Below are 255,799 nucleotides of genomic sequence, written 5' to 3'. Positions count from 1 at the left end.
CTGTCACATTTTCCCCTACAGTTTAATTAATGGCTAACTCCTCCACCCCAAATTATGCATTTATTTATCAAGTCATTTGACATAATCTTTTAGAAACCACACAACAAATACCCTAGAGAAAAATCCTTTTCAGCTTTAGCTAAAGCCAGCAGCCTGGTTTAGGTCCTGGGGCAGATGGAATCCCCTTGTCAGTTGTCCTCTTGTTTCCTTTAAAATTTCACAGATTTGGCCCAATTCTTAGCAAGAGATATTATTAACAACATCAATATTAGCAAGGGAAAGACTTTGTTGTCTTAGATGCTCTGAAGAGTTAGAAAAGGCTAACCACCTTTTGGGTGACGTATAGGGCTCTCTACCCAACCATGATTTTCACCCCTGCTTTCTTGGGGGAGAGAGAAGTCTGGTGGGCCCAGCTCCCAAGGCTGGTACCGAAATGGAGCTGGACGTCAGGGGAGAAATGTTGGAGGAAGGGGCCCAAGGGGGAGAAAGGAGAACAGGAATCTAGCGAGGCAAATCTGTGTCAACAGCATCTAGGAGGGAAAAGTAAACAGCCGCGAACCGTACAGACTGCCTCTCTAGATGTGGCCACTTGTGAAGAGGTGACGCAGGGCTCAAGGGGGCAGGGCTTTGCACACATACAATCCGAACTTTCAAGGGCTTGAAAATCCTCAGACACTGGCACTGCCAGAAGGCTTTCTAAGAAGCGGCATAGAATCCACGTTGGCCGGATCCCTGAGCCCACTTGAATGGGCTCCGCTCCTCTCAGCTCAGGAAAGCTAGTGCTCCACACCCTGGCTCGGCCCGAGGAGACCCTGTCCCCGTGTGCTCTGAAAATCATGTGTCACAGCCGCATCATACCTTCAACACACGCTCCTACACACAACCCCAGGTCTCCCCCAGGCACCCCTTGGGGACACCCTTACCTCCTCTGGGTCCCCTCCACCCCTTTGCTCTCCACCACAGCACTTTTAAACTGCTTTGGGGCCCAACCTCTTGAGTCAGGAGCTCTTGACCTTTTCATTACCAGCTGAGCTTTTCATTACTAATTTTCACAGACACTAAGTTTGTTTTAAAAAAAAATTGTCTAACAAACCAACCATATCTATTGCATAATAATCCTTGTCCCCATGACAACCAATCCTGCCATACTGAGTTGATCTAACATCAGTCAAAAGCAAAGACTCTTCTCATGGTAAATGTATAATTTCCATTAGACTTCTTTAAATATTGGAAATAGCTTATGCTTTTCTCCCCAGTTGGTGTCTGGGGACCCCAGGTTGGGAACTTCTTGAGAGCTAACCTTGAGTGGGTGCCAAACAAGCCTCCCTAGTTCTCCCTTTTCACAGATGGGCAAACTGAGGCTGTTAGTTTTAAGGTGAATTGGCGTAATCAAACTGACAAAGAATCAGAGTACAAACTGAGATTTTTTAAAGTCTCCCCTCTTTGGTCTCTAACTCCTAGCACTAGGCTTTCTGAAAAAAATAAAATAGAGCTGGGAGGGGCTGCCCCTTGCCCCGAGGGAGCTTTTTCTTACTTGCGGTGTGGACCTTTCTGTGGGATCTTGGAATTTTCTGTACAGCTGCTGCCTGCTCCTCCCCCTCGGGCAGAGAGGCCTTGCCAAGCTTGGCAAGAAGAAACCTGAGAGGTTATCTGGTCAGGTTGTCCCAAGTAGGTGTCCCAGGATGTTGACTGCTATTTTGAGGGAAACGACTTCTGTGGTCAATTATTCTGAGAAAGGCAGGGTTAAACAAAGGTAAACCAGTTTAGTTTTGTTTTGTTTTCACTACAGGACTTCCTTGACCCTTTGAAATGCCTTTGGGCCTAATGACCTGCCAGGAGAATGAGATAGCATATAGCATCACCCAAATTTTTGGGACCTGAATTCTCTTTTTCATAGGAGATCTATTAATACCTCATGGAACCCTGGGGTTCTGGGGAACATTTGTTTGGGACCTGTGAGTTCAGTCCACCATTTCCAGATGAAGAAACTGAACTCCATGGAGTGACCAGGCCAGCACCGATTCCAGGTTGCTAGAGTCCAATCCTGGACTTTTCAAACTTGGGTCTTTCCCTCCATACCTCACCCACCATGTACCTTAATTTAGACAGACACGGAGGGAATTCTGCTCAGAGAGGATCCTTCTGAGGTTCATGTGTGTCCTCAGCAAAACCTCCCAGGCTGGTGGGCGCAGGAGGGTCCTGGAAAGGGCTTCCCTCTGCAGGCACCAGACAAGCCTAGGTCTAAGGCACCCATCCGCAGTGGAGTGGGCCCTGCAGACTGGCCTCCTCTGGTGGTGCCCCTGCAAGCCCGCATCTCGTGGCCTCGGCCAGAGAGACCTGGGCCAGTGACTCCCAGGCGTCCCCGGGGAAGGTGTCTCCAGGAGGAAGAAAGGACCCGCTGCTCTCCAGGGCTGGAGGAGTGGCACCCGCAGCCAGGAGCGAGGGCTTGGCAGGGCTCCAGCCTAACTTGCCCGTGTGCCTGAGGCAGTGTTCTAGGGGCTGCCGGCAGCGAGAGAAACAGGCACGGGCCCCCTTCGAGAGCAGCCTCAGGCCCTCACTCCAGAGACCGGATGCCAAAAAGAACAATGAAGAGCTGGGCTTTCCTGGGCGATGGTGCTCTGCAGCTAAGATGTGAGGTCCTTCCCCTCTGCCCAAAGCAGCTTCTGAGATTCTGGGGAGACCTCTCCCGCCCAGCACTGAGCCACTCTGCTTGGCCAGGTTAGACCTCCGTTGGCAAAGCCACGTCTTCCTCCGTCCCTGCCCGCCCCTCAGAGTGTGGGAGGGGCATGGTGAGGAGCTGTCCTCATGCCTTAGATGACCACCCCCAACTCAAGCCTTGTTTCCCTTCGCGCATGGGGGATGGGGCTCCGATTCGAGAGGGACGCATTCTTGGGGGGGGGGCGCCCGAGAACAGCAGTCTGGTGGGGCCATGTGTGGGACTCTCCCTGACAGGCAGACACAGCCTGGTGTGTGGTTTCCAAGCCTGGAGAGGGGCTGGGGACAGGGTCGCTCACCAGCCTTGTTAACTATGGGCAAATTCTTAGGCTTCCTTGAGTCTTGGCATCTTCCTCTGTATAATCTGACCTGGGATGGTTGTTGGGGGGGATTGACCCGCTACACAGTGCTGTTCCAGTGCCCTCGCTGGCATCCGCCTTCCACAAGGGGAAGACGGTGTGTAACTCACACCTCTGTGGACATGGGAGGGGCGATGTGGGGAGCGGTGCCCACAATCCAGGACCCCAGCACATCAGCCCTGAGTGAAAACCTCCTTAGAGAGTCTCTTCGACAAGTACATGCATTTCCACCATCCTCAATACCCTCGTCTCGTTCCCAGACCCGAGCTTGACCCTCTACCAAATTAGTCCCCAGACAACCTGTGAGGTCTTGGGACCACCACTTACCAGCTGGGGAAACTTGGGCAACGTAGTTAGTCTCTTTGAGCCTCGGTGTACTCATCTATAAAATGGGGATGATAATATCAATTCCTAGGGCTGCCTTGTGAATTAGACTAAGTGACAAATGCAAAATGGGCTGATTGCTAAGCTCAGGCCTTAACCTCTGCTTAGAGCTTAAGGACTCACAGACGTGACAAAGAAATGAACCCACCGAAAAGGCGCTCCAGTGAGTGGTGCTGGGACACAGGGAAGGGGTATTTTCTCTGGCTGGGGGTTGATCATGAGGGCACTCCCGGTGGAGAAGGAGGGACCCTCCGGGTGGGGAGTACACAGACGTGTTTACGGAACGTGAACTCCAGGGTGCTGTGAACGGAGTGCGGGGTGTGTACAGGAATTGGGAGGATATGAGACGAAGTTGGAGAAGGCGGGTTGAGGAGTTTCAGTACCGTGAGCCACTTGGGGACCACATTTCACCGGTCACGAGGACGATGTGCACAAGGTTTGAGAAAGATCACCAGGTGGCTGTAGGGAGAGACAGGACTGGAGCAGGGAGGCCAGGCTGGAGGTGGGTTCGGTTCTGTGATGGAGAGGCTGGTGCTCCAGACTGGGATAGAGGCTGGGGAGACAGGACAGGAGATGCCTCCAAGAGCAGGGAAAGGGGCAGCATTGTTGTCTTGGAAGGCGAGGGAGAGAAAATTTCTCAAGGTGCTGGCTTGGGTGATTGGTGATGCCATTCTCTGGGAGAAGATTTGGAGAAGGGGAAGATGATCCGTTCGGATCCTACCATGTCAAGTGTCAAGTGTCTGAACAGGACGGGGTGCCCGCCCCCCAGTTATGGAGCACATCGTAGGAACTTGGTAAATACCTGTTGGGGACCAGCATGGAGGAGCTTAGCAGACAGGGCACCTATGAGGGTGTAGAGTGGGCGTCTTCAGCTTGCAGGGGTGGACAGCTTGGATGTCTTGGATTTAGATGACGTCCCTCTGGAAGCCCACACAATGTAGGAGTGGGGGGAAGAGCTCTACCACGGGCAGGAAGAAGAGTCGAGCAGGAGCAATTAGAAATGAGTGAGGATAACCAGGAAAGAGAGAGGTCATGGAAGCTGAAGGAAGAGACAGATCCAAAAGGGGCAGAGTCGCAAACAGTGTCCTAAATCCTGCAGCCCTGGGCCCTGGCACCTGGGGGCAGGGCACAACCACTACGCAGGTGCAAAGACTATTGCTATTTTTATATAAAAAGAAGACTCATTCAGAGCTAGAATGAGCAACGTTGCTTCCTTTTAACATTTTTAATTAATAAACCTCCACAGAATTAACATAGTTTTTAACCACATGGCTGCACGTGCAAGTTGTCTGAGACTTCCTGGAGGTTCAGGAACTCAGTAGAGGAAAGTGGTTAGTGCGTGGTCTTTGGAGGCAGACTGTGGTCCTCCACTCACTCACTTTGGGTCTGAATCCTGACTGCCACCTACTGTCGCGCAGGTTACTTGACCATTCTACACCTCATTTCTTCACCTAGAAATATGAGTTCTTACTGATGAGCATTGATGAGAAGATTCTATAAAAGGACACGTATGACGCACTTAGCATAGTCTTTGCATATTGGCAATCAAGAAATGTTAGCTATGGGGTGCCTGGGTGGCTAAGTCGGTTAAGGGTCTGCCTTTGGCTCAGGTCATGATTCGGGTACTGGGATTGAGTCCTGCGTCAGTCAGTTTCCCTGCTCAGTGGGGAGCCTGCTTCTCCGTCTCTCTCTGCCCCTTTCTTCCCACCTCCCCACTTGTGCTCTGTGCTCTCCTCTCTCTCAAAATAAAGTCTTTAGAAAGAAAGAGAGAGAGAGAGAGAAAGAGAGAGAGAAAGAAAGAAAGAAAGAAAGACAGACAGACACGTTAGCTACAGCAATAATATAATACTAATTATTGTTAATCCAGTCAACAAATATTTATTGAGTACCTACTATGTGCTAGGCAATATTCCAGGGCAGGGTAGGGCTGTCCAGTAGAAACACAATGCAAGCCATAAACACAAGCCCTGTATGTAATTTCAAATTACATATAATAGCCATACTCTAAAAATGCATCAATTACATATAAGTATTTACATATAGTATTAGATATAATATACTTTATTTAACCTAATACATCCAAAATATTATCATTTCAACATGTAATCTATATGAAAAATTATTAGTGAGATTTTTACATTCTTTTTTGTGTGACCACTTTGAAACCCACTGCGGCCGCCATATTGCACAGTGTTCTCTAGAGGCTGGAGATACAATGATAAGTAGGGACAGAGTCTGCCCTCACAAAGACTTACGTGTTTGAAGGAGAGATGGACAATAAGAAAGAAAGGGAGTTATCGAATAAAATAATTATTGACTATACTATCTAACTTCTACCCCACCTAGGAATAGGGTCTGACCCGGAGGGTGAGGTATATTTCACTGACTGCTTATCTCTGTTCCACTCCAGAGTACTGTTCACCCAGTTCTAGCTCCCTGATGCCCAGGGGACTTTAATCCTGTTCCCTGCAAGGGACAAGATCAGGGAGGATGCTTACTGAGCTGGTAAACTTAAAACAACCGTAAGCAAAAATAAAAATAACCGTATTATTGGTGTGGATTTCGTTAAACGAGATCCATTTCGAAGAGCCACTTCCTTTATTTGAGGGCTTCAGAAGGAAGACGGTGCTAAGTTGTCCTCTAAAATTAAATGGCAGAGAGAATATTGATACTCTTAGAAAGAAAAGTTATTTCTCTAAGTTCTTTTTATGATTTGTTATAATGACTTCTGCTTATGAAAATGGAACATTGTAAAAAGCCTGAAAATATCAAAAAGTACTAAGAAAAAATCTACCCAGACCTCAAATGCAGAGATGAATATTTTGATGTGTTTTCTGTCTTGTTTTATGCACAGATATGTATATAAATGTAGCTGTTTACCGATTTCTCGTGCACATTTATATGCTTAAAATCAAACCATAAGTCCTGTTCCTCTTCTGCTTTTCTGCCTAACACTTGCGTGAGCACGTTCTTATTTCACATTTCAGAACAGAGTGTGCTTCGAAGGGCTACGTAACGCCCCACCTTACAGAGATATCATAACTTCCATTCTAGGTGGACGTGGGTTATTCCAATATTTTGCTACTATAAATAATGCTGAATGAACTTCCTTTTACTCAAACCTTTGTTCTCATTTTTTATTTCCGTAGCATGGACCTTAAGAAAGGCATTGCTTTGTCCAGAGTTATAGCATACTTCAGATTTCTGTTTCACCACGATGAATTAATTGCCTTAAAAAATGCTACATGTCCCATAAGCGATGTGAGGAGAAAGCTCCTCTAACCGTACCCTCCCGATGTCTGCTATTACACTGAAACACTTTTTGCTGTTTTAAAGGGCTTAAAGGGTTTTAAGCGGTAACTTTATAATTATTTTCGTTTTCATTTCTGTTTTCTAATGATTTTGAACATACCATTTTATGGTTATTAGCTGTCTGTACTTCCTCTTTTACTGCAAACTATTTCTGTGCTGTGCTCGTGTTTCCTGTGTTCTTTGATGTACTGGCATCACATTGTGACTTAAATCCGTACGTGTCTAATGACTAACAATTTTGAGCACCTATTCATGTGTTTGTCGACCGTTTGGATATCCTTCTTGTGAAACGCCTAGTCACGTCTTTGTCCATTTTTAAACTTAGTTTCTCAAACTGAGGGCCTCAGAGGGGAGGGGGGTGGGGGAATGGGATAGACCGGTGGTGGGTAGTGAGGAGGGCACGTATTGCATGGTGCACTGGGTGTTATACGCAACTAATGAATCATCGAGCCTTACATCGGAAACCGGGGATGTACTGTATGGTGACTAACATAATATATTAAAAAATCATTTAAAAAAAATAATAAACTTAGTTTCTGTCTTTTCTTGATTTTAAGAAGTTCAGGTGTATATTGGCGGTATATAGATATTGCAAACGTCTCCAAGTCTGTGATTTGCCTTTTCACTATCTTAAAAATGTTTTCTGATAAACAAATTCTTAATTCTGATGAAGTCTAATTTATCACTTCTGTCTTTCAAAGTTAGTACTTTTTTTGCTTCTTTAGGAAATATTTTCCTAGCCCAACATCCTAAAGATATTCTCCTGTTTTCTCCTAGAAGTTTGATTGTTTGGCTTTCATATTTTGTTCTATAATCAATCTCACGTTAGTTTTTGTGACTAGTATGAGGTGGGGGTCAAGGAGTCAAGATGTATTTCCTTCCCAATATGGATACACAATTGGCCGAGCACCGATTATAGGAAGATTACCCTCTCTTGCACTGCACTGCAGTGGGGCTTCGGTGGTAAGTGAGGAGACTGTACATGTGTGAATCTGTTTCTGGGCACTCTATTCTCTTCGTCTGTACTTTTAGTAATGCACATTGTCTGAATTAGAGTCCTTTTATTGTAAGTTTTGGTATTTACTAGCATAAGTCCTCCAGCACTTTCTTTTTGAAAATTGTCTTAACTCTTTTATATCCTTTACATGTCCATATAAACTTTAGAATCAGCTTGTCAATTGTTAGCAGAAAGAAAACCTGTTGTGATATAGGTCAGAATGCACTGAATACTGTTATGGGTTGAGCTATGTCCCCCAAAACTCGTATGTTGAAATCCTAACCCTCAATACCTCAGAATTTGACCTTGTTTGGAAATGGGATTGTTGTAGATGTAATTAGTTAAGATGAGGTCATACTAGAGTAGAGTGAACCCCTAATCCAATATGACTGATGTCCTTATAAGAAGAGGGAATTTGGACACAGACACGCACGCAGTGAGAACACCATGTGAGGACTGAAGTTGTATTGGCACAAGCCACCTACCAGAAGCTGGAAGAGAGGCCTGGAGCACACCCTTCCCTAGAGCCTTCAGAAGGAGCGCTGCCCTGCTGAGACCTTGATTTTGGACTTCTGGCCCGCAGAACTTTGTCGTGTAAACCACCAGTTTGTGGTACTTCATTACCACAGCCCTTTCGAAGTAAACAAATACATAGATCAATTCTGGAGGAATTGACATCTTAACGATAGTAAGTTTTTTGATCTATGAACATGGTATATTCCTCCACTTATTCACATGTCTTCAATTTCTCTCAGTAATGTTTTGTAGTTTTCTTTTATATTTTAAAGATTTATTTATTTGTTTGTTTGTTTATTTATTTATTTTAGAGAAGAGAGAGTGTGCGAGCAAGGGGAGGGGCAGAGGGAGAGGGAGACAAGCAGACTCCCCACTGAGCGGGGAGCCTGACGTGGGGCTCGATCTCACGACGCTGAGATCACGAGCTGAGCTGATATCAAGAGTTGGACGCTTAACCAACTGTTTTGTAGTTTTCAGTGCAAAAGTCTTGCTAATGATCCTTGTCAGCTTTCATTCCTAGGCACTTGATGTTTTTTGATGCTTTTATTCATGGCACTTTTTATAAATCTCACTTTGGACTTGTTTGTTGCTAAGTGTATAGAAGTGCAATAGATTTTTATATATTGATTTTGTAGCCAGAAGCCATGCTAAATTTACTTCTTAATTTTAAGGGTTTGTAGTGCCTTTTGAATTTTTCTATAATCATGTAATCAGCAAATAATTTTATTTGTTTCCTTATTTATGCTTTTTTTTTCTTTTTCTAGTTGTATTGCACTAGATAGGGCTTCCCTTACAGCACTGAATAGAAGTGATGCTACTGGATAGCCTTTCCTTGTTCCCAAACTCAGGAAAAGCGTTCCATGTTTCACTACTGAGTATCATATTAGTTATATATATTTATTTTTTGAAAATGCGCTTTATGAGATGAATAAAATGTAGGATCTGTTTTTATATGTGCATAAATATATTATGTATACCATGTATATAAACAATATACATACTATATATTTACTATATTCATTATGTTACATTGCTCTGATTATTTATTTTGGCATAGTTCCTCTCTATTTTAATTATTATAAACTTAAAATACAATTTTGTGCTTTGTAGCATAGCCTCCTTTCCTCCCTTTTTTTTCTTTCCTTTCTTTTATAAAATTTTTTTCTTAAATATTCTTGCCTATATATGGAATCTTGACTGAAATCACATCTAAATCTTTAAAGTCAATGAAAATTTTCATCTTCATAATATACAATAAGTGTTGTGAGCACTAAGTATTTCTCCATTCACCCAGGTCTTCTTTCACATATATAGTAAAGTGGCGTTTTTTTAATATAGTTTCCATATTTTTAGAAATTATGAAATCTATGTACATTATATATACGCTATATTATACGCATTATACACATGATATGCTATGTGCATACATATAATGTGCATTGTAAAGAATAATAAAGTAAACATCCGTATATTTGCACCCAAGTCAATAAAGCATTACCTCTGCCTCTGAACCCCTTCTCCCCAGTTGTCATCTGCCATTCTCTTCCCACACTGCGGAGGCCACTATATAATCATCTGTGTTAGTAATTCTCTTGCTTTCTCTTAGTTTGACCCCATATGCATGGTATGTGTCTCTAGAGAATGTGTTGTTTAGTTTCATCTGTTTCTTTTTTTCTTGCTCTGCTTGCTTGGCAGCTCGTAAGAATCAGCCTCGTTGTTCTGTGTAGTTACCATTTGTTCATTTTCGTTGATCTCTAATGTTCCATTTTACAAATACACCAAAATTATCCCTTCTACTATTGATAAACGTTTGGATTGTTTTTGGTTATTTTGTATTGTGAACAATGTTGCCATTGATTTTCTTGTAAATGTCTTTGGTATAAAGGTTATTTCTAAATGGGTTATTACTTTTCTGGATTATACTCATATATTTCTTCATAGTGTCTCATATGTCTTAAGCAAATGAATAATATATTTCTGAACACTTTACTGTCTTTTCTCAAGATGAAAAACTGTCACAAACATGACTTCAGGTCTCAGTCATGCTCCAGTATTCTTCTCCCTGAATCTGGTTTCATTTTGCAGATGACAAAAGTGCCTCGGCCAAGATGATAGTGATTACTGACAGTCAGGTTAAAGCCAGGTGTCCTCTCCTCACCTCGATGTCGCCACCCACAGAGCAGGCAAGGTAGAATAGGAGGGAGAGTATTACAATATTTTCCTAATCCCAGTCACTTCCCTGTGGTTAGGATTATGAAATGCAAAACTGTGATTTGGACTTGGGCATGGGAACAGATGCCTAGCAGAGTGAGGGCAGATGTGGGCTAAGGGGCCATCAAAGGCGGTGAAGTCCGAGGTCCTTATCTGCAGGGAAGGTCCCCGTCCCATCTCCGGGGACACCATGCCCACCAGCCTGGGGAGGTGGTTCGGGCTAACCCCAGCCAGGGAAGAACCATGCTTCTGTTCTCCTCCGGACTAGGGCAATTCAGGGAGGTGTGGCATAGAAGAGTGTGTGTGTGTGTGTGTGTGTGTGTGTGCGTGTGCGTGTGCGCCTGTGTGCGTGTGCTGGAGTGTGCAGAGACGCATTAACAAGGTGGTGCTTTCTGGCGGTGCCCAGTTGTGTTGCCTGAATGTATGCATTTCTGGGACCCTCTCCCACCCTGTTTGTGCCTCTCTCTCATCTGCTCCTCTCTCCTCCCCCATCCATTTCTTATTCTTTTTTTTTTTTAAGATTTATTTATTTATTTATTTGACAGAGAGAGACAGCCAGCGAGAGAGGGAACACAAGCAGGGGGAGTGGGAGAGGAAGAAGCAGACTCATAGCAGAGGAGCCTGATGTGGGGCTCGATCCCACAACGCGGGGATCATGCCCTGAGCTGAAGGCAGACGCTTAACCGCTGTGCCACCCAGGCGCCCCCCATCCATTTCTTCTGATAGCAAAGTTATCTCTCGATTTCCAGGCTCACTCAGAAGCCTAATGCCCCTACCACTGACTGGGATCAGTGAGCATGTGGGGGAAGAGGGAGGAAGGGCGGGGGCAAGTAGGCCTGGGCATCAGGTGAGAATGAGAGGCAGTTAGGAAGCCTGGGTGCTGGTCCTGGCCCTGCCAGGGACCAACTTCCTCACAGCCCCTGAGGCAGGACTGGCTATGTCGAGTGAATGAACCAAACCCTTCGGAAATGACCTTGATCCTTTCAGCAAGCAGCGGCCCTCTCTTCTCCTGTCAGGCATCCTTACTCGATAGGGATTTTTTCTTTCTTTCTTTTAGCTGCCTGGCGTTTAGTCAATACCTTTTATGTGGCAGGCACGTGGTAGGGGCCAGGGACACAGATTCCGATCAGGAAGTGCTCTGTGACTTGTCAGTGTGATAAATGGTCTGGCAGCAGCGGGCCCGCAGTGCTCTAACCCAGGTTAAGAGGACTGTGGAAGGTACTGGGGAAGACTTCCCTGAGGAGGGGCCATTGGGGTTGTGCAGAAGGTCTAGTTGGAGACAGCCAAATTGGCATGTGTGTGAAGGGAAGCAGGGTGTCTCAGGCTGAAGGAAAGCCTGGGCAAAGGCAAGGAGACAGGAATCAGGAGGCCAGTCAGGGCAGCTGGAAGCAGTTCCGTGTGGTGAGCGTGCAGGGTGGGCTGTCGGGCTGTGAGCCGAAGCTGGAGGCCCACAGGCCTTACGAAGGGGTTTGAGTTTGAACACAGGACATGTGCTTCTCCAGGCTTACTGGGCCTGAAAAGCTCTTGGGAAGCCCATTAGGAGGCCGACTCCCGAGGCTTACTCCAGCCTACAGAGTCAGAATCTCCACGAGCAGACCTTGCAATCAACCTCTCACCAGTGTCCCAGGAGAGTCCACACAGGCCCAGGTCACACCAGCCCGTGGGAAGTGGCAGGAGAGTTCTAAGCAGGGGAGAGGCGGGGGGGGGCTGACAGGTCCCAGTGCTCTCTTGGGCCTCTGCTGGAAAGAGAAGGCAAGGGCCTGAGGGAAGTCCCTGGAGCTGTGACCAGCCTCCCCAAGAGCCGCCGACAGGACCAGTTGCCTCTGTGTGCTCCTCAGACCATGTGCCCCATGTCCAAGATAGGGGTGACCAACTCCCCCCGGCAGTACAGTGGAGGGACGGCAGAGGCGTCCCTCCCGCCCCATTCCCACCCCACCCACCTCTAATGGTGTGACCTTGAAGGACCATCTCTCCCCCACCCCTTCATCCTAAGTGAAACCTGATTTCCACATTCAACATGGCTCCTTGTTCAAAGCTGTGTGTTCAGAGCATGTGGAGCGGAGGCGGGGAGGAGGAGTGAGAGGCCGTGCTTTCATCCAGGCTAAGTGGAGGGAGGCTTCTTGGGATGGGGGGTTTCCCTCGTTGTTCAAATGGAGGAAGAAGGCTATGTGATTGCTACACACGATGTGTTCGTGTTCCTCCTAGATTTCTGTCCAAAACACGGTAACGAAGGATTCTGATACACAGGACATAAGGTACTTCTCCAGTCCAGAAAGGTGCCATGCTCAAGGTAGCCCACCTTCTAGGGTCCCCACTCCACAGGACAGCATCCAATCTCCTCGGCCGGACCCCAGATGCCCTCCAGCAGGCCACGCCACCCCTGCTTTGCAGCTTCAGCCCTGCTCTTGCCTTTTCCAGTGTAACTTTTATACGTAGTAACAGTGGAACCAGGCAGTTTCACACCTGGATGCCTGTGTTTATGCTAATCTCTCTGACAGAAATGGTTCTCCCACCCCTCCCCCTCTGTCCGGCTAACTCCTGCTCTTTGTCCAAGACCCAGCGCTCCGTGGTACCCCTTCCACCCAACATAAACTTCAATCGCACACCTCAGCTGTTCCTGTGAGCAGACCTACACCACCACCCCGTGCTAGCCTGAGGGGGAGCGCTTATACAGAAGGTTTCTGTTTCCCTCCCCTGCCCAACTTGACCAGAAATCCCTCAAGGACAGGGCCTGTGGTATCACATTTTGTCTTTCCCGTGCCTGGTGTGTAGTAGAAACTCAATGGATATTTGCTGAACCAAACAGAATCCAGATGAATGAGAAATGCCTTCTGATGTGTGAATGTTGGGATAATTTAATAGCTTCTGAGAACATGCTTGTTGGTATCTGTAGATGGCTTTTAAAACCTCTGTAGAGATGTGACACCCATCCCCCTATACTGAGTGTAAGGTAACAAATTTAATGAGTAAACTGAAGGTGATTATTTGCATCTCCAAAGGTGGGGGGGCAGGTTTCCTTTAAACATTAAGCTTTTGCTGGAACTTTCAGAAACTTGCCTTACAGATCATTAACTTCTGGGGGTGGGGAACAGGAGCCATGAAGTTACCTCTAAGAGTCTGGGTTCTGAGATGCCTCTGAAAGGAGCAAGCAAGGCAGCTCTTGGAGCCCCACAAGACTGGATTCAGATTCCGACTAGACTAGCCGTGTGGCCTCAGGCAAGTCCCTTAAGCTCTCTGAACCCCGATTTCCTTATCCCTAAAGTGGAGATACACTACACTGACTTGGTGCATTGCCGTAAAGATCTGAAGGATCCTACATGGAGTCTCTTGGCTCGCAGAAGTTCCCCAATAATGGTAAGAGTATTGTTGTTGGGTTTGACAGTGTACATGGGCAAGAGGAAGGAGCCACACCGGGTTTCCAGGACTTGACCTTGGATTGCAGGAATAAGGAAGGCAGAAAGTGTCCAGACCGGAAGGGTCAGACTGCTGCGGCAGCGGCGTTTTGCTCTCACAGCACTTGACCTTGTTTTGGTTTTTTAGACTAACTTTTCATGCGGAACACGCACCTGCAGAGTGCTGGCCACCCCGTGCGTTGTGGTTGAAGTGAGGTCTCGGACTCTAGAAAGCCTACCACTTACTAGCTCTGTGATCTTGGGAAGATCACCTCACTCAGTTTGCTAATCTGTAGAAAGGAGACAGTAAACAGTACTCATCTCTTAGGGTTACCGTATGAGATAAGGAATGTGAAGTGCTTAGCCCAATGCCAGGTGCGCGGTACCTCCAGAAATCTCTGTAAATGGCACATTACTGTACTATGAAGAGATCCGTACTAATAAACGGCAGTAAGTGCCCTGTTGGAGGAACAGCTTGCTCTGGGAATACAGAAGGAGGTAGGGATTCACTTGCAAGAGCACTGACCCCAGACTTTGCAAACCACCCCATGGCAGAGCTGTGGGACCTTGGGCCTGTTCTGTAACATGGAGGGTTTGCCCTAGATAATCTCTCAGGTTCCTCAATTAGCCCAAGGCCAATCTAGCACAGCTTCTCAAACAGCTGCTTTCAGGCCTGGGGGGTTTGTGCCCTGCCCAGATGCCCCCCCCACTACAGGATAAGTCCTCCTCACTCAAGAGCCAGGCCTCCCCTGGGAACCATCCTTCCACTCCACCCCGCCCCCCCCTGCAGGCACTTAGCACATTGTGGGTCCTGTTGCTGTGCTTGTCATGGTGACAGGAGCATGCAAGTACAATTAGGAGAGCAACCCGTACTTGAGCGAGAAGCTTGTCCAGCTGAAGGAACGATGAATGAGCACTTTTCTCTTTGCAGAGATTTCTGGAATCTCCTGGGTCCTAACTCTCTTATTGTTGCCTGTCCTTTGTTGACAAATGTTTGGAAACGGGTGATTCGCTACCTCCCTCTGGGAGGAAAGAGAAAGCTCCGTTGGTTTGGGCCGCAGGCTGCAGGTAAAGGCCTTTGCTGCTACTTCCTCCCAGGTGTGGAAAAAGTGACAAGGTCTCGTCAGGCGTCCCCAGGGCTCTGAGAACCGGTCCCTATTCCAGGGGCTGGCAATGCGGGTACCAGCGCTCCCTTGGGCAGGGCAGGAGGGAACCCGCTTCCACTCCGGGTACCCTCGCGCCTCTGGAAAGCAGCAACGAATGACCTTGACCTCGGAGGCAAGAGCACCTCGGAGCGAGCAGGCCCGAGTTCTCTGGAAAAGTTGTCTAAACAAAGGGCATTCCTTCGCTTCCACCCCGAGAGCCGAGCCTCCTCCCAAGCCCCGGGTGTAGAGTGACACGCATCCCGCCGAGCAGGGGAGGAAAGCGGTGTTTTCCTAGCCTTGGCTCGCGTGGGGCCGGGTCCCGCGCCGCGCGCCCGCAAAAGCCTCGCCCGGCCGGCGCTGGCCGCGCGGCCCCGACTGCGGGCCCCGCGCGAAGGGGTCGGTCCCGCGGCGTCCTCCAAGCGCTCGAGCCCCTCGGTCCCCGCGCCGCGGGCCCGCTCGTGCTCCCTTCCCCGGGACGTGGGAGCCCGCGGCCGCCCAGGCGAGCGGAGGGCGGCGGAGGCCGGGGTGGGGGCACCGTCCCGCTCCTCCAGCCCCTTCCGCTGCCCCGCCTTTCTGCCCTCCGCGCTCCCTCTCTCGGCTCCCGGCCCGGGGCGCGCCAGGCTGGGCCTCTCCCGCGCGGCCAGAGCCGGGGCCGAGCGGCCCATGCCGCTGCCTTCCAGCCCGGGCCGCGCCCGCTGCCCCCGCGGACGCGCAGGCAGGCGGCGGCCCGCACCCCACGGCGCGGCCGGCACGGAGGGCGGACGGCCGGAGGAGGGCCGCGCCGCTCGGCGGGATGGAGGGGGTGCCGGAGACGGCGGCGGCCCGGGCCGCGGCCGGCGGCCCCGAGTGAGTACGCGGGAGCGAGGCGCCGGGGCGGCGGGGGGCCGAGGGGAGCGCAGGGGAGGGGGGGCCGGCCGCGCGCGGCCTCGGAGCGGACAGGGGCGCGGGGAGGCCGCGCTGCGCATCCTTCGCGCTTCAGCCCGAGGGAGTCGGAGCCGACGCCGGGCTCGGCCGGCCGACAGTCGGGCGGCGCCCCGGAAGGCTGCCCGCGCCCCGTGGAGCCCCGTGCAAGGCTCGCGTGCTCGACGGGCTGCGGCCACGGGTGCTGCGGGAACGCGGTTCCAGAGCCTACCCGTCAGAAAGGGCTTTGCGTCTCCCTGGCACTGCCCCGAATCCCCTGCTTTCTGAACTGAACTTTGGAAGAGAGGATTCGGTGGCTGGGCTGCAAAGAGAAAGCTGGTAAATTCTGGATGAACTGGTGGAGGACATGGTCTCGCCGTCCTGAAGATAGTTCTTATACTTCCCAGGCTTAAGGCTGATGTGACATTTGCACTATGTATGTATTTTGCTTTATGAACTATGTACATTCCTGAAACATGTATAAATCAAATTGTAATAAACGACGATGGAGGGACTTGCCATTTCAGGGAATTCTGTGGTGAACTTTAGTCCATGTATGAAGTGAAAAATTAGCTCCTACTTTGTAATTTATGTAAATACGAATTTTTATACATGCAGTTTACTTCAAGTGAGACATATCTAAATGTATGTGTTTAAGGAACTTTTTCTCAGAGAGTGGGGTAAATATTAGTGCACTGAACCACTTGGTGAATAAAATCCCTTGCTCGCTTTCATTCTGTGTGAAGACATTGACATCAACTCTGCCACCGAGGAGCTGTGTAATTCTGGCAAGTCACACAACCTCTCCACACTGGATATTCTCCTCTACAGAATAGGGGGAGTTGGGGGTAAGGGATCACCTGATCACTGAGTGCTTTGAAAGAGCCCAGGCCTTGGAAGGAGATTTGCATTCTAAATCCAACCTCCTTTCAGTACCTGTGTGACCAGATCTCTGTGTGCCTCGGTTTCTCTGTCTGTGAAAATGAGGAAGATAATCCCCTTCTGGCAGAGTGTGTGAGGATCGTTTGAGAGAGTGTGTTTGAAGGCTCTTGCAGGTAGGAGTTGGTGACTGGTCATGGCCACCCTTTGAGCACAGCCCCATGCTACTGTCCTGTGGCTTGTACACAGGGAGGCACCTTCAACCAGAGGGTCAGATCCTGTGTGGTATCTTCCTGAAGTCCTCATCCTCGTTGGCTCCCCTTAAAAAGGAAGGAGCTTGTTAGCTCTTAGCAGATGTTGACACCCTCCACTTAGACTGCCTGTCAACAAAGATGGAGGACTGGGATTGGGAAATCTGGCCCCTGTTGTCACTCTGGTCCACATCCAGCTGTTGTTTGAAGCTTCATTGTGCCCCATCTGTAAAATGGGGATAGAAAAACTAGAACCCTGCTCAGCTTTGGAAGAAAAAACTCAATAATTTATTTGTGCCATCTAGTGATATATATTTTTCAAAGCTCTGTCCCCAGGTTGTTCTCATCTGCACAGGGCTCAATGACAAAACACTTTGAGAACCGAGGAGGTTGTTGGTGCTACTAGCCACACGCTGGGTCTCAGGAGCTCTATCTGTTTTCTCCTCCAGAGGGACCCAAATAAGGAGCAGAACAGCCAGCTCCATGGAGATGACCTCAGCTGTGGAGAGAAGTGGCCCTGAGCCACCACTGGATCATGGACACCTCCCGAGACCCTGGTCCTGCTCTCTGGAAGACAGAACACCCAGCCTGATGGCCCCCCAGCATCTCAGGGCATGGGGGATACAGCTCCAAGGTCCCTCTGTGCTGGAGTCCAAAGTGAGGGCCTTGAAGGAAAAAATGACGGCAGGCAAACAGGGGGTGAGCCCCTGCCTCACTTCTCATGAGCGGCCATCCAAGAAACCCAAATGCAGGAGAGTCAAGATGGGCGGAGCCGGGACTCTGTCGGAGGGGTCTTCCTTGCCAGTTGCTGAGGGGGTCCTCCCTGCTCAGAATCTGACTGATGGGCAGCTGGACAGCGGTATCAACAAGGAGGAACCTGCCCAGAACGGGATTCCCAGACCTCCCAGGCCGCCTTCTCCCAGGCTTGAGTGCCGGAACGGGAGGAGCCCGTGGCCTCCAGCAGCTGTACCGCCTTTGCCTGACAATGAGAGGAGTCTGCTGCCAGGGCCTGGCTCTTTGCAAGAGAGCCCCGTTCACAGAGTCACTCCGAGCCGGCCTGGGGGCCCTGGTCCTTGTAACAAAACTGCCCATATGCGCAACCTGAGGAAAGGAAGGTCATATGCCATTCAGGATGGTCTAGTTACAGGGGGAGACCTGGACAGCTTGTCTCTGACCTGCGAGGAGGACTTTGTTCCTAGGCCAGCCCTGCTAGGGGGCCTCTGGCGAGCTGGAGAGCTGGGGGCTCTGGGCCCTGGGGGCAGTGCCTTATCCCTGTCTGACCGGGTAGAGAGGAACCGCCTTCTGCTGCAGGAGATGCTAAATGTTGGGGGTCAGGGCCCCCCCAAGGTGGGAATCCCAGCCTGGACTCCATGCTGGGACAGAGGTCTACCAGGTAAGGCTCACTCTGTCAGTCTGGGTGGTGGGGGCAAAAGGAGGGAGTCCAGGAGGAGACGAGGGGCAAGAGGGTACCCGTGGAGGGGTGCGGCAGGAAGGGGGGAGAAAAGCACAGCTGCCGGCCCCCTAGTTCCTCAAGATGGCCTGTTAGTCTGGGCTTTGACATAGATTCTTTACCACCTCACAGCTAGCCTGTCTGCTGAAGACCCCCGTGACCCCCCAGACCAATTGGAGGCTATCCTCTTAGCTTGGGGTGGAGGCGACCATGATTTCTTCCCTGTGGCTTAAGGCCTTTTCCGGAGTGGCATTTTACACCTTCCTCCAATGACTTGTCCCCAGCCCCCAGTGGACCTCACTGCCTTCTGGCGGAAACCCCACCCCCAGAGAGGGCAGGGGTTGTGTCAGGTTGCAGCTCTGCTGGGATGTGTGAATGTTCAGGCCTGAGAGAGCCTTCTTCCACGTCCTTCCTCCCACTCCAAAATTCCACTCCTCACCCCACACCTGAGAGGACCCACTCAGTCCCTTCGCCCATGGCAGTGCCCACCAGCTGTCACCATGACAGGCTGTGCCTCCGCTTCTGGGCAGAGACACAGAGTAGGGTTGGGTTTATCTCGGGAGTAAGCCGCTCCTGGAGAAAACTTCCTTCTCCGTGTTCATTGAGTGGCCTCTGAGAGCCCAGTTTCTGGCTCTGCCCTGATCTCTGCTTCTGTTGTGTGTCCTAGAGCGACCAGCAGGGGACGTGGACTGGGACTCAGGCATCTCCCTGCAGGACTCAGACCAGAACAGGTGAGAGTCCAGGGTGCACACATCCTCTCCTGCCCTCCTCACTGGGGTCCCCAGCACCAGAAGAGTGGGAGACCTCGAGAAAGCAAGAGGCAGGCAGACCGCGCCCCCCACCCTGCACCAGCAGACCAGTGGACGGTGGGCCGCTGTGGATCCTCTTATCTGAGACCCCATAGAAGGTGTCAGTCCCACCAGGGCTCATGGGTGCCTGACAACTAGTTGAGCAAAACCACTGGCACAGGACACTGTGCCGAGAGCACTGCCAACGACCTGCACTGCATCCCTGGCTGTCCCTTCCCCGGCCCTGGACTCGGTCTCCTGATCTTCAAGGTGGCCCCAATAGTATATGTCCAGTTCCCTTCACAGGACCGTGTGGGGCTAACAGGAGAGAATTGTTGTGAAAATCCTTAGGGAAAGTCCGCGGATTGCAGAGTTTTTACCCCACGGTTCCTTCCCCACCCAGGGGGTGTGCTGGCTCCTGTAAAGGGGTTCACCTCCTCCGACCTCACCCGTGACATCCCACAGACGTTGCGGCAGCCCCTCCACCAGGGTCTCTGGGCAGCTGGCGTCCCTGGGGTGGTCGGGGCGGTGGGGCCGCTCTCCGGATTAGGTAGTGTCCTGGCAGCATATGCGCTCCGTGGGGCTGAGGGCCACCCCTGGTGCCTGCTCAGAGGTTGGCCTCAGTCTTCAACGAGCTCCTGGCTCCGGGCACACCAGGCTCCATGTCTCCAGCTGTGCAGTGACGTCACTTGGTGAGGGTCTCCTGGTTTCTGTGGAGGACAGAGGTCACCATTGTTGCTTCCTCATTACCGGGCCACTCCCTGCATAAATTCCACTTCAGTTGACCTGCCTTCCAGAAAACGTGGGTGGGACACCCCCCGTCCTGCTTTCACAAATCAAGGGCTGCCCTGATTCAGGCGAGCCAGCTTGTGCTTGGCTACTGGCCTTTGCAGTGGCCTTGGCCAAGGGTCTGGTGGAGAGGGGGCTTTCTGGCTCCTTCGTCCCTCATTATTTATGACTCGGAATCATAGTTGACTCCCCTCTGCGTGGTCCCCATGTAACCTGGCCACGGTATGGAGGAGTGTGACGGCAGAAAGGACTGGTCCTCGGTGACGCGCTGTCCTCCTCTCCGTCCCCTCCTCCTTGCTTGGGGAGCCCATAGAGGAGGCAGCTGGGGCAGACATCCCTTGTGTCCTGTGAGATGGTGCCTCCTCTTCTTGCAGGGGCTCCTGCCCACCACCTCTCCCACCCTTCCCCCCAGGCCTGGAGAGAGGCCCAGACTCGGGACGTTGCCCCATGTTTTGTCCAGAGCTCAGTGTTGACTTGCTTACTGGATAGTAATAAAAATATCCATTTTAGAGGAGGAGAACCTCAACCGTAGTGAAGGAAGGGACATTCCCCTCAAGTCCTGTGAGGAGGTGGCGTTTGTGCAGAAGCCTCAGGATGGGGACTTCTGGACTGTTGTTTAAACTGCCAGGCCACCTGCAGCATATTAGGGTTCAGGTAGGCTGTGTGTGCAGGTCTGGGGTGAGTAGGTGTGCGCATATATGTGTATGTGTGATGGGCGTGTGTGCGTGCGTGTGTGTGTGGAGAAAGAAGTGGTCTTAGTGAGTTTTAAGACTGTGCCCAGCATATATCTGAGCATAGAGCTGGCCTGGGGAAAACTTTGTCCTCTGGAGTGCTCCACTGACCTCCCTTGGCAATCTAGTCAGGCCCCCACTGAATAGAGACCCAGGCCGAAGGGCCAGGGAACGTATCTAGTTCAAGGATGAGAGAAACATCGGCCATGTCTTGAGGCCCCCTTGGCCAGAGCTCCTCATTTGGTTCTCTCAGCTCTGTAATCCCGGAGTGCCAACCGGACCAGCGTCCTGGGGATTTAGTGTCTGTACAGAGGGGCCGAGGGCCCTGGGCAGTGGCGCGTTCTGACACGGTGGCCGTGCGTCTTGGTGGCCGTCCTTCAGCGGGTTAGGACGTGCTCTGGCAGGGAGTCCTCCAATCTCCTCTGAGGGAGTGACGCAGAGAAGGTCCTGCCTCACACTCAGGTCCAGCATCAGTGCCTTTCAGGGTTGCAATCAAATATCCATTTGACCACGGTAATCCAGCGTGCATTTGGTTACAATTGTCTACAATTGTGACTGCTTTGCATCGTGATCAGACAAGAAGCTAATGAAATGATGGTTACTGCAGAGCCCGACACAGTCGTCACTGTGTGACGGGGGGCGCAGGCCAGCCTGTTGGGGGGTCGTCACTGGGAGAGTCAGCCTTGTAGGTAGGACACCCAAGATGCTACAGGAACACCAGAGGTGCCCCGGGACCCCAAATGCTGAGGGCCAAATGCAGAGGAGACCTCCATCCCCTGACCCCAGGGTGGTCCCTGTACTGAGGGGCAAGAGAAGGCGGAGTCCTAGAGAGCTGGAACCGGCCGGCGGGCGGTCCTTCCCTCTGGAAGTCCATGCCAGCCCTTCCCTTGGCCAGCGCCTACTGTGTGCGGGGCCTGTGCAAAGTCTCTGCCCACATTCTCACTTTATCCTAGTAACTGACTGCTGCAGTTGTTCCTGTTTCCCTGACAAAGAGACCCCTCTGGGGGGAGCTTAAGTGACTTCCAGGGTCATACAGCTCCTAAGTGTGGGAACCAGGATTTGCAGGCAGCGGGGCCTGTGCTCTCGCCCTTATGTCGCACTGCCACAGCTGTCCTCTCTGTGCCCCACAGGCCACGCCTCGAGTTAGGGATCTGGGGGTCTTCTGCCTCCCCCAGTGTGGCGAGTTGTTCTCAGGGATGGGCAAAGAAGGGGAGGTGACAGGGTGCACGGCCTAATCTTGTTTCTCTCCCAAGCCACTGTTGAGATGATTTGGGGAGTGGGGTTCTGGTTTGGGGAGAGGACGTGGGAGGTAAGCACTTCAGAGAGGGCAGACGGGCCAGTGCTGTCGGCCACATGTTCACAGGGTGACTGGGATCTGGACCCATCGGAGACAGGAGTGGGGAGGAGAGTGAAGCGGGCTCTGTGCTCAGGGCTGACTCCGCCCTCTTCCATCCTTAGCGGCCCATCCCCACGCCATAAAATGGCCAGGACCAGCTCGGCCTCTTCCCTATCTTGAGGCTCTGAGAGAGCAGATCAGGATTACAGATTTCCTTAGGATCCCGAGTTAACCCGGCTTGCGCAAAACACACGTGAAGCCCGAGGTGCAGCGGCAATCGTCGCAATCCTCACCCCAGGCCCTGCACCGAAAGGGAGTCGTGAGCTGAAAGCACCCCGCGGTGGGCGGCTGCAGGTGCCAGGGCGCCCCCTGGAGGCCGGCTCTGGCTCAAATCAGGACCTTCCGTGTGAGCTCAGTGCTCCAGATCCTCGAGTGTGTCTCCAGAGCTTTAATGATTGCTCTGCTTTGGGGAAAATGCGGAGGAGGGGGTCTCTGGGGTTGAGTTTTATCTGTGCTCAATGATGAAGGAAACTCAGAGGATTCCCTAGGTTGTTGATTCCTCCCCCATCCCTGTGGCAGAATTATGCCCATTTCAGAAGCTGAGGCTCGAGGCTTCCCCATCCCATCCACACTCCTCTTCATGAGAGCGTCCTGTGAGCCGACCACTGTGTGTGATTTCAGAGGGAATTGCCCATTTTTGTGCTCACTGCCATCTTTGCCCGCACCAGCTTTGGCCGTCGAGGTTGTTGCTGGGTCTCCTCCTGGAGGTCCTTGGGGACAAAAACTATGCGGATCTGATCTCCAGGAACCGTGCCTGCCAAGTAGCTGCATGGAACAGGCCCTCGGAAAACGTTTGACAAAGGCACGCCGACGGGAGTGTAGGCGGGCTTGACAGGAGCTGGGTGGATGCAGGACAGGACACCCCCGGTGACCTGCGGGAATGCTTTCGAGAAGGCTGAAGTGGAATGCATGGATCCTACAGGATACAAGATGGGAAGCCTGGCTCCCCATTTATGGAGAGCTTTGGAATTGAGATTGTAAGTAGGGCAATAAGAAGTGGAGAGACGTTCACCATCTTCCTCCTGCGGCACCCACTGCCGTCCATAGTCGGACTACCGTGACTTTTGACAGTGCAGGGCTGTTGCTGTGCCCTGTGGCCTGGCACCCATGCTCCAGAGCTGGTGAGAAGCTTTGGAGATCATTGTGGCTGACTGGTCAGGTTCTGGATCTTCTGAGCCCCTAGGATCAGGGGGTGTGATGAGTCCTGGGGGTGAACGTGGGAGAAGAGGCGCTCTTGCATATCCCCAGGATTCTCTGGGCTGTAGGGGTACCTGAGGACACCCCAAGGTAAGGGAGTAATGAAGGGTGGCAGAGCCCAGCCTATCCTGCATATCCCGCCACCCCCCATCCCGCCACTGACTCAGATATACAGACACAAAGGAAAACTGGAGGAAAGCCCCCTGGCACTCCCAAGCGCACCAAGAGTAAACTTAAAAAGAAAGAGGAAACCACTCACCAGTGTTCCGATACCGTGCTGTGATTATCTAGGGTTCTAAGCCCTGCGTGGGGAAGGGAGGACGCCAACGCTTGAAGCCTTGACACACAGCTTGTGCACCTGGAACCTTCATGCCGCATCATGACCACAGCTCACATACTCGCCACACATGGAAATCCCACGGTGGTCCCAGTCTTTGTGAATGCAGAGGCTGTAGGAAACTAATTTCCCCTAGCCCTCCTTCCTGGCCTCTGGAGTTGAGCCGGCCACTCGCCCTCCTACTTGGGGGTGTCTCGGGCACCTGCCACCGCACACTGAGGCTGGGCAGTGCTGCCCAGAGGGGCTGCCCCCTAGGGAATTTGTTAGCCTTCGAGAAGGTAAGAACAGAGCCAGCCCTTCTACTCTCTCCCAGTAATAAGTTGGCATCCTAAGGAAGCACTGCTTGCCTCCACCCAGATCCTTGTCAAGGTGTTCAATGAGAGGCGAACCCTACAGCCATTCTTAAGGACCCCTGCTCTTCCTTCTCTGCTGAGAAGTATCTTTTATTCTCGGGGCAGTAGCTTCCCTCTGCTACCAGATAGGCTCCTCTGGCTCCCCATTCTACAGACGTTGCCTCTTCTGTGAAACCCTGTCGAGAGCTGTCTAGAGCAAAACCACCGAGCCTTCTCGAGCTTCCGACCAGTTTTCCTTCCAAGCGTACCTTCCCTTGCAGACGACGATGGCAAGGCGATCTCTTTGGCGGGGATTTCAGTTCATGGTTGGGGATCCCATCCTTTGTTCATAACGGGGAGAGTAACCTAAAAAAATAGCACTACTAACAAGAGCAGTAGTAACAGTGAATGCTAACGCTGAATCTTACCCAGTACCTGGCTCTGCGATAAGCTCTTTTAAAAGGAGATTAATCTCACTTACGACTGAGCCCTTAGTTGGCAGATGAGGAAACTGAGGTGTAACCCCAAAGTAACCTGCCGGGGTGACCCGCTTGTAAGGGGCAGCCCAGGATTAGGACCCAGTTAGACCCTGGTTCTACCACCCCAGAACCACACCTGGAACCCACGCTCTGGCTCCAGCTTGTCTGTGTCCTGCAGCCCCGGGGGGGAGGAAGGCTGCAATGTTAATGCCCCCAAGATAGCATCCCACCCTCAGGGCACACACGGTCAGGACTCAGTTTCAGGCCCACCTTTTCTCTTCCCCTCACTCGGGGAAACTGCGCACAGTGTAACAGCAGGAGAGCTCGACCCTTGGTCATCTAGAAGCTTTATGACATACAAAGATGGAACAAATGCTGGGCAAGAAGGTTTATATATGTTCTGTATACGATATATTGCCCTCTACCCACTGCATCCTGGAATCTGGGAAATGTCAGATCTCTTTATATTCCAAATTATTTCCCTAATTCGTGTTCCTAGGATGAAAGGGTGAGACCCAGATCTGTTGGAGCTTATTATTTTAATCCAGGATTATGATGGCTGCAGAAAAAGGCCACTCCAAGACCTCCCTCCTTGGCTAGGAGAGGAGTGGTGGCTGTCCTGACTTGAGTTCTTGACCTGTCTGGCCACAAGGGAAACTGAGGTCAGAGCTAAGCCTGTCTCTCCACCAGGAAACTGGCTTAGAGGGACAGGCCAGATGGGGACACATGCTACCTTTGTCCTTGAAGTCAGCTTGGGACACTGGTAGTTGGAGGAGCAGAGGGAAAGGCCAGAATGCTCCCGGGGTGCTCTGGTTGTCCCCAACAATTAGTTCCTTGTAGGTGTCGCTGCTCCTTGGCGACTAAACATCCATGATGTGACCTCCCCGGGGGAGCATCTCAAAATCCCCCACCCAGCGTGTGGAACTGCAGACTACCTGGCCAAGACCTGGACTCCCAGGGTGGCAGTGTGAGTCTGCGCCCCTATCCAACTCCCCCTGGTTACAGATGGGGACACGAAGGCCCAGGAAGGAGCAGCGCTCCACCATTTTATCCCCGTGCCCTACCCGCTGAGCTAATGAGTCCCAGCCCTGCAGGCTCTCAGGAGAGTAGCACTGCCGTCTGTTCTGAGATGGAATTGCCTCGGCCTAGCCAGGCACTGCCTGCCCCCGCCCTTCCAGGACATTCCCACAAATGTGGGAGCCAAGATGGTGAGGGATAGTCCGTGATGGGAAGGGGTTGGCTCTCGGGCTGTGTGCCCCTGGCAGAGGCCAGGGCCAGGTTAGGCTGGAAAGCCTCGCTTGGATGGAAGAGGCTGAACCCGTCTGCCTGGCGGGGCCGGCACCCCTTGGGGAGACGAGGCACGATGCGGCGATGGTCCCGGGCGCCGGTTAGGCTGGGAGAGGCTCAGCGTCCCCTGGCACTGAAGCCGCTGGCCCCCACCTCCCAGGAGAAAGAGGGCCTTCCCCTCCATAGGGCCGCGCAAGGCCAGGCGTGCCTGCCCCGCTGACCTTGACGCCGACCTTGACTGCCGTCTGTGAAGGCGGCTGCCACTCCCTCCCTGCTCAGCTTGTTACAGCACGGATGCCTTCAGGAACCTCAACAGCCTTACTCTTCTAATCAGTGGAGAAAGCAGCTTTGTCTGCCAGGAACCAAAGCAGGGCAGCTGACGAAAAAAAAAAAAAAAAAAAAAAAAAAACAGAAAAGAATTAACAGCTCCAAGTAGAGGGAGCAGAAAGGAAACAGCAAAGCTGGAAAATGGCTTAAAAGCCTGGGGGCAAGGCTGGTCCTGGCAGCATCTGGCCAGCTGCCTGGGGGCCCTCCTGCCTGCCCACCAGGTCTTGTGACAAATGCCCTCCGACAGCCGGGGAACCACAGCTGTCACCGGAAGGCTCTGAGTGTGCAGGCCAGCAGCCAGGGGCCCGTGGCTGCAGGGGCGTCTCTTGGGCTGGTAACCTCATTATCTCTGCTGTCGGATCAGGAGCCCCAGGGAGCACAGCTGCTCTCAGCAGAGCGTTGGAGGAGCTGCCGGCTTGGGAAGCTGTGCAAAGCGAGGACTCTCCTGCCAAAAGAGGCTTCACAGGGCCACAGGCCTGGAGATTCACTCTCACGTCACTCCAGTAAACCCTCCTGGTTCCAAAACTGTGCCTGGGCCTTGCCAGGGTTCATGTGCACAGATGGTGCCTTTATTCTAGCAGTTTTTTTTTTTTTCCCCTTAGGCCCCAAAACAAGGTTAGGTGCAAAGCATGAACAACAAAGAAAGAAAGACCAAAGCAAGCAAGAAAGGAAAAGAATAGGAAAGAAAAGAGTAAAAAGAAAGAACCACAGGCTGCCCAAGCTTGTCCAAGGAGGTCCCAAGGAGGCCCCAGAGTTATGCCATTTCCCACCCACATCGGTCATCTGTCATCCAGGAAACTGCTTGGTACCTTCCCCCAGCCAGGCCCCTTTTTTGGGTCACCCATGAGATAAGTGAGACAAGGGATTTGGGGGGCTACCGTCTGAGATCTAGGCCTGGCTGAGCCTCTACCTGCCTGGATTCTCTTTTTGTGGACCCTCCCTGGTGAGGACAGCCTGATGTATGTGACAGTGAAGACAGGAGCAGCCGGGGGTGCTGCCGAGGCCACATCAAAGAGCGTGACTCCAGCTGCAAACGTTCTCAGCCTGTGCTGGGATCCAGGGACGGGAGGAAGGAGGACACAGAGGGTGTGGGAAGGAGACCGGAGGCAGTGGGGCTGGTGATCGTCTGCGTTGCTCTCCACTGATGTTCGACCTTGAGCAATGTGCCAAATGTTCCTGTCTGCCCCGGAACACCCTCATCTGTCAAGCGGAGAGCACACCTGCCCTGGGCCAGCCTGGCTGGGCAGAGGGAGCTCGGTGGAGAGAAATGGCTTGTCAGTGGGAGGTTGTGGGTCTGCCCTTATTCTGTACCCTGGCATGGGCTGTATGTCACTGTCTGCTGGACTGCTTTGAAAAGGGGCTGCAGCTCTGGACCGGCCGGGGAGGCCGTACTTCTGGTAGGTGGGGAGAGCTGGTAGAGGACCCTTATTATTATGAAAATCATGCCACCCTGACTTGGTGTGGGTCCAGCCTAATTTTTCTCAGCCCTGAGCCGATGCCTGACGGGTTTGGATGGGGACTGAGGCAAGCAAGCACCAGGATTTATAGAAATGTCATTCCCCCCAAGGAGCAGAATGTGACGGGCTAGGCCTGACTCCTCGCGTCTGTGGTGGGGGCTTGCATGGGTACGTGTGGGTGCAAAGAGAGGCAGAAGGAGAGAGGGAGGTGATGTGTGTAAAGACCATCTGGCTGGGCACAGGCCCAGTCCAACAACGCCAGGCCCTTCCCCCGTCCTCCCGGATAACTCCCGTTGCCTGCCCAGGGAAGGAACAATAGAATAATCTGGAGATTCCCCTGCCCTTCTTAGATCCTCCTGGGATCTCTGCCTCCAGTCCCTGAGCAGATGTCCAAGGTGGGCCAGCTCCCCGGCCATGTCCAGAGACACTCAGGGTCATTGCCCAGACCCCGGGCCCTGGGCCCTGGGCCAGTGCCGTCTGGGTGGGAGCTGGACAAGGAAGGGGCTGCACATGCAGGGCCTTTTCTGGCACAGCCAAGCTCAGTGCTGTTAAAGCCCTTCTAATCCGTGTTATTTTCTTCTAATCCCTCCCCCGCCTGCTCTGGCCCGTGTGCTACCCTGCAGGACCTTTGGTCCCAAGCCGGAGTCTGTGCTGAGCCCCAGGCACGAGGAAGCCAAGCATCTGCTGCAGCGTGCCCGCATGAAGGCCAGAACCCGGCCCCTCCGTGCCAGCCATGAGATCGTGCCTGCCATTGCCCAGGGCAGCCGGTGAGTGGGGCCCCGGCCAGGCTGGCCTAGGAGGGCTGTGGCAGGGAGGAGAGGTGGAATCTAGCCAAAAGGCTGCTGCTCGCGCCTTCCTTGGTCTATGCGTGTGGTTCCCATGTTAGGCATTTGATTTAATTCATTTAGTCCGCCAACACACCTTGACCGAGTGTCGAGTGTCAAACATTGGTCGTCAAGGGTGAATGACACAGAATCCAAGCTCCCTGAGGGGACAGATGTCACGGTCTCCAGGGAGAAGGACGGGCACACATATCAGTACAGTCCTGCGGACCGTGGTGTAGGAGAGGAGAGATGCGTGGAGGGCAGGAAACCCATACCTCCATCTGGGAAGGACAGCAGGGGCTCGAGGGGCTACCAAGTTGGGGTTGACGGACGTGTAGACCCTCACTGGACACATGCCCGAGGCCGGGGTGAGCACCCCAGGGCAGAAACCCTGAGCAGAAACACCATGGTCGCGGTCGTCGGGGAGGGAGAGAGTGGCTCGAAGGCCAGAGAGCTCAGTGGAGGCCCGTCAAGGAGGCCTCCTGGCCACCTGGGCAGTTCGGATGTCTCCAGGAATAGCTAGGAGGCGCGGAAGGGGATCTCAGTAAAACCATTCTGGCCGCAGGGCTATGTTGGATCTGGGGGCCTGGGGCAGTGACAGGGCTGCACTGGGGTCCTGCTGAGCTGTGACAGGGAGGAGGCTGTGGAGACAAGGGTTTGCCAAGAGCCAGAAGCAGGCAGGTTTCCTGAGGCAGCAGAGAAGTTAGCCTGGTTAAGACTCTGGAACCAGACCCCTGGGTCTGAATTCAGGCTCTGCCGCTTACTGGCTATATGCCTTTAGGAAAGCCTCTGTGCCTCAGTTTCGTCATCTGCAAAATGGGACTTGTCATAGTGCCAGTCTCACGGGGTTGTCGTGAGGGTTATATGAAGTCGCACGTGTCAGGTGTGCAGCACTGGGCCCTGTGCGAGTGCTGTCTTAGCAGTAATCGTTTAGGTCACTACATGTGGGAAGTATGAGAATGGGACGCATCCAGGATGGAGCCCAGGGTCTGACTGGTGTTTGAAGGTTTAGAGGCACCTTAGCCAAGGGGTGAAGTCTGGGTGCAGGGTCAGGTTTTGGAGGGGGTGGCCGGTGGAACCAGCCCTGGAAATGCTTAGCAGGCATTCGGACACGGGATGGGTAGAGGAGGAGAGAGGTCAGAAGGGCAGATTTGGGCACCTGCCTGCTTTCACGATGCTAGGGCCATGGGTGGGGGTGAGCCCACTAGACATGAAGAGACGGGCAAAGAACAAGTTCAAGGACATTCAGACCAGCACTTCACCTTGGCGGCCGCTCCTGGGGTGACCTCCCATCCCCGTCATCGCACCATTCCATGCGCTGTGCCCCTCCAGGAACCACTTACACGTGGCGCTCACACGCCAGAGCCGGGGCACCTAGGTGGGCCGGACTCGGAGCTGCCAGGCCGTACCAAATTGGGCTAGCCCCAAACCAGCACATCTGTGCTGTGGACAAAGCCTGTGCTTTGGTCACCATGATGGGTACGCTGGCCGTGCTGGTTTCCATCACCATGTGGTACTAGAGGGAGTGAGGATTCTCAGTGGAACTGGGCCATATGCTCTTTGATGGCGAACGCTGAGCCCGCTCACTGAAGGCCGAGGACTTGAGATGACTCCAGCATGAGCAGAGGGCTGAGGCCTGCCTCTGGGTTCAGTGTCATTGTGACCCCTAGGAGAGGGGCTCGGGAGATCCTAAATCCTGGCAAGCAGTGCCAAAGAGGCCACCCTTTTATTTCTCCACCTGTGCCTTGTCTCCCTCCCCTTGGGGGGCATGAGTTAGGAATGGGCATGGCTTCTTTGAAACATCCGAACTATTCTTCCCTGCGTGTACGTGGCACCCAGAGCCTTAGAGTTTCACGGAGCCCTCCGTTCCACTTCCTAGAGATCCTTAGGCTGGGTTTCGTAGCCACAAAATGGTCAAGAGGATGATTTGCGACACAGAGGTGACTGCGTAAAGGTCCTCTTGGACACCTCCTGTTCCCCCGATGCCACGAGCAGCTCACAACAACCCCAGTCACTAACCTTAAAGTACGTTCCCTTTTGTCAGGCTGTCCCTGGCTGTGGAAATGCCGTAGAATTGCAAGGTGACCCACTTTAACAGCTGCCGTGTCCAGAAAAGAATTACTTCGACTTGGCAGCGCTGGTGACTCCTCAGAGGGTGCAGCTGAAAAATCAACGCCAGATGGCTTGCTGCAGATGCTTCTAAAGGTTACGCTTGTCAGATCACCCTGGAGAGCCGTGCTGAGTTAACACGGAGATGCAGCACGGGCCCCAGGCCTGAGTCAGATGCAGGGGCGCCCCCGCACTGCTGCCCGCCCCCCGCCCTCAGCCCAGGGGCATCCCTCCCTGCGAAGAGCAGCATGGTAGATGGATGGAAGAGTGGGGGCAGGCAGAGCAGTGTCCAGAAGGCCCTCTCTACCCTAGGTCTGGCTGGAGGTGGGGGGGCAGGCCCAAGCAGACAGGCTTTTCCGGGAGGTAAAGAGGTAGCAGTAGCTGTGTTTTCTGGAAGCAAATCAATGTAGAAATCAAGCAGCTCCTGGAAACACAGGCTCTTGCCATTTGGGGGACAGGCACACCGAGATTGGTATTCCTAACACCAGGAGGGCAGAACACGCCAGCAAGATGCAGGGCCCGGGGGGCGGGGTAGGCACCATGAGTGCTCTTGTCCTGAGTCAGGGAGCGGCTGTGTTAAGACCATAGAGCTTGTGTAGGTTGCATTGATCGTGTGGTTAGGACCGCTCTGTTGTAGGAAGTGAGCCTCTAGAAATGGGCCTTCCTATGGAGGCCGTTTACCTCCAGGTGTTGGGCCAGATGGAATCCTCTCCAAGAAGGCTGATGGTACTCTGGCCTTCCCTGCCTTCCTCCATAAAAAAGATTAAAAATTATAGTTTCCTACTATGCCGGCTTAAAGGTATTATATATTAGAATGTTTTCTTAGACTTTAAAGTTTGTTTTCTTCTGACTTGAAAAGAAATGAAAACATTTTCCCGGGTTCCTGGAAGTATCGTGGCCCATAGGCGCTGGGGCTGTTGTGCCTAATGAGTAAATCGGCCCCATGTGAATGTGAGCCCCAGAAAAGAGGACGACTGACAACTCCGCCGTGGTCCTCAAGGCAGCCCTTTTAAGCACAGGCCCCGCTCAGGTCTCACAGCAGCAGATCCACTTGCTTCTCAGTAGTTCTTTAAAAAAGTTCCACCTGGAGCAGTGCTCATTGAGAGAAAGTACTGGAGTCGGGATTAGCAGCAGATGTGCAGGCCCCCATCGCCTATTGCATCCTAGCGCAGGTAAATATTTAGCCAACACCTAGCCTCAGCCTCCAGGGAGGCCTCCAGTGCCTGCCCTGTGGCCCTTTAAGCTGCACGATTTAGGAAGTGCTCCCCCCTCCTATAGTACGGCATGGCAGGACCTTGGCTGGAGCTTTATTCTGCCCGCTCGGCATTAACAGGTGACCAGCAGGCCTGCATGACCAGAGGCCTGGAGTCCAAGGTTTGAGCTTGTAGTCTGTCCGACGTGGCATGGGTGACGAGCGCCTGCAGCTCTCAGCCATAGCTGATTCCCATGGAACTTTGAAGAGAATCGGTCTTGAACAATTTAACTCTGACCTCTCAGACCACCGCCTGGTAGGCTTTCCACCATCATATCCCACACCCTCAGCAATCCAGACCATTCCAATCCATCAGGACTATGAGGCTAGTCAGTGGCTTTGCTGTCAAGGCCCAGAGACAGAGGATGGTTAGGAATGGCCAGTGACGTCTCCAGGGCACAGGTCATGACAGGCAATGCCATTTATTCCTACAGAAAGTACAGCTGGGAAGGACAACCTGCCCAGCCCAGTAAAGGCTATGTCTGTGTAGAGGGCCCTCTCCCCACTGGCTGGCATGCTTTAATAGTAATTGTGAGGCGTGTATGGTTTCTTCCTGCTGTTATCTGAACTCCTTTCCTTTTCATTGTATAACCATCTTTGTCCTGTTGGGCAGCTGTAAAGTTGGTGAAGGAGGAGCTCACGTTAAGGCAGCCTTTTTGAAAGCATTGACAGCCTTCTTCCAGAATCTCTGAAGCATTCATTTAGAAGAAGGGTTAGTAAATCCACTAATCACCAACATACGTTTCATTATAATAAGTTGTTGGAGTGGCCGGGCAGCTTGAGCAAATTGGGCTGTGTACCATATGCTACTGGAGAAGAGTTTGCTTCTCTCCTTGGGGAGATGGGAGGGGTGGGGAAGGGGGAGGTAAGGTTAGGGAAGGCTTCGTAGACGCTTTGAGGATGACAAACAGTAACGTAACACAGGAGAGGTACCAATATAGATAATTGCGTCTATGGTCGCACTTCTGGGCAATGGGAAAGAAGTCGCAGGTCTCCAAAACCCAGGCTCCTGTCTCCAGGTAGGACTGGACCACCAGCATGGTCAGTGTCTACTTCTATTTTTGTGGGTCCGGCTGAGGGAGAAAAAATATCCACAGCCTGCCTTTGCAGCTGCTCAGGTACGGGTCAGCCTGGGAACCAGTCTTCGGTGGCCTCTCCTTTCCAGGAATGAGGAGGGACCACGTGGTCATGGCAGTGCCGTCCCGCACTGACAGCCTGTGGGTCTGTGATGACAAATGAGTGGTACAGGTGTTCAGAGGAGGAGATATTGTCACGGTACATTAGTCAGGTTTCTTCGGAGGAAGAATCAATAGGATGTGTGTGTGTGTGTGTGTGTGTGTGTGTGTGTGTGTAGAGAGAGATTTATTTTAAGGAATTGACTCTTGTGATCATGATAAGTCCAAAATCTTCAGGGTAGGCTGGCAGGCTTCAGACTCAGGAAAGAGTAGCAACTCCAATCGAAAGGCTGTCTCTTGGCAGAATCCCCTCTTGCTCAGGGAAGATCAGTATTTGTGCTGCTAAGGGCTTCAACGGGTTGGCCGAGGTCAGCCACATTGTGGAGGGTAATCGGCTTTATTCAAAGCCCACCCATCTAAATGTTAACTTTCGCCAAAAAATGTCTCCACAAAAACATCCAAGTAGCTGGGCACCGTGGTACCAATCAAACTGATGTGTAAAATTAACCATCACGCATGGGATGTCTGTACAACAGGAAACATTTAATAGATAGGATTCAAATGCAGGCAGGTTAAGAAAAAAGACTCCAGAAAATGGGGCAAGAGGGCTGCATGAGGTAGACGAGGTAGAAAGCCTGGGGGCTCCATAAGTGGGTGGGGGGGGCAGAGCTGGGGAGGAAAACAGTGAGGAAGGTGGAGGGCCTGTGTTTTTACCGTAAAGACTGTGAGCTGGATCCTGTGTCCCCTTGGGGGACGGTGTGGCAAAGCTGTGCTCCAGGAGGACCAGCAGACAGGAGGCAGGGAGGCTGGGTAAGAGGCAGGGGTCCAGTGTGAGTGACAGAGGAGCGATGAATGAGAGAAACGGTGTGAATGCCAAACACTGAGCCGTAGACTGATGGGGACGCCACTGCAGGGAAAAGAAAGGGAACGTACAGTCCTTACTTAGGTAGCCTTTGATAGCAAATGCCTGGAAACTCAAGTTCCTGCCTCCAGGCGGCCCTGGTGTGTGATTTAAGTGGGTGTTTTCTTGAGCTGAGCAGGACTTGACCAGTGTCTCCCAGAGCAAAGGCTGGTGACAGGATGACTCTTCCTAGCACAGTCCTTGACCTCACAGCTTTTCAGAGTTTGTGTGATGGGCTGAGGAGGGCAGGTGCAAAAGGTGGGTTCCGGAATAGACAAGATGCCAGGTCCAAGGAGAAATGGTGGTGGCATTCTATCTAAATTTTGTCTGAGCACGATGATTAGGAACCCTGAGCAGACACTTTTGGGGGCAAGAATGCTTAGAAACCTGACTTCAGATCTCGCACAGTCTCTGTAGAGACTTATAATTCACTCTTCCCATTAAACCTTTATAGCAAATACAGCATTGGGACAATGCATCCCTACCAGATGCCCGTGAATGCCAGGCTCACTTCCTAAGTGTGCGTGCACACACACACATAGACACGCACGCGTGTGCACGCACACACACACACCCCACTATGAGGATTTTGCTCTCATCCTTCTGTACGTTCTCTGTTCAATATAATGTTTCATCCCGAAGCAGGCTGAGCCAGGCCACGGAAGGAAAGCCAAAAGCAAAGAAGCGCCTATTGATTTTTTTAGTGCTGGGTCTCAGGATCAAGATGGGCTTGGAAGCTACTCCGGTGTGCTGCCTGACCCCCCAGGAACCTGATGTGGGGTAACTTTGCAGCTGTAGTTATCATGGAGCTGTACCCCATGGTACCTGCTGTCTGTGACCTGTCTCCCCCTGTGTCCCCATCAGAGACGGCCGGAGAAGCCCCGTCCTGGACTCGAGGATGCCCTTTGCCTGCAGAGACACCCCGCAGAACGGGAACACGAGTGACTCCTCCAGCGGGGAGTCCAGCAGCGGGCAGTGGCCGAAGCGGGGCGCCTCCCCGTCCCGCGTGCGCTTTGAGGACGAGTCTGCCTGCGACGCCGAGTCGCGCTACCTGGAGCGGCTGCAGCAGCGCCAGCGCCAGGCGCGGAGCTGCGCGCTGCGGGCGGCGGCTCAGGGCCCGCTGCGCTCCAAGCCCGACCTGGCCCGCTACATCCACAGGGGCTTCGCGCGCACCGACGCCGGCGAAGGGGCGCCCTACCGGCTGGTGGGCCGGCCGGAGCCGAAGGGCTTCCCGGCGCCGCCGCCCGCGCGGGGCAGCGACAGAAAGTGCCGAGCCTGCGGCGGCTGCATCGACGCGCGCCGCGCCGCTGCGGGGAAGGCGGGCCCGGAGCCCAGGGCCCTCCCGGAGCGCGAAGCTGCCTGTGGGGTGCAGGGGGTGCTGGCGGAGCCCCTTAGCTCTCGGGGCCCGAGCCCCCCCTGCAGGCACGTCCCTGCCGAGCCGGGGTGCCACACGGAATGGATCCGGGAAACGCACATCGGAGACTCCGGGCGCCCCGAGGAGGCGGACTCTGCGCTGGACAGCACGGACACCTCCGACGGCTGCAGGACCGACAGTGAGGAGGCCGCGGCCTCTCAGCCTGGCAGGCCGCGGGGACCGGCCCGAGGCAACAGCCCCCGTCTGCGGGCCTCCAGGCCTCGAGAAGGCCCCAGGTGGTTCTGGAAGGCCGAGTCGGAGCTGCCCGGGAGCCCTCAGGCCCCGCACCACCTACCCGGGGTTGATGCTGTGGAGGGTGCCCCCGAGGTGAAAGAAGGCAGAGGACATGTGCCTGAGGAGACTCTGTTTCCCGGAGAAGATGGTTTTGCTAAGCCTCCTGTCCTGGAATCTAAAAGGGCTTCCCTGGGGTCCCAGTGGCAGCTTGGACCAGGGCTGGGAAATCACTGGGTCCACCAGGTGGATTCCCAGGCTCTGAGCAGGACCGCCTATGCCCTGGCCTCTTCCATGAAGCTGGGGTCCTCTGGGCCAGGCAGACAAGCCCAGGATGCAGAAAGCCATGAGTCTCTGGAGACAGCCTCTGCTCCCCCCCTGCAACAGAGCTCCACAGAGCCCTCTGCCCTGCACCAGGCCCAGCAGCCAACCTCTTTCCTCTGCCATGAAGGCTGGGTGCCAACCCCTCCATCTTCAAGGAAAACCACCTCACCGGGGTCTCACAGGAAGGCAGGCCTGGCTGGACCCCGCAGTCTGGGTGAGCAAGGAGAACCTGTGGACCCCCCTCTGCCTCCTTCAAGAAGTGTAGTTCCCAGGACCTGTGAGCTCTCCCCGGCACAGACCCAGCCCAACGGCCCTCCAGTCAGACACCCCCTGCTGGCCCTGTCCACCAACAACTGCAACAATAGTATGCCTCCGGGGCTGCAGGAGCCCTGCGGAGGGGCCAGCCACCAGGGCAGGGTGCAGGAGGGCCCCCGCAGCCAGGAGCCGCCCCCGGAGAACCACAGTGACAATGGTAAGCAGAGATCCCAGGCCAAGCTCTGAGTCCTTCCTTACCTTTTATCTGAATTGATGACATAGAGCTGTGCCCACTCCCAGCACTTCAGAGCAGCGGCAGGTGTTCCGGAAGCTGTGGCGTCTGGGGGTTGGGTGTAAGACTCATCATCAGCCTGGACACAGATTAGCCAACTCCTGCTGGGGGAGGCAGAAGGCAGGGAGGGGGTGCTGATTGCAGGGGACCCTGAGGTGTGTACAGAAGCACCAAACTCTGTGGCGGCCAGAGGCCCGGACTTGAAGCGAGTTTTACTACCAACAGAGCAGGAATGGTGCAACCCTGCTAGATTTACTATTTGCTTAGAGCAGTCAATGCCTATAATCACATGGTCGAGGCCCTTTCCTTCAACATCTTCATTTCATTCATTCCCTCATTCATTCATTCAATGCTGATTGAGTACCTCTTACATGCCAGGCACCGTACCAGGCACTGTGGGGAATGCATAAGTGAATGAATTCAGCAGGAGTCCTGCCCTGGAGGCCTTCTGTAGCCAGGCAGACATGCTGTCCAGAGGACACAGTGACCAGCGGGCAGAGCCTTCCCAGACCCCCAGCCCTCCGGGCAGGCTCATAGGTTTCAGCAGGAAGGGCTGCAGAAGGGCGTAGGGCATCACCTCTGCCCTTGGAAGAGATCCTTATATTGTGGGCCGATCCTGGGCATCAGTGGTCATAGGCTCTGATCCCTGATGCTGTGATCTCAGGGGAGCAGCTCGGCCATTCACTCTTAGGCAGAGATGTGGGGTCTGCCCCACATACCCTTGCCTTCGTGTGTCCACGACTGTGACAGCGCTGGAGTTGGGGTGGCTTGAGAGGGATGCAGGGCGTGGAAACACAGTGGAGAAGGTCAGAGAGCTGGTAGACCTCGCTGACCTTACTGAAGATGTGGTGGCAAGCACCCTCCCCCTGGTGTGTTGACCACCCCTTCCACTGCACATGGGGGCACAGACATTTTCCCTTTCCCTCCCTTGCTGACGGGAGCCTTGAGAAAGCAGGCACTACCCTGAGCTGTTCTAAGGTGTGGTTTCTTCTGTGGGGTGGGCTCTAGGCCGGCTGCCAGCTGCCCCTAGCCACTTCCCGAGGAGCTTCTATTCCACCAGCCGCGGCCTTTCCGGTAGCCTGGCCCTCACCTCCTCAGATTCCTCCTCTTGTTAGCCAGGAGGTCCTCACCACACCACGTCAGCCCTCTGTGCTGCAGGTCCCTCCTCTGTAACCTGGGGTAATAGGAGAGCCTGTCTCCTAGGAACCCATGACATCATCTCTGTAGAGGGTTTGATTCATTGCCGAGCACCTCATCCATGCTCCGAGAATGGTGCCTGTCGTTGGAGCTGTGAGACATCGCAGCCACCAAGACTGGTTTTCATCCCATGAACACAAAAGTTCCCCTTTCCCAACGATGTCTCTTGATATAGGAGGGACGTGACTTATCACCGGCAGCCCCTTCGTTGTACCGACATTTATTAACCACCGACTGGGTACCAGTTGCTGCACTGGGGCTGATGGGTTCCAGCAGTAAACAAGACCCCTCATTCCCGTCCTGCTGTGTGGGGGTCTCACCACTGCCTCCACTGCTCTCCTGGGCCTCCCGCCTCTTTCCAGCTTCCTCTGGTTCTCCTGCCTCTCTTGTTGGACACATCCCCTCTCCTGACCATGACCTGCGGGGATGGCTCCGTGACACGGGAGGGCTGTGGTTGTTGCAGGAGGAGTCCAGGGCGTTCTCGGCCCAGCAGCTGTTGGCACTGTCAGCCCCATGAGCACCACCCTGTCCCTGGCCTCAGAGGAGCCAGAGTTCAGCCGGGAACCAGAGGAAGGCCTGCAGAGGCCAGAGATGAGTTCTGGAGAGCAGGTGTCATCCCGGTGAGTGACAGGAGCAAGAGCCCTGACTGCAGAGGTGGGGGGGCTGGGGTGCTGGGTGGAGAAAGAGACCCCCTCCCTGGCCTGACTAACTTCACTACTCCCAAATCCTTAGAGGGCTCCTAGACTTATCCCGAGCATGCACCTTAATACTCCTTTCCCAGCCACTTTCAGTCTGATGTATGTGCTGGCTCGTTCCCCAAGCCGCAAGCTCCAGGTACTGTGCTGGGCACAGCTGACTGGACAGTCCCGACCCTCACGGTGCTCCCAGGATGGGGCTGCCTGAGACGGCTCGTTGCTGACTCAGGGCTTGGAAACGAGCCTGGCGTTCATCTTTCCATTCGTTCTGTCCTTCCACGCCGAGGCTCTGAGTCCTCACTCTAAGTCCCCAAAGCCTTGGTGAGCCAGTACTGTGGCCATGACGTTCTTCTCCACACCACACACCATTCCTGGTGACACCGAGAGCCAAATGTCCGTCTCCGGTGCTGCGTGCTCCTCAGAACCCCAGACCCATACACCTGGCTTCCCCTGACTTCTCCACGAGGGTGTCTGAGAGGCCCCTGACGCCACCGCTTCCCCAGGCCCTCGTCCCGGCAAGCACGCCATCCACACGGTGCTGACCCCCGGCATGTCCCCTCCAGCTCTGCACCACTGCCCCCCCCTCCCCTGCCGCCTTTCTCCTGGTCTGAGCTGCATGACCTCTTTCTGACAGCTCCAGCAGCCCCCGCTGCTCTCTGCCCGCACTGTTGCTCCTATACTTGCTTCTCGGCACAGCAGCCAAAGCCACCTTTTCGAAACTGCCATTAAATAATGTCATTTCTCCTGCTGAAAACCCCCAATGGTTTTTTTCTCCCACTTGGAGTAGAGTCCGAGCCCCTTACCTTGGCCTCTGTGCTCCGTGTCATCCAGCCCTCTTGCCTGGCCTCACCCGGTACCTCTGACCCCCTGCTCGCTCCGTCCCCGTGCTCGTGGCCTGGCCCCCTCGTGCTCTGGAAAGCACGGAGCCTCTTCCTGCCCTGGAGCCGTGGCACCACTGCTGCCTCCGCCCGCCCAGGGTGCTCACCTCCGGCCTCGGCAGGACGGCTCCCCCTTACCGAGCAGCTCCCAGCCTAGACGCCGTCTTCTCGGAAAGAGCTGGCCACCCTGTCCCTCTCTGCTTGACACTTCTCAATACTTGCTGTTGGTTCTTCTCCTTCGTTTACTAGTCTGAGAGTAAGGACCTTGTCAGTCTTGTGTACCATGTACCCCTGTCGTTTCTAGAAGTTACAGAAGCTCTGAAGAAATAATAAATGGGACAAGTGGGTGGGTGAGCGCATAGTTGGGTGTGATGTCTGGGGTCTTGACTGAGCTCTCCTCCCTCAAATCTGCCCATGCAGAGCACCCCCCAACCTCCTCTCAGCCTTTCCGTAGCCGGCTCTCACGTCCTCCACAGGGCACGGGTGCTGGCTCTCCTGGGGCCCCCAGGATGCTGAGGAGCCGCCCTCCCTGGCCTCTGCCCCCCAGCCGTGTCCTGCCTGCTTCAAGTCCACCCTTGCATTTCAGAGCACTCCCGGGAGTCAGCGCAGGACCTGGCCCACCCTCCACTGCCCCTTCTGACAGGAGCAAGAAAAGCAGCAGCAGCCTGGCCTCCACCCTGGGGCTGAAAAAGCTCTTCCTGGCCCTGGGCCACAGCACCAGGCCCCAGCTGGGCAAGGCCCGCAGCTACAGTGTGGAGCAGCTGCAGTCCCCCACGCCTGGCCCGGCATCACACACCAGCACCCCCAGAGCGAAGAAAGCCCCATCGTTACAGTCCCTGCATCTGGTGAGTCCGGAAGGGCCCCAGCCAAGGGGTGAGTGGCACCGGTGGTGGCGTAGCTGCCACTGGAATGGCAGGTGAGAGGAGAGAGGTGGGAAGTGCTGAGGATGCCGCCCGAAGAGCCCGGGTGGAGAAAGGGAAGCTACTGCCCACCCCCTGCAGTGCACCCACGAGACCTGGCTCCCCACGGAGGTAGGCAGCACCCCACAGTTCTGTTCTTCCACCCCGCTACCCCAGCATGGGCTCATCCTAAGCTCCCCCTCCTCCCTCTGTCTCTCCCTCAACTCTGCCACCTCTAACAAGTCCTAGAGTCTACTGCCTGATCATTCTGGAACCTTCTCCATGGCCACAGTGACTCTGTTGGTCTAGCACAGATCACTTCATACCCAGACTAACGCTGAACATCACTGTTGGCCCCTTATCACCCACAGGGTAAAATTCAGATCACCTGACACGGCCAAGGGGCTTCTGTGATCTGCCTTCATCTCTCATCACTCTCCTTCTAACACCCTGTCCGTTATCCTTTAACTTGCTGTTCTGACATCAGGCCACACGCTGACTTTGAACCTTCCCCTGAAATGTGTCTTGCACCTTCTCTCTCTGCTAATGTCTGCTCATCCGTCAACACTTCAGGAATTGCCTCCTCCATGAAGCCGCTTTCAATCCTTTCTTGGGCTGAGCTAGGGGGCCTCTGCTCTGTGTTCCCACCCTATCTTGTGCTTCCCTCCTTCAGGGAATTTGCCACATAATATTTTAATGGATTTTTGTCTGTCTCCCCTCACTGGACTGAATTCTTTGGGGGAGCACCCCTTGATTTTTATATTCCCAGTACAGGTTCCCCTGCTGGGCAAAATTAGAGAGTTCCTACGAAAACTTCCTTAAGCCAAACAGCATAAATCGAAGAGGCAGTCACTGTTAATTAATATGGAAAATTTTTTGAACCCTCCCAGACCCCCAAAATATCCTGTCTTAGGCTTTTCCGATACCCCAGGACACCCTTGCTAACAGATGCACACAGAAATCGAGATAGAGCACGGACGCTCCCAGATGTGGTTCAAAGCTGTGGCGGCTTGATGCGAAAATGCCGAGCGTCGTGCTGGGGAAGGAGCTTGGTGGGGCCATGCACACTGCTCGGGTCTGCTGCCCCATGATGGCAAAACAAATGCTGAATGCTAGTTTTGCTTTTCACTTTTTTTCCTTAAAGTGAAAGTCCTCCAAATTTCTTTCCATTCGTGAAAACAGGTACTGATGTAGGTCTTTCATAAAAGCAAACCCCCTACAGGGGATACCTACTGACTACAATGGCTAGTATAGAATACATATTCAAGGCGCAGCGAAGGGACAGGTGCGCGAGGGAGGGAGCAAGGAGTGCAGGGCAGCTATTGGACGTCTCCCGCCCCGCACACCGGCTGATCAACCAACAGCAAACCAGCCAGGGTGCTAACTCTCCACTAGGTTTCTGAAAACCCAGCTCTGTCCCACGTATTTCCAGGGCTCATGTTTGTTCTTCTGTCCCTCGGCAGAACAAAGCAAGTGATTGTGTTTGGGGGCTACGGAGTCATTCAGTGGTCAGGCTGAAGTCGGGAAGAGCAGGTGGGCTGAGTGAAAATGCCATTGGTTGTCCTGTACCAGGAGCAATACCTCGTATGCGGTCGGTGCTCAATACATATTTGCTAGATGAATGAAAGGAAGGCAAGGGAACAGAAGCCAAGGGATGGGGAGAAAAGCCTAGAGTGATGCTGTGCTCCAGAAAGTCACTTCTCCATGAAGTCAGCTTTGGCCCCTGTGTGTCTGAACCGTGGCGTCCGGATTATCACCGTTAGAGCTTTGAGCTCGGTAAACCTCCCGAGGGAAAGGACGACGCCGTTATGGGCACAGAGGTTATCAGCATCGGAAGCCGAGTGGGCACAAATGGAAAGAAAGCTGGCCAACAAAGGAGGGGACCACGTGCAGGAAGGACTGAGCAGCAGAGAGAATGGCTCAAGAACTGACAGAAGAGGGGCCCCTGCGTGGCTTAGTCCTTAAGCATCTGCGTTCGGCTCAGGGCGCGATCCCAGGGTCCTGGAATTGAGCCCCACATCGGGCTCCCTGCTCTGCTGGGAGCCTGCTTCTTTCTCTCCCACTCCCCCTGCTTGTGCTCCCTCTCTCGCTGGCTGTCTCTCTCTCTCTCTGTCAAATAAATAAATAAAATCTTTAAAAAAAAAAAAAAAAAAGAACTGACGAAAGAAGGCACAACGTCACCCAGAACGCGGCACCTCTGATGGGGAGCCCCCTCCTTCAGCCTGTCTCCTCCTGCCTTAGACTCTCTGGCCGCCAAGTGTGGGCAGCTGCCGCCCCGGTTTCACTTTCATTTTGCTCTGCTGCGTGGGCAGTGGCCCTGTTCCCCCACCCAACCACACTGGTGGCTCCTGCATCCCCTGGTGGCTGTGGCTTTTTGACATTTGACCCCGCATCTGGAATGCTCTCCTCTCTCTCTCTCTTCTCCCTGGGGAACACCCCCTGGTCTTTCAGGTCTGAGTGTCTGAGTGAAGCATGACTTCTCCCAGGAAGCCTTCCAGAACTCTGACACAAGGTTAGGGCCCCCTCTAAACCTCTTGATAATGGACCTTTTTCTTTCTTTCTTTCTTTCTTTCTTTCTTTCTTTCTTTCTTTCTTTCTTTCTTTCTTTCTTTTTTTAAGGTTTTATTTATTTATTTGAGAGAGAGAGAGTGTACACAAGCGGAGAGGAGAGGCAGAGGCAGAAGGAGAAGCACGTTCCCCGCTGAGCAGGGAGCCCGATGCGAGACTCAATCCCAGGACCCCAGGATCATGACAGGAGCCGGAGGCAGACGCTTAACCAGCTGAGCCACCCAGGCATCCCTGATTTCTTTCTTTCTTTTCTTTTCTTTTTTTTAAGATGTATTTGTTTATTTTAGACAGAAAGAGAGAGAGTGGGGTGAGGGACAGAGGGAGAGGGAGACTTCTCACTGAGCACAGAGCCCATGTGGGGTTCAATCCCAGGACCCTGAGATCATGACCTGAGCTGAAATCAAGAGTCGGTTGCTTAACTGACTGCGCCGCCCAGGCGCCCCCGACCATTACTTTAAATTCTCCATCAGGCATGTTACTGGCCCCTGTTTCGGTTAGCTCTCTTGCTGTGATTTTGTCCTGTTGTTTCATTTGGGATATAGGTCTCCGTCTCCTCATTTTGTCTAACTCTGTGCATCCGCTTCTATGTGTTAGGAAGGTCAGCTATGTCCTCTGCCGTTGAAAGTAGTGGCCTTATGAACAAGAGGTCCTGGGGTACCCTGCAGTGCAGTGTCCCCTGTCCATCACAACCTGGTGCTTCGGGGGCGTCTCCCATCTGTGTTGCGTGCACCCCACGGTTGTGGCTGCGCTGTGCTTGCCCTTAGTCCAGCTGTCTGCGATGGCTCTCTTTGCCTCTTGTGGGCAGTGTTTGGTCCCTGTGGTGTTAGTGGGCCGCTGTGGGGCTGCTTTAGACTTGCGTTGAGGCAGACCAGGCATTTGCCAGAGCTGCAGTGGTATCGAACTACAGGGCACATTCTCTTTGTTGCCCCCTGAGAAGCTTTGGTTGGTCGGCAGGGCCCGCAGTCACACCAGATGCCTGCCCCCAGCCCACTGCAGGGCCACAGTCTCAGACTGGTGTGTGTGGGTATCTTCCCCTCTCCCCAGGGCAGGAGTCACTGTTGGGGCTGCTTTGCACACTGCCAGACTTGTGCCACCACCTCGAACGGGCTCTGGCCAAGGGCGTATCAGAGGGGGGTCTTGCGCACAAGAGAATGAGGGGGTGCGCTGTGCTGGGAGCAAGTTGGGTGGAGAGTGTTGGTGCTGTGCTGGTTGCCCCAGCTGCCCGTGTGTCTAGGCTGGGGGCAGGGGAGGGAAATAGTGCCTGCCAGCTCCTTTGTTCCTAGAGAAGTCTCCCAAAGATCCCGGCCCTTCCAGCACAGGCTCTGCAATTAGTAAACACATTTCCCTCCCAGGTACCCCTGGTATTTCTCAAACTGCGGCTTCTCTGTGCTGTATCTCAGTGGGACTGTTTGTTGTGCCATCTCTTTCAGGGCAAGGACACAGTCTCCTATCATCTTCCCAGGTCTCCCAGAGCCAAGCTCACTGATTTTCAAAGTTCCAGTGTTAAGCCCCACTGATTTTAAGAACTCCTTAAATTAGGCCTCTCTGGTTTTCAAAGCCAAATGTTATGAGGATTCATCTTCCCCGTCAGGTTCCTCCTGCCTAGTATACCTGGTGTGAGGGTCTGGTCCTCTCCTCTCTCTGCATCCAGTGTCCCCCCCTCCCTCTGATGGTCCTGCAGGTTCGTTTAGCTCCCAAGTGAATCTCCACCCCTCCTACCCTCTTCCATGTGGACTCTTCATTCAGCCGTAGAGGGTCTGTTCTGCCAGCCTTTGGGTTGCTTTATGGGTGATTTACACTGACATGCATGCTATCTAATTGTATCTGGGACGAGGTGAGCTTAGGATTGCTGTACTCAGCCATCTTTCCTGGAAGTCCTCAGATAAAAATTTTTAATGTAAACAATCATAAAAGGGATACTAAAGAATCACAAAGTTTTCATACTGTAACTCTAAAATCGTATTTATTATTCTGCACTTAATTTGCTTTCACTCCTTTCTTAATGAGAAGATTAGATTTTCTTTATCAGGGAAATTATTAGTATTCTAGTTATTCTAGCCAATTATTAGTATTCTAAGTTATTTTAGCCAAAGAAATTGAATCTTCAGATCACATGTATAGGCCCGTCTACTGGAGTAAATTATGGTGATTCCTGATGGGCACTTTGAAGTAGTGACAAAAGCTTGTATCATTACTTTCTTAAAAAGCCCTGAGGATCATGGTTGGGGTCAGGTCTCTGTCGACTGCGGGCCCCATGGCTTTTCTCACCTGCAATATTGGGCCCTTACCACCAGGTGTCACCCTCTCACCAACATCGGAAAGCTGCCTCCTTTCAGAACCTCCATTCTCTGCTGAACGGCAAGGGGGACCGGTCCAGCCTCTATATGGTAGGGGAGCCGGGGGACCACAGTGCAGCTGGCCGGTAAGCGTGGGCAAATGGCATGAGGGGGTCAACTCAGAGCGTGGGCAGTGGAGCTGTAAGCTTAACTCTGCCCTGCCTCAGGTGCCACAGGAGTCTTGGAGCCCACACCTCAGTGCCTTGCTCTGTGCACCTGAGCTCTGAGAAGGTATGGGGTTGGTGAAATGGGTAGGGTTCGAAGATTCGATTCCTCCATCCCTCTGCTGCCTGATGACATCCTAAAATCAGAAGGTTCAGAGAGCTTCCTTAGCCCAGCTGAAGATCTGATTAGAGATCCAGAGACAGGGCCCCCAAAGAGGCACTTGACCTGTGACTCTGCCTAGAGAACTCCCACCCCCTGACGAGACCCTCTAGGCTAGCTGCTCTTACCTGGGGCTCCATGGAGGCACCTCAAGTGGCCTGTTCACTCCTGGAAATTTTATATAACGCTATAGCTTTTGTTAGATTCTCAGAGAGGTCTCTGCACCCACAAAGATTTGAAATTGTGTTTCGGGCGGTGGGGGTAGCAGGGAGCTTCTGGTTCCGCAGCAGGCTTTTCGGAGCCTCGGACAGCTGTGACCACCCTTCGGCCTTGCTCCTGGCATGTTGTTTTCGCTGGCTGAGGCCAGTCAAGAGGCCTCCATCATCTTTAAGGCAGGGAGTGATTGGGCCCCAGTGCCCAGTCCTCTTTGCACACACTCTGTCTCTGGTCCCCTGGCAGACCAGCCAAGGCCTCACCCCGGCGTGCCCTCAGCGTGGAGGACGTGAGCGCCCCCAGCCAGGCACGCGCCGTGGGTCGCGTGGTGGAGGTGTTTCCAGATGGCACAACCCAGCTGCAGCTACAACGCTCCCCGGAAGGCACTTTCGGCTTCTGTGTGGCCTCCGGGAATGGGCGCCGGGACTCAGGTACGCCCCCTCCCCTTTCCTGGGCTCCATATCCCTGGGGCCTTAGCAAACCACTTTTGGCTGGGGTCATTTCCAGTCTGTGGTTGAGACACGAAACTCCAGACTCAGCCTCGTAGCGAAAGGACTAGAATTCTCCCTTTAGGGGCTCTTTGAGAAGAGTCAAGGAGAGATGGCGAGGCTGACTCCACTGTCCCTCTGCTGTCTGCTGACATCCTGAAACCGGAATCCCGAAGGCTGCCTTTTCGCTGGAGCGCCCGAGGGAGATTGTGCTTGCTGGTTCTGCACAAGCCCTTTGATGCGGCTGGGGTGTGTAAGGGCTCCCTCCCTCCATCTCCGAGTGTGTCTGGGCGTGTGCAGTGTGCCTGCCGGCTGTGCGTCCAGGCCCCTCCCGCAGCCTGGCTCCAGAGTGGGACGTTCCCAGGGATCCTGGCCTGGCTGCACTCTGCCGGGGAGGGCTCAGTCCTGGGCTGTGGTCTCCTAGGTCAAAGTCATGTAACCTGGGGGAAAATCTGCCTGCTGCCAGCTTTGCAGACTGCAGCAAGTTCTTACCTCTGTTCCATTGTTCATTGTTTCAACAGGTTTACCATGAGCACCTCCTAGGTATTCTAGATACTGGGTAGACAGCAGGAAATGGAAGGGAAAAGACCCTCTCCTCAGGAGCCCACGTTCCAGGGAGGGAGACAGGCTGTACGTTTTTATTATCCAAATGAGGTGCCCGATAGCAGAGAGTATGAAGACGCAAACCCAAGCAAAGCAGGCTGAGGGCCCGACAGTGCGAGGACGGGAGCGCGGGTGGGGCAGCTTTTCTGAGCAGAGGAGCGAGCAGACACAGGCGTGAGGGAGGAGCCTGCTGGTGTCTGGAGAAGAGCTGTGCAGGCCGCCGGAGGCTGGGAATGAGCTTGGCGGTCGGAGGCCTGCAGGGTTGATCTGCACAGAGCAGCGGCGAGGAGGGAGGGCGAGGTGCATCTCCCCGCCGCGGAGCTGGGGCCGGCAGGGGCTCGGAGCCGGGATGAACTGCTCTGATTTGCCCTTGGAACGGTGTCGCTGCCTGGCTGCCGACCGTGAACAGACGCCAGTGGGTCGAAGGGGGACCAGGGAGACCCACTGTGAAGCTATTTGGGTGGAAAGACTTGGCGGCGGTGGCCCGGGCCGGGAGGCAGTGGGGATGTGAGAAGTGCTTGCAGTCAGCTTGACTTGAAGGCAGTTTGACGCAGTTTGCTGACAGATTTTGTGTGAGCATGAGAGGAAGGGGACGGGTGTCTCCCCACTCTGGAGCTCAGAGGGGTACAGTGTCTGTCCTCACGGGGAGATGGCATTTGTGAACCTATAAGCTAGCGGGCTGTTAGCTACTCCACCTTTTCCTTCAGCTCCCCCTTTCCTCAGGTGAGGGGAGGCAAGCCTCCCCGAGGGGCAGAGAGTTGGGTGACAGGGCACGGTTTGTACTCCAGAGCCTCTGCTGGCTGTGTGACCTGAGCCGGTTACTTACCCTCTCTGAGCCTCAGTTCTCTCACCTGTAAACTGAAGATACTCAAACCTGCCTGTAGAGTTATAAGGAGCGTCCGGTGAGGTACGTGGGAAAGTGCTTGGCACTTTTCTTCCCTTCCCTCTTCACAAAGAGAATTTGTATTTGGGGGGCAGAACTCCGACAGGGACCACCGTGATCTGTAGCAGCCGTCCATGCGAGGTCACGCACAACTGGGCACTGTGCTCGGCCCTGCAGCCGCCCCCAAAGTCCCGCTGGCCGCTTTGCAGGCAGTCCGGAGTTGATGTCTGATGGGCAGGGGTCTCTAATGACCAAGGGCTCCTGGGGCTCTGCCCTCGCCTGCCCTCCAGGGCACCGGGTTGGTACGAGCTCTTCCCTGTCCTGCCCAGGTGGTGCCCTGCTCCTGCTGCTGCTGTTGGCCGTCCGATGTCCCGCAGAGGTACCTGGGCACACGGAACATGACTGGTGCTGGTGCCTCCTGGCCACAGACCTTCCTCCAGCAGCCAGGGGTCCCTTCTGCTGGGCCTCAGGGGGGCCGTGAGCTGGGGCTGGTCTGCATTCCTTGCTGAAACGTCAGGGTGCTGGCGGGAACTTGCTGGCGGTCACATCTGAGGCTCTACGAGCACATGAGCGCGGCAGGCCTCGCCTTCTGCTTCTGAGTACCACGGAGAGATCAGACATGCTTAACGGAGGCCATTTCCAGCAGACAATAAATACCTAACAACAGCAGTCTCCGCCATATTTTTGCCGTGACTTTCCGCTGTGGAGCCTGCCCCGGAGTCCCCCCAGGATGGCTGGCACGACATCGGTGTCCGGTCCAGCTCTGGCTACATGCTTCTGGGGTTTCTCGTGGCTCCCCACATGCATGTCCTGCTTACAGCAGCTGTTTCTGTAGATGCCACCCCTCCCCTCCTCACCTGCCCTCTCTCCATGCCGCCAGCATGCGGTCGGGGCGGGCAAGCGGCGAGAGCACCGGACTGGAGGGGTCGGAGACGGGCCAGGGGCTGGGAGGAAGGCCTCGCGCAGCTGAGACGGCCGGCATACCCCGTCAGGAGGGAGGCAGCCTGGCAGCAAGGGCTCGGCTTGGCCAAGAAGGCCCGGGAGAGAGTTCCATATGTCAGACCCACGAGAGGGATTGTGTCAGGAGGTTGGTTCTGCTAGACTCAGAGCTGGGAGGAGATTTCAGTGCCTTCAAACCCACATTTCAGAGGGTTGCTCTGGAAGGCTTGCGAGAAGCTGGGCTGAACAGAGCTCCTGTGGGGCTGGGGGGAGCAGAGGCAGGACGTCCCACGCTGGTCCAAGTGTGTTGAAGGCCTTCAGGCCTGAGACCGAGATACCAGAGGAGAGGCCCTCTCAGGCCCTTTCTAAGGAAAGGCCTGGGCTGGGGAGCCGTGAGGGCGTTTAAGGTGGTGCTGAGCGGCCCCCCTGCATTCTGCAGGTGTTGCCAGCTGCACACCGTCCTCACCCTGGCCTTGTGCTCTCAGATCACCTGTGTTCGCTCATCGTGGGGGCGGGGTGGCGCCCAGCTTTCCCTGTAAGAGCCTTCACTCTCTTTGCTGAAGGGGAGTCTGGAAGGTTTTCAGAGGAAGTTGAGGTGAGAGGGGTCCCTCCGCAGGACTCGCCTGCACTGTGTGGCCAGGAGCATCCTGGGGAACTCAGGCTAGCCATCCCCAAGGCCCCACAGAGCCTGCTCCACTGATGCGGGTTCCCCAATCAGACCCAGGGAAAGGGAAAGAAGTAGGCTCTGCCCAGGCTCACTCTGCACCTAAGAGACCCAGGGGAGGCCACACTGGCCAGGAAGGGCCTTCTTAGGGGCAGTGTGGGGGACAAAGTGTGTGTGAATAAGGGACAAGTGAGCCACCATGGCTTTAAATAGGGGTGGGATTTTTGTGTTTCCTGGGCTTTTGCCCAGATGCCTCCAAATCCCCGTGAGGAACCACCTCTGAGGAAGATTGAGGCCAGGGCTGGTCCTAATAGTAATATGAAGCAAACCGGGTTTGGATTTGAGCTCAGCCATGTGCATTACTCCAGTGATACCTTCCCACCGCTCCAACTACTTGAAGACAGCAACGGGGTCATATCTGTGAATCCCACCCAGTGGCAGGCATGAAGTAGGGCTTTTTCTTAATTTTTAAACACCAGTTTCCTTCCTATTCTACAATCAAAGCTCATCTCAGAAAAGGATAAGATTACCTCATTCACCCAGGGGTATGCACGAATAAAAACAGCTCGAAGCATTATTTGCTTAAAGCATTCTTTTATTAAAGCATTATTTGTACAGCTTTTTAAAAGAGAGAAATGAAGTGATACCATGAGGACAGGCCACTGTATCTATGTAGAAAGCCAGTTATCGTTGGGAGGTGGAACAATGAGGGTGTGTGTGTGTGTGGGTGGGTGTGGGTGCACATGCATGGAGCAGTGGCCTATATGAATACTTGCTCCCCGACCCCCCCCCGCCCTAAACAGCGTCCACCTGGTCAGCCTCCCACAGAGCTGCAGTCTCTGGATTTCATGTGTTCAATTGTTCTGTTTTCCTTTGCAGGGTTCTACGTGCAGGAGATGGCTGATGCGAGCATGGCCAAGCTGTACTCGGGGCTGCTGGGGGTAGGGGATGAGATCCTCGAGGTGAATGGGGCCAAGGTTGCAGGGCTGGGCTTGGCTCACATTAAGGAGCTCCTGGCCCATGCAGAGAGCTTGTCGGTCCGGGTGCTGAGGCAGAGGCCTGTCCCTCGGTGACCAAGGGCTGCTTTTGCCCTCACTGTCAGAAGCCCTGACCTGCCCCAGGAAGGACGGCTGGAAATGCACTGCACAAAGCTGCTTCGTGGACCAAAACAGATCACGGTGGCATGTAATCCCTTAGGCTGTGGCGGGGCTTCTGGGATTGGCTGTATAGGGTGAGGGCAGGATGGTGTGTTTTGTTTAAGGATGTTAATTTATGCCAAAGTGGGGAAAGAAAACATGGATCTCCTTCCGCGCCGGAAGTGGTGGCAATATCTTTCGGTACATTTGTCGGCAGGAGGAGGAGAGAGATTCTCCACACTCCAGAACCAAAGAAAGTGCTTGGCCATATTGGCCTTGAGCCTGCTTTTAAAGTCTCATGTCTTCCATGTCCCATTCGACACCTTTGCTCTTTTTCTGGAAATGGGCAAAGTGTCCTAGCGTAACAGCCTTACAGCCATTGGCCATATATTCCAAACAAAAAATTGGAACATGTGGTCTGGCGTGAGAACATCTGGGAGATGTTATCTGGTAGCCAGAATATTAAGAATCTCTGGGAAATTTTTGTGATATATAAAGTTGAAGGGGAAAAAAAATGAACCCAAGACCAATGTCAGGGAAGTGCAGCCGTGGCCAGTGGGTCTGGCCCACCCCTCCCCCATTCCCCTGCCCTCTGCCTCTGCCCGGGACGAGGCTGGCGCTGGGGGAAGGGCCTGCCTTCTCCGGTGGAGTATGGGTAGAGCCTGCAGCTGTGCCAGGCTGTCCCCAGCCACCAGCTCTCTGCCCAGACTCCTTGGTGGCACCTGCAGGTGGGTCGGCAGGGAGGGCAATGACAGGGTACAGGCAGGGGGATGGACTGTCCACCCGGGTGCTTCCCAGCTCTAGGCCCAAAGGGTTGGGACTCTCTGGGAGTGGATGGCCATGTGTCAGTCTTAAATTATTAAAAAGCAAAGCTGAAGCTTCTCTCACTCGGAGTCGCTAAATTCTGGGCTGGGTGCTCACTTGACTTTGAATGGCCGAGAGCATGGGCCTGGGATGGGGGAAGAGGGAGGGAGGACACGGGCACAGCAGTGAGCTGTTTTGGGCCTGCCAGAGCGGAAGGCCGGGACAGTCACCTGGGGTTGGGGTGACAGCCAGGGTAGATGCAGAAGCCTCCAGAGACAGCCCTTTGGCTGGGAGAGGAGCCGTGGGCAAGGTGCATTTCTGAACGGAAGACAGAATGGAGCTAGGGGCTTTGGGTAGGTGATCCTGGGGCCGGTCGGGGGGGCATGCAGAGGGCAGCTTGAAGGCTGCTGTAGAACTTGTAAAACACACAGCCTTCACTAAAATGAGTGTCATAGCAGCTTCCAGTGGGCAAGGTCACTGAAAGGCACGTGTGGCCTGAGGGAAAGGTGATGGGGCAGGAGGCAGGCAGTGCTGCAGAGTGTGTAGTGGTGTTCTCCAGTTCCAGGCCTTACCTGCCGGAGCCCGTTGAAACCCCTCTTTACTGCCCCCTGGAGGCGAGGGCGGGACTGGGAGACTGAGCCGCCTGGGGTGGGGAACGTGGGAGGTTTGGGAGGAGCCAGCAGGTGAACAGGGGAGGCAGTGGGAACAAGCGTTTGGGCCTGCAGGGTGTGAAGAGGGTGCTGGGACATCTCAGAGAGCACCCTGGGCCCCCAAAACTTGGGAATGGCCCCATGTCAGAAACTACAGTCGTGGGGAAACAGTGGCAGCTCCTTCTCTGGCCTTGAGGTCATGAAGTTCCCATGTTGGATTAAAGCTTCTGGGGCAAAGGCACCTCTGTTTTCCCTGGATGGTGATCATGGATAATATGCCCTTCCGGCTCCAACTGGAAAGAGAAGAAGGGGGCTTCAGCTGGGACAAGGCCAGGAAAGTTCTCTGAGGAATCCTGAGCATCTGCTTCTATTACCCCCCCCCCCGGGGGGGGAGGCAGGGCCAGGCTCTCCACACATCTCATTTAGTCCTTAAAAAACGGACCTGCCTGGTATTCTGTGTGTCTTATCTTCCTTTACACAGATGGCGATCCTTGACACAATGACAGGGCCCTCAGACCTGGTGTCTCTGACTCAGGGCCCACTCCTGCTGCTGCCCCTCCCACATCCCAGAAAAAGGCTTGACAGAGGGGAGTAGACACTCTGGACTGTGTGGGCAGTAGACCTGCAGTTCTTGAGTAGAGTGGTGCCAGGGTCCCTGACTTGTGTGGGTGGGACACCTGTCCAACCGTCCCCATCTGCTCTGCCCCAGGAACTCCTCGCCAGGTTGGCCCTGTGTCACCCGCACAACCATCAGAATGCTCCTAGTGTATTAACTAGGAGCCAGGCCCAAGACAGGAGCTCGAGGGGATGAGAAGGTCAGGCTCAAGTGGCCACAGTCTAGGGGAGACGCAAACCTTAGGAGGCAGCCTGGCAGGGGCAGCCTGGGGTAGGTCAGCCATCGCGGAGGAGGGAGGCTTACCGACAAGGGGCACCCACGCAGGGTTTGTAACATGAGTAGGAACTTACAGGAAGGATGAGGAAAAGGACAAATAAACAGCCTGTGCGAAGGTGTGGCTTTTTCCGTTTCTAACCTACAGCCCCACGCCCACCCCAGGGCACGCTGTTGGTATTCTGTGCCCGGCATCTCGCCACAGACGGCAGGCGGCCCACGGAGGGACTACACAGAACAGCAAGTGGCAGGACAATATCCTTAGGGTGACAGGTGGGGGTGGGGAGCAGGGTGAGCAGCAGAAGCCGTGGGGCGCGCGCGGGCCTGCGAGGGACGGGCCGTCGTGGGCCGGCCGCGCTGCCACCGTCGCTTCCTCAGGGCGCCTCTTCTCGGGGGCGAGGGGCCGGCGGGAGGCCAGAGCCCATCTCCACGCAGCGCGCGGCCGGCGCCGGGGGACCTGGGAGGGGGGACCGAAGTCGGTCGCGGGCGAGCGACCAGGAGGCGACTGTGCTCGGGCACCCGCCCCGCGCCCTCCCCGCCGGGTTCTCTGCTCAGAGCGCGGGTCGCGGGCAAGTCCCGACCGGCGGCAAGGGGCGGCCCCGCGGGGACCCGCAGTTCGCAGGTGGCGCCCTTCCTGCTCTGTCGCGCGCCTCCCGCCCTCCCGCCGCCGTCGCCGCGCTGTCCTTCCAGGCCTCGGCGGGGGCCGGGGCTGCGGGCGCACTGGTTACAGCCGCAGGATGGCTGCAGCCGGGTTTGCCAGAAGCTCGGGGCGCGTGGAGGGGGGGCGGTTAGACGCCCCCAGCCCCCAACAGACGTAGGACACCTTACTGGCCTCAGGAGGCCGGGAAGAGGCTGCCCCCCCCCCCCGACTTTGCTTTCGAGGGACGCACGGCTGGGAGGGCGGGGGTGGGGGGCGGAAAGCCCGGAGGACTGCATGGTGACCGCGCCTGGCTGGATGCAGCTGGCGGGCGGGATGGGAGGTGACTCAGGACCCAAACGCATGGGGGTGGCACAGGAATGGGGACCCGGTGCGCGCAGTGTCCCGAGTCTCAGACTGGATAGAGAAACCGATTTTTGGAAATCAAGGTTAATTGAAGGGGTGCAGTCGCTGTGCCATCTCCCAGCCTGCTCTGTCTGCTCCTCAAATACTCCAGAGCTCTCCTGGGGACATCAAGGATTCAATTCTGAATCCTTCCAGTAACTCTTCGAGGGAGGGAATACTTACCTCGGGTTACAAACTAGGGGCCAGAGATTCAGGGTAAATTACTTATCTATTCAAGGTCATTTGAATAACTAGCGGAGGCTGGATTTGAACCCAGCCCTCCGCAACTGCCAGCCTTCCCGAGTCCTCCCTCCTGGGACCCTGTGGGGCTCACCTCATCCGGGAAGCCCTCCAGCACCCATCCTGGCCCTCATAGATGGCAGGGTGCAAAGGTGGCCCAGGGCTCCCTGCTGGGCCCACCCTGCCGCTGACCTTCACCAGGGCGGGCTGAGGGATTTGCTTCAGTTTTCCTTCGGGGAACTGGCATTGGTGCTCCCACCTCCCCGCAGGGGGCGGGAGGAAGGAGGGGGGGCAGATCACTTCTCAGAACAGTGTTTCGGAAATGCAGTCGTAACCCACTCGTGGGTCACAAAATCTATTTTGTGAGTTGAGACAAACATTAAAAAAAATGTATCAGTGCTTTGCACAAGGCAAGCGTAGGTTTTGTTTGAGAACCGCCTCTTCCAGGGGAGTGGGGGTGGGGGCGGGGTGTCCTGAGTTGTAATTTAAAGGGTCATTAAGACCCTGCTCCAGAGGGCACAGAAACACGCCTTTGGGGCTAAAGCTGGGGGAGGCTGCCTCTGGCCTCTGCCTCCAATACCCCACACTCCACAGGTGGACCTTTTGGGGTGGCGCCCTGAGTCAGGAGGCTGTGGAAACGTTCCTGGGCTGAGTGTGCCTGGCCCCCGAGGAAAGGGGCATTCTTGATCCTACACCCTTGTTGCTGAGAGGCCCGTGTCCCAGCGGCAGGGTATAATGATGTGACTGGACTTCCTGCTCCTCCAAACAGGCGTGGGTGCAGTGGGATTCCCTGGTGGGTATTTGTCAGCAGGAACTCGGGCCCTTGCTGGAACATCCTTCCCCTCGTCCACCTTGGACTCCCTGGTAACCTTCAGAAATGTCAGAGGTGCGTGTCCTGGGAATCATTCCAGGACACCTGCATGCTGACTTTGGCCCCCTTTCCTTAGCTCCCATATAATCAAGTACAAGTGCTCTTTACTCTGGCTCTTTTCAAATAGAATTTCTTGCTTATCCTCCACCAAACTCACCTGGCAACAACTGGACTTCCCTCGTCCATCTGCTCAACCCATTTCCCACCCCAAATCCCCAGGCTGGTTCTGGAGCTATTCAAAAGGCCCTGCTGTCACCGGATCCCCTTCCTTCCCCCCCCGCCCCGCCCCCCACCCATCCTCTCTGAAGTTTCCCTCCTTCCCATAGAGCCAGAGCACCTGCTTAGAAATGGCAACAGCCCTCCTTGGCAAGAAGCGCTGCCCCGCTTTCTCAGGCTGTGGGCTTGGCCAGGTCGGAGTCCTGGGCCCCGAGGAAGGGGCTGCTGGCATTGGCTCTGAATCTCTGCCCACGGAGCCAGGCTGTAACAGCTGCCCTGCCAGGCCTGGAGGACATCCGGGGCTCTCCTGTGGCTGCCTGGCTGCCCGCTGGGCCTGCCTTTGTCTTGTCCTTCTGCAATCTGGGCTTAGGCCCCAACTCGCAGTGTGGGGCTGTCCTTAGGGGTCTGGCCAGGTGCCAGGTACTGGGGAGAGGCCTGCCCTGCCCTTGGGATGCCTGTGTCCCCAGGGTGGAGACAGCTACAGCTATGAAAAGAGACAAACCAGTGTGCCAAGGGCTACAATGGAAGCCCGAGGCAGGAGGCCCCACTCCACCTGGTGGGCAGAAAGCTTCCCAGAAGAGCCAGCCATGGGCTCACCAGCCTCCATCCAAGCTCTGTGTTAGCTCAGGAGCAAGGGAACGCTGGCAGCCGCGGGCGCTCACGGCGGCGTTCAGACGCCACAGCGTTGCTTCTCACCCTGGGCTCCTCAGCTTGCGTCTCCAGGCTTTTCTGAGTTTATATGATGAGTTTGGCTCACTTACTTTTTGCACATTTTCAGCCAAATAAAAGCTCCAAAACATCTTATCGGCAAGGCTAACCTGCTTGAGGTCCTTGATGAGTAGACTTCTCGAACTCTACAGTGGGCCTCTAGGATTGGAGACGTGGTCAAGTCCAAGGCACCTGGTGTCCAGGTTTCACCTTCGGCACTCCTAGCTCGCGCTTCAACCCACCGCTGACTCGCACTACAGCTCTTCCGGTTCCTTGTCCTCGCCTCGGCTTTGCCGCTCCTCCAGTTGGAAAGACGGCTTCGTGAGATGCTTGCCACCCTTCAAATCTGAATGGTGCCTTTTTTGTCTGAAGGGAGGCTGGCCTCATAAGGGTCCAAACGCATTCTGACTACCACTTCCTCACAGAACCCTGGGGCAAATTCTTAATTGCTCCATGCCTTTTTTCAGGTATAAAGTGGGCCCCGACAGGATTTCCCTCATGGGGTTGTGGGACTTAAATGAAGACAGAAATTTCACTCCTCATCGTGTCCCGGATGCCTTGGTCAAAGACCTGCCAGCCCATCAGATTCTCATCAAGTGTGAGCTAGGAGTCTCAGCTGCTAATTAGATATAAAATTTGAGAAATGTTTTCCTATGAGTTGATGACCCCTTCCCAAAGGCTGGCCAATCTTTTTTTTTTTTTTAAAGATTTTATTTATTTATTTGACAGAGATAGAGACAGCCAGCGAGAGAGGGAACACAAGCAGGGGGAGTGGGAGAGGAAGAAGCAGGCTCCCAGCGGAGGAGCCTGATGTGGGGCTCGATCCCAGAACTCCGGGATCACGCCCTGAGCCGAAGGCAGACGCTTAACCGCTGTGCCACCCAGGCGCCCCCAGGCTGGCCAATCTTAGTGGGAACTTTTGTGAAAGCAGACAGGATGCATCGAATGGTGCGGTGAGGAAAGGGAGTATCATTACAGAGGTCAGAAAGGTTGGATTTGGATTTCTCACATCCAAGCTTCTGGAACACATCACTGGCTGAGAGGTATATTGGTGGGGATGTTTGCGCTCAGGCTCTGCCTGCATTTGCACCAAATGGAGGCGCCCCTGATAATGGAACTATCAGTGTCACCTGGGCAGAAGGTGTTTCTGGGCAAGTGACACCCCAGCGGTGCCAAGGATCACGGTTTGTAGATCAGTTTATGGACTGTGCAACATTGCGGCAGTACGCGCAAGCCTTCCCTTCCTGCGAGTTTCATTTCTGCCTCAGGTCTGCTCTTGTATCGTCAGTGAGTTTTATGTAAGATTTGTAGCCAGTGGGGACCTTTTGAAAGACAGCAAATCGTTCTTTTGCTGCACAGCAGAGCCGCCAGTGGGGTCAAGGTGCTGGCCGGCCCAGAACCCTCAGCCTTGTAGCTGCCTGCCTTTCCCTTGTCCACACCACACAGTCCACGTTTCCTCGGGCTGGGGTGGGGCTGATTTGCTTTTACCAGGGGGCACACAAAACCAGTTCTTCCTCCTAAATCCCTTCCTCCTCAAATATTAACTAGACCTCTCAAAATAAGCCCTCATCCCTCCAGCAAGGCTGGTTATAGGTTGGTTTGCGTTAATCCTCCTCCCTGTTACATTTGGGGAAGTCAAGCTGGGGCCTGACGAAGGACTGATGTCCCAATTTCTGTGCTAGGTACTGGGGGCGTAGTAAGTGGCTCTGCCTCTCATCAGCTGTGTGACCTTCAGAAATTACTTGTGTCCCAGCTTCCTCATCTGCACATCCGAGATAGTATGAGCTGAGGACACTTCACTATTTCATACAGCCGTTTTAACAATCATCAACATTAGCACAGACGAAGTACCTAGAACGGTGCCAGGCACATAGAAGGTGTTCAGTTAATAGGAGTGAGGATGACGACAAATGGAATGATGAAGGTCCGTGTCCTTAAGGAGCTTCTGTAGCCTCGTCACCTTGTCCCACACAGAACTGAAGGCAGGTTCTTTCAACTGCCAACTGGGATGGCCAATATTCTTGCTGGCCATCACTTCGGTGGCGGGGGGGGGGGGCGGAATAAAAGACTCAGGTCTGTTTGTGCTCTTGTTTCTCTGCTCCCCACACACTCCTTGTCCCAACTGAAACTGTGCTGTACATAGTGTGGTTATTTTGGGGTTTAGTAATTCATGTGACTTGCCCAGCCAAAGAAAGCACAATTTATAATTCAGATCTTCCAACTGCCACACACTTTCCCCACCGCAGGCGTACGCACATGTCTGTGTTTATGGGGGGGGGCAGAAGGAGGGCACTGTGTGTAGGGATGAAAGGAAAGAAAAACAAAGACAAAAACAAAACCAACAGAACTTAAAAACAACAACCCAAGACAAAGGTTCATGGTCTCTCCATTTCTCTTTTAATACTGAACAGTATTCTTTGTACAGCTGTAACACGATTTCAAGAGCAGAAGTAAGAAACATTACTGATAGACTTCAGGGTGTAAAAATACCACTTTGAAAGACGGCTAGTTGAGATTTTTCTTACACAAGTATTTTTAAAAAGTTTTCAAGTGTATAGTGTCATCAGTTTGTTTAATGTCAGGATTACACGCAAAGCTGTGGAAGAGGTTTTATTATGCAGGGATGGCTTACTGTAGCCTAAATTCCACGATGCAGTAGCAGTGATTCTGAAACTGGGCGTCAGAACCCCCTTGGAGGGCTTGTGAACTCCCCAGAGTTTGTGACTCAGCAGGGCTGAGGGGGGCCTGAGAACCTGCATTTCCTGCAAACTCGGGGGGTGATGCCGCCCTGGCTAGGCCCACACCACACTTGGAGACCTGGCCTGCAGAAAAAGCAAGAATGCATCTACCTGTGGCGAGAGGCGTAAACTGACACCAGGACCACCGGGTTCCTCTACTGGGGACTGGGGTGCGGGGCGGGGTGGGGGGGGCACCATCTGGAAATCCCCCAGGCATTTGCAATTCTAATTTTTGATCTCACTTCTTTAGTTTGTACCTTCTCCTTATTTAAAAATGAAACACTGTAGGTTGTTTATCCTTCGACGAAAAATACAATGCTTTAGTCCTGCGAGTACGGCCACGTATCACACACTGGATTTTTTTCATTACACTAATTTCTGATTACAAATGAGCCAGTGAAAGCATATTTTTCCACTTATAAAAAACGAATCCACAATCATTTATAGCTTGCTGTCTTTGGCCCCTTCCTGGCTTCCAGGCCACCCTCACCCAGGGCATTCTCCCAGCCTGGGTCAAGCTAGGACGGAGCCACGTCAAGCTTACAAGCAAGTTCCAGTAACTTATTCTAGTGGGGGACACCTGGCTGGCCTCTCCCCGCCCTCCACGGGTAGGACTCGGATGTCTGCCTCTCCCAGGGCGGATTTTACCTACAGGGCTGCAATTCCCACTGAGGAGCAGGGTCTCAGCTAAAACCTACTTTCTGCAGTGCAGAAAGAACGGTGCGCGTGGTCTCAGGCCAGGGCTGACCGAACGCCCGGCTCCTGTGGAGCGCCGGGCTGCCACCAGGGGGTGCACAAAGCCCCAGAGCTTTGCTCAGTGAACAATGAGGCTGGGTGGTCTTAGTTCTAACACCCCCCAGATAATCGAGTGGCTTTTGGGTTCAAGAACTCATAAACTTGAAAAAAAAAAAAAAAAAGGATAAAATACACTTTCTCATAGGTCCATGCCAAGCAGCCAGGCAGGTGACGGGGACAATCACCCTCTCAGCACAGTTCCCGTCTACACAGCCTTGGGGAAGGGCATTTCTGGACAAAGGTCACATGGGAAGGAAAACAGCACCAACACATTAGCTTATGTCCCAGGGAAACCAATTTCTTTCTCTTTCTTCCCCACCTCGCCACACACCTGTATCGGTAGAGACTAGAACAGAATGAAGAACTCCCGCCTTAGGTAGAGGCAGCAAGACGGCCAAGGACCCTCGGGAGCCTTCAGAGCTTCAGTGTCTGTCCAAAAGCAAACAACGCCAAATGGCTGGGGTGGGGGGTGCGCACGGCAGGTCACAGTGACCAGCCTACCTTGTGACGTTGCCAAGGTCACTTGCTGCCGACCGTGCACGCGCTCCCTGGGGCCAAGTCCAGAACGCTGCGCAGCCCATGACCCCCGCGTCTATTGGGGGAGCTGTGCTCGGCTCATCTCTGAAACAAGAGCTGAGTGAACCTCTCTTGGAGGTTCACCGCACTGCTCTTCTAGTCTGTCCCAACGGCTGTTCTACTCAGAACTGTCTTGATTTTCTGGACCCGGCACCCGACGGCAGCTTCGCAGAGAGGAACCACGGTGAGGCCGGTGTCCACGCCTCCGTACAAGGACTGGCGCGGGCCTGGCGAGAGTAAGACCTCGCTTTAAGCGCAAGCATGGCTGTGAAGGCCGGGAGCCGGGCAAGGGCAGCCGGACAGACCAGCCTGGTGACGCAGCTGCCCCCCACTCAGAAGCAGAGGCCCCGGGAGAAGCCCGCTGCTGCGCCCCCGCCGTCTTCCCGCACGGACTCTGGTCGGGGACGGCGCCGCACGTCAGAGGGCCTGGAAGTCTGCGGGCCCCCCGGTTTCACCTCTCTCTGCTCTTGATGGAGTAAGAACATGTTTTTCGAAAACGTTATTCTTAAAAAACCTGGGAGGGAAAGAAATGCCAGCGAGAGGAAGACAAAGAGCGAGGCGGTGTGAGCCGTGCTTTACAACTTCCGCTTCCGGGGCCGGTCCCCTGCGGCTCGGCTTCCAAGTTCACCGCGCAGCTCGAGGTGAAGCCGGCAGTCCAAGCCCAGGGCGCTGAAAAGCAGCTCCTCCGTATAACTCGGTTCCTACATCTTCAAACGCTATGAATTCTCTAGAAAGGTAACAGTCTCACTTTATAGCCGGGGAAATTACCAAAAGAAAGATCTTGGCTCTGCCACCTTCACTTACAGAAGGTAAAACGCTTCACAGAGACAGATTTCTGTTGGAGTTAGACTAGATTTCTCTTCACAGCCCTGCATCTCACGAGGTGAGAAGGAGTGGGAGTTGCCAAGTGGTTGGCTACCAGACCCATCAGTCTGTTTAACTCTGGCTAAAAGCAGAGAATAATGGGCAAGCGACCAAGTTTCTCCCCCTTCGGCTCTGGCGTGAAGATCCTGGTGTAACACCCACGCTGCGACTTCCAATTACCGCGCGCGGCGGGCACCCAGAGCGAGGCGCGCGTGCAGCCCACACAAAGGCAAGATGAGAGATCAGGACTGAAAACTAAAGGTATTTCAGTTTTCCAGCTGGATCCCCACTCTGGCAAACTCTCTCAATGCCTCTCAATGGTTCATTCCCCCAATCTACCCCCAAATCAGCTGATTAGAAAAAGTTCTTCCAATAAGCCGACAAACGTAAGCCGATCTCTCTTCTATCCATCACGTTCTGCCAGTTCCTTAGACATGATAAGCATGTGCCGAGGCGCAGAGGCTGCAGGAACAAGCCCATATGCTACAGGATGTGCCTCTGAGCAGGGCAGAGGGTCACCAGGGTCTACTTCTCTCCCCATTTTATGGGCAGGGGGACCACGGAGGTGCCCCGAAAGCCTGGCAGTGTTAGGATCGCAGATGAGGAAACATTTGTCCTCAAAAATCAACCTACGCCCCTGGCTGGTTCCCTCGGACTGCCCCAGTTTGCCTTCTGAGCGGGCACAAGGGGTCTGACCCAGGATCACGCCCCTGGGCCAGGAGCTCTGCTGGGGGCGGAGCCGGCGCGGACCATTCCAGTAAGAGGCTGCCTGTCAAAAAGCAGTTCCTTCGAGGCGCAGGCGCGGAGACAGTGGCACCCGCGGGGAGAAGGCCGGCACTGCTTGTATACTGAAGTAAACTCCTAAATAATTCCCCAGATTCACCGAGAGTCTGGTCTACAATAGCCACTGTTTAGCAAACACTTGAAATTAAGTGAGGTCATCATGCCGATTCCAAATCTATCCAGACATTAAGTCTCTGGGTCACAACACTTGCCGCCCCCACCCTCCCCACCCCCGACTTCAGGGAAGCATCTTACTCATAAACGACCAGGCCGTTCCGTTCCCAACAAGCCCCACGGACACACACGACAGTTGTGCAGGGCACAGTAAACCTGGGAATAGCAGAATAGCATGGCTTTGAAATGGCATGATCGTATAGGTCAATATAGGTCATTAGGCTGCCGGCTGCCTCTTGTAATGCGGAGTGTGGATTACAGTACTGAGACAAGGTCCCCATTTACTGTGAACAAAGGCCTGTACATTTTAATGCAAATCTAAGGACCATCCCTGTTCTAAGTTTAGAGAAGACTATTTGAATGAATCTCAAAACTTGTGAAACAAATAATCTAGTACCCTACGTCTGAAGCCCTTTGTAGTAATCTTTTTTTGCTAATTTTTTTGCTAGTTTTTTTGCTAATTTGAAAAAAATAACTTATATATCAAATAGAGTTAAGTGTAAACGTGGATGTCAACCACCCTTAGTTTTACAAATCTGCTTTTAGCTTTTGTCAAGAGGCAGATTTCCTTACCTATCATGATCCTAACCATGAGAAAATACCCTTCTTTAAAAAATTGTTACAAATATTTATTAAAAAGTGCAATTCATAAGTCAGCTGGGCGAGTACATCATTGCAAATCACAAAAAAAGGGGGGGGAAAGCCCAAAGCAAGTAAACAACAAAAAACCCCCCAAGAAATAGACGAAACATGAAAAAAAGGAAAAAGAAAAAAGTTTGCTGAGGAATGGGCCCCAACAGATGAGGAAACAGGAAGTCAAAGCTAGAGCTCTATCCAGACGTTGCTGTGCTTTCCGAGTGCAGGAGGCAGTGGGGAGAGCGTGGCCGCTGCCCCGGGCTCCGGGTCAGCTGCCACTTCAACATTGGTGACGGCATCGGGGAGGTTACAAAAATATCCTACAGACGCCAGGACGCTGGAGGCGTTTAAAAAGTAATCGGAAGCTTGAAGTTTAGCATCTCAGCAGTTTCAGCTACTAAAACTCAATTAAAGCATCCGTTCTTTAAATTTGGATTGGCTCAGTTATTTGAATGGGTAATGAAAAACTGAGTTGTCATCTTAGGGGAAAAAAAAAACCCCACCCAAGTGCACCTACCCATTCTTGCCATTACTCACAGGGTAAGAGAAGTCCGGTCCAGAACTAGCCTTTTTGGTCATTACGGTTTCTGAGTGAGCGTGGCTGCATTGCCAATGTACTAAGCACCCCACCCCACCCCCACCCCCCATGCAGAGTCCACAGGGATGACCTAACCAGCCACCTGAATCCAGACCATCCAAGTGGGCGGCTGAGCTGCGCAGCAGCCATACAGGTAAGGGGCGTCCGAAAAATACGAGTTGCACCGGGATAGCCACATGAATTCGGCAAGGCTCTGACCTCCGGCAACCTCACCCACCCTTCCCTCAGCTGTGCAAACCCTGGGTCCTGCTGCCCTCTCCTCCCTTCGGTTCAAGCCACTAGCTGTTGGCACCTCCAAAGCCTAGTGCTTCCCATTATTTTCCATTAGGTATTTCTACCACAGAATAATGAGCCTGGAAAACAATTTTATCCCAGCACTTATCCCTGAAAAATGGATCACTGCGTTTTCTGTCACAAACTGCTCCTGGGCCTTTCGTCCCCATTAGCAACCAGCTCTCGGGGGCCACGGGCCGCTGCTGCAATGGGAAATGAGACCTGCCCGGAGCCCGCACTCCCGACGGCGCTCTCTGGGACGGGACAGCGGCGGCTGTCTGAGCCGGGGGAAGGTCTGGCTGGGGGAAAGAGCTGCCCAAGATGGGTGGAATGACAACAGCAAGCGCTGGTTGAGCTGCAAACTTCTCTGGATTCCTCAGAGGCTGTCCTGGGGGCCTGAGGCCCCGGGGGCGAAGCAGTGGCGAGCCGTCCTCAGAACAGGACAGGTGGCGCCAGGAGCGCACAGTCGTATGCTTCCTCTTCCCAGCGGCCCCGCCAGCGCTGGGTCGGAGCAGCTGTCTCAGTGGTGGGGTCACAAGGAGGGAAGTCAGTGCAGGCTGTGTTTTCCAGAGAGGAGTGTAAGGAGACGGCAACATTGGGGTGCTGCTTCCCGCCTCCCCTGGGGTTCGTGCGCAGGAGCCACGCCGGGCCACCGTCACAGCACTAAGAAGAAGACGAGGACAACCAGCAGGACCACAAAGAGGACGGCTATGGCACACCACTGGCGCCGGTCTGGAAGGCAGGACACAAGGGTTAGCACTCATGACTCCGCGGTCCCCAAGGTACAGTCACGGAGAAGCCCTGAAGCCGAGAGGGGACAGAATGTGCGCATGACTGGCGCACAGAGGCTCCGGAGCTGCCCGGGGGGCCGGGTATCCCGGCCTGCACTGCGTGTGTGGCCACGGCTCCTGAAACGGGCCTCCTGTAAGTACAAGCTTTGCAGCTCAAGCCTTTCATTAAAATCTGTGGCTCTCGGCTTGCTGCTGGTGGGTACCATGTCCCTGGAAAGGTGCTGGTATCGGCGTTCCAGGTCCAAGCCCGCTGGCTTTCATCCCCCACCGAAGTCAGATCATTTCATTCAACAATAATCACGCCCTTTGCTCAGTGAGAGCTATGGGAGGATGGAGAGGGGAAAAAAGCGCCTGCTGGTCACCTCAGGAAACGAAGAGCTGAAAAAGCAAGCTCTGGGGAGCAAGAGCACGATCAGCAGGACCCCACACCCAGTCAGGAAAGAAGAAAGATCACTTCGCCAGGAACTTACACAGCCTACCTGTCAGTGGAAGCGGAATGTCTTCTCTGGACTTTCCGCCCTACCGACACCTGAGGACCAGCACCGGAAGCACAGTGGCCAGAGTCCATCTGAATGGCCGAGAGCTAGGAGGCTCAAGGGGCAGGAGGGCCCACACCAGTCCCAGGGCAGCCCAAGCTGCACCCACAACCCTGACTGCGGGCCCTCACGCTGCACAGGGACTGCCTGGCGGGGCTTTGTGCGAGTGAACACGGAATCCCTCACATGCTCTGGGCCAGGCCGGCCGTGTGGCCCAGGATGCTGCCACTGCCAGGATGCCTCCTTGACTCATGTCGGTGTAGAAAGAACACGCGGTCTTTCCGTAGACGAGTCCTGCGTTTTCCACAAAGGGTCAGACTGATAGAACAGAATTTCACTGGCCTATGAAAATGCAGTTCAACGGCTAGAAATGATCACTCCGTTTAAACAGAGCTATAAAGGTATGCTGATGCATCGAAAGTTTACTGGAAAGCCTGCAGACTGGGGCACCCCGTAGCTATTGAGACTCACATTATAGAAAGGTCTGGATCTAGGTAAACAGACTGCCAAACTTTCTACAAAGCAGTGCTAAGTCCACACACCAAGCACTTAAATTATTTAAATCTTATGGAGAACAAAATCTTAGAACCGGCCAAGAGACTGCCGCCAACGGACAGTAAGCCAAGCAAGTACCTTCTTAGTGGCCGTCACCTTGTTCTACTTCAGTTGTGTCAGAAACTCACTGTGATGAGGGCAAAGACCCCAAGTCTGTCACGTCCTTATCTCAACAGGGACTAGTCCAATGGGCATGGGAGGCCGACTCGGCCTACCCAGATAATATTTTCAATCTGTTTATTGCTTCACTGGCCAGGAAAACATAAGTGTCTAGCATTTTTTCATCTATTTAAAAATGTTTACAATAATTTAAAAAGACATTAAAATGTCAGTATTCTTCCAGGACAAAACAGTCAAGGTAACTGCTCTGTAACCACCCCCCCAGCCTCATACAGATCCCTGCCCCTCCCTCCACCCTGCCATTCTCAAGCCCAGATTCCCAATATTGAACCAGTTTTCCACTTTTTGGCTTTCCATCAGTCACCACCCAATCCCCTCCCACCTCCGATCACTGGCTCTTCCACAACGGCATTAGACAGGGGGTTTCCGTCGAGAAGTTGGTCACACAAGCCAGCACAACCCAGGAACGCCCTTTTAAAGCCATCTTCCTCGGCAGTGCTAAGCTCGAAGCACGAACCAGGTAACCTCTGGGAGCTGCTCCCCAGCTGACTTCTCCCCAGAAGGGTGCGTACTGACCACAAAGGCTCCTGTGCTCTCAAGTGAAAAACCTAACCAGCTCAGCAAGGTCAAGACCTGCCTCAAAAAGTCAGATGGGAACAAAGGGAATTCCAATGGCAGGTTTTTTCCCCCCCTTCCAGTATATTTTTCTTCCCCAGAGAGAAAAGATAAACAACAGAATTTTGGAAAACGAGGGGAAGAAAACCTCCATACCCACTCAGAAGAACACACTTTCCTTGGGTCACTCGAAAAGGCAGGTGTGACATCCTGGCTGCTCTCTTCCGTGGAGCCGCCAGCCACAGGGAGGGGGCAGGCGCCCTCCTCTCCAGAACTGTGCGGTGCGCGCTCAGTGACCTCCTCACCGAACTTCAGTGTGTCTTAATATACTTTAAGAACAGATTAAAAGGTAGTGAACTTGCCCAAAAGTTATGGAGGAGAACAGAGACAAATACAAACTGCCTCGTTGTCAGACTGAAGCCAGCACCATCGTGCGGGAGGCCCTGAGCGAGCTTTCTTTTGAGAGAGAGCAAAGATTAAAATGAAAACCCCAGGCAAGCTGTCCAAACTGAAGGGCCTTTCAGGCTGAATGCTCTGTTTCCTGGCTCTTTTTCTTAGACAAACATAATTGAAGGCCCCACTTTGCTCCCCAAACTTTTCTTTCAGGATAAAGTAGAATAAAGCATAAGTAAGACTCAGTGCTATTTATACACACTGAACGGCTTATCACAATGCAAGTACTTTTCTAAATTATTCATCCCCGGAATGCTGAGAAACAAAGACACAGTGCATCTTTGTTCTTTGCTCTTCCCCAAACAACACTGGGGCTGAAGTAGCTACTTGACTTTGTGACTAATACATACACTAGTGAGAGGCCTGGTGTTTCAGCTGGTTATATAATACTTCATTAATTTTTTTTTTTTTTTAAGTAGAGAGGTGAAGGTGGGAGAGGAGAGACCACAGAGGAATACGGAAGGCGGCTTTGCAAACCTTACTCTGAAGTGTGTGAGAGAAGAACTAAGCTGGTGTCTGCTTCAGGCAATGACTTGCTGGAAGCATAAAGGTATTTGTCCCCGGAGAGAGAGAAGGAAGGAAGTCTGGCTGTGAGCTTCCCTCTGTTTAGGATTGAACAGGTCCTTTGTCCCGTAGGGCCATATTCTGCCTTACTATTTTTTTAAAACACATATTACTAAATACTAATATATGGGAGACACTGTTAGACACTTGTACATTAATTACTATTATTTCATTTAATCTTCACAATGATCTTGAGAGGAAGGCATCAACCTTTTTTTTTTTTTTTAACAGGTAAGAAGCTGAGCCCCAGACAACTGTTCTAGAACTTGACTATGAGTTGAAGTGCTGGAACCCAAATATACATTTGTATTTAAGTTTCAGCTCAAAAGGCTGAACTATTAGATCCCGTAACACAGACCTGATGGGAGGAAACCCAAAGAACGACCTGTGTCAAGAAATAGGGGAGGTTCCAGGGGAAGCTGGGTGCTCTGGTTCAAGAATACCTACATCACCTCAAGGAGCAGCTCAGGTCCTCCCTTCACCAAGTCACCCCCAACAACTAAAGGAAAAAGGAGATACTGGATTTTCTTTGATTTAAAATATATTATTTCTGGGGCGCCTGGGTGGCTCAGTTAGTTAAGCGTCTGCCTTCGGCTCAGGTCATGATCCCAGGGTCCTGGGATCCAGCCCTGCATTGGGTTCCCTGCTCAGCAGGGAGTCTGCTTCTCCCGGTGCCTCTCCCCCCTGCTTGTGCTCTCTCGCTCACTTGCGCTCTCTCTCTCAAATAAATAAATAAAATCTTAAAAATAAAATAAAACACATTATTTCTAATGTACTAGGGGAGGTGGGTTGTTGCAATAAAAAAAAAAAACAGAGTCACTGGAACGTATCTTCCTACACAGTGGCTGATCTGAAACCTGTTACTTCTTCATCCCCATCTTGGTGCAAAGCTTCTGGAGTATTTCACTGCAGATTTCAATGAGAACAATTTAAATTAGATCTGTAAGGCCATCTTATTCTGAAACGGTAGGAGTTTCTCAATAAAAGATAGTCCAGGAGAAACAGTAACTGGCTTCTTAATCACTGTTTTATAATAAGTTCCCTACTTCGGCAAGGAAATAGAAAAACTAAAATTAAATAAGAAAGGATTTTCTAACTGCAAAGAGAGTTGATCCGCCAGGAGAAAAGCCACCCACACCAGCAGCCTTGTGCAGCGTGGGAACACAAAGACCACTTCTCCAGTGCAGGCCACAAGCGGCAGACAGGCCCGTGTTACCAGTCTCCCTTCTCTGACCAGAAAGCAGAACCCAAAATGCGCCACAGGACAGATTGGAAGGCACACACCTATCAGAACCCCGTAGACTGTGTTTCTAGAATTAAGTAGGAATTCTTAAGCTTTAAATACCATACATACCACTGGTCATGTGAGATACTTTTGCAAGTTTCTTCATCACATTGTCCAGCCGAGACTGAGTGCTCTCCAGCTCATGAGAAAAATCATCCAACATACTAGAAAGAGAAGCAGACACAGAAGGGTAGCTGGTCAGCACAAAGTCTTGGCAATGCATTGGCCATGGAATGATAACATGATCTACAGCTCAGTTTTAGCAAACCCAAAACAGGTTACTTTGGGATTCAAGTCCCCAATCTATTATCCAAAATCCTTAGCACAAGATATGTTTTTGATTTCAGAATTTTAGGGAATTTTAAAAAGTACTAGGTTACATGTGCTGTATATTAGTCAACACCCTCAAGCAGGTCTGGGGCAGCGTCATAATCAAACATGGTAATATTTCTGCAGAGAAAACTATGAGGAATTATGGTTGCAGTCAGTTCAGGTCAGGTTTTTTGTAGTAGGAGCTTGCTGAAAACTTTTTTTTTTTAAGATTTTTTAGCGCGGGGCGTCTGGGTGGCTCAGTCATTAAGTGTCTGCCTTCGGTTCAGGGCGTGATCCCGGCGTTCTGGGATCGAGCCCCGCATCAAGCTCCACTGCTGGGAGCCTGCTTCTTCCTCTCCCACTCCCCCCGCCTGTGTTCCCTCTCTCGCAGGCAGTCTCCCTGTCAAATAAGTAAATAAAATCTTTTAAAAAAAATAAATATTAAAGATTTTTTAGCGCTTTCTAGACTTTAGAATCGTATACCAGGCAAGCATGGACCTGACTATATAAGAACACAAGTCAGGGGCAGTGCAGCATACGAGAAGGAAGACAAGTGAAGCCCGACAACCAGGCTCTGCCACTTGCTTACCTTGTGACCTTGACAAAGCACCCCACTTTGGCACTGTGTCCACGTCTGTAAAATGGGGTAGCTCCCCTGCTGGGGTCTTGTGGGCACCAGGTCATAACACAAAGCGCTTTATGGCAATAGGAGTTACACTTTAATCATATAATAATCTCCTTTAATGTGCTCTGTGCTTTGTCATAGAGCTGGGAGGCCCTGGGACTGACACTCCTGACCGTGCACGCTCGTCTATACCCACAGAGAGGTCTGTGTCTGCCTGCTAAGAGAAGCCGCTCTAGGAATCGAATACTATGTGCTGTCCAAGCTGCAGCTGGAAAACACCGAAATACTCTTATTCCAGCGGTGTTCATTTCATAAATGACTCAACATTCCAGACTTTTCAACTTGGGGTTAACATATGATTATCCCGAGTATGGAACCTAACATACCAATTAGTACCAGAGGTCTTATTAAAAAGGCTTTATTACACTGACAGCATCAACGGAAGCTAGAAACGACTGGGCTGGGTCTGTGCCCACACGAGGCACCTGACCGCCTGCAGGACTCGGGGCAACCAACTCCTCATTAAGTCGATTATTCAATAAACTCCATGTTGACAACTAAATAAACAGATCTTTGTCCCATACCTGAAATTTCAAATTAACACATTATTAGCTCATCTAAGATCCTGGTAGCATCTTGGCCTGCAGCTGCAGACCTACCCAGACAGGGCCAAATACTGAAAAACAAGAGGCACCTTTGTATGCTGGGCATGACTTTTCCTACCGAGGACAAAAAGGCCAGTCACCCAACCTCCAGCTCAAGGACACCCACAAAACTAGGTTTCTAGCCCAGCTCTAGCTAACTCGTGCTGTCCAAAAGAAGCAGACTGTGAGTTCGATATGCTATTTAATATTTGCTAGTAGCCACATTTAAAACAAAAAGATGAAATTTTAATAATCTGTTTTATTTGGCCTAATATATCCCAAATATTATCATTCCAACATGTAATTAATATTAAAAAAATCACTCACAGCTACTTTACATTTTTTTTTCATAGGAAGTCTTCAAAATCTGGTGTGCATTTATACTCAGGGCACATCTCTATTCAGACTGACCACATTTTATGTATTCACTGGCCACAGCTGCCAGTGGTCACCAGTGCTGGATAACACAGGTCAAAGTCCAAGACCCAGGTGCTTTCTTTTTAGTTTATTATTTTTACCACAGTGAGACACAGTTTAAAGAGCTAAACAGCGTGTTCAGGCTTTTTATAAAACAAACCACGGCTGTTTCCCGTCCCCTGGGACAATTGCTGCCAACCCCTCCCACTATTCCCTGGGTGCCTTCTCTATGTGTTCAACGAACACGCTCACACCAGAAATCCTGTCCTACTGGCTCTATTCTAAAAAAGCTAGGATTTAGCCCTGCTCCCACCTCCTTCCCCATCTCTGCATCCATCCCACTTCTCTTCCCCCTTCCTTGCAGTTTGATTATGTCGCAACCTGATGAGCGCCCTTCGGGACTCACACTATGGCGAGTGAATGCTCTCCCCCTGCCGGTGGCCCAGGGCGGGAAATGTGCTTGCTCCTTGGCGCCCCCCCCCCCCCCCCAGCTGGTGGAGGATTCAGCTTTCTCCGGTCTGTTGAGCCAGTAACCATTCATTTTCCTACTTTCCAGGACCCAAAATGTTATGGTTACTGCTTCTTATTTCATGTTCTATGTCCCCATAGGTCTTATGCCAGTTTTTAAAAAAGATCCCTCTGCTAGTGCCCTAGTGGGCTCTAAGGAAGAAGCCTAGGGCTCTAGCGAAGGAGCGAGAAAAAGGGTGTGTTCGGTGTGTGCAAGTAGCCATCTGTAACTGAAGGCTTCTCTATCACCTACCAAACCCCAGGGAGTCCAGGCAATTAGTCCTTTTCCATCCGCAAACTGAAATTTTAAGGGAAGAATGCATTTTAGACAGAAATTCAACATGCACGCCTAGATTCCCATTCTTCCAGCTTCCCCCCCGGTCTCCCTGCCTCCAGTCTTGCTCCACTGTTGTTTGTCATCTAAACCACAGCTAGATAGGTCTGCCCCAAAAGTAAACCTGTCCATGGCATTACTCCCAACACAACCTTCATGGTTTCCTATCACCCTCAGAGAGAAAGTCCTAACCCCTTGAAGGGGCTTCAAAGGCCTCCCTGCTCTGTTCTCGGCCTCGCAGTCTTGACTTCTGCAACCCTCCTCTACATACACCAGACCTTTCTGTCCCATGCACTCTCTCACTCTAACTCCTGGTCAACCCTCCCCTCACCGTCACCCCTTCCCCGGGCCACCTTCCACTCATCCTTCAGGTTCCAGTTCCACACATCTTCTCAGGGACCTGGGCTAAGTCAGGTCTGCAGCTTGAGCTGAGTGAGGGCTCTCAAGGACCCACACTCTGCCCCCTTACTTCTCTGCACCTCTTACTGACTTGCACTATTTGTAGAACGCCTGTTCTATGTAGTAACTGGTGAACTCTCTGATGGTAGAGACACAGTCTGTTTTGTTTGCTCCTCTATGGAAACCAGGGACCTCCCAGCAGAACAGATACCGAGTTTGAATTTCTGAAGAATGAATGTATAAGGCTGAACTCAAGACTGAGATAGGAGAGGTTCTGAAATATCCTAGTGGATGGTCTTATTTTTTCAGAAAGAAATTTGTAAAATGAAAGCATTTAAGAATGATACTTTTGGTGTCCGACTTCTGAGCACAAAAGGAGACTGTGCTGAAGGAAAACCAAATAAACCCAGTTATGTTTTCGTTTGCTTTGTTTTTACTTTTTGAGAGGGAAGATTTTTTGTATTAATTGAAGTTAATTTATGAACTTTTTTCCATTATGTTAAAGTTCAAGATGCAGAGCAAGAAGTTCTGTTCGATGGAGCAGAAGAGTCCTGGGATGACAGAGGGAAGTCAGCTCATGTCCTATCCTCTTCGGGACCCAAATCTCCAGGGAGGTTCCACAGCCCTGTCTCACGTGCCCATTCGTCACAACACTCTGAGAATCCGCTCAGAGGAATCTGTATCTGTTTTTGCAGGGTGTGAAAGTAATCATGCTAATAACTTTGCCCAAACCCTGTTGAAAATTTTATCTGCTAAATGTGCTTCTTTAGGGGAGGCTAGTCTGTAAGACAGAATAAAGATGCAGCGATAGAAGTAAAACAGCTTTTGGGTTTACTAGCCATAGAACTGTCAGGCTTTTTAGGGGTCTCGTGAGATGGCTTTGCCCCTCAATTTCACTGCAGCGCGAGGGGCGTGTCAGTACTCACACGGCCTGTTCCTCCAGCTCCCCTCCGATGCGCTGGGACATGTTCTTCAGCACCCCGATGCTGCCAGAGACCAGCTCCAACTGCTCATCCTGCTGTTCCACGATCAACTGGTGCCAGAGAAATGGGAAATAAGCAATTAAAATCCATCTTACCTGGTTCCAAGCCCAGTACTCTAGCAGCTGCTAGCTTCTTTGCCAACTTGGGACAATTCTCATTCAGAAGCAAAGCCCAGAAATCGAAGGACCAGACCATTGCCTCTGAGAACACGCTGCTCAAAAGGCTGGGCTGTCAAGCTACTGATACTTCCTGCTGATCCAACTTGTGAACAGTCAGCAGGCCCGGAAACCACCAAGAGCGATTTTCTCCGATTGGCTCAAGTCCAACAAGGGAACAAGGCAGGGGCAAACGCACCTGTGCAGTGACCACTGAGACACGGGATGTTGGGGAAGAGGAAGCCCACCGCCAGGGTCAAGGTCTCAATCCACAACAGACTGCCTCGGCCTGACTACGAGAGAGGCCAGCAAATCTGTGAATGTGGCAAAACTGCGTATAGAGTCCTTTCCTTCCTCCTCAAGGACAAACTAGAGGAGGCCCCGTGGCAGTAAACTGCCTCAAGGACAACTACTTAGTGATAAATCATTACTTTTAATTGTGGTGTAGCCTTCTCGTTTTTTATTTTAAAAAAAAGTTTACCTGATTAATTGCAATTTAAATGGACAATTGGTTAAACAGACATGCTAATGGAAAAAGAACACACAAACCCTACATGTATAAAACATAATATTTAAGAACCAGTAGTTTCAATGGATAATCCTCAAATCCCCAGATGCATTATTATTAGCTTCCTTTCTAAAATACAGCATGTATCAAATGCCACGATTATAAACATAATCGACCTCACTTTCCTTCTACCCTACAACCTCCACCAAAGTAATCATTTTTACGTATAAGGGAACCAACAATAATTTGCAACAAAAAAACAAGGACTCAGTTTTTCTGAAAGTGCCTTTGTTGAGATGAACAAAAAACTGAGCATACAAGTGGAGGCGGGGGAAGAGGTTGTTGGGGTATTTTTTTGTTTTGTTTTTTTAAAATCAATGGCCTTGTCTGTCCATTTGGATGTCTGGCCTGCTTTTCCTAAGAGAGCTAATCAAGCTTGGTTCTCTTGAAAACGTCGTGCTCTGAAGGAGGTTTTACAAACCCTTCATCTACACAATCGTTGCCCATGTAGACACAGGCGGCCGCAGGCGAGCTCTGGTCCCGCTGGCTGTCACCAGTCACAAAGCCCCATGGCCGGCAGAGGAACGAGGGAAGTGCCCCGCTCCCACCTTGGCCTCTCGGGTACCTGCTGCTGTGCTTGCTGCTCCTCGATGAAATGGGAGTTGGCTAACTGGAGCTCGCGGTCCAGGCGCCCGTACTTGTCTGTCGTTCCCGAGCTCCAGTTCTGGCCGCCACTGTCCCCTAGGAGGGCCTGCAGGAGCGGGGCAGGGGGCAGCCGGGTCAGGGGAAACAAGCTGTTACTTTCTGAACAAACGCTCCACCACAGTGACATAAAGAGTTCACGTATTGCTCACAGTGCATTTTCCACCGGGTCAGCCTTTTGTGCAGTGGTGTAGGTTGGTGCCTGCGTGGCACAATTTCAGGAATGCCAGGAAGGGCACCCGCTGCCTCCAAGCTCTCCCAATGGGGCTCAGAAATGGGCTTTGTCCCATTAAAACACAAATAAAGGTCAACTTTAAATCAACAAACAGCCATCTATACACGGCTTTACAATCTAAAAGCACTTGGTCTCTTCAGGCCAGCTCTCCCCAGCACCCTTGGAAGTTCATCAGAGACCCACAGGTTCTAATCTGATTCCACAGGTCTAGGGTCCTTTTTATTCAAGCATGAGCCAGGAAGGTTTCTGGGTTTCTTCGGAAGGAGGCTGGGAGAGCTCCCTGGAACGACAACAAGCCCAGTCACAGCCCCTCACGTACAGAAGACACCAGAACCACCAATGTGTGTTCAACTGAACCCATGAATCAATCCCAGTACTCTTGGGTTGAACTGAAAGGCTACAGGCTTCCCAAATAGGAACCGGGGGTTGCTTCGGAGGCAGGCATGGTCACAAATGAGCGCTCGACCCTGATAACCCAGGCAAGTGCTGGTCCCGAAGCCAGAACTCTTCCCCAGGGTCAGCTTTCTCAATATGAATTCAAGGAAGTTCGCAGCCAGAACAGGATAAGTCTGGAAAAAGGATAAGTCTCCCTTACATGAAGAGGCCGGCCAGGAATGTGAGAGCTCATTCTCGGTATTGGGCTCTGACCGGGAGCCCCACAAGCTTGTCTAACTAGTTGGTCAAAGTTACCGCTCGCACGAGCCCTGCACAAAGAACCAGATGCTGCTAAGATTCTTTTTCCTTGTGGAGTTGCCAGATCTTCTTACCGGGTACTTCTGATCTCCCTGGAACTGTTAAAAGCCTAACTGGTTACTTGATTTTCTGTCTGAAAAGCCTTTCAACAGCCCCTCAATACGGACGTGGACCTCCTGGCCTGATGTTCAAAGGCGACTTCAGTCAAACGGCAACTCTTCAGGGATGGGGCTCAGGGAAGCTCGGGACGCAGAGCCCAAGCTCAGAGGGAGTCAGGAGAGCTGCCGGCAGCCCAGGGCCTCGGTCCAGCCAAGAAGCTGGATGGGGACTGTCTCTGGCATAAAGCAGACCCAAGGCTTTTGTAGATGGCTCTGCCCAACCTGATCTTAGGGCTGTCAAGTTTAAAAGATCCTGCTCATTCTGAGGCAAAGACTCTAAGAATCTCTACAGAGGACACTGGAGGCCTAGTGACAATTTTTTCAAGGTCAGAAAAAGTCTATATATAGTGCATCATTAGGCTACTGACAGAGAACTGGGGGCTCCACCAGCCTTGTGCACTCCTGGGGTCACAGTAGGGACTATTTTTTCTAGTCTATTCGTGGTCTGCACTTAGGTGGACACACGTCACGCTGTTAAGAGTTGTCTATACTGTGAAGCAGATTAGATGTCATCAGTCTGACTTCCAGGAACGAAGATGGAGAGGGCCCAGAGCGCTAAAGGCCAGCCTGAGCACAGGTGCCAGAGCGGGAGTCCTGGCTGAGCAGGCCGTGGCACAGCACCTGGTCCTGGCATGAAGCCGTGAGGCAGACTCGGCCTGCTCGTGTGTGAGAGAAAACTGGTCCTGCCATTCCCCGAGAATTTGGGACTCTATGACATTTCACTCCACGCCAAAAACAAAATCCCAAGCCACACTTGGAAAGGCAATGTGTAAGAACACATTTTATTCACGGTAGTTCAACTTTCACTATCTAGAGAATAAAACAATTCAAGTTCGGTGTAAATCGCTTCAGGTACCATCCCTCAACTTCTGTAAGCTCCAGTGGAGACAAAAAGGGAACTCTCAAACTGCCAGCCTCGGCCATGTCCTAGCTTCTTTCGAGAGTGAGTGCCAGATGGGCCGGGTTAGCTCCTGGCTTTTCCTCGCTGCACTGTTAAGAGGAAGGGAGGGAGACAGGAAGAAAAACTACAACAGTGACATGAAGAATGAAATGCAGGGAAAAGAAACAGGAAAATTAAGTTAGGTGATATCTGGAGAGCCCCTCCCTTTCTTTGAACTCTAATAATACTATTTTCAAATGTAATGGGTCAACAAACACCTGCAGGTCTAAAGTAAGGATGAACCGATTCCTAGTTAATAATGATGAGCTGTTTCTTAAGAGTCTACTTAGTGGACTCTCAGTAATTTAATGGAGTCTGAATAGAACTGAAGTTAAATCTAAATTTTAGGTGACTGTTGTATATTTTTTAAAAGGATTTTATCAGAGGGGAACTTCTATCCAAACTGTCTAATTTTAAAAAGCCACACTTAAGGGGCACCTGGGTAGCTCAGTCAGTTGAGTGTCTGACTCTTGGTTTTGGCTCAGGTCATGATCTCAGGGTCGTGAGAAGGAGCCCTGCGACCGGCTCCATGCTCAGCAGGGAGTCTGCTTGAGATTCTCTCCCTCTACCCTTCCCCCTACTTGCAAGTGCATGCACGCGCTCTCTCTCTCTCAAATAAATAAATAAATGTTTAAAAAGAAGAAGAAGAAAGATACAGGGCAGCTGCGTGGCTCAGTCGGTTAAGCTGCTGCCTTCGGCTCAGGTCATGATCTCAGGGTCCTGGGATTGAGCCCCGCCATCAGGCTCCCTGCTCAGCAGGCAGCCTGCTTCTCCCTCTGCCCCTCCTCCCTGCTCATGCTCACTCTCTCTCTCTCTCAAATAAATCTTTTTAAAAAATAAAAAATTTTAAAAAAGGTACTTAAATTCAAGGACTGGTCTCTTTTAGCTTTATCTTTGATATGTCATTATCTGTGCTTGGGTTTCTGAAATCAGGTTTCATAATTTACCTGTAATAACTAATAAAAACTGGACTTCATCTCAAAAAAATACTTAAAACAATGAAAGATTTAATTTAACACACATTTAAAGTTCTTCCAACGTCTACATAAAATTTCACTCGTTAGATGTCTATTAAGTTCTATGGGTAATGGAATAGCAGCTAGCGAGTTAAAAACAGCCTATGACAAAATTGCTCCTCACTTTCAAGGAGCTTGGGGTTCAGCAGAGAAAGACAGGAGACAAAGCAATTACGGCACCTCCCAGAGCCCGGCACACGGAATGGGGGCAGCATGTGCAGAGTGAACGGCTGTGTAAGGCCTGCGGGGATAAGCAGAGGGTGCGATGGGGGCCCAGACGAGAGAAGCAGAGGGTGTGAGGGAGGGAGGGACGGGGAGGATGGCACTGGGGCAAGCTGACCAGACTTTCACAACACCTGCCAGCCTCGCTCCAGGCTCAGCACGTACAGGTCTTCTGCGTGAACACACAACACACAGACATCAGCATTTTTTAATTCCAAATATCTAACCACACTATTTATTTTGATTGATACTGTGTGTTCAGCTATTTACTCACCTGTCTGTTTTTTCGCTCAGCTAATGCCTGCACAGATGAAGCTGACATCTGATCCTTCATGTCCTAAACGAGACAAGTAGAAGACCAGAAAACAAACGAAAATAAAATCATGGTTAACATTTTACAGGCTAACAAAATACACATAATTATGGATTTTTTTAAAACGAAAAGACAGCATTCTTTAGCGTCTAAGTCTCAAAAATAAAGGAAATAAAATAGAGAGACTCATATTCCCTTAAAAGAGAGTAACCTGGACACTAAATTCAAACAGGAAGAAAGAGGAAGGGAACTAATGTCCTGGGTACCTACCACAGGCTGCAACACCGTTGTGCACTTACACACTTTATCACTGAATTTTCACAACGACCCTGTGAAGCTGCTGTTATTTCCATTTTACAGGTAAGAAGACTGAGATCTAAAAAGGCTAAGATACTTTCTTAATGTCACACAGTCACTAAACGGCAATCCTGGGGCACAAACACAGAAGTCTGTCAAGAGCTAGCATCTTCAAACACACTACACGTGAAACACCACACACTTTGGGATCAAGTACATTTACCATTAAACATCAGAGAACACTTTCTAGTATTCTTACTTATTTAATTTCTGAGTTGAATTCATGTGTAGTATGGACTCCCCTTCCTTCCTCCCTCCCTCCTTCCCATAATCTCTACACCCAAGGTGGGGCTTGAACTTACAACCTTTAAGACCAAAGGCACATGCTCTACTGACTGAGCCAGCCAGGTGCCCCCAGTATAGACTATTTCTAACACAAGAGTGAATTTCCAGAGCGGTACCAAAAATAATTTTGTATAGAAAGAAAAATGAATGGATCCATTACTTAATCTGAAGTAAAACACTTTATTAAATATAAGCCTTTTCCTTATATTTAACTACAACCCAATATACTTTAAAATGATTTGAACTGAATACACGATTACTGTAATACAAATTTTCTTAAAAAAAATACTTATAATTTTCTGTTGGCAAGTAGGCTACTTTATAGATGCAAATGTTGAGGTATTAGGCTCTTAGAAACTTCTTCCAAGGGGCGCCTGAGTGGCTCAGTCATTAAGCGTCTGCCTTCGGCTCAGGGCGTGATCCTGGAGTTCTGGGATCGAGCCCCACATCAGGCTCTCCCGCTGGGAGCCTGCTTCTTCCTCTCCCCTCTCCCACTTCCCCTGCTTGTGTTCCCTCTCTCACTGGCTGTCTCTCTCTGTTAAATAAATAAATAAAATCTTTAAAAAAAAAAAAAGAAACTTCTTCCAAGACCTATGACAGGTCAATAGCAGACTGGACAGTGCCACAGTTTTTGTAATCCCTACTGTGGTGAATCTGAATAACCACCACCTTGCTTCGACTTTCCAAGCACATCTTTACATTCGGCAAATGCTTGCTGAAGCCTAATTCATGCTCACATAGAGCAGTGAGCAATACAGGCAAGGCCCCTGCCCACGTGGAGCACGTACCATGGTGGAGAAGGGGCACACAGTAATCCCACAGACACGTCAACAGGGTGATGACTGTGCTGGGAAGGAAGGGAATAACCAGGGCTGGAACTGAGTGAGGGATGGACATTAGAAGGATGGGGTAACACTGGAATCGAGATCTGAAGCACAAGATGAGCCAACCACAGAAAGAGCTGAAAGCTGAGGATTCCAGGCAAAGGGAACAGCAAGTACAAAAGCCTGGAGGCGGGAAAAAGCTCAGGGCCTTTAGCTCTGGCAAAGGCAGGCCAGGGAGGCTGAAGGAGCCAAGTACGTGTTCAGGGGCAGGGGAAAGAAGAGAAGGTTGGCCAAACACACAGGGTCTTCAGGCTGCTTTGATTTCGTCCTGAGGCACAGGTTGGCAAACTTTGTTTGATAAGGAGTAGATATTAAGTATTCGGTCCTTGTCATACAGTCTTTGTTGTGTGTGTGTTTTCTAATTATCCTTTAAAGAATGTAAAACTGTTCTTACAGAGACGGCAGGCCCCTGTGCAAAGGCAATGGGAAGGCCTTAAGGTACTTGAAGCAGGGCCATGGAGTATTCTGGTTCCTGTTTTAGAAGCTTACTTTGGTTTTTCTGTAGAAAAAAAATGTTAATCAAGCAGAGCAAAAGTAAAGAGATCCTTTTACAATAACCTTTCCCAAAGTACCCGTGCTGCCCCAGATAAGAAAGGGTGCATGCATGGGGCGCTGGGTGGCTCAGTCGTTAAGCGTCTGCCTTTGGCTCGGGGCGTGATCCCAGGGTTCTGGGATTGAGCCCCACATCGAGCCCCATGCTCTTCTGGGAGCCTGCTTCTTCCTCTCTCACTCCCCCTGCTTGTGTTCCCTCTCTCACTGGCTGTCCCTCTCTCTGTCAAATGAATAAATAAAATCTTTAAAAAAAAAAAAAGAAAAAGAAAGGGCACATCCAGATGGAGCAAGCTCCCTGCTGTTGGGGGCCTTCAACAAGAGGATACGTAAGCCCTTGGAAATGACACTGGGTATGCAGCGCATCTGAGGGGTGCTCCTCTAGGGTCTGACCCAGAAATTCTAGGATTCTCTATTTCATCCATTCACAAACCTCAAAAGACAAAAACTAAAAGCCCACCCATAGAAACTGAGAAAAAAACACTTAGTAAAAGAAAGGATCCACCACAAAAATAAAGATATAGATACTAGCATATTTAAAACAAAGGAAACTCAGTGATATCAGCCATATTTCTTAATTATGTGAGATTTGCTTAACTCAGTCACCTGAGGGGAAGTGCAGGTCCCCTGGGCGCCTGGGTGGCTCAGTTGGTGAGTGTCTGACTCTTGGTTTCTTCTCCGGTCATGATCTCAGGGTCCTGAGATTGGGCCCCAAGGGCTCCATGCTCAGCATGGAGGCCACTTGAGATTCTCTCCTTCCCCCTCCCTCTGCTCCCGCCCCCCACTTGCACCTACACTCTCTCTCAAAATAAATAAATAAAATCTTTTAAAAAAAAGGAAAAAATGCAGGTCCCTGGACCCCACCCAGACCTACTCAGGTACAGCTAACAAGTCCCCGGGTGAGTCTTATGAATACTGAAGTTTGAGCTGCTCTGGTCTAGATTCTAGAAGCCTTAAAGTGAGCCTGTCACCTAATAAATATCTCCTGGACTGCAGGGTCCCAATAATTACCAATTAGAGTTTAAGATGACATTCCGATATTCAATCAAACAAAAATAATAGTACAATCCTATATATATTATTAACTATGCAGAGCAAATATCTGAAATGTTCATTGGTTTGGATAATATATGCTTTAAAAAATGCACTTAATACATTTTATAATAGTCTTTTTTCAAAACAATGAACATTACTTGCATAATGAAAATATCAACACACGTGTATGGAAAAAGTAACTGAAATTCAATTAAACTTTGAACTTCAGCTGTAGAATGCGTTTTTGCTGTTAGAAGTCAGGACAATGGCAGGGAATTAAAGACTGTAAGGGGGCACAAGAAAGCTTCCAGGGGGTGCCGGGAGTGTTCTGGAATGCTTCTGGGTGCTGTTTCCATGGTTGTGATCAGTTTATAAACTCTTCACGCTGTATTTTTGGGATACATGTACTTTTCTCTATTGTTATACTTCAATAAAAATGTAAAAAACAACAAAACACTACTGTTCTGGAACAATGGCTGGAAGGTGAACTGGATCTGAAAAAACTTGACATTTTGTGTCATGAGCTGTGATATTTGTATCAAATATTCACGGCCTTGACCTAGCAATTCCACTACTAGGATTTATTTTAAGAAAACAATATAAAAGGGGTACTTGGCTGGCTCAGTCGGTAGAGCGTGTGACTCTTGATCTCTGGGTTGTGAGTTAGAACCCCATGTTGGGTGTGGAGATTACTTAAAAATAAAATCTTAAAAAAAAAAAGACCACGTAAAATATATAACAATAACAACAACAAAGCAAAGATGTACACTGCAGTGTTATTTATAATATGAAAGAGAAACAGAAATAAGCAGCAGATCCAAACAAGAAATAGTATCTTAGAGTAAACCCAGAATAATGTGTCATTTCCTTTAAGAGCCTATTTCAGGGTCATATAATGGCTAGAGATAATATGTAAAACTGTTAACAGTGATTATTTCTAGGGAGTGGAATTACAGAATGGAGGGGGGGAATTTGCACCCTTCTCATACAGCAAAATTATCTGCATTTTAAAAACAGCAAGTATGGATTACCTTTAATTTTAAGAAGGAAAATAAAAAATGCTTATGACTGCTTAACAGTATGATCACAATGATGTAAGAATACAACTGTCACGCGTTAAGAAAATGACTATGAGATTTGAGCTTAGGCTTCTTTTTCTATTTTTTCCTCTTATTAACATTTTTCTAATTTTCTTTAATGAACATGCATTACTTTCATGAAATACATATTTTAAAAGTTCCAGTTTTTAGGGGCGCCTGGGTGGCACAGCGGTTGAGCGTCTGCCTTCGGCTCAGGGCGTGATCCTGGCGTTATGGGATCGAGCCCCACATCAGGCTCCTTCCTCTGCTATGAGCCTGCTTCTTCCTCTCTCACTCCCCCTGCTTGTGTTCCCTCTCTCGCTGGCTGTCTCTATCTCTGTCAAATAAATAAATAAAATCTTTAAAAAAAAAAAAAGTTCCAGTTTTTAAAGTTTCTGCTTAATAAAATACATGTGTGGGGGGAGGGGCAGTTAGCCCCGCTGGCCATGACTTCTCCAACAGCTATGTGGTGTGCATCCTGTGTGTGGCCATGGCAGCAGGTAAAGCACCAGGCTTTCACTTCCAGGATGGCATTTTTTCTACGGACGTTAAAAGTTGTGAGATACCATGCAACAGATTACCTTCTTATTAGGATTTAGAATTTTAAGCTAAGTTACTAAACAGTTGTAAGCATTCTGTGATAACCTGTCAGGCCAAAAACATAATCAATCATTTTTCTAACACATGAAACTTAGAACCAGCAGTCAAGAAGCCGTACCAATACAATCTGGTTCAGAACTCAAAAGAACAATAAATGTCCTGGTTATTTATGCTCCTGTTCCCATCTCATGGTGTCTTCCAAACTGAAAGAACGGGACACTATATATCCCAGTTCTTCCCACTCAGAGGTCTCACGCCCCAATGTCCTCTGTACGCACACCATACACCTCACCCTTTTTGGTTAACCATGTCTGTCTTGACTTAGAATGAAATGTGAACACTTTTTGGGTTGGGACAAGTTGGGCTTTTTCCCCCACAGGGAAGTATAGTTCTCATTCCTTTGAAAGTTTAAGTTTGAGAATGTCAGCGAGGACCATTTAACTGATAAAGAAAACACAGAACCAAAGAAGCTAATTGACTTGCTGTGATGAACATTTATTAAGGTCACAGATGAGCCTAGAACTCAGGTCTCCGAACAGCTCATTCCTCTGCCACACACTGCAAAAACTTCCACTACGAAACTAAAACGAGGTCACTCCTGGAACATATTTCCATAACAGAAAAATCCCACATGCAAAATTGCTGGTGTGTAGATAACTCCACAAATGTAAAAATGATTACTTCAAAATTATCGAAGGCTATTTACACACATAAAGAATCACCACAGCTCAGGTGCTGTTAACCTACAACTAGCCAACAATAGCTTCCCAAAACGGGGTCATAATTAAAACAGGAATGACTAAAACTACTCAGTTGGATTATACAGTTGAGTATGATTTAGACCTCAACTCTAGAAGGACTGCAACACTATGTGTGAAGTGCGGACTTGATTTAGAATACTTCTTTCAAAGCATGAACTTAAAAAACCTTTTCAGGTATTAGAAAATGAACTTTCGTTTCTACTTCCAATTATATCAACCAACTTAACTTTCAATGTATTTACCTCTGAATTTCAATTTGCAAAATTTACAGGTACTATCTTGCAAAAAGAATAAATACAATGACTGAGTTCAAGAATTTATGCTTCGCCGCCAGGTACCACTTAAATACCCGCCTCTACAGCAGTGTCTTTCAGAAAACCTATTAGAAAAAATAAAAAAGCAAACTGTATCTATAAAATAAATAATTTGGGGACTTACCTTAATGGAATAAGGGGCTTTTTTATCAGAACAGCATTCTGAACTGGCTAGAAAGTAGGAGTGTCTAACACACATGCTCAGTGTATACAGATGGTGTACCTAGGTCCAAAAAGGTTACTGGCCCATCAAAGTATGGGCTTATTTAACAATAATTTATACACACACACACACACACACACACACACACACAGAAAGGCAACAAATGAATAAAAGAAGACTTAAGAATTAAAGTTCAGTGATAACCTACCATTTGAAATAATTTCAAAAGGAAATCACATGACACAAAGTCTTTGGCAAACACATACCAAGGTTCCTGCCTGAGATGACTCCTAAAAAGCCATATGTTAGCGCTGGTCTGATCCCAAGTTTCTTTATTCAAGGAAGCTGCTTTCTAGTACATATGTTAAAGACAGCTGGTTCTCTTACATCTAGTTATGCTAATCAAATGGCTTAGCCATATAGTTTCAAAATACAAACATATCTCAAGGAGACGAGATTTGACTTAAATGATATTTTCTCTCAGTTTTTTTTTTTAACAATAGGTTATTAGCTATATAATTTGAGACTAGAGACTTGTTCACTTGGAGTGGTGTTTTACACTCTGATGGATGCTTGCTCTAGACAGCTCCTGAAAGGCTGTCAAGCACTTGTATATAGAAATGTCAGTAACATGGGTTGCAAAAGTTCCAGAAGCAATTCAGATGGTGGAAGAGGCCGCTATCCAAACTGGGTAAGAGTCACTCTTCACAATGCAAAGTGATTACCAATCAATCAAGAAACCAAATGGTTTCTACAATAGTAATTCTTCCTTTTGTCCAAAAATACAGTATACAGTGAAATAAAGAGGCAAAAAGACAAATGGTTTGGAGAAACGAGAGCAATGGACAAGTAACCTCCCCAAAGCCAGTCATCTACTCTCATTTTTGCTCCAAGAAATAAGCCAGACAATACTAAAAACAAATTTATTTGAATCAGAGAAATTATGAGGGAAACTGGCATACTAAAAAGCAGTTTCAGAGTTGACCCCTTAGTTTATAATTAAGAAAAAGAGTTCTGAGAAGTGTGGCGACTTCTTGCAAAAATACCACAATAAGCTCATATTCCTTACCCTGACAACTTGCCGAGTACTTGTGATGAAGGTTTTTCTTATACTCAATTCAGTCGCATCAAGGTTGAATTTTCTAGGGTTTGCTTCAACTATGCGTGGGTCAAAAAGTCAAGGGAAAGCAATTTCATCATTAAAAACCTAACAAACCACAAAATCTCTCACAGGTAAGCAATAAAATCTGGCTTGATGTTTCTTAAAACACAGTCAACTCGACACACATCACTCTCAAACTTTCTCCTCTCACAGCTGTGAAGATCTCTGTGCCTCTGAGTGGAGAAGACCCACCAGATTAAGAAACACAGCCCCTGCCGACTGGGTTCACTACAAACCCATGGCGGGCTGACCACAGCTGAGCTGGGCTTTTCCAGATGCCTGCCAGCACTCTTATCTACTCTCTTCTGACTCTAGATCGCCTTTCCCATGACGGCTTTGCAAGCCTTTTTCATCTGCTGCTCCAAACCATTCCATTTATGTCAAGAAGCTAACCCTGCTTATTAATCTAGAGGTTGAGGCTTCTTCAGCAAAGCTTCCCCGAATCTCCTCACTCCCAGCCTGGTCCTGCTGCCCCATGTCAGACACTCACATGGCTCTCTGGTCTTTTCTCTTACAGTCTGCAAATATATAGGGTTGTTATTAATGTCTGTTCCCCTGTCCCCTGAGCCCCTCACTATACTCCACCATAAATTCTATGAGGGCTGGTACACTGTTTTGCTTTATCAATCCAATCTCAGTAACTAACAAAATATCCAACACATAGTACACTCAATGATTATTTGCTGAATGAATGATGAATACACAGGCATACCTCATTTTATTGTGCTTTGTTTTACTACACTTAGCAGACATTGTGTGTTTTACAAACTGAAGGCTTCTGGCAACCCTGTGTCGAGCAAGTGTATGGGCGCCATTTTTCCGATAGCATTCACTCACTTCCTGTCTCTGTCACATTTTGGTAATTCTCACAGTATTTCAAGCTTTTTCATTATTATACTTGTTATGGTGATCTGTGATTGTGACTCACTGAAAGCTTAGATGATGACGAGACTTTTTTAGCAATCAAGTATTTTTAAATTAAGGTATATACATTGCTTTTAGACAAAATACTATTGCGCACTTAACAGACTACAGTATGGAGCAGACAACTTTTACATGCACCAGGAAACCCAAAAAATTCACTTGAGTCACTTTACTGAGACCAAGATACTCACCCTACTGTGGTGGCCTGGAAACGAACCCTCAGTATCTCCAAGGTGTGCATGTATCTGTTATTCTGCCCTTTCTCTCACAATTTCTCTGTCTCTCCAGTCTTCTTCTCTTCCCTCCATCTCAACGTATCTCCCTGTACCTGTGCTTTTGATCCCACCCACTCGCACATTTTGTTCCACTAATTTTTATCAATACACTTTTTAAATAATTTAAAATGCACCCAGGGTCACTATGATGAATAGAAATATAAATAGATTATGCCCTCCACTTATTAACTGCCTATGAACCTGAAAAGCTGGTTTCCTAGATTACACTTACAGAGAGAACAAGAGAGAACTGAGAACACACAACTGGCATATCTTCAAAATTTTTGATTAACTGGAATTTTTCCAGCTGAAAAAAGGTCATCATTCTCTGGTTTGTCAGTCAGGTCAGCAGACCTCCCATTGATAGCATGACTTAACAGAACAGACCTGACTTTACTAAATGCAGTTTCATGGTACAAAATACCTCTCTCATGGACACTGGCATTGTAACACCACTTCTTGACCAGGAAAATGACAGTCCACAAAAGGATTTTCTTTTGGTTTCTAATTAACAATGTAGGACACTGGTCTGTATACACCTTTATGGAATAATGACTAACACTCACAGAAGCTCACTGCATGTCAGGCCCCACAGTTACCTGCTCAACTTTCAACAACCCTAAGAGACAGGAACTGTCTGGAAACTGAAGCAGAGAGCAAGGCGCCCAAAGTCACACAATCAGTAACTGATGTAGCCAGGACTTGAACACATGGTCTGCCCCAGGGTCCGAGCTTATAACCACTGCACCACACTGTCTCCATGTTGCTGGATTTATCATGCACCGTAGAAGAAGGTGGCCCCTACACCTTAGCTTACTGGGCAATTATTTCAAGAGTGTCATGGTACAAATAAGAGCAACATCAATCGATTATAAAAGGAAATATCTAATTGATGTACTTGAGACATCTGGATAAAAACGTGTTCACTTTTCTGTTGACCCCAAAGGCAGAGGCATCATAGAAAAGGATATTGATGGTCTCGTCAAGGTCCTCGAGATCCCACTCTATGCTCCGGAGGTTGTTTCTCAGCTCGTTGGTGGTCCAGTCGATTTCTTCCCTTGTTGCTGTGGAGGGGTCCTGGAGGAGCTCTGTCCATCTCTGAAATAATCCCTGGGCAGTGTTGACTGCTTTCTGTACCTCTCTGTAATCAAGGAGAGGGGAAAGGGCTGAAATCACAGACAACATGTTCCATGAACAAGTTAACTACTGCCTGACCTAAGTTAACACTTGTGATCACATACCATCTTCAGCAACTACCATTCCCAAAAGTGTGTTTAGATCTTTATAGAAGGCTCTTCGTGAACAAATACCAAAGTTCAAACCTTTAAAATAACACTATTATGTTCTCAGCTGATCTTGGAATAAAATAGTCAGTACTTAAATGCTATATCAGGTTTACTGAGGACAAAATTTAATGTTTCTCTGAACAGCCTATACTTAAAAGTCATATAAGAAGCAATCCTACAAATCAACTAAAGTGCCACTAACATTCACACATGCTGCCATTTGGTGTGACAGTAATTTATATTCACATGAACAAGTCCTAACACAGCTTTCCTTTTCTTTGGGGGGGGGGGGGTGAGGGGTAGTGAGGGTAAAAAGGGCTGAGGAAGGGTTACTCATGCAGTTAGTCTTTCAGAAGGGAAGGATTTTAATCTGACTTTAAAAAATTTTTTAAATTCTAGTATAGTTAACAGCCAGTGTTAGGTGAGTTTCAGGTGTACAATACAGTGATTCAACAATTTCATACATTACTCAGTGCTCATCATGATAAGTGTGCTCTTAATTCCCTTTACCTACTTCCCCCATCCCTCCCACCCCCCTTCCCTCTGGTAACCATCAGTTTGTTCTCTTATAATTAAGAGTCTGTTTCTTGGTTTGTCTTTTTTTTTTCCTTAACTTTGCTCATTTGTTTTGTTTCTTAAATTCCATATATGAGCGAAATCATATGATATTTGTCTTTCTCTGACTGACTTGTTTCATTTAGCAGAATGAAACACTAAATTCTACACCTGAAACTAGTATTACATTGTATGTTAACTAACTGAAAATTAAATTAAAACTTGGAAAATAAATAAATAAATAAATAAAAGAAATATAAATATAAATAAATAAAATAAAAATAAATAGAAGTGATACACATTAAAAAAAAAAAAAAAGACCAACCACTTTTGAGGTAGCATTCTATACTGCTGTAGTGAGAATGACACTATAACTTTTCAGAAATGCAAATTTCCGACACAGAAGAGAAAAACAAAAAAAGAACTTGGCCTCCTAACAATGGGCCGATAGCCACAATTTAAATGTTATAATTGACTATTACTGCATATAAAAACCAAAAAAGAATCATTTTATAATTATTTGGTCTCTTGTATGCAAAAATTATAATCTTCATGCACCGAAAGGAAGAGATCTGTTTTGATCCTTCAATGATTTCTTAACTAGTTCTTCTGGGTGTTCACTCAGGATGTTTGCTGCCTACAGCTTTAAGACAGAAACTGCGTATGCGTCCTATTCCCTCTGACAGTTTAAGTACCAGAAGATAAAGCACTAATAAAATGAAGAAAAGTGCCTTACAATAATATTTCAGTTTGAGAATACTCATTAGACCATTAAAATGGAGAATACAGCTATGGGGTCAGGCTGAACACATCACTGAGCTATACGGCCAACAGTGACATCACCCCAGGTCTGTTCAACACCCAGCTGACGGGTTAGCAGAGTCCTCTCATTGTTCCTTCCACATCAGCCTTATACTTTCAGTGCTAGTGAGAAACTCTTAACATAAAAAGGGGAGAGACTAAGTACGTGTTTTTACTTTCTCGTAAGGTTTCTGGCTGATTTGGTAGAGAAAGAGGTACACATCTTCCCATAATACCAGGTACTTGGTTTATTTCTAAGTGTTGAACATCAATTATGAGAATAGAAGACAGAGTTAAAGAGGTATCTATAATATCTCATTTTAAAGAATATAAAAATTAACAATTCTGTCAAGTACATATATAAATTCCTTTTTGAGAACTAGAAGCCTTAAACCGAAGAAAGCCTCAGGCCAGGGCATACCACATTCTCCACCCCCAGAACACAACCATATGCTCAAATTAAACTCTCTTTTTTTTTTTAAAGATTTTATTTATTTATTCGACAGAGATAGAGAAAGCCAGCAAGAGAGGGAACACAAACAGGGGGAGTGAGAGAGGAAGAAGCAGGCTCATAGCGGAGGAGCCTGATGTGGGGCTCGGTTCCATAACGCCGGGATCACGCCCTGAGCCAAAGGCAGACGCTTAACCGCTGTGCCACCCAGGCGCCCCTCAAATTAAACTCTCTTAAGTAGCAATCCCTACACTCTTTTGGTCTCAGGGCTCCTCTGCGCTCTTCAGAATTACTGAAGACCCCAAAGAAGCTAGACTGATGTGTGCTCTTTATCTATTGCCATTTACCATATTAGAAATTCAAACAGATGTTTACAAAGTATTTATCAAGTAATCAAACATAATGAACTACCTACATGTTAATATAATGTTTTTGCAAAAAAATTTTCAAAACAAAAAAAATTACACTGTTTTATATGTTTGCAGATCTCTTTAGTATCTGGTTTAACAGAAGACAGCTGGATTCTCATATCTCCTTCTACATTCAGTCTCTTGACATGTTTTATTCAAGTATATGAGGAAAATCCAGCCTCATACAGATAGACAGATGGAAAAGGGAGGAATATTTTAATAGACTGTTTAGATAATTGTACATATTCTTTTTTGACCCTAAACCAAAACTCAATAAAGTGGCAGTTTCTTAAAGGTTAGTTGCAATGTGGAACCTGAAACTGTATCAAAGACATTTTGAACTCTTCATATATTACAATCCATTGCCCTACCTTGTATTTTGAATGGATCTTTTACCTACCCATGTTTGATTTTATCACATATACTGGTCATCTGGAAAGTATCAGTTTACTGAGGACCAGAAGTCTTGCAAATGCTGACTCTTTTCATTACACAATATCCCAAATCATATAATATCACCACCAATCTCATCAGAAAAACTTAACTATCAGGAACCTATAAGATGATAGGAGTTGACGCAAGCTTTCCAAAATTTTATTTTTAAAAAAAGGCTCTACTTTTATCATCAGCAAAAAACCTGTCAATTGTTTTCTATTAAGTGACAAGTTCACTTTCTTCATTTTTGGGAAAATATCTCAAGTACTTTTTAGATAATTGTGAAATCTGAGAACATGTGCAATAGCGAGTTTGCCAGGCATTCTTTCAAGTAAAAATGAGAGTCTGTGGAGGGAAAAAAAGGAGCTATTTCAGCTAGCAACTCAATCACAAATTGCTTTTCCCAGAGACAGCCATCTTATTTCACAATACAGCAAAAGTGCTTCGGCATACTCTCAGTTTGTCACGCAGATCAGCAAAATGTGTACTAAGGCTGGGAGAAAACGTTTATGAATTAAAAAACTGATCAATGTCTTTTATCTAGAATATAATTTTTTTAAAACTCTCAAAATTTAACAAAACTAAAACAAACCCAATTAAGAAATGGGGTGGGGGGTAAGGGAAATGGGCAAAAGATGTGAATAGTCACTTTACCAAAGATGACATACAGATGACAGCTCAGCATACAAGATGTCCACTACCATTAGTTATTAGAAAAATGCAAATTAAATCCACAATGAGATACCACGACAAATGACTGAATGCCAAAGTGCTGACCAGGTGGTGGAGTAACTGAACTCTCATGCATTTCTAGTGGGAATGCAAACTGATACAACCACTTTGGAAAATAATGTGGCTCTTTTGTAAACATGTTTACCATATGACCAAACAACCTCGCTTGTAGGTGACATGAAAACTTACATTCACACAACCATCTGCAAATTCTTATAGTAGCTTTAGTCATAATTGCCACAAATTGAAAACCACCAGCCCTCAAGCGATAGCGACTAACCTAACAAGACCTCCAGTCAGCCGAGACCACCCAGACCAGTTTGAGCGTAACCCCCAACTCAACCCTGCGTAGATGGACCATGGAGTCACCTCTAGAATGACCAACAACTACCTTTGCTTCATTATAATATTAAAATCTTCAGCCAAGGAGGAGCACAAGCCTCATTTACATAACATACAATGTACACATAGGCATGTTTTCTGAAGGCACATGTGCAACCCTCTACCCACCTCTACATATGACAAGGCTCCCCTTTTAAAATATTCATCCTAACCCTAAATAAAAGGAACCCATCCAACACTTGCTCAGGGAGTCACAACTTTGGAAGTTATTCCCTGTGATCTCCTTATTTGCTGCAAATAGAGTTTCCTTTGTGCCAACAACTTACTTGATGTAGTATGTTTTTTTATTTGACTTTATTTAAATTCAATTAATTAACATATAGCGTATTATTAGTTTCAGAGGTAGAGTTCAGTGATTCATCAGTTAAATATAACACCCAGTGCTCATTATATCACCTGCTGTAGTTTTTATCTGTGACTCACCAAGGAGCAAACTCACATTAGTTCGGTTACAAAGGGACACAGAGAAACCTTTAGGGGGATGGATCTGTCTTATATCTTATTTGTGGAGGTGGTGGTTACACACAACTGTATCCATTTGCTAAATTCTGAAGAACTGTACACTAAAAATTAGGATCAATTTTACCGAAGGTAAATTATAACTTTAAAAAAATGAACATGTCTTTGAGGATCAAGATTTGATACAATTAATAATTTTTACTGTTTCAATGAAGAACACTTTCAAGGGAATATGACTTTTTTTTCTTTTTCACTGCGAGGGAGGAACACAATGACGACTAGTCAGTTTGGTACCACTGCCCTGACCTAGGCAGTTCTACCTGCCACCGCTTTTTCAATCATTGGTGTAAATGTCAGCACAATGGTAAAAGCAAACCACATCTGAGTTATTACGAAAAGCGTTTTAAGCTCAGGGACTCTTCTGTGAAAGGGGTGAGAATCCCTTGAGATCCAAGCACCACACTTTCATAACCACACCTCCTAAGACATTGATAGTCAGACTTGAGGGGAGGAGGGGAACATGGATGGATTCAATTCTAGCAGCACAGAGTGAAATCAAGGAGCCCTCAAGCATGTTCTGAAAAAGACATCAAAGAAATGGCAGGAATCAGAAAAATGCCACAAAGCAATCCCAGGATAACATTCAACACCCCACAGGCCCGGGCCAGTGACCTGGCTTATTCCACTCTTGAGCTCTTATTTTTTAAGAGGTTTCATCTTTAGTTTTCAGTTAGTGGCACATACATAAGAAAGGCAAAGTAGTCATTACTTTGCAGTTCTAAGACAAACATTTCAAGGAATTACAAAGGTGGGAACTATCAGCAATGGTTCACATCTCAAAGCCAGAACCTACAGTGTCTCAAGGAACCCTATTTTAATAGCAGCATGTGGGGTCCCTCAAAGTTTAAAACATCCCCCGACTTCATTTCAGCTTAGTGCTAGCCTGCAAAAGAAGGCATGAAAGGAGAGTAGAAAACATCACGTGTCACAAACTAGCCAAATATTAATGGTAACCAGAATTTTCAAGAGAACTTGGGATTCCTGATCAGTTTCAAGAGCCACGAGACACAGCTAATGATGTGTGAGACTCTAGTGAGACAACTTCTTCAATTAGGAACCATTTGTAAATATCTGGAACTAAATATTTAAAATCACTAGGCATTCCAAGTAAATCAATTAACAGGACAGAGAACAACAAAAAGACGGAGGACCATATAACAGTGTCATCTGTTTGAGATTTGTGAGGGTTTTAACAAGAGAAGGAGAAGAACCCACTCACTGAATTTTCTTCACACTACTTTCTCAGGAAGGGCAAGGGAGCTGTTTCTGTGAGAAGCGGCTAGTTAGGCACTTCCCCCCCCGCCCCACATGCCCGGCACTGCCAGCTCTGCACAGCCCATGTGAGCACAGCGCCCTGTGAGGAGCGCAGCACCCTGACCAGAAAGCAGCAGCTGCTGACTCCTTAGGTGACAGAGAGCCACTTTTGTGTATAGTTTCCAGAAAGGTCAAAATCACAAAACACTGCTTTCCTTTTCCTGTGAAGTCTGGTTTACTTGTTTGAGGTTTTTCTTTCAACTATGTGAAGGGAATGACTGAAATCTGATGCCCAGAACTTTCCATGAGGGGCCAGGTATACCTTGAATTTTTGGAGCTCTTCAGCTTAACAAACTTCTTGGTTAACCATCTGCTCACCAACAGCTCTGGGAATCCTGTCTGGCACCATTTCACCAAAAACTTGCTGTTTACTCTCCTAGGTAGTACAGGTTTAGCTGCTGACCCTGAGAAGTGCCCACAAAAGTCAAACAGATTTTCTGCTGCCACATCTGTTACAGATGTTTCCAAAGTCAGTTCTGTCTGACACAGTCTGTGGCAACAAGAGTCACAGTGTTGGAAAATCCTAAGGGTGAAGATCTTCCACCTTGCTGTCTACCAAATGGTCTATCAAAATCAAGGGACCTGTCATATCCTCATGGATTAAACTCCATGAACACCAGAATGAAGGTCCTTCACTGCAGTCCGCCTCAAAGCCCAGGGAACTACTGGTAAGCAACTGCCAAGAGTGAAAACACAGTCTACATCTTTGAAGAATATATCTTTTCGGCAAAAATGAAGTCATCAAAGCTTTCAAAACCAGGTTCTTCCATTCATTATAAATAAAAAGTTGACACTGTCAGAACTAACCTAGCTTGTTTCCAAAGCCAGTCAAACACTAACCCTCTGTCATTGCTAGCTGAGCCTCTCCCGTACAACATTCTAGTCTGTTCCACCATGCGTAAGGGCCCACCATCCCAACCAACCTCTAGGGCTAAAGGCAATACATCCAGATGTCCATAAAAATCACCAAGTTTTCTTATCTAGATCTTGCCAAGTTTCTCAGTAAAGTTTGAGGAAGGAGTATCTCAACCATGAAGAAGCTTTGGTTTTGCAGAATCTGTCATTCAGCTATGCCAACAAGTTGCACAATAATTGTAGCTGAAACCTCCATCAGCCTACTGATTTCTCCTTTCTTCTTTGATCATGCTGATAGACTCCGAACTGGCATCTGTTCCAGTCACTGTGTCTGTATAACCACCCCCCCAAAACGTAGTGGAGTAAAACAAGCATTTATTACGCTCATGGATTCTGCGGGTCGGGAAATCGTGCCAAACACAGAAGAAATGGCTGGTCCCTGCTTCACAGTGTCTGTGGCTGCAAAAACATAGGCTCCTCGGTAGTGTCTCTGTGTCTGTGTCTCTCCACATGATCTCTCTAGCAGAGCGGCTTCGGTGTAGCTGGACTTCTCACATGTTAGCTCAGGACACCCCAGCCTTGCATCCCGAGTCAGGAAGATGCAGGTGGAAGCTGTACTGGCTGTCTCTTAGGGCTTAAGCTTCAGGAGTCAAGCAGTGTCATTTCTGACTCATTCTGTCAGTTGAGGCAATTACAAAGGTCTTCCCAGGTCCCAGGGAAAGAAATTAGGATCCCAGCTTGATAGAAGAATGCCAGCTTCACAATTTAAGAAAAGCAAATGGGGCAGGATATATACCGGGGTGGCCACCTTTAGAAAAAGACAATCGGCCCCAAGACCAGTATCTAGGGCAGTGCTCCTTCTGCACGACTCTTTACAGAGAGGTTCCTGTTTCATCAATATACTCAGAGGCTAGGAAAGGCAAATGGTTTCCATTCTAGTAACGAAACCTGAAAAACCCAGGCTGTGCAAGCCTCTGCAACCATATCCCCCCTCCGGCCCCCTAGCCTACCAGCCTCTTTCCACTACCAATCCCTTGTGCTAGGTAAGGGAGGAGCTCTTGTTACTGCTTGACTTCCACACTCACATCTTCTGTATTTAAGGGGAAAACCACACACACTCCTTTCACTTGACCTCGCTGTCATTTCCAAATTCAACTGTACGGTGATACCTTTTGCAATTACTCTTGTGGGGGGAAAATTGACTCTACTTAGTTACCCACGGTTATATACAATTTTGACCTCAATTTGCTGCTGCTTCCACAACCCCCCTGGGATAGTGCTACTGCTACCAACGACACCGCAGATCAAAGTCATGATGGCTTGAATGTGTCTTCACTTTCAATGTACTTGCCACTACAGCCTTCAGAGCTATTTTCTTGAAACTCTCACTTCCTTTGTTTTTGTGTCATTGTGGTCTTCTAGTTTCTACCAGTTTTCTCTTTCCTTTTCCTCTATTTGGTCCTAGTGTTTCCTAGCACTTTTCATAGCTTCTAGGCGTTCATCAATACTCACAGGTTCAAAAGATCCCTTTCAGCTGTTGACTCCCCAACCGCATTACCAACCCTAGTCACTCACCAGGACTAATTCCTTTATTTTTAGCTGCCTATAGGACCATTCCATTTGCCTAAAACCAAACTGATCTTATCCTGCCTATAAATTAATTAATTTAAAAAATTTTTAAAATTTAGATAAAGATAAAGCAGAGAAAAAGTCTGCTTCCTTCTCTAGCTTCCCCCTTTCAGTCAATAGTGCCTCTATCTTCCAAGATTTCAAACTTGTCTAGACACTCTTCCTCTTAAAAGTTCTCACCTTGCACAACATCTACTTAAGTGCAGTCACTGGATTTTAGATCTGGAAGGAACTTTCAAGATATCTAGTCTGCACTCGTTGAACAAACAGGAGAATTGGAGCTTAGGCATCTAGGCTGTTTGCCTCAAATGCTTCCGACTCTATGAGGTGCCTTCCAGTACCAAGACCTATTCAATCCTATCTTTGCTAAGCCTTCAGACAAATCTATTTCTTTTGTGGAATCAGAAGACCTGATTTGCCCACAGGCTAGTAAACAGTAACTGCTAGTTAAAACTGCCACCTGGTTAAGAATTTACAATAGGAAACAGATTAAATTTAAACTTCTCAGCTGGGTATTCCACATCTTCCTCCCCCAAACTGGCCCACTTTAATATCCAACCTGATTTCTTACTGAAACAAAATCTGTGTCAGTTGGCAGTTCTCCTTCCCACCCTCCCCTTTCTCATTCCTGGCTCTAGACTTCTGGTCGCTTCTTTCCCAGCCAAGAGTCCCTACATCTCTGCAAATGAAAAGTAGACATTTTCTTTAAGGGCTAGAATGAGACCCTATTACCTGCTTCACTAAAATGTCCTTGACCAACATTCCCACTGGGGTCTTTCCTTTTTTCAGTCTTCATAACATCTCAACTCTACTCTGAAATCTTCCACACAATGCACATTGTCTTTCGCCTATACTCCGGGTGTCTGCATGGTGTTGTCCAACCAGACTACAATTTCAGCCAAATACAGTATTAGGCATTCAATAAATTTATAACAAACGTTTGCAAACTTTTTACAGTGAAACATCTGATTCTGACTTTAAAAAAGAGAACTGAGATTAGACTTACATTCATTTGTATTAGACTAAAACTACCTTGCAGGCATGTGATTTCTTTTTCAGTGATTAGACCAAGAAACAGTTCTCTCAACATTGTGAATAAAATGCACACGCCTGCCTGCAAGGAACTCATAATCTAGAGTTAAGAAGACTGCACATGCGGACAAATGCTGGTTAAAGAATACAACATATACCATATTGCTCATCTGCTTACTTAGGCCATTATTTCAACATTGATCCACAGCCAAGAACCTGGAAACTATCCTTACTCAGGCACACAAAGCCTCCAAAACAACAACATAGTAAAGAGCCGCAACATTCATGCCTTTCACCTACAGAAGAAGCTCACTTGGTACCAACAGACTCTCATATTCCAATGCTCAATTTTGTAGTTTTCTTGGCCATTCAATTGGAAGTTGCAAGTTCTAAAAGGCTTACAGCAAGATAGGGAAAAATACCCAAAACTCAAAATGGATGCACTCATCAAACAAGCACCGCATGAGTCCCTACAAAATACAAAGATGAAAACAACAGGATTCAAATATGATTTTTTTAAAAGATTTTTTATTTATTTATTCAACAGAGATAGAGACAGCCAGCGAGAGAGGGAACACAAGCAGGGGGAGTGGGAGAGGAAGAAGCAGGCTCATAGCGGAAGAGCCTGATCTGGGGCTCGACCCCATAACGCCGGGATTACGCCCTGAGCCAAAGGCAGACGCTTAACCGCTGTGCCACCCAGGCGCCCCTCAAATATGATTTCTTTTTTTCTTTTTTTTTTAAGATTTTATTTATCTATGTGACAGAGAGACAGCCAGCGAGAGAGGGAACACAGCAGGGGGAGTGGGAGAGAAAGAAGCAGGCTCCCAGCGGAGGAGCCTGATGTGGGGCTCGATCCCAGAATGCTGGGATCACACCCTGAGCTGAAGGCAGATGCTTAACGACTGAGCCACCCAGGTGCCCTCAAATATGATTTCTTAAAATGAGAATCCCAGGACTGTTAAGAGATCAGGGGAAATGGGTGCGGGTGGGAGATAGAGAGGAGATAGGCGTGTATTCTGGAGGGCAATCTGGTAATATGCATCAGAAGCTTTGAAAATGTGCTTACTCTCTCAATTAGCAAATCTGCTAAAGAAATACAGGCTATGGAAATAGAAGCAGCAATAAAGACCTGTCAGGCATTCATTCTCCTTGCCACTATTTTATTTGTAATAGTGATAAATTAGAAATATCTTAACTGTCATCCTAGGTAATCATTTATATTACATTTGGAAAAAAGATTTTATTTACTTATTTGAGAGAGAGAGCATGCTAGAGAGAGAAAGAGCACAAGCAGAGGGGAGGGGCAGAGAGAGAGGGAGAAGCCGACTCCCCGCTGAGCAGGAAGCCGGAACTCGAACTCAATCCCAGGACCCAGGAATCATGACCTGAGCCAAAGGCAGACATTTAACCGACTGAGCCACCCAGGTGCCCTCATTTATATTACATTTCTATGACAAAATACAATGCAGTCATTAAAAGCCCTCCCACTGAAGACATTTTAAGGATATAAAAAAATACAGATAGCCCTCCCATCCTCTTTCCGCGCTGCCATATGTGCACGAGAATGTCCTGGCAGATGCTCTCAAGAGCATTAACAATGCTGAAAAGAGGCAAATGTCAGGTTCTTATTAGGCTATGCTCCAAAGTCATCATCCAGTTTCTAACCATGATGATAAAGCATGGTTACACTGGCGAATTTGAAATCAGTAACGTTCACAGAGCGGGGAAAATTGTTGTGAACCTCACGGGCAAGTTAAACAAGTGTGGAGTGATCAGTCCTAGATTTGATGTACAACCCAAAGATCTAGAAAAATGGCAGAATAATCTGCTCCCATCCCACCAGTTTGGTTTCGTTGTACTGACAACCTGTGGCATCAATCAACCTCTGACAACCAATGGCATCACGAACCATGAAGAAGCAAGATGAAAGCACACAGGAGGGAAAATCCTCGGATCCTTTTTCTAGGGATACATATGTGCAAATAAAACGCCTCAATGGAAAAAAAAATAACAGAGGAAAAGATTATAATATAGTATCATGCCAACTTCTGAAACAATTATTCAATAATAATAATACACACATATATAAATTCTGGCCTTTTCACTTATAAGCCTGAAGTTCTGTGTTTTTGTTGTTGTTTTTTTTTTTTTTACTAAGTTTCATTTTCTTCTTTTTAATGATAATAATAGCACCAGTACTTACTTTATAAGGATTAAAAAAAATAATTATTGGGGCGCCTGGGTGGCACAGCGGTTAAGCCTCTGCCTTCGGCTCAGGGCGTGATAACAGGGCGTGATCCTGGTGTTATGGGATCGAGCCCCACATCAGGCTCCTCCACTATGAGCCTGCTTCTTCCTCTCCCACTCCCCCTGCTTGTGTTCCCTCTCTCGCTGGCTGTCTCTATCTCTGTTGAATAAATAAAATCTTTAAAAAAATAATAGTAATTATTGTTAGGTTCTTAGCACAATGCCTGATATATCCTGAGATCAAAAACTGATGAAAAGGACTGCCTAAAACTATTAATAGAAATAAAGATCAAAAGACACCAAAATTTTAACAAATTCTTTTTGGATGGTGGCATTTCAATAAATTTTTATTCTCCTTCTTATATTTTTGTTTCCTAGATTTTCTAAAATAAGCATATATTAATTTAACGTTAGTTTAAATGTTACTCAAAAACCAGTAAGACATGGTCTCTCCTCTCAGAAAGGGCAGCTTATTTGGATGGAAACATAGAAACAGACATTTAAAAGAAAGTATTTATTGGGCATTTAGTATGTGCCCCCAACTGCTAGGTAATTTACATACATTAACTCATTTAATCCTTATAACCAATAAAGCAGGTATTTTTAAGCCAATTTTGTACATTGCTAACCCATTTTGTACAAATAGGTTCAAAGAGAATTAACTTGCCCAAAGTTACACCAAGTAACTGAAAGGTGAGATCCCAATGTTAGGTCAGCCTGATTACCAAAAAAACAGTTCTTTCAGCAAACTTCGCTGCCTCCTGAAGTCAGATAAAAAGAAAAATTACACCCAGAATCCACTTTTCCTTTCTCTTTAACCCTCTTTATTCTTACAGAACTTATCACCACCTGACATATCACGTTATTTGTCTGTTTCCTGTCCTCAGAATGCAAGCTCCATAAGGATGGGATTTAGTCTGTTCACTGCTGTACCCTCAGCTCCCAGCACACAAAAACAGACACTCAATAAGGATGTCAGAATAGAGGATTCTGAATAGAGAAATGACCTGATCGTGTCTGTGTGGATACATCTGTAGCAGTGCGAAGCTTGCTGAAGAAGTTGCTTACAGGAGTCCAGGTGAGAGAGAACGAGGACATGCGCTAGGGTAGAAGAACCATAGCTAGAGAGGGAGAGAAGATTCTAGAAATATCCAAGGGGTGGCACTGATAGGACACGATGATCAAGTGGACATGAGACTGAAGGTGAATGGGGAGTCAGGAGTGGAGGGCTAAGAGGAGGAAAGTCTGGTCAGGCGTTTGTAGGGAGGGGAGAGAATGGGGCCAGAGTGACCAGGATGTGCTCAGGTACACAGGGAGTACCTGACACAATGGGCATAATCAAGCTCCCAGTGAGAGCACATGGAGAGGATCCACCAGAGAGGCTACGAGTTAAGGGCAGGCCAGAGGTGATTTAGGAGAGCCTGGAGTTTCAGGGACCGAGTTCTGGTGCTGTAAATACCACTGTGAATGTCTACGCCAGGTAGGGGCCACATGTGCCCTGAGAGCTCAGCTGCCCCACTGCGGTGGTTTTCTTCTCTGTGTCCTGGGATCCTGCTCTGAACAGGACACTGATAGTGTCAAAACCTCACATAACCAGCCTCAAACATCCAGGCATTAAGAACTGCATATTTCGATTAACACAGCTTTCTAACTAGTCCCCTTCTAAATCTTTCCTCACACTGATGCATCCAACAGTACTACCAAATCAATATTCCTAAAAACGTTCATTTCATTCCACTTCCCAGATTTAAAAATCTCCAATGGCTTCAAAATGAGGCTCTCCTTGACCCTATTCTACCTGCATTGTGACATTTTAACAGTGTGAGTAGAATCAGGCAGTTCAAATTTGAATCCTGGGTCTACCACTTATTAGCTGTGTGACCCCAGGCAAATAACTTAACCCCTCTGTGCTCCCTCAGTTCCTCATCTCTAAAATGGGGCTAGTGCCCACATCACAGAGCTGTTCCCATCAAGTGAAATTTTTTATAAAGTGCTTACGTAGCACAAAATGCCTGGATAGGAGTTGCATCCTTAAAATGTTAGCTATTATTATTACTTCCCTTAAATAAACTTCCTACACCACCTGGGATGCTCTCCTTGATCATTTCTAATACACAATGCCCATCTCAGGGCATCTGCTGGCAATGTTCCCACCCATGAATCACTACTCCTTAACCACCCGCACCACCACCACGAGTATTTATTTAACATTTATGCTGTATATTCAAGGTGCTGGGCTGGAAATACAGGGAAAATAAACAGTCCCAACCCTCAGAGCTCATAGTCTAATAATGAAAGACAGCCAGAGGAAGAGGTGCAATAATGCGTTATGAGTGCCAAGGGAAGCACTTCCTGGAGGCAATGCAGATGCTTACACTGAATCTTCAAAGCTTAGTGGGTGACCCAGGCAGAGCAGGAGTCCGTGGAGTAAGAGCACCCAGGATGGAGTCATACTTACCAAGAACTTACCAAGTCATACTTACCAAGAACTTACCAAGTCTGACCTTGCTGGGGCTCTGTGCTGAGGGTAGGCAGAGTGGGGAGAGGGGAAAAGGACGGCTGGATCACGGTGGTCATGAAGTGTTTGGACTTTACTCTGTAGGCAACAGGCAGCCACTAAATGATGTTAAGTACGGAACCCCTGCTTGAGTTCTAGAAGAGCTATACCTCTGCTACCCAACGTGGGCTCCACATGTGACCACAGAACGCCTGCGATGCACTGGTGTGACTAAGGAACTAATTTTCTTATTTCAGTTCAATTTAAAACCTGATATGCAATTCCGTTACTGGAAAATTTTTAAATATGTTTGGAATGTTTGGGTATGTGAATCTACTTTTTTTTTTTTTTTTTTAAGATTTTATTTATTTATGTGACAGAGACAGCCAGCGAGAGAGGGAACACAAGCAGGGGGAGTGGGAGAGGAAGAAGCAGGCTCATAGTGGAGGAGCCTGATGTGGGGCTCGATCCCAGAACGCCGGGATCACGCCCTGAGCCGAAGGCAGACGCTTAACCGCTGTGCCCCCCAGGCGCCCCGTGAATCTACTTTTTCAACTGTAAATTTAATGAACTCTAAATACAGATCAAATATTCATGATGAAAATTTAGTGTCCAAACTGAGATGTGCTATACATATAAAATATATTCCAAATTTGAAAACTTTAAACAAAAAAGTAAACTATCCCATTATAAACTTCATATTAACCACATGCTGAAATATTCTGAATATATTAAAGATAACATTAAAATTAATTTCACCAGTTTCTTTTTTTTTTTTTAAGATTTTATTTATTTATTTGACAGAGACAGCCAGCGAGGGAGGGAACACAAGCAGGGGGAGTGGGAGAGGAAGAAGCAGGCTCATAGTGGAGGAGCCTGATGTGGGGCTCGATCCCAGAACGCCGGGATCACGCCCTGAGCCGAAGGCAGACGCTTAACCGCTGTGCCCCCCAGGCGCCCCGTGAATCTACTTTTTCAACTGTAAATTTAATGAACTCTAAATACAGATCAAATATTCGTGATGAAAATTTAGTGTCCAAACTGAGATGTGCTATACATATAAAATATATTCCAAATTTGAAAACTTTAAACAAAAAAGTAAACTATCCCATTATAAACTTCATATTAACCACATGCTGAAATATTCTGAATATATTAAAGATAACATTAAAATTAATTTCACCAGTTTCTTTTTTTTTTTTTAAGATTTTATTTATTTATTTGACAGAGACAGCCAGCGAGGGAGGGAACACAAGCAGGGGGAGTGGGAGAGGAAGAAGCAGGCTCCCAGCAGAAGAGCCTGATGTGGGGCTCGATCCCAGAACGCCGGGATCACGCCCTGAGCCGAAGGCAGACGCTTAACGACTGTGCCACCCAGGCGCCCCTAATTTTACCAGTTTCTTTTCACTTTTTTTTTAAGTGACCTCTATGCCCAATGCCCCGGAGATCAAGAGTTGCATGCTCCACTGATTAAGCCAGCCAGGTGCCCCTTTCTACTTTTTAACATGGCTACTAGGAAATGTAAAATGGCATATATGGCTCACATTATATTTCAGACAGCACTGATCCAACAGAACCAAGGGCAGATGACTAGAAACAGGCAGACCAATTAAGAGAGACACAGGCCTGAATTATCTCAATTCTACCCATCTTCATAACCTAATTCAAGACCTACTACTACTTCTAAAAGCTTTTCCAATCATAACCATTTCTAATGAGTTGCTTTTCTCAGAACTACTGGGGCACTTAATCTTCTGTAACATTTGCTTTATCGCTTAATTTATCACCTGTCATTTCTACTTATTTTGGGGTGAGTTGTTTCTCAGAGCCATCAGCTGCTAGGCTAAGGGCTACAACTTAGGCATCTAATTTTCCATATCGTGCAATGCATTTTCAATACTTTTAATAAATAGGGGTACACGGCTCTCCAAATATTCTGTCACAGCCACCCATGTGGCCAATTATACTTTTTCAGCAGAAGGTCTCGCCAATCTCTTCCTTCAGACACCTTAAGGACATGAGCTAAAATGATATAAAAGTCAACCAAGAATCCAGGCCAATATTCCAATACAGCAGTGATATCTAATCAGTGAGCGAGCACTGGTAGACTATATTGGATACTATCAGGAAAAAAAGGCCAAGATGTCAGAGCAATTTCGCATTTTCACAGATTCCATTAAAAATCAAACAAACAAAAAATTTCTGATTATCCCTGGTTTCCACTGCCAGAGATAACCTTTGCAACCTAAGCATTAAGAATTTTCATTGGAGGAAAAGATGCACGGCTTTAACATTTAAAAATTAACCCCTAAACTAATCTTTCTAACAAATAACACATTTTCCAGGTAGAGAGCCACATATTACCAATCAATCTGCAACACAGCATTTTCCTTTAAGTAGTAGCATCCTACTTTAAGTAGGATGAAGAAAAAATCCTTTTAGGAAAATGTTAAGAAGTATATAAATATATTTTACTGTATCATGGATAACAAAGTACTTCACCTAAAGTAGCATGTAAATTCTCTGAGAAGAATCCTTAAAACACACACACACACTCAACCAACTGGTCAGGCAGAAATAGGAAGCTAGCAACTAGCTCCAAGCAGAGGGACGCTTCGTGGTTAATAGGACTGATCTGGGAACTTTGTAGTTCCCAGATTTGTTTATGTCCGACATTTAAAACATAAAGCTGACAAGTTACAATAGCATGAGAATCCACCTTTTTTGCATTTGTTTAATGGCTACAAAGATAATATGGCAAAGTGCAAATGAAGTTTCTATCTCCAAACAAACAATCGAGCAATCAAAGATGGAGTCAGGACAGCTCACAGGGAAAAATAAGTTAAGGCAGTTCTGTTCCGAAAGGCTGGATAAGAAATGGGGGAAACCTGTCAAAGAGCCTGGATGAAATCAGGGAGTTAAAAAGAAAGCACTCACTTCCTTTAGCACTGTGGGAAAATCCCAGTTGCTAATAGAAAGCTGAGGAAAGTTTAGTTTGGCTGATTTCATTTTGTTTTCCTTCCAACATCATCGCCGAGTTCGAACGACTGCTTTCCTCCCCTCACATTACTCAGTAAAAACGCCCCCACTGAATTGAGTTGTCTTCCGGAGCCCTGCTCCCCCGCAGCCCAGCCTGCAAACGTGCTCAGACGCCTCTGGGCGTGTTGTGGTCTCACCACTCTGCGGGCCGGCGCTCCAAACTCAATGGACAATGGGAGCTCACCCCCAACAACGCCAACTACAAAGCTCAGGAGGGCCATTTCCCTTTTCCTGCCCAGATGCTGTTTTCCCTCCTTCGAAGTAGGGCCCCGTGCTCCACTAGAGCCCCAGTGTGGGCTGGGACGCGTGTCTCCCGCCCCACCTGCAGAGCTGCTGATCTCCTTGAACCCCAAATAAGTTGTATCTCCACGCACAGCCCACAAGAAATCCCCTTCCCCAGGGGCTTGGTTGGGGGCACGGTTTTCACAGTCCAGGTAGTACGGGGAGGGGATGCCTCTGGACGCTTGGTCATGGCCCTGCAAGCTAAGCCGTCCTCACTGTCCCCTCCCTAGTCTCCACTTGTCTCCCCTCCCCCTCCAGAGAGAAGAGCGGGGAGGTGCGGGCTGGCAGCACGGCCACCTCCTCCTCCAGTGGAGCTCACGGGGACACTCACCCTTTCACCACAAAGAAGGGGTCCTCCATGGACATGGCGTCCCGGCAACCGGCTGCCTCACGCCTGCTCCGCGCACAGGGCGCCCGCGCCCTCCAAGCCTCTCTCTGCCCACCCTACCGGTCTGCCGCAGCCGCCGGCGCCTCGGCCTGGGGAACCCAAAGCAACTGGCGCGCGCAGGCCGGGGCGCACCGGACCGCCGCCGGTCCAGCACTCGATTACCTCGCAGACCAAATCCCCGACTCTGACGCCGGCCCCTGCGCCTGCCTCCTCCCCCGGCTCCTCCCGGCGCGTCTGGCCGGCTTGACCCCGCCCCGGGACCCGCGGCCGCGGCCAACCACAGACGCGGCCCGCTGCACCACTTCCGCACCCGGTCTCACGTGACCAGGGCCAGCCCCACCCCCCGTCGGCGGGGCTTGGGCGCCGCGTCACGCAACCCTGGAGGCGGGGCTCTGAGGCGGGTGGGCGAGAGTCAGTGTTCCCCCACCTTCCCCACTCAGGCTTGGGGGGAGGAGCTGCTTGTTGCCTTATGGGGGGCAATTAGGTTTTCAAGGTATGCACTAGTACCTGATTTGTACAATCATTTTACCTTTCCTGTACCTTTAAGGCTTGATTTTGATGACATATGATTTATAAATCTATCTTGTCCTTGCAATAAATCACGCTTACATACATTATCTGACAATGATAATGTTGCACACCTCCTTTTTGTAGGTCTTACTTGTGTCCCCAATGCCCTAAAGGCTGCCATGTGCATTATCTCAATTTTCCTGGTGGGAAGGTATTATTTACAATTCGTAAATGACAAAAGTTCAGAGGTTTCAAGATTTCCTGGGGTCACACCCTGGACAGGGTGGAGTCACAGGTTCTGTGTGCTCTCCACTAGACTGGATGTATTTCCTATTGCTGCGTATCCTGCAAGTGAGCAATAAGGTAATTCATACAGCCTACAGTGCTTCCCTGGAGAGAGCTCCTCTGAGAGTCTAAGAAGGGGCCAGGTACGGCAATTTCTTCCCAGCTATACTTCAAGAGCCCTTCCAGATAGCGTTTTGGTCACAGCAATTAGCCAGCTCTCATGCTGTGTATGCTATAGCCTTTGCGAACTTTAATTGCTAATTATCACCCAGCACTTACCTGTGTCAGGCACTGTGCTGTTATCTTAGTTGCTCTCATAATGAGGTAATTACCATTATTATCCCCATTTTACGAATGAGAAATCTGAGACTCTTGGAGGTTAAGTGACTTGCTCAAGGTCACCAGTCCTTTTGGAGATGAAAGAGTCCTCAAAAGCCAGACAAACCCTGTTTGAACCTGGATTCTATTATTTGGTTTCTCATCTACAAAACATGAATAGTAATATTTAGCTTGTGGATTATCTGAAGGTTAAATAATACCGCATGTAAGCCCCAAGGCCCCCAAAGAGTGGGGAAGCAATTGTAAAGGTACAACCAAACCAATGTGGGTTCGCTCCTTGGTAAGTCAGAAACTGAACCACGTTGTCTCACAAAGAAAACTTTTATTTGCCGCAGATAAGGAGATCAAGGGGAATGGCTTCCGAAGCCTTGACTCCCCAAGAGAGGGTGAACGGGTTCCTTTTGTTTAGGGTGAGGATGAATATTTAGATAGGGAAGCCTTGTTCCTACGTAGAGGCTAGAGGCGGGCATAAGGTTGCCCAAGTGCCTTAAGGAAACATGCCGATATGTGCATTGTATGTTATGTAAATGAGTCTAAGTCTCCTCCTTGAGCCAATATTTTAGAATTATGATGAAATAAAGGTAGTTGTAGGTCATTCCAGTGGTCACTCCATGGTCCATCTACGCAGCCATGAGTGGGGGTCTAGCTCAAAAGGTCTAGGTGGTCTGGGCTGGTGGAAGGTCTTATCAGGGCCTTCACCATCACTGGAGGGGTGGTTTTGGGTTTTCATGTGCCTAAGAGGTAAGCCAGAAAGAAGAGCTTAGGGGCGCCTGGGTAGCACAGTCGTTAAACGTCTGCCTTCGGCTCAGGGCGTGATCCCAGCGTTCTGGGATCCAGTCCCACATCAGGCTCCTCCGCTATGAGCCTGCTTCTTCCTCTCCCACTCCCCCTGCTTGTGTTCCCTCTCTCACTGGCTGTCTCTCTCTGTCAAATAAATAAATTAAAATCTTTAAAAAAAAAGAAAGAAAGAAGAGCTTAAGGGAAAATGTAAGACAAAGATTAGTGAGTGTAACAGGTAGGCAGGTAGGCAGTAAATTAGGCTGGGGAGGAGAGAGGTGGAAGTCTCCATGCTGGGTGGTTCAGTTGGTTAAGCGTCTGCCTTCTGCTCAGGTCACAATCCCAGGGCCCTGGCCCTGAATCCCTCATTCGGCTCCTTGCTTGCCTGGAGCCTGCTTCTCCCTCTGCCTGCTGCTCCCCCTGCTTGTGCTGTCTCTCTCTCTCTCTCTCTGTCAAATAAATAAATAAAATCTTTTTTTTAAAAAATAAAATAAGAGTGACTCTCCATGTTTCTTTGAGACCCAGGAGGAACAGTGAGGTCCGATATGGGGAAAAGAAGTTTTGGGGAGAGAACCATTTACTTTGGCTATGGACATATTGAGATGGGAAGGCAAAAAAGAATTGTTCATTCTTTCAACAAACACATGTAATTGGGGGCAGATGAGAATACTGATTAAGAGCCATGCTTGGAGCCAGATGGCTTGAGTTCAAATCTCAATTCTGCGGCTTCCTGACTATGATATCTTGGGCAAGCTGTTAAATCTCTCACTGTCCTCATCTGTGAAATGGACTGCATCCTAACACCTTCCTCATAGAGCATCACAAGGATTAAATGAATTAATGTGTGAAAGGTGCTTAGAACAGTGCCTGGTACCTGTTACGCTCTTATGGCTGCTAGGCACTGAGGACACAGAGATGAATAGGCTTGGTCCCTGCCTTCAGGGGACTCTCAGATTGGTGGGACAGACAGGCCCCATGGAAAGGAAAGCTATAATTAAAATGAGGGAGAAAAAAGGAAGCTACTTCTTTTTTCTTTTCTTTTCTGTTGTGTTTTTTTTTTTTTTTTTTTTTTTTGGTTTAATAGGCCCCGGGTCCTGGCATAAACAATCACTCAGGAAGAATACTCAGCAAAAAGCCTTCTCCTCCCAACCCCCTGCCAAAAAAACAAAAGAATTAAAAATTCTCCTGGAATAAAAAATCAAAACGGTAGTTGCCTTGGGGTGGGAGTATTGACTGGGAAAGGAAACTTTCTGAGGCAATGGAAATGTTCTATATCCTGATAAGAGTGTGGCTTATACAGTTATATGCCTTTGTTAGAACTCATTAAACTATAACACTTGGTTCTGTTCATTTTGCTGGAAGAGGCTACCACGCCATCTCTGAGTTTTCTGTACAGCCTCAAGAGGGCTTCCAGACTCCGGTCTCGGAGTGAGTCTGCAAAGTTAGAAGAGTGAGTGACGGAGGGAGCCTGCTGGGGGCCAGGTTCAGGTCAGTAGGCCACAGATTAGATGAGAATGAGGATCAGAAAGTACGGAATCGCAACCTGTCATGAAAGGTTCCAGGGTAGACCGGAGCCATCCCTTTCGCCTAAAAGCTGTGGAGGCCCCATGACACCCTACAAGGGAATCTCTTCTACTCTAAAATGAATAAAAATATCTCATCTGCTCCCTCACTAGGTTGTTTTAAAGATCAAGTGGGATGTTGAATGTGAAAGCATTTTGGAAAGTAGGGGGTACTGTAAGTACCCTAAATCCTTTTTTAAAAGTAGTTAAAAATGCTTTCCTTGTGGTAAAACACAAGTAACAAAATTTACCATCTTCCCCACTTTTAAGTATACTGTTCAGTAGTGGTCAGCGCACTCACAGTGCTGCTCAACCAATGTCCAGAGCTCTTTTCATCTTTATAAAAACGAAACTCTAACCAATTAAACAACTCTCTATTCTCCGCTCCCCCCACCCCCGGCAAGCACCATTCTACTTTGCATCTGTGGATTTGACTACTGTAGGAATCCCGTAACTGAACGCATACAGTATTTGTCTTTTTGTGATCAGCTCATTTCACTTGGCATAATGTCCCCAAGGACATTCATGTTGTAGCATGTGTCAGAATTTCCTTCCTTTTTAAGGCTGGATAAGATTTAGTTGTGTGAACATACCACATTTGGTTTATCTATTCATCTATTCGTGGTCCCTTGGGTTCCCTCTACATTTTGGCTATCGTGAATCATGATGCGTGAACATAGGTGCGCAAAAATTGCTTCAAGACCCTACTTTCAATTCTTTTGGGTCTAGATCCGGAAGTGGAATTGCTGGATCATATGTTAATTCTTTTTTTTTTTTAATTAAACAATGTTTGGGGTTTTTTTAAAGAAAATATTTATTTATTCAACAGAGAGAGAGATAGCCAGCAAGAGAGGGAACACAAGCAGGGGGAATGGGAGAGGAAGCAGCAGGCTCCCAGCGGAGGAGCCTGATGTGGGGCTCGATCCCAGAACACCGGGATCACGCCCTGAGCCGAAGGCAGACGCTTAACCGCTGTGCCATGCTGTTGCCCCTCATATGTTAATTCTATTTTTAATTTTTTGAGAAACCACCAGACTGTTTCCACAGTGGCTGCACCATTTTACAATCCCACTAACAGGGCACAAGGGTTTCAATTTCTCCACATCCTTTCCAACACTTGTTATTGTGTTTGTTTGTTTGTTTGTTTGTTTGTTTGTTTTTAATAGTACCCATCCTAACGGGTATGAAGCAATATCTCGTTGTGGTTTTGCTTTACATTTCCCTGATGATTAGTGATGTTGACCATCTTTTTGTGTGCTTATTGACCATTTGTGTATCTTCTTTGGCAAAATGTCTATTCAGATTCTTTTTTTTTAAAGATTTTATTTTTACATAGTCTCTACACCCAATGTGAGGCTCGCACTCCCAACTCCAAGATCAAGAGTCGCAGGCTCTACCAACCAAGTCAGCCAGGCTTCCCTCAAATTCCTTGCTCATTTTTTTAATTGAGTTGTTTTTCGTTGTTGAGTTCACCCTAAATCCTTTTTGAAACAGCACAGAGTAAGGGAGAAAAGTGTTACATACATGTTAGGTATTATATTTTTCATTATTTTCCTAATTTTTAAAAAACCCTGATACACATATGTATGTTCTAGAACACTCCAGGAAACATTCACTTATGTTGGTTTCCATTGATTCTCTTATGGCTGTCTATGTTTCCCAGCCCCAGCCCCAGGAAATACGCACACAGTGGTTTTGTTATGTTTTCTTTCCTCTCCTTGGGTGTTACCAACATCTCCCACTCTTACTCTCTACATACTGCTTTAAAATAAATAAGGAGGTGACTAACATAATATAATAAAAAATCATTAAAATAAAAAATAAAATAAAAAAAATAATAAAAATAAAAAATAAATTAGGAGGAATTCTAGTCAACTTATATATCCCAACACTAAGAAGTGATTAAGAATTTTTTTTTTTAAGTAGGCTCCATGCCCAGTGTGGAGCCCAAAGCAGGGCTTGAACTCACAACCTTGAGATCAAGACCTGAGCTGAGATCAAGAGTCAGACACTTAACTGACTGAGCCACCCAATTGCCTGGTGATTAAGACTTTATGGAATATATATTTGATGATTATTAGAAATGTTTAAAAGTGCGTAATGACAGATGTAGAAAATAGCAAGACAAAATTGTATATATGTTATACATTTTTATATACACTGTTCATTTTATGTATACATTTATACATATATACACTGTTCATCTTATATATACATTTCTACATATATACAAACATTTTTACACATAGAAAATTCTTATATGTACAAGAAAGGAAATGTATTTAAAATTTGGCAATTTTTACTTGGATAACAGAAATACAAAAAGTAAAAAAAAAATTTAAAAAAAAGAGAAGTGAGAAAGCCAAGTGACCACATAGTCAAAAACTACATCAAAAGTTAGCCGTCTTAAATCCTTTCTAGAATAAGGCAAGTTAGGCACGTATGAATGAATGGATATTGGTAAATGTTAAAAGTTAAAATATGTTGTTGGAATTCAGTGGCCTCCTTGACAAAACAGTGAATTTGAGCCATTGTAGAAGGGCAGGTTGACCTTCACCGTTTTCTATGAATTTGTCAGGGCACGACTCTCTCCTGGTAATCACAAGCATAGTAACAACGATTGCTCACATTTACGTACTATGTACCAGACACTGTGCTAAGTGATATCCATGCACAATCTTCAGAAGTGGCTCCAGAACTTCTACATAGATGGGGCGCCTGGGTGGCACAGCGATTAAAGCGTCTGCCTTCCGCTCAGGGCGTGATCCCGGTGTTATGGGATCAAGCCCCACATCAGGCTCTTCTGCTATGAGCCTGCTTCTTTCTCTCCCACCCCCCCTGCTTGTGTTCCCTCTCTCGCTGGCTGTCTCTATCTCTGTCAAACAAATAAATAAAATCTTTAAAAAAAAAAAAAAGAACTTCTACATAGGGCAGGTTTTAGAACTTGTTTGTACACCAGGGCTAGGAGCCTTGAACTGAGGTTACAAGATAGACCCACTGTCTTCTCTTAAACTACAGGTTTATTTGGGACGGCTCAAGAGCGCCGGTGGTGATTGTGCGTGTGATAATGGTGCTCTGAAGTCCCAACAAGTGACCAGTCACCTCTTGGTGCTGCCACTGGGGATCTCATTGAACCCTCACAACTCTGTAAGGAGGGTAGTGTCCTTACGCTACTTTTCCACAGGAGAAATCTGAGGCTTAGAGAGGTTGATAATTGGCCCAAGATCTCATGGCAGGAAGTGGCAGAGCCCCATTTGAAAACAAGTTTGACTCCTGAACCCATGTTCTTTGCTACACTATTCTACTGCCTATTTGCACAAGGGCTAGCCTTTTCCAAAAATTAGCAAATGGATTTTTACCTCAGCACAGAAAATGGCTCAGATCGGACTTTACACACATACCCATGCGCACACACACCCCCCCCCAAGCACTCACCCACAGGCACACCTGCTTGAGCACATGCACACCGATTGAATTTTTAACAATAGCCAAGAGGAAACTATTTACTGACTGTGATAATCTAGATTACATGGACAATAGCATTGTTTAACAAACAAGACCCTCCTGCTAAACTGGGTAATTTGTCTTTTGGTTTTTGAGGATGACCCGTCCCAATGGGTCAGATTCTTTGGATGGGCCTTATGATACATAGGTATTAAAAAGCCAAGACACACACACACACGCACACACACACACACACACATATACACATGACCAAGACACAATTAAAGGGATCCATAGTGAACAAAATAAGCACAGGACACTGAAAAGTGCAGCCCGAGATTTAAGGATAGATAATTGCTCAGAGGGAGGGCTTGGTTCTTCCCAAGGAGAATTCGCAGGACTCTTCCCTACCCCAGTGACTCCCAGCTTAGTGGGTGGGGCAAGTCTCACCTGTCCTGGAGGATCCTGAAGGTCATCAAATCTACTTATTTAAGAATTTAAGGACTGTTAAATGATTCCACTTTTTTTTTAAGATCTTATTTATTTATTTGACAGAGAGAGCACAAGCAGGGGGAGCGGGCTCCATCCTGGGTGGGTCTCCATTCTGGGGGGGTTCACTGGGGGGGTGCTTGGTCCTGGGACTCTGGGATCATATCTTGAGCAGAAGGCAGATGCTTAATGACTGAGCCACCCAGGCGCCCCCAGCGATTCCACTTCTTAAAATGCATTTTTAAATGAAGAACAGAGGGAAGAACAAAGGAGAGGAGGAAGAAGGAAAGGAAGAAAGAATACAAACATCTGAGAAGAGAAAGTGCTAGGAGGGGCTGAGAGGTCGCCAAATATTAATTTCATTACTTGGCTTCTTTTTTCTTTGGGGAAATGAAAGACAAATAGTTTCCTATTGCCACTGTAACAAGTGACCATAAATTTAGTGACCTAAAACAACACAAATGTATTATTTTACAGTTCTGGAGGTCAGAAGTTTGAAAATGGGTCTCATGAGCTAAAATCAAAGTATTGAGAGGGTTGCTTGCATTCCTTCTTGGGGTCCTAGGGGAGACTCTGTTCCTTCTTTTTCCAGTTCTAGAGGCTGTCTGCATTCCTTGGCATAGGTCCCCTTTCAACAATGGCATCCCTTCGATCTTGCTTCCATTGTCACATCTCTGAATCTGACCCCTTGGCCTTCCTTTTATAAGGACCCTTGTGATTACATTGGCCCCAGATAATCCAGGATAATCTCCTATCTCAAGATTATTGATTTAATCATACCTGCTAAATCCCATGTAAGGTAACATTTTCACAGGTTCTGGAGATTAGGATGTGGGTATCTTTCAGGTGATGGGGGTGGGGACATTATTCTGCCTACCACGGATGGAAACCAATGTTTACAGCTGTGCTCCACCAGGTGCACCATAAACAGAACCTCATCTGATACTCCAGCAACCTTGTGCAATATATGCCAGGATTTGCTTTTAAAGTTGGAGAGACTGAGTCTTGGTGCAATTTGGAATTCTGCCCAAAGTCAAGCAGGACCTGCAGACCCAGGTCCCTGAACCCCAGTGCAAGCCAGCCTGCCTCATGGCCCTGCCTCTACTCATCTCTCCCATTCACCTCTGCTTCCTCTTTCCCATCTGGGCCTGTGCCCCAGCTCCCTGGACAAGCTTAAGCTGCATGTTCTCCTGATGATGATGATGGTGTAGTCACAGCTTGATCCTGGGGATTTCTAATCAAGCAAGCCAAGTGGCTGCCTCTCCGGATCTTGATTTAGGACTTTTTCTTGCCTTCCTTTATTCAACAAGCATTTTTTGAGCTTGTTGTGCTGGGTACTAGAGCAGCAAGGAAGATAGACCCAAGCTAAAAATAACCGGACAGTCAGTGATACATACTGTATCAGACAAAAGGGGTCTAAGATTGTAGGAAGCCAGAGCAGGGAGTTCCAAGTCCTGGGAGCTTTGTGTGAAACTTTTATGCTGACCCTGGGTGAAATCTAAGTTCCAGTGAAGAACCAAAGGCTTCTTTTCTTTTGAGCTCCTTAAGGGACCAGGTATTGTTAGTCTTTCTGTGCCTTGCACATAGCTGTGCTCCATAAATAATTAAAAGTTGGGAATTGGGTCAAGACAGGCACATTAAAAGAAGGAAGCAGTGTGTGAGACTAATAAAGGGTTAAAAGTCACCTTGGAAGGCAGTCAGCACTGCCATTTTGTCTCTCTAGTTTACCTAGCAACTGATGACACCAAGTATTACTCCCTGTTTTTATTAGTAGAGGGCCCTGAGTGTTGCGCAGTTGTTGAGTCACTGAAGACCAAGAGCTGGATGAGCTGGTGTCGACTTTTGATGTCATCTACCTTCCGAGGGCTAAAAGCCATTCTGGAAATACCCTCCTGGTAACTTCCTCACTTTCCTTCTGAGCTTTGCTACGCTTCTTTTTTGCTTGTCTCCTGTCCTTTCCTTTTGTTTCTCTTTACTAGCTTAGTGAATCTCAGGGGGATGGGGGTGTGGTCAGAGTTTCAGGGGCACTGAATAGTGGAGCAGATCCATTGCTCAGGTTTATTTCTGTTTTTTTCTCCTCACCATAAGCCCTACCTGTCACAAAAGATCCCAGAAAGATAAAAATATGGTTCTGGACTTGTTTACTGGGTGTAAAGAGATATCAACTGAGTAGGAGGATTTTTTTTATTTTTATTTTTTATTTTTTAGGGGATCCATGTCACTGGGAAAGCAGATGCCTTCTGTTGTCTAAATTACATGAGAGGGCCCACAGGCTGGAAACAGTAGGCTTCTCTGTCTTAAGCAATTGCTCTCCCAGTGGGGGCTGGTTCTCCTGAGTGGTTTAGCAGGCAATGTCTAGAACTCAGTCTGGGCCACCACCATAAGTGGTGATTCATGTACTTGACAGTCAAGATCTCTTGCAAATCATCTGTGTATTAATTCCACAAATGTCGGTTGATGAACTACCATAGGCAAAGCTCTTTTGGAGATATGACAGTGAATAAGACAGACATAATTCCTGCTTCTTCAGAAATTTAATCCAGAGAAGTCCCACCATTCAAGTCAGAAACGGGAAAGACTAGGGGTGAGGATAAGAGACAAATGATGGAAAGAGGAAGGGAGGAAGGAGGAAACAGGTGATATTTCTAGAAGCTCAAAATTTATATATCATCTACATTTGATTGTCAAAGAATGTAATATGACCATAATATCTACCCTGCACATAATCTTTCATGTGGTAGTCTTACTAACCCTTTGTGGTAGGCTAAGAAAATACCCCCATTTCAAGATAAGGAAACCCAGGCCTAGAGTAGGGAAGCTGACTCAGCTCACGTAATGAAGAGAGTCCAGAGTAGACACAGGTCCTCCAGCCCCTAGTCCCAGGCGCTACCACAATGTCAGAGCGCCTTTGGATGTAGATATTTGGCATGTTGATCACTGTTGGAATTTGAAATAAAACCAGTCTGCTCTAAAGGGCAGGAAAGGTTGCGTTGTGCTGGTTATTCTTCTTTTGACTCCTTAGACTCCAATCTTTCTCTGTCCTGTCTTGTGCCCTGGGAAGCTGACTGCTACAGGACTGCATCACCTAGCTGCTCTTGCAGGCTGATATCCATCTGGGTTCACCCATGGGAGGCACTGAGAGGAGAGCAATCAGAGAGCAGGGAGGAAAGAGAGGTTGGAGTATTTCCTTCTTCCTCCTTGCCCTCATTCCGTAATGTGTCGGTAGTAGCTGTGTCCCTCTGCTATATAGTTTTCTCTGAATGGTCCCTTCTTAATGGTTCTAGCTCCCAATGAGCCCCAGTAACACTATTTGCTACTCTTATCTCTGCAACTCTATGGGCAGTAAGGGCTTTCCATGATTGCTAGCTTCTGTGTGCCCCAGCACCCCTCATTTATTCCCTTATTATTGCCCATACATATGCAAAGAGTACCCACCTTCAGGTCTTTTCATGTGACTCACCTGGAGTGAAGGCTGTTTCCTTCCAGAACCCTGACCAAGCATTCTTGAGCACTGAGGGATGTTGACAAAGAAGGGAGGAGGGTTATGAAAAAGGCTCGGTCTACTTGATGTTTGTGCCTTATGCTGGTGCTGGTTAAGGTTAAGTTTAGGGTTAGGGCCAGATGGGGAAATACAGGGACGAGATGCCAGAGTGTTTGGGGTCAGGAAATGTGAAGATAACTCCAATGTCACTTCCAGTGTGTTGCTTTCATAGACTCCATAGCCTGTGGTAGACTGCTCTTTCTCTGTAGTCCCATGGTGCCTGTCCACAGTTCCATAGTTTCTATTTGCAAAACTCTTCCCTTAAAGGCAGGGAGAGATCTCCTCATTTTCCTCTTCTTTATTTCCCAGGCACTACCTAGTGACCAGTAGGTACTTAATAAATGATTCCTGAGTGAATTTATGTTCAAAAGTAATGTCTCTAAGAAACTGAAGTTATCTGACTATGATGAGCCATATAGAATTTGGACAGCAATAATGACTACAAAATTGCACCTGTGGTTTACTGTAGTTGTAGAATTTGTATTTAAAAAAACCAACAACAGGTGTTTCACACTTTATAACTCATCCTGTTCTTCGATTCAGCCTATGTGAACTTGTGACCTGGTGTGAGGGGGTCATACGTGGGATCTCTCTTGCATAGCCATATGTGGTTTATGTGTTTAATCTAGAAATAATCGAGGTCAGTCTCTTGGTATTACTCACAATTTTATGGATGTATCACTCTGCTATATCGATCTGCTTCACAAGTGGTTGAATCCTTCACAAACAAGGACTGATGATGGATAAGCACCCTAAATTACCAACCAGGTTAGTGTTAAAAGGCAGACTTGGGGGGCGCCTGGGTGGCACAGCGGTTAAGCGTCTGCCTTCGGCTCAGGGCGTGATCCCGGCGTTATGGGATCGAGCCCCACATCAGGCTCTTCCGCTATGAGCCTGCTTCCTCCTCTCCCACTCCCCCTGCTTGTGTTCCCTCTCTCACTGGCTGTCTCTATCTCTGTCGAATAAATAAATAAAATCTTTAAAAAAAAAAAAAGGCAGACTTGGAGATTATCTGTTTAGAAATAGCCTAGAGTTCAAAGAGTTAACATGAGAAAATGTGGGCCTTTGCTGTAGACTTTATTAGACTTCAGTCTGTTTCCATGGAGCTGTTGCCAAGGTGCGTGCAACCGAAATTTTCTAAGACAATGTTCCACTCCCCTAAGGCCCTCTTCTTCTTGGTTAACATTGAATCTATCTAAATCTGAGAAATTCAACTCATTTGTAGCTTTTTCTTCTGACTAGTTGAAATATCTGCCTATTCTTTCTTAAAGCCCATTGACTTCAATCCTCGTACCCCAGGGGGTTACCCAGAACTGGAGGGAGGAGGCCTAAGGTAAAGATGAAGCACATGGCTCTTTACACACTAGTTTTGTGAAACCCAAATTAAGGCAGATGACAAAAGACATTCTTTCTGATGTCCGAATTTATATTTATTCTGGAAAACCTTTCAAGAGTATGCATATCAAATCACATTTTGTTACTACCTCAACGAATCATGTAAAAAGAATAAAATTCATTAATTAGAATTGTTCTGGGAAATATGAGACATATGGTCATCATTATATACAGAGAATACTAAGAAAAAAAAACCAACAGACCTCGTTCATTCATTCTCTAAAGCTCTACGTAGCCCTACTGTGTTCTCTTTGCTATTCCTCAAACACATGTGGTGTGCACCCTCCTGGAAGACTTGCTGTTCTGTCTGGAAGGTTCCTCTCCCATGGCTTACTTCTCTGTATCCAAATTTCTTCTCAAATGACACCAGCTCAGAGAGGCCTTTCCTGGTCCCTCTATCTAAAAGATCGGCTCTCTTCACACTGTCTCCTTTCTCTGCTTTACTTTTCTTCACACACTTTGTCACCACTTAATCTTGTTTTATATAATTATCTATTGCCAGTCATTCTCATAGAAATTAGCTCGGAGAAACAGACTTTGATGTGTTCATTGCTGTGCCCCTAGCAGCTAGGACTCTGCCTAATGGAAATTCAGAAAAAAATAAAATTTATATGAAATAAGACATTGGTAACCTCCAAAAAGGGTAACCTCAAAAGAGTAGCTAAAAAATTCAAATTGTCACATTCGGCACACGAAGCAGTATAAGTTCCTGTAGTTAGGTGAGTGGTTAAGAGAGAGACTAGCAGTTTCTGCTAGGGGTAGAAGCACCCACGTGACTGCGTGGTTTGAGAAGCGTCCAGATCCTTATAACTAAAAATATCACCATCCGCTTCTCCTCCTCATTCCCATAATGCCTGAAATTCCAAAGAGTAGCTCCCAGAAATCATAATCACTTTGATTGTATTGAGGCATTGGGCCATTTGGGAAAACCAATGAATAATTAGAATGGTGTTGACCTAGTTATCCAATCAGGACGAACAGCCACTTGTAGGACGATCTGGAGCCTGGGCCCCCAAGGACTGGGAAATCAGGGACAATGAGTCATTGTGACACAAGGGGGCGGGAGAGAGCAGGGATGACCAGGCAAGGAGAAGACTGGAACAGAATCTGGGTTGGGGAAGCGCCCCTACCTTAGAGCCAGTTGGGTCATCTAAGGTGGAGAGACTTCACATGCAAGACATCAAGAGTGTGATTCCTGGCTCCTCCACTTACAGATTCTAGGGAGGACCTTAGGCAATTTTCTTCACTTCTCTGCACTTATTTTCTGTCTGCTAGATGGGAATTATAAGACCTACCTCAAAGGGTTGGTGAGGAATAAATGAGACTCCTGTTTATCGAGGACTTAGCATGGTACCCAACACATGGCACGTACTCAATAAATAAATTGCAGTTCTGATGGTTACGTTTCAGATGCTGCTGCCCTTCACCACTCATTGGAGGCCCAACTTCATGGAAGGTTTGCCACCTCCTTCTTGGAGCGTTTCTGGATTCCTTCATACGAGAACAGCGTCTCTCTCTGCTGAGCTGGCGGAGCACTCCGTTGGTCCTTTCTTCATAGCCCTTACTGCCTGCTGCCATGGGTTTATTTATACACTGTGTTTATTTTTGTTACATGCTTTAGTTTTCCAATAATACTATCACTTCCTGGAGGACAGAACTGGTATCTGATTTATTTTACTATTCCTGACATTGCCTCACAATTCCTTGTACATCACAGATACCCAATAAATATAAATTGCCCCATGGACGAATATCTGTAAACCCTTGATCAATTATTTTATGATCCAATGATCTTTCAAAGTCTTTTGTAAAAATGGCCCAACCAGTTCATCTACAATTTAAAGGGGACATAATTTAGAATGTGAAGTAACCACTACCTCTAGTCTAAGGGTATTTAGTTGTGTTATTCAGGCTTTCCAGCAATGTCTATCAGAGGCTGCTGGGACAGGGCAGCAAATATCCTTGAAGAGGCAGTTGGGTTAGCCTGGACGGAAGACTAAATTCTAAATAGCAGATTTCAGTTCAATAAGTAAATTGATGCTGATAACCTATTCATGAAAAAGGAGAGAAAAATCTAGTTTCATAATTATTGGAGCAAGAAGAGAGAATCGAAAGCTTACATTAAATTGTATGAAATCAAAAATGGTCAGTTATAGGTTTTTTCAAATGATTCAACCTGCATAATTATGCTAGAAATCTGATCATCTGGGCTACATGTCGGTAGGATATAAAGCACCCTAAGGACTAATGTACCGTGAGAGAGAGGGTACGTGGATTTTCCCCTCTCTCCTCTGTTCTGAGTTACTGACTTCACATCTGTCAACCAACTTCCATCACGGCTGAGGTAGCATTTTGGAAGCCCAACTTAGGAGCAAGCGTGACTTGTACTTGTGGACACAGCAGATGGGTAAGTGGGCCCATGGCAAACCAAGGGGACAGGACCGTGATGGCCCTGGAGCAGAGCCACGCCGCAGCTGCACAAGGGGAGACGAGCAGATGACCGGCAGATGGAGGCCAGCCTTCAGGGGCAGAGCAGCCTTTGAAGTCAGGGCTGGCTGGTGGAGACAAACTGCTCTGAAATCAGGAACTGGATTGAGATCGAGGTTGGCAAAAAGGACATTACACTGTACTTGGACAGTATTGTCAACAGACCATGTTTTTATTTCCCTCTTACAAACTCCAGACAATGCAGATTTTTATGAGATTATATTTTGGTAAGAAAGTGAAACTAGGGGCGCCTGGGTGGCTCAGTCAGTTAAGTGCCTGCCTTCGGCTCAGGTCATGATCCCAGGGTCCTGGGATTGAGCCCCACTTCAGGCTCCCTGCTCAGTGGGGAGTCTGCTTCTTCCTCTGCCTGCCTCTCCCCCTGCTTGTGCTCGCTCTCTCGTGCTCACACACACTCTCTCCCTGACAAATAATAAATAAAATCTTCTAAAAATTTTTTTAAAAAAGAAAGTGAAATTATAGGGGCGCCTGGGTGACACAGCGGTTAAGCATCTGCCTTCGGCTCAGGGCGTGATCCCGGTGTTACGGGATAGAGCCCCACATCAGGCTCCTCCGCTATGAGCCTGCTTCTTCTTCCTCTCCCACTCCCCCTGCTTGTGTTCCCTCTCTCACTGGCTATCTCTATCTCTGTTGAACAAATAAATAAAATCTTTAAAAAAAAAAGAAATTATAGGAATTGTAAATATTATATGTGAAATTATAGGAATTGTAAATATTATATGTGGAGATGACGTCGTTGACACTCACATAGACAAAATCTTCCCATTGAGCAAGTAATGCCCCAAGTTGTTAATACTTTTTGGTGGTTTTTTGTTTTTTGGGGTTTTTTTTGTTTTTTTTTTTTTTTTGCTTGTTGGCATGTCCTAGGCATGTAGACCCCAGATGTCATAAGAAGAACCTCAGATTCCAAGGGAAGTTCTATACCAATCCAGCTTTGCTCAGACACACAGTTTCTGGGGCTCCTGGGCGGCGCAGTCGTTAAGTGTCTGCCTTCAGCTCAGGGCGTGATCCTGGCGTTCTGGGATCGAGCCCCACATCAGGCTTCTCTGCTAGGAGCCTGCTTCTTCCTCTCCCATTCCCCCGCTTGTGTTCCCTCTCTCGCTGGCTGTCTCTCTCTGTCAAATAAATAAATAAAATCTTTAAAAAAAAAAAAAAAGAAACACAGTTTCTTTTTAAATCCCTTCTTCCTTCTCCTCTCCCATTCTTTGCCTGGAATTTAATTTCTGTGAGTTTTTTTTCCCTATCAATAAGTGTGGAAGCAATTCTTACCTATTTCTTTCCCCCTCACTCCCTAGGCTCCAGTCACGGGCCTTCTTGTTGCTCCTGGACCTTGCCAGACCCGTCCTTTCCTCCAGGTCTTGTACAGCCCCCCGCCTGGACTGGTGACCCCATATCCCTGCCTGGCTCCCTCATTCTCTGCAGGCACTTATTCTGAAGTCACCCTCTTGGGGAGCCCTTTCTTAAGCATTGCTGTTTTAAATTGCATTGCTTCGTCCCTTTGCAGCTTTGTTTTTCTCCATTGCACTTTCCAAAAGACATGATGTATATTTCATGTATTTTGTGTTGTCTGTCCTCCTCCCCTCCATCTATTAAGGTCTAGCTTCCACAAGGGCAGACATTTGTATCTGTCTTGTCTGCTGTGTTCTCAGGGCCTAGAACAGTGCCTGGCACAGAGGAAGCCCTCATATGTTTATTGAATACGCAGATGGATACTAAGAAGATGTGAGAACTAATGTCCATGACTTGTTCTTCCTTCTGCCTCCCTCTCTAAGCAGTTGGGTATCCGCAGAGTAGCCACCAAACCTTTCCAGATGTGGAGAAATGGAAGAGTTTCAAAATCGGTTGCAGATTCAAGCATATACACCTTTTGCAGGTTCCAGACTAGGCGTAAATGAGATTTCAGCTCTGCTCCCCGTTCGCCAGCCTGCACTTTCTGAAAACCATTTGAAACGTATACATTCCGGGTTAAATAGATTCATACTCATTTCAGCATCTTTCAGAGCAGAGAAACCAAATGCTTTGCCAACAACTTAATTCACAAATATTTACGAAGCTCCTACCATGTGCCAAGTTCCCCGCGGTAGGCCTTGGCAGGAACCACAAAGGAAATAAGCGAAGTCCCAGTCCTCAAGTGCCTTAGGGTCAAGAAGGGAGTAGAAGGTAAGCAAAGATACAGAGGATAGAAGGCAGAATATGATAACTACTGATTTGGGGGTAGTATTTGTACTGCTGCTTCAATCTCTGGCTCTTAGTTTCATAAGAACGAGCACTTCCACGATGAGAGACTCTTAGGTCCAATTTGAGAGCCTTCCACTGGGTGGCTTCCTCATCCAAACCCTGCTCCCCCCAACCCCCCAGCCCCAGGAAGGAAAAGGAGAAGGAAAAGCTGAGAGCAATGAAAAGGGCCTTGAGGCCTTCCATTCTGCCCGGGCCTAGGGAGGACCAGACTTCTCCATCTTGCTCAGCGCTACAGCTGACAGGCAGGACCCCACTCCACGGAGGGGCCCATGGGGCTGGGCACCTACTCTGAACCCGCCCAAGCTGCCCCCAGCCCAGCCAGAGGAGCAGAGAGAAAGGAGAGGACAGTTCAGCTTTTACAGAACTGGTGCAGTCAGGCGGAAGGGGCCCTGGCAGGACCTGGTTCAGTCTCAGGGACTCCTGCCTTCCTTCGAGGTTAAGGTAATGGTACCCCGGCCTTGTGGTGGCCCTTTCTCAAAGACAGTCTCCATGTGATGAATGCTTCAGAAACAGTTTTAGAGAAAAGGAAAGTATAGACAGACTTGCATGTACCAAAACCATCCCAACCGTTTTGTGAGATGATTTTTTTTAATTTGATATTTTTTTCTTAAATATATATTTACAAATAAAGACGAAGGAGTCAACATCATTAAGTGGTATTCAGCCTGGGGAATGGGAGCCTGAAACGGTCCAAGGCTCCCTGCCATGGCAAGGGCCACATGGGGAAAAGATCTGAGTGCTAGGGGAGTTCCCAAAGGGACAAGAGCATTTGGCTGGGCAATCTGGAAACACTGTGGAGAGGTAGTGTCTAGCACAGTCCTTAGGCAAGAGAAGTCCCTGGAAGTGGATGTGACTCCACACAGTAGAGGGCCCCACTCATCCACAGCCTTCCCCGCAGAGCACTGTGCTTTTAAAACACTTTTTCTCAGGAGGCCAGAGTCCTTATGCGGGCTCTCTGACTGATCTGGTGTGTGTGTGTGTGTGTGTGTGTGTGTGTGTGTGTGTGTGTGTACCTGCACAGGGTAGGGAAGGAGCCCTCATTTACCCACTTAGAGCCTTTATTCATAAAACAAGGGGGCGGGTTATCAGGGTTATTAAGCCCTCTGACAGCAACCCCGGGGGACCAAGGAGTGGTCCTGGGCCCTTCTCCCCTAAAGTCCAGAGCAAGGCTCCCTACTTCACTTCCAAGTTGAGATTACCTGTAAAATTTCATCCTAAGGTTTCCAAACTAGGATAAAAAAGCCTCCAGGTCTTGAGCTGGAGATCTTCGGTCCTTTCCAGGCTCCAGTGCCTGGGTTCTGTGATGGTGTAAAATGAAATAGCAGCTAGGTCCTAGGAGGAACGCCGCCAAACACAGCACTGACGTGGGTTGCGATTGTCCGTGACTCTAAATATCTTCTTTCTTTGCCTCCCTTCTAAGGATTCACTGGCTGACATAGTTTCACCTGGGCATTTCAGATGTGATCACTGACTCTCTTTCTCATCCCATCATTACACATGAGTGTCTCTTGGCAGAAGGAGCCGTGGGCTCCGTGGACGGTGGAGAACCCCTTGCCTGGTCACTGGAAGGGGTACACCCAGCTGCCGAGGGGCTGGAATGCGAGCACCTGCAGAGTCACCACGATCACTCAGGTGGTGAAGGCAGCAGAGCTGAATGCTTGCCCTCACTAGCCCCCATTCCTGCAGAGAGGTCCCGGGGCCGGCAGTGAACACAAGCAGTTGCTGACTTGCACTCTTTTGGCAAAGCCTGGACAATCTGGCTGATCGCGTTCAGTGCCTGCCATCTGCCTGAAGCATCTTCCAAATCCTCTCTTCCTTGGAAGCCCTTCGTCCTTTGCCCCCCCCATCCCGATGCCGCCCCCATTCAGGCTTCTAGGCTGTATCTGCTCCTTTCTCATTCTAAATTTGGCCGTTCTGCATCTCATTTCCTGGTGGTAGGCTCAGTGAGCCACGTGCTGTGCGCAATGACTTACTACATTAACTTTCCCACGATATTTCTGGCCCTTTCATATCTTCCTCTCCTTTACTGCATTATAAAGTTAATCAATTGATCATTCCCGTTATTGGGTAATTCCCCAAGGCAAAAATTATCATGGTCCTATGGAGGACAAATATCTGTTGCTAGGTGGGTCATGTCCTAGGAACCTCCTGGAGGCATGCCTGTGGGATGATGTATTCGGGGGCAGAGGATGCTTCCAGCCATACCCCTGGTCACCCACTGGATGCCCACCTCTATGTCCCTGTCTAAACCCCTTCCTGCCCCGCATGTGTGAGCCAGGGTTGCACACTTACCAGACGCTGACTGGCTAGGAGTTGCTGGAAGACAGAAGCACCACATTTGTCCAGCATGCCCATGAAGGACAAGGTTTTATTATTTTCAATTAAGATATCTTTTTCTGGATGGCTACAGATAATATGGCTCACATCACCAAGTGGGCATGGGAGGCCAGTTGGCATGAGTTATAATATCGAAAGAACTAGCTGGAAGAAGAACTTATTACCCTGGAGTATGGGGAAGATACTTACAAAGGGCAGGTAAAGAGAAAGGAGAACACCGGGTCCCCTGAGCCACTTATAGTCACCCTATTCTGAAATCCATCTTGTGAGTCGGACGATGGTGGCCTGTAAGTCCCTGTGAAAACTTCCCATAGTTATTTTTTATCAGCATCTGGACAAGATTCAGCAATTCCATCTGTCTTGACAATGGAGTACCTCCAGGGACACCTCTTTTTTTGGGGTATCCAATGAGACCAATCCATCCACCTCCTGTCAACGATAAGCTGGGAAATACTTTGGGACGTGGAGCAATCCTCACTTACCGAGGGCTCGCACGACACCAGCACGAGTGACAATCTGGACTCACAAAGAAGACAAATGGTCTTTGCTTTACTAAAGGATTTATGTTAAGATTTCTTTCAGTTAAAAGCTCCTCTTACACATCAAAGATGAGACTCAATTGGTCCACTTTTAGTTAATGCAGACTTTTCACCTATAATCTTATTATTTTAGAAAATTCTATAGCATGCTATGGGTAACTCCTGGACACAATGTGCCTTTCCCACTGGAGTTATCTTGAATGGTGGAATTTTCCAGAGCTGCGGTGGGCCTTGGGAAGACATCTGGGTCACAGTTATGATTCTAGACTCTCTGTCTAAGAATATCGGCTTTGGAGGCAGGTGACTAGAGTTTGAATGTCAACCCTCCCACTCATTAGCTGAATTAGACATCTGAATTGCACTGGTTGCAGGTAACAGAAACCCACTCAAACTGTCTTAGAAACACAGAGGGAAGCCATTTGAAAGGCAGGAATCAGGGCAGGGTGAGGACCCCAGGAATTAAAACCAAGATGCAAAAGAAGGGGGGATGTGGCAGCCAGCCTAAAGCTCAGAGATACCCTCAGCCCTTTACCATTCCAAAAGAATGGGCTTCTGGGAATCTCCCAGCTCTGGTTACAAACACTTTTTTCCACAGGAGAACTGTGGTTGGTCTGAACTGGATCACGGGCCACCCCTCGGACTCATTGCTGTGACCGTCAGGAAGCGTGTCTAAGGTCGGCTGCGGGCAACAGAGTCCTGGTCAGAAGTAAGTGACACGCTCAATGTGATTTAGCTGAGGAGAATTCAATCACGGGATTATTCGCAGAGGGACCATCAGGACTGAGGACACCGGAAGTCAAGTACCCAGAGACGTGCAGCAGAGGGAAGCCATACATCCCCAAATCTGAAGGGGCAAGCGAAGGCCGGTGCCCTGGGAGAAGCGCCTTCTAGCAAGTCCTGTGCCTCTGGACAGACACAGTCGCTGGCGGACTGCAGTGAGGTGCGTGGAGAATGGGTGCTGAGAACCCCAAGCTTTCTCTCCTCTGGCTCTCTGACATCTGCCCAGGATGTTCCTCTGAGCGGGCGGCCAGACCCGCCCAGGCCAGGGAGCCCTGGAGGCGCCGTCTGAGGAGCACAGCCTTCCAGGGCACAAGGCAGAGAATAGACTGGGTCTGGGGGCTAGCAGCGAGACAGCAACCAGTGCACGCTGGGCCGTGTCTGGGTTCCAGGGTTAAGATTGGTACTTCTCAACAGAAGTGCGCATTGGAGTCAGGAGAACTGATTTTCCAAAGCATGTCATGTGTTTGTAAGAGCAGGGGCTCCTATTATCAGAAAAAAGGGGAGCTCATAGATGCGAAGCCAGCAAAGCAATAATCTTGAGTAAAACAGACAGTTGGGAGGATGCCTGCCTGCATCACAGACATTGGTGCGAGAAATGTGCATGAAAGCACTTTGTACAGGTAGTTCTCTGCTTACACACTATATCTCATTATTGTCGCCGGACTGAAGAAGGTCTGACGGCTTAGGATCTGGCTGAAATCTACGGCCAAACTGGGGTTGTACTGGACGCTTAGTCCCTGAGACATTGTAGGCCAAGCCTACACAGGTATGAAGAGGGGCCCTGGGAGTCTCCACTCCCAGATCTTCGTGAGTGGCATAGTCTTTGACTGCAAACAAGGAGAACCCTTGGTTGCCTGACCTCCTGCTCTCAGGGAAGGGAGGGAAACTGGGGGGACGGTAGGAAAACTGGAACAAAGTTGCCATTAGTTGGGATTTGAGGGTTGATACTAATCCTGTTGATTCTCTCTGGGGTGAGGAGCTCTTTGAAAGAAAGAGACACCTGGACTCCCGGGTTGTATAGGAAGCATGGGTTCGGTGTATCTGCTCCCCCTCCAAGCCTCCTCTCTACCGACCGGCAGTGTCCTAATAGGCTCTCAACCGTTTGGTCAAAACCCATTCCTAGAAAAGTATCTGGGAACGATTTCTTCCGGGCCCTGTCAAAAAGCAGTATCTCTCCTTGTGGCGTTTATGTTTTATTTTTCATGTTGGGAAGCCTTTTTGTCCTACTAAGTTTCATGCCTCAGGAAAAATGGAAGGAAGGTATTGTTGAGGTAAGGCCCTTCCCTGTGTCCGAGGGCCAGACAGTAAGGGGGGCGGTGGTGAAAATGTGACGCCGACAGACGAACAGGAGGCAGTCCTTCCAGGATGCCGTCAGCCTCCGTCTGGATCACATCTGGATGGGACCCAAATCAGTGGGAATATTAAGGACAGCACCATCTGGAAAATTAGCGGAATAGTCAAGAGGAAGCGAGGCCCCAGATGGACAGTTTTTTGTTGTCACTACTGGAGCCCCTTTGTGATAGGAATTTCTGGAGTTTCTTCAAGGGCATAACCACGACGTGATCTGTTGGTTACATACGTTTGCTTCTGATGACAGTCACTGTTTCAGTCCATTTGGCTGTATAAGAAAACACCAGAGGCTGGGGGACTTACAAACAATAGAAATGTATTTCTCACAGTTCTGGAGACTGCAAGTCTGAGATCAGGGTGTCAGTAGGGTTGGAAGGAGGCCCTGTTCTCAGTTGCAGACTGTGGGCTTCTCGTGGTATCCTCACATGTTAGAATTGGGCCAGGGATCTCTCAGAGCCTCTTCTATAAAGGCCCTAATCCCATTTATGAGGGTTCCACTGGCATGACTTATGCACGTCCCAAAAGCCCCACCTACTAATACCACCACCCTTGCTGTCAGGGTTTCAACATGTGAATCTGGGAGCGACACAAACATTCAGACCATAGCAATCACGCAAGTGCCAGCCCAAGGACACAAGACGGTTCAGAGCCAAAACAGAGCCGAGGTGGCTGGGATATCTCTTTGCATTAGCAAGGAACTGAGAAAAAAGGAAGCCTGCCTTCTAATCTCTAGGCTTTTGCTGAATTACTCATCACAGTCACACATTTTGTAACTCAGTTTTCCTTTTCTGTGACTCATAAAAGTATTTCAAAGGTTAACAGTAAATGATCCTGACACACTTTCCAAACACTCAAAACTATGAGGCTTTTCCCCCCCTTAGAGGACAGAACATGGCTCAACTCCACATGCGTCATTCCCCAGCACGCTGCCCTGGTAGGAGATACACGATAAATATGCCTGTTGTTGACGGACCTGGGCTCCGGGTCATTTTTGGTTTTAGATGCTTCCTGCAATAAAAAAAATAAATTGGGGGACCCAGTGGCCAAGTTCTGGTATTGTATGCTCTGTACCTATAATACGTGTGCTTAACTTTATTTCTTCTTCCTGGAGCCCCCACGGGTCAGAGCAAATCACAACTTTTCCAAGGATTACAACTCCATTCTGCAGAATTCATGGCTTTTACCACCCCCATCCCCACCCCCCAGAAATCTGCATGATTTGGTTGAAAAACAGGGAAGAAATTGTCCAAGAAATAGTGTAGGGAGACATTCTTCCCAAAGGGGATGGAACCTATGTGCCATGGGTATCGGTTGACCTGGACCCTCAGAGTGGTGACCCCTGCCCATGCAGACTGTGGCCTCTATGTGGATCTTTGGGTCCCCCAGGGTAAGGACGGGTTGTGGCTGTCTGGGGAGTGAGAGGAAGGGAAAGGGCAGAGCAGGAAGCACTGTGTGCTTTATTTTTTTTTTTTAATTTAATTTATTTATTTATTTAACTGAAAGCTCGAGAGAGCACAAGCAGGGGGAGCAGTAAGAGAGGGAGGAGCAGACTCCCCACCAAGCCCCATGCGGGACTCAATCCCAGGACCCTGGGATCATGACCCGAGCCAAAGACAGATGCCTAACCATCTGAGCCATGCAGGTGCCCCATGGTGTGCTTTTTTTAAATCAGTGGTTCTCTCACTCTTTGGCCTTAAAGCTCCTTTATTCTTAACAATTATTGAGGACACCAAAGAGCTTTTGTTTCTGTGGGTTCTATCTATTGCTATTTACTGTATTACAAATTAAAAATTTTAAAGATGTTTAAGTACAAGAAAACGCAAGCACGTATCTATTAGCCATCAGAGAGATGATGTCATCATATGTCATATAGCCTCCAGAAAACTCCACTGGGCACAAATGAGAGATGGAGAATAAAAAAGGGGGGGGGATAAATCATGACTTAGACCTCATGGACTCCCTGAGAGGGTCTTGAGGCGCCTGGGGCATTCAGATCACACTTTGAGAATGGCTGTTCCTCTGTTTTCATTGATCACCCCACCCGGAGTTATGAAGTGAGAAGTGACCGTAAGACAAGTAGCGCTGGGCTTCCTGCTGATTACAGGGACTAAAGTCCCCAAACGTTGATAGAGAAGGAGAGGAGGGCTTGTGGAGTTTTCCTCACTTGCTGGCTTTCAGAACCAGAAAGGATCCCAAGGAGGGTCCACTGTGGGAGGGGCTGGAGTTGGCGTCCAGGGTGGGGGGCAGAAGTCCCCGTGAGGCAGGTGGAGGGGGGCAGGCTGTCACTCCTGCAGCTCCACACGGTCTCATTTTCTGCACCGGCCACTCCAAGCTCCATTTACAAAGGGGTTGGGCCTCACTTTGGGATCACAGGAGGACCGTGAACACCGCTCCCCCCTTTGAGGAAGCACACACCATGGATAGTGCTTGCAAGGAGAGCGGTGTGTTTCACAGGTGATGCCGGGTGCCTGACCACAACAAAGCCCAACTCCCGTCCAGGAGAACCATCTGCATAGAAGTTGAGTCACAGAAGGTATGGCGGTCTTGATTTGTCTTTTTCCAAACTATATCTTTATTATGAACTAATTTCAACTTTTGAGGGAATTCTGTCCTTGGTTTCAAGACTTTAGTGTTTTCGCATTTTGACACTTGTCTCCCCAATCATGGGAAAGTCTTTTCTTCCCAAATTCATCTCTCAACACATGAAATGTTGGAGAGTAGATGCCTTTGGAAAATGGGATTCAGGGTAAGGAAAAGAGGAAGGAGAAATGGGAGATATATAGGTTCTTGATACTTTGGGGAAAAATTAATTCATTCAATAACTATGTATTTAATACCTACTATGTTCTAGGCACTGTGCTAGATTCCGGAATACAGCAGTGCAGAGGACAGACATGATTCCTGCTGTCAGAGAGTTTACAGGCTGCCCTTGTAACGTCATTCCCCTGCCTCTGGCTTCTTTAGGCGCACCAACTGATCACGGATGAGGTCTGGATTATGGGTTTGAACCCACTGTGGGCTAGGAGTTCAGCTCTGCTTCATAACCCTGTACAGACTTCAATCTCAATTCAGGTGATACTGTGCAAAGCATATTATTAGATCAAAGTAAAACCAGCCCCTTTACTAGAAAATCAACTCAGGAGTTAGTGAGTCATTGATGTTTTCTTTATAAAGTAGAGCACTGATCCCAACCCAATAAGAAATAGCTGCTGAAGCAAAAAACCACACACACACACACACACACACACACACACACACACAAAAAACAACGACACACCCCTTTCAAGAATGCTACATACTGTGAGTTCCTTCTTAGCTCGTGGAGTTTGTGAATTTGAGTTAAAATTTGTCAAGTACTAAGAGAATCTTGACAAAGCAGGCTAAAAATGTCAATGCTGGCTTCTCAGATTTTGCTGAACATTGCATAATTTGTGTTTGAGCTATAAGGGAACTTGCATCTCTCTAAAAACTTTTCCTTTCGAAGCAAAATGGAATCATCAACTTTTTTACATCAGATCAATGCTTGGAGATAGCTCTTTTCCCGTGGTTTTTCCTCTAGGAACCTTGGTCCCCTTGTCCCCTCTGGACTCAAATGCAGGGCTCAAAATTCTTGACCACATCCCTGATACATGCAGATATCATAGGTTTGAGCATTTGTGGCAGAAAGAGAGGGAATCATGAACTTTTTGTGACATTGGGGAATCTCAGAGCTGGAAGGAACCTTGGGCAGGAAATGTCCTCTACGCTGCCTGCGCGGGAGCACTGCCAGAGTGGGCAGGTCACTGCAGCCTAACACGTTCTTTCTCTTCTCTCACGAGAGTGTTTATTATGTAAGAGCTTTGAGCATCACAGGTGCCTTTGCTGTGACCCTACGGACAGGGCTGGATCAGCCCATGAGATTAGCCAGTGAGTTTCTACAATGGCCTATGAATGGCTGGATCATTTTACACATTTCCTGGCCTGCGAGAAAGTGAAAGTGCCCTGTTCTTATGGCAAATCTGCCGGCTAGCTTGGAATCTTGGAAGTATGCCTGGTCGGATCTGTGGAAGTGAGCTCATTCTTTCTGATGTTTGTGGGAAAGTAAGAACACTAATTATCAGACGTTTTACCACCTTTGGTGGCCCGGAAGTGACCTGGACCCAACTGCAATCTTTAATGCAAAAATAAGAATATGTCTCAGTCTCAGACGGGCGTTCAATTCTTCCTCTACCAGCGTCTCATAGGTGGGCCCAACTCACCTTTATGCATACGCTTATTCTCCATATATATGCACTGGGAATAAAGAAAAACCCCACAGGGAGAATGAACATCCTTTCAATCCTCCTTACGCCCCTAAAATCCTCACCACCGTTTACCTCTTGTCCTGCTGAATCGCCCTAGGAGAGACATCAGTTACTTTCATCAGCCCCACTCCTCTGACCCTGCCTGACCACACACCTCAGCCCAGACGCTTGCTTCAGTGGCCCCAACTTTGACAACTGACTTTGACAACCTGCACCTCAGGCTTGATCTTGCCCCTCCCTTGACCATGACATTTGCCCTCTGGCTTTACTATCACAACCACAGGTAAAAACAGTCTCAGTGTGCCAGGCCCTAAAGAACCCACCTGCCAAGCCTACTTCTTGCTTCACCGTCCCCACCTGCTTCCACAGATGAAGCTCCTACTGGACGTCTCTCACTTCTGGTGTCAGCTAAGTTCCAGAGGAGCACAGTCATCCCTGCTCATCTTGCTTTTAGGGTTTCCATGGGCAAGTCTGATGCCATCTTTTAAGCAGTGTTGCACTGTGAAGAGGGCAGCTTTATGTGGGGAATGGTTTCTCACCATGAAAATAGTGAGGACTTCATATATTTCTGGATGGACACTGACAGTGAGACGGGTGATACGTCTATGTAAATGTCGTGTCTCTCCAGCCGCACGGTGTGCTTCTCAGAGGCATGAATGATCAAAGCGCCTTAGTGCTCCCAGGGCTTTACCCGACACTTAACACGAAACGAAAATGTCCAAATGGATGAAGAGAAGGAGGCAGAGGTGAGGTCAAGGATGTGGTGATAAGACCTTCTGTAACACGCTTGCTGCATTTCTGCTTCCCCTGTGGGGATTTTATTATTTAAGAGTTACATTCATGGGGCGCCTGGGTAGCGCAGTCGTTAGGCGTCTGCCTTCGGCTCAGGGCGTGATCCCGGCGTTGCAGGATCGAGTCCCACATCGGGCTCTTCGGCTGGGAGCCTGCTTCTTCCTCTCCCTCTCCCCTGCTGTGTTCCCTCTCTCGCTGGCTGTCTCTCTGTCACATAAATAAATAAAATCTTAAAAAAAAAAAAGTGTTACATTCATGTAATATACAGGGGTGCTTTGAAACAATACCCAACATGTTGTAACCTTCGTTTTACTAGTGGCTCAAAATTTCATTATTCTTAATAATCTTAGACCTTAATGGCTTTATGAACTCATGTTTGCTGATGACAGATGCTCGGGGGCTGGAATCTATGACATATTTGATAACATAATCTAAGTCTCAAACCCAACAAACCGAGCTGTCATCAGAGTCAGGCTTTGACTCTGGGCTGTCTTTACTTGGTATGTGGTCAAGAACACTGGATGAGAAATCTGTTCAACTCCATCCCTCCCTCCTCTTTCTCATCCTTCCTCCTCCCTTCCCACCCTCTCCTCCTCCTCCCTCCTCTTCACCCTATTTCTTCCTCTTCAACTGTGCTCCATTTATTATCTGTTTTCTTTTTAAGCACATACAGACCAAGACGTAGCTCGTTTCCATGGCAGTGTAACAGGCAGGGAAGGAAGGCAGTTTGGAGAGCAGTGTGAAGGTCAGGCGAGGTCTTCCCGGGCTGGACTGCTCTGCCCCAGGGGTCCTGAGCTGTCCCATCAGATGGCTGGCCTCCCTCCTTTGCCTCTCTCTTCTTGCTCCCACTGTTTCTGAGATCTTCTGAGCCTTCCCTTATTTCTGAGGAACTGCTTGGTTTTTACTCTTCTATTTTTGGCCCAAGACTGTTTTTTTGCAGTTGTGGCCATGAAGAATAGTCATCCGCTAGGGAGGCCAGTGATCACTTTCTGGCAGGGCCCCTCAGCAGGGTCCCTCAGCAGGGTCACACCTGATTTTGCTTCCATCTGGGGTCTTTGTCTTCCATGTGCAGGTCAGGTGGCCCCACGCACTGATCAGATGAGAGCATAAACTCCAGGGCCAATGGATTAATTTACGGTGAGAAACACGATTGCCAAGTAGGTCAGATATGTGTCTCAGCTGGTCAGCACATTTTCTGGCAGCAGAGTCTACGTGAGAACAGCTAATCAGGGTCACAAGAGTGCTTGGTGGCCCCAGAATCGGTGCAAGGGGACATGTTCTTGCTCTTTAGCTCCTCCTTTCACACACAGTTTATTAGTTCACAGAGCTTTCTCCCGGGAGGAGAGGGCACTTGCCCCAAGACTCAGGCAGCAGGCAGTGGCACTAGAATGAAGCCCAAGTCTCCCAGCCCAGGTGTTTTCTACTTGACTGAGGAAGAGTCCCTCACCACCCTTTCTGACATGCCTTCACTACCTCTCTTTCTTTGGACACTTGCCATCTTTTAGCCTTTTATCTCTCTGGGACATCTCTGGATCTCCCTTTCCCACTGGGCTGCCTTTCTCCAATGTCCTTCTGGCTTCTGGTTGCCCAAACCCCACAGGCTGTGTAACAAATCCCAACTCTAGTGGCTTCAAACAGCAACAATCATTTTATTATCTATTATCGTCTGTGTGACGATAGGCCATTCTAGCTTGGGGTTGTAGTCAAATACTGGCTAGAGTTGCTCCAGGTAGATTCAGGGACTCTCCATGTGGCCTCTCTGTGTAGATTAGATTGGGCTTCCTCCCAGCATGGCGGCCTCAGGGCAGTGAGACTGCTTCATGGAGGCTAGCCTCCCTCAGCGAGTATCCCAAGAGATCAAGGTAGAGGTGCATAGTATTTCTATGACCTAGCCTTGGAAGTCACATAGTGTGACTTTTGCCATTCTCTAAGTCAAGCAAGTCACAAAATTCTGCTCAGTTTCAAGGGGAGGGGACATAGACCCCAACATTCAATAGGAAGATTGTCAAAGTCACGTAGGAAGAACATCTGGATAGGAGATACTGTGGTCACCTTTGGCAAGATAAACGTGTTGTAACTGGCATGCCCCACCATCTTCTGTTTTGGTTTCTTAGGGTTGACATGACATTGTAAGGCAAACCGGGTGGCTTCTAAAACAACAGAAATTTGTTCAAAATCAAAGTGTTGACAAGGCCATGCTCCTTCCCATGGACATAAGTGGAGACACTCAGAGCATGGGGACCTCTGCTGAGGAGGACCCCCCTACACACACACACCACCATCACCACCAAACTGTGGCTCCGGGGGAACTCACCAAAGCTTTCACTGTGACCTCCTTCTCCAACAAGTTTCCTTCTTGCTTCCCTACAGTTGGCTTGGCTGAGTTTAAAAAAAAAAAACAAAAAACAAAAAAAAAAAAACCAGCAAATACAGCCACTTACATGAATGACTTATCACAGAGCAAGATAAATACCATTCAGGTCATCAAATTGTATCTTTGTTGTATATCTTGTTTGATAAACTCTGTAAACTCAGCAAAGCCTGCCCATGTATTCTATTTCTGGCTCATAAACCAACTGAGGACACGAGCAGGGCTACAGCTAACCCATACGGGACATTTGTGAAAATTAGAAAACTGTTCTTTTTCTCTGGTAGACACTGACCCAGGCCGGGTCATGGCTTAGCCCAGCAGAACATAGAGTGGATTTCTACCCTGTTTGCCCTCGGTGGGATATTCTTGTCAGGGCTCAACCTTACATGGCAGCTCTGGTCATACCATTAGAAAATAGATAGAAATTGGCTGTAGACTAATATGAATGAATTGATTTGGAAGGGAAGAGCGATGGTAGAAAAAAATAGGTCAATTCATTCAGAACGGTAGAACAAGAAGCCCTGTTTGTATACCCGAAGAGCTAAAATTATCTAAAAGGTTTTACATAATCCTATCATGAAGTTTATTTATGGCGATCTATTTTTAAAATTTTATGTCATATCACACAGTCTGTTTGCACAATGCCTTGTATGCATTAGCGACTCAGTAAATACTTCTAGAATGAACCAGTACAGTATTTTAATTAGCTCGTCCTCATGTACTGGCACAAAAGAATAGTGTCATCTTACAACTGAAGTCATAGAGGCGAAATATCCCACCCAAGATGGTGTGACATTCCAGGGGCCCAGAATGAACACTCTGAAGGCTTGTTGGAGTTCTTCAAAGGTTTTAGCAGCATTAACATTCTTTATTTAATACTTCATCTTGTTATTGCCTTGTCTGTGACATGAGTGATCCCAAACATTCCAACTACACTCCTCCCCACATGTTTCAGGGACAAAAACAGAATTCAGAGGTTCTCACACGAGGCACGGTTTTTCTTGGAGGCTCTGGCAAGAGGCACCGAGAAATGAATTCCCAGCCATCTTGGGGGCCCAAATATCTGAAACCTAATATATGTCTTTTATTCTTAAGGCCAGTAGAGTTGTTACATAATCTGAATTTTCCTTTCTATTGTTATGTGGGTATTTAGTTATAGAAAGTTCTTGCGATACAAATTTCATCAATTTGTATCAATGACCTAGGAAGTGTGTGAAACTGCTCTTTCTGAGCAGAACTGATCACGTATAATTTTTCCCTCTCCCCTTTCCTCCCTTCAGAGGTAGCTGAACCCAGCAGGAACTTCTTCATTTGTCCTTGGCGGGGGTGGGGTGTGAGAGAATGTTTGAGACCAGAAGGTTCTGAGTCGGTTGGAGCTGGACAGTTGGAGCGGAACGGCGGCAGAGTGGCAGCTGGAGAGCTGGGTTGGCCCGGAGCCCTGGCAAGCCCAGCCTGGGTCTGAGGCAAGTACCATGGCAGCAGCCAGACCTCTGAAGGAGCAAAACAGGGGCCAGAGAGTGGGAACAACCGAGGAGAAAAACAGCTTCTGAGCAAACAGCTTCTCAAATGGAAAATACATTCAGGGAATGGGAGGCTACAGAAGAAATGGGAAGCCACCCGAATAGAAAGGAAGTGAAACCAAGAGAGAAATGAGACATTCACCCCAAACTAAGGCAGTCTTTGCTTTTTTTCCCTTTTGAGGTATCAGTAGGGATTCTGAGGTGAATCTGTTATCTGAACTCAGTGAAAGCTCTATTTTTTTCTGAGCAACACGACAGTGGCATAAATAGGGAATTCTGGGAATACATGGAGAAGATGCGAACTCTAAAAGCTGACAATCCTGGGGAAATTTGAAAGGTTGAAGTGATAAAAAGTAAAACATTTGGGAGTCCCATCAGCTGCTAAAACACACCCCCTTGATGCACTCTAAAAGACCTAAAAGCATGTACTCTTCATATTACTCATAAAATGCTACTAATACATGGTCTGTGCATTACACACAACAGGAAGTTGCCAAACCAGATGTAACCCCCAGAGGCTGAGTACTTGGGCGACCCTCCACCTTACTTTTAAAAGACTGAATTAGTCATCGATCCCTGAGGATCAAGGAGGGTTGAAGACGAAGGCAAGCTACTCTAACCCAATGTCGGCCCTTGCAACTGAAATTGAGATCAAATTTCAAAGTTCTGTAAACTTGCCCAGCTTCACAGACTTGGAATCACGCCACAGGATGACTTGTTCATAGCCCCCGTGATGAAATTTCCAAGGATTGTCCCCTGCCAAAAGGAATAAGCAGTTTATCTGTGTGGCATGGTATACACCATATTTTCATTAAAGCCACCAATTTTATTAACTCCAATTTCTAACTAATAATCTGCCACAGATATTGACATTCAAATTAAATTCTTATGGCCTTCATAAGTTAATCAGCTAATCATTGAATGTATGTCCTATGAGGCCTGAGACTCCAGTGCCCGGCACATGGTAGGCACTCAATATCTATGCGTATTGACTAAGCGAATCTCCGTAATGCCTACTCGGAGCCAGACTACATAAGGCAATGGAGCCCAATGACATTTTGAAAATTAGCGAGTATAGAAATGGCTCAGACATACCCTTATAAGCAAATCAAGCTCACATAAAAGAAAATGATTTTGGAGAATGTAATCTAGAACGTATTTCTATAACATAGACCCTGGATTTTATGTGAATAGAAGAAATACAACCCTGACAGTGACCTTTGGTGGTCATGCTGAAAAACACGGGTTGGATAAAACTTCAGCGTGAAATAGGAGGGCCTGCATAAATATTCCATTAATGAAGGGGAGGAGGAAGAGAGGGAAGGATCGGAAGAGCAGAGAGCTGTCTGCCTCCCCGAAGCAGCTGGGCTGGGCTTCCAGGGCCAACAGGCAGTTGTGAGGGTGACATCTAGGAACTCAGAAACGTCTGGTGACACAGAGTAAGTTTTAATCTCTAGTTTCCTTTTGCCTTCCCCACTCCCCAACTGGCCAATCCTCAGAATTAACTCCCTGTCTAAACTCCTAAATGATTTTGGCTCTGCCGCTCCACTGACACTTGCTACCCTGTGTTGGTATTTATGTGTTCCTACACAGCATATCACTCCAGCTAGACCCTCTGGCTAGATTCTGGCTTAAGCCCTTAAGAACACAGTTTGCTTATTTGGAGAAAAAAAAAAAAAGAACACAGTTTGAATTCCATCTCCTTCACTTAAAATCAGGGTGATTTTAAATTTTTTAACTTCTCTGAGCTTCACTTTTATTAAAAGAAAAACAAAAATTAAAACAAAACAGGGCTAGTAGGGGTGCCTGGGTGTGTCTGTCGGTTGAGCAGCCAGCTCTTGGTTTCCGCTCAGGTCACGATCTCAGGGTCATGGGATCAAGCCCCAAGTTGGCTCAGCACTCGGCACGGAGTCTGCTTGAGATTTTCTCTCTCCCTCTCCCTCTCCCCCTCCCCTTGCTCCTGCTCTCTCTCTAAAATAGAGTAAATAAAATCTTAAAACAAACAAATAGGGGGACACCAGGGTGGCTCAGTCAGTTAAGCGTCTGCCTTTGGCTTAGGTCATGATCTTGGGGTCCCGAGATTGAGCCCTGTGTGGGGCTCCTTGCTCAGTGGGGAGTCTGCTCTGTGCTCTCCCTCTGCCCCTCCTCCTGCTCATGTGCTCTCTCTCTGTCGAATAAATAAAATCTTTAAAAAGTAAAACAACCCAGGGCTTGTAAATGCCCGTGTCCCAGTGTTGCCGTAGGAAGTGAATGGAATGCGTATGTGAAGGTGCGGTGCAGAGGGCGTGGCACGTGCGGCATCCCTCTTCGTCAAAGGACACCTCCTCCAGCCCCACGTAATCAGAGCGACCATTTATTGAGTGCTAACTGTGAACGTTCTCCGTGCGTCATAGCAGCTTTGGCAGCAGGTGTTATGCCCATTTTGTTGATGAGTTATGTTACTTCACAAGGTCACAGTGACCAAGTGGCAAAGGCATGATCAAAACCGAGTCCTTCTCCACATACAGCTTGCGCTCCTTTCCATACACCACCCTATCTGCACACACTAGGCACTCAAGCAATGCGTGATGAAAATGGTAAGGTGTCATCTACTCAAAACCATGTTCTATAATGAACCCTGGGAAAAACCAAAACCAACTTTACAATGAATCAAAAATTAATAAACTCCCTTATCAATTTGTGAAAGTGTGAATCTTTTTGCTTAGCTTTTGATAATGTGACTTAAATGCTGAATGAGGCCCACAGGACCAAATGAAGCACACAGGGGGTTCTTAAACATTTCGTGGAAATATCAGTGAAGGCCATGGATAACATTCATTACTTGCCAATGCATGGCAGATGGGAACAGCTGAGGCACAGAGGGAAAATGAAAAGCTCTTTACCTTGCAAACAAACTCACCCAAGGTAGGTTCAGTGGTGCATAGAATTTTAGTTTCGGAGGATGATATAGTGAAATTCTTTCATTTTACAGATGAGAACGTTGAGGCTTGGAGGGAGTAAAATGATTTGCCAAAAGAAGCTCTGAGACCAATTATAAACTTCATGTGTTTATGTAAATGTGTTCAACGTCATTAGTCATTAGAGAAATGCAAATTGAAACCACAGTGAGCTATCTCTACATACCTACAAGAGCAGCTAAAATAAAAATTAGTGAGAATACCAAATGCTAGAAAGGATATTGAGAAACTGGATCACTCACCCATTGTTGGTGGGAACATAGAATGGTACTCTGGAAAATGGTTCGGCTATTTCTTCTAAAACTAAAAATATACTTACCCAGCAACTGCACTCCTGGCAATCTACCCCAGAAGAATGATAACTTATGTCCACATAAAAATCTGTACACAATTGTTCACAGCAGCTTTATTTATAATAGCCTGAAACTGGAAACAACCAAAGCATCATTACTGGAAACAACCAAAGCATCCTCCATTAATGCATTGATAAACAATGGTACATCCATGCTAGGGAATACTAGTCAGCAATAAAAAGGAATGAACTATATGTGCGACAATTTAGATGAATCTCAAAGGCATTATGCTGAGTGAAAAAAGCCAATCTGAAAAGGTCACATACTATATAATTCATACTACATAATTTCTAGAACATTCTCAAAAATGACAAAACTATAGAGATGGACAACAAGTTAGTTGTTTAGGGATGGTTGCAGGGAGAGGGGAAGAAAAGACAATAAAGGGGTAGCATGACAGAGATCTCTGTTGTGATGGTAGCCCTGTGTCTTGACTGCAGTGGTGGTTCCACAGATCTACACACATAGATAAAATGACATAGAATAATCCACATATATTGTTTTGGTATCAGCTTCTTGGTTTTGTTGGCGTATCCTAATGATGTAAGGTATAACCATGGAGAAAACTTGATGAGGGTTCATGGGATCTCTGTACTATCTTTGCACTTTCTTGTGAATTTATAATTATTTCATAGTACAATATTGTTTTTAAAAAATTGAAGGACAATGCAGCAACTCAGTTCGGTTATGATACTTGTAATTATCTGGCTTGCATGAAACTAGTTCCACGTAGAGATTAGCCAAATAGTGGAACTGACAGTGTTAGCTTGTTAAAGTGATCTGTGCCTATTGTTATAATAAATACCCAAATACTTTTTTAGAAAAATCCTAGTTTGCAATCAGTAGACTGTAAATTAAGATAGTTAAAGGGACCCATTAACAGTGGAATCATCAGAAAAGTCTGTATTATTAGGATTAGGTAATCACATAACATTAAAAGTACTTTGGGGAGCATTGGGGGCATTTCCACTGCTTTAAAACCCCATAGAAGGGGCGCCTGGGTGGCACAGCGGTTAAGCATCTACCTTCGGCTCAGGGCGTGATCCCGGCGTTCTGGGATCGAGCCCCACGTCAGGCTCCTCCGCTGGGAGCCTGCTTCTTCCTCTCCCACTCCCCCTGCTTGTGTTCCCTCTCTCGTTGGCTGTCTCTATCTCTGTCCAATAAATAAATAAAATCTTTAAAAATTAAATAAATAAATAAATAAATAAATAAATAAATAAATAAATAAAAATAAAACCCCATAGAAGAAAAAGTGCAAGGTATTTGGTGCCTGGACCTTGCTGCTATCCTTCATAATTTGAAGATGCACCCACCTGACGTTAGCATCACCTACCTACATGACCAAAAATCTCATCACTTGGTGGTGAGCAGCTCAAGATGATTTGAACTTAAAGTCTCTTTTTGCACAGGCAGGAGGACCACCCCTTAAGACCATCTACTCTTCGACCATTCTGATTGTTGGGTTCTCGAACTGGTTTCCTTGTGGTAACTGTTTTCTAGAAGGTCAGAGCTTCTCCTGAATCTACAGGTAAATCACCCATTTTCTGAGCTCTTAGTGACCTACGGGGAATGACTAATGCTTCCCATTATGACTGTAACGGCCAACCTAATGAATGAACTCCAGCTAACTGTTTATTTCTTAGGGGCAGTTCCTCATGGAATTTATCCAAATATTTGGTTAGGCAAGATGGCCATAATCTCAGCTCGCTTGGTGTGTATTTGTAAATCTAACCCTGGTCAGTTTTGTCCGCAACAGCTCTTCCAGACTCTCTTCACTCGCTCAGGCTCCCTGCTTGACCTCACCCCATTTGCCTCCAAATTCACAGAGAAAGCCAAGGTTCTCAGAAGCTGCTTAGCTTCCCAGCCACAAGCGGGCCCACAAGCCTTCTCCCCCTCACCTCCTTCCCTTCAGCCTCGGTGGAGCTCTTCTACTCTGTTCTGGGCTGGTCCCCCACTAAGGCTCTAGATCTCTTCCTTTACTGACTTCCCAAGACTTTCTCCACCAATTACCCCTCCCCCTGCTGCAGCTTTAGCTTCATGGGCTGGTGCGGATGCACAGAGACAAGAGGAGAGATTTCACAGCCAGCCACACAAGGGTTTGAATACCACCTCCTCCATTTACTAGCTGTGCGAGCCGAAGCACTTTTTTAAAAGATTTTATTTATCTATTTGAGAGAGAGAGAGAGAGAGAGAGAGAGAGAGACTGTGTGTGCACGCGCACTTGCACATGCAGGGAGAGTGGCAGAGGGAGAGGGAGAAGCAGACTCCCCACTAAGCAGGGAGCCTTTCAGTTGCAGGGTTTGATCCTAGGACCTGGGGATCATGACCCAAGCCAAAGGCAGATGCTTAACCGACTGAGCCACCCAGGTGCCCACTTTTTTTTTTTTTAAGTTATGGTAAAATACACGTAACGTGAAGTTCACCGTCTTAACCATGTCTAAATGCACAGTTCAGTAGTGTTGAGTAATTCAGATTGTTGTGCAACCAGTCTCCAGCGCTCTTTTCATCCTATAAAACCGAAGCTCTGTACCCACTAAACAACACCCTACTCACCCCTCCCCAGGCTCCGTTTTCTGCCCCTGAGTCTGACACTTTAGGTACTTCATACAAGGAGAATCATATGAAATTTGTCTTTGTAAGAGGCTTACTTCGCTTAGCAAAATGTCCTCAAGCTTTATCTTAAGCAAGTTTTAAGGAGTTCTTTTTTAAACATTTTATTTATTTATGTGAGAGAGAGAGCACAGCAGGGAGAGGGGCAGAGGGAGAGGGAGAAGCAGACTCCCTGCTGAGTGCAGAATGATCCCAGGGCCCCTCGAGATCACGACCTAACCCCAAGTTGGACACTCAACCGACTGAGCCACCCAGGAGCCCGTTAAGCAAGTTTTTAAAAACCACCTCTAAACTCCAGTTTCCTCACATACAAGCGCCACACCTTCCCCAGGGTTGTGGGGAGGGTTACATACCATGGGAACTCAACTTTGGTTGCGTCCTTTTCCTCTTACTCCCTGTGATCTTTCCCTGGATTCAGAAACCCTCCCAGGTTCCTGGATAGCTCTCTCTACTTAAGACCTTCCCTTATCTTCACAATCAGGGTTCTTCTGAGCAAGGTATCACCGAGCTGTCTCCACTCCTCACTTCCTTGTCACTCCTCCTGTTCTGCAGAAGGACTTGTATATGTCAACTACCCCTCCAGTCATGCTGCTACTGGGGAAGTCACTGGAAACACCCAACTGTCCAATCAACTTCTTGGTCTAATTTCACTTGTCCTTTCTGCAATACCTGACATTAATTAAACATCACCCAATGTACTTTCATTGTTAAAAGCTCCTTCCTTGGCTTTTGTAATGGCACTGTGTAGCATTCTGAACTGGTCAAAAAGGTACTTAGGAGGGGCGCCTGGGTGGCTCAGTTGTTAAGCGTCTGCCTTTGGCTCAGGGCGTGATCCCGGCGTTCTGGGATCGGGCCCCGCATCAGGCTCCTCTGCTGGGAGCCTGCTTCATCCTCTCCCGCTCCCCCAACTTGTGTTCCCTCTTCGCTGGCCGTCTCTCTCTGTCAAATAAATAAATAAAATCTTTTTAAAAAAAAGTTACTTAGGAATAACATGAACAGAGGCTGTGTTTGTATTGTTTTTATTATTATTATTATTATTTGAACTCTGCCCAACAGGAGGCTCGAACTCATGACCCCGAGATCAAAAGTTGCATGCTCTACCGACTGAGCCAGGCAGGTGCCCCTAATGTATTCTTTTTATTCATTCAACAACTATTTTGTGAGCACCCTATGTACCAGCCACTGTCCTAGGTTCTAGAAATACCTCGATGAACCACAGACAAATACGGTGCCCTGGCATGCTTCGGGGGCAGATAATACTTCATTAAGGATTGGGTGGTGGCTGGAGCTCCCCCTACCCACTCCCATTCTTCTGTACATTATTCACTTCTGCTCTAGAAGAAAAGGTAGCTCGAGCCTCTTTCTCTGACACCACGAGCCTTGCCTTCATGAATTGCATCACAGGAGGCTTCCCTGTGCCCTCTTTGATCCCACCCTTGTCCTTGCACAAAGTCCTATTATAGGGCTGATCCTGGGGACACTCTATTATTAGTGATGATAACTCTATTATAATGACGATTTCTGTTTAGATGACTTTCTGTTCTCACCTGACTGTCTCCCCTGTAAGGAGGTGGGCTGCATGAAGGCACCACTGGATGGGGCCATACTCAGCCTTGTGTTCCCAGGGCCTGATATAGTGCCTGGCACATAGTAGACAATCGGGGAATGTTCACTGGATGAAGTTGAATAATTTTATTTTTTTTAATGTTAGTAAACAAGAATATTGCGATGGCTCTTCTGTCCTCTTGTGTTTTGTTGGTCTAGAACCTGAACTGCAGGGATTTTAATAAACCCAGAAACATTTAGGAAACATCTCAACTCCTTTTTCCTTTAAATAGTCCCCCACTGCCACAAATTTGGCAAATAAAGTTGGGCTGCTCGAAGTCTTTTTCATTCTCCTTTTTCAAGAGCATTGGAACTGGAAGGGACCTTAGATGAACCTCATCATTTCGTAGATTAGGTCCCCGAGGACCATGAAGTGCCATGGCTTACACAGGGTCACCCAACTGGCTAGCGGCTGGGAGGCAGGTGGTATCCTTTGGGGGAGCAGTCATGGATGTGTGGAAATGGGGGGCAGCGAATCCTCCACGGGGCCCAGAGACCACTTCCAGCCCAGCTGCTCGCCTTGCGCTGTGTGCTTGCTTCACAAGAGCGGCGAGAAACCACGACCATGCCCAGACCAACCGCGGGTTTTCTGAGCAGAGAAGAAAGCACCAGGCTCAGTATTTCAGGCACATATTTACAACCTTATCTTTTCTTACTCTAAAATGTTCCTGAATAAGAGCTTTTGAGCCAAGAGTCTTAGTTTGCAATTCTAGTCAATACAACTTGATTTTGTAAAACAACCTCCAGAAATGCCCAGGATATTAAGTGATACAGGACTGCAGAGAATAGTCAGTAGAATTAATGTGCTAATGAGGTAGTAACACAGCTTTGCTCAGGATTAACACATTCAGGAGCCAACCAATTAACTACCCTTTCTAATACCTCCCAGGCATATTCTGTGTTCAGAATTTGGTAAAGCTCCTGGCCTCTGCAAATCTCAGCTCTCCTGTGCTTTTTGTTGCGTTTGGAGGGGGGAGGGTTGGAGAGCTTGGGGAGTGGGGGAGGAGTTGGATAAATGAATGGCCGAAAGCTAGCTGATTGCCAAATCCCAGAGTGAGCCATCTTGTATACTAAATATTGGTTATGTACCTGCATCGTCACAGACCTGCTCAGCGTTATCCCAGCCCTTCCGGCACCCCAGTTTGGGTCAGGGCCCAAGAACTGTGCTCTCTGGGCTGCAAGTATCCCATTTTGCCTACTGTGTCAGTGTTGACCTTGCTCCCGAACTGCTCTCCCTCTATCATGCAGAGTCCTTGCCAAAGTAAAAAGAATGTAAGCATCTCTGGGTCCAAATGTTTAACATCTGAGTCAGCCACAGATACCTCTGAAGGAGGGTCCTTTGGAAATATCACGCCACATATATACTCCCAGTCCTCTCTCTTTCCTTTAGAAGCCCTTCTATGGTCTCCAAAATATCCCCTCTCATCATGAGGTTGTTTCTTAAGATATTTCACAGAGCCGAGGTTGGGCAGCTATATCTAAAATGCTTTATATTTGAATCACTCTATACTGCCCCACCATTCTCTTTCCTGGAAACCTCTTCCTCCAGGGAGAAGAGCTATTTCTCTCCTCTCTTAATCATTAATTCAACAGACGTGTGCTGAGTATAACCCTGTGCATGCCATGTACCATGTAAGGTGCTGAAGAGGATACCTGTGGCGCGAGTCTTGTTGGAACAAGTCAATCCCATTACTTCTCTATCTTGTCTGTCAGAAGAAAGTTTGCCAATCGTATATTCCCTTTTCTGAACTATCAAGAGGAAAAGAGAAAATGTATGAGCATTCCAGGTGTCTTGCTCCACTATTTACTCTCCTATCCATCCATCCACTCACCCCAACACTCTGAGAGTCCTTCCAGCATCGGAGCGCCTCCAGACCAAGCCACAGACCAAGCTCTGGGCTAAACGCGGAGGATCCACACAGGAGACCCGCCCGCTGCCCTCAAGGAAGTAAGTGCCAGTTCAGAGGGACATGGTCCTCTGATCAGACCAGGAGCTAGAATGTCACTACTAGAGTGGAAGCATGTCTAGGATGCAAAAGGAAGCAAGCCCGTGGTTTCTAGCAGCTGAGGTTGATTGGGAGTTAATTCATGAACAGGTTTCTGGGTTTGATAGCAGCTTTAATTCCCTTCCGCTGTATTTTCAAGGAAATTTTAAAACAGCAAAATCTAGAATCCAATTTGATAGGTATAATCTTTTAATTCTTTGAGGGTACATTTGGTCCTTCTATTTCTCTGCCTTCCTCCTTGATCTTCAAGCTCCTGACCTTCTGGAAGGTGTGTGGCCGGTCTGTTCTCTTTGTTTAGCGCATCGTGTGCTTTCCCTTCCCATCCACATCCCCACTCATGACAGGAGACATTTCAGGACCCCAGAGAGCCTGGGCTGGCAGAGCGAATTGACATGTGGGAGTGTGAGAGGCAGTGTTTCAGAGAAAAGGAAGAGGAAGAGGTAAAAATGGCAGGCTGAGAGAGCAGAAAAGGGGAAAATGAAATAAGGTAAGAAGAGGACAAGACAGAGAAGGAAGAAGGAAGAAAACGGGGCGGGGGAGGGGGGGAGCAACGCAATCCTAATCAGATCTCCCCAGACCTGGCATTGAGCAATTTCTGCGACAGGGAGTCAGGTTTAGAGAAGGGCTGGCTGCAACAGTCCTTCCAAATATGGGGGCGAGGTGGAGCAGAATTGCAAGAATACCAGAAGACCTGACTCATTCACTGAACCGCATCTCAAAGGGCGATTTTGTTTTAATTATTTAACTGGGGGAAATTATGAAATTATGAACTGGGGGGGGGATAGAAAATCTCAGCATCCATCATGTGTTGCTTTTGAAAATTATTATTTTGGAGCACAAGCTGTTTCCTGTCTTAAAAGCCTATTATCTATCTCCCTTTGCAGGTGGAGCCTGGGCTGCCTGCTAATTTAATCCCCTGGGTTTCCCCCTCTGCCTTCAAGATCTCACAGAGATGGAGGCTTTAAAAAGAGGGCACCTTTGTGTCTTCCTCCCCTTAAGGCCCTCCATCTACCCTGGCAGCTAAGAAGATGCTATTTTGGGAAACAGCAGCTGAGTGGGGAGGATTGTTAATTGTCAAACCCTTCTAGTCTAGTTAGATCTAACCAAAAAAAAAAAAAAAGAGAGAGAGAGAGAAAAGCCATACCCTTTCCCTTCATTCTATTTTCCTCTCACATCTGTGAGAGGCACACAAACTAATATTTTAAAAAATAAACCTAATTCTTCTACCCAATTGGAAACACATAAACATAATATTGGCTGGAGAACCAACCAAAATAGTTTAAAAATCATTTATAAGCCTCAAAACAAACAAACCAACCCAAAGCCCAAACAAAAAAATTCCTATCTTAACGGAAAGACTTCAGGGGCTCTGCCATGCATTCGGACCTGCCCTGCAGTAGCCTTTATTCAAACCACTGCGGCCAAACTGACTGAGCAGATCCCCCCTCCCCCGTAACACCCACTGACACACTGGAAAACAATCCTACCCAGGCACACTAATCGGAACATCCCCGATCACACGCACTCATTCCATCACGGCGTGGACAAATTCAAAATCAAACAGAAAAAGACCCAGACGGAGAAAAGGGTCCTCGGGACTCTGACCTCAGGAGCCCCCACGTGATTCTAAAGTTCCTAAGCATTACGTCAGCCTGCGAAGAAAACGGGTTGAAAAGACTGGGAACCAAATGCTTACGCTTCTTAAAAGGGCAATGCCACAAAACATTTTGTAACTAGTTTTTCTCCTTTGGCCAATTCTCATAATGGAAGGATCCTCGTCCTACTTGACTTTTAAAGGACACTTCCCCCGCCCCCAATGATCTTCTGGTATTTTCAAGGAATGCCAAAAGGAATGATCTTTTATTAAGAGAGGAGTTGAACTCGGAGAACTTCGTAAGGGATAAAGATGCAGGGAAGGATATGAGCGTGCTGCCTATTTTAAAATCATTTTTCCTCAAAAGAGCTCAGACTGCTTTATAAACATAAATCTGCTAATCCACACAGCAGCTCCTGGTTAGACAGCAGATCTGAAACTTCCTTTTACACTGCAGGATGTGTCTGTATAAATACTTACTCAGAATTTGCTTAGTCAAAATGAACATGAGATGAGTTAGTGATTTGGGGGTTTCAAACTGAATGAGCATTCATGTCAGCATTTAGATCAGCTGTGTTGATCTAAAATGGACTTGACTGATGAATCAGAATTTGCGCTATTAGCTTCAGCGATTAGAACGGGAGTGGGGAGTAGAGGCAGGACGTTCTTACTGGCTGAAGATGATGTATGGGTTGCTCCGAAAGGAGGTGCTGATACCCCGCGGGGGTTTTCAGTACATCATTAATCTATAATAAATGTCTAATCAGAGCAGAGTAGGCAAGCAATTACTTTCTCAGTAATAAAATCACGCATTTGTAAATAGCATGGCAGAAAAAGCAAACTATCAAAAATCAACTTATTTTATGTGAAAAAATAGCTTTTATAGGGAAAAGGTGGAGCTTAGGGTCATGAATAATAATGAGCTAGGATAAGCTAAAATGTATTTTATGTAATATTTTGGTTAATATGCCACTGGAGTGATGTATGTGGAGTACTCTTTTTTTTACCCTCTAGTTGGCTGTGTTTGAATAGTTTAGCCTCAGATTTGGAGAGCCCATTAATAACTTGTTTATCAACTAGTTATTGATCCCTCAATATGTACATAGCAATATTCAAGCCTCTGGGTGTAGAGGAGGCAGGATGCAAAGAAAGTATAACGTAACATCTCCCAACACTTCCCAGTGTTATTGGGATATGAGAAATATATCCACACAAAAGTTAAATAAATACTATGCAAGTAAATAAAACACAAAACAAAAATACAAAGGTTATCATAGATAACAAGTGGTATTGTGGTTTTCAGTAACAAATGACTATTAGAGTATGTGTGCCCAAGGGAGCACACAGTAAATACCAGTGGGCACGGAAGGCTTCCTGGAGGAAGTGGTGGTGCAGAATTTGGACAGGAGGGGGGAGGGCATTCTGTTGAGGAAGTAGAAGATAGATATACTTTTGATTAGACCTATCCAGCTGGGAAAGAGATGGGGCATTTATGTCGCTCCGGCTGCTAAGAAGGTTGAAAAGGTTTGCCTGAATTAATAGAATCTCGGAATTCTAGACCTGAAATGATCCTAAAACAATCATCTAGTCCGCTGGTTCTCAAACGTGACTGCACATTGTAATTACTTATGGAGTTTTAGAAAATTCCAATACCTGAGTCTCCCTCGAGTTTCTTATTTAAGCCATCTGCGGTGAGGTCTGGGCAGCTCCCTGTTTAAAGGCCCCCCAGGTGATTCTACTGTACGGCCTGAGTTGGAAGGCCACTGAGTTAGTTCAACTCCCCAGTTTTGTAAGATAAAGAGCGTGCACAGCTGGTGAGAAGCCAGGCTCTCTTCACCGCTCCAGGCTGTTTGTCTTTGACGGTGTGTTGTGCAGTACTCCAGAGACCAGGCCAGAGGGTTGGATTTTTGCCATAAGGTCATGGGGAGCCACTGAAGGTTTTTGTGCAGGGAAAATGGCACGTTAGAAACAAAACGGTCCTGCAGCTTCCAGGTGGACATCCGAATCTGGAAAGGATAAATGCATTCGAACAACGCACGGGAATGATGCTGTCCAAGTGAGTTTCTAAAATTTGTTTGCATGTTTGTATTTTGAATTTTAAAATAACATTGTGATAATTTCTGTGTTCTCACAATCAGATAAGTAGAATTATGCTTCTCTACCTGTGTGGGGACTTCTCAGTTCTAGAAAGAACTTCCGTCTGGCTGATCGACTCTGTTTTTTACCTTTTTCTTAGATTTTCTAAGAAACTAAGTGCTTTAACAACCATCTAAGTGTTTTATGGTTTACTTCCTTTTTACTTTATCTTCCCTCTCCTTTCCCTCTTCTCCAATCAAGGACATTTGTTAATTGCTCACAATATGCTCATGCATATGTATAGGTCCACACCACCTGATCCCTTTATTACTATTGGGGCACTGTCGTTCAATAGAAATATAATTTGAGGGGTGCCTGGGTGACTCAGTCGGTTGGGCATCTGTCTTCGGCCTGGGTCATGATGGGGCTCCTTGCTCAGTGGGGAGCCTGCTTCTCCCTCTCCCTCTGCTGCTCCCCCTGCTTGTGCTCCCTTGCTCTCTCTCTGTCAAATAAATAAATAAATTCTTTAAAAAAAGAAATATAATTTGAGCCACACATGAAAAAAGAAACAGATTATGTTAATTTTAATCATATTTTATTTAAGTCAGGATATCCAAGATTTTATCATTTCAGCATATAACTATTCTAAAAATATGAATGAGACATTTTATGTTCTCTTTTTGATACTAAGCCTTTGAACTCTGCTATGTATTTTATAATTGCAGCATTGATTCGGATGCTAAATTTTCAGTCCTCAAAAATATTACATAATAAAGTTGGGTTTCAAAAATGGATTTTACCCTGTTTTGGTTTTTAGATTTGAAGTAAATAAAATTTAAAGTTCAGTTCCTCAATCATCCTAGCCCCGTTGGCCCCTTGGCTACTATATTGAACAGTGCAGACCTCGGGTTTTATATGGTAGTGGCTTCTCATTCTGTGGCTTGAGAGGATGGTAGGCTCATTGTAATGATTTTGAGTTCTCTATTTATGGAGGAATCTGTTCTCTAGGCGGACTAAAGGAGGCAAGGTATGACAAAGATGATTATAAAAATAACCTAAGTTTCTCTGAACCAAGATACAAAATTTAGGACAAGAAGTAGGGCTCATTTAGGAAAGGAAATGGGGAGGAGGGAAAAAGGGCAGGTTTTGGTGCCTACTCCTGGTCAAATGTTATTTGAAAATAAAGAAATTCTATAGTAGTCAAGCTGCCGAAAGGGGGGGAAATGATGTAAAATGACAGAAGAGTGAGAGAAAAAAAGTTTAATTAGAAAGTGGCCTTGGGGGTGCCTGGGTGGCTCAGTCAGGCATCTGACTCTTGATTTCGGTTCAGGTCAAGATCTCAGGCTTGTGAGATCGAAACTCCGCGTCTGGCTCCACGCTCAGCTTAAGATTCTCTCTCTCCCCACCCACCCCCCACCTGCTCACGAGCTCTCTCTTAAATAGATAGGTAGATAGATAGATAAATAGATAGATAAATAAGCTTTGCCCTCAGAAGAGAAAGAGGAGTATTGCCTACATAAAGTGCTAATAATGTATTTTTGTAGAGCTTTGCCCCTAAAGAATTCAGGATTTCATACAAATGGTTATTCACTTACATAAGCAACTTTGACCCCCGAAAATTTCCAAGTGGCCTAACATTGCAAGGTAGGCTCAGTGCAGGGAACTTACTTCACCCACGCCTGTCGCTCCTCGTTACTTCTCACAGAGCAAGCTGTGGAATGTATAATCCGTGGTGCGTTTGCATTGTTCTTATACAGGCTAGACTTAATTTAAAGCAATATAAGTTCTGTAATCATCTGATAATAATCATTTGTCTTCCATTTGTCATGCAAGAAATAAAGAACAACAAGAAATAAAGTCGACAGCTGTGGGCACGCAGGCCCTCTCTTAGAGGAATCCTCTAGCCAGAGCCCAGAGGGCACCTGAGTGGGAACAGGTGTGGCCAACTCTCAGCCTGCTGCCCTGCTCCTGTGTGTCCAGGGGAGAGGACTGGGGTGGAAGGACGGACCAGACTCCATGGACACGCCCTGGCTGCTTTTTCCAGAGCAGTTGCTTCCTGGATCCTTCTCATACCGCCAGTGTTTCTCATCTTGCTACTACTTTTTTTTTAACTGAGAAAGTCTCAACGATTGATAATGGCAAATTCGAACTCAGTTACCTGCTTTCTTTTCTTTCTTTTTTTTTTTTTAAGATTTTATTTACTTACTTGAGAGAAAGAGACTGAGAGAGCAAGAGAGGGGAGAGGGTCAGAGGGAGAAGCAGACTGCCCGCTGAGCCGGGACCCTGATGCGGGACTGGGTCTTGGGACTCTAGGATCATGACCTGAGCTGAAGGCAGTCGCTTAACCAACTGAGCCATTCAGGCACCCCAGTTACCTGCTTTCTAGAGCTTAGGAAACGTTGTTCTAGATCTCTCTTTTGGTAGGGGGAGGTAAAGCTTGCTGAGTTTAAGAGATGAGTTCTCAAGGTTCCATTCTGTTGTCTCAGGATTAGAAGAAGTCCTGATAATAGAAGTACTCATGCTCAATTTCAAGTCAGTGGACGTTTCCTGAGCAGCTACTATGTGGTATTGTAGAAAAACCACATACAATTCAACAAGCGCTGTGTGCCTGGTAATCTGGGCACTGCTATAATAAGAACAATATCAGGAAATAGACATAGTGAGTGCTTATAGGGCACTGGGAGCTGTACTCAGCCTCTTACATATTGTTCTTTCCGTTTTCTTTTTTTTTAAAGATATCTATCTATCTATCTATCTATCTATCTATCTATCAGAGAGAGAGCACAAGCAGGGGCAGCTGCAGGCAAAGGGAGAAGGAGGCTCCCTGCTGAGGAAAGAACCTGACATGGTATTCGATCCCAGGACCCTGGCATCATGACCTGAGCTGAAAGCAGATGCTTAACCGACTGAGCCACCCAGGCGTCCCAGTATTGTCATTTCCATTTTACACAATAGGCGACCAAGGCATGGAAAGGTTGATTAACTTGCTCATGCTACAAGACTAGGGCATGACTTTCTCATTTCACTTAGATGTGACGTAACTTTCCAAAGGTCACACCGCAAGTAAGAGATGAAACAAGATAACCTGGTCCCAGAACTCTGTACTCCAGCTTTAGAGTTCCACAGGTTTGGAGTTCAATCCCACCCTCTCCATTTATACCTACGTGACTTGGGGGAAATTATTTGACTTTCAGAGCCCTAGTTTCCTGATCTACTTTCAGAACTTTATAAGGATGATAAATAATGGCTGGAAAAGTGACTAGCACAGTGCCTGATAGACATTATCATTATTAGACATTCATTAAACCAAGTGCATAATCACCCAGTATACACTGGTATGGCCACCCCAGTTGTTAAAATATTGTAATGGTTCCATGCCAGTTGGCAGAATGGCTGCCCCAGGCCCCTGAGTGCACCCTTTCCTGGCCGCTCAGCTGCTCCTGCAGGAATCCGCCATAAACCCTGGCACCATAAGGGCCTCCAGGATTCTGTTCTGGTGGTGACTGCCTGTGTCGTACATTTCTTAAATATTCTCACTGTCTTCTGGCTACAAATATGAGATGGGCTCCTGCCTTCGATGACAGCACAGTTTGAGAGGAGCCCTGAACATGACAGGTGCAAGTGAGGAGAGCAGTGCTGAGGGACCACGAATGCAGAGGCAATGGTGAAACTCCCAGCTCACGTGGGTCAGCTTCACCTAATGCATGCTCTATCAGTGACCTGTTTGAGTGGGTGGGGACATCCCAGGTCATCACTACAGTTCCTCGTGTTTCTTGTTTTGTTTTTTTTAACTCTTCTTAACTTCACTTAGTTCAGGCCTTCACGACCCTTTGCCTAAACTCTCACAAGAGCTTTATAATTAAGTAATCTTCTTTGTAGTTCAGTTGTAAATTAAGTGTGCTGGCTGTTCTAGAATCTGTTCTGTGGTTCTCTTACTCAACAACCTCAGGTAGCTCCCTGTGGCCCCATCTCCTCATTGAGGCATCCATGACCCACTGTCATATAGCTCCAGCCTCTGTTTCTTGCCCTTTCCACTTATTATTGCTGTCTGGAACACCTGCCGAATATGCTCCCTATACCAAACTTTGTTTCTCCTGCCGCTCAGAACTCGTGGATCCTACCCCAGCATTTTTCAACACCCTCTTCAAGTATAGCTTCTTTCTCCTGTTTCTCCCCTCCTCAGCTTCTTCTCCTACCCCTGGGTCTTTTGTGGGGTGATATTTTCTAATTAACATACATCGATTTCTTCTTATATGCCAAGCTATTCAAAGAGCTTCACATGTGTTGCCTTGTTTTATCCTCACAAAAACTCTAATTGGTGGGGACTATTATTTCTATTTTCAGATGGAAAAGATGAAGGCACAGAGAGGTAAAATAACTTTCCAAAGGTCACACAGCAAGTAAAATGTGGAGCTGGGATTGCAACTCAGGAAGCCTTCCTTCAAAGTCTGCACTCTTAATCAGTGTTTTGTAGTGACTAATGACTCTCAAAGAAAAATAGAAGAAATAATCTTCATGTTACTACTCAAAATATGTGGCTTGCTTCTGTAATTATTCATGTTACTATTTTATCTCCTTTATGCAAGCTGAAAATTCCTAGAGGGGAGGAACTCTGGGTCTCATGGCCTGGTGTCTCAACTACCATTAATAAGACGTGGCATAAGTAATGTTACTGAGCCATCACATCCTTTGGAGGCCTCTTGACTGTGAATTGGCCATTATCAATCCCACTCTTCACTATTTTTCCTAACCAAATATCCCCCCTGGCCAAACCCTGGTGCAGGATCAGGCCAGCCATTCCATGTGGATTCCAAGAAAGCTATGCCTAGGTTTATGATTCAGATTGTGGCTGAGAGTTGTCACTTTAAAAAATTTTAATGCCAGTATAGTTAATATACATTGTTATATTAGTTTTGGGTGTACAATGTAGGGATTCAGCACTTCCATACATCAACTAGTGTTCATCACATCAAATCCTTTTTTTTCCTTTAAGAGTTTATTTATTTGAGAGAGAGGAAGAGAGAGAGTATGTGCACAAGAGCAGGAGCAGGGAGGGGCAGAAGGAGAAGCAGACTCCTCGCTGAGCAGGGAGCCGATGATATGGGCTCAATCCCAGGACCTTGAGAACATGACCCCGAGATCATGACCTGAGCCGAAGACAGCCCGTTTTTTTTTTTTTTAAGATTTTATTTATTTATTTGACAGAGAGAGACAGCCAGTGAGAGAGGGAACACAAGCAGGGGGAGTGGGAGAGGAAGAAGCAGGCTCCCGGCAGAGCAGGGAGCCCGATTCGGGGCTCTATCCCAGAACACCAGGATCACGCCCTGAACCAAAGGCAGACCTTTAACAACTGAGCCACCCAGGCGCCCCAAGACAGACCCTTAACCTACTGAGCCACCCAGGAGTCACAACAAGTGCCCTCCTTAATCCCCATCACCTATTTCACCCATCCCCTCCCCCAACCATCAGTTTGTTCTCTACAGTTAAGAGTCTGGTTTGTCTCTGTTTTTCTTCACTTGTTTGTTTCGTTTCTTAAATTCCACATGTGAGTGAAATCATATGCTATTTGTCTTTCTCTCTGACTTATGTCACTTAGCATTACATTCTTTAGTTCCATCCATGTCATTGGAAATGGCAGATTTCATTCTTTTTTATGGCTGAATAAGATTCCACTGTGTGTATGTATCATCCATTTATCTATGGATGGTGAGAGTTGTCATTTATCTTCTGCATAATAGAGTAGATGTGTATGTGATATCTCCCTTTTAGAGTTGGAGAAACTAAGGTATCCTGAGGTTCTTTACCCAGAATCATCAGGCAGGTCTGTGGTGGAGCTTGGGTGAACTAATTCAGACTGACTCTCCAGGAACCCAGTCCAGGACTCTGGACAACACTCTGGTGATTCTGCCCTGATGCCACGTACTAAGAATCACTGGATGGACTAAGTTGTTGAGAGACCAGAAAAGTCTGGAACAATCTTCCCCTGTATTTTTACCTTGACACAAAATAAAATTATGACATCATGATAGGAACACAGGACTTCTCTGTTTGTATTTTTAGAACTTGGTAGATTCTTCCAAGGGTGAACTGATCAGTCCTTGTGTTGAGGAAAAAATCACTGGGTAGAACTTGTACCACTTTTCATTGAAACTTATGTGACAAGTGTTTGTTCTAGAATCTAAAGAACAGTGATAGATGATGGCTTTAGTAGAGAACCAATAATTGCGTACCTAGTTACAATTCCTTAATAAACAGCCAAAAACTTAGGAACTTTTAGAACCCCCTTTTTCTTTCTTGGGGGTTAGAATCCACAGATCCTAAGCGTGTGTGTGACTCTAGGAAGGCAAGGCACTCATCCAAAATCAGTTATCTGCTAAATACCTTGTGGTAATACTACTTATTATCCAGGGGTATACTCAGATGAAAGGTTGAGTGGTTTAGTTCCCTCTGGTTCTGGCAAGCCCCCGCACAAGCCAGAATCCTTAACTACAAACCACACTCTGGCTACGCCTCCGCCCCATCACCCGCCGGGCGGCGCGCAAGCCCGGACCCGTCCGGCCACCGGCGCACGTTGTCGCCCCCTTTAAGAGCCTGCTCCGCGGGACTAACGTTCGAATAGCCGAGGCGCCCCTCCTCGGCCTCCGATTGGCCGCGCGCGGCGCAGGAGGGCGCGCCGGCCAGCCCCGGAACGGTTGGCGGCCCGTCGCGATTGGCGGTCGAGGGCCATATATAAGGCGGCTGGCGTCCGGGCTCCCCTCAGTTAGCGACCGGACCTGGGACTGGACTGTTTTGTGTTGTGAATAGGACGCGGGGGTCGGTGAGCGCGTCACCCGAGTCGTTTCTCTTCAGCCTTCAAGTATCGAGGGTCCAGCCCCGGATTGGACTTGTCGACGCCTCTCGTCCCCTCTCAGCTTCCGAACGTGAGCTGGGGATTCACGCCTCACCTCGGCGCCAGCCCCGCGAAGGGGAGGCAGGATGGAGTTCAAGCTGGAGGCTCACCGCATCGTCAGCATCTCCCTGGGCAAGATCTACAACTCGCGGGTCCAGCGCGGCGGCATCAAACTGCACAAGAACCTGCTGGTCTCGCTGGTGCTGCGTAGCGCCCGCCAGGTCTACCTGAGTGACCCGTGTCCGAGCCTCTACCTGGCCGGTCCCGCGGGGAGCCCGGCGGTGCCGCCGCCGCAGCTCGGGGAGCCGGCGGCCGGGCCGCCCGCGGGCTGGGGGGAGCCGCCCCCGCCGGCCGCCGGTGCCGCTTGGCCCGAGACCGAGCCGGAGCGCCCCGCTGGCCTGGCCGCGCCGCGGGCGGGCGACGCGGAGCCCGCGGTCCCCGTGACGGGCGCCGGGGACACTCTTCGGGGCGGAGAGGCGGAGGCGGCGGAAGCCGCCTGGCGCCGCGTGGAGGGACCGCGCGAGATGGCGGAGGGAGGAGCCGGGGGTCCCGCTGGAGGCTCGGACGGCTTCCCCGAGGGGCCCCGTGGGGCGCGCCGCCACGGCGGCTGCCCCCCAGGAGCGGAGGACCGGGAGGGGCCTCTGGGCGCGTGCCCCCGAGTTGACTGCTGCTGCGCGCCGCGGCCAGCCGAGGACGAGCCCCCGGCACCGCCCGCGGTCGGCCCCCGGAAGCGCGGCGCGGCGGGCGTGGGTGGCGGCCCCGCGGGCGGCCCGGCGCCCGGCTCGAGCCCGCTGAAGAAGCCCCGCCGGAACTCAGAGGAGCAGCCGGGCGGGGCGGCGGCGGCGGCGGAGGAGGAGATGGAGACCGGTAACGTGGCTAACCTCATTAGCATCTTCGGTTCCAGCTTCTCGGGACTGTTGCGGAAAAGCCCCGGGGGCGGCCGGGAGGAAGCCGAAGGAGAGGAGAGCGGTCCGGAAGCCGCGGAGCCCGGGCAGATCTGCTGCGATAAGCCGGTGCTGAGAGACATTAACCCTTGGAGCACAGCCATCGTGGCCTTCTGAGCCCCCGGGTCCCCTTCGGAAGGAGGTTGAGCAGCGGGGTGGCCCCGACGTGAGGCCGCGAGGACGGCCCAGGGACCGTAGGCGCTGGGCGTGTGGCGGAGAGCGCGGCTGCCGCCGGGCCGCACAAACTGCGCTCGGGCTCGGCGGCCCCGCCGCGCCGAGCCTCCCCGCGGTCTCCTCTGGAGGCTTGGGGGTGCGAGGCCGGTCGGAAGAGGACGATCGTTCGCGTTTGTGTAGTGTTATGTCTGTGTACGTACGCTTGTCTTGTTGAATTAAGACTATTTTGTCCTTCTGGAATGCATCACCCCTTTCCCAGGGCTTAGGAGATTGGGGGCAGACGGGGACTTTCCTCTGCCGGCAGCGCCGAGAAGGAAGCGGCTGAGGGGGGCCGGGGCCGGGGAGTTCCCCTTTCGTACCCGGGGGAGGAAGGGACTTTACACACACCCCTCACATGAAAGCGAGCACCGCACCGGGGCCAGGAGTGGCATTTCCTCACAGGATTTCCTAAGACTGGAGGGATTTAGGCTGGGGTAGAGACTTGTAGTCTTTCTCCCCCCACCCCCTCCCCTCCTAGCTCCCTGAAAAACGCTTGACCCTGTGATCACTCTGGGAAAAGGGAATATGAGCGGCCCTTGTCTTCCCCACAGGGAAAGAAGAAAAAAAAAGCTTGATGAACTTCACAGAAGAGTTCAAGCTTGGAAATATGGAGTATATAGAGAATAGATATATTTTTAAAAGCTCTAGATCAGAACTACTACACAGTGCTTTTAAAAAGTGTTCAGTGAAACAAAGTTTACAGACAGAAGCCCTAAGTGGAAAGACCTTATGGTTTTGTAGATACGGTGACTCCAGTCTTTGTTGTATAAAGGTTGGGGGAGCTGACAAGGTTTTTGTACAGTATTTTCTCCTTCGTTGTATTGATTTTTGTATAAAAATGTAACTTTACGTGTCTAACACGTATTAAATATTTTGAAGCAAGTTAATTGCCTCCTTGTCTGTAATCACCTGTCTGGGTTGGGAGAGAAGTGGGAGGAGGGGAACTGTGTCCTGGCCGTCAAAGTGTGGTTCTTAGTATCAGTCATGCACAGACTGGGGACATTGTTTGCTGATTTCATTCACTAAGTATCAAGAGACTCGTTTAAGGTTTCTCCCCTAGATGGGAGGATAGCTATTAGTTAACCAATATCAGTGGCCAGCCAGTTTCTTGAAACCTGTCACTACAACTGCCTTTTTAAAAGTCCGTTTAGCCAGTTTGATTTTCTACAGGCCAATCTGATGGTGTCTGATGCTAAATGACTTTAGTGCCAACTTTTGAAGCCCTTCCCATATGCAAAAATGTTTTCACAAAAACTAAGTTTTATCCTGTTAAACTATATACCATGGGTCATCTTTCAACTTTGTTATTGAAAAAAACTGACACATGAGGGAAACTGATGAGACCGACTTGCCCAGTTGGCCAGACCCACCTCTGCAGTCTAGTGGATGTCAGGATGGAATTTTCAATGCTTTTTTTTTCTTTTATTGTTTTATCTGTAGAAAGTGAATGCATCAGTGAAAGGAAATTGGCTTGTGTCAAATTAGATAAGGGAGGAGGGCTAGGCAAATTCAACTTACTTGGCAAAACTTCCTGATTTGCTCCAGTGTTTGGGTCATGGTAAACACTTAGGTGATGACAGCGGAGCTATTTTACTATAATCATTGCATTTAAGAGAGCCTTTTGTCTAAGGCAAATACTCACGGTTCAAAGGTATTCACTAATCCACAAAAGCAAATCAATTAGAAATATTAATAAAATATTAATAAAATATTGTTACTAGTACTTTAAACGCTGGTATTGGTCAATAACAGCTTATAAATAGGGTGTTTAAGAGATGGGACAAATTGAGGTTAGACAAAGCTTTAAGTAAGGGTTATGGCCTTTGTACAGAAGGAGCAAATGAATGGGCAAATGAATGGTGCTTTAGTGTTCCTAAAGTCTTGATTATGTGAACTGTCATAACTGAGTAGGCCAGTGCTTTGCTTTTTTTGCAAATCTATTAGTGATTCATTAAGCATAAGGAACTTTCTGCTTTATGCTCTATCACCTTAATAATCATAGAATTAAACCTTGCCTAACCAGGGTCTTATTAAAATTGACGTGTTTTTCAGAAATTAGCTACTTGAGTCCTGTTCTAGCCACAAGAGATCCATTGAGTGCTGACTACTTAAACTGAAGAGGGGGTCCAGGGTGTGGATTTTGTAAACATTTCCTGTTGCTAGAAAGTAATTATGCTTAAACAGCTATCTCAGTGCATTTTTATATTTGAAAGGAGGTAACATTTGGTGTGTTTAAGAGAGTTGATATATTTTGGATAAGACCAAAGTTCCTGTTTTCACATTAAGTTGAACCATGGGACCATGTTTCTGTGTAATTTAGAGAATGTAAATGGACATACTTGATAGGGAGACATAGCTTTGTAGGAAATCCGAAAACATCGTTTTTGTTGCAGGGTTGTTGCAGAAGCAATGTGTGTAATGGTTAGAGCATGGGCCCTGGAGCCAGACTTCCTGGGTTTGTCTCTTGGTTCTGCTACTTATTCCTTTTTCTCTGCCTCAGTTTTCCCAAATGTGAAATTGAGATAATTGTATCTACCTCGTAGGGTTGTGAAAATTAATGAGTTAATGCCCCTAAAGTTCCTTAGAAAAGTGAGCAGACATAGTGAGCACTCAGTTATCATTGTTAACTTAGAAGTGAATTTTGTGTATAAATCAGATACATTTTACTGTCAAAGAATTGTATATATTTGTAAGAAAGGTGAGTAAGGGAGAATCTATTTTAAACTTAGCCTATCTGTGAATGCCGGGTTCTTTTCTTCTTCTCTGAACACTTGGCAGTTTCAAAGCTTAGTTGCATCAGCATTGGTTTTGCTGTTCTGTACGTCTCACACCAACTCTGACTTTCCTGATTGTATCAAACAACTCTATTTTCAGGGAGGAGTAAGCAGGAGTGAAAACACTCAAGGAGCAAAGATCTTGTTGACATACAAATGCTTTCTGTGGATGAGTAAAGAAAAAAAATAGCCCATGGAGTTATTTTTAGCCTGAATTGCTTGGGCATAGAATGTTTCTTAAGCCATGTTAATTGATAGGTCCTGGGAAAGAGCCTTCCTGGTGCCAGGACTGGGTTATCACACACAACTAAATCAGAGTCACTGTGACTAGAAATGAAGCTGTTGTTTTAGTACCTAACCACTTTTTGACCACTCTGGGAGGGACCTCTTCTCTTGATCAAATTAGCTGTGGTCTAGGAAAAAAAAATTTTTTTTGAGCGCTGTGTAAAAACTAGTTGTTTAAAGTGCCTTTTTTTTTTTAATTCAATTAATTTATTTGAGAGAGAAAGAGCACAAGAAGGGGAAGGGGCAGAGGGAGAGAGGGAAGCAGACTACTGGCCAAGCAGGGAGCCCGATAGGGGGCCCAATCCCAGGACCCTGGGATCGTGACCTGAGCTGAAGACACCCAATGACTGAGTCACCAGGCGCCTGTTTAAAGTGCATTTTGATGAATACTCCCAAGAAGATCACATAGTGAATAAAGGTGATGTTTTAGTACAGTGCTTCTTACCATGTCACTTTAAACCTACCTTCCCTCTCGAAACCATTGATTGTATTTGGGGAAAGGAACTAATGATGGAAAGCTTGACCTGCCCCTCCTCGGTGACTGCATTTCCTCTAAGGCACCTAGTAGAGTAAGGCACCCTTCTATCCCTACCATTCATCACCGATTGGATTTGGGGGTGAGAAGTGGAAAGGAATGGGCTATTTAGCAACATTGGTAGAATTCTTCTCAGACTAAAGATGCAGTAAATATTGGGAATGGAATTAATAATGACAAAACTGCTCTGTTTTTATCACTGGATTAGTCTGAGTCTCTCACCTCAACTTGCTAGGCATGACAACTCAGAGCCTGTGAGATGGGGTTGGAAAGGCTAATACCCACTGCGACATGGAGTTTGATGGACATTTATTTCCTTATACTTTTTTTAAAAAGTAGAGTTAGTTCAGTTCACTGAATAACCAAAGAACTTCTGATCTCTTGCCCTAAATATTCTTGTCCTGTTTGTGAATTTTTTATTCTTGTAGGTTTGCTTTTATCCCAGCAGTTACTGAAAGAAGACGAGAATGAAAAGAAACAGTGATCCAACCCTCCCGTGACTATGAAAGAAGCCATTACTATTAGGTGCAGAACTCCGGTGGGAGTGAGGTCTGCTTCCCAGGATTCCTGGCACTCTTTCCAGTAATGAACAGTTTGTTTCTCAGCCTTTGAACCATTATTCACATTTAAAATTCTACCCAGTGGAAAGCCTTCAGAGGAAAAATATAGTAGAAGTAGAATTGATGTGAGGAATCATTGTGATCTTAACTCATGTCTTTGGAATTTTTTAGTAACAATTCTTGAGGGTATAGAGAAGAGAATATGTGAGAGCAGAAAGTGTAAAAGGATACCCACTTCTAGTAGAATGCCTCCTTCCTGATCCAAACGCAGTTCTTCCCAATGCCTGCCACCACCCCCTCCCCCAGCAGGAACAAGCGTTTTAAAAATAAAACCCTTCTCTAGCTCCATCTCCGAGGAATATAGCCCAAAGCGTCTTTGCTGGACTATATCCTGGGGTTTATCTCAAACATTTGGAATCTTACAAGCAGGGAGGGAGAAGTCTCCTGGGACTGCATTCCTAAAAGGGCCTCTCCCTCTGCCCTGCTCTCCTGATCAGCAGCATCTCCCACCACTGGGTACTGCCCGCTTATGGGCAGGTGAGGAGTACTGGCTCTCAGCTTTTGCAAACTGCGGGAAGAAGGGCTGCTCCCTGTCCCTACCACTGAGCATCTTCCACAGGTGATTCTCTTAGCATAAAGTAGGCCTGTGATTTCTTGATAAATCCACCTATTTCATAAAGTTTTCTGGGACCTGGTCACAAGAAGCCCCCGTGCCTGTGTGATAAGCCACATCCCTAAATTACAGAATGAAGGTAAGACCCAGCTTCCCCCTTTCTACCCACTTAGCAGCACCAAGTCAGCCCTGGCGCCCTCTGCTTTCTCCCTATGAACTTGGACCTCTCTCTGCCAGGCTGCCCCAGCCTGTCATTCCACTAGATGCCAAGGCAAGGCTCCTTTCAGTTTTTCTAGAACTCAGGGATGTGCCAAATGCCATGTGTTCCCACCTGCTCATTTTTCACTACGTTCGATCTCTCAAGTCTTGGGGCAGGGCAGCTGCTGGAAACGCGCTTTCTCTGAGGTAAAAGAAAATCATTCTAATCCCTCTGCTCAAAGCACTGAAGTTGTCTCTGAGCGGCAGGATTTCCTTTGGCTACTCTCCATACTTGATCCCTTTCCTGGATCCCACTTGAGGTTTTCTCCGGGTTGATCCACGTCTGTGTGGCTATTTGTTTCTAGCCAGTCACGGCATCACACTGCCCTTTGTGGCATAGATACTTCCTTCAGTGTGTAGTTGTCCTTCCTGTCTGTCTATCTGGGTCCTAGTCTTCCCTCCCTCCACCCTCTCCCGAGGACACTCACATTCATTGTGTACCTGGGGAAGAGTCTGAGCGCCCAGGGAAGAGCTGTGAATGGGAACGCTCCCGCCAGCTAAGATGGAGCAGAGTGGGATCTCTTGACCTTGAGACGTGCAGAATCTCTGGAGACTCTACGCCCCGGAGATCAAGCCACAGCTGTGGTTGTTGGTCGCCCAATCCAATCCCAGTGCCTCGCCAGACCCCCAATTCCATCATAATAGCAGGGGGTGGGCATGGGAGTATCCATCCAGAAACAGGAGCAGCTGCTGAAAAACAGCCTGGCTTGTGGCCAGATGGAGGGAAGGAGAGGCAAAGGCAGGGGAGCCCAAACTTGGGCTACACAGCATTTCCGCTCCCCCTTTCCTGGAACTGCATGTGCCGCTTTTTGGAACAGATAATGAATCACAGAGCTGCTCTGATGAAGAAATCCAAAAGTGCCTCTTGCCTTGTCTCCCCCATCTAGGCTTTGATTAATAGAAACTTTTTACAGTGGTTACCAGAACTGGGAGTAGGGGAATAGTTACAACCCCACTGGAATCATGCAACAGAAGTGACCAGTAGGAAGTGAGTTAGACGGCGTGAAGAGATCCCGCGGGCTGGAGGGGCTGTCAGTGGGAGGAATTGCCACGGAGTCAAGTTCTCCTGCTCTAAAGGTCTGCTGTGGGCCAAGTGAATCCAGGGCAGGAGCACCCCACCCACTTTTTTCTCCCCAGCTTTTCTCAAGCTGCACCCATTTTCTTTAGACAATTTCCAAATTCTATTTTTGGTTTGGAAAAGGGTGAAAGTGCCTTGGCATCTGCATTTATCAGCTCGCTCTCTCCCCGCGTGACCTACTTTAGAGACGGGGGTTGCTTTTATCTTCATGGCTGTGGGAGAAATCCCTGAAAGCAAAAATTCCGTTTCAGAAGCTGAACTTAAGGGACATGGGACACTATGTTGAGGTGGTTATTATTCTATGATTTCTGTGGTTTTCTCCCCGCCCCCCCCCCCACCCCACTTCCTCTTCACAGTGTCTTTTTAAAAGGTGCTTCTAATCCGCAGGGCTAAGAGCCCTTGGAAAGATGCCTGTAAAGCTGCCGTGTGGGGGCGAGTCCGGCATGTGGGCTGGCCCACTGTCTGCTTCCCAACCTTTGAGTCACCTCAGCAGCAGGCATCTGGCCTCCTAACATGGAGCTTGCAGCTCCCTAAGTCTCCTGAACCTGCCTAGGAGAGAAGGAGACAGAGAGGGAACAGTTTCCGATTTATCAGTCAGGAAAGAGTAAATGAGGTCCCGAAAGTGAGTAGGTCATCTCGAGCAGTCTGGTGAGAACCCAAGCAGAGGCAGCGTTAGCATTCACCCCAGACCTGTCCTTGGGACCCCTCTGAGCAAGGAACTTGTGGACCAGAATCTGAAATGTGACTTACTATTTGAAGAATCATTCATTTTTCTTCATTTCTATTTATAGTCAAAAAAAAAAAAAAAGGATCCACTTGCCTCACAATCGTGATGTAAAGATAAATTAGCGTTTGTAAAGCAAAGCTAGAAGATATAAACAACTCAGCCCTGGGTCCCATCAATTAAGTATTCATAGGAACACCCAGAAGGAATTTATCAATGGGGAACACAAAGATGCAAACAATAGCATCCTGGCTCTCAAGTCGGATACATTCCAGATGAGCTACAAAAACAACGCAGAAAACCCCCAGGAAACCTGACAGTAGTTAAGTGTGATCTCGCCCCTTGCTTCTCAAAGTACAGTCTATGTACCAGCAACATGGGAATTTGCCAGAAATGCAGAATCTCAGCCCCTACCCCAGACCTACTGAATCTGCATTTTAACAAGGTCCCCAGGTGATTTGTCTGCACATTAACGTCTAAAAAGCAGGTATTTCTACCAGTCTCAGGATCAAGTGGAAACTTCCCAGCTTGAGGTCATATTCAAGGCCTAGCTTCCCCAAATTATTCCTTTCCTCCTGATGCCTCCGGCCATAGGTTATAGCCTGCAGGCTTGTGGGGGTGGGGGTGGGGGCTTTTCCTATGCTGCTCCCTAGGGGGGCGTGGCCAAGTGTAGAGTGGATCTTCAGAGCTGAGCGCATAAAGAAACTCTCCAAGCTAGAGCGAAGGGCCAAAGCAATAAAAGGGAAGCCCGGATGTAGGGACTAGAGCAGGAAGAGGGCACCGCTAGCAGGAACGGTTTGCGGAGAGGTGGGAGTAGAGCTAGGCTACTACCTAGGGAGATGGGTAACAGAACAGTCAAGGAAACGGGAACAAAGAAAAGGTCACTGAACCAAAGATGGTTATGGGTGAATTTTGAGAGTGGCTCTGGTAGAACAGGGAGGGAAAAAATCCAATTATAAAGTTGTGGAGGGAAGGATGTGGAGGCTCCGGCTTCCCCCAAGAACTGTGGCATAAAAGGCAAAAGAGAACCGGGATGATAGCTAGAGAGGACAATTGAAAGGGGCCTGTGCATGTCTTAAGACAGAACCAACCAGAAACAACCAAATTGAGGTGAATGGGGCTTGAATATATAAACTGCTTAAGTATGCATCTCTTATCAGAAGGAATAAACACTTACTTTTCCTTCTGTCAAATAAAAGGGGACTGGAGACACTAATAAATCACTCCGGGGACCTTGTTAGTATCAGCAGCCTGCATTCTCTTCCTCATTCTCAGCCCACGAAGACTCTTGCAGCTTTAAACTCCAGCATACCAGTTGGCAAGGTAACAAACTGTGAGAGGATCCTGGAGGATAAAGGATCACTCTCCCAAACCCAGCACCGCCAGCTACTAATCTAAAGATCTATAGTTCTGATGCTTCATCCTCTTTACATACTAGGAGTTCAAAACATCAGAATATAGGCATGTGTTAGGAGGAAAGCAGAAGTTGGGGTTCTTGATAGCAGAAACACACACACACGTACGTACACACCCTTGTAGCCTATTCTCATTTGGAAACCCAGTTATGAATGAGCGTGGTTTCCTGGGTAAGAAATGTTCTCTTCCTTCCCTCCCATGCCAGTCTGACCTCATCTGTCATTTTCAGTGTTATGGAGGATTAGTCTGAGGCTGAGAACAGGTTGAGACATGCCCCGAGAAGAGGCTCCGGAAACTGAGAGAAGCAGGAGGGAAGCCGAGCAGTTTTAGGTCTCTTAAGGCAATGATGAGGATCAGGAGTGGGAGAGGAGAGGGGTGGACGGATGGGGAAGGCAAGAGAGACAGATGTCTGTGATGATTTCAAAAGAAACACCAGACTAAAATAAACTCAGAGTCGGAAAACAGGAAGAATGCGAGAAGACAAAAAGGTAATGGACTGAGAACTGCAATGTGTTTGAGAAAACACAGCCCCATCCAGATGGAGAAACAGCATTATCCCCCAGCAAAGTCTTCTGGAACGGGGGCGGAGGGCTTGCAAAAGAAGTAATAGCTCTACTTGGTAGTGGGATCATTTGATGCGAAAGCCATAAAAGTCACAAAGCAACATCGTCGTTGGACCCACATCCCAATTTTCTGAAAGGGTGAGATGATGCCCTGGCTCGTGAGTCTTTGCCTGCCTAGACCACCCAGAGACAAAATTCAACCCACAGCTCAAAATTCCTTCAGTCTGTTTGCTTTCTGTCCTCATTAGCTAAAGCTATTTCTAAAAACAAACAGATCATCTCCTCTCAAAGATTCCCTGGTGGCCCTTTCCCCACTGCTACCTGCACCCAGGGCCTTCTCCTGACTTCTCTATGCTGCCTCGACTCAAGCGCCGTCTCAGACCAGAGCTGCAGACCTTAGCTTCACCTCCCTCCTTTGCCAACACATCCAAACACAGCATTACCTCCAAAGCCAAGCTCATTTCCATTCCTGTTTCTCACTGTCACCTTCTTCCTTCTTCAAGCTCTTTATTACTTCAGTCTCTTCTCCCCCTTTCCCCCAACACCCCCCCCCAACCTGGTAACTAATAGATTACTCATCTGAAGATGTAGTTTTGGTGGTGTTATCAGTTTCTGACTCAGAAGCGTCTAATGACTTTCCATATTCTCTATGAACTCCTCTGCCTGCCATTCAGTTTTTCATTCAACCATCATTTATTGTCTACTCAGCACGAGGCACTGGGTACAAAGTTGAGTTAAGAAACTTGATGTCTAGTGGGGAGAGTGGTAGAAAACTCATTATAATTCAGGCTTGATACTACGGTGTTGCAGGAATATTGATGAGGGGTGCTTAACCCAGACAGTGAAGGGAAGACAGGGAAGAAGTCCTGGGAAGAGGAAGTTACTTCTGCCCTGAGTTCCAAAAGGCTAGTTGGAGTTAGCCAACTGGGAAGTAAGAGGAAAAACATTCCAGGCAGACCAAGCTGCAGGGGCAAAGGCCCTGAGGCCAGAGAGCTGGTAGTATCTGGCCTTTACAAATGCTTTATTCTGGCTGGAGCATAGGTGTAGAGTGGGACAGGATCCCAAGGATTAGGAGAGGTCAGATTACAAAAGGCTAGGCATGCCATGGGGAAGGGTTTGGTTTCGTCTGGCAAGACGGGGAGCGGAGGGAGGCTTTGGAGCAGAGTTACATGTAGATCCATCACTGGCTACAGTGCAGAGACAGGACTGGAGTGGGAGAAGGAGAAAGACTGGAGGCAGGCTGAGGCAGGGGCCAGTTAGGGGGCTGTTCAGTGACCCAGGTGGGGAGTCACTGGGGCTAACAGCAGCAGTGGCAGTTCTCCCAGACACCTATTGTACTTTGTTACGTACATGTTTTTTTTTAATTTCTCAAAATTCCTTATCTCTCCCTTCCTCACTGGATTGTAAATTCTTGAAAGATAAGTGCTGGATCTTACTGGATCCTAATCTTTTTTTGTTTAAAGATTTTATTTATTTATTTGAGAGAGAGAGAGAAATAGTGAGGGAGAGCAGAGCAGGAGGGAGAGGCAGAGAGAGAAGCAGGCTCCTGGTTAGCAGGGAGCCCTGGGATCGAGTCCCTCACCGGGGTCCATGTTCAGCAGGGAGCCTGCTTCTCCTGCCTGCCGCTACCCCTGCTTGTGCTCTCTCTCTCTCTCTGACAAATAAATAAATAAAATATTTTAAAAAGAGAGAGAGAGAGAGAGAACACGCCTGGGATTGGGGGGGGGGGTGGAGGGAGAAAGAGAATCTTAAGCAGGCTTCACAGCCAGCAGGAGCCTGACACAAGGCTTGATCTCAAGACCCTGGGATCATGACCTGAGCCAAAGGCAGACGCTTAACAGACTGAGCCACCCAGGCGCCCCACTGGATCTTAACCTTATCCATGTAGAGGCCTTTCTGTGTCAGGATCTGCACTGATATGGGCTGAACCAGAGAAAGTTAAGAAAAAGTGGGGTGAGGGGGAACTAGCCTAGAGGCAGCAGGCAGGAGAGAGGTCACAGCCAAAATAGAGAAAGGAATGTGAGGTTTCTTTTGCTCCAACCCCACACTTCCTGCAGCCCAGCTGGGTTCCCACTCCAGTTTCTGAGAAGCAAATTCTGAATCACCTCTTTCTTCCTAATTCTCTTCCCCCAAATGATTCAAAGGCTCTAGGGCTGTTGGAGTGGGGAGGGTAGAAGCACCATCTGATGCTTTCCCCTTCTCACAATAGCCCAAGAGCAGTGATGTTGACAATGGCCAAGCTGGGAAGAATGTAGCCAGCACAGAGCCTTCTGCCTCTCAGCCCTGCAACCTTGCTTCCAGTGAGGGTGGAATTTCACTTGGAAAGTAGGGAGAGGGTGGTGAAATTTGTCTTGAGAAGCTGGGAGGGAGGAGGCCTTGAGGGAAGGCGGAGTCCTCTTAGGCAGTGAGTAGAATCAAATCATTTAAGCCACTTCTCTGGTTACAGGCTGTCCCGTAGGTAATTGCTTGCTTATTCCCTCCCAGTTCTTAGAGGCTGTTGGACTCCTGCTGCTCTGGGAGTTGTGGGCTTACTGACACCCCCCCCTTTACCCTCACCTTCTCCACCACACTGAACCCACTGGGAAGGAACAAAGACCAGAGTTCAAGTTCTAATGAGGTCTCCAGTGAGGTAGAGGCGATCGTCTTCATTTGGTCCCAGGCAGAGAGAGGTATTGAAATCCCAGAACCAGCCCTTAAATTGGCTGTTGGCCTGGTGCTCAGAATGAGTACCCCAGGGAGTGGGCAGGCCTGCTTACGGGCTTTCTGGGACAGGGGCTTGAAGTGCAAGTAGTCCTACTGGGCTCATTTCTTCCCCCACTGACAGTCCTTCCCGCAGGGAGGGCATTTGTGTGCTGTGATTTAATAAATCCCTGAAAGTCAGAGTGGATTAAAGATGTGATGAACACAAATATGCAACTAGTAGTCCTAAAGAAACCAGTAGAAATAAAGTGACCTCTTGTATCTGACTATACCTGGTAGGAATTTGGACTCCTGTTCCCAAAAGGGGACAGAGAGATCTTAGTCCTTTCCATAACTAGGGTCCTCATCTGCATTTCCATTGCGAGGGATGATTAGGAACTGGTTTAAGTAAGACTCTTAGCCTCTGGAGACCTGTAATTTGTGAAATCCATCGACACCTTGCTAGGAAAAGCCAAAGGTATGCACTTCATATCTTCTAATTAAAGTACATTATCGCTTACTTACAAATGGTTAGGGCTACAATAAACTAGCCCTTAGGAGACCGTAGGTCAAACACACAAACAAAGATAACTTTCTACAGGATGTCAATAGGAACGTAATTGAAGAGTTAATCATTGCTTCTCTTTAAGGTTATTAGGTCCTTAAGGACTCTTCCACGTGGATCTCTGTTCCAGTTCGGCTCTCCCCTTTGGCCAGGGCCCCAGGGAGGCAATCAGAGTCCTCAGGTAGAAGGAAGAACAGTATCTCTGGTGGCATCTGGGGCATCTCTGCGCCTTCCCTCCCTCCACTCTACCCTACTCTCAGCAATACTTGGGGCTCCCCCAACAGCCGGTGCACGGTCAAGGTTCCTCTGCCTGGACCACTTTCCCCATATACCTGCCGGGGCAAAGAATCTTTGCAGACATTTCTCCTTGCTGTGATTATTGGTTCACGTTTCTTTTCCCAACCGGACTGTGCCCTCCCCACCTCAAAATCGCGTTCCTCTTTCTATCCCCAGAACCTAGATCAGAACCTAGCTCGAGGTAAGGACTTCGCAGGAGGGGACGGAATGCTGGCTGGGGGGCTCGTCTGGGTTCGACCCTTCACATTCTGTATGACTTTCATCAAGTCATTTCATCGTTCCGAGTTTTAGCTTCTTCATTTTAAAATAAATCCTGCCAATTCCAACTCACACGGTTACGAATTAAAAATGAGACAAGTGTGGAAGCGCTGAACAAAACGCCAGGTGGTGGAGGTGGTAGGAGGGGCGCTGGGCTCCAAGCGAACACATATTTGTCTTAGTCTGCTCAGGCTGCCGTAACAAAGTACCACAGACGAGGGCTGGGGAGGACTTAAACAAAAGAAATGTATTTTCTCACAGTTTTGGAGGATGGAAGTCTGAGATCAGGGTGCCAGCATGGTTGGGTTCTAGTGAGGGCTCCCTTCTTGGCTTGCAGATGGCTGCTTTGTCATTGGGTCCTCACGTGGTAGTGGTGGGGCTAGATCTCTCTTTTCATTTTCTTCTAGGACCACAGTCCTGATGAACTCATGTAACCTTGAATTACCTCTCCTAAGACCGGCTCTGCAGATATAGTCACATTGGGAGTTAGGGCTTGAACGTCTGCATGGAGGAAATGCCAGAGGGGACACAATTCAGTCCATAGTCATGTGAAAGAAGACTCAACAGCACACAGGAGCCCTTCAGTCCTGCCTCCATGTCCCCCAGCTTGCAGATGTGGCACCCTCCTGAGTCCAGGCACCCGGTTGTCTTGCTGTCTAGATAACAGATTGTCTCTTTAGTCTAGTACCCACATTTACTCTTTTATAATTCCTGTCTCTTATTGGGACTGCTCTTCTGGGCTTGAGTTTTGGTTCCTACCCTTGGAGCATATAGCAGTTGAAGCTGTCTTTCAGGCTAAGATGTAAAAAGAAAGTCCTCTGGGGTTTGCCAAATTAAGTCAAGGATCCAGGATTGGTCCCGCAAAAAACACCTGTTTCTCTCTGACTGAATTTCTTGGCCCTATTCAGAGGAGACTGGAAGGAGGTAGTCTGTATCTTACTAGGATATTTGGAGAATTAACCAGCAAAATCTTGGGAAAGCACACCGCAGCTACAGTATGTGAACCAGGTTATAGATGTCCAATAACTGAAGCATGTGTGTGGCACACCCTATGGCTTCTGAAGAATACCTCCTGCATCATCTCATCCCATCTTTACAACAACCATGTCACCGATGAGGAGACTTAGGCCCAACAGGTGCTAGGTCCTCCAACTGTTCACCCCCAAACTCTTTCCACCATACAAGGGAACCCCCCTCCCACTGCAAAGAAAACACAGGGCTCTAAGGAGAAGCACAGCCTACCTCTTTTGCTCCTCTGTTAGGACCAAAGATAGTCCAGACTCTTATTTGTTTCATATGAATCTTTCTTTCTTGTTCTGGAATTTTATGGAGTTTGAAGTAGAATATATGGAATGAGGTGACATTCTTAGATGAAGGGAATTCACAAATGCAAAGTTATTTTATTATGTTCGTTTGATTTGAGACTAAATTTCAAGGGACCCTGACTACTTCCTTAGTGTATTTCCTTGGGATGCTCTGCCCACTTAGAACAACGGAATGAAGGAGGCATTATCTGGTTTTAACCATACCCATTCACTAAATACTAATTTAGTTCAGAACCTTCTACGTGCCCGGAGCCCTACCCTGCAGGAGCTCACGTTCCAAGTAAGCCAGGGGTAGACTCTACCCCTTAAGAGGGACGGTATAAATGGAACTCTCTGGTCTGCCCTTTTCCTCCCGCAGCTATATCTGGTCGCTCAGCATGCCTCAGTTCTGCCCCAATCACCCTGGAAGCTGGGGACACTCTTTTGGGGGATCCGCAACACTCCCTTCTCACCACACCAACAAACGAAATGCGCCGAGGGTCCTGCACGGTCGAAATCCTCGGGGAGGGGTGGGCTGTCATCCCACCACGGAGCAGTGTGCAGTTTATTGTTTTGTTTGTTGCGGTGCACTTGGGGAGGAGGCTGTCTGGAAAGCATGACCCCGGCTCCCGACGGCGAGTCGCGCTCCGGCCCGTCCCTCCAGCCCAGTGCCCCCTCGGCCCGCACTTTCCTGTTTCCCCAACACCGGCCCTCGGGCCAAAGAGGGCTTTTTTTCCGGCTCCCTTTTTCATCTAGCCGAGCGGGCCGAGGAACCTCCTCCAAGCTCTCCTTCCTTCCCAGGAGGACGGGCAGGGAGGTCTGGGGAGGTTTTCGAGGGGCCGGGAGGTCAGGTGGGGCCGGAGGAGGCTCCGGGGAGACTGTGCGACCGCCCAGGGCTCTCCAGCAGCCTCCGCCGCCGCCGCGGTGCTTCCTCCCCTGCTCCCGCCTTTCCGGGCCGGGCCGGCCGTGGGGAGGAGAAGCTTCCTGCGTCGGCTCCCGCGGCGCCTGCGGCTGAGCCCCGCCCGAGCGAGGGCGGGTCGGGGCAGGGGCCGAGCTCCGGGAGCCGCGGGCGGGGAGGGCGGAGGCGGGGCCGGGCCGCGCTCGGAGTCCCCTCCCGCGCGCCGCGGCCGCCGTTGCCAGGGTTACCGGGGGGGGGCGCTCAGGTGGAGGGGAGGCCGCCGCGGCGGGGGCCGGCGGAGCGGCGCAGCGGGCGGGGCGGGGAGGGCCGGGGGCGGGCGAGCGGGCGGGGGCGGAGTCGCTGCCTCGTCGCCATGGGAACGGCGCAGCTATTTCCAACCCCGGGCGGTGCCAGTGGCGCCGTGCCAGGGTGCGAGGGTATTGCAGGACAGCGGCAATCTGCTGCGGCCGGGGACCTAACAATGCACTCCTTCTGTAGCGCGGGGCCCGCCGGCAAGAGGCCCGGCTAATCGGTGGGGCCCGGGCCGCCCCCGCGCGTCGCGCCTCCTCCCCGGCGCTCCTCGGCGGGGAGCCGGGCTGCCTGGGGCGCTCCCGGCTGCACGTGCTGCCCCCGCCGCCGCCCTCGCCAGACAAAGCGGCCCCCCCCCCACTCGATGGACCCTTTGATTTCTTCCCCCTCTCGCCTTCATCTTTCACTCGTTCCACCCCGCTCAACGGCCTCCTGGAGAGCCGTCTCTTTTGTGCTCGCCACCTTCAATTTGGCCCTCGCTCCAAAGCTTTGCCCCCCAAAAAGGCTCCGTTTGACCTTGCCCCTCTATCATCAACTTTGGTAGCTTAATACGTTTGTTAAAAGGGCGACTGCCCCCTCTCACATTTTTCAGCTTCACGTTACCTTTTTTATTGTCCGCTCCCCTTCCTATCAGAATCGACTTTCTGGCCTCAGCCTTTTCAAGACTTCCAGAAACCCTCTTGCCTCTTTTCCAGTGTCCTTTCCACTTTTTTCTCTCAGCAGAAGAGGGGTTGCAAATGGCTACCTCGGTTGAGCGCCCTTTGTATTTCTCTGGCATCGCCCTTTTTTCTGGGACCCTGAAATCACGTTATTTGGGTACTATGGGTGGGGCTGTAGTTGGGAGTGTGGGAGTTTGACTGCTACCGCCGTTAGCAGTCTCTTTGCGTGTCAGCTCAAGTGAGGGAAACTTCTGGAAACCGGCCAGAGGCCCCCGAAATGCAACTTGAGGACTAAACATCTCTCTCAGTCCATCTCTGCTTGGTCACTCTTTAGTTCGTGCAACATGTGCCTCTTCCCACCTCTAGACTCCCTTCACCCCTGCCCCTGCCCCCCTCAACATCGCATTGTTCATCCCTTTGGCACCAGCCCCATAAGAGGAAAGGGCAGGTCCTCCTCCCCAGGAAGGAAGGTGGGGCAGAGCAGCTCCCGCAGGAAGGGAAGGAAAAAGGAGGGAAGGAAGGAAGTGGCCAACAGAAGAAGTGGAATCCGGTGGGAGGGCTTTGCATTGTTTTAACTTCTTTCCTTTTTAGCAAGGCAAAGCCAAGCCCAAGGCCATCCCAGAGCCAAGGTTATGCCTCCATCTCTGAGAACCCCTGCTGGGGCCGCCTGCCTTTGCCTCGAGGGGACAGTCCGAGGTTTTTGGTGGACCTGTTTCAGAGAGGTGGGCTGCATTCAGTGTATGGTACAGATTGTAAGCACTTACATTTTTAATGTATCCATTTCCATTTGTTTCTTTCTGTCCAACAAAGTCAGCTTTTATTTTATTATGTATTTCCGTAAAAAGTCCCGGTATAGAACTATGCCTCAGATGAGGAAAATGTAACTAGCACTTCCCAAGGATCTTCTAAGTGTACATCTGCTCTTACAGTCTATAATACTTCGTATTTACATAGGGCTTTATAGTTTGTAAAGATCTGCCACTTAACACGACCTCATCGCAACCATTGTTATTACTCCTACTTGGTCCTTTTCACCCCCTTATTTTAAAACTCAGCCCCTCGGGGAATAAATACTCATCAGTATTGCTCTCTATTTCCTCCACCCTTGTTCTGGGCTTGGCCCAGATTGTAGGTCCCATAAAGACAGGCGAAGAAGTGCTTTGGTGCACATGAGGCCTGTGGGTCTTACTCAGTTATGAGCTGCTTGGTAATAGACCATACAAGAGGTTTGTCGTGTGATTGTTATTTGCATAGTGTATCTTTGTATCTCCATTCACTTAATATCCAAATGCCTAGAAAACCGCCAGCCAGGTTTCTGGCTGTACAGGTGGCGTCTTGTTCTTTGAAAGCCTCAGAATGAAAAAAAAAATTAATTTGTGCTTTGGAAGAGCTTGTCTGAAACCTAGTTCAAAGTTAACCTGTCTTCCCATCTTCTGGGTTAGTCAACAGTGTCCTGAACACTGAACAGGGGCAGAGGGAGTGGGTGTTCATTTTTCTCAGCCAAGGGAAGCGCATCCTTGCTTTCTCTGTGAGCCATCCTTCTGGTGGGAAAGGGTTCTCAATGGCACTCCAATGGTCCAGGATGGGGGTAAGAGTCAGGAAGGGGGCCCAAGAACTAGGATCCTTTTGTGTTTCTTTGGGCTTTAAGTTGCTCTCTCATTGGTGGAGGAAGGTTTGAAGGGGTGGAGATCCTGGCTCTACGGACTTGGGACAAGTGTGGGCAGAGCTGTGGGGCTTGGCTTCCTTTCCTTCTGTCTTACTCACCTGGTGCTCTAGAGGGAATTTGCTCCCGCCATCCATTAGCAAACCAATCTGCAAGCCAGTTTGCCCTGGGCGCTTACTTGGGGGTACAGAGTTAGTGCCTCAGGGAACTGACCCTCCCCCAGAAACCAAGCCCTACAGTTTTGTGATTATTGTGTGGAGGGTATGGGGTGCAGCGGTGGGGTGGGGAGATTTCTGGCAAACAGTAGAAAGGATCTTCTCCTAACCAGAGACCTCAACGCTGACAGGGGCTGGGCTTCCTCAGGCGTTCACGGTCATGGAGATGGTCAGGGAGTCCAGGCTAGAAGTCCACCTGTCAGAAATCCTGGAATCCTGCAGCACCTGCTCCTGTGCTGGGGTGGGGGGTGAACGGATGACCCCCCATGGTCTCTTCTAACCCCAAGAGCTTGCAATTTGGGGATATACTCATGATCCTAGGCAGTGTTCAATGAATGACTCGAGCTTTATATGGATTCTATTCATCGGTTATTTATCAAGTGTGTACTTTGATAAAGACACTGCTGCTCTGCTAGACACCGTGGGAGATTCAGAGACGTGCATGGTGGGGTTTAAGATCTTTGCGGAGGCCACCAACGCTCAAAGCAAAGCGAGGCAGGAAGAGTTCCGGGCCAGAGTGAGAGGTCCTGTCCCGCATTACTTCTCAAGTCAGCATCCTTACACCATTGCCCTGTGGTTTATTTCTTCTTGAGATGCTGGATTGAAAGATTTCTGGGGCTTTGATCTGTAGGACAGGGGCAGAAAAGAGAAACCTTATTAATCCGGAGAGAAGTGCTGAGGGAGTGGGGCAGTGTCTGTAAGGGTGAAAGCCGAGAGTGAGGATGGAGCCCACCTGCCAGGATAGGCTAGGCTGGGGACAGGAATGAGAGCCTGGAGGAAGATGAGGTGGAAGTGAATGGGCCCCTGTAGGAGGAGGTAATGAGGTGAATCAGAAAAATCTGTCACTGAGATCCAAGAAGAGCCTGGGAGGTTTAGTCTCTTCTGGTCTTTTTAAAAGATGAGGCATGTCAGTTAGAGGTCCCAGCCTTATAGAGACGGATCTGTTTTGTTGGCTCGGACCAGGAGCCTGGGGATGGAGCAGGTGGGGGCTTGCTGTGCCTGCTGTGAAAGATGATGCTATCCCAGCACCGGGGCGGCATGGAATCAGCTCGGGGCCCATCCTTCTTTCCCATCTTTGACAAGGGGAGTCAGCTAAGTCCCAAGAACTCCTTCCCTGGCCCATGCTGAGCAGCAACCCCCACCCCACGCTGGCTCCCAGCAGAGTCTCCGTGTCTGTAGGACTCTCGGGACCTCTAAGCCAGGGGGAGTGGCAGGGTGGGGCGGAGGTCACACTGCAGGGTGGTGAATAGAGGAAGGGAGGGGTCACAAGGATTCTAATTTGCTTCTCTGTTCAGGGGAGCAACCCGGGATCCATTGAACGAGAGTTCTTGGCATCCTTGGGGCTGGAAACCTCTGCTTTGTTAGGTCTGTGTGTGTCCTGGAATAGCCTCCCCTTTCCACAAGTGTGGACACTCAGAGACTCTTGTGCCCAGAATGTCGCTCAGGGGGGCCATATCTCATAGCTCCAGAAGGACCTGACTGTGTGACTTGAGGGGCCTTGCAGGGAGGGGAGGGGCACCCTCTTGCCCCAAAGCATGACTCCTCCGAGCCTGCAGCTTCTGTGGGGACAAATGCTGTCTGCGTGGGGATGAGGCCGCTGTGGGTCACCATCCGCTGCCAGGAGTAGACTGGCAGGCTGGGGAAAGGGCCACCCAGTGCACAGACCAGGGTCCTCAAGGAGGGGGAGCAGGGACCAGGGAATTTTGCTGGGGGTAGGGACAAGCCAAGGGAGAAAAATCCAAACACCAGGGCTAGGATTAGGAGCTGTTTTTGCTGTCTTCACATCATCCCTGGGAGCTGAAGGACATTGAGGCTGAGCCTGGGGCCTGACGGTGGCCTGGGACATCTCAGAGCCTCTCTGGGATGGGAGGGTGCTGGAATGGGATTTCATTTTTTTCTGTTCTGAATTGGAGGACAGGAAGGCTGCTGCTGGGAGTTTTGCTCATGTCTGCGTTCAGATCATCACAGGGTTCTTTGCTTTGAAGAATGAATGGAAGCCAGGGGCTCAGTGTGATGGGGGCTCTGCAGGGGCATTGTGGGATGCCTTCATGAGCCCCAGGAGGCTCTTCTCCTGCCCAGATGATGGATGCGATGGGCCTCCGTGAGGGATGCGGCCAGATGCTGGTTGCTTTTCTGGTTTTAGCTCTCAGTGGTGGGGTTCAGCTGGAAAGCCCTGGTATTTCATGTCAGCCAAAGTAGGGCCAGAGGCACCTCACCTAAGCTCAGGGTCCTCAATGTCACAGACCCTTGGAATTCTGCCTGCAAGAGGTGAGGCTGGGCGGTGGGGCTGAGGTGGAAGCTGGAAGAGCTGGGGTGGAGGGTGGACACTGCAGCTTCAGAGGATCTGAATTTGAGGCTGGGGCACCGAGCAGAATGATCAGGAGTGAGGCCACTGTCTCATCCAACATTGAGAGTCAAGCTGTTGCCATGTAAGCCAGGCAGCCCAGCTCCGGCCATTCTCAGAGATTCCAAGGCCATTCCACCTGTCCTGTGTTGATGGTTTGGTTTTATCTCCAGTATTGACTGAGACTTTCAAGAGCTAATCAGGCTTAGGGGACCAATAGAGGCTTGCCTTCCATTTCAGAATGGAATCCAAATGCTTCCGTGTTATGTACGCAAGTCTTTGTGGTCCCTTCTGCCTACCTTTCCTGCCTCATCTTTTGACACCACCCCTGCGTAGAGAGCACCCTCTAGTCACACTGAACTATTCCTCGTGTTCCTGAGCGGGAGGTGTTCTCACTTCTCTCCGTCTTCACCCTTGCTCTTCCCTCTCCCTGGGGCACCTTTCCCTGCCCCCACTCCAGAGATGCCTTCAAAAGAGCCTGTGTCTCATCTTTTCCAGAGCACTTTTCCTGATGCCCTCCACTCCCCAGTCTGGAGTAAAATGCCCCTTCTCTGTGTTCTGCGTCAGAGTGTGCCTGCCCGAATCATAGCAGTCACCGAATTCGATCGTGGTACTTTGCTCCTGTGTCTCCTGACAAGAAAACTTTCCCTTCTGGGCTTTCCCAGTGCTCAGCCCAGTGCCTGATACACAATCGCACTGGTTATTTGTTTAGTGGCTGTGTGTTTCCTCCCCTCCTACCGGAATTTAAGCCCCGTAAGAGCAAGGATCTTACCTTCTTGTTCACTGCTAACCCCCAGCGTCTAGCACATAGTGGGCCTGTAAAAAATATTTGTTGCGTGAACGGTTAGAAGTCACGCACTGTGATTCACATGTTGGCCCTTCCCCCGATGCCCCAGTGACCGTGTGTGAGTTACTCATTATATCTGGGACGGTGGTGTGGGCTGTGGGGGGACATGTGTCCAGAGCACCGCCCTTAGGCAATACGTCAAGTCTTCGCTGCCTGGAATCTGCTTCCAGCCTCTGCGGCTCTGGCCAGTTCTGCCTGGGACCCCCCAGGCTTGTGTATGTGCAAGTCCGGAATATGGAGGAGCTGATGTTGTGGGGAACTGCAGCCAACGGAGAAATGCTTTCTCCCTTTCTTCCTCATGAATGATCTTGCGACGTTTCAAAGTATCCTCAGGTGGCCCCATGGGACCGGTCAACTGGCCGGGTCAACCGGCCGACCCTTACAGACGGCTTCTCTGGTCTCCACTGTGTAGACTCCCTCTCCTTCCCTGTTTCTGCCTTCCTGGGTCACGTGCCCAAGTGCACTACTCACATCTCAGCCTTTGTCTCAGGCTCTGCCTTTTTTAAAGAAATTAAAAACAAAAAAACAAAAAAACTCTACCCCCAATGTGGGGCTTGAACTCATGACCCCGAGGTCAAGAGTGGCACGCTCTACCAACTGGGCCAGCTAGGTGCTCAGGCTGTGTTTAGGGAACTTATGTAAAGACGACCAGGTTCCACTCCTGGCTCCTGCTACTACCTGGCTCTGTCTTGGGTCAAACTATTTGACCCCCCTGCTTCTGTTGCCTCAGCTGGAAAATGGGTATCATAAAGCCACACAAGGTTTGTGACGTTTGGTAATGTAGTATATGTGAGAGTGTCTGCTCCAGTCCCTTCTATGTTAGGGACTTACTAACAGTTTCTTTCTCTTCCTACCACCTGTCTTGGTAAAAAGCCTGCTGGGCCTCCTAGTTGGTGAGGCCTTATGAAGAAATGTTGCTGAGTGTGACCTCCACTCTGGTGGGAAGGCCAGACCAGAGGAGCAAGGGGTGACTGGGCCAGATGACTCAGGCATTTGGCAACTGGGTCATTCTTCTTCGGAGCATTATGTAAACATTGGTCAAGGGAGTCTTGCAACATGCCTGACAGGTGGGAGGCGGGAAGAGGCGAGGGTGTGGAGGCAGGGAGGAGGCCAAACACATTGCTCACAGGGCAAGGGGGGGGCATGTCTCAGATGCTCGTCCACCACAAGTCTGAGGCCACATGTACAGGGCCTCCTGGTGGAGGGCAGGGTGGGGTACGGACTCCTCAAGTCCTCTTTCTGTCCCGTACTTGTTTTCCGATCCACCCCACACCTTCTCTCACATGGCATCCTTTTGCTGCAAAGAATCCCAGAGTGTTTATGTTCCCGGACCCATCTCCCTCCATGCCTACCCCACAAAATCGTTTAAGTCCCAAAACAACAACAACGAATTTCTGGCCTGCTGTTGGTGATGGGAGAGAGATCTGCGGGGGAGGTCCTCTGCCCAGCTCCCCCGTAAATTATATACTATATGTCTCCTCAGCCTACAGATAAGGCAGGTTCTGGGCACAGTAAGCCCATTGGCTACTGGGAAGCTCTTTGGGAAACGACTCAGGAGGACTAGGTCAGCTTTCTTGGCATTTAGTCATTACTTCTTTGAGCTGTTAAGGTCCCTGCTTGCCACTGTCCATGGCAGTCTTATGCTCACCCACTTGCAGGTGTATTGTTTTTCTCTCTTCTCCCAGCCTCCTGGCCCCAGGAGACCAGGGGAGACAGGAAGTTGGGGCCAGGATGAAAGTCTGAAGCCAACCACAGAGGTGGCCCCTTCTCCCAGAGCCACCCTGCCCCCCTCCACCTCTCAAGGGGGTAGATTCCTGCCCTCTTAGAAACATGGTGCTGCCCCTGCCTTCTCTGTGTCCCTACCAGGCACCTCCCTCTTCAGCGGTCCCTCTGGGTCCTGTTACCATCCGGCCAGCAAGTCACCAGTCACTGCTCCCTGGGCTGCCCTGCCCCGAGGTCTCTGTGCTGCAAAGACAGGTGCACCTAGAGACCTGTGGCTTTGCCCCCCCTCCTCCCCTCCCCCAGACTGCCTGTGAGGCAGCAGCGGGCCAAAGCTCGGGGAACTTTCTCTGGAGGGAAGCTGCTGAGAGTGGAGGGGGCAGGGGCAGCAAAAACAGCGAGAGAATCATCCACTGAGTTGCCAGAGCCTTTCGTCTCGGGCTCCCATCCCACACGGCTATGTTCATTGGGGGACGAGCCTTGAAATAGTCACACGTGTGCACCCCGCTTGCTCGTGCTCAGCTTCAGTGCCGGTGGCTGCTGTTCCGTTGGACTCTTTCCGAGCCCCGACCCTCCCCACGCTCTTGGACCCTCCCCACACTCCAGACCCGTGTAGGTGACCACAGATTGCCTGGGTCGTGTCCTTTATCACAGTGGTTCTCAAAGTGTGACTTCTGGACCAGCAGCGGCGGCACTTGGGAACTTGAAATGCAGATTCCCAGGCTCCCCCCAGACTGACCGAATCTGAAACGCTCAGAACCGGGCTGGCAATCTGTGCTTATCAGCGCTGTCCTGAGATGACCCTCTGATGTTCCAGCACCACTGCCTTATCTGCAAGAGGCTGAGCAGGGAGGTGAGGCAGGAGCAGGTAACCGCCCCAACCAGCCCGGCTGCCTGGGGACCATCCCACAAGCCGGCAAAGGGGCTGGAGGCCACCACCCACGGACAGCACGGGTGAGGCATGCAGGGGTGCTGAGAGAGCCCTTCTCACCGCCAGCTCTCCAGCCCCTGGGAAGCAGAGTGGAGGTGCTCTTCTCCCAAGGGTTTGAAGAATCAGGGGGGTGGAGAGAGGGGAAAATGGCCTCTCCTCCAGGATGAAGTGCAGGGAACCAGTGACTTGCAGGAGGAAGCCTGTTAGCTCAGAATTAAAAAGCTGTGTGGTTCTAGCCGTGTGGCCAGTCTTCTCTGGAAGGGGCCCCCGTGGCAGTTTCATCTGGTCACTCTGATTAGTCAGGTGACTGCCTCATTTACGGACACATGGAGTGCAGTAGAATGAGCACTGGATAGAGAGTCAGGAGACAGGAACTCTTCTGCCCACTTTGACACATCTCATGTTGTGACACAGGGCAACTCTTTCTGGCCTCAGTTTTGGGAAACTATATACAAACTATACTCTCATCTACACAATGAGAGTAACATTATCAACTTCATTTATCTGAAAATAATGCTTTAAGGATGGGATAAGACCCTTGTAACATTTTTTGGTAAGTTCAAAATGTTTGGTGGCTAACTCTATGATGCGAGGTTTTTGTTTTTTAAAAATCTATGTTTCTGGGCACCTGGGTGGCTCAGTCGGTTAAGCGTCTGCCTTTGGTTCAGGTCATCATCCCAGGGTCCTGGGATCCAGTCCCGCATTGGGCTCCTTGCTCAGCGGGGAGTCTGCATCTCCCTCCCCCTCTACTTCTCCCCCCTGCTCCTGCATGCATGCTCTCTCTCTCTCAAATAAATAAACTCTTTAAAATCTAGCTTTCTGAGATCTGAACCCAAGTGCAAACAGAGCTGAGGGGCAGGTTGGTGTGCTGGAAAGAACAATGGTGTAGAAGTCTGCAAGTTTGGACTTCAGCGTCAGTATGGCCACTCAACAGCAGTGTGTCCATGGGTCAGCCACGTCCCTCCCTGGGTCTCAGTTTCCCCTTCTGTAAAATGGGAACATTAGGTTAGATTATATCTAATGTGCCAAAATTTAACAGTCTCAGATTCCAGGACTTTGATTTATTGGTCCTCAACATCTTCATTCCCGGGCAGGCTCCATGATATTCTGGCCTTTGCCTCATGGAGGGAAAGAAAGCAAAGAGGTGGGCACACCTGGTCACTAGAGTCAGGATGGAGGACCAAGGGAATGGAGGATGCAGACAGAGGGCAGAGTTGGTAGGCTTTCTGGAAGGGTGACAGGTCATTCTCAGAAAATTTGCTGAAAGTCGGGGTATTTTTTCAACCACGAAGCTTAGGCTGGCAGCTCAGAAACAAGGAAGTGCCCGACAGAAACAAGTGGGCTGGCTTTATAGACTCCTGTTCTCCTTCCTCATTGGTGTCAGGACACTGGATGGAATTCGCTTTTACTCTTTCCCACCACAATTGACAAAGCTGGAGGAGACATAGGGACAAGAAGGGGCAGGGCATAGGGGGTGGAGGCTGGGCTTAATGTTCTCCACATCTCTTCCTCATCCTTAGCTGGCCTTGAGTGGGCCACTCAGAAAGGATGGCAGAGAGTAGACCCCTGGCTTCAGGAAGGAAAAGGAGCCTGGCATTCCCTTTACAAGACCAGCCCCCCTGTATCCCAAACATCCCTGGTTCTCGTGGCTCTGGACGCTCGCTACCCCCACGCAGGTCAAGGGTGTGTGCTCAGAACCTCACTCACATCCTTCCTCCGGCTTCTTTGGGGGCCACTCACAGCTTTGGGGAGCCGCTTAAGTGGCAGAACCGGTGTCAGAACGCCCGGGGGCACTGTGAGGCTGTGGCTTCTACTCCTGGGAACAGCCTGAGGCTCTTTCTACTCCCTTAGTCAGCATAGGGCGGGAAGGGTGAGGGCCTGGGAAAGGCCAGTGGCGTGAGCTTCTGTAGCAATTGCTCCTTGGTAAACACAGTAATAACAGCAGGTCTGGGATTATGGTTGTTACCCCTGATAATTACAAGCTGCAGCGCGTTCCCTCCCCTAGGTGGGCCACACCGAGCTCATCACAGCACAGGGGGCTGTGGAGTGAGCTCCAGATTTCCCAGATCTCCTCCTCCAGTTGCTAGGCAACTAGGAGTCGGTGCTGCAAGTGGGGTGGGGGGGGGATCTCATTTAGGAAAATCTCCCCAGGTCTCCCAAACGTCTGCAATCTAAATGGATTATTCTCCAAGGGAAGACCTTGGATCACTGACTGCTCACCTTGTGGATTGGAGGCTGGCCCAAATGCAAAGATAGGCTGGGCTGGGTGAGATTGCCCAGCCAGCCTGGGGTGGGGGGATCACAGGGAGGGGAGGCTGGGCTGGGAGCAAGCCTTTTCCTGAAGCACCAGAACTGCTATTGTGGGGCTGAGTTAGCATGTGTTATGGCCATAGCTAGTTTGAGTGAGAAGCCGCCCATAGTGGTCTGCCTCCTACTGGTCAGAGAGGGAGCAGGGGTGACCTGGCACAGAGAAGGTGTAGGGGAGGAATGTGGGTTTGTGTTCATTGGCTTGTTTTTAGTGGCCAGCCCCCGTGGGGGTGTCAGGGAGAAGGCCCTAGTGTCTTGTGCTCTACTCCAGTGCTCCACAGACCCGTGTTTGAGACCACGGGGGAGGAGAAAGTTCTTGGAGCTGTCTCAACTTCCTGCTCCAGGTGATGTAATTTGGGGGCAGGTGAACTGAATTGTATCTACTGAACTAATGCACTGTCTCAGGCATGACTTGGGAATCTACTCCAGAGCCCCTCAGCACCATAGGCTGGGCAGGTGCAGAGTCTGCAAGGAGGAGGAGGAAACAGCAGCTAGGGACCCTGTTGACCTTGACCCGGCACGGATGACATTTCTCTGTTGAGTTTTGAGGAGTGTGTCTAACTGCTTACCTCATGCAGAAGACCCTGGCTCCAAGGCAGAAACCAAACACAAAGGAATTAGAATTCGAGAAATCTTCCTTGACCATGTACCCAGATGGGCATGGTGCTTAGGCACCAGGAGGAAATGGGGACCTGAGGGACCCAGCTCCTACCTTCAAGGAGCTCCCAGTCTAGCCAGGGAGGCATCACAAGCTCTCCTGCGGCTAGAGGTCATTTTTCTTCCTGGGAATGAGCCTCCCCCAGCCGTCAGAGGTTGAAGCTTTGTCCTAAGGTGGAGGTAATAAAAACCTGTTTCTCCTCCCAGAGCAAGACTTGCCTCAGGGGCTGCATGTCAGAAAGCAGCACTCAGTTTGCCTGAGTCAGGCTGGAGAACACCTCCTTGTCTCTGGAATCCCGTTGGGGCAGGGAGGCTGGGGAGGAGCGGGAAGAGGCGAGGCACATCCCTGGCGTGGGAGCTGACGAGGGGGACACAAAGAGCTCCCTGCTCAGTGGCTGGTCTCGTTGCCACGGTGCCCCCCCCCCCCCCGCCGGGGCCTGAAGTGCCCCGAAGAGAGCAGGACGGAAACAACCAGCCGTCCGCACACTCGTGGTGATGGTGTTCCGACAGAGAGCCGTCGATGGTCATGACCACCTTCCGGTTCAATAAACAGGGAATTCCCACCCTGCGGCAGCTACAGGGCTGGGGGCTTTCGCACGGCCATCCTGTGTCATGTATATTCTCTCCATAATTCTGTGACGTAGGTGTCAGCCTCACTGGGCAGAGGAGGAAGCAGAACCTTGAAAGCCACGGAGTCCACAGGGACAACTCCGCGGACTCAGCACTGAGCTCTGGGCTGCTTGCAAATACCGCTCGGTGTCCTTCAGCCGTTTCAAAGTCAGTTTATCCAAAACCAAGTTCACTAGGATTGTCTCCTCCTGGATTCCCTGTCCGGGCCATTCGTCTAGCTGCCTGAAATGTGGAAGTTCTCTTCGATGCCTCCCTTTGGCTCATCCCTACTCTCTCTATTTGTTGTTCTTACCAAGCGCACATTGCTTGGTTCCACTTCCTCTTTTCTGATCCTGGACCACGGTCCTAATGCAGGCTCTAATAATTTATCCGCCTGTCCTCCCAGTGGCCTTGCCTGGAGCCTACTCCACCCTCTCCCACCCAACCTTCTGCCGGAGGGCCCCTCTCTCTGAACTCCGGGATAAACGGAAGCCCATTATTTTAAGTAACAGGCCCTTTTGGACACTGGACCTTGGTTATTGGTAGTAGCTGTCCTGTTCTCTCTGCACACTTGCTGCTGGCCCCCAGCACAGGGCCTGCGTGCGGGGCCCCAGGGTGCCCCGTGCTTCCCACCCGCCTCTCTCGCTCAAGCGGGGCTTCGGTTCAGGACCACCCTTCGCCTCAGCCACCTCCCTTCACTTCCCTGGCTCCCATTTGTGTCTTCCAACCGAACCCAGGCTTCCCCTCTTTTTCTTAGCATTTCCAGACCCCAGGTGGAGGTCGTTGCCCCTGTGCCACCTGTCACCAGAACGGAGCATGGGTCTCTGCTGAGCAGAATCGGGATGAATGATCTGGTGCTTGACAACTCTAGTGGTAATTGACAAACGTACAGCCTGTTTTTTAAGTGGGGGAGACACTGCAACATACCAATTACAAAAAGAACTTTCTAAAGCTGCATGGAGGTATCGTATCGTTGATTATTCGAGTGGAGAGAGTCGCATTTGTTGAAGCTTAGGGTGGACCGTGCTGGGCCTTTGCATATGTCATGTCATGTCATTAGCAACACTTGGGACTGGGGCAGAGAATCTAGAAGCCACAACCATAGTCACTCAGCAGTTACCTGCCATACTTGAGGTTCACACCCAGGCAAATTCTCTGCTATTTCCCTGGCCTCCTGTGTCCCCTCCTTTTTGGAGGCAGGTTTTCCAGTGTGGGGATTTTCTTTTGGCCATTTTGGGGCCTATCAGGACTTTACAAGGGAGGGGACGGGGATAGGGGACCGGGGATGAGAGGATCAGCGATGCCCAAGGTACCACAACTCAACCTCCTGATCTTTCTTGTGCATTTTCATCACACTTCACTGCATCTCTCTTGAAGCACAAGCCTGACGGATTGTCACAAGGTGGCCTGAAGGCTGAGATCACTGTGACTCAGTATGCCAGCATCGGGCCCAGAGGGTCCATAATCAGCATGGTGAGAAACAGAGACAGCTGGGCCCGAGGTGGCCTCCTGGGAGCACTGGTGGAGGCCCTGCCCACCCACCTGTGGCTCTGGGCCCCAGCAGAGTGCTTGGTGCTAGCTGTACTCGGCACGGGATTGCTGCGTGAATGACGCAGTGATGGAGTGAGTTCTGGGGAACCGTGTTTGTCAGGAAGGAGGGAAAGGGGGCACTTAGTTCTCTCTTGGGGTTCTGTCCCTCTGGTCCAGGGCATTTCTACCATAAGCCACCCAAGTGCTCCCTCCACTTGGCCCTTCTCCCCTTCTCCCTTCCTCACCTCTTTTCCTATCTCATCACCCCACCTGGGTGATTAGCGCAGGCTTCTGGGTCTCCTGTAGAATGACTCTTTCAACATTTATTCACCATCTATTGGGCTCCTTCCATATGCTCAGCAAGCACGAGGCTCTACACACAGGAGGAAAAAGGAGGATATGCCCAGTGGGGAGCCAGACAGGTCAACATGCAGTTATAGTGGAATTTGATTGGAGGTCAGAGCTGTCAGGGACATCAAGTAGACTTGAGTGGATGAGTTTAGGGGAGGGCTTCTTGGAGGAGGTGGTGTCTGGACTGAGCTCTGACCACGTGCACGACTCCGAGAGCCTCCTTAAACTTTGTGCCCCAAACGTCTACTTTGCTTCACTTCAGTCCCAGCCCTGGCCCTGAGGATGTGCAGGACTTGGTAGGAAAGGGGGAGGGAGTGACGGCGAGTAGCCAGGAAGTGCCTTCCAGGTGAGGGATGTCAGGAGCATGGGGCAGAGCCTGAGGTCAGAGCCCCATGGGGTCTTCATTGCCACCTCTCTGGAGGGGTCTGGGGGCAAGCTGGTGGTGCCTGTACCTCATCAGACATGCCTGAGAGCCAGACACTGTTCCCAGTGCCCTTGTTGCGGAGAGAAGGTAGTTCCGGGTGGGGTGGAAGCGAGGGTTGAGGGCTCTGACATCTCTCCCGGCACTTCTCAGCTTTCGCACCAGAACGCTCAAATAGCGCACACCTACCTCATGCTTTTATGTACTTTATGCACGTGTCCTATGAGGCAAGTGCCGTTAACGCAGGCGCATTATCACAGATGGGGAAACCAAGGCACAGAGCAGTGGAATAACCTGCTCAAGATCATAGAGGCGGAGCCTGGGCTCCGAGCAGGGAGTTGGGTGCCCGAGCCCTCGAGTCTGCCGGCTACACCAGCTCGTGATCCCTGTGAGCAGCCGGAGCCAGCGGATCGCTCTTGGGCTGTTTATAAAGACGGCTACGGTTACAAGATTTCTGAAATACTCCTATTGCATCTTTAAAATTCACATACATCTTGCATCTATTATGAAATAGGTCCCTAGATGTTTAATCAAAACAATGCCTCGCACCAAGAAATCAGGTAAAATTGGTGCCTCAGAGAGATGTGCCACGTTTGTCCCAAGGCCCCGAGGAGCCCCAGAGATGTGGTCCGTGGCGGGAAAGGTACAGCCAAGCACGGGTTTCAGTGCAGGAAGAGCTCGGGCTGGCGGTAGGAGCTGGACAAGGAGGGACGTGAGCATTTTACGTCCTGTCTTGCTTTCCCCCTTCTGCCTCTCACCCCAACAGTGCTGGTGACGCTCTCAAGTCAGGGTGTATGCTGTGACTTCCCCACATGACCTTCACTGAGAAGGTCATCTGGAAACTGGCTACTCCTGCTTTGTGGTCCCTGGACCGCCTTGATTGTGATTGCTCTTCTTCCTCCCCCTCCTCTCCTCCTCCTCCCCCTCCTTCTTCCCATTCCACCTCCCATTCTCCTCCTCCTCTTCCCCTCTCTTCCCCTCCTCATCCTTCTCATTCTCCCCTTCTCCTAATCCTCCTCTTCCTCCCCTCTCTCCTCCTCCTCCCTCCTTCCCTATTCCTTCTCATCCTCCTCCCTTTCTTATCCTCCTCTTCCCTCTACTCCTCCTCCCCCTCCTCCTTCCCATTCCTCTTCCTCCTTCTTCCTCCTCTTTCTCCTCCTCCCTACTTCTCCTCTTTTCCTCCTCCCTGTCCTTCTTCCTCCTCTTTCTCCCTCCCTCTCCTCCTTCTTCTCCTCCTCCCCTACCTTCTTCTTTTGTTTTCTTCTGGAGGAGGCCTCTCTGAGGGTCATGTGAGCCCACACATCTGAGATCAAGCTCTGGGAGCCTCTTCCATTTTAGCCCACAACATTTAGTTCTCTCCTTTCTCCAAGTTCCTCTATTTACTAGAAGTTTCATGTTTGCTTATGTTGAGCCACTGCAGAAACCCCCTTGAGTGGCCTTAACAAATCATCACCACCAGGGGCGCCTGGGTGGCACAGCGGTTAAGCGTCTGCCTTCGGCTCAGGGCATGATCCCGGCATTATGGGATCGAGCCCCACATCAGTCTCTTCCGCTATGAGCCTGCTTCTTCCTCTCCCACTCCCCCTGCTTGTGTTCCCTCTCTCACTGGCTGTCTCTATCTCTGTCGAATAAATAAAATCTTTAAAAAAACAACAACAAATCATCACCACCAGCACAAACCCAGCATTTCTATTCTTTCTTTACCTCCTAGTTTCCAAATATCCTCCTTCCTTGGCCAGACAATTGGCTGCCTTTATGTGATGTCTTTATGTCTTTAAGTTTCAGACTTGATGTGCTTTCTCGTGTGGTGGCCTGGAGCTCTGTGGGGCCGTTTCTCTCTTGCAGGGGAAACCACCCCAGCTGCCTCACCTGTCAGCCCAACACATCTGAGGCTCCTTAGCATTCATTTATTCACTTAACAGATGATCGCTGAGCCGCTGATCTTGGTCAGGTGCTGTCCCCGGCCTGAGGAATGCTGTTGGGTGCACGATACATTGGGGGAAGGGATTGCAGTGGAGACAGAGAGACAGCTCCCCTCCCCCCAGAACAACAATAACAAGAACCCCCAAAGACACACACCAAAGAAACCCCCAAACCCCAAGAAGTAGTTAAATAATATACTTTCAGGGAGTTAAAAGAACTTCAAAGCAAATACAATAGGTTGGTCTACAGAGTGAAAAATGGAGAGAAGGAACACCTGCCCAGGCCTCGGGTGCGGAGGATCTCGAGCAGTGGACAGGAGGCCAGCAAGGCTGGAATGCAGTGGCTGAGGGGAAGGGAGGTGCCAGGTGTGGAGGGAGAGGGAGGCACAGGCCAGATCCCCGGAGGCCTTAGTGCTTAGTAAGGAGGCAGGTTTCATTCTACACCCAGTAGGGGAGCCACCCGATCGCTTTTGTAGGGACCGCTCTGGCTATTGTGGAAAACAGATTTTAGGCACCAAGAATGGGAACAAGGAAACCCAGTGGGAGGCTACATTAGTGGCCCAGGTGAGCAGTGATGGTGGATTCCGCTGGGGGCAGTGAAGAGGGAGAGAGAGAAATACATTCAAGATGGACTGTGGAGAGGTAGTCACCGGTGGCGTGGAAAATGCTCTGATCGGATCTGGGATTCAGAAGTCCTGGGGTGGAATCCTCAGCCCAGCTCCCACCAGCTGCAGGAGTTTGCACGAATGGCCTCACTTCTCAGTCGGCTCATCTATAAAATGAGGATAACGGCTCTGCCTGTACATTTCCCAGGTCAGGACAGGAGGAAGGTGACTGTGCCCAGCACGGTGCCTCTGTGACAAAGCCTCCATCCGTGTTCTTACAATTCTGAATGTTGGGTGAGGACACTCCAGAGAGGTCACAGTGTTCCAGGGATTTCCTGGAACATACTTCTTCTCTCTTACAAGGGTGGAAAGGCAAGACTCCCAACTAGGTTTCAGGTAAGCCAAAGCTGGCTCATTGTTGACAGTGAAGGGCACATTTGGAGGTCATCATTTTTCAAAGTAGGGAAGTGGGTTTTGGCCAGGGTTAGGAGACACCCAGGGCTGGTGGGAGAGAGCAGTAGCCTGAGGGGCTGATGGTGGCTGGACAAGGCAGAAGGGCTCAGACCCGGGGGCAATTCTGTCATGTCCAGAGGGGCAGCTGGTAAAGGTGGCTCTGGACATATGTCCTTTGATAGATGGAGGCAGGCAGGCTAAGGAATAGTTTGATGGACTGACAGGTTTCCAGAAAGTGTCAGCAAGGCTGGGTTTTGACCTTTCATGGGTGGAGTAGGTCAGTTTCGAGCCCTTTCCATGGAAGTTCTGAAAGCAGAGGTCCCGCCCCTGGAAATTACCTATCCCAAGCTGGCTTGTTGTCAAGTCTGTCCTACAGCTCTGTGGGAGCCAGCTGACCCTGGGGCAGGGTGCATGGACTTTTATTAAGGCATGAATCAAAGGTCATCGTAACATGAGCAATACTCATGGGCTACGCCCCTTTCTCTTAAGCTTTCTGAAGTCTGGACTCTGGAACCTAGGTTTCTAGAGGGAAGTGGAAGGGAGCTGAAAAACTGTTCACGTATGGTATGCCTGGCACCTCGCCAACACCATACACTACTCGCAACACGGTGAAGTAAACATTCTCTCCATTTTTTTTATACTAGGGAACTGAGGCTCTGAGAGAGAAAGCATCTTTTCCCAAAGTCTCGTGACTGGTAATGGGCCGCCCGAGTCCACCTACTCCAAGCCCTGGCTCCTACCCAAGTGTCTCCTGGACAGGCTAGTTATACATCGAGGAGAGGTCTCGGATCTTGATTTTTAAAAAAAAATCCCTCAGGCTTCTGTGATGGCCAGCCAGGATTGGGAGCTTCTGCCCTGCGCCGTGTGGCTTTCTTAAATGCCTTCATGGGACGTTTGAAGTGAAAGGGGAGAGTAGGCGCCCACCTTTGGAACATGACCTCAGCAGGACTTACAGAATCTTACTTAGAAAGAAGCTTTAATCTGTGTTAAATGGCTTTCTGGCTGTGATGTGAGTCATTGAACTTCCCTGAGCCTCAGTTTCCTGGCCTGTAAAATGGGGATCCAAATACTTCCCCTGCGGGACCATTAAAGCGTTAGGGACACTACAGTAAAGGACCTAGCATTCTGTCTGGCTCACCTGGCCAGGGAATAAATGGTCGCCATTAACAGGATTCATTGCATCGTCAAACCTTATTGGAGTGGGGAGTTGGGGGACAGTCAGCTTCTCTGTGGCCCACTTAGCCATCGCGGAGGCCCCTCCTTGGCTCAGCCTGTCCCATAGAAAGAGCAGACTGCCAGGCATTCTTCCTCTGGGGAAAGCTAGCATCCACACAGGCCACTGGGCCCTGGTGCTCGAAGCTCTGGCACGCGGGGACGCTCTCTGCTTTTCAGCTGGGGAGCATACCCCCCTCCCCGGCCTGGCCCAGGGGCACGCTGGGCAGGGGGAGCTGGCAGGGAGAGCTGAGGAGGCTGGCCCTGTGCCCTGCTCCTTTGCCAGCTGGGTGGCTGGGCCGGCAGCAGCTTGGACTAGCTAAGGCCCAGCAGGGGCCTCTGTGGGGCGGCAGCCTCCCGGAGCCCCTCAGCTAGCACCAGGCCATCTGCTGCCTCTGTCCCCTTTTGTGTGCTGGGGGTGGGGGGAAGAGGAGGGGCAGAGGGGGCGGAGACAGATTTCTCTGGCCAGCTCTGTTCTGAACTGAGAAGGAGAAGCTGGAGGGAGAGGGCACGGGGCCTGGGAGTGAGGTGGTGGGCACTCTGGGCTCGGGAAGAAGGGACATGGCCATCTGAGGCGTGAAAGGGGGCGGGCTCCCAAGGGAAGGAAAGCTCAGGAGGGTCAGGTGCAGTGCAGCTGCAAGGGGGAGAGAGAGAGAGAGAGAGAGGGCGCGAGCGAGCAGTGTGAAGAGGAAACCGTGGGTGCTGTGGAAAAGGGAAAGAGGTGTACAGAGAAGATTGAAGTCCAGGAGTAGGAAAAGGTGTACAAAATCTCTCTCCACGTTGGATGCATGAAGTCACTGCCGTATTTCTGTTGTAGGAAAGAGGAAGTGAGAGCGCGTGGGCTGGGGGCCCTTCCCTGGCAGGGGCCGGAGGTGAGGGGGAGCGGCCGACAGAGCAGCCTGGTCTTCCGGTCAGAGCAGCCAGCCCAGTTCTGCCCAGCAGCTGCCAAGGTTGGGTCCCAGTCAGAACTGCCCCACCTGCCCCCAGGCAGAGACTTTTGGAAAGGGATGTGATGGTTGGTCTCCAGGGGTGGGGAGAAAACTGGTGTTGACAAATATGCCCTTTGATGTGGTTCCCTTGGGGAGTAAGAATGTGCATTTCTGAGGCCATTAAGGAATGGACTTTAAAGAATTTCACATATGGGAATTTATAGTGGCTTTGAGGGAGTTGTCTCCTGTCAGGTGGTAGAATATCCCTTCTCTTCCATGCAGGCCACCGGGCATGAGTAAAGCAGACACAGAAGTAACAGTGGTGAGTGTGCTGCTTTGTGCCTCTGCGTCTGCATTCGGGGAGCAGCAGGAAGGACACAGAAGGTGGTCTGTTTTCTCTGCGGGGGACAGTACAAGCTGGCCTTGGGTTGGAAGCCTCCTTCCCCCTGGCACTTCTCCTGTCAGACTCCGTTCGTGGACCCCTCTCAGAATTAAGCTCGCTTCCCCTCCTGGGGTTCTTCTAGGGTCACCCCGCCTTGGCCCCTGGCCCTGAGATGTGTGTTCACCCTCTTGCTCTCCCACAATCTGCCTTAACATCTGCATAAGGCCTTATCAGCATCGTCTTCTGGTCCCATCTGGAAAGAAGGACTAAGTCACGGTTACCTTCTTAAAGCAGGAAATCCGCACAGAACTAATTCATGACTGAGCCACCGGGAGAACACAAATTGGTCCATTTAGCACTGACCAACATGGGATCACCCCCCCCCACCCCTCTCAAGTCACCTGAAGATCATAGGTTGGTTGGAGGCTCTGGGAAGCACTTTGCAGCTCTGGTGGTGGGGGTTACCCCAAAGTGGATGTGTATGCCGTGGCCCTGCCCTGCTGGGCTCTCAGGGACTCAGTGAGGGGCCCTGAAGAGCAGGGTGGGCGATGGGGGCAGCACTCACTGCCAAAGGGGGTCCTGCTTTTTGAAGGAGGTCAGGCTGTAGCTTAGAAGCCCCCCAGCAAGGAGCCACCAGATGTAGCTGACGGACCGCTGGAAACAAGCACAGCCTGACTGGAGATGCCCATTCCTGTGTGTCTGCAGGTGGGCTCACAGCTGGCTCGGCTGAGCCGACTGAAGAAGGAACAGAGGTGACTTTGTGTCAATTGTGATTTATTGAGCACTTAGGAGGGGCTGCCCAGTTAGTCCTCACAGCAAGCAAGAAGGTGAGCAAATCATGGCCCAGCGAGCCTAAGGGACTCTCCCACCATCCTTCAGCTGGTAAAGGGCAACACTGCTGTTCACACTGTGGCCAGGGGCCATGGAGGCCGGGCACTCTCCCCTGTGCTGTGCTGCTGGCCGGGCCCGATGGGAATGCTATGGAAGGCAGGGTCAGGAATGGCTTCGTGGAGGGCCTTTGAAATGGCCTTGGCAAATGAGCATGATGTTGACATTTGGAAGGGGGGTGCTTCTTCTGAATGGAGGAAGTAGCCGGCACAGAGGCACAGGGCCCGTGCGGGATCTGGGTAGACTGCTGAATACGAACAGGTGTCTGGACGGAGACCAGCCTGGGAGGCAGGGCGGCGCCATTTTGTGGAGTCTCAAACCACTGTGCAGGTTTGCTTTCTTCCCTAGGGCGTGGGGTCTGATGAAAGTTTGGATGAGGGGAGTCACGTGGTCAGGGCTGTCCTGGCAGGGGTCAGAGGGGGAACTGAGGCCAAGTGTAAGACCATGGCTGTGAGCAGTGGGGAGGTCAAGGATGGAGAGGTGTGCGAGCGGCCAGGAGGAATAAAACACACACTGTGGAGCTGGCTGGGAGGGTGGAACCGTTGTTTATACAAATGGGGAAGTCACAGAGAGGAGGGGCTTTCGGGTGTGGGGGAGGGGACAAAGAGGAGATTAGAATTTGAACCTGGTGAGGTCAGTTGTTAGCAGGACTTCCAGGTGGCCATAGGGAATAGGAGGGGCTCACTGATAATTAATCCTAAAACCTCACCTTGAACGTCCAGCTGCTTCATTCTTCCCCGAGGTGCTGAGCTCACTGTTGGGATTCTTAGACTTATATTTGTGTCTCCCCATGGCATCAGAACCTTGGATGGTGTGGGAGCTGAGGGCCCCAATTACCAGCTGGTGCTAAGGGACAAAGACCACAACTATACAGTCCCTGCCCCCAGATGTGGGTTCCCCAGACCTTCAGGGAAGTTACAGATGAAGAATTTCCCTAGAGGGCTCTTCCTGCAAGACCTACTCCTCTGGTTTTCTCAGGGAAGACCTCGTCCACCCTTCCACAGGGGCATGGAGGCAGCAGCAGGGCTGGGGTGGCATTTTGGCTCAAGGGTCATGACAATGGCTTTACTTCTTGGCTTCACTTCTGCACGAGAAGGGAAAGAGACAGTGATCCTGGCTGTTGACTACTCCTGGTCCCTCATTTCACCAATTCTTGACGTTTTCTCGAACCCTCCACCTGGTGCCTTCTCTGGCCTGATAAGGGTCTGGAATTGTCTCTGGTGAGTAACTTCTCATCTTCTTGGTAATGAGGGGAGTGGGGACCTCTTTACAAATTTATGTCCTGATTTTGAGCGAAGAGCAGTAGGGCAGAGAGCTCTTCTTGCATCTTCTCGGCTGCCTTTGGCTCCAAGTCCTTACACCAAAGCGGCCTAAGGGGGGTGTGTGTTCTGCTCCCCTTCACTCTCCAGGCCTGACAGCCGCCAGCCCATAGCAAGTGCATGGGAAAGGCAAGGATGACCATGCCACTGCGCAGGGTCTAGGTGAAGTTGACGGCAATGGCCGCACTGCAGATGGATGGGCAGCCTGGGCTGCTCTCCTGGTTTTAAATGAGGACATTGTGCTTCCCCAGAAGATGAAAGACTTGTCAGAGGTCACTCTACAAATGTCAGAGTTGGCATTTAAGGCAGTGCTGCCTCAAGTATTTTTGTGGCTTTGTGTTGACAGCTCTGGGCCTCCATGGGGGAGGACTCGAGGGAAGCTGCCGAGTTACCCCCGCCTTTCCCCTGCCTTCCACACCTGGCGTCCCTTATGCCCCCCGCTCTTTTCTCCCAGTTGCCTGATTTTATAGTAGGTGATTTATTTTTGGCTCTCACCATTGACCCCTCTGAGGGCCTACTCACAATTTCAGAGACTCTCAGGGAGGCCCCTGCCTCATTTACCACCCCTGCCAGGAGCCAGCTTCGTCAGAGCCTTGGTCTCCGGGCCTGGGAGCCTTGGGAGTGAGCGTGACTTGTAGGAGGGGGTAGCGAGGGACAGCGGGTGGCAGGATCCTGTGTTTCTGTCCCTGTGTCCCTGGATCTCCACATCTGTGTGTCAGCAGTCTGGCCTGAGGCTGAGAGGAAGGGAGACAAGCCTGGGCATGTCTGGTGGGGCAGGCTGGCCAGAAGCCCACTCGCGTGAAGACCGCAGAGATCCCTGGGAGCCGCTACTGGATTCTGAAGCGTGCTGAACTGGAGCTGGGCCTGGAGAAACGCCTTGGCCGGGGGAGGGGAGGAGGGCTGTGCTCTAGGGGAGTAGGGTGCGTGTTGAGGAGCACGGTGTGTATGATGTGGGTAGTAGGGGTGCGTATCATTGAGGGAAGGGCTCCTATTTGCTGGGCACCGTGCTCTGGTCCTTTGCAGGTATTAGATCATTTTGTCCTTAGGACAACACCTTGAGCTGAGACTTATCCCGACTTTCATAGTTTACATTTTGCAGTTGACAGATGAGGAAACGGAGGCTCATACGTCTGGCCATCAGTGGAGCGCTACAGGGCCGAGCTCCTGATCACTGTCCTTTCTGGAGACTTTGCGAGACACCTAGAGGCACTGGATGGGGTGTCTCAGGGGAGCCTGGAGCAGGTGTGGTTCAGAACCAGCCAACGATGGGTTCCTATTGTTCTTGTGTCTCAGACTGGCAGGTCTGGAAAATCATGGGTAACAGTTATAGGTCTTTAAAAACAGAAACGTTTTCATGCTTGACTCTAAAATAATATACCTTCTTTAGCCTTTGCTTAGAAGGAGGTATGGCTCTCTTTAAACGGCTCTTTAAAGTGCTTCCTGCTCTGACTCCTCTGGGCCCTTCTACTATGAACTGGCACAAACCCTAACAGCTTAAACCCTTCTGGGCAACACTACAGAAGAAAATAAATCCTGGAGTGTCATAATTGGCCACAAGCTGAACATGAGTAAGCAGCAGAGATACTGATTTGTAAGAAAAAGCGGATTTGTGGCAAGTGTGAAATGGGAAAAGAGAATTAGCCCCCCTCCCTCAGTGGGACAAGGGAGAGGAACTTCCCTACACCGGGTGCTCCACGGGGTTATTTCTAGGTCACTTGTTAGGAACTTGGACCACCTTCCTTCACAGATCATTGTTGCAGATGCAGGCAAAGTTCTGAAGCTAGCCTAGAAATGTGCACATGGCGCTGGATCCCCGCGGCTACAATGAAACAATAGGAGAGAGCAATGAGGCTGCGATGTGCAACTTTCCTTTGTTCGGACCCAGGGAACGCGGCCTCCGATACTTGAGGAGGGGCTGATGATGTCATGCAAGAGGCGCTTCCTTCCATTTTCAGGTTGTTAGTATTTGGCACACCTCTGTCTCTTCCTACCCCCTCCCCTACCTTCTTTCTAGAAGGCTTTCAGCTCTTCCCCAAATCATTTGCATGTGTGTGCACACGTGCATATGAGCTGAGTGTGCGTATGCGCGCACGCACCCACACCCACACCCCCCCATACACACACAGCAGGACAGGACACCTCTTCCAGTACCCCCTCCTCACATGTCGGTCTCTCTGACTCCCAGTGTGAGATGCTCCTTCACGCACTTTCCTAAAGTCTGACAATGACAATATGACAAAAGTCAGTCCTAGCTCTGAAATCTCTCTCTCTCTAAATTGTACCTCCGTCCTTCTGCTGCCTTCCGTCTTCATTACCAACACCCCTGTCATCATTTCTGGTGGAGACAAGGGCAATAGCCGGAATGGCTCTTTCCTTCCCACTCCCTCACCTGTGCCAATCCTCAGTTCGTTTTCCACTGCCAGAGTGACTTTTAACCATTTTTATCAGTTCGCATCACCTCCCGGCCAGTAGAGTGAAATCCAGTTCTTACCTTGACCTTGTCAGGCCTGGGTGGTCTCCCCTCCTCCAGGCTCCCCCCTGGTGTTGAGCTTTTGCTCTTGCCTACCCTTCTGTCTGGACCACCTTTCCTCCCTGCTGCCTCTTCTTACCTGGCAGATGTCAATTTAAACATTAGCTTCCTCCTCTGAGAAGTCTTCCTGGATCTCCCTTTCTAAAATGCCTCCTTTTGTGCTCTCTTTTAAGATCCTATTTATTTCCTTCAAAGAATGCAATCACAATCTGCAGTGTTCTTGTCTGTTTACCACACCCTTGTGTATTGTGTGTCTTCTCCACTGGAATGGGATTTTTTTTTTTAAGAAGGCCCCACATGCAGCATGGAACCCAGCGTGGGGCATGAACTCATGACCCTGAGGTCAAGACTTGGGCTGAGATCGAGAGATGGATGTTTAACCACCTGAGTCCCCCAAGTGCCCCCAGAATGGAATTTTGGAAGCCTGGCTTTGTCCAGCCTGTTGCTCCCTGTAGGTGTCCTGCCCAGAGCGGTGCCTGACAGTGCAGGTGTTTGCAGAATGAATGGATGAATCTCTAATGCATCAGAGAGAGCAAATGAAAAAATGTTTCTGTGCTAGGGAAATTTTATGGAGTATGAAGAGACTTTGGGAGGTGGGTGCCGCATAAGCCCCCAGAATCCTGCCGATTGAGGACTGGCGTGAAATCAAGGTCAAGCACAGCTGTGTGAGGCCTTAGTGGTTGCAGGGCATCCGATGGGTTGGGGGAGAAAGAGGCTTAGAAGCACAGATCCCGGAGTTAGTGCCTGACCAGGGTGGTGTAGGAGCTGATGTTTCCAGGAGGGTGGGGGGGGGCACCATTGGTTTAGACATTATTGCGTCTATGCTTATAATACATCAGGCTACGTCATTTAAACATGAACCACAAGCCCCACTTTTCCATCCATATTCAACGGATTGAGAGTAGTGTGGCTGGGGTGAAAACAATCAGTTTAATTGGTTTTAAATATGCTAATGCCTGTGTTGAAAGCACAATGATATGAGCAGATGGGAGCACACCTTTGGAGGGTGTGACCTTTATGCCACAAGGTGGGATGACTAATGAGTGAAACTGACCCTTAAAAGATAACTAAGGGATATAGTTAAGAAGAGTCAAGTAGAGATCGAGGAGAAACAGAATCCCGGATGCAGGAAGGATCTGGTGGTAAGGACAGAAGAATGTAATGAGAATGGGATGCAGAAGAGGTAAGTTCTTTTAGATGTTTGTCTTGGGCCACGAGAAAGAAACAAGATATTATTATTGATAGAATAATGGATTTTCACTCTCAGGAATCAAAATGTTCCTACTCACTGAATCAATAGATTTGGGGCTTCAGGGGAGCCCCATATATCCCAGAACAAAGAAGTCTTGCTCAGCTTCACGTTTTAAATTAGTTTTTAAGAAATCCATAGCAAGCTAATAATCAATAATCTTGAGAGCCTGTTTCTTGAGAGGGAAGAGGCTTTCTACTTTTCAAGAAGATTCCTTTTCTGTATGTAGAGCAAAGCTTGAGGATCTGAGCACAGAGCGATGTGTTACGCAGTCATGCTGGGAAAGAATAAAGGGTTGGACACAAAGGAAGTACCCGCCCTGTAGAAAAACTCATCTGGTGCCGGGAGAAGCTTGGAGCAAGACTCAGAAGGGATGAGAGGTGTGGCGAGGTGCTGTGTGCCCCTGCCCACCAGCCAGCTGGGAGTGGGGGGCAAGGTGGCAGAAACAGCCCAGATGGGGTGACAGGAAGTAGAAAGCAGATTTGGATTACTGGGAAGAAAATCCCTTGGATGGGGGGCCCACGGCACATGGAAATGCTGGCAAATTGTGTTTCAGCAGAGGGAGGGTCTGACACCGTGGCCCCTGCTTGTCTCCAGAACTTCCCAGGTGATGCCTGAGGGTGCATAAGGTGGCAGAGAATTAAGAGCCAGCATGCCTGTTGAGGGGTGACTGGGTCAGGGGGACCCCTCAGCAGAGTCTCAGAGTAGATGACCAGAGCTGGCACCAGAGGGAAGGTGTGGCTGAGCCCTGGTGGGTCAGGGGTGCGGGGGCACACTGAGGCGGGGGGCCCACCCAGCAGGCGGCGTGGCCAGACTGCCCAGGAGTACTTAGCAGGCACTGCCTACACAGAGAGAACAGGTCAGGAATATCTCAGGCCCAGCTAGACAAGGGGCAGGAGAGGATGTGGCTCAGGGTCAGCACATGGGAAAGGCACTTCAAAGGTTTTCATTTCTGACAAGATCAAAATGAGTGCCCAGCCTATGAAGAGCCGTGAAATAAAACGAAGGGGCTATATAGTCTGGTCCCATTCTTCTCTGGGCTGGCCGTCTTGCTTCTGGAGCACTCTAGCCATGACGGGGCCTCCCTAAGGGACTGGACTGACAAACCAGACTCCATTCCGAGAACGGTGAGAAACTGCCACATGAGAGTAAGGAGGAAGGAATCTAGAATGTGTCGTCTGGAGAAGGACAATTCAGGAGTGACACACTGCTCAGGTTCTCTATGTCCCTGAGGGCAGACTCAAGATGGAGACATGACAGGCAGAGAGAGATTTCAGCTCCAAACGCAAAAGAACTGTTTAAGAATTCTGAGCTGGTCTGGGCGGAATCAGGACACGAGGCACTTCCCGGAGTTGGTGTCTCCGAGCGGAAGCCAGGACATTACGTAGGAAATTCAGACATCTGCCTGGACAGCCTTTAAAATGCCTTCCAACCCTAAGACTTGGTGAATTGCTGAATGAAACTCTCATTTTAAAATTTATGATTCAGAGGTGGCTCTTACTTTGAGTCAGAGTATCTGAGTAGTCAGACCCCAGCTTCTTGGAGTCAGATCGCTTGGGCTTCTGAGACTGGCTCTGTCACTCACTGGCTGCGTGACCCCAGAGAATCTGCTCCACCTTTCTGAATCTCCCTTTTCTCGTCTATGAAATGGCAATACTTAACTGGCAGGGTTTTGTTGGCATTAAGTGAAAGAATATGATAAAAGATCAAAACAGCGAGTGTGTGTGTGTGTGTGTGTGTGTGTATGTGTGTGTGTGACAGTCAGAGAGAAAGAGAGAAAGAGAAGGGGGCAGAGAGGGAGGCAAGGACAGGACCTTCTCAGTGCTATAAAATCTCATTACTGCCTACCAGTTAATTTTTGTCTTCATGATAAGGTGTGGACAGATCTGGCTTGAATCCTCTTAACAGGGAAGGGAAGGGAAAGGATGGGTCTGACCTGGGGAGGAAGGGAGGCCCCATGACTCCGCTGGGGAAGGGACGAGAGAAAGTCATCCCCTGAGGGCTACAAGTAGCTCTGGCCCTGTTCCCGGGTTTCTGGCCATGGGACGAGTGTGGCTGTGCCGGCGCCCACCCTGTCGTGAGAAAGGAGTGGACAACTCCCCGCTTCCCCATGACTGAGCTACCATATCTAGAGCAACCCTCCGAGGTGAAGTGGGCAAGGTGTTCTTCCAGCCTTCCCAGCCCTCCCCACCTGGCTCCAACACTTACTCCACAAGCCCCAACTCCCCCTTTCTTTCTCCTTCCTAATTCCTCCGTCACAACTTAGGTCCTTAGAAACAGTTCACGAGGAGGTATGAGGGACTGACAAAGCTGAAAGAGCTACCTCTCCCAGGGGCACTGGCGCTCCAAGCCAGGAGCCACTCTGGCGGGGGGGCTCTCTCCTCAGCCCACAGTGTGGGTGGGAGGGAGCCCAGCCGACGCATTCTGGGCCGGGTCCTGACCATCTTGAGCACTGGTGGATGGTGGTGAAAACCCAGGCCCAAAGCCTTGCCTGGGGGTGGGGGAGTGGCCCCCGCAGTTGGAGGAAGTGAGTGGGTCCTGCCTGGGGCCTCAAGCTGACTCAGTGATTCCTGGAAGGTGTGATGTCACGGCGACATCGCAGTTCCCCACCCCAGCCAAAGTCAATAGGAGAGTGAGTGATGAGTGTCTCTCATTGGCACTGAGCCCTGAGGCCTCTGGTTACCAAGTCCCCCAGATCTTGCAGGCCACATAATGCCACTGGCATTAATGAATCTCCTGTCCAAATGCCCACAGCTCAGATCATCTGTCCCTACAGTAATCCCATATTCTGGGCAGTCTTGATTGATTTTAATAATTTTATCCCTTTGTTTTTCCATGTAAATAAATTCATGGGGGCGCCTGGGTGGCTCAGGTTGTGATCTGGGTGTGGGGGCGGGGCGATGTCCTGAGATCCAGCCCCATGTCCAGCTCAGAGCTCAGTGGCATGTCTGCTTGAGATTCTCTCCCTCTGCCCCTCCCCCTGCTCAGGCTTTCTCTCTCTCTCTCTCTTTCTCAAATAAAAAAGTAAATCTAAAAAAATAAATAAATTCACAAATCATAAAAAATCATCCCAGGTCTGGCCATGTGTCCTGAGGTTTGGGGAACACGGAGACTCTGGCTGTGTTTGATGGGAAACAGAGCACGTGATGATGCGTATTCTTGTGTCTTTCCCCAGTTTCACATCTGCGTGTCTTCAACAGTATTAACAGCTCCTAAGCGTAGGGAGCTGTGTCTCTTTATTTCTTCCGTCCTCTCCAGGACTTCCAAATGGGGCTGAGGATGCGAGCAGCTGAAACCGCTGGTGGGGGAGCTAGCGCCCCATCTTGTCCTGTCAGGCGCTCTCTCCCATCGGGTCATGGAGGAAGGGCCATCTGCAGCAAGGGTCCAATGGCTGGGTAAGAAGAAGCCTTTTGCTCGGGGAGGATGGGTGCTCTATTGAAAGGTAACCGTAGTCAGTCCTTTTGTGGATTTGGGAAAACCCGGCTGAATTTGTTGGGACCTGGAGTGCTTGAAAAAAATCACTCCCTGCTTCCCGGTTCCCCAAAGACCCGACTCCCTGGGAGGCTGAGTGTCAGACCCACGTGGCCTAAACTGGGTCCTTTGTCACCTGGAGTCTGAACTCAAGCCCCTCCTCCGCGGTCCTTCCCAGCCCTGCTCCAGCGGTTTCCAGGGGCGCCGGGCTGGCCTCACGCTGCCCGATGCTGCCCCCTGCAGGCGGTTCTGGGGCACTGCTCTCAGCCCCGGGGGTTTGGAGGCTTTGAGCCCCTGCCTCCCACAGGGTGGCTTTTCATCACCTAAAGTTGTCAGAGCAGCTAATAGCCCATGAACACGGAGAGAGTGAGGCTTCTGCAAGTGAATTGGGTGTTGAAAGACACTGTGATAAATGGTGGAGGTGGTGAGGGAGACTGATGAAGATGCAGGTCTGAAATGAGATGGTGCGGGCGGGATGAGGTGACACAAGAAGGACCCAGTGTTTACTGAGACCTTGTCATTTACCTCAAGGCTCACGACAATCTGAGAGGCAGGTGCTCTGAGCCCCTGCTTAATGAATGATGGAATCGAGCCTTAGGTTAACTAACATGACTAGGTTAACTAACAGGAAAAGGTGGGGCCAGGACCCGAACTCAGTGACCCCAGAGCTCTGGGACATCTGGTGTGCCATCACCCCATGCTAAGAGAGCAGAATCCTGCCCAGGAGGAAGAGACGTTTTTCTATGGTATGCATGGGATTCCTTGGAATGAAGATGAGATTTTAACAGCACCCTCTTCACTGAGAGTTTTAGCCATAGCCTCCATGATGTGATTTTAGGGATGAAGACCTCCCTACCTGAAAACATCCCCCCAAATTGCCCATCGTGTAGCTCAGACTTTCACTGGAGGAGAGTCATTCCCTTGATTAACATTGGCTACATGGTACTCCCTTGTCAACTGAACGTGATTCCTGGGGCGGGGTGGGGGGAGTCCCCGTCAAACCCTTACTTCTTAGTGGGGATTAGCTCGTCACATTGCTTTGTCCCTGTGATAGAGAATTAAGGGTGTGGGGAAAGTGGAGGACAAGGGTGTCTTTGTCCCCAGCTACATGCTTCATCTTCTCCCCCCACCCGGCTTTTTTGTTTGGTGTCACCTGGGCCCCAAAAATCTTCAAGGTGTCCATCCCTCCTGCATCTAGTTGGTCAAGAAGTCGTACCTGCCCTACGTCTTACGTTGTGTTGCCTCTTTCCTGTGCACGCTCCCAGTCTTTGGTTAGCTTGTCCCTGGCTTGATCCTGGCTCTGGGCCTTTAAGCAAACTCTGGGGCAACAGTGGAAGAGAACTTTCTAGAATGCAAATCGGATCACGCTGCACTTCCTCTTAGGATCCTCCTCATTGCTCAAGGAGTACAAACTCCTTAGTATTTTACACGCACCCCTCAGGACCTCATGGCTACCCCTCTCTCGAGCCCCAATTCTGCTTTATGTCTGTCCATTCCTCCGTCACCCCTCCTCCATCCCATTGCCGCCGCCTTATCTGACAGTTTCCCTTTGTTACCTCAAATGTTCGTTCACATCTTCGTGCCTCTGTGGTGCTTTGTTTTTGTCAGGAAAGCCTTACCCCCTTTGGTGGTCAGCTGACCAGTCCTTGGTGAAGCCAGCCCTGATTCCCACCCCCAGCCCTAGGAGGAGGGGTTTTGATGTCCCGGCTGCCCCGCTAAGCTGGATGCATACATGAAGCAGTGAATGAGTAAATGCAGTCAGCTGATGGGGGGGCTCTCCATTTCAAAGGCAGTGCTGCTGTTGTCGACATGAATACGAACCGATGGTGGCTGCATGCGGGAGTGCTGCTGCGAGGACACCAGATGTGTGCGTGTGTGCCTCGGTGGGCTACACTGGCTCTGTTATGATAAGTAATTTGATGGGCCTTGAACTTACTCACACAAGCAGAATAGTTTCAGAACATTGCCATGGAGACGGATGAGGCCTCAAGCAGCAGGGTACCACTTAGGCAGTGACAGATTTTACAGAAAATGGGCTTAGATACACCTTTCTTGTCAAAAAAAAAAAAAAAATCCCCCAGCTAATGGGAAGAGTGCTTCGAGGCAGAATGCAACCTTGCACCCCCAGAGAACAAAGAGCCCCTAAAGTTAGGAAAACGGGGGCGTGAGCAGGGCAGGAAGAAGGCAAAAGCTTAGCGATAGCCCAGAAGACAAAAAGAGAACGAGGATGCGGAAGCCCTGACACGATGTTGGAGTTCCAGATGTTGCCAGAAAATGAACAGAGGAAGAAGATGTGCCCAATATGTAATTACGTTCCGGAGTATGAGGAGGGAATGCTGTTGCGTGGAGTGGTGAGATGTCTCACAGAATAGTCAGGCCTGGAGGAAACGTGTCCCGGGAGTTTTGGCAAGGTATTCATCATTTATGACAACTAGAACCACCATCTTCCAAGTCTCCTTCAGCTGCGGAGAATGACCTTCAGCTGCAGAGAATGACCTTCCCTGCCTGTAGAAATGTGTTCTTTCTGGGACCAGCTCAAATGGGGTCACTCTGTGGGTGAAGCCTTCCCCAAGTCTCCAGGCAGGGCTGATCACTTTCTCCGTGGCTCCTCTAGTCTCTCCATTGCATCATTGGTGGCATTTATCTTACGTCAGCATCAGCTAGACAGTGGCCCCCATGAGGACGGTGCCCTTGTCTAGCCACCTTGAACCCGCGGACACCCAGGGTGGGTGTCATAGCACGTGTGAGGAGATGAATTGTCTTCCCCGACCCTACATGGAAGTTCTACCCCTTTCCCCCGCCCCGCCCCGCCAAGGACCTCAGAGTGTGACCGTAATTGCAGACAGGCCTTCAGAGAGGTGATGAAGGTAAATTGAGTCACTAGGATGGGCCCTAATCCAAGCTGACTGGTGAAATTATGAGAGGGGGAAATCTGGGCACAGGAGGCATCAAGGGGTCTGGGTGCAGACGGAAGGCCACGTGAGGACGCAGCGAGAAGGCGGGCATCTGTGGGCCGAGAAGCGAGGCCTCAGGAGAAACCAGCCTTCCTGATACCTTGCTCCAACTTCTAGCTTCCAGAACTGTGCGAAAATGCATTTCTGCGGTTTAAACTGCCCAGTCTGTGGTATTTTGTGACGGCAGCCCTGGCAAACTGATACAGAGAACTTCCTCAAAAAATGTCTTTTCTTCGTCAAATGAAGACAGAAACACTGATTATGAGAAGAGGCAAAAGCAGCAGCTTTTGGTTGAAGATGTTAGAAATAGAACTCCCAGGAAGCCCGGAAGTCTCCCTGCTGTGGAAAAGGCCGTGTGTCTGAATTGGGAAGCTTAGTTATATATTTACATGTGTGTGTGTGTGTGTGTGTGTGTGTGTGTATACAGCTTTCAATAATTTATTTTGAAATAATTTCGGACTTCTAGAAAAGTAGCAAGAACAGTATAATCAATTCCCATATTCCACTCCCAAATTTCCCAACCCTTAACATTTCAGTGCATTTGCCCTATTAAGCGCCCTCTCTCCTTCTCTCTCTCTATGCATCTGCATGTGTGTATATGTATGTACGTGTGTGTATACATATATATATATATACACATATGTATTTTCTGAACCACTTGAGAGCAAGCTGCAGATATGAAGCCCTATCACTTCTAAATACTCCAGTCTATATTTCCCCATAAACAAGGGTATTCTCCCCCAAACAAGGGTATTCTATCTACTCACCATTCAACCATACAAATCAGGGAATAAACCTTGGCACATCAACACTGTCTAAACCAGAGACTCCCCATTCAACATTTCCCAGCTGTCTCCACAATGTCTCTTTCATGATTATATCTAGAAACACCTGTGGCCTTGCTCTCATGTCCCGTTAGTCTTCTCCCCTCTGGGACAGTTCCTTAGTCTTTCCTTGTCTTTCACGTCCTCAACTCTTTTAAAGAGTACAGGCCTTTCATTCTGTGTCTTCCCATGACCAGGCATGGGTCATGCTTTTTTGATAAGAATGCCACAGAAGGGCGCCTGGGTGGCACGGCGGTTAAGCGGCTGCCTTCGGCTCAGGGCGTGATCCCTGTGTTCCGGGATCGAGTCCCACATCAGGCTCCTCCGCTATGAGCCTGCTTCTTCCTCTCCCACTCCCCCTGCTTGTGTTCCCTCTCTCGCTGGCTGTCTCTATCTCTGTCGAATAAATAAATAAAATCTAAAAAAAAAAAAAAAAAGAATGCCACAGAAATGGTGATGGGATGGGGAAACAGATGATGTCAGGCCATCCCACCACCGGTGATACTTCTTTCTCTCTCACTTGTTCTCTCATTCTCTCTCTCTCTCTTTTTTTTGTACTTTTGACCACCTTCGCTCATTTGGTGATATTCGTCCCGATTACTAGTCACGTTGATGTTTGTCAGGTTTCTCCCACGTGAACTCACCATTTCCCCCTTTTACATTTTGTGGGGAGATAATTCCTGCTCTTTATCAAACTGTCATCCCCAAATCTTCGCCTCCATCCCTGTCCCTGCTGGAATCAACCAGCCCTCTGACAGTTGCCAAATGATCATTCTCTATCTCATCATTCCTTCTCCTCTTATTAACTGGCCGGCCACCCCAAGAAGGAGCGTTCCCCTTTTCTGTGTTTGTTATATATTTATTTCAGCAGGAGCTCTCAATTTATTCAGTAGATTGCATTCCATTGCTGTCCTTGTTTACTTTGCTATTCAGATTGTCCCAGACGCAGCCTGTGCTCCTGCATCCTTCTGGCCTGTCCCCATCATCCTCGACACTTCTTTACTTTCTGATACAACAGTATGTCTCAGGTTCATCCGGTGCTTTTCCTGCACTAGCCTGAAATTGGCCCTTTCCCTGGGAGACCTGCTTCCTTTCAGTGGAGGATGGTATTTAGAAATCAAGATCTGGGTACTTAGTGTGTTTATTGTTACTGGGGTGTCATTGCTTCTAGACCCTTTTAGAGGAGAGAGCTAGGAAATACATGTATGCATATACACACGTGTATACACATACTGTAATCTGTAACTATTTCTATATAAACCTGTATGTGTGTATTAACAAAATAAGCTGATATTTATACCTCTAATTCCATTCCATCTTCATGGTTCCTTACAGCTTTCTCCCTTTCGATATTTGCAACTCCCTTCTCAACCGGGCTCTCATTATCCTCAATATATGTACCTATTTGCTCAATAAGTTTACTTACTTGCTTAAGAGAATCAATCTCCCTATCATACCAACTGTATCATTTACCTCCATTCCCTGCTCCCATCCTCCAGTATCTTGTGTCCTTGGGCACCAGTAAGTATCCCATCAAAGGAGCTCCACAGCATAGCCCTCTCCTCCTGTCAGTATCTGGTGGGGGCTTGATGCTGACTAGTCCATGTCCAGAAGGGAAGAATGAAGAAAAGGAAGGTTGTGCTGATTGCTTTAACTGGAAGCTAGAAAGAAAGAAAGAGGAGATGCCATTTCACTTAATTAGCAAATGCTTTATCAAGTATCGATTAATAAGAAAGCATGGGGGTGCCTGGGTGGCTCAGTTGGTTGAGAGGCTGGCTCTGGTCATGATCTTTGGGTCCTGGGATTGAGCCCCTTGTGGGGCTCTGCACTCAGTGGGAAGTCTGCCTGAGGATTCCATCTCTCCCTCTGCCCCTCCCCCCCCCCCCGCACGTGTGCACACATACTCTCTCTCTAAAACAAATAAATATTTAAAAAAAAAAGTATGGATAGGTGCACATTGCATGTATGAACTGGTAATGAGTGTTCCTTTAATAAATCATCCAATTATTTATATTTAAATACCTTGTTGTCCCTCTCTTTACAAATGCCATACAACCTTGTAGGTGGGGTGGAAAATATAAGCTTACAGTGATAGGTCAAAGAAATGTCCAAAGGACAATTCACAGTTAGGTACAGGCCTCAAGACAGGGACACTTCTTAGAATTTTGTAGACCAAGTTAAAAAAAAATTTATCCTCTAAAGTTGAAGTCCATAAAAATCAACCTTAAATGAGTATGATTAACAAACGAGCTTGGGGTGGAACCATCTTGAAAGATGACTTGTGATTGGCTTCTGGATACAGCTAGGGTGCTTCCCAAATCTCCATCAAGGAGACTGAAGACCTTTCCCAAACCTATGTATGTAGTTGTTCATTTCTTCAACACTGGTCATGTTGGTGTCTGCCAGGTTTCTCCCCTGCAAAGTTATTGTTTCTCTCTTTGGAATTATGTTAGTCTGCTAAGCCCCGGGGGTACAACGGTGGGGGGTGGGGTGGGGGAGGGACGCAGTCCTTGTGCTCAGCAAGTTCATAGTCTGGTTAGAGAGACAGACCAGTAACCAGGCCATTTCTAAGTCCCTTGAGAGGAGTGAGCACCCAGCTCTGACTTGGTAAAGGGTATATGGAGAGGTTTCCCAGAAGAGGTAACATCTAGGCTGAGACCTGAAGGACTGGTGGGAGTTAGCTAAGAGAAGGGGTGTGGTAGAAAGGCAGAGAGGAGAGAATGTGACAGGATGAGGGGCCATATGTTCCAAGATCTGGAAAAATGAGAATGCTTAGGGAGTGGCGAGTAGCTCAATGTGGCTGGAATACCAAATTTGCGGGCAACTGGGGGACATGGGACGAAGAGTTGTGTGGAGGGAGAATCATCAGAGGTCTTGGAAGCCATATTTAGGCATCTGGACTTCAACCTAGAGAAAAGGAGACATCCCTCACGTGTTTTAGGCAGACATGTGATGTGATCAGAGTCCCATTTTAGAAAACCCCTCTGGCTGTGTATAGTGAGTTAGCCAGCCTGAGGTTTAGGGTACAGTCCCCACAAGTCCGCCCTTACTTCAGACACCAGCCCCAAGTTTGGGGGTCCCCAGGATCACCTTCTCTTCATAGCATCTGGCTGCAAATTCAGGGGTTCCCATGACTACCCTCACAGTTGATAATCTGATATTTAGGAAAGTTTTATACTTAGGAGTAGACTTTTATTATAATGAAAAGATACAAATTGGAATTAGTGAAAGATACAATTAATTGGACTCCGGAGGGTGGAACCTGAGAGGGTTCCAAATATGACACTTCAGTGTCCCCAGGATGCATTGCTTCCCAGCATCTCTAGATGAATGTGCACAAGTATTGCCAGCCGGGGAAGGTCATCCAGGCCTTAGTGGCCAGAGTTTTTATTGAGGCTTCATTACGTAGGCATGATTGATTGAATAATTGCCCACACGGTTGAACTCAATCTCCAGCCTCCTTCTCCTCGCTGGAGGTCAGGCTGTCACACAGCCCAAAGCCCTAAACACAAGTCACATGGTTGGTCTTTCAGACATGGCAGCCCCACCCTGACTCGTCTCATTAGCATAAAGGAGCGGTGGACCTTGAATAACAAAGACAGTCCTCTTGCTGTGAAAATTGCAAGTTTAGGGATTATCTCCCAGGAGCCCAGACAGAGAGGGCAGATCTCTGTTTACCTTATTTCATACTATGCACTGTGGTGTGGCAGTTCGACTGGATGAGAGTAAGTCTGAAAACAGGCAAATCAATTAAGAGGTTGCTGCAGAAATCCAAGGAAGAGACCATGATGGCCAAGACCAAGGAAGAAGAAAGAGAGGATGGAAAGAAGTAAAGGGGTATTGATACATGAAGAATAGAATGTCAGTACTTGGTGATTGACTGGATAAGGAGGTTGAGGCATGGGGACGAGATGGGCAGGTGAATGGCCTGGGCAAAGAGCTGGGTTAGGGCTGCTGTTTGCCAGTATCTCTGGCTTCTTGTTTTCCTGATCAGTCAGCCTAGCCCAATGCTTGGCACACAGTAAACATTCAGCAAATATCTACTGAATAAAAAAATGAATGAATGGACCCATCTTCCATCAAAAGAGGATGGGCCCGGATTCAGACTGCAGCAAGAGTGCAAGCCACGCTCAACAAATGTGCACTGTCCCCTTCTGAAATAGGGCCACAACGTAGCTCACACATCTTCAGCACCTGGACATTTTTACCTTCCATGTGGGATGTGTCCCAAGATTGCTTACGTGTGTGTGTGTGTGTGTGTGTGTGTGCGCGCGCGCGCGCACGGGTTATGTAAGTAGGGGAGGTTCTATGAAGCTGCGAATTTTATTGTTTAGTTGAAAGCTGAACACACATCCTACTGTATTGGAGAGACTTGAAGAGGGGTATGTGTTTGCCTGGAATGGAACAGGGATGAGTGCTGAAAGGAACTTTCTTTCCCCCTTCTTCATGTTTCCATACGGAGGGAGTTGGATTGGGATAACACTCTTGGCTTCTCTCTGCCCCTTCCTCTTTTCTCCTTGGTAGTTCAACAGCTTCGTGAGCTTGGGGAAAGGGGCTGAGGGTACTTGGCTCAGTCCCTCCCTGACTTTCTCAGAATCTGGCTGTGTCCGGAGAGTGTGGCTTACTGTTGGTTTTCAGCTGGGCACGCAGCTTCGTGGGGCAGGCCCCTCAGCGGGAGGCCTGCAGGGATGCCGCTCTGCTAGCACTGGAGGGGCAGATGGGCCTCATCCTGGGGGCAGGGCTAGGACGCCCTCTCTTACTGTGTACCTGTCACCCTTCCTGGATCAGTGGTAGTATTGCTAATTCAATGAAGAGAGATGGTCCTTGTTTCTAGCTCTCCCCAACACAGGGAGAAGGCTCCCAGCAGAAGGGCAGAAGTCTGAGGCCAGCTTGCCATGGCCTATACCCCGTACCCTTCCCTGATCCCCTGCAGACTGGTTTTACGGCTCCCTTACAGCCTGAGTTCCTGTATTAGCTTGGGCGGCCATAACAAAATACCGGGGAGCTTAGCCTCAGAGATGTATTTTCTCACAGCTCTGGAGGCTAGAAGCTAAGAGGAGGGTGCCATTGGCTTTGCTTTCTGGTGAGGCTTCCCTTCCTGGCTCGCAGACAACATCTCGCTGGGTCCTCTTCCCATGACCTCTTTGCTGTGTGCATGCAGACAGACAGAAAGGTTTCCAGTACCTCTTCCTCTTCTTATTGGACCCCAGTCTTATGGAATCAGGGTTCCATTCTGATTCAATGACTTCATTGAACTTGAATTACCTCCCAAAAGACTCTATCTCCAAATACAGTCATACTGGGGGTTAGGATTTCAACGTAAGGATTTTGGTGGGGGTGTGGCGGGGAACGCAACAGTCCATAACACTATCCGTTTAAGGAGCTTTCCCACTGTCATTCATGATTAGGATATAGTTATACAGTCTGAGTTGTGATTTAGTTAATAATTTCTGGATTATAATTTCAAACTGGTTTTAAGGACCATGAGCCTGGCGCTCAATAATTGCAGGTTGTTGCCTTCAGGAATGTGATTCTTGGGTTTTGTGTAATATCGGCATTGGTGGACTTTGGGCATGACACCAAAGGGCACGGATGACAGATCAGTCCTTTGGACGATAGTATCAGCTGCACCCAGGTGCATCTGGGGAATTTTCCAGCGCTAACCAGCAGGTGCTATTTGTTATGTCGTAAAAATCCTTCAAGTCCGAATGATTTAAAGCTGGGGGCAAAGGTCACCTTTAGAAGATTATTCCTATCTTATTCTGATGTCATTCCTGAAAAGTTCCTGCTGCTTGTTATGAATTGTTATGGTGATAAAAGGGGTGAGTTTCCGAACTGGGACAAGTACTACTAAGAGGAAGGAGGGGCTTAAATTTAAAACTATAAAATGTAGGCAAAATTATTATTTCGATCCAAGCTTTAGAAGTCATCCCATCTTCTCCCACGATATTGGCAGGCAATGCAATGTTGGTATATCTTCAGAGAATTTGCTAGCCACTCTGGGCAGCCTCCTCTCTACTGGAAGGCCACAGCCTTGGAATGAGAACCCCACTGCTGGTCACAGACAGCCCAGGTCTATCTTGGGAGCCAGATTTAAGGGAGGTCTTAGCAGTGCCAGGTGATGAAAGCAAGACCATGGACCACAGAGCAGGCAGAACTTCAAATTCTGCCTCTGCTGTTGTGACTTTCAGTCTGTAGCTTCACGTTTTGGAGCTTCTCTGAGCCACTGTGTTCTGTTCTGTAAAATGGGAACGATAATACCGCACAACAGCGTCGTCGGGATCAAACAAGATGGGGTACTTAGGTGTGCGCATGCCTTGTTGACGCTGACAGGCAAGACCCCTTCCCTCAAACCAACACGATCCCATCAGGAACTACAAGGCGTGGTGCCCACCTGTCGATGATGCTCATTTTCTCCACAAGACCTGCTCTGACCTCCAGAACCCAGTGGAACGTCTCTTCCAGGCTCTCCACCTTCTCACCTGCCAAGGATCATATCCTGTTTGCTGGGGGAGCTTTCTGTCTGAATCTGCAGTTTGCTTCCTCAGCATCTCTTTGTCAGCAGAGACTTGCATATATTTTTTTCGTTTCAGTTTTGAATCTTAGCACACTGCCTTTTGGCACAAAGCACTTGCTCAAAAAATAGGGATCAGTTGATATCTCACCTACTTTTGTCTCCTCGGAATTGCCCCAGGGTCATGAGCTAGCCGAACTCAGCCTACATGAGGTCGTTACTACAAAGTGACAACATGTTTATTCTTTTATCTGTTTATCTAGCAGCCCTACCATGACTCACACACCCAAACGAGGACTCCTGCCTTATAAGGAGGCCCTTTGAAGGCCATTATTCCAAGGAGCCTGTCACCTCTCGAAGCATTTTTAGAACTCCTGCTTTGAATCAGGGCCAGTGTCAGGATGGTGAATCCTCACACCTCCTGGGAACAATTATTTTTGGAAACAATGAAAGTCTTGTTGGCCAAGTTTGGTAAGTATGGTCCTCCAGGGGGTGGGTGGGTGTGGAGAAGGGGATTGATAAGGTGGATTGATAAGGACTTAATATTTAGTTGGGCATTTCCAATGTGTCAAGCACATTGCATTCACGGTCTTATTTTATTCTTACTAACATCTCTATGAGGCAGGTGCTATTATCACCCCTGTTTTACAGACAAGGAGTCTGAAGCACAGAGCAAAACACATTCTCTACAGTAACATCGGTGACCCCCTCCCTCCCCGCCCCATTACTAAGCTGCTGGTAGGGGGCCCGGAAGCAAGCAGGACAGACATACTTGAGTGACCTTTCTGCACCCCAGCAGAGATGAGGAACAGGGATACCTTATCTAAAGACAGCAAAGCCAAGAACAGTGACGTTTGAACTGGGGGGGGGGGGGCGGGGAAAGTACCAGAACGCAGGAACCCTGGGGGAGCAGGAAAATGAAAGGCTGTGCCAGCACCTGGAGGACTCCTCTGGGAGAGATCAGAGAAGAGGGGAGAGGACTGGTCCAGGATTGGGGACCCAGGAGCAGGGGGAGATGGCTACCAGAATTCCTAGTGGAAGGAATCCCTTTTGTGCCTCTTTTTTACTTTTTAAAAATTGTATTCATGTTTGCTGACTGTAAGAGGAGCTCAGGTTCATTGTGCAGAGCTTGGAACCTACAGAGGAGTATGAAGACGATAACAATGATCTGTAGGTGACCCCCCCTCCCCAAGATCTCAGGCCTTGCTAAGACTCGCTGCTGAGCCCATCAGCATGCCCGAGGTTATTTATAAGCTCCCTCCTTCTCATCCACCCACTCCCCTCTCTGCTTGGGCTAGGGAGGCCTTGAGCCAGGACATTCCCTTGCAGCCTACACGGGCTGCTATATAAAGCCCTGCTCTTCTAGGGGCTGGATCAGGACGTTCCTTATCTCTGTGCAGCAGGGTTCTGATAATGCGCCCAATTGGCAGGTGCTCTGAGCTGCACCAGTGGGCTCTGGCTGCTGCCACGGGGGCCTCCAGCCCCCATGTGGTCATCTGTTCTGGTTGCCGCTGAGACTTGGCCAACGACACTAACTGAAACCTTCAACATGGGAAGCTGTTTGCTCGTTTCATTAGAAGGCAGTTGCCAGACAGCTGAGTTGAGCTCGATGGGCTTGGCACGAGGGACGGGTGGGTCCGGCACAGGCAAGCTCCATGGTCAGTGGCCCCCTCCTGCAGTTGCCGTGCCTAACCCCCACTCTCTCAGCCCCCGCCCCTGATTTCCCTCTCCTTTCTCTTCATTAGTGCTTGGCTCAGAATTTTCTTCATCCATATGGCTTCTGCAGGCAAAGGCCTTCCATGGCTGGTGGCCTGCTGTGTCTCAATTCCAGAATTCTGGGCTGGACTTCTCCCTAATCGATAGTGGACGATAGCAGATGTACTCTCACTGCCTGGAAAAGAAGTTTTGACAAAGGAGGTAGAACCATTTTATCGCTACAAGTTGGGGCAGAGGGGAGATGAGAGAGGCATCCTGAGAAAATGCACAGGCTTTTGTTAGAAGGCAGGGGAGGGACTGTAAAGTATTCCCCAAACTGAGAATGCACTTTGAGACTGAAAACTGAAGGAGGCTATGCCATACAGTTTATACAGAGTTTTATTCATGGTAACTTCCTGGGGGGGGAGGGATGAGGCAGGTAGTCATCCAGCTGCAGAGTTGTTCTCCACAAAGTCTGGACCTTAATCTACAGATTTTATAGAACGAGGGAATGCGCAGAAGGGCATTGCGGTGAGACCGAAGGGTTCGCACGCACCTAATTGACATCTCCCATTTTGTTAGATCCTGTGGCACCACCTGTGTGAGGAAGGGGAGACACCATGTTATCTTGAACAAACCTGCTGACGGCCAAAGCAAGCTTCCCTCCATCTTAGACAGAAGCCTTGGCAGGCATTTGTAAGGTATGTATATTAATCTCCTAGGGATCCTGGAACACACAGCCTGGTGGGGGGAGAAGGGGTAGAGCTGGGGAGGGTGTCAGTGAGTAGATGTGAACAAGATAAAGAGCTAAAGCTGGAGTCAGTAGCATTGGCTTTCCTATAGCTTTAAATCAGACACAACCAGCATGAAATCCTAGTTCCTTTGCTTAAAAAGAGGTGTGATCTTAAGCAAGTCATATATCCCCTTTGAGGCTTCGTTTTCTCATCTTTAAGATGTAGAGTATGGTACCTCTAAGAACTCAAGCAAAAATTAAATAAGATGACATGTATAAAACGTTGGAAACATTTCAGTGGTGTTATGGTGGCTATTCTAATTTTTGTTAATAACAGTTCTATTTGTGATTGTTTGGATAAAAGAGAAATGGTGACTGCTTTTTTTTCCCTTTTGGATTCCGCAGGGGAACTCTTGACGTTGGTTATTAAGAGTCTCCTTTAGGCAAAAAGGTACGTGTTTCCATTGATATTTAAGTGAGTTTTTCAAGTTCTGAGAGAATTCTTTCAAAGCAACATCTGGGCCCCAGGAGGTCCTGGTTCACCTTTGTATTGGCCCTATGAGAATCAGATCAAACTTACACAAAAGGGCAAGTCAGTGTACTCATGGTTTAGTCAAAATTTAGTAGCAAAACATCCCTGCTATAAAGCTACGAGGGACTTCAGCGGGGAATGATTATACATGAAATAATACTAGCAAAAGCATACTTAGCAGAACATAGGAGATGGAATTAAAGGAGTGTCCAGAGAAGAATGCATAGTGAGATTTTATGTGTCAACTTGCATAGACCACAGGGTGCCCAGATATTTGGTCAGACATTATTTGAAGTGTTTCTGTAGGGTGTTTCTGGATGAGGTTAACACATGAATTGGCAGACTGAGCAAAGCAGGTTGTTCTCCCCCGTACGGGTGGGCCCCATCCAATCTGTTGAAGGCTTGAATAGAATAAAACACTAAGCAAGCATTCTTTCTCTCTGCCTGCCTCTCTTTGAGTGGGGACATCATCCTTTCCTGCCTTTGAACTTGGACTCAGACTGGAACTTACATCACTGTCCCTCCTGGGGCTCCAGCTGGCTGTCTGACGATCTTGGGACTTCTCGGCCTCCATAATTGCGTGTGCCAATTCCTTAGAATAAATTTCTTTATATATCCTAGAGATTCTGTGTCTCTAGAGACTAGTCCCTGACCAATACACATAGTCTTATAATGAATTAATAAAAAATTAAACAGGAATGAAAAATGAAATAAGCATCCAACTGAAGTAGTTAGAAAAAAGGCAATAACCTAAGGAAAGCAGAAGGAAGGGGTTCATAAATGTTAGAGCAGAAATCAATAAATTACACAAGAAAGTTTTATAAGTAATAAATTATAACAAGTAACTCGCAAATAAACTTAAAGCTGATTCTTTTAAAAAACACGATTTGTCAGCTAACCTTGTCAAGAGAAAAGAAAGAAAAGGGCCCCAAAAAGAAAGGCTAAGGAGAAAATAACCACAGATGGATGGAATTAAAAGAGACCTTAGGGACTATTTTGCTCAACTCCATGTAAATACATTTAAAAACTTGGTGTTGTAGAAAAATGAACATTATTCAAAGAGATATCTGGCCTTTGTCCTCGGCTTCTGGGAGATAATCTCCAGGACCTTGGAATGTCCTGCCTGATAAGAATGTCTTTCTTTACCTGGGGGCCTCAGGCCACACAGAACAGTTTAACAATGGGATTTAGGATGGGAGCTTTGGGCTGCACACTCTTCACTCTATCTCTACTCCGCTCTCAAGGTCAGCCATGTGTGTCGTCAGTCATGTCTATGTGGTTGAGCTCCAGTAGAAACTCTGGACGCTCAGGTGAGTTTCCCCAGCTGTCAGTCTTCTGTACAGTTGCACGTTGTTGCTAGGAGACTAGTGCTGGCCACGGGTCTACCAGAAGAGCTGGAAGCTCAGTGCTTGACGTTTCCTGGACTCTGCCTGGTGCATCTCTTTCCTTGGCTGGCATTAATCCACATCCTTTTACTGTAACCAACTGTAACCACGAGCACAACAGCTTCCAGTGAGTCCTGTGAGTTCCTCTAACACATTGTTAAACCTAAGGATGGCCCTGAGAACCCCCGAAGTTTGAAAAACCTGATATATTGGATACTTTTCTGAGAAAGTATAATTCTCCCCAAACTGAATCAACATCATCACCAATGACATACTCAATGTTAGTTTCTCCTAGTTAACCTATAAATTAGAAGAAATTGCAATCACACTAACAGTTCATATGGAAAAAGAAGGTGAAAAGTGAATGGCGAACTAGCGCTAGAAGTTCTAATGCATATTGTAAAACTACAATCATTAAAATAGTGTAGGACATCTTGCAGTTGGAACAAAATAGGAAATCCAGAAATAGACCAAAACCTATTGGGAATTTAGCTTATGATAATGATGGCATTTCAAATCATTGGGAAAAAAAGATGAATTATTCAATAAATAACGTTGAGACAACTGAGTAGCCATCTGGAAAAAAATTAAGTTGGATCCATACCTAACTTCTTATATCAGGATACATACCAGGAGAGATCCGTGATTTAAATTTTTTAAAATGCTAGAAGAAACTGTGGGAAATTAAGAAGTAATCTAATGACGATTTTGGAATGCAGAAGAACTTTCAAAGTATGACATAAGGTACAGAAGTCATAAAGAAAACAAATGATAACTTCTATTGCATTAAAAATTATGTACGGTGGGGCACCTGGGTGGCTCAGTTGGTTAAACATCCAACTCTTGATTTTGGCTCAGGTCATGATCTCAGAGTCGAGAGCTCCACACTGGGCGTGGAGCCTGCTTAAGATTCTCACTCTTGGGGCACCCACCTGGGTGGCTCAGTTGGTTAAGCATCTGCCTTCGGCCCAGGTCATGATCCCAGAGTTCCTGCTCAGCAGGGAATCTGCTTCTGCCCCTCCCCCTGCTCCTTCTCTCTCTTGCTCACTCCCTCTCAAATAAATCAATAAAATCTTTAAAAAAAAATTCTCCCTCTCTCTCTCCCCCCCGCCAAATTATGTATGGAAAATTAGCAAGAGCAAATTCTACAGAGTAATGTCAAACCAGGAAAAATACGGTGACATTCCCAATACATAAAGACCTTTTACTAATCAATAAGAAAAATGACTGGATAATAAGAAAATAGGCAAAAGATATGAACAGAAAGTTCACAGAAGAGGAAACATAGGTGATTTATAAATATATAAAAAGATGCTTCACATTACTCATATTAAGAGATATTGTAAAATAAAGAGAAATAGCATTTACTGTTTTTCTCTTACCAAATCAACAAAGATAAAACACTTGTTTATATACTCCGCTGGTACAAGCATGGGGAACAGAAAGTCTTTATGTTGCTTATGACATATCGAATCTGTACAACCTTTAGGGATGGCAAAAAGTGACAAATGCATATACCTGTTGACTAACATTCTACTTGTAGGAATTTATCCTAATCATTCTTTCGGACAAATAAAGTATGTACAAAGTTATTCATTGCAGCATTTCTCGTAAGAGTAAAATATTGGAAACCACCAAAATGTCCATCAAAAAAGGATCGTCCAAATAAATTAAGGTGCACTGAGCCAATGAAATACTACGCAGCTCTGAAGTAGACCAAGGAAACTCTTTATGTACTAATGGGGCAATGAGCTAGAGATCCACTTGAAAGTGAGAAAAGTCAGGTGTAGAATAGTATGTGCAGAACAGTGTGCTATCATTTCTGTAAAACAGGAAAGGAAAGAACACCCATTACAGGAAGCTAGCATGTGCTGTTTAACCGCACCCCATCCTACGTGGTAGGTAGCATGATTACATCCCGCTCTGCAGATGGGGGTAACTGGGGCATGGAGAGATTGCCCAAGGTCATGGACCAGTTGGTACTGGGCAATGCTGGGTCTCAAACTCAGGGAGTCTGGCTCCAGAATTTGCACTCTTCCCACATACCATGTCCTTTGGTATGGATACATGTGCGTATTTGCTTATATAGTCATGAACTGTCTCTGGTAGTTCATGTGAGAAAGGTGTGGGAGGGTGTATTTCACTGTATGCCCTTTTTGTACATTTGCCTATCGGACCATGTGACGTATTATCTACTAATGCATTTAAAACAAATAAATTTCTGGTTGGGAGCAGAGTTCAGGGGAGCGGATATATTGCACAGGACCCAGGTTCCCTGAGGCCGATGTAAAGTTCCATCCTGGGTACTAAGAACCGAGTGTCTTGGCTTGCCGTGCTGGGGAAACCACATGGCCTCAGCACAGCTCTAATCCGCTCATGGGACCCTCAGAACGGTGGTGGGTGGAGGTGAGGGCTGAACAGCCTGCCCTGCCTCATGCTGAGTTCAGGTCCAAGACCACAGAGGTGGGCATCAGGCTGGGCGACGGGCTGGGCCCTCTGCTGTGATCTGAGGTGAGACATGTCTTCCCATATGCTCCATCCGACAGATGTTTGCTTGCTTTCTTCCCCCCTCCCCACCCCAGGGCCGTCTGCTCTGTCTGCTGGGCTTGCTTGACACCCTCAGGGCAGGGGGATGAGGCAAGGTCTGTTTCAGATGATGCAGATAATGTGTTTCTTCACAGGAAAGTACTCTCAGGAATAGAGGTGGTGCTTCGCAGAGGAGAACCTTCAGGCTTTCAAGGGCTTGGACTTCCCCCAGCTCTGGGTGAGTGGCCTGCATAGCTGTGCAGGGCATCACCCACAGCCGGAGAGGGGGGTGCGGGGCTGGAGAAGCTGGTGCGTCCAACCGCCGCTCACCTGGAGAAGATTCCCTCTCTCTGCCTGGCCCTTCTGCTTGCCTGGGCGCAGCCCGATGCCATGAGATGGGAGAGGGTCAGGTGTCAAGAAGCCACCCCTCCCCGCAGCAGCCTCCTCCTCAGGCTGTGGTGAAGCAGCCAGAATCCCCGCAACAAGCAGGCAGCAATGGCAACAGCCACACAACCACAAGGACCGAACCCCCCCGCCCCCGCCGCCATGATGGCAACAACCACGGTGTACGATCACACAACTAACAACAACAGTAAGTATGAAAACTGCAGCAACCACACCATCTGCCCAGCCACACAACACCCACACAGCCACACAATACCCACACGACCTCACCATCTGTCCAGCCAGCCACACAACACCTGCACAGCCACGGTGACCTGTGGCAACCCCCGCGTCCGTGGCCACTGATCATATATGTATCATATTCTGACTTACGAGCAGAAAGGGAGGTCTGTGAAGCCTCCTGCCACAGACCAGTGGAGGCCTGGGAGGCTGTGTCGCTACTTGGGCCTTTGGGCGGGAATGGGTTGGTGGGAAGTTGGATCAGGTGAGCTCTGTGGGGTCCCTTGAAGAATTCCAAGTCCGTTTGGCTCTGAGCCCTAGAGGAGAGGGCATCTTTCTCACTTCCCTTTCTGAGGCTCGGGGGGCATCTGCCTTGTTTCCTTCCCCGGGGACACCCCGTGATGCTTGGCACTGAGTTCTGGGCATAAATGGTCCTCTCTGGTTGGAGGGGATGGGACCAAGCAGCAGGCTTTCCTCTCAGTCCAGCGTCCTATCTGCTCTGGTGCATCATACGAGGAGTGGGCCTCGGGCCTTCTGAAAACCACTCTCCCAAAGCGGGATGGGGGCAGCGAGTTGTTGACCAGACCCCCTGAGTACGATCAGCACAAGCCCATAGGAAGTCTCTGTTCTACGCAGCCCGGCACTGGCTGCCCAGCGCAGTGACAGCCAAGGTCCCAGACCCCGAGGGACTGACTGTGTGTGAGGAGGTAGGACTGCTCACAGAGAAACTGTCCAGACTCTCCAGGCAGCTGGTGCCCCGAGGGAGGGAGTGCCACAGAAAACCACAGGAGTGCCTGGGGAGGGAGCAAGCTGATGCTTGGGGCTCTCAGGAAGGCTTCCTGGAGAAGGTGGAGTTCGATCCAGCTCTAAAGGAAGGATTCCACTCACTCAATAGAGAGAAAGAGAAGGCGTTCCAGGAAGGGGAATTACATGAGCGAAAGCCCAGAGGCCTTCTGAGATCTGGTGGAGTCACTGAGTAGGGGGGGTTAGGAGGGCAGGAAGGAGGACGTAGGATGGTGGAGGGGGTCAGAGGCTGGAGGAGGAGCGTGTTGGAATGCAGGGTCCTGTGGGCAGTGGAGACCACTGAAGGTCTTCCTGAGAGATGGGCAGCAGCATATGAAGGCAGGGGCCCAGGATGATTTTCTGGCAGCCCTGTGTGGGACTGAGCGGTGGGATGCTGAGGGTGTTGTGGGGGGTGGGTGGGGAAGAGGTTAGGCCGAGTGAGAGGCTGGGGCTTGGACTTCGTATCCCCAGTGGGAGTGGAAGGTAGGGAGGGGGTGGGCAGGAAGGACACGGGAGAGGAACAGACAGGATCTGACTACAGCTTGGATTCGGGGAGGGGGAATCAGGACGGTGGCCCCAAGGGAGGGTGTTTGGGCTACTGGCTAGAGGGGTCCTTAGTTTCTGGGGAGAAATGCTGAGCTTGTGCAGCACTGGAAGTAGGGCTGTGACCGTGGGGGGAGGCACAGGAGGCAGCTGGCTATGTGGCATGAAGCCCAGGAGAATGGGGTGGTGTGGGGTGCACTTAGGTGGAGACAGCTGCAAGAGCAGAAGGGACCGGGGGTGAAAAAGGGCCAGAGAGAGCAAAGCAGAGGGGCAGGTAGAGAACCGGGGGCTGCAGACACAGGAGAGACAGTGGGAGTCTGAAGCCGAGGGGGAAGGGAGGGGGGACCAGGTCAGAAGCATCAGTCTGGAGAGTGGGGCTCCAGCTGTCTGGGTGCCACAGAGGTCCCCTTTCTCCTCGGTGCCTTCCCTTCTGCCTTCCTTCTGCTTCATGGCAATCGTCAGCTCCCTAAATGTCACAGTTGTTTACCTGGCCGTGCACCCCACCCCACTTCCCTGGGAGCCCCAAGAAGGCTGTACCTCTGTGTCCAGTGAAGGAAAGAACTTACCCGGCAGGTGGGCCAGACCCTGAGATCTCAGTGATAGGTGTGGTGCTGGAGACGTCTGAGCGGCAGATTCTTGTGAGGAAGCCGGCAGTTCCTCTTGGCCAGAATGCTCTTTCTCTCCTGGGCTGCTCAGACAGCAGCTTTCCTTTCATGGTACCCGGGTACTGGGCATGGTGGGGCGAGTCCGGTGACAAACTGGGCGTATCCACCTTATGGATTTTCCAGTTTCTGCTTGCTACTAGGGACCCAAGATGGAATCAAGGGGGAAGAGAGAAGGGAAGAGAGAGGGCAGGCAAGGCAGGTAGCCCGTGGGGTAGGAGAGCCCTGAGGACCTCGGTGGCCCCATGGGGGAAGCAGGAGTGACTGGGGGATGGGGGCGGAGGGGGATGAGCTTTTCAGAAGAGAGGAGGAAGTGGGTTTGGGTCAGTTTTAAGTTTGAAGTCGCTCGTGAGAGAAAGGGAGGCACTGGCAGGTTCATGTGTGTGGGGTGGAGAGCCCAAGCCCAGGAACCGCAGGTGATAGGGAGGGACAGGGGGAGTTCAGGCCAAAGGAAGACCTGAAGCTTCTGCTGAGGAAGTGGGGTTTGTGTAGTCAGCACCCCGGGAGTCATGAACATAGGAGGGAGGATGCCTCAGTCAACACGTGGTGACGTTGGAGGAATTCCTTCTGTGAGACAGGCAGGTGGTCCACAGAAGGCCTGCTGGAAACTCAGGGGTTCACCTGGGTAGTGGCCAAGGAGATGAGCAGCCAGGACCCTGAGCTGGCAGGGATGGCAAGGATGAGGGTGTACATCGGGGAGCCGGAGCAATGGCCAGGTGCCTGGGGGTGCTGGGTGGGGGGCCAAGTAGGGAGTGGGAGTGGGACAATGTGAATGGGAAGAGTGGGCTCCAGATGTTCTCTAACCCTGGACAGAGGTGGGGGTGGGGAGAGCAAGGGGGAGGGGAGGAGGGGGAAGTGCTTTCTAGACCTGAGGGGATGAGGTTTCACAGAACTAGTGTTGTCTAGGTCATTTCCTGCTGAGGCCACGCACAGGAGGAACTGGACTGTCTCCTCGTATCACCCCTATTCTAGGCTGCTGGCCTTTCATTCTGCCCAGGTCGAGGGAAGAGAAAGCTCCCCTCCTCCACTCTGGGAGAATTGTTAGTTTTGCTGACAAGTACTCTATGCTTCCTCTTTTCTGATTTCAGAAAAGAGAACACTTTTCCTTCAAGGAAAGGGGAACCAGTTCTCGAAGCTGTCAGAACAGTAGCCTCTGAGGTTTGCCAAAGTGCTTGTCCTGGCATTTGAGAGGGGCTGACAGGTCCCTGTCGTCACATTCAGCAAGAACATTTTCTTTTGTCTTAGCCAGTTCTAGGCCATTGGTTCTCAGCTGTGGTTGGACAACAGTATTCCCGCTGGAGCTTGGAAAAAATCTTACTGCCCAGGTAGCCCCTGAGATCATGGAATACAAATCGTGGGGGAAGACAGCAGTTTGCCTCAGCAGATTCCTGGGTACAGGCAGGCTTGGGGACCTCAGCCCAAGGGTACGGTTCCTGTAAACGCCTCTTTGTTTATAGCTGGAGAACCTGGTCCAGCTAAAAACTGGGCAGCTGTTCCTGATATTATAGTGTTTAAAATGGGACAAACTCAGTTGGGCTTCGGGGAAAGGTGGGTAGGGCAATGGGTTATTACCAGCATGAAATACTCGGAAATTAGAGTGCCTCCCCCTCCTCCCTGCCAACAGCTGTTTGTACCTCACACAGTCCCCCTGGTCTGTTCCCAAGGGTCAGTAAAATCCACCTGCACCTGCCTTCTTACTTCTTCTGCTCCCTAGCTTTGTATAGACCCAGACTATCGTTGCATGTGTCTTAGTCAGCTGGAGCTGCTGGAACAAAATACCGCAGGCTAGGTGCCTTAAACAGTGGACATTTCTCACAGTTCTGAAGGCTGGGAAGTGTGAGATCAGGGTGCCAGCATGTTTGGGTTCTGGTGAGAGCCCCCTTCCTGATTTGCAGACGGTTGCCCTCTTACTATATCCTCACGTGGCAGAGAGAGGAAGCACTGGTGTCTCTTCTTCTCCTTATAAGGGCACTACTTCCGTCATGGGGGCTCCAGCATCATAATTTCATCGAAACCTAATTATCTGTCAAAGGCCCCACCTCTAATACCATCATATTGGGGATTAGGGCTTCAACATATGAATTTATGGGGGGGCACAAACATTCAGTCCATGTCAACGTGATTATCCTATTCTACCGGAAAGCTTTCTCATCCTTACAAAGGAGTTATTAACACCTAGTTCATTTCCTGACTTCCAGGGCTGAGAGATCTACTACTTGGGAAATGCTGGCTATAATTCCTGGCTCATAGCTGGAAACAACTTATTGTAGCCATTATTGTTACTATTGTTCAGAAATGTTGTACTTTTGTTGTTCAGTTCTAAATTGTTGTATTTTCCATTATGATTTCATTCCTTAGTAGTTCTTTTACCTGGGACCCATGGGCTATTACTTCTTTTAATTATTGCATGCCTGAACAAATTTTTTTCTTCTCACTCTTGAATGAATAATAGTTTAGCTGGGTACAGAATCCTATATTGATTGGCAACTTTCAGCACTTTGTATGACTTCCTCCCATGTTTTCTGGCAACTGTCGCTGCTGATGTTGCTACCATCAGATTTGCTTTCCTTTGTAGATTGTCTTATTTTCTCAAATATGACTTTTTCCTTTATCCTTACATGTTTTGCAGTTTCGCTTATGATGTTTGGGCACCTAGATACATTATGACATAATGAAGGTAAGGTACGAAGGTAAGAATGCCTGTATATCCATATCTAGAGTTCTTAGTGAATTCTAACTTTAATACTGGACAACTTCAGGTGTTACCTCTGTGGACATCAGTTCTCTCTTATTCCTTCTATTCTTTTCTTCTGGAATTGCTATTAGCTGTATGTTGGTGCTATGTCTCTTTACTGCTTTAGTGTGTGTGTGTATCTATATCTATCTATATCTATATATGTATATATATCTATATATGTATTTGCTTTTTTATACTTTTATTCTCTCTTTGTGCTGCATTATGGGTGATTTCATCAGTACTGCCTCCTAATTAATTAATCTCTTCCATTATGACTTCATAGTGTTCATCCAATGTCTATATTTTTCATTTCAGTTGGTTCTTTTTTATAAGTTGCTTTTTAAAATTTTGCCTTTTTGTTGTTTCATAAGTTATGTTTTTATATATAGCTGTTAATCATTCCTTTATATCTTTGAGGATTCTTAATGTTTCTTCATAGCACTTGTTACTACTTGACATATAATTTTTAGTAATTGTCTGTCACTTCCATTAGAATGTAAGTTCCATGAAGGCAGTCACTGTGTTTTCTTTTTTTGTTTTGTTTTGTTTGTTTGTTCCAATTTCTTAATTCAAATTCTAGTTAATTAACATATAGTGTAATATTACTTTCAGGAGTAGGATTTAGTGATTCATCACTTGCGTATAACACCTGGTGGTCATCACAACAAGTGCCCTCCTTAATGCCCATCATCCATTTAACGCATCCTTCCACCCACCTCCTCTCCAGCTACCCTTAGTTTGTTCTCTATAGTTAGTCTGTTTTATGGTTTGCCTCGCTCTACCCCCCACCCATGTTCATCTGTTTCATTTCTTAAATACCACATATGAGTGAAATCATATGGTATTTGTCTTTCTCTGACCGACTTATTTTGCTTAGCATAATACTCTCTAGCTCCATCCACATCAAATGGCAAGATTTCATTTTTTATGACTGAGTAATATTCCAGAGTGTGTGTGTGTGTGTGTGTGTGTGTGTGTGTGTTTGTATCACATCTTTTTTTTTTTTTTAAGATTTATTTATTTAAGAGAGAATGAGGGCAGGAGGAGAGGGGCAGAGGTAGAGAATCTCAAGCAGACTCCCTGCTAAGCACAACCTGAGATCATGCCCTGAGCTGAAATCAAAAGTTCAACACCCAACCAGCTGAGCCACCCCTGTACCACATCTTCTTTATCCATCATCAGTTGATGGATATTTGGGCGCTCCCATAATTTGGCTATTATTGATAATGCTGCTATAAACATGGGGGCGCATGTGCCCCTCAAATCTATATTTTTGTATCCTTTCGGTAAATTCCTAGCAGTACAACTGCTGAGTCATATGGTAGTTCTATTTTTAACTTTTTGAGGAACCTCCATACTGTTTACCAGAGTGGTTGCACCAGTCTGCATTCTCACCAGCAGTGTAAGAGGGTTCCCCTTTCTCAGCATCCTCACCAACATCTGTTGTTTCTTGTGTGTGTGTGTTGTTAATTTTAGCCATTCTGACAAGTGTGAGGTGATATCTCATTATAGTTTCAATTTGTATTTCTCTGATGATGAGCGATGTTGAGCATCTTCATGTGTCTGTTAGCTATCTGGATGTCTTCTTTGGAAAAGTGTCTATTCATGTCTTCTGCCCATTTCTTAACTGTATTGTTTGTTTTTTGGGTGTTGAGTTTGATATGTTATTTATAGATTTTGGATATTAATCCTTTATCAGATATGTCACTTGCAAATATCTTTTCCTATTCCAAAGGTTGCCTTTTATTTTTTACTTTTATTTTTAAAAATGTTTTATTTATTTATTTATTTATTTTAGAGGAAGGGAGCAGAGGGGGAAGGAGAAGGAGGGGAAAAGAATCTGGAGCAGACTCTGCGTTGAGCACAGGGTCTGATGCAGGGCCCAATCCCACGGCCCTGAGATCATGACCTGAGCCCAAACCAAGAGTCAGATGCTTAACCGACTGAGCCACCCAGGTTGCCTTTTAGTTTTATTGATTGTTTCCTTTGCTGTGTAGAAGGTTTTAATCTTGATGAAGTCCCAATAGTTCATTTTTGCTTTTGTTTCCCTTGCTTCTGGAGACATATCTAGTAAGAAGTTGCTATGACCAATGTCAAAGAGCTTGCTGCCTGTGTTCTCCTCTAGGATTTTGATGATTTCCTATCTCACATTTAGGTCTTTCATGCATTTTTAATTTATTTTTGTGTATGGTGTAAGAAAGTGGTCCAGTTTCATTCTTCTGCATCTTACTGCCCAGTTCTCCCAACACCATTTGTTGAGACTGTCTTTTTTCTGTTGGGTATTTTTTCCTGCTTTGTTGAAGACTAATTGACTATATAGATGTGGGTCCATTTCTGGATTTTTTATTCTGTTCAATTGATCTATGTGTCTGTTTTTGTGCCAGTACCATACTGTCTTGATGATTACAGCTTTATAATATAGCTTAAAGTCTGGAATTGTGAGGCCTTCAGCTTCACTTTTCTTTTTCAAGATAGCTTAGGCTATGTGGGATCTTTGTGGTTCCATATGAATTTTAGGATTGTTTGTTCTAGCTCTGTGAAAAATGTTGATGGTATTTTGATAGAGATTACATTGAATGTGTAGATTGCTTTGGGTAATATAGACATTTTAACAATATTTGTTCTTCCAATCCATGAGCGTGGAAAAAGGTTTTTCCATTTCTTTGTGTCATCTTCAGTTTCTTTCATAAGTGTTCTATAATTTTCAGAGTATAGATCTTTTACCTCTTTGGTTATGTTTATTCCTGGATATTGTATGGTTTTGGGTGCAATTGTAAATGGGATTGATTCCTTGATTACTCTTTCTGCTGCTTCATTATTGGTGTATAGAAATGCAACAGGTTTCTTTATGTTGATTTTGCATCCTGTGACTTCATTGAATTCGAGTTTTAGCAATTTTTTTGGTGGAGTCTTTCAGGGTTTCTACATAGAGTATGATGTCATCTGCTAATAGTGGAAGTTTGACTTCTTCCTAGTCAATTTGGATGCCTTTTATTTCTTTATGTTGTCTGATTGCTGCAACTAGTACTTCTAGTACTATGTTAAATAACAATGATGAGAGTGGACATTCCAGTCTTTTCCTGACTGTAGAGGAAAAGCTCTCCATTTCTCCCCATTGAGGATATTATTAGCTGTGGGTCTTTCATATATGGCCTTTATGATGTTGAGGTATGTTCTCTCTATCCCTACTTTGTTGAGGGGTTTTATCAAGAATGGATGCTATACTTCGTCAAATGCTTTTCCTGTGTCTATTGAGAAGATTATATGGTTCTCATCCTTTCTTTTATTAACGTGGTGGATCATGTTGATTGATTTGTGAATATTGAATCACCCTGCAGCCCAGGAATTAATCCCATTTGATTGTGGCGTATGATTCTTTTACTTTACTGTTGGACTCAATTTGCTGGTATTTTATTAAGAATTTTTGCATTCATTTTTATCAGGGATATTGGCCTGTAATTTTCCTCTTTAGTGGAGTCTTTGTCTGGTTTTGGGATCAAGGTAATGCTGGCCTCATAAAATGAGTTTAGAAGTTATTCTTCCATTTCTAAGTTTTGGAACAGTTTGAGACGAATAGGTATGAACTCTTCTTTAATTGATAGAATTCCCCTGGGAAGCCATCTGGCCCAGGACTTTTGTTTATTGGGAGATTTTTGATTACTGATTCAATTCCTTTGCTGGCTATTAGTCTGTTCACATTTTCTATTTCTTTCTGTTTCAGTTTTGGTAGTTTATATGTTCCTAGGAATTTATCAATTTCTTCCAGATTATCCAATTTTTTTGATATACAGTTTTTTATAATATTCTTTTATAATTATTTGTATTTCTGTGGTGTTGGTTGTGATCTCGTCTCTCTCATTCATGATTTATTTATTTGGGTCCTCTCTTTTTTCTTTTTGAAAAGTCTGGCTAGGGATTTATCAATTTTAATTTTTTCAGAGAACCAACTCCTAGTTTCCTTGATCTATTCTACTGTTTTTGTCGTTGTTGTTTGTTTCTATAGCATTGATTTCTGCTCTAAACTTTATTATTTCCCTTCTTCTGCTGGCTTTAGGCTTCATTTGCTGTTCTTTTTCTAGCTCCTTTAGGTATAAGGTTAGGTTGTATATTTGAGACTTTTCTTGCTTCTTGAGGTAGGCCCATATTGGTGTATACTTCCCTCTTGTGACTGCTTTTGCTGCATCCCAAAGGTTTTGGATCATTGTGTTGTCATTTTTATTTGTTTTGATGAATTTTTTAATTTCTTCTTTAATTTCCTGGTTCATTCATTCATTCTTTAGTAGGATGTTCTTTAACTTCTATGTATTTGTGGTCTTCCAAATTTTGTGTTGTGGTTGATTTCAAGTTTCAGAGTGTTGTGGTCAGAAAATATATATGGTATGATCTCAATCTTTTTGTACTTGCTGAGGCCTGATTTGTGACCCAGTATTTGATCTATTCTGGAGAATGTTCCATGTGCACTCAAAAAGAACATGTATTCTGCTGCTCTAGGATGAAATGCTCTGAATATATCTGTTAAGTCCCTCTGGTCCAGTGTGTCATTCAAATCCCTTGTTTCCTTGTTGATTTTCTGCTTAGATGATCTGTCCATTGCTGTAAGTGGGGTTTTAAAATCCCCTATTATTATTGTATTATTATCAGTGAATTTCTTTATATTTGTTATTAATTGTTTTATATATTTCGGTGCTCCAAAGTTGGGTGCATAATATTTGTCATTGTTAGATCTTCTTGTTGGATAGACCTCTTTATTATGATATAGTGCCCTTCTTCATCTCTTGTTGTAGTGTTTGGTTTAAAATTTAGTTTGTCTGATACAAGTATGGCTACTCTGACTTTCTTTTGATGGCCATTAGCATGATAAATGGCTCTCCATCCCCTCACTTTCAATCTGCAGGTGCCTTTAGGTCTAAAATGAATCTCTTGGGGTGCCTGGGTGGCTCAGTCGGTTAAGTTTCTGCCTTCCACTCAGGTCATGATCCCAGGGTCCTGGAATTGAGCTCATCAGGCTCCCTGCTCAGTGGGGAGTCTGCTTCTCCCTCTGCCTGCCACTCCCCTGCTTGTGCTCTCTCTCTGTCAAATGAATAAATAAAATCTTAAAAAAATAAAATAGTCTCTTGTAGGCAGTATAATGATGGGTCTTTTTTTTTTTTTTTTAAAGATTTTATTTATTTATTTGACAGAGAGAGACAGCCAGCGAGAGAGGGAACACAAGCAGGGGGAGTGGGAGAGGAAGAAGCAGGCTCTTAGCGGAGGAGCCTGATGTGGGGCTCGATCCCAGAACATCCCATAACGCTGGGATCATGCCCTGAGCCAAAAGTAGACGCTTAATGACTGCGCCACCCAGGCGCCCCGGGTCTTTTTTTTTTTTTTTTTTTAATCCATTCTCATACCCTATGTCTTTATTGGAGCATTTAGTCCATTTATATTCAGAGTGATTATTGATAGGTATGAATTTAGTTCCATTGTATTGCCTGTTAAGTTGCTGTTTCTGGAGATTCCCTGTTCCTTTCTACTCTTTGTTGCTTTTGGTCTTTCTTTCCCACTCAAAGAGTCCCCTTTAGTATTTCTTGCAGGGCTGGTTTAGTGCTCACGAACTCCTTTAGTTTTTGTTTGTCTGGGAAGCTCTATTTCTCTCTCTATTCTGAGTGATAGCCTTGCTGGATGAAATATTCTTGACTGCATATTTTTCCCATTCAGTAGGTTGAAGATATCATGCCGCTTTCTTCCGGCTTGCCAAGTTTCTGTGGAAAGATGTGCTGTTAATCTTATTTGTCTTCCCTGGTAGGTTAGGGATTTCTTTTTTAATATGTATGTATGTATGTATGTATATATAGCATGAGTGGGGGGGGCAGGGCAATGGGAGGGGGAGAGAGAATCTTAAGGAGACTCCATGCACATGCTGTGCTCCCTGCTGTGTATGGAGCCTAATGGGGGGCTCGATCTCATGACCCTGAGAACATGACTTGAGCTGAAATCAAGAGTTGGATGCTTACCGACTGAGCCACCCAGATGCCCCATGGGATTTCTTTCCCTTGCTGCTTTTAGGATTTTTTCCTTATCTCTGTATTTTGCAAATTTACTATGATATGTCTTAGTGTTGGCCTGCTTTTGTTGATTTTGATAGGAGTTCTGTGTGCCTCCTGGATTTGGATGTCTGTTTCCTTCCATATATTAGGAAAGTTTTCAGCTATAATTTCCTCAAATAAACCTTCTGCCCCTTTCCTCCTTCTCTTCTTGTTTTCTTTATTATTATATTCCCAGCACTTAAAATAGTACCTGGGAAATTGTAGTTGCTTAAAATATTTGCTGAATAAGTAATGAAATCTTATTTTAAAAATCAATACTGGATTGTCCTACTATTTCACTTCATTTGAATTGAATTCACTTCCTGCCATTACAATTTTTTAATTGCAAGGTTTGGTTGCCTGTTTTAGTCTTTCTTTTGGGGGGGGGTTATTATCAGTAATTTTGATCTCTCCCATGCTCATGCCCCCAAACTAGTGGTTTTACAGTTGCTTCCTCTTAGCCTCCGCAGCCTGCAGTTCAGAACCAGATTTTCTACTGTCAGCTCAGGTATCTATGCTGTCGTAATTGGGAAATGCTCCTGATCTTGTCATTGGGCCAGGGAACCAGGTCCTCTTCATGTGGGGCTGAGAAGTTTGGTGTAAGCCTCAGCTCTGGAAGGAGTTATGTATTTCATGCCCCTGGTTGTTGGGTGTGGGAGCCCCACACTGTCCCTGGTTTGGGGACACTGCCTCATGTGGTATTCTCTAAAAGCTCTTCACCACCTCTGCCTGCTTCTTGCCCGGGAGCCTCACATTCCCCCAGCATCATCCAGCTTAAAGTGTTATGTCTCTGTTGTTCTGATCCTCAGAGATGTTCATCTTTTTAGGCAAGGCTTTGGGTTTAAATTTTTAAATTTTTGTATTTCATCTGTTATTGTTAAGTGTTTGGAGCACAGGGGGCCTCAGAGCATGAATTTATAATACCATTGTGCTCGCAAGTCTTATAATCACTGCTCTCTTTGACTTCCCATTAAACCTATAATAGTACCAGGCCTTCAGGCTTTACTCTTCAAAGTAAGGATGCTGAGGTTGGGGGGGGTGCATTAAAGCTCATCTTGCTCCACCTCATTTCACAGAGGAAGCGACCAAGTGCGGTGACTTGCTTTTGGCCACTCACTTGGTTAGTAGCAGAGCCAGGAAGGTAAACCTGATTCTACACCCTGGGTCTTTGAACATCCTCCTCTGAATATGATTTCTCTCTTACGGAATGGCTCTCCTGCTTTGCTGTTTTGTCTGAGCTTTGCTCATAGTTTAAGGGCCCTACAGTCCTCCGTGGTTTCTCCTTTTTCTCAAGACATGACACTTAAGAGGGTGGGAAAGAGGATCAGCTCTAATAATTACTGAGTACCTGCCTTGTAATGGTTCTGCCTGTGAGGTCTACTCAGTTAATGGGTGAGGGAAAGCTCACATTTTTAAATACGCTGCTTCCCTCTAGTGGCCACAATGTACATCACATGTATAGTTTGGACCTGCAAGTAAAATGCCCCAGCACCAGTCTGCCTTGAACACATTAATGTTCTCATAGTCATAACTCCCCTGCTCTGCATGGAAACATAAATCTAAGTCCTATATACTTGATATTCCAATGCCAAATATATTTTATATATATATATACATAAAATCAGAAGCTGTAATTGATCTCCATGGCATATAACACTCTTCAACTGATATGGACCATCTAGGCAGCACTGTCCAAGAGAAATATAATGCGAGGCACATAGTAACTTGAAATTTTCTAGTAGCCTCAGGGCACCTGGGTGGCTCAGCTAGTTAAGAGTCTGACTCTTGATTTCAGCTCAGGTCATGATCTTGGGGTCTTGAGATGGAGCCTTGCCTCGGCTCCCTGGATAGTCTCCTTCTATCCCTCTCCCTCTGCCTCTTCCCCAGCTTGCATACTCTCTCTCTAAAATAAATAAACAAATCTTGAAAATTTTTTAGTAGCCTCATTTTTAATAAAGTAAGAAACATGTTACATTCATTTTAATGATACATTAATATAGCCAAAATATTATCATTTCAATAAGTAATCAATATAAAATTACTAAGACATATTATTACTTTTTTTGTACTATGTTTTTGAAATCTGGTGTGAATTTTACAATTATGTCACATCTCAGTTCAGACCAGCCACGTCACAGGTGCTCAAGAGCCACACGTGATTATTGGCCCCTGAATCGGACAGCAAAGGTCTAGGGTGTGGTTTCTAAACTCTGTCTTTCCCTGTTATTGCACTGATGTTTGTAGGTTCCCAAGTAACATTTCCACCAATCTGCCACAAAATGAGAAAAATATGAACCATAACCATGTTTTTTTAATATATGGAGTGAATGTAAGGTTATTGCCTATCTTGTTTGAGGGAACGCTTGGAGGTTGTCCTACTGACTTTGTCAGTGTTAATAAATTCATTCTTCTATGAAATGATGGTCACAGCAGATGACAGATTACGACCAAGTGTTCTTATTTTGCAAATACAACATTTGCAATCCCCTCCGGGACCCTACGCTTTTTGTGCTCATTTAACTGATGATGTGTGATGCATGAAATCCTGGGAGCCAGCATGCGAGCTGGTTTTTTCCTCTGGCTTGGACACTCAATGGTCACAAATGGACACACGCCTGTGTGGGGAGGCTACGGGCAGTGCTCGGCATGGCATCTGTACACATTTCTGTCTGCCTCACAAAAGAATAAGGAAATGCAAGTGAGCGAGCATGATATGAACACAGGGGGAACCTTGAATTTACTCTGAAAACCACAACCCAAAGAGTAAATCATTAGCAAAAGCCAGTTCTCAGCAATTATTAGTAACAAATGACTACTCAACCGAGCCTACAGGCTTTGTTGCCGCGTACCTGGAAGATGGCATTGCAGTTTCTCGTGGCTGGTTTTTAATGCAGAGCCATGGAAGCTGATGAAGTCCTAAAGAGAAGCCACTGTCCTGTGGGCGAGGTCTTTAACGTCCTCCCAAGCTCTATATCAGGCAGTATCTGAAGTGGCCTGGGTAGGTTTGTCTCACTGTGTATGGCTAGGATTCCAATGGAGGCAACTGGGGCTTTCCCCTCTGTATGCAATGGGGTCTGCTCTCTTTAGCCCCTCTTCTCTGATTGATGTCCCTGTTTGGCTCACCTGTCTGCCCTGCATATCCTGACAGGTCACAGCCCTATCCCAGGCTTTGAGGCTGATCTTCAAGGTGTCCTTAAAATATGCCTTCTGGCCACCCCGCTTATAAATGCAAGCCTTTAGCTCTCTAACTTAGCTGTCGCTGGGGTGCTCATTAGCAGTTCTGTTTCTTTTTCTTATATAACCTTTATGCTCGGGTTGTAAAATGGGAAAAAATGCGAGCAAATTGAAATTTTGTAAATCAAACAATTTTGATTGCTCTGGGAGCTCACTGTTTCAGAAATCCTATGGCAAATTCTTTTGTAAATGGAGCCATCAGCCTTTTATCTGTTTTAAAAATTCAAGTTTTAATATATTATCTTGCCTGAGGGGGGTGATTGCGCTTGTATTATTAAAAAGATGCCCAGAAAAGATCGAACCTTTGGTGCTCCCCCTCCGTATTTAAATTGTGGTATGTAATCACAATTACCCAGCTTGCCAGCAAGCAATTACACTTAGTATTAATGAAAGGACCCTAGTCAAAAACTGTGCCCAAGGGAAGCTTCTGCCTACACGTCAGGGTTAATGGCCCAGCCATTGTTTTAATGGATTTTCAATGAGGTGTGAAGATGACAGGCCAATAAGGGGGAAGCTTTAGGACGAAGCTAGACAAGCTCAATTAGCTACTTGCCATTAGTATCCTGACCTTTCTGCTTCTATTTCTCTGCAACCCTGAGTGTTTATTAATTTATGTTTACCACAATTCATAGAGCCTTGGTTAACTCAGAGCAAAGGTGCCCCATCTTGGCTGCTTTCGTGGGAACGGCATTAATAAAGCCCCCCCCCCGCCCAGCTAAACGAGTTTCAGGGGCGAGCCCCTGTGCACGGACTCTAAGGAACCACCCAGTTCTGCTCTCCACCTCTCTTTCCAGGCTCTCTGGCCCACTCGATGCCCAGTCCCCCCCACCCAGTCTTGTCTTCTGGAGTCGGAGCCCCCCACCTGGGAGGTGTAGACCTAGTGGTTACAAACTCAGCCTCAGTGAGATCACCTGGGTTTGTTTCCCCACAATTCACTCTGTCCTTACGTAAGATCGGGGCCTAGTGCTGTGAGGGCGCTGGCGTGCTCAGTCTTCTCTCATTTTGAATCTACGTTTCTGATTTTGGGCCAGAATTCTGAGCTAGAGCCTGGCCGAGGCCTACCTTGACTTCACCCTAGCACTTCTGGGGACTCAAATTTTGCTCCCCGAACTCCCTCTCTCAGAAACGCTGCATAAACTCCTTTTTTCTTGTTTTGAAAATTTGTCTCTTAACCTAGGGGTTGGTAAACTATGGCCTGTGAGCCATGTCTGGCCTACTGCCTGTTTTTGTAAGTTTTTTTTTTTAAAGATCTTATTTATTTATTTATTTATTTGACACAGAGAGAGAAAGAAAGAGAGAACAAGCAGGGGGAGCAGCAGAGGGAGAGGAGAAAGCGGGCTTCCCGCTGAGCAGGAAGCCCGAGCCCGATGCAGGACTCAGTCCCAGGACCCTGAGATCATGACCTGAGCCGAAGGCAGACGCTTAACCGTCGGAGCCACCCAGGCGCCCTTTTTGTAAGTGAAGTGTTTTGGAACACAGCTATGCTCATTTATTTATACACTGTTTATGGCTGCTTTCTTGCTACAACAGCAGCTGGGTAGTTGGGACAGAGGAATTACTGTCCTCTAGTCTAAAAATTCACTATCAGGCCCTTTACTGAAAAAGCTTACTGTTCCTTGTCTGTCTGGGTTGAATTAAGTCCTCTAAAAAAGATATGTTGAAGTCCCCAGTACCTCAGAATGGGGTCATATTTGGAAATAGGGGCTTCCCAGAGGTAACCAAGTTAAAATGAGGTCATTAGGGTGAGCCCTATTTCAATATGACTGTTGTCCTTATAAAAAGGGAAGTTGGGACACAGAGTATGTTAATTATATTTTCTTATTTTTTGCATTCTTGAGGCTCAGACACGGGAGCTTCAGTGACGGGGTGAGAACGCCCTCCCAGGATTAACCAATTCCTAGAGAGAGCAAATGACTTGCATGGGCGTCCTTTTGTATGCAGACTAACCATCCAGAGCCCATACTCCAAACCGCCTCCTCCATCTGGCTCTTATGCTGCAGGAGGTAATGTTCCTAGTCACCTGGGATCCAAGTACTAGACCACTAGGGACCCTCCCCACAGCCCAGAGCTCGCTGAGATTAGTCTAACATATCTAACCCTAACCCTACTCAGCCTGCCTATCTTGCCTTCCTCATTCCTTCCCGGACTCTTGGCCACACTTTCTCCTTACTCTGTCTGCCCCCTGACCATGCCTGGTGGCCTTGCATGGTATGCGTGCCTCCCCCCCACCCCGGGAACTAGGAGTGACCAACCAATCATCCCCTGATCTGTTGGTCTCACAGAATAAAACCCAAAAGCCCAGGTGCATTTTAAAACACAGACACACACTGAGGGAAAATAACGTGAAGACATAGGGAGGCGCCATGTGAGCATGGAAGATTGGTGTGTTGTATCTCTAAGCCAAAGAATACCCGAGGCCACCAGACGCCACAAGAAAGGCACGGCGCCGTTCCTTCCCTAGCACCTGCAGGGGGAGCAGGACCCTGCAGACGCCTTGATTTTAGTCTTCCAGACTCCAGAATGTGAGACCATAAATCCCCATTGTTTTAAGCCCTCAGTGTGTGGTACTTTGTCATGGTAGCCCAGGCAACTAATATACCACCTAACACATTATTTTGTTTTCTTTCTTCCTCATTGTTCTTTTACATAAAACATCTGGGCGGTATCTTATCGTCCTTGCAGGATGACCCTCACCCACATTACCACATCTGGCTATGGCGAGGTAGTCGGGCCAGCGGGCAGCTCGTGTAACCCAGGACTGAGGCTCAGAGACTCCGGGGGAACCGCCCGAGAGCACCCCCCGGCCGCAGGTGGGGAGAGCGCTGGTGTTTACTGAGGGCTCCTTGTGAGCTTGTCCCCGCACGATTTCAGGGGCCACCCCCACAGTGAACCTGAGGACGAGTAGCTGAGCAATTCTAACCATCAGGTAGCTGTGAAGGTACAAAGGCCTTCTTACCCCACTTTCCCTTGTCTTTAGGTGGCTTTTTTTTTTAAGATTATTTATTTAGTTATTAGAGCACAAGTAGGAGGAGGGACAGAGGGAGAAGCAGGCTCCCCGCTGAGCAGGGAGGACCCCCCCCCCCAGGCATCCTGAGATCATGACCTGAGCCTAGGGCAGATGCTCAGCCCACTGAGCCCCCCAGGCGCCCCCTCGACATGGCGTCTGAAGGCAGAACTGCATGAGGAGGTAGGACACCTACAGAAGCCTGGACCCTTGGGGGAAGTTTTCTTCGAAGAGCAGCGCTCAGCTTACCAGTGTGCGGTAAAGCAAGGTAAGAGAGCTCTCCCGGCCCCTTCTGCTGGCCGGATGGGGTGCGGTGGGGTCCGAGGAGGGGTCTGCGGCTATCCCCGTGTGTCACGTGTGGTGAAAGCTGGAGCTGCTTCTGGTCCAGGCTTGATCTGGACGTGTGGATTCCCTGACCTCTGACCCCAGGAGCCCAGCCATCTCCTGAGATTACTTTTTTTTTTAATTTCATTAAAAAATATTTTGCTAGTGAAATATCACAATTTCATTATTCAGTGCTGCACATTGGGCTTTGACTCATAATGTTTCCTTTGAGTTAATCCGCAAAGGGTGGCAGTTCACTAGGGAAACTGCGCAAAACACGGAACGTGTCACGAATTTGAGTGTCATCCTTGGGTAGGAGCCGTGCTAACCGTCTCTGTATGGTTCCAGTTTCAGGATATGGGCTGCCGAAGTGAGCACTAATTTAATTTTATTTCATTTTTTTTCGTCATGATCAGTGGACTCTTTAATCCCAATCCCTATTTCCCCCATCCCCCCACCCCACCACCTCCGGTCTGGTAATCATCAGTTTGTTCTCTACAGTTAAGAGTCCGTTTCTTGGTTTGTCTCTCTTTCTCTCTCTTTTTTCCTTTGCTTGTTTATTTTGTTTCTTAACTTCTACATGAGTGAAATCATATGGTATTTGTCTTTCTCTGACTGACTTATTTTGCTCAACATTATACCTTCTAGCTCCGTCCATGTTGTTGCAAATGGCAAGATTTCATTCTTTTTTATGGCCGAATAATATTCCTGAGTGTGTGTGTGTGTGTGTGTGTGTGTGTGTGTGTGTGTGAGACATCTTTATCCATTCATCTATCAGTGGACCCTTGGGCTGCTTCCATAGTTTGGTTATTATAAATAATGCTGCAATAAACATAGGGGTGCATGTATCCTTTTGAATTAGTGTTTTTGCATTTTTTTAGGTAAAAACCCAGTAATGCAATTCCTGGATCATAGGGTAGATCTATTTTTAATTTTGAGGGGAAACTCCATCCTGTTTTCCGTAGTGGCTGCACTGGTTTGCACTCCCACCAACAGTGCATGAAGATTCTTTTTTCTCCACATCCTCACCAACACTTGTTGTTTCTTGTGTTTTTGATTTTAACCATTCTGACAGGTGAGAGGGGATATCACATTGTAGTTTTGATTTGGATTTTCCTGATGATGAGTGATGATGAACATCTTTTCATGTGTCTGTTGGCCGTCTGGATGTCTTTGGGGAAATGGCTATTCATGTCTTCTGCCCATTTTTAAATTGGATTGTTTTTTGGGTGTTGAGTTTTATCAGTTTTTTGTATCCTTTGGATGCTAACCCTTTATTGGATATGTCATTTACAAATATCTTCTACCATTCAGTAGGTTGACTTTTAGTTTTGTTGTTTCCTTTGCTGTGCAGAAGCTTTTTATCTTGATGAAGTCCCAATAGTTTATTTTTGCTTTTATTTTCCTCGACTCAGGAGACATATCTAGAAAAATGTTGCTACAGCGGATGTTAGAGAGATTACTGCCTTTGCTCTCTTCAAGGATTTTTATGGTTTCAGGTCTCACATTTAGGTGTTTAATTCATTTTGAGTTTATTTTTGTGTATGATGTAAGAAAATGACCCGGTTTCATTCTTTTGCATGTAGCTGTCCAGTTTTCCCAACACCATTTGTTGAAGAGACTTTTTCCCATTTGTATATTCATTCATTCCTCATTTGTCAAAGATTAGTTGACCATATAATTGTGGGTTTATTTCTGGGTTTTCTGTTCTATTCTATTGATCTGTGCATCTATTTTTATGCCAGTACCATACTGTTTTAATTACTATTCCTTTGTAATATAACTTGGAATCTAGACTTGTGATACCTCCAGTTTTGTTTTTCTTTTTCAAGATTGCTTTGGCTCTTTGAGGTCTTTTGTGGTTCCATACAAATTTTAGGATTGTTCCAGTTCTGTGAAAAATGCTGTTGGTATTTTGATAGGGATTGCATTAAATGTGCAGATTGCTTTGTGTAGTATGGACATTTTAACAATATTTGTTCTTCCAATCCATGAGCATGGAATGTTTTTCCACTTCTTTGTGTCATCTTCAATTTCTTTCATCAGTGTTTAATGGTTTTCAGAGTACATGTCTTTTACCTCTTTCGTTAGTTTATTCCTAGATATTTTATTGGTTTTGGTGCACTTATAAGTGGGATTGTTTTCTTAATTTCACTTTCTGCTGCTTCCTTATTAGTGTATAGGAACGCAACAGATTTCTATACATTGGTTTTGTGTCCTGTGACTTTTCTGAATTCATTTATTAGTTCTAGTAGTTTTTCGGTGGAGTCTTTAGGGTTTCCTATGTATAGTGTCACGTCATCTGCAAATAATGAGAGTTTTACTTCTTCCTTACCAGTTCGGATGCCTTGCATTTTTATTTTTTAAAGACTTTGCATATTTATTTGCCAGAGAGAGAGCGAGAGCGCGCAAGCATTCACACAGCAGGGAGAGGAGCAGAGGGAGAGGGAGAAGCAGGCTCCTCACTGAGCAAGAAGCCCAGATGTGGGACTCCATCCCAGGACCCTGAGATCATGACCTGAGCTGAAGGCAGACGCTTAACCGCCTAAGCCACCCAGGCATCCTTGGATGCCTTTCATTTTTTTATGTTGTCTGATTGCTGTGTCTAGGACTTCCAGGACTATGTTGAATAAAAGTGGTGAGAGTGGATGTCCTTGTCTTGTTCCTGACCTTAGGGGAAAAGTTCTGTTTTTCCCGACTGAGTATAATGTTGGCTGTGGGTTTTTCATATATGGCCTTTATCACATTGAGGCATGTTCCCTCTAGACCTACTTTGCAGAGTTTGTTTGTTTGTTTTTTTAAATCATGAATGGATGTTATACTTTGTCAAATGCTGTTTCTGCATCTATTGATATGATATATTTTTTGAATCATTTCTCTTATTGATGTGACATATCATGTTGATTGTGAATATTAAACCATCCTTGAATCCTGGGAATAAATCCCACTTGATCATGGTATATGACTTTTAAAAATATATTGTTGGATTCGGTTTGCTAATATTTTGTTGAGGATTTTTTTTTTAAAGAGATTCTTTTTTTTTTTTTTTTAAGATTTTATTTATTTATTTGACAGAGATAGAGACAGCCAGCGAGAGAGGGAACACAAGCAGGGGGAGTGGGAGAGGAAGAAGCAGGCTCATAGCAGAGGAGCCTGATGTGGGGCTGGATCCCATAACGCCGGGATCACGCCCTGAGCTTAACCGCTGTGCCACCCAGGCACCCCTTTGTTGAGGATTTTTGGCTTTATATTCATGAGAGATATTGGCCTGTAGTTCTTTCTCTCTCTCTCTCTCTCTCTCTCCCCTTTTTTCCCTTTTTTTGGTGGTGTCTTTATTTGTTTTTGGTATCAGGATGGTACCTGCCTCAGAATGAATTTGGCAGTTTTCCTTCCTCTTGTATTTTTTGGGACAGTTGGAGAAGAATGGGTATTAACTCCTCTTTAAATGTTTGATGGAATTCACCTGGGAAGCCGTCTGGTCCTGGATTCTTGTTTGTTGGGAGTGTTTTGATTACTGAGTCAGTTTCATTGCTGGTGATTAGTCTGTTCAAATTCTCTATTTCTTTCTCCTTTAGCTGTGGTAGGCTATATGTTTCTAGGAATCAAGGCATTTCTTCTAAGTTGTTCAGTTTGTCGGCGTATAGGTTTTCATAACCTGTTACAATGTTTTGTATTTCTGTGGTGGTGGTGGTGGTGATCTCTTTCATTAGTAATTTTATGTATTTGGGTCTCTCTCTCTCTCTCTCTATTTTTTTTTTATGAGTCTTATAGAAGTTCATCAATTTTGTTGATTTTTTTCAAAGAACCAGCTCCTGATTTCATTCAACTGTTCTATTGTTTTTTAGTTTCTCAATCATTTATTTCTGCTCTAATCTTTATTATTTGCTTCCTTCTCCTGGTTTTGGGTTTTGTTGGTTGTTCTTTTTCTAGTTCTTTTAGGTGTAAGGTGAGGTGGTTCACTTGAGATTTTTCTTGCTTCTTGAGGTAGGCTTGTATCGCCCCCTCTGCATTTTATATTGCCCCTCTGCTTTCATTTCCCTTCCCCCTTGTGTTCACCTGCCATTGCCTCTCGCCTTCCACGCTTGGCCTGGGATTGAGCAGCCTTCCTGACAGTCCTGGGAAGAGCTGGCTGCTCCCCTGCTCTGCCCCAGCCCCGGGTACACAGAGAGTTCTGTGAGCACATATCACACTGCCTTGTAATGACCTGTTTACAGGTTTACCTCCCTTACTAGACAGTGAGCCCAAGGGGGGATCCTGTTTTTACATTGACATTAATATCCTGTTTTCCATGTAAATGTCTTTTCCCTTTCACAGCAGAACCTGGTTATGACCAGTACTCCAATCCTTGGTGAATAAATGATTCAACCAGTTAACCAAACTAGAATTCCTCTTAAGTTCACTAGTCTTTGCTAATGGCATCCCTCTCTCTAAACCAACTGTGACTCTCCAATAGCCACAAAATTGTCACTGGTGTTAAAAGTTAGGAGATTCTTGCACCCATGATCTCTGTTTCTTCCTTGTTCAGTTGTTACAAAGATTCTTCCACATCAAGGATATCTTATAAAGTTATGCCAAGACTCTGGGGACCACAAATAGAGATAGACATTCCACTAGGGCTATCATCACCACTTTTATAGATGAGAACATCGAGTGTCAGGGGGTCAGGCCTCACAGCCAGTTAGGGATGCTGATGGCATCAGGGCTGGCCCTTCTAGCTCTGTAGTTCTTGTCACCACATAGGGCTGAGGTGGAGTGGGGTCCGTGCCCTTGGCCTCTTTTTCCAGTAAATATTGTTCAGAATATGACTCAGCATGTCATTCCTCTGTGTGGACATGGATGTATGTGCATGTGGGAGAGAAATACAGGGGCTCAGTGCATCCTCTCTCCTCAGTGCTGAGGTGGGGGAGGATAGAGAATAAGAGGAAGAAAAGTCAGAGCATGTCCTGGGCGAGAGAAGAAGCAGGAGGTGAAAAAATAGAAGGGAAAGTACAAAAGAGACCCTTTTGGGGCGCCTGGGTGGCTCAGTTATTAAGCGTCTGCCTTCGGCTCAGGGCGTGATCCCAGGATCCTGGGATTGAGCCCTGCATCGGGCTCCCTGCTCTGCTGTGAGCCTGCTTCTTCCTCTCCCACTCCCCCTGCTTGTGTTCCCTCTCTCGCTAGCTGTCTTTCTCTCTGTCAAATAAAGAAATAAATAAAGCCTTAAAAAAAAAATAAGAGAGACCCTGGGATACCCACCTGTGCCCCTGCATCCCCCTCTTGCCTCCACACTCTCCCTAAAACAAGCTGAAGAAGGTGTTGCCGTCCTGGCTGTGGGGATGGTGGCTCCAAGGCTGCCCGGCCTGGTTCTGCCTGAGCAGGAAGAAGCCGGTGTGAGCCTGGGGCTTGCCGCTGCTCTGGGGCTGTGAGAAAGCCCGGGGTGAGGGGATGCCATTTGGTCAGGAGTCCCTGAAGCTGGGTTTTGGGGAGAGGCTGATGGAGCCCCACCTCAGGCAGCCTCCACTACAGGCAGGGCCGCGGATGGATGTCATGACAAGGGCTGAGGAGCCGGCCTGCCCTTCCTGCCTGCGGTAGGCTGAATAAGGGCCCAGTACATCCACATCTGAATGCCCGGAACCTGGGAGTGCGACCACACATGGCTAAGGAGACTTTGCAGATGTGACTTAGTTAAGCGTCTTGAGATGGGGAGATTGGTCTGGGTTATCCAGGTGGGCCCCTGTCATCACAGAGGTCCCCTAAGTAGCTACCAGGCTCTCCAAGCACACGGAGGGGCACAAGCAGTTTCCTTCATCTGACGTAAATTTGTTGAACACCTCCTCCGTGCCAGAGGCTGCTCTGGGGGCCTGGGATATAGCAGTGAAACACCACACAAAGTGCTGCCCTCGTGGGGTTCATAGCCTAGTGGAGGAAGGACGACAGAGGACAAGGACATGTGTATCAGAGCTTGGTAAGTGCTGTGGAAGAAAATTAGCCAGCTGAGGGCAAAGAAAGTGCGGGGTGGGGTGGGGCTAGGGTGGTCAGGGAAGGCCTGATAACATGCCATTTGAGACACAATGAGCTCTGAAGGAAGTAGAACATTCCAGACAGGAGGAATAGTAGGACAAAGACTTGGGGGCAAGACGCTTGCAGGACACTTCCCAGTGGGAGCAAGGAGCCCAGTGTGGCTGGCATGGAGTGGGTAGTGGGGCAGTGAGAGGAGGTAAGTGTGTGTGGAGGCAGAGGGTGGATAGTGTGCGGCCTCATGGACTTCAGGCCACCTGCCAAGGGAGCCCTTGGGGGGTTTCGAGCAGAGGAATGAACCGGTCTGAGTGTTAAAGGATTCCTCTAGGAGACCCTAGCTTCCTCTGTTATCTGTTCTGCACCTGTACCTACTGAAGTGTGAGCCCTCAGCTAAATCAGTAGAAGGATGAGGAAACCAGACTTCGTGGTTCCATCCTTGGCCCTCTTACCCCACTTCTCCTCATCAGTGGGCACGGTGTATGCATGGTCCTCTCCCCTCTTCTTCTGCATGGTAGTCCCCTGCCCCCTCTCCCCATACATTATCAGTCATTTACACTTTAGTGAAATTAAGGATATGTATCCCATCACCTTCCCCAAGGTTATGAGTTGAGTTGTGGCACCCAAAAGGTATGTTGAAGGCCTAATTTCCGGTACCTCAGGATGTGACCTTTTTTGAAAATACAGTCATTGCGGATATAATTCAGTTCAGATAAGGTCACACTGGCGTAGGGAGGGCTCTTAATGCAACATGACTGGTGTCCTTAGAAAAAGATGATGTGGAGATACTGGGGAAGACTCTGGGGTGGCGCAGCTGTGGGCCAAGGAACACCAAGGATTGCTGGAAACCTCCACAGGTAGGAAGAGGCAAGGGAAGAGCCTCCCCTAGAGCCTTCAGAGGGAGCAGCGCCCTGCCGACACCTTGATTTCAGACCTCTAGCTCCAGAACTGTGAGAGGATAAACTCCTGTTGCTTTAAGCCCCCCAGGTTGTGGCACTTTGCTTTGGTGGCCTGAGGAAGCTAATGCCAGGGGTGTTATCTTTTTTAGAGTCTTCTGATTGTGAAATGGAAGATTTTATCCTACCTAAAGAAACGTCTGGCCTGTTATTATCCTACTCCTCATTCTTTACCTGAAGGTAATGATGCTCTGCTGTGGGGGGCGTCCTGGCGCTGCATGAGAATTCAGACGGGCCCCTTTCTCTCCGCGGCCTAGCTATGCTTACCTCTGGGGAGTGGGGCAGCTGGGGGAGAGCCCGGCTGGACCCCTGCCCCACTGCTGGGTGGGGTTTGGCCCTGGACGCTGAGTGTGGGTTTGGGAAGAGGAAGATGCGGGGGTCTCAGTCCTGAGCTGTGGCAGAGAGGGCAGATGAAGGGGAGCCTGAAGCTCGAGGACATTAGATGCCCAAGCCTTGCCCTTTATTAATTTTTGAGCCTTTCCCTGTGCAGGTCTGTTCACAGGCCAGGGACATGGAATAATGAAAACAGAGTCCCCTTTACATTTTCTGTTTTTTTTTTTAAAGATTTTATTCTTTTATTTTTAAATTTTTTTGTTAACATATAGTTTTATATTGGTTTCAGGAGTAGAATTTATTGATTCATCACTTGCATAGAGCACCCACTGCTCATCACAGCAAGTGCCCTCCTTAATGCCCATCACCCATCTAGCCCATCCCCCCCACCTCCCTCCATCATCCCTCAGTTTGTTCTCTATTGTTAAGAGTCTCTTATGGTTTTCTTCCCTCGCTCTTTTTTCCTTTCCCATCTGTTCATCTGTTTTGTTTCCTAAATTACACATGTGAGTGAAATACCAGTATTTGTCTTTTTCTGACTTATTTTGTTTAGCATAATACACGCTAGCTCCATCCATGTCATTGCAAATGGCAAGATTTCATTCTTTTTGATGGCTGAGCAATATTCCATTGTATATTTATACCACATCTTCTTTATCCATTCATCAGTTGATGGACATTTGGGCTCTTTCCATAGTTTGGCTATTGTTGATAATGCTGCTATAAACATTGGGGTCCATGTACCCCTTTGAATCTGTATTTTTGTATCCTTTGGATAAATACCTAGTAGTGCAATTGCTGGATCATAGGGTAGTTCTATTTTTGACTTTTTGAGGAACCTCCATACTGTTTCCAGAGTGGCTGCACCAGCTTGCATTCCCACCAGCAGTGTAAGAGGGTTTCCCTTTCTGTGCAATCTCACCAACATCTGTTGTTTCTTGGGTTGTTAATTTTAGCCGTTCTGACAGGTGTGAGGTGATATCTCATTGTACTTTTGCTTTGCATTTCCCTGATGATGAGAGATGTTCAGCATCTTTTCGTGTGTCTGTTGGCCATCTGGATGTCTTCTTTGGAAAGATGTCTACTCATGTCTTCTGCCCATTTTTAAATTGGATTGTTTATTTTTTGGGTGTTGAGTTTTATCAGTTCTTTTGTATGCTTTGGATACTAATCCTTTATCGGAAATGTCATTTGCAAATATCTTCTCCCATTGAGTAGGTTGCCTTTTAGTTTTGTTGATTGTTTCCTTTGCTGTGCAGAAGCTTTTTATCTGGATGAAGTCCCACTAGTTCAGTTTTGCTTTTGTTTCCCTGTATGATTCCATTTATATGAAACGTCAGATCCACAGAGACAGAAAACCAGAAAGCACATTAGTGATTGCCAGGGGCTGGAGGTGGAGGGAACAGGCAGTGACTGGTTACTGGGTCTGGGGTTTCCTTTTGACGTGATGAAAATGTTCTGAACCTAGGGGGTGGTGATGGTTGCACAATCTTGTAAAAGGACTAAATGTCACTGAATTGTACACTTTAAATGGTAAATTTTATGTTACTTCACCGCTCCTCTACATGAAACCCAGAGTTCCTGCCCCCTGCATTCAAGCGAGAGGAGACAGATGATTAGCAAAGAAATATATATTTAAGGTAAGTGCTGTGAAGACAAAGCAGACAGGCTAACGTACAGGGAGTGACAGGGAGGTGCTAATTTATCATGTGGTTGGCCTTTCTGAGCAGAATTCCAGTGGGGAGAGCCAAGGCCACAGCCACGAGGGGATCCTTCAGGCTGCGGAAGCAGAAAGGGCAAAGGCCCTGAGGCAGGCTCAGGCCAGGAGTGTCGGGAACCAAGCTGCAGGAAGAGGGGCACACAGGTGGTGAGATCAGAGGAGAAGAGGCTGGAGGCATGGCAGGGAGAGCCTGCAGGCCAGGGCGCCCCAGGAATCAGGAGGGCACAGGCAGGGCAGTGAAGGGCAGGGAGCCCGGGTAGACGCCAGGGGGCTGTGGCAACAGGGGCCCTGTCTGCAGAAGGAATGGGATCAGGAGCCTGTAAGGCTTGCTTTGGCCATCAGGCAATCTGATCAGAGTTCTACATGTGGCATCTCCTGTCCGGGTCACCAAGCAGCAGTGTCACGATTAAACGGATGCACAACCACGTGAGGAGTCTGGTTTTTGGGCGCGTCACCTAGGGATGTTTATTGTTCATTCAGGTGCATATTGAGCCACATGCTGTATTGCCCACAGCGGGTCTCCTGCTGTCCCCCTGCCTGGGCTCCCTGACTCCCTCACCCTGCTCTCCCCTTCCCCCGTGCACATATCGCTGCCCCACGCGGGTATATGTCACTGTCATGGTTAATTTCGGTGTCAGTGTGGCTAGGCTGTAGCAGCCAATTATTCAGTCAAACACTCACCTCTTGCTGCAGTGAAGATACTTTGTAACTGTGGGAACATCTACAATCAGTTGACTTTAAGGAAGTAGATCACTGGCGATAGCTTGGGTGGGCCTCATCTAATCAATAGAAAGGCCTCGACAGCAAAATTGAAATTTCCCAATGGAAGAAGAAATTCTGCCACAAGACTGCAGCCCCAGCACTGGGCTGAGTTTCCAGCCGGCCAGCCTGCCCTAGATTTCAGATTTGCCAGTCCCCACAATCACGTGAACCAGTTCCTTGAAATAAATCTCTTTATATCCGTATCCATACACACACACATAATTTCCACTGGTTGTGTTTGTCTGGGGAACCTGGTAGATGCGGTATCTCTCTGTGTATCATCCCCCTCCCTCTGGATGCAGGCGAGTGCAAGGATTTGCCTCTTTTCTTTATAGCTGCGTCCCCCACAACGATGCCTGGCAATTGTAGGTCAGTTGCTTTCGTCTAGCAGATAGTTCTCCAGACTTCTTGTTTATTTGTGTGGTTGTCGGATGAGTTTGAAAATCAAGAGAGAAAGAAAAAAAAGACAAAAAAAGGACACACCCTAGTCTTATCTGAGCTGGGGATTTCCTTGCGGGGCCTGGGGCTGTGGGTCCGGCTGTGGAGTGGATATCTGTCTGCAGCTGAGGAAGGGCGGTGGCCCTGAAGAAAGGTTGCAGATTTAAACTCAAGTTCAGCTTCTCCTAGCAATGCAGGCCCTTGGCCGGGGTAACCCAACCACGGCGGACCTGCAGCTGGGGCAGTGCGTGTTGCTAGGAGAACAATGCCTCCTGCTCCAGCACAGGTGGAGGTGACTTGTGGCATCAGGAGGGGTGAACAAGGTGGGCGTTGCCTTTTGTTTCCCGAGTAATTGTTTTAAAGCAAGGTGTTTGAGGAGCCTGGCGAGTGGGAGAGTGAGGAACAAGGCTTAAGCCCTGATTTTTGCTCATTTGCTTGGGAACTAGAGGTTAGCGCAAAGCCTCTTGTTTCAGAGTATGTCCCAAAAGGGTTTGCAATTGGGGACAGAGTCTGTAGGAGCTTATGAAACAACCAATTCTCCTACTGTTTGGCTCTCAGTCTCCACAGGCCATCTGCATCAGGGCAAGAAGTGTGGGATTGGGGGTGGGGTCGAGGAATGAAAAGGATCAAGCTGGCATTGGTTGGGGCTGGGAGGGATTTGGGTTTCCAGATTTTGCGTGTGCTTCATTACCCTCACAGTCCATCCTGACCTCAGCCCTCTATGGTGCCACGAGGTTGAGGTATGGGAGAACCGGAGGAGGAGGGCCAAGGTCGGCCTTCAGTGAGCTGCCCCCAGCTGCTAACCATCCTGTGTTGCCTACCACTTGCACTTTGCAAGAGAGGACGCTGAGGCAGAAGGGCTGAGCAGCCTGTGGAGGTGGCAAAGCTGAGAGCTGGGCCTGGCTCTGCCCCATTCCCAAACCACCTTTCTCCCGCGTCTGCTGCCCAGGTGCGATGGGGCATCATCTGCTATGGGCTTGGAGGGGAAACACATGGAGCATTGCTTTGGGTCTATTTTCTAAGAGGATGCCCTTAAGAACAGAAATTCAAGTCCCCTCTTAAAGAAGCTTCTGCTTCAGAAGGAGTAGGTAGTGGAAAAAATGCTGTGTCCATCGAACCAATTTTATTTTCCTCTTGGACACGTGGACAGACTATCCCTGAGCTCCCACTACAGTAAGGTGCTGTCATGAGAACTGAGTTTCTGGCCAAAGGAAGGAGATAAGGGGAAAAACACCCCTGCCCAGTATGGTCCTAAAACCCGCATGTGATCCTCGATGGGCTTTCTCCCCACCTTCTGGCTGGATGCAGGGGACCCAGGTGGGACCCCAAAGCCCAGGAAGATGGTGGAGCCACTAGGAAGGAGGCTGCTCTTCTGAATGATTTCATGAAGCAGAGCAGAGCATCCCTTCCCCTTGATATGTCAGATTATGAGTGAAAAACAAGCCTGTGTTGAGTTGAGCCCTTGGCTTGAGAGGCCGTTACGGCAGTCAGGCTGTGGTGATCAGTATAGAGCATAGAGGAGGGTATGTGATAAGATCATTTTTGTTGGGGGCACCTGCCTGGCTCAGTCAGTAGATCTTGTGAGGCTTGATCTTGGAGTTGTAAATTCGAGCCCCACATTGGGTATAGACATGACTTAAAAATCAAATCTTAAAGAAAATGATCATTTTTGTTGGGGGTGGAGAGAGTGGTATTTGGCAGAAGGGTTTCATGAGCAAGTGGGGAAGAGCGTCCTGCTGAGGGGTAAGGTTTAATGAGCCCCCCTAGACTGAGAAGAGGGAGCCAGTGTGTGTATGTGTGTGTGTCTGTAATTGGGGTAAGCACCCTCTGGCGGGGGCCTTTCTGAACTAATTAAAGATAATAATGATAAAGATAATAATAGTAATAATAGCAACAAAAGAAACTAATAATTATAATAATAAAAGTTAATTTTTATCGCATATTCACTTTTCCAAGTGCTCTACAAGATTATATCATTTAATCTTTGTAACATCCCAATGAGGTAGAACTATTAATGTTATCCCCATTTTATAGGTGAGGAAACTGAGGCCAACAGAGACACAGAACTTTCCCCCGTGTCAGCAGGAAGTAAGCGGCAGAGTTAGGACTGGAGGGAAGATATGCTGGCGATCCAGCCCGCCTCTTACCCACTCTGTCTATCTCTCTGGAATGTGCCCTAACCCTTCTTAATGAGGATGAGGAATTCTGCTCTCCTACTTTGTCACTAAAACAAAGGCAGAAGTAATTTGGATGGCTTAAGTGTCCCAGGTTGGTAAGGAAGCCATGCCATTTTTCTTGTCTGAGGTGGTGCCAGACATTCCTGGAAACATCCCAGAGGGCGCAGGGGGCGCTGGGGTGGCAGGGAAGAGGACAGCTGGAGGGGGAGAGGCCAGCCTGTGCTCATGGTAGGTTTAAAGCAAGGGTCTTCTGTGGACCTGTGCTCAGGCAGAGGGAGCCGGTGGGGCTGGACACGTGCTCCTCTGAGCCCAGTGCCTCCCTGGAGGCCCTGGCTGGGCCGCAGAGCAGGCTGTTGGCGGGAGGATCCCTGGCTGCCCTTTCTGTACTGTGTCCTAAGACGAAGGTCAGGTCTGAAGGCAGGGAGCACAACCTGCACATCTTTATATCTTATACAAGAGAGGTGCTCATTTGTTGAATCTATGTCATGAATACTTGTAAAAGGCCTACTGCGTGCCAGGCGATGTCCTAGATGCGGGGGATGTAACAGTGAGCAGAACGACATGGCCTCTGCCTTCATGTAGTTTCCGTCTGGATTCTAGATGCTGAATGTGTCGCTGGAGGATGAGCCGGAGGTCAAAGGCACTACAGAGGTGGGATGGGGTGGGGAAAAGGCTCAGAGGGGCAGGGAGCCCAGAATCCTCCAAAGCCAAGCCATGCAGTCTGATTGGGAGGAGGGGGGTTTTTACCTGCAAGTGTTTTCAGACAACTAGGAACTGTGGGTAGCTGTGATCTGTCTGTAAGCACAGAGAAAGCGCATCTCAGAGGAGGGGGAAGGAGGGGGCAGGAGCCCTCAGTGGGCTGGCTTCCCTCAGGGAGCCAGGAGGGGGGCTCTTGACGGGGAATTTAGGTAATTCTTTTTTAGGACCAGCAGCAGTTATGCCCAGAACAGGCTCTTTCCGTTTTTGATGTCACTTTGGGGTGTACATTTGATTTGCTCAGTGCCACAGGCATTCAGATGGAGCTGAAGTCTCCCATCAAATTAGGAAAAACATAATCATTGGTCGGTCTGGAGCCTGGAGATGGGATTTGCTGCCTGGGGCGCTGCACGGAGGCACCCTCCCTCACCTGTTGACTCTGGTGCTTCCTTGAATGGGAACATTCCACTGTGAGTGTTTTCTCTTTGACTGATGTCTGGCGCTCAGGGGCAGGCGACTCCATGTCCTGCTGCCTTAAACGGGATGTGTTTGGAGAGGCAGTAGCCTCCCTGGGCGTGAGACTCTGTCCCCTGTTCATTTAAGCCAGGGCGGGAGTGCAGAATCTCCCTCACTTTCTTCATGTTCCCGGTAGGCTCTGGGACCCCCACGTCGTCTACGGCAGGTTTAGCACAACCCACGTAACCTACAGGGAAGCGGGCCAAGTTCCCAAAATATCCCTTTTGTGGTCATCTCTCCTGAGCACCAGCCCTCTGTTCCCGGCTGCTTTCTGGATGTCCTGCCCCTTGTCAAAGTCAGCATGTCCCTCCTTCACTCAACAATCATTTGTGGAGTCCTCTCTGTGCCACGGCCTGCTAGGGTGGGAGATAGGGCCAAAGGAGAGAAGCCCCCTTTCCTGTGGACAGTCTCTGTGTACCTGGTCACCTCCCTCTTCCATCAGACCAAGCATAGCATGAGAGCAGGGGTGCACTTACTCCCCGGTGTGCTCAGTAAACATTGCAGCCTCCGTAGTGAACAAATGGAACACCTGTCCTCAGAAGGCTTCGGTGGGGAAGTGGAGCCATGAACCAGTGCCTGTAGTCCTCCCAGTGCCTGTGCTGGGGAGGAGGTAAGCAAGAGGAGGGCCTGAGAGCTGAAGCAAGAGGCAGGCTGGTGAGCAAGGGGAGGGGACTGGGGGGAGGACACTCCGGATACTGATGGAGCAGTGTGGGGCAGGACTGATGGCAGGGCTGGGGGCAGTGGTTGGAGGTGAGGTAGGGAGCCCAGGGCAGGTGGCCGAGCTTATTTTTGTCAGAGCAGCTCCCCTTTCCCTGACCTCCCATTTTTGGTGGAGGGCGCCTCCGTTCTCCCCGGTGGCTAGGCATGGACCCCACACCCTACATAGTGAACTGGCCTGAGTCTGGGGGCCTTGTTCTCTCCATATTTCTGCTCTTTCTGTGCTCTGGCCAGCCACATGGAAGGACAAGGATGAGCCAGCCTGGGCCACGGAACCACGTCTGTTGCGTGAATGGAGGAGAGGGCTAGGCAAGCCACGCCCCAGGCCACATTTTGGGAATAGCAACCACACCCACCTGCAAATCTGGGCCAATCACTGTCCTTCCATCTGACAGTCAGATGAGCATTCTCCCTCCTTGGGACAGAATGACAGGGGAGGTGTGCAGGGAGGGAGTCCTGAGAGCATCTCCCCATCTTACCTGGGAAGTCTCCCAATTCCCACTCTAGCACTGAAGACAGGGTGCAAGCGATGGGGACTTGTTGAATTAATGAGAAACCGGGACTGCCAGCATGAGCTGGGTGATGGTCCGGGTCTGCCAGACCTGGAATCTCTGGACAGGATGGGAACTGACATCAGAGTGATCCCCCCCCAACCCATGCAAGTACACACATAGCACTACTCAATAAATGCTGATGACCCACTGGGCTTGGAGGACTCAGAGGTGATGTCTATGAAGGTTTATACCCAAAGATTCTGGAAGATTCTCTGGAAGACTATCACAGAAGAAAAAGGCATTACATGGTGGCATGTGAGCTAAGGGGAAGAAAAGCCTGAGAAGCAGAATGAATCAGGACAAAATCCCCAGGAGGTGGAAATACATGGGCTGTGAGAGCAGCGAATGTGACCCTCTCTGGTTAGGGAGAGAGGACAAGAAGGCAAGGGCAAGAAGGGGGCCATTAGGACCTGCATAGGGACCCTATAGCAAAGGGGACTTTTAAGAGGCGTCTTAAGCAGAGGAACTAAAATGCCACCTCGTGCTTGCCCTGACAGGTGCCTGGCCTCTGGCCAGCCTGCTCCAGTCCTCTTTCCTAAAGCAGGTCTTCTCACTGTGCCAGTGGTATAGAGACGGTGAGTAAATGTGGTTGGCTCATGGCTCCATGTTGGGGTGCGTTTTGGGGCCAAGGCTGCTGCTGATTTCTCTCCCTGAGTCTGATGTCAACTCTTATCCTGTCCCGAGGTTCCAGGTGCTGGACTCTGAAGGGGAGGGAAGCTTCGTTCTGATGACGCTGGGCCAATGGTCAGGAGGCTGGGGCTCCACCTCTGAGAGCAGAATGGGACCAGCAGGTGGATTCGTTCTTATGCAGGGACTATGCCTCTGCAGGGGAGGTGATCCCACCGTCTGAATAGGTGCCGGGGCTGCCAGGGCTGTCATGGGCCAAGGTCAGGTCTGTGATTCTGTGATTCTACCTTTGAAGTGGTTCCGAGTAGGAGCCTAGACAACTCTTTTGGCTTCTCCTTCATCTTCCAAATGTTTTGGGGGATCATAATGTCTATTCCACTGGTTTCCTAAAGAGCGAGCTGCCTTCTACATGCTATATAGTAAAATCCTGAAGACATTCTTGATCATTTAAATTTCCCATATGGAACCTTGCAATTTTGGATCCCAGCTCTGTGTTCCTTTCTTTCTACTCCAAATAAAAATCTCTCATCTGAGGAGCTTTTCATAGTCAGGACTTGAGGGTCTTACTCCTTAAGCAAGTGTATTTGTATTTGTCTGTGGTCATATGGTTACTAAAGTCCTGGGGACCAGAAACTTCAAATAGTGGTGGTTCTTCCAAATCCTTCCCTCAGCATTCTGTCCTTTGAGTCTCACAAGCCCTGTATGAGGGAAGTTGGGAGGTGTTTATTTTTATCATCTTCTTTCTCAGGTGCGGAAGTGCAGGCACAGCTGGTGGAGTGGAGCCCGGGCAGAGCGGGATAGGAATCCGGACTCCCTCCAGACACAGGGCGGGGGGAGGGGGGGGGGGCGGTGGGACACAGCTGCTCAGGCCTCAGGGCCATGACAGCCTCTGTCTTTGTTTCCTCATCAGCCCAGGGCACAGGGAAGGCAGGGAAATCAGGGGACAGGAGCCTGGCCCCCAGCCATAGGGGGAGAAGGCAGGGACCGTGGGACCAGCACCCACAGGGACAAAGGCCCTCAGCAGACAGCCCTGCCAAGGGATTGATGTGGTTTTGGACTATAGGTGAGGTTCAGTGGGGTGGAGTCTGGAGCCAACGACCAAGAAAGAATTCTTGAGACATCTTTGGTGCAAAATGGTGGTTTATTAAAGCCCGGGCACAGGACCCATGGGCAGAAGGAGCTTCTCCCCCAGGTTGTGAGGGGTGGCTGATTATATACTATGGGGTTGGGGGAGGTAAGGAAAAAGGGAGGTTTCAAGAAAGTACTTTCATATGTTAAAGAAGACTCCTAGGATACCAGAGGCCTTGCTATTGTCAAGTTAAGGTTGTTTACCCCTCTAGTAAGTCATTAACGTGAAGATAGTTGGGAACTTCCTGGAGGAACATTAAACTCTGCCCGCTTCAAGTATCTGTCTATGCGCTGCAGGTTATAAAGACATTTAATTGTATTTACATTCCCTTCTGGAAGCTAGGTTGTTGATAGAAATGCTTTGTTCTTGTAGACCGCTAAGACATTTGTAAACTAAGGGAGACTCAAGTCTTGCAGGATTGGGGTCTCTATAGGTTAACTATTTCTTTTTCCTTTAGGGCAGCCAGGGTGCCTGAGGAATGTCACGTACATCCCACGGCTGGGGAGGGGTTGCGGGGTGTCAGTTTCTTTTTCTTTCTTTCTTTCTTTCTTTTTTTTTTTTTTTTTTTTTAAAGATTTTATTTATTTATGTGACAGAGAGACAGTCAGCGAGAGAGGGAACATAGGAGGGGAGTGGGAGAGGAAGAAGCAGGCTCCCAGCAGAGAAGCCCGATGTGGGACTCGATTCCAGAATGCCGGGATCACGCCCTGAGCCGAAGGCAGACGCTTGACTGCGCTACCCAAGCGCCCCGGGGTGTCAGTTTCTGCTTTGTCCTACGCTTGCGTTCTGTTCCCCCATCAGGATCACTGCTTTCCCGACTGAATTAATTACTCCCTGTGACCTAGAGCCTACCAGCCCTTTTGGTGATATTTTCTCCCCCGCCCACTTTCCCTTTCTTTTGCATTCTTTCCCTTTGTCCCTGCAGAGGCCGGGCAGCCAGGGTCCCCTCTGGACCTCCAGTCTCTGCAGGCCGTCTCCGCCGCCGATTCCTAAAGTCGCCACTGGGTGGCGCAGCCGGCCGCAGTGTGCGGGGCTTGGGCGACAGCTCTAGCTCTAGGCGCGAGTGCTGCCTTCTGCGTGCCCTGAACCCCAGCCGGAAGTGGGGCTCCTAGGGGGGCTGGGGAGAGGAGGCAAAGGGAAGGGGGCATTTTTCGGAACCCCGGGGGGGGGGGGCGGCTCCCAGGCGGTGGGGCCCATTGGGGCAGAACAAGACTCAGGGTCACTTAAAGAGAGACGGAAGTGTACAGGTTGGGATATTGGGAGGTGGGGCCCAGTAGGGTGGGGTGGGGTGAGGAGAGAAAGAGGAGGCTCAACCCTTTTTTCCCCCAGGGTTTCTCCTCTATTGGGAATAGAATGGCTGGAAAATGTGCATTTGAACAGAGAAGAAAATGTCTCTGCGCCCTGAGGGAGTGATCTGGGGTGTGTGTGTTTGGGGGGGGGGGTCTTCCTTATCTGTGTAACAAACCACAGCACTTACTGTGTGCCCCACACACTTGTTAACGCATTTAATCCACACCACAATCTCACCCTGCACAGTTGAGGACACAAAGGCACAGCTTCCCCAGCTAGTAAGCGGGAGAAGCAGGAGTCTACTGGGGCAGCCTGGCTCTTCTGGCAACTTCCCTCAGGGCAGGGATGGGCTTCAGTCCCCTCCTCTCTTACAGGATGTGCTGGGAGGGAGGCAGGCCTGGCAACTCTGTGTAGTTTAGCTTTGATGCCCTCCTACCTCATTTACTCATTCATCCCTTCAGCAAATGTTAATATAGGGCTTTCTGCTTGTAGGCACGGGGCTTGGCACTGCATTGTCAGCAAAACCAGCCACAGTCCTTGTTTCTGTGAAGCCAGTGAGGGAAGACAGATTCATCAGTCACATTAGTGACATTCCCTGAGATTAGTGTTCTGGAGAATGGAACACTGCTCTCCTTCTTCAACTCCCACTTCCTCCTGACCCCACTCCATCACTTCCCATCCCAGGCCCACTTGCCATGTCTGGACCCCAGCGTGTCTGCTAAGATGCATGCTCAGAGCTAAGGGGATAGATGGGGACTTAGTTGTACAGCCCTCTGTGACTTAGAAGACAGATCACAACCAGTGTCTGATTTGACCTTGTCCAGAACAGGCTGGCGTGATTACCCTTGGGGAGGTGGGCTTTTTAGAAGGGGATGCTTCAATCCAGGAAAGATTCTGGGCGAGACTGGAAAAAGTCTTGGCTTTCAGACTTGGGTTTGAACCAGACAATCACCTGATTTGTAGTGTTTATGGATTTCTGTGGTCCAATGGATGGAGGAGTCGGGTATCCGATGTGATGTCACTGGATGAGGAGCTGGGAAGAATTCTATGCACAAAATCCGCTCCGGCAGCCTGGGTCGGACGCCCCGGCACACTAGTGCAGGGTCTCCTACTAGTTGTGTGAACCGAGGCAAGTGATTGACCATCATAATTTCAGCCTCCCCATCTGGAAAATGGGCTAACAACACTTCCCTCAAAGTGTTGTTTGGGAGGATTAAATGACTTGCTGTGGTCCCCACCTAGTTCCTTGAATCCTTAGTGTAGTCTTTCTCACTCTAATTGTTTGGATTTATGTCTGTTTTTCCAGTGAACTCTGAACTCCTTAAAACAGGGACCAACCATGTCACATTCATCTTTGTATCCCCAGGGTCCAGTACAGGGCCTGGTGCAGAGAGCGCTGAGTAAGTGCTCAATAAACAGGTCCCTTTCTAACCCTAAGGTTAACCCTGTGAGAGCTGATCGTAGGGGGTGGGAGGGAGGATGTTCTATGAATAACAGCCACTCCTAGAGAGGGCCCGTCCTGGGGGGGTCCACCTTTGGCTTGTTTGGCTTTTTCTGTGGCTCTGGGTGAGTGATCTGCTCCTCAGCCTGGGCTTTCCCTGTGAGCATGGGGAGGGTTGACTTGCTCATGCCTGCATGGATCTTTCTGGAGAAACCAGCATTGTTGGGTCAGATTTCAGCTCT

General features: G+C 48.5%; 4 protein-coding genes and 1 non-coding gene across 8 annotated transcripts; 3 read left to right on the top strand and 2 right to left on the bottom strand.

Annotated features, from left to right (window-relative positions):
* The first annotated feature begins 13,627 nt into the window (after nucleotides 1–13,627).
* KIAA1614 (KIAA1614 ortholog) lies at nucleotides 13,628–52,855 on the top strand. 3 transcript variants are annotated; one of them, XM_057314992.1, is made up of 10 exons: nucleotides 13,628–13,848; nucleotides 17,511–18,454; nucleotides 19,179–19,242; nucleotides 28,255–28,398; nucleotides 34,757–36,333; nucleotides 38,069–38,225; nucleotides 39,765–40,023; nucleotides 44,940–45,067; nucleotides 45,765–45,949; nucleotides 49,975–52,855. In XM_057314992.1, the coding sequence occupies exons 2-10, from the start codon at nucleotides 17,545–17,547 to the stop codon at nucleotides 50,166–50,168; spliced, it is 3,618 nt and encodes a 1,205-aa protein (XP_057170975.1). In that variant the 5' UTR covers nucleotides 13,628–13,848; nucleotides 17,511–17,544; the 3' UTR covers nucleotides 50,169–52,855. The 3 variants fall into 3 exon arrangements, with proteins under 3 accessions (XP_057170975.1, XP_026364949.2, XP_048080917.1); XM_026509164.4 differs by lacking the exon at nucleotides 13,628–13,848 and adding an exon at nucleotides 15,625–15,877 and having other exon boundaries at nucleotides 49,975–52,854; XM_048224960.2 differs by lacking the exons at nucleotides 13,628–13,848; nucleotides 49,975–52,855 and adding exons at nucleotides 15,625–15,877; nucleotides 47,822–49,931.
* Nucleotides 52,856–58,025: 5,170 nt separating this feature from the next.
* Nucleotides 58,026–104,671, bottom strand: STX6 (syntaxin 6). Of its 2 annotated transcripts, none has more exons than XM_026509170.4 (8): nucleotides 104,379–104,671; nucleotides 86,530–86,699; nucleotides 84,267–84,361; nucleotides 77,132–77,194; nucleotides 73,517–73,642; nucleotides 72,172–72,278; nucleotides 68,077–68,171; nucleotides 58,026–63,820 (listed from the first exon to the last, which is right to left on the bottom strand). In XM_026509170.4, the coding sequence occupies exons 1-8, from the start codon at nucleotides 104,411–104,413 to the stop codon at nucleotides 63,744–63,746; spliced, it is 768 nt and encodes a 255-aa protein (XP_026364955.1). In that variant the 5' UTR covers nucleotides 104,414–104,671; the 3' UTR covers nucleotides 58,026–63,743. The 2 variants fall into 2 exon arrangements, with proteins under 2 accessions (XP_026364955.1, XP_026364956.1); XM_026509171.4 differs by lacking the exon at nucleotides 58,026–63,820 and adding an exon at nucleotides 70,766–70,810 and having other exon boundaries at nucleotides 68,105–68,171; nucleotides 104,379–104,649.
* A 16,672-nt stretch (nucleotides 104,672–121,343) lies between these two features.
* Nucleotides 121,344–137,204, top strand: LOC113262983 (major histocompatibility complex class I-related gene protein). Its single transcript, XM_044388014.2, is given in 10 exon segments — nucleotides 121,344–121,362; nucleotides 122,979–123,018; nucleotides 123,020–123,117; nucleotides 123,120–123,152; nucleotides 123,931–124,055; nucleotides 127,408–127,460; nucleotides 127,638–127,858; nucleotides 130,536–130,606; nucleotides 135,272–135,303; nucleotides 137,144–137,204. Coding segments are annotated over 10 exon segments (753 nt in total).
* Nucleotides 137,205–155,453: 18,249 nt separating this feature from the next.
* Nucleotides 155,454–163,070, top strand: IER5 (immediate early response 5). Its single transcript, XM_026509172.4, has one exon. It carries the CDS (start codon nucleotides 155,669–155,671, stop codon nucleotides 156,641–156,643), a length of 975 nt encoding a protein of 324 aa, XP_026364957.2. The 5' UTR covers nucleotides 155,454–155,668; the 3' UTR covers nucleotides 156,644–163,070.
* A 73,408-nt stretch (nucleotides 163,071–236,478) lies between these two features.
* Nucleotides 236,479–236,585, bottom strand: LOC113262993 (U6 spliceosomal RNA). Its single transcript, XR_003319014.2, has one exon. It is a non-coding gene; the product is annotated as a U6 spliceosomal RNA (small nuclear RNA).
* Nucleotides 236,586–255,799: the final 19,214 nt, after the last annotated feature.

The sequence above is a fragment of the Ursus arctos genome, unplaced genomic scaffold (genome assembly GCF_023065955.2).
Source record: "Ursus arctos isolate Adak ecotype North America unplaced genomic scaffold, UrsArc2.0 scaffold_2, whole genome shotgun sequence".
NCBI classification, from domain to species: domain Eukaryota; kingdom Metazoa; phylum Chordata; class Mammalia; order Carnivora; family Ursidae; genus Ursus; species Ursus arctos.
The sequence above is the reverse complement of the archived record's forward strand: the minus strand, read 5'-3'. Positions and strand labels throughout refer to the sequence as shown.

Coding starts and splice junctions, on each gene's coding strand:
- KIAA1614 (XM_026509164.4), top strand. CDS start 15,825: ATGGAGGGGGTGCCGGAGACGGCGGCGGCCCGGGCCGCGGCCGGCGGC. Junction 28,399..34,756: donor GCCATTGCCCAGGGCAGCCG/GTGAGTGGGGCC, acceptor TGTCCCCATCAG/AGACGGCCGGAGAAGCCCCG. Junction 38,226..39,764: donor GGAGAGCAGGTGTCATCCCG/GTGAGTGACAGG, acceptor CTTGCATTTCAG/AGCACTCCCGGGAGTCAGCG.
- STX6 (XM_026509170.4), bottom strand. CDS start 104,413: ATGTCCATGGAGGACCCCTTCTTTGTGGTGAAAGG. Junction 84,362..86,529: donor GGACCTTGACGAGACCATCA/ATATCCTTTTCT, acceptor TTTTTGACCCAC/GCATAGTTGAAGCAAACCCT. Junction 68,172..72,171: donor GAGCTGGAGGAACAGGCCGT/GTGAGTACTGAC, acceptor TTCTCTTTCTAG/TATGTTGGATGATTTTTCTC.
- IER5 (XM_026509172.4), top strand. CDS start 155,669: ATGGAGTTCAAGCTGGAGGCTCACCGCATCGTCAGCATCTCCCTGGGC.